The sequence below is a fragment of the Alosa pseudoharengus genome, unplaced genomic scaffold (genome assembly GCF_046254945.1).
Source record: "Alosa pseudoharengus isolate Yale_2024_CS ecotype anadromous, Long Island Sound unplaced genomic scaffold, YU_APseudo_1.1 YU_APseudo_1.1_scf_20, whole genome shotgun sequence".
NCBI classification, from domain to species: Eukaryota; Metazoa; Chordata; class Actinopteri; order Clupeiformes; family Clupeidae; genus Alosa; species Alosa pseudoharengus.
Window position 1 is genome coordinate 8,228,138 of NW_027468664.1, and position 275,000 is coordinate 8,503,137.

The window sequence follows — 275,000 nt, forward strand, 5'->3', positions numbered from 1 at the left end:
GATGGATCTGTGTGCGATACGTGGCACGTTCATGAGACCTGACATTTGGGATCTTCCAAAAAAGCCCTTTGCTCTTGATTGTGCTGAAATGTCAGGGACTTTTTTTTTTTTTCAGAGGGAGATTAGCTTTTGCTTTGTCTCCGCGGCACCCAGGTCACGGCATGGCATTGAACGCGCCGAGTTGCCCTGGGAAAGTTAGCGGGCCAGACAACGAGCAAAAGGCTTCAGTATCTTTACATGGGCACTTGTAAAACCTTACCCTAAGGCCTTAACGTACTTTGAAAAGAAAGCCATGGTAATCTAAATGTGTTATTAGTGTGATCGGGGCATTGTTATTATACTTCCACTGAAGCCGATCTGGCTCTGTGGCATATTTCAATCCAGAATGCCAAATGAAAAAAGAAAATGAATGTGCGTAGTGTGTTCTTATCTAATAGTTCTTGTCTATAGTATGTGCACAGTAGATGGTGAGCAGAGATATCTGCCCTGACGGTTGGTACCAAACTGGGCGTTGACGGTAGAGGGCAAGCGAGTGGTGTTTGTAGCCTTGTGGTCAGCGCTGGGGCCGAGGTGGACTGGGGACGGGAGACACTGGCAGCCTTGTCCCCGGAGGTCAACCCAGGGCTCGGAGAGGTCGGCTCTGGCCAGTGTTACTGTCAGCGCAGGCGTTACCCCATTTATCTTGACCATGGCTAAGAATACCCACGCGTGTACACATCAGCTTCTTGAGCGCTGTGTTGCTGTTTTCCTGTCACGGAGGGCTCCTTATCCAGAGTCAAGCGTTCAGGTCAACATTGCACTGACCGCCCAGGTGTACGGACAGTTTTTGCTGCCTGTGTCAGTGCAGCTTCAAATGGTAGATCAGCAAAATTCAAGGTGTTAGAAGCCTCCATGGAAGGTTGAGGATTGCTAATTTTGCAACCATCCAGCACTTTTCCCCTCCCTCCGTTAAAGGACTGCTGTAAGGTTTTTTTTTCCGTTTTTTTGTGTATTTCTTTTTCCCTATCACACATGCCCTTGCAAGCACAGAGGCACATCCTGCCCTGCAGCATCAGATCTGGGATGATTTAAAACAAAAAGTCAAGCCAGGTATTCGTGGCATCTGTGTGTGACTAATATTTGCCCTTTGGGCATCGGGATCTGTCTATTTAAGAAGACACACACACGCAAGCTGCCTTTCGCAGAATTCGGTGCTGTCATAAGGAGCTTCTCCTTCCATTTCGCAGTAGGAGCTCATTAGGCCCGTTACGCACAGCATATCCATAGGCGTTGTTGATTTTTCCATGGCGTACGAGCAGGGCGCGGGAGCAACAGCGGGACCATTGGAGGGCTCGCTCTCCAGGGGCTGGTGCCTCTCTGAACCCAGTGGCCCAGAGAACAGGCAGCCAGGCAGGCAGGCAGGCAGGCAGGCAGGCGGTGCCCCATGTGCCATATGTTCCACCTCCGTGGGAGCGCAGGGGCCTGAGTAAATATCGCACTTGTCTCCTCCCCCGCTGCCACCGCCGAGGGCTCCGCACCCCCGGAGCCAGAGCTCGCTATTGGGCGCCGAATAGGTGCAGCCAAAATGGCCGCAGAAATGTCTCGCCCAGGCGCCAGCTCCTCGGCCGGGTCCCTGGTTACACAAGAGGCCACCCTTTGGAAGTAGCCCCAGCTGCCCACCCCGGCCTCCAACCCAACCTGCCCTCCCTCTGGCAGGCTAGGAAGTGCACCACTGCCAGAGTATCAGCTTTTAGTGTAAGTCTGCAGAGTGAGGTGTTTGGATTAAGTTGTCATGAGTTGGTACTCAACGTCAGGCCATACATTGCCTCTGACACTGATTTTATTTTTAGAATTTCGGAACAATTTGTCAGGTTAGAAATGAGAATTTCCATAGTTGCTTATAGCTGCTTACATTTCCATAGTTGCTCATAGTTTTTGCATGTGAGTAGGACATGACTTCTTATAAAAGGCCATTTCCTTTAGGCAATTGTTTTTTAGGCAAAAAGAACCATTTGCCACCATCTGGATTTACATGGAAAATAGTTCCAGCCTGCCTATACTGTCCTTCCACTTCTCTAAGTAGGAGCTCACGAGCTGCCCTTTCAGCAGTCCACAGTTCAGGTTTAGGCATGTGTCACGCTGACTCCTGCATCGTGAGATGAAGGCGAGTGTAAACAAAGCCATGCCTGTGGGAACTGGCCTGCAGGAGGGCAGCACACACTTCCTCCCACGCCGCTCCACCAGGGGACTGCTTTACCACACCTCTCCGACCTCGCTGGTGGCTGATGCAATCCCCGCGTGCAGTTGCACTGGCTTTCAGTCAAAGTTAATCCTCGGCTCAAAGACTCCTCCCCCATGCCCCACACACACACACACACACACACAGCGGCCCCCCTGCTTGCTTGGCCTCAGAGACGCTATACTTTAGCCACAGGAGCCGCCATAGATCCTCTTCACCTGATACCCTGTAAACTTTCACCTACTTCGCCTCTCCCTCTCTCCTTCTCTCTCTCCCTCTCTCTCTCTCTCTCCATTTCTCTCTCCCCCTCCCTCTCTCCTTCTCTCTCTCCCTCTCTCCTTCTCTCTCTTTCTCTCTCTCTCCCTCCCTCTCTCTCCCTCTCTCTCTCCCTCTCTCTCCCTCTCTCTCTCTCTCTCTCTCTCTCTCTCCCCCTCCCTCTCCTTCTCTCTCCCTCCCTCTCTCCTTCCTATCTCCTTCTCTCTCTCTCTCCCTCTCTCTCTCTCTCTCTCTCTCTCTCTCTCTCTCTCTCTCTCTCTCTCTCTCTCTCTCTCTCTCCCGTGCAGCCGGAGCCGATCTAACCCTAAATCTCTAAATCCTGTGACCTGGCCTGTGTGTTATTAGGTGGTGGCGCCCCACGCCAGTGTTCAGGAGCCATTCTCCCTCGACTCATTAGCACAACCTAATCACCTCGTCAGACAGCGCTCACGCCACTAACTCTTCTTTTCTCAATCACTTGCGTGTGTGTGTGTGTGTGTGTGTGTGTGTGTGTGTGTGTGTGTGTGAGAATGAGTTTAAGTGACACTCTTACGGGAAGTGGTGTTTAAGAGCACAGCTATCTCCTAGAGGTGGATCTCTTGGCTTGTTGTTTTAGTTGTGACCTACTCCTGTCAAAAGCTTAAGGGGATAGAAGAGTGGCCTCTTCCAAATACTTTCCGGACCCTGGGAGGCAACTCTGTTTTATTAACACAATATCCCGTTAATCTTCAATATCCTGCCACCACTGAACTGTGGATAGTAGACCTTTCTGATCATAATATCCTGTGTTCTTACTAAGGCAAAGGTAAATCTCCAGATACATAAGTACGCTTACATAATTTGTCGTATTAACTTGTGCTTCAAGTTCGGCTTTATGATCCTCTCACAAACAGATGTAAATGGTAGAGGAGTCATTCTTCATTAAAGATGTGTGACTGTGTGTGAAAGGTGGCTTGTTCGTTGAGTCACTTTGTACGAGTTTGTACAATTAGGTTTTTTCTAATAATAGGTTCTTGAATTACACAACACATTAAAACATGCATCACTGGCAGTAAGATATGTTGAAATGTTGTGTCATATTATAACCAGATATTTGCTTTGTTGTGTTTTAGATCCGTTCGTCGATCATCACGTTGGTGTTTAAAGACCAGGATTTCAACTGGATCCGCCATGTGGGCATCGCCGCTGGCATCTTGTTCTTGGACAACATGCTGGTGATTTTCGTCCCCACTATCCGCGACATCTTCGGGTTCATTGGTGAGCATCACTTCCTCTTCCTTTTTCACTGGCTCTGGGTCAGTGAAACCTGTTGCTTGTAGGAAGATAAATTGAACGTACAGTATCAAATTATTGAGCTGTATCACATCATCAGACTAGAATTGTACTGTCTCTGTTCCCTATTACCTACCCCCCCCATATTTCACAATATGTTGGCAATTGTTGCTCTATGTAATTTCATTATGGCTGCCCCTCTCCCCCTGTAGGTTCCTCTGCTGCCACAATGCTCATCTTCATCCTCCCTGCGAGCTTTTACCTGAAGCTGGTCAAGAGTGTACCTCTCCGCTCCCCGCAGAAGATCTCGGTAAGTCTGCGTCTTCGTCCTGATCTCTGTTGATCCGAAAGCAGTGTCCATTACAGGAGAAAATATACTCTTATCAGCATGTGTGCCGCTGCCCACTGGGAGGGAACCCCATGACCTTGGTGGAGGTAATGTTAGACCGGTCAGTGTAGCTGAGTAAAGGCACACCCCATTGGCTTACCTCACACTGAGATTTGGTGACCGTTGTGTAACCTAATGAAATTGTAATTCACAAAATGCTAAATGAAATGGCAGTAAGATGGAAATCATATGATTTGCTTATCTTATAATTACTGAAAATTGACTTTACTATAATTTACTTACTTACTGATATGGAATTTGTAAGCTGCACACTCCCAACATTCAAGGCTAAGGATATGTGTGAAATTCCAAACAATTCCCCTGTTTAGAGTTGATCTGGTGTGTCCCAGATTGATATACAGTGGCTTGGCGATATATGGATGGATGTTTTGTATCCACTTTTAAACATTTCCAAGTCATGCAGCCAAATGGTATTTGGTTGCAAAACCTCTGATATGAAGCAACACTTGAAGCAACACTATATTCCAGTAAAGCACATGCTACTAATTTAGAAAAAAACTTAGCATGTCTTTCTTTGTTTCTTTTCAGGCGGCCATTTTCCTTGTGGTGGGCATTATCTTCATGATTGTCAGCTTGTCACTTATCGTGCTGGACTGGATCCACAACCCCCCTGGCTCGTCTGGAGACGGTCACTAAGCAACAGACATGAGAAACACTATCATCATCAAGGGCTGAACTCCATGGGCCCTGATTGCCCCAAAGATTCTACTTTTTTTCCGCAAAATGGCTGTTTTTGTCACATGCACCTTTCTTCTGTAAACTACAACAAAAGTATTACACAGGAACTCCATTTGTGAGTACACCGGACTCCTTCAGACATCATTTTAGCTATGTTGGTTTTGTTGTTTTAATTTTTTCTTTGTTTTTTGTTTTGTTTCATGTGTGTATTTGTAAGTGGTGAACAATCTTTTTTGCAGTGTAGTCACTGAGTTTAGGTTGAGTCAACAGAGTACAGAGTAATTAGGCAATCGTAGATCTAGAGAGATGGGGGGGGTGTAGGGGGGGGGGGGGGGGCAAGCGGTTGGTGCTTCCATTGCAGTATCTGTGTAGCCTGCCAGTTACTGGTTGTGCTGTGAGCAGGATAAACCATTTTTATTTTATTTTTTGCAGGGACCTCAAAGTCACAAACTGTAAAGAGAGGGAGAGATGATTTTTGTTGTTGTTGTTTTTGAGAGCTGCTGTTTCTGGTCATGTGGAAGCAGACCTGTGTCTGTGTCCAAGGTCGTCGTCCTCATGCACTTGAAGTTGGTTTTTGGGGTTTCTGTAGAGAGAAAGAGCACTTCTAGATTGTTTTAATTGCATTTTCACACAAACATGCTAGTTCATACACACATATGCACACACACACATATACACACACAAACACACACTCATTCACTCACACAAACACACCTTTTTTTTTTTTAAATGTTCACTCAAAAAATGGCAGAATGAGGGTATTTAGTTTTTTTCTTTCAAATCCCAATTGTGTTGATACAGATATCCTATACTTGACCTTGAATTGTGAGTGAAGGTCGTATGTCACCGTGTCAAAATGTATATTAAGCAATGATTCAGACCACAAGCTTTTAAACAGGAACACCTTGTTGGTGTTATTTTCTACATAGATAGTATCATACATTTGAATGTTTTTTTTTAAACTGAAATTTCAATCGTAGAATTTGTAGACAAAAAAATGTGAAAGTGCTCAACAGGCTTATTCACCAGGCTTTGGGTGACTTACTGTTCAAGCAGTTGGACTTAAACGTATGTGTCTATGTGCGAGAGCATTATAAGTGCAGTTATAGCCATTCTGTTTCACTGTGAAGTGTCTCAACACCAGTTTGTGTTTAGTGCTATTTATTTCTTTTTTCCCAGACTTCCCCACGCTCCTATGAGCATTTTTTTTCTGATATCACAGAAGCTCTCTGAATGAAGTCGATAATCTGAATTGGGTTTGTGATCCATACAGCCCTTGAGGTAACTGATGAGCAGCGATCATGTCAATCGGCAACAAAATCTAGAGATAGTAGCTTATGGAATATGGAGTGTTTTTGACTTATAGGGAGAGGCGGTATCGGCCAAATGTAATAAGTGAATGAAATCATTTAAATTAGTTACCCATGCTGAATACTCATCACTATTAATTTTATTGCTATTAATATATCCCACTTTTTAGTAAACATTTTTTAAATCCACATGCAAAAAAAGGGTGCCTCGACTACACTAAGATTCACAGATCTGGTTGGCTCCTTGGCTGACTACATTGCCTTGTACAAGTGCAGGTTCTGAATATTTGATCAGCTGGAATGCCAATCCGTTTTGAAAAGGTGTTCATTGCAAAACATAGCCGCTATGTTTTGAACAGATCCAGCCAAAGTGGACAATATTTATAGATCATTTATCGATCTCTCTATATACATACATCAAGTGGATATTTCAAATGAAATGGTATAATATGTGCATGTTTTGGATTACAAACATGGTCTTTTTTGACAGTTGTATATGCTTTGTAAATAATCGATTTTATGGTACACTTACTGAACTGTTTAGTAGGTTGGGGGGTGGGGGTTCTGGGGGTTACTCCTCTAGAGACTTGGCATTTGAATGGGTTTAGAACTTTTGTTTTAGACTATGATGTAACATGCTGTTAACTTTTTTAGCTTGCTTTCTACATATGTAGACCTAAACGTCTCTGGTTAGTAAGTGAAATGGTTAAATTGCTTCTTTTTTGTTAACGTCTCTGTGTAGTTTCTTCAGCTTATGATGGTACATGTTAGTCATGGATGCATAGATGTCCGCATGATGTTGATTGTACGTTGTTACTGACTTGATTCTTGATGTGCAGATGTGCATGTTGTAAGATTTTGCATATTCAAGACCAAGGGTGCATACCCATGATGCCTTGCTACTGCAGGGACGGCCCACCTTTCACATTTGCTTGAAATGTGCAAAAGCAAACTTCTCAGCAGAGCTGTCTGCGGACTGATAGAGATTTGTCATCCATGAGGCAGACTAGTAGCTATCTGGGCAGAGAAGTGAAGGTTAGATGTACTGAGCTTATTGAGGGCACGGAGACCCCAGGGTGAATGCAAACCCATGGTAGATCTTGCCCCTGGGCCTCAGGTTTATTGTATGGATACTTCATACAACTGGAACTAAATGTATAGGCTTAGAGATTAGCTACAGTGGACTGGCATGTGGACCTACCCTCTCTGCTTAATACGTCTCCTCTCAACATCTGACCTCAGCATATAGCTTCTGTTTGATTTCCCATAGAAGTGCTTTAGCAGAAGCTGCACACCAGCCCTCAGTGCAGGCAGGGCTCTCTGCTCTGCTCTGGGCATGTGTGTCTGTGTGATCTGTGGGGTGTGGCTGTGCTCAGTATAGTGTCTGCCTGATGGCTTTTGCAAGCCATGCTGGTGTGGTTTGTCCCTTTCATGAAGGACCAGATAGATCAGGAGTAATAAAAGGAAGTCTTCTCAGGCATGCGAAACATTGTCGACGTGAAGCGCCACAATACAACACACACACACGCGCGCACACATGCAACACACAACGCCTTCTCGGGGATGGCGTAGACATTCACACATTAGCTAGAGCTGTGCCTTAGTGTTTACTGCTCAGGTACCACCCCAGGCATGTCACACGTAACCTCTGGAGAACAGCAGGAGTGCATTCAGAGCTTATGTTTACACCGGTATCAGCATTATTTAAGAGCCTTATAACCGAAGAATGTGTCATTGCGTATGGAAATGAGTGTGATGAGTGCCACAGGTAACTGTCTCCCTGGTCTTTACGTGTGACCTCACATGTATGGAACTATCTGCCCTACTACTGCCATCATGCCTGTAAGACGCACGCACTGGCCCATCGTCATGCCATACAACATGTCTGTCTCCTGTGGATCAACTAACATTCACTTGTATATTTGCCAGATCAAAGGGGATTTTTGTATCAGTGAAGCTGTGTCATTGTTATGTAAAAATGAACAATAAAAATGTGAAATGACTTTGTGTCTGATGGATTATTTGCCCACTGCTTGGCATAATGTAAATTTTATTACATTAGCCTACATCCACAATCATTATTTTGATCCATTATATGATTAAATATATTGTGTCAAAAAATTATTTTGGGGATTAAAGTTCTTAATTTGCACTGGTGGGAGGGATACAATACTCAGTAAGGAAAAGGAATAAGATGAATATAAAAGATGGGATCAAACAGCTTTTTGTAAGTGTTACTGTGTAGACAAGTAATTCTGTAATGAGAACAGACTCATTAATTAAACTCACAATCTAAGAGTCATGGTCTGTGTATGTTATTGTCACATTGCCATAACTCACGTTGTGAAACCTGGTGACTGGCTGTCAGACCAGGGTACAAATGAATAGATCTTCCCCAGACTGTAAAGCTTTCATCATATAACAACCACCCGTGATGTTTTCCCTCTGCGAGTCACACGTTAGTGTGCCTGGATCCTTGTGTCCATTTAGTCTACACCCACCACTGATGACCTACACGTCAGGAAATGTAAGGGGATTCATACTAGAACAGACAGACAGACAGACAGAATTATTTTAAATGATGATCCCAGTGATTCTAATAAAATACAATCAGTCTGTGATTCATCCCATTTTAGGGAGTATAACATGCAGTACTGTACTGTGTAGGCTGCCTTTTCTAACGGAGCATGGCATTCATTGTTAATTGCCACCATGCACTGTTTGTGGTATGACTAGACTGATTGCACAATTGTGTATGTGCCTTTATGCACATCTGGGTCTGAAACTGTGCATACGTGCTTGCATGTGTGTGTGTGTGTGTGTGTTTGTGTGTGTGTAGCATCCATCCTCATGCTAGAGTTAGGATGCAGGTCACACTCCTCTGCACGGTTTATGTCAGAGCCGGTTACATAAGCCCAGCGTGCCTTTGCTGTTGGATGATCCTGTTCCGTTTCCTCCATCCCTTTTCCTCTCTCTCTCTCTCTCTCTCTCTCTCTCTCTTGTACCTTTCTAAGTCTTCCTTTTTTGGACATCTGGAACATCTCCTATATCCGCATCACACACAATAATAATACACAAACAAACCTGCAGATACCCCCTCAGAAAGCATCTGGAGTTCAAACTTGGCCAGTCTCAACGTATCTCCTTCCTTAATCCATCAAAGTCCACTGACAAAATAATGTTCAGCTCCTGTTTATTAAATGTGCTGCTTTTAAAAGGCAGATTATTTGGGGTTTAGTCAATCTGCTGTGATCTCAGTGAGTCAGATTTGAATTCAAGGCTTAGCGTGAGAAGTACAAGGCTATACACAGAGAGAGGAGGCAAATTATGGAAGGTAGAAAAAACCAACAGCATTGTCCAAACATTAATGAGACACATTTCATAACCATTTCGGTCTGATATCTAGAAACAGGGCAACATACTTAAAATTTGTTTCCATAGCCACTTTTGAATCTCCCCTGGGGATCAATAAAGTATCTATCTATCTATCTATCTTTAAACATAATTTCACATAAATGAGATATTACTCCTTCTATCTGCTGAGAGAGATCTGCTGTATTGCTGCATTCACAGCTTAACAATTTCCTATGTGCAAAATTTGCAAAAATTCTCAATTTTCAGTTCCTGAGAATATCCTTCTATATTATAGAAAATCATTCGTTTTCAACAATAAGAAAGCCGAGGGCAGTGGATGACAGTGGATGCAAAATAAATTGGGCTCTTGTGAGCAAAACACCACACACAAATGGAGGGAAAGTGATGATGTGAATCAGAGAGTGAATCCCCCTGTCAGTGACATCTCTCCTGAAGACTTGGCTATGGACACGCACTAATAAGCTCCCTCTCCTCCACCAGAAAACCAGCGCTCCACATTCTCCTGACGGTCACTGCCACTGGCTGACCGATCCTTCTGAGAAAGCCCAGGAGTCCAGTCAGCAGGAGCGCCCGGTTACTTGGAACAATCACAGGGGGAGTGGACGGTCATAAGACATCTGGAGTGTTACTTCATGAGTTCACAGCGGTCCCTGACACTTACACAATTAATTTGGTAACTGATTCATGGCCATGTTAGCCCAGGAGAGATCCATGGAAATGAAGTTCTAGGTATGTCAGCCCTTTTCTCATGCATGCTTTAAATGCAGGAGTCAGTGGTGATTCAACGAGGTGATTATGACCATGAGAAATACAGGTCAGCTTTCTGACCACAGCGATGAAGAGGACACTTCCGGTACCCATGTGATCTAAAACAAAACATTTGCTTTTTTTGTCCACATTTTAAGTGATGGTTCATCAAGGTTACAGTATTTCATTCTGTCCCCCCCTCTCTCTCTCTCTCTCTCTCTCTTCCTCATTTCTCTCTCTCCTGCTACCACCCTCGCTCTCACCGGTGCGGATTAACTGTGCCGTGCATGGAGAGCGATTCCAGGAAATGTGTGCCCATTTAATAATCCACTGTATAAAGTGGAGATGATCTCCGTCTCCTCTTGACTTTACTGTCTGCCTCCCCCTCTGGACGTACTGTACGTGGTACAGTGATTGGCTAATAGATGCAGCTCCAACAATACAGGGTGACACAGATAGTGCTGAAAGATATGTTTTTGTTCAGACCAGCCCAAACTGGTTTTCCTCTGCAGTTTTCTCATATTTAAGAAAGGTTACTTGACGACATTGAGTAGACATAGTATTGCACGTAGCATAGCAACATCATGGAGTATGTTAGTTTCCCGGTCAGTTAACCAGTGGTCATCAACCGTTTTACCATCCTCAGTGGCCTTGAGGAGTCTCCCTCATAAACATTCTGGAGTCAAGTCAAGTCAACTTTATTTATATAGCACATTTCATGTGACACGTACAAAACAACAAACATGCCTTTTCTTCCAGCTCTTGCTGGTCTTGTGTAGCTGGTTAGGCCACCAGGTGGACATGCTGGAGTGACCATCTGAGGAAGCTGGTCGTGCTGGTGTGACCAGCCTGTAGTGTGGGATACAGCAGGTGTAAGATGGTCATGTTGGTGACCAGCCTGCCAAGCTTGACATTTTTGGTGTAAGATGGTCATGCTGGTTTGGTAGAATGACCAACATAAGCTGGCATGGCCAGTTAAACCAGCAATGTAGACCAGCAACACCAACTTGACCAGTTTGAGGTGGTACGACAAGCGAAACTAGCTGAATTACCATCATCAGCTGGGTAAACCAGCTGAAAATATGTTTTTGCAAGAGTTTTGCTGGTCTAGCTGGTCAACCACCATAGGGTGGTCAAACAAACTGGTTAACAACCACCTTAAGCTGGTCAGGCTGATTTTTTCATCAGGGATGAAATGACCAAACAACAAAGATGAAGTAGATCAACATAACCATAATGGAGGGCAGTTAACAGGAGCCAGTAGCCCTTCCTCACACATGCTTCTCTCCTCAAGGTGTCAGTTGGCGGGGTGACTGTATGTGGTGACTGGGACATTTAGAATTGTAATGGACAACGCTGCCCACTCACCAGGTGCCACACTTGCCAGCTTAACTGTTACGCAACCTGTTTGATGTCACTGCAATTCATCACACTAATGTAAACATGAAGACACGCAAATATTCCCACTAGGATGTGATCATTCCTCTTGTGCGGGTTCTCTGGATGTGGTGTTTCATATCCACTCACAGAATATGGACAACATGTATTCATTTAGCAGACGCTTTTATAAGCAAAGCGACTTACACATTTTATTTTTATATACACATTCAAGGGCCTTTGTCCTCATAGCTACTCAGGGTTAAGTGCCTTGCTCAAGGGCACAACAGTGGAAGCTGGGAATGGAACCCACAACTTTTCTGGCTACTGCATGCTACCACCGCCCCAGATACACCATCCGCTCTGAAATTTTTCTACAGATTTGCTGTAGCATTTCTGAAGATAAAGATGTGGGTCACACGGGAGAAATAGATTTTTTAGCTGTGAATGCGGACTGCCCCAGTGGTAAAGAAGTGCCGGTCACCTCTTCAAGGACAGCTGGTCACGTGTGTGAGAGACATGCCAGTGCATATCAATTACACACCCATACACACCCAAGCACACATATACACACACATTTCAAACACGCCCACACTCTCTCTTATAAAGACACACATACACACACTCACCTGTCTGCGTCATTGAGCTTAAAGCACCTGGTGTTCTGTGTGCGTAGTAGAAGTGTGACAGACTTGAAAGGCGTGACCAGTAAAGGGAGGAGTGTAAGTAGGAAGCCAGTGAATGAATAACCAGGTAAACCTGTATGCGCTAGCCTACCGACTGAGATGTGATAGACACATAGAGGTAGTTGGAGACCAGGAGGAGAAGGAAAGAGAGAGAAGAGAGGGTGATTTTCTGAAGAGGGTGGGGAAGTAGCCCAAGTCACAGCTGAAAATGAAAGGACACTACAGTCAGGGATGGATTACTGCACGGGCCTACCAGGCCCAGGCCCAGTGGCCCAAGAGGTCAGGGGGCCCTGAAGCCCAAGCATTTGCATGGAATCATTGCCTCAATATCAACAAATCAGGATGTAGGCTATGAATCTGATAGAATTTAGTATTGGCCACCCCCAAAATGCTAGCCCGGTTAAAACCAGACCCTTCTCAGTCGTAACTGAGAGTGGGTCTGGGGAAGGTTCGTTCACAGCCCATTTCCAAAGGGCGTTTCCAAACGGACGCCGATTAAAATGCCTTGGATGCAATAGGAGAGGCCAAAAACCAATCAGAGCAACCTAAGAGACAGAGTGACGGAAACACACATTTTGCAACACTGTCTGGTTGTAGGGAGAAGCAGGAATAATGAACCACTTTTTAATTAAACGCAGGCTAATTTACAAAGACATCGTGCCACACTGAGAGCTGCTCTCTGTCTGCCCTGATCTGCCCTCAGTCAAACACAACTGCATCTTCAGCTCTGAACAAAACCGTTCACGTTCAAACGAGCATTTTGTTTCATTCGTCCTTTCTGGCTGACCGGTAGCCTAGAAATCTAGACGCGCCCCTAGCGGCAGCAAATTACATTTGCTGCCAGGGCTAGTCTAGCAACTCTCCGTTGGCTTGTGAGCTCCAGAAATCGAAACTTAATCAGGCCAATGAAATCGTGTATAGAGTCATTAGGTGGGCTTAAGATAATGATTGATGGCAGAGTTGCAACGGTTTGGCTTGAATTCCATGCTACTTGAAAACAAATAAGATGGATGTTGCTGTTGGCGAACAGTGTGACATGAGTTAAGCTTTTATTAAGTTGGCAAACGTTTGAACTAGCCAACTAGCTCCGCTGGTGGGAAACGCATGGGACTCATAGCGCTGCCGCTGTCCTATTGCATGCAGAGCGAATTTGAAAGACAAATGATTATCCCGCCCCTCGGACTGAGCACTGCAAACGGTGAGTGCCCAGACCCTACATTTTAATGTGGGTCTGGCTCGTCAGGCTAGCTGACCGGGATATTTTTTTCGGCTTCTTCAACAGGGTGCGCTATCGTCATCGTGTAAAGCCCGCCTCAAGGGTTCTGATTGGTGCCTCGATCTAGGAAAATTGGAAATGGGTTAGAATGGGTTCTTGGCCAGACGGACTTTCAGAGCGAATCTCGAATTTGCCGGAAGTACGTCTGGGTTTTTCCCAGGCTACCGAAATGCACCAGAATACAGGAAATCACATCAAACAAATTAAAAAATTTCTGGGGGAGGGCCACCAACCACCCCCTCCCACATATGCAACAATTAGTGGGAGGCCCTTAATACATCTAGGCCCAGGGGCCCGAAAGTTCCATGACTATAGTTACTCCAGTGATAAGCATGCAGGTGTGAGAGCAAAGAGAGAGTGATGAGAGGGGAAAGAGAGAAGGAGAGATAGAAAGAAATAGAAATATATCAATAAAGTATCTATCTATCTATCTATCTATCTATCTATCTATCTATCTATCTTTCTAAATAAATAAATAAATAGAAAGCACTATGGGGAGTGGTGGGGAGGGGGGTGAAGTCATCTGACTTTGATAACATTTAATGTGTTTCCAGTCAATACTCTGGTTCAGAGATTTTCCATATCACAGTAAAACTGCCATGTCTGTGGATTTATGTTTATGAGGAAACACATCTCATGTTTCATACAGATTCGACTGTGTCACTAAGAATCTGGCCAATAACATGACTGAGCCTGTTTCCAAAACAGTGTGACATCAGTAAGCAGTGAACTGTGTAAGTCAGTCTTCCAGAACATCTCCAGCCCTATTACCATGTCAACGCTAACAAAGCACCAAAACGTTGAAAAAGCATGGTGCTGCAGCCTCTGTGCATGCACACACACACACACACACACACACACACACACACACACACACACACACACACACACACACACACACACACACACACACACACAGATGCACAAACAAACAAACACACACACACACAAGCACACACACACACACACACACACACACACACACACACACACACACACATACACAAAGAGACATGGTCACGGAGACCTCTGAACTTGAGACAATGTGCCAGAAGCCACAGCTCCATGCTGCAGTGGCCCTGAAGGCCGGCAGTGAGGCTGACCCTAGATCAGGTCAGTGGCCTCTGTAAGTGGGCCTCCTCGCTACCTGCTGTTAAGGTCATGACTAGGGGAGAACCAGGGGCCACGTTTTTAGCAGTAACTACACGAGTCAGGTTTCAACAGCCCGTTTTCTCCCCCAAAAAGCTAAATGTCCTGTGGTATCATTATTCTGCTTTATGATATATCTCTGTTGCCTCAAATGAGAATGGAACATTACATTTAGCCATTTAGCTGATGCTTTTATCCAAAGCGACTTACAAAAAAGGGAAACAATCAAGGTTCAGTGCAACAATAAGTACTCCTCCTCACATAGAGTCAGGAGTCTTTAACTGAAATGCAAGTTATCACGAAAGAAGCACAAAGTTAAAACTAAAGGGCAAACAAAAATATTTGGTCTCAAAAGATGCAACAAAAGGCTAGAACCTTAAACCCTGCGAGATTTCTTGTGCATGTCCACATTTTAAAGTAATCTCATGTGACATTGAAGTCATCAGACCCATTCTCTATCAGTTGCAGGGGGAGTTCAGTTGGAGGATATTGATACATGTCATGGATACTGCAGTGGAGATGCTCTCTGCAGAGACATACAAGGAATCACTTTTTTTTATTACAAACTAGAAAAAACACTTCATGTATCACTGAGAGTACTGGTCCAAACTCGCACTGTATGGTGTCATACTGTTCTTGTTCTGTCACGCAGTGGTGACTCAGTTCAAGGTGTTCAAAGTATTAAACAGACTGCTCCCAAAGCAAACAATACAAAGGAACCACTCTTTCAGCTATCAGATTCACCAGAAATACACCAGAAACACATCTGCATACTTAAACACTAGGATAACATATAAGATGAATTACAGGCCCGGACATCAGTAAGCAGTGAACTGTGTAAGTCAGTCTTCCAGAACATCTCCAGCCCTATTACCATGTCAACGCTAACAAAGCACCAAAACTTTGAAAAAGCATGGTGCTGCAGCCTCTGTGCATGCACACACACACACACACACACACACACACACACACACACACACACACACACACACACAGAGAGAGATGCACAAACAAACAAACACACACACACACACACACACACACAGATGCACAAACAAACAAACACACACACACACACACACACACACACACACACACACACACACACACACGCACACACACACACACACACACGCACACAAACACACATGAGCAAAAAAAGCCATTTGGCTTGTTACATGTATTGACTTTGTATAGCAAAGATATATGATAAAGTCCACTGTCTCATCATGACACATTTCAGCATGAGCATGTTATGCGTTAAAGAGCTGACACTCAGCTGGTGTGCTGCAGCTTTCCCAACACTGCGTAAGGGAAGAGAGGCAGAAATCTGAGAGGAAAAATCTGCTTACCGTCGCAGCATGTCAACTCAAATAGAATGGCCCTCCAGGGAGTGCGCGTGGGGAGAAGATTGGCTCCGAGATGCTTTGGGTTAGTAGTGTCCGTTCAGCTGGCCAACTCGAGGTCATTGTTTTTCACCGCAAGAGGGACAGTGTGGTCATTTTGCCGATGTGTGTTAATGGGTTTGCCTCGGGTCAGTTAGGGTGACTGTCACTCCTCAGGTGGAGAGTATCATAAAAGTGGTATAGGCTCTTATATGCTGTGCAAAACTCAGGTGTGATCTATTCATCTTTTTATCTTTAACTGAACAAGTGGAAATCCATTTTCTGGCCTGCATTATACAAGTTCCCGGGATTGTTAAGCACAGCTCTTAAGGTGTAACCGTGGAAGCAGAAAGTCATTGGTCAATTTCTATGAAATATGGGGCAAGAAAACGTGTGAAGACTCAAGGAAAAGGGACCGAAACATAGTCTTTTCTCATCGAAACATAGTCTTTTCTCAGAACCTCTGTCAGATCAAGAGGTGAGACTATCAGGGAAAAACATGTGACCGGCTCAGAATCCAGGGAAGGATGCCACCCAGGAGGATTTGCAGACCGGTCAGTATGCCAACACGGTTGCTGTGGTGTAAGGTGTGTGTGTGTGTGTGTGCGTGTGTGTGGGGGGGAGGGGGATTGCATCAGCTGAGTTAAAAGACTTCTGACCTCTGCTTTAGGCATTCTGCTTTTAATTAAGGCAAGGCTTCAATGACTGGCTGGTTGATGAGTGGTGTTTTCTACACATGACAGGAAATCAAGTGTACATTCAGATACAATGAGCAATGGATCCATGAGTCAATGGTACCTCCCACTGTCATTAGGAAAATTAAAAGACAAAACTCCTACAACTACCTGACCCTAGTCAATATGGCTTTATTGCACAATTTATAACTGATTTATAACCCAATATCATTGTTATATTTAGTGTGTGTGTGTGTGTGTGACAATGACTATCTATCAGGTGAGGTGAATCATGATGTTGTGGTTTTAAACCAGTTCCTAATGGTTTACATAAACTAGCAAGTTTAGGTAGTTGGTTTGTCTTGACATCAGGGAATGTGATAAACTAAACTGTCACAGAGCGGAGGTGCAACTAGGGCAGTAAATTCACACATTCCTCTCCGTGTCACATTCTGTGCTGTGCCCTGGCTAATTTTCCACTGGCCACAGCTCAGAGGTCAACTCTAACTCAGAGCCAGTGAGGGCCAGGAGATGTGCCTGCCCCACTCACTCATACCTGTGGTCTTTTACCACAAATGGCTCTGTGGAGCAACAGCACTGATGGTCATCACTGTGATTAGGAGTCATTATGTGTTAGCTTTATAAAAATTCAAATTGACCTCTCTGCAAAATTTCAATGACCGAGGTTGGCTGCACATAGTGTCCATTATTAATGGAATGGCAGGAAACGGCCATCTCTCTGTTCAAGATGTTTACACCAAAGAGACTGCTCTACCTCTTATCTCCTCAAGCCTTTTTGTTGTGTCAGCATTTAAATATTTAAATAGTCCTTTTTATCCTTCATAAAAGTATGCTTTTATTTACCCATTAACAAATGAATGGACCTACGGTTATTGCTAAAGTGTTGAAATAATTGTACAAAATTCACAATGGACATCTGGACAATGACCTATAAGTTAATCTAATTTGAAGTGCAATATCTTGAAATTATATAATCATATCTCTCACTCATACAAGCTGATGACAAACCACATGTTTCTTCAAATCTTCTCATCATCTTTCCCTTGGATTCATAGACAGTTTGGCATGTGTCCAAATGCGTATGAAGTGACATGTGCATTGGCATGTGTGGTGTACACTCTTGAGGCCTCTTAAAAGACGAGTCCCCCATGCTGATAAGATGTGAGCTGTATTTGACTGCTTCCTCTGCCGACTGATTGCTCCTTCCAAAGAACACTTCAGAGTGGTACCCAGACAACATGATGTTCCATTCCTCCAGTATTTCTCAACTTTGTGGCCTGACTTGGTGAATATCATGTTGATGTTACCCACTGTACAGTAACTGAGGTATATTGATGGTTTATTGTTGGGTAACATTAGTATTGCCAATCATAAAGTCATACATTCGTTATTAATATATGAAATATATTATGGGTGAGGCTATTTGCACCGCTGGTACAATTAGCTGTGTATGCTATTCGTACCCTTATGTATATACTGTAGCAAATGTGTGCTATTTACACCCAGGTGTACATAATAATGCTAATCTAATTCTGTTTGAGAATTGCTTTCTTCATTTCTTCATCATACTTTTCTTTACAAGAAGGTGGAAATAAATTGCGCGTTCTCTGCAGAGGTGTTGCATGCGCACTTATACTGCAAATAGCTACTTTTCTCAACCGCAATCAAAATAAATCTCAAGGGATTTGAACCCCAGTCTCCCATGTACAATACTGTTGTGCTAACCACGTAACTACCTGCTTCCAAATATCTGGAAGATTGCTGGCAACTTTGGAAACAGAGTTTACCTGACCATTGTCATAGTCATGAGATTGCTGTTAACTAACAAACTGATGGTTTAACTCACTGAGCAAAGATTATGAAAATAACACACCACTTTTTCACCAGAAAATTCATCAGAACAGATATTAGTGGCGAAACTTTTCTCAATTCTTCACTTTCTTTCATAAAAAACGAATGTTTTCGTGCATGCGCAACACATTTGTTTTCACGTGTCATACAGGGTGGGAATAACCCAGCTGTGTGGCCAAGGCTAATTTTACCACCATGGGTGCGAATAGTCATTCCAGACTATTTTCACCCAGGTACAAATAATGTATATTTGCATCACTGTCAGAGGCGTCAAACTGGTGGTAAAAGTGGGACTGATTACCAGGGCTCCAAGGGGGGACAGGGCCCTTGAAAAGTCTGGAATATATTCATGGGGGGGGGGGGGGGGGGCATCAGGACTGTCTATGCATAGGGCCCAAGATCTTGTGCTACACCCCTGATCACTGTATAATTAGAAGTGGATGCTATTCGTACCCTGGTGTATATAGTAATGTGTGCTATTTACAACCTGGTGCGTGAAGCTAATTGTTACAATCAAAACTTCCGTTTGAGAACTGCTTTCTTCTTCAAATTGCGCGCCTTCTCTGCAGAGATGTTGGTACACATGGTACACTTACACTTCTACTTATCTCTGCCAAAACGCTTTGCACAGGAATCAAATCCCGGACGAAAAAACGAATGTCCTCCATGTTTTTTTGTGTGTGCATAATACATTTGTTGTCACGCATCATACAGGGTGCAAATAGCCCAGCTGTGTGGCCAAGGTTAATTGTACCAGGGGTGCAAATATACACTCTGATATATTATACAGTGTAATACAATGATATTACATTAGATTACCTCTTCACAATGAAATCAGGCCAATTACCGTATGCAATCTTTCCTCACAATATTATCTTTTTATGACAGTAATATATAACAGTTTATGACAGCCTTATCAGTGAAGGATTTCCTTTAGGAAACTGACACAACAGAAGAAAAATATGTTTTTAAATTATGAAACCACAGCCTCTTGCATCATCCAGCTAAACAGTGCTATAAAGTTGGACCCCAGATTCTCTCCTCGTGTTTCTGTGCATGAGATTATATGACTGGAATAAGATAAACAGAACATGTAGAACATTCAGCAAATAAACATGAAAATTAAGATGCCAGAAACAGTATAAATACTGTTAAGGGACATTGTGGTCATTCAACTCTGACACAGCAGGTGAATATACAAAGTGTGTTTGTGCAATGCAAGAGGACCCTCATCAAAGATGTCACAAGAGACACTTTTTTAGAGTAAGAGAGCCAATTATTTGGAATACACCACAGTATTTTCTTTTAAAACACCAAAAAGATGCTGTGTGTGTATTTATGTGTGTGTGTGTGTGTGTGTGTGTGTGTGTGTGTGTGTGTGTGTGTGTGTGTGTGGAGGGGGGGTCCTCTCATGGGTCCTGTAGTCAGCAAGTAAAATTTTGCGGTGCTGATACATTTCCAATCAGGAAACTACCAGGGAGGTGCGCATCTCAGCCTGCCAGCTATTTAGTTTACACAGCACATTGGTGGGGAGGCGAGGGTGTCTCATAAAGAGAATAACTCTGGAGGAAATGAACACACTCCACTAATGCTGCCTACCGCAGTCTTAAGTATCATCATCTCTGGGCTCCTACACTGAATAAGCAGGCAGCGCGAGGTGAGAGAGGACATATCTGCTGCCCATCTCCCTCAGTGAGAGCTGCTATGGCATAAGTAAGGCTTGCCAAATCGAAATACTATTTGGACCTAGTCTCAAGCTTATTCTAACCCCTCCAAATTTCGAAAGGCAGTCAATATTACAAATAGGAGCACTGCTCCCTCTATACATTCTTCTATCAAGTTAGGTGACTATCTAGTTTGTGATCCTGATGAAATCTGTTCAGCTTTTAACATTTTCTGTGAAAATTGGTATGAGTCTGAAACTATTTTAATAACAAAGGAGTCCGAGTCCCATAGGGCTCAGTCCTGGGCCCAGTTCTTTTTACAATTTATATTAATAATATTGTCACACTGCTTAATTGTCAGGTACACCTATATGCAGATGACACAATTTTGTATTGTAGGGCTGATTCTGTAAAATTAGCTATGGAACAGCTTCAGCTTTCTTTTAATGTTCTTCAAAATTTTTTAATTACAGTATTGTTATTCCACGGGCTTCTTCCAGGCCCTAATTTGGCTTGAACCGCTTATCGTAGAAACTTACACGTAGCTCTTGCTGCAAATTTTCGTTCTATGACTTTTCATATTTCTACGACTTTTACTTTTTGAGATATTAAATAAAAACTAAACTTTAAAATTCTCCATAGACTTAACATGGCTTTATGACATCATAATAGGCTATTAAGGAAATAGAATGCAATCAACTGCACCTGTGCTCTCTCACTGACTGCCTGCAGCAACTTGAATGGAACCTCTTCTCTGTGTCCCTCTCCATTCAACTGAATAGTTCACTTCTAATCCCAACTTTCTTTCACTTCCTTTTCTTCACTTTCCCTCATTTTCTCTATCCCTCTCTCTATTTCTCCCAATTTCAATAACTTTTAACTATTCTTACTTGTTTTTACTATTTACACATTATAAAGCATGGTAACCACTATAATGACCCTAGCAACAACCTAGCAACCACTTTTATAGCATAGCAACCACTATCATTATCCTAGCAACAGCCTAGCAACCACCTTAAATATCCTAGCAACAACCTAGCAACCACTTTTATAGCATAGCAACCACTAAAATTACCCTAGCAACAGCCTAGCAACCACCTTAAGTACCCTAGCAACAACCTAGCAACCACTTTTATAGCATAGCAACCACTATCATTATCCTAGCAACAGCCTAGCAACCACCTTAAGTACCCTAGCAACAACCTAGCAACCAATTTTATAGCATAGCAACCACTATAATTACCTTAGCAACAGCCTAGCAACCACCTTAAGTACCCTAGCAACAACCTAGCAACCACCTAGCAACCACTTTTATAGCATAGCAACCACTATAATTACCATAGCAACAGCCTAGCAACCACTTTATAGCATAGCAACCACTATAATTACCCTAGCAACCAACCCAGCAACAACTTTGCATGCACTGTATTTCCTTCAGGAAATGCTTTTCTAGTTGATATTAAACTTGTGCTAAACGCCCAAAAGACCAAGTTCATGCTGTTCTCTAGATCAAGGAACATTAGCCACAATGATTTGCACATTGTCACTTTAAAGGGGTCTACTTTTGAGAGGGTTTCAGAATACAAATACCTTGGACTTTGGCTAGATGATAAGCTCAATTTTAAATTTCATATATGTCACCTGGTAACTAAATCAAGACAAAAGATAGGATTTTTATATCCGATGTAAACCGATGTAATTTCCCAATCTTTTGTAGAATCTTTTGTAGAGGCAGTTATTCTATCTGTAGATTATGTGCTATAGAGGTATGCATCTGCCACCTCTCGTGAGGCCCTGGATGCAGTTTACCATGCTGCCCTTAGATTTATGGGCGGTGGTAGTGTAGTGGTTAAGGAGCTGGGCTAGTGTGCAGTAGCCTGAAAGTTGCCTGTTCAATTCCCAGCTTCCACCGTTGTGCCCTTGAGCAAGACACTTAACCCCAAGTTGCTCCGGGGACAATGTGATCCCTTGTAATATAGCTGACATATGTAAGTCACTTTGGTCAAGAAGTGTCTGCTAAATGTAATGTAATGTAATAACAGAGAATGCTTACATTGTACATCACTGTATGGAAAAGTAGGTTGGTGTTCTCTGTCTCCAAGACTCGACTTATTTGTTTGTATTTATTTATAAAGCTTTCATGGGGATGCTCCCTGCCTATATGTCAGCCTTATTAGACTGGCACACTAGTCCTAGTGTTAAATGTTCCTCATGTCCGTACAGTGCTAGGGAAAACTGCTTTTAGTTTTTATGCCCCGTCCGCATGCAACAATTAATGTTTATACTTCATGTTATTTGTTGCTGCTGGTTTTACTGCTCCTTTTCTACCCCCTGTTCTAATCTAAGTCCTAATGTTTTATTTCTTGTGCTTTTTACTTGACATCATTGTGAGGGCTTTGCCATCAATGGTTTTTCGAGTTTAAATAAATTAAATCAAATAAGCAAGGGGTGTGTTGTTTTTCTGAAATTCAAATTCTACATTGTACTGATCTGATTACAATATTAACTGAAATCAATTCCAGTGGCATTCAGTGTATTTGCTACCTACCCCAAAGACCTTTACATATTAGTTATGTCTTGTTTGCTTGAATCCTTCCTTCCTTTATGTGTATTTGAGCTCAAGCAAGTAAATAAATCAATGACTGAAAGCAAGACAAAGAAGCATGGTTTTCATCATAACCCCAAATAACATCTGCCCTTCCTCTCTCTATCACCACAAGCTGCATGCAGGCAATTCGGACTCCACAGATGAGTCTCCGGCCACAATGATCACTTCTTCTATCTGCTCTCTTTCTCTGGTATCTATCCACCGTGAGTTCTCCAGCTCCAGCATAGCTCTTCCTATAGGGTTGCTGTCAAATGGCCCTTTGTCCCGCGTGTGTGTTTGGTTGTACATCACCTTGACCTCAATGTGTCTGAACACAAGTAATGTTACCACGGGTTAATCAGAGTCCAAAACAAAACACAGCAAACATTACATCACAAGCATGTGAGGCTACTACAGGTCAGTTTGTCTCTCAATGGTTCCATGATGGATGTAGTATTTGGGGGCAGTGTTGCAGCAAAACCCTGAATGGATACTTTAGAGGGGCGGGGGGGGGGGTGTAGGTTCAAAGAGCAGACTAGTTAATAATCCTTCATACCTTGCCATTATTTTACACTGCTGCACTGCTCCTTAAGGTCATCATATCTGGTCAGATGTTTGCTGATAGTAGCACGTTGTAGCTATGTATCACAGAGGTTATGCAAGGGAATTCCACAATTCTGGTGTACCAGAAGCCTTTGGTTTGGGGAATTGAAATAAATGTGTCTTTCAACCATAGAGAAACATGGAATAGTGTTACCTTTCTTACCTTTCTGAGCTGCTCCACCCATACACTCCCAGCCGCTTTCTCAGGTCAGCTGACCAGCTGCTCCTGACAGAGCCCAGAGCCAGGCTAAAATCTAGAGGGGAACGAGCTTTTGCCGTTGCAGCTCCAAAACTATGGAACAATCTGCCCCTTCACATCAGACAGGCCCCTTCACTGTCTCTTTTTAAGTCCCATCTTAAAACTCACCTCTTTTCTCTGGCTTTTAACCCCAGGTAGTGTGTTGATGGTATGTAAATGTGTTATGTGGGCAGTATACTTTATTTATTTTATTTTATTTTATTTATTGGATTTGAGTTGGTTTTTAATCTCTTTTTACTTTTATTTTAGTTTTTATCTCTTTTTTTTAACTTTTATTTTAGTTTTTATGTCTTTTTACTTGTATTTATTTTTACATTTATTTTAGTTAATTTTTTATCTTTTCAAATTGTAATACTTTATCCTATTATTGTGCTTCTGTGGTGCCTTGTGTGTTTCTTATCTTGCTGTACAGCACTTTGGGAACCTTGTGTTTGTTTAAACTGTGCTATATAAATAAAGTGGATTGGATGGGATTGGATTTCCTTAAAGCAACAATGAAAAGCAAAAAACAGAGCAATTCTCTTTAACATTGTTTTTACAGACCATTTGGTGTCATTTTTCATACCTTGACTCATTTGTTTTCATTTTTTGAGTATTAATGTCATTAGCTCTTTCCCACCTCCAGCCAGGCTGAGGGAGGTGAGCTTTACCTCGTATTGTTTCCCAGCGTTCATTTCCGGATGCCTATTCACTGTGACTCCACACAGGTGCTCTACGGCCATCCGAAGTGTCCTGTTTGCTCATGATGAGGGTGCAGCAATAACAATCAGGACCCGCCTCTTTAGTCAAACAATAATGTATAGTATAGTATAGTATAGTATAGTATAGTATATATACTCTTTTGATCCCGTGAGGGAAATTTGATCTCTGCATTTAACCCAATCGGTGAATTAGTGAAACACACACACAGCGAACACACAGTGAGGTGAAGCACACACTAATCCCGGCGCAGTGAGCTGCCTGCTACAACAGCGGCGCTCGGGGAGCAGTGAGGGGTTAGGTGCCTTGCTCAAGGGCACTTCAGTCTCATGAGAAGAAAAATAAAAAATGGTATGTGGGTGTAAGAAAGTCAAACTTGATCTAGGGTATGAGAGATCACCTTACAGAAATAAAACCCACAATCAGTCAATCACACATGATGATTCTAGCAGACACTAAATCCAGTTCTCAAATATTTCTTACTTCTAACCATAGATACCCTTCTAACAATACACCATCCTTGTTGGAAGGAAACTGTGTCAGTTTCAAACATCTTACAAAAACAACAAAAACAAAACACCTCAAATTTGCTCATGACTAGAATCTCATGCACCTTTCACACTCAGTCAAAGAGTCAACAGGGTTCCAGTTGACACACAGAAAAGTGTGCAGCGACGCAGGCTACAGTGGCCTTTTCCCGGGTCTCAGCGTCGCACGCTAATGCCCATTGGCCACATTACCAAGAAAGGTGCTCTTGGCTGGAGGCGGTAGCGGTAGCAGCAGGCTTTGCCCTGGTGAGCGGTGCAGAGTCAGGCCCCCTGGGGAATGTTAATACTCTGGGGGATTAGGGGCACCTCTCCCTGCGAGGAGGTCAAGCCTCTGGCTGAAACAATGTCAGGCACACAGGGGGAGAGTGAGTCCCTGGAAGCCATGTTTGCAAACATTGGGACGGCCACTTGAAAGGCCTATGGGGGGATGTGTTGGTTTTGTACAGCGTTGTTGCGACATGACTCGTCATTTTTTTCACCATGACGATATCACAGGCAATTTGGCTGGGCTCTGTTCATTTATTTCAAGGTTCATACTCTGAATGGAAATGCAATTGCTCTGATCATTCAGTTCAAGTTGGATGCAGAGAGAGATAATGAGAGATAGGCAGACACAGACTGGCACAGCGTCATAGAAACAACCCACAGGCAATTAGAATGTAGCGGCATCCAACTGTTATGCATCACATACGAGACGCTGGCAACAGGAAGGCATTTCACAGATGGTCGGCGGGTGAGCGCGCACAGATGGGCACGATCAGGAGGGCAGTGGCTCCTGGCACCCGGGAACCATCTTCAAGAGTGCCTGTCACATACCAGGGCCGTGCCGGGGGCCTTTTAACGTAACCATGCAACCTCTTGTGCCACCAGGCCAAGAACCCAGCAGGTCAGACTCCTGGGCACCCCAACCTCCCACCCTCAACAGTCTGCCTAACGCCACTGCTGAACCATACTCACCCCCTTTGACAAGTTGGGAGATGGGTGCGAAAAGACAGCACTCTCAAGTTGCTCAAAGCAGCTAGCCGGCAGCCAAGTTGTGTAGGCCGTGAGTCTTTGGCATGAGAGTAATTGCACACTGGTGCCGAGACCTTAAGTCATCTCAGGCTAAACACAGTCATGGTATTCGCCTGGCTTCGGTCTCCCAGCCGCGGTCGTTGATAGACACCCTCCCATGGAGATTTCTTTTTGTTAAATAGCATTTAGGTGTAATTACATGAACGACTATGGCCTCAGACGGGATCATTTACAGTAAATCTCATGAGTGAGTGGTCACTGAAGCACGTTAATGAAAGGTGCAGGGAGAATTGCTGGATCAAAACAGTACATTTTTCACATGCTTTGTCTGTTGCCTCTATCTTTTCCACGTCACAGATATCTAATTTTCTTAGTCGAATGCAGCTTGCAGTTTAGTTGAGGCAGACATTTTTCAAGTTCACACATAAATGAGTCTAATGTCAGTATTTGGAGGAAAGACTTTGGGGTAGAGTTCTAAATGTGTGTAAGTACTGGGTGATTGAGCCCGCTGCTGAGAGTCAGTTGGGCTGTGTATTAAAAAGCATAAGTGTGTGTGTGTGAGAAGGTCTGAGAGGGTGTTAATGTAATCCCAGTCCCAATTGTGTCCCAGTCCCCCCATGCATATGTTTCTTTATTATTTAAGCTGAATTTAATTTCAGTGTGTGTGTGTGTGTGTGTGTGTGTAACAATGACTATCTATATTAGGTGAATCATGATGTTTAAACCAGTTCCTAATGGTTTACATAAACTAGCAAGTTTAAGTAGTTGGTTTGTCTTGGCATCAGGGAATGTGATAATGTGGGTGAACATGTGGTTGAGTGGGTTGGTGTGAGAGAGGGGGTGTATTGTGTGTGTGAGCAACCTACACGTTACTCATCTTGCACTGGATCATCTTCCTGAATCTCAATATTCTGATCACAACAAGTCTTGGCAAATTACTAAATCACCACCAGTCAGAGGCTACACTCATTGTTTTGCACTTTTATGATCACATCACCAAAAGTATTGGTTTTACCTAAAATATTTGACAGTATTTTTAAACTACAAAAATACACACCTATATTTTGATACAAAATATGCTTTTGTTTTATTCAACCAAGTAAAATACAAATTACAAAATACTTTTGTATTTTACATTTTTCCCCATCCCTCTGTGTGTGTGTGTGTCTGTGTGTGTGTGTGTGTAGCATTGTGGTGACAATGACCGCGGAATGATAGAGTAGGTTGAATCATGCATGCCACCTGTTGTTTGGGTGCTACATTTGGAACCCTGGAGGCCCTAACACTTCTGGCTTTGTTCATAAAGAGTCCATTCTAGTGGGCAAGGAAGGCCACCTTGTCAAGGTTATGGAGAGTGGGGGAGAGGGCACTCTCTGCCTCGCAAACGTCCTACTGAAGTAGCCCTTTTAAAACCAAAACAATAGAAACCATTCAGTAGAAGCTACCAGCATGGGCAAAGGGGAAACACTTGTGACTTGTAAAATCCTTTGCACTGTTGCCAGGTTTTGAGACAACTTTTAACACATAGTTGTCTATTTGGAAATTAAATAGGGATATTACTTGAAGTGTACTGTTTCTTCAACTGATTGTAAATCCAAAGCTGATAGGTCAAACTGTGTTATGACATATTGCCAAACGCATTCCAACGTCCTGTGTACAAACGTCTTACCTAGATTTTAATTTAGAGGAACTAGGTTAGCATTTAACAGTCAGCTTGACACAGAGAATCACGTTTGCCCAGTTTTGTGACTTTCCTTGTTTTACACATAAGTAAAAGTTGTCTGAAAGTAGGGGCAACGGATTGATGTTCTAAAAAGGTCAACCACTTAACTGAAAATATTTTACACATGGACCCAATGGTGAAAGACCACAGCTCACTTGAAGACTCAGACACTTCACACCTGGCCACAAAATGACAACACCAAAAGAACAGAAAGCTCACTACGAGACTTCTTAAATCATTTGCCCATGACAGACTTTGCAGCATACCAAAAAATCCTTCAACACTTGGTTTAATCAGATCAAGTCATGCAAAATAGTGTGTTTGGATTCTGGAATGATGGCTTTTACCCCACTTTTCCCATTACTTTAAACACAGGCCATTTCATCTGCACCCATCCATTCATTAGAGCTTCACACAAAGAGGTGTTTAAGAGAAATCAATCAGGAATGTGTTTTCTCTGTCAGTTTGGGTAAGTTGTTGGGCATGGAAAATGGCAAGGTAACCAAATAATGCCATGTCATTTCCTCCTTCCTTGAAATATCATAGGAATCCTGGCAGTAAACCTCGGCATTGTTAGCTTGAGTCAACAAGAATGACACAGAGAAAGAACCTCACAAAGTATTCTATCAAATCTGAAATTCAAGCTGTCACAGGACAAGTGTTACACAAACATATCAACTTGCATGCTTCTCGGACAAAATCCTCTGTACAAAAGAACAAAGTTGCTTGGTTTTAAAATGTTGCTAAAGAAACTATAATTATCTGACTATTAACCTTTTTTGTACATGGGAATGCATTTCTTTCCTTCATGCTTCTTGATGATGACAGCATGATCTGATTCTGATGCAATGGGCTGTTGGACACTGCTGTTAATACACAGCTGTGATTAATACATGGTTTTGTTTTTATTTGCACAAAACTTTGTTCGGTGGTTCACACACATACAGCTAATACACAGGAATTTACTGTGGTCAAAAAATATGTCGCCTTACAATTCAATGCTATTCATGGCCATTAACTGGTACATACAAAGTGCAGAAAATGAAATGTGCGTATGCAGTTTTGCAGAAAATGACATAACTTGAACTAATCAGCCTTTTATGGTATAAAACTAAGACACAAAATATACGCTCTAGGATAATTTGAAGTAAGGACATTCCAAAGGACAGTTGATGATGGCATTTTTATTCTTCCTGTATGAGGAAATTGTATGACGACCATGTAAGTGAGGTATCCAGAGAGGCCACATAGCTGTGACCTCTTCCGCTAGGTCCTTTCCTGAGGACAGGAAGAGTAAATGCCATTGTTATTTCCCAACAGCTCTGCTCTTAACCAAACAAAACCTCACCTCCAAGGTTCTTCTATTTGCCCGAGCTGTCAAAATGGCTGCCAAATGACTATGGGCCCTATTTTGACGATCAGAAATGGTCAGTGGAAATGCATGGATTCCAGTTGCTTCCAGTAGCAGCAACTTGAATCCATGCATTTCCACAGAAGGGGACAAGCCGAGAAAAGCTATGAGACATACGTTCACACTCGGTATCATGTTTCAACACACTTTAGGTCAATATCACACCGGAATTCTCCTTTAAGAAACATAAGAACTGCCTTTTTGCACCAGGCGCCCGATGTTTGATAACAAAACCACCCCAAATGTGGACTGGACAAACCCCTACATTTATTTAAGCTATTCGCCAGTGACCATGCGTTTTAGATCGCCAAGATAGGGTGCAAAGGGTCAGATGGTTGTACCTTCTGCAAGGTATAAGAAGTGTGCTATTCTGGTACATTCAAAAAAATGGATCCTGTTGGGGCACTAGATCCACCATCAAATGACTCTTTTACTGTCGTCCTGGCCATAAGTTTGACATTATACCTGTAACAATGTTCATTATAGCATAGCTGTATCTGTACATCACTTTCACATCTGATGAAGGGTGTGTCCTGGAAATCTCCAGACACTGTACCATGTGCGTGCAGTAGATCACAAGAGCTTTTCAAAGGTAAAGAGACATTCCTAAAACAAAGCATATGTCTGGGCAGGTAAATAACCGGACATTGCTGCATCTTCAGTTGGTCTCCAGCTGAGACCCAAGGGACAGTTTGCCCACCCCCCACACACACACAAACACAAACACATCCCAATTAACTCCAGCTTGCGCTTGCCTCCGAACGCAGTAAGAACGTCCAGGCGGGCGGTAGGGAGGTCCATGATGACCGCGTGTCTGTCTGGCGCGTCTCCCGTGCGCATCTGATCCTTCTCTAATCCAGCGCTGCCTCACGCTGGAGCCTTCTCTCTCTCCCTCCATCTCTCTCTCTCTCCATCTCTCTCCCTCCATCTCTCTCGTTGGCCGCGTTGAACCCACCCGGGCCCGAGTCAGCGGGTTCATGGAGACGCAGGCCGTCCCTCAGCGGGTACAGCAAGGCCCAGTGGGGGCGGGCGATCGGCGGAATATTAAATGGAAAGTTTTTCCTAGGCGTTGGGAGGGGGAAGGAGAAGGGGGGGTGGGGGGGTGGGAGTGGCCCTGCCCTGGGGCTCCCCCTTCGACGCCCTGATCTCCCCCATTTGTATGCCTGGCCAATGGAATGCAGCACTAAAACCACTTTCCCACCACTAAGAGGATTACCAAGGTAATGCTTCATATCAAAAAGATGCTCCGGCAGATCTGCGTTGGGGCCGGCTGAATCCAATTATTCATGTAGAAAATTCATGCCAGACTTCGCCGAATTGATGTTAAGGACCCCCTCAACCCTCCCCACACGAGACCTTTTCCTCAAGGTGTGCTGGAGGTCGAGGTCTTTCAGCTCTCTAGTGCTTTCAACCATCGTTGTGGATGCACTAGAGTGTCACGAAAGGTTATTTCCAAAATGATACACTGATATACAATGATACAATAAGCCATGAGTCACAAAAGGGCTGCTATGTGAATCAATCTATTTAAAACACTCCGTCCACTATCAAGTTTCCATTAGGTGACCTCCATCAGATGTCATCATGCATCCTCTCCCATCTTGGTCATGTATTGAATCAGGTAGTGAATTTTGCATTCCATGCCTGTGACACTAACAGCTTCTCTGTTTAGAATCTCTAATTAACAGAGACATAACCCTTCAGATAACATGATTCGCAACTAAAAGGAGTGACTTCTATTCATGCAATTCCCTCTGGCTTGAGAAAGCATTACATTTTCTATTTGAAATCTCTAATTAACAAAAAAAATGTCATAACCCCTCAGATAACCTAATTCCCAACTGAAAGGAATTACTTATATTCATGCGATTTTCTTCTGACTTGTGGAAGCATTAACTTTACCTAAATAGCATTATGTTTCAAAATGGCTTGATTAGTGGCCCGTATACTGTACAGCACTTGTGATCAGAGCTATTCTGTGTACACAGGACAACATGGTCGTGCTTGTGCTGAACTTGTGGTAGATAATGATCAGCGGTGGCCATGGCACCTCACCCTGCGCCACTTCCTCTGTGCGAGTGCCGTGTTTACCTTTCAGTCTGATGGCTGTGAAAGCAGCGTGGGCATCGGGCTTCGCGTGTATCAGGCCTCTCCTAATCCACACTCCCTGCTGTCGATTCACAAAAAGGAAACGGCAATCTCACAGGCCAGCCCGCTCAAGTACGCTCACGCTAGCTGGGCTTTTGCATTGGACTTAAGTGCAGCTGTGTGGGCATTGGGCAAGATGATACAGGTTCTTTGTAACGCCTGTGACTACAAGATATGTGTATTAAGATATGGTTACACTACTGGCAACAATGGCTATGTGGGCAAGAAAGTAGGGGTTCTTCGGAAAACCTATGACTACAAGATATACATTAAGATAATGTGCCACTACAACACCTGACAACAGTGGCTATGTGGGTAAGAAAGTATGGATTCTTCAGAGAAACCTATTACAACAAGATATATGTCCAATGATTCTGTACAGGCATTAAACTATTGTGACACTCTAAAACTCTCTTTAGTCATAGTGACTACACTCCATCAAGAGTCACTCTATTCCGCCTTACAGGAACACCCTGTAAGATATGTCTACCTTTGCCAGTTCTTTCCTTGTTTTGTAATCAGAGACGTATCCCGTGACAACTGCCTTTTATAGCACAGTGGTATTGTATTACAGCTGAGCCATCCTTGTCTTTCTCGTGATGTCGTGCGACTTTGCTACTATATCCCTCAACTGACCCTCTCACGCTAATTGAAATTCACTTATTGATCCTGAATAATTCAAATACGGCCTCAAGACATTAAGGTCATGTTTAGCTGCTCTTCTGTAGCGCTAGCCGGCTGACAAGATGACTGTGATATTTCCAATTCCTGTTTCCCTGGCCCAAAAATGACTCAACCCAGTGCTTTGTTTCCTCCGGCATTCCTTACATACCACAGCCAACTTTCCCTTGTCTACCCTTTCTATTGAAGTTTTAAACTCATTCAAAGACCCTCACAAATCTCCCTTCACATAACACAACAGATAGTTACCAGGGAATAAGCTCCCATAGTGACACGATTCCTGTCACTGTGTTGTGGGAATAGGGTCAAGACATCATAGTGAAATACTCATGCCCACCATCTTAAGGCCACCAATAAATCACTGAATGAGGTGCCTGTAATCTACTTTGTGGCTGAAACATTCATAGGGATGGTGTTATGAAACATGAAACAGAGCTATTCGAAAATAAATGCCATGCCATTGAGATTTTTCCACATAGCCTAAAAATACTGATAAATTATAAAACATAATGATAGGTAAGCGACTCGAATCATGGACAATAGATATTCTATTGTAAAATAAAGAGTTACAGCATCACATACATATACAGTAGAACATCATAAAACCTTCATCTATTCCTGGGTAACAAACCTTGGTGCAACTTGGATAAGAAACCTTGGATGAGTCCAGTTGAATATGAAACCTTGGATCCAGTCATCTTTATCTAAAGTGAGCCCTCGTCTATTGTTTCTCTAAACAATCCTCTCACAGTCAGGGTCTCAGGGCCTATGAAAAAGGAATTACTATTACTATTCATACCAGAGGAATTGTAATGAGGTTGTGTAAGAATTAGGGGAAAAGAGTGGTGGGTCAGGGGTTAAGAGGGATTTCATTTAGTGCAGACTTTGCTAATGTATGGTGGAAGTTAATACAGTGGGATGGGATGGGATGGGGGGTGGGGGGTCACCCAGTCACACCACATAGTGGAGTTTTAGAGGCTCGGCTCGGCAACGCTCTATTTGTTAAACGGTGAATGGCGCGGTGGGATAAATGTGTTATATAATGAGCCAGCGGGCGTCTGCCAAAGGGGAAGTGCGCCGGGGGCATGGGGTGGGGGGGGGGGTCGGAAGGGGCAGGGGTGCACTCCCAAAGACACCCTACCCCTAACCCAGAGGAAGAATTCAAACAGTGTCAGTGCATTGGACTCCGGTCTGATCTAGTTCTATCCAAGCACTGTCCACAAGGAGGGAGCCAAAACACTCAAGACATTCAGACATTATATAGACTAATAGCTTCATAACAGTCACAAAGAGGGAATAAATCACCTATTCAGTAAGACACTGCTTAATAAAGACCTAATAAATGTGTAATGACGCCTAATACAGATCTTATTGAGCAGTAATGCACACACATATTGATGGTATTAATGCTTAACATTGTGTTCTCTAAACTAAAGTGTTATCGTTCTTTTTTTGGGGGGTACTTCCTTTCCAGGAAGAGCACAGGAAGTGTCGCACATGCACACTATCTACATCTTAATCTACACCAGAGACACACTGGGCCAGCTTTAATCAGGTCAGGACTGTCTACAAGAGAGTAGCCTATGTGTGCCACTTGTAAAACTGGATAATGCAAAATAAAGCACATGTGCAAATATTTGACTGAGCTGAAGAGACAATTGGGATTGCCATTCATACACCTAGGTTTATAGCAGCTTTCAGTCAATTCAGTCAAATGTATGCTAGTGTCCTCTAGCTTTCATTTAGTGTGTTCTCTGTCCTCCACAATGCTGAAGGACACGGAAACAGCTCAGGAGCGTTCTGCTGTTTATAAATGTAGTTGTGTGAGCTTTAATCACTGCATGTTTTAACCACTGCAGTGTTCCGTCACGTGAAAACGGCGGGAGGCTGGTTCTGTGTTTAGCCTACATACTGTACCACCTGTCTCTGGCCCCAAAGCCCTTTGAACGACTCATATTCCTGGAGCTCATTTCATGTGCCACTCTAGTCCTGGAGGTGAGACGATTAGTGGGAATCAGGTGCTTTATCCAAGCATGTAGACAGCCCCCCTACAGAGGCTGAGCCTGCACCCACCCCACCCGTGGCCCCCCTTTGCCCTGGATAGATGGGGTTTGTTGTGTCCCCACCCTTCGGTTTCCTCCCTGCCTACCATGGGCAGAGGCCCGAACGAAATGCCCAAGCATTCAAAGCATGGGTCGCGCGCTGGTCAACATAGATTTCACACCAAAACAATGCCACCTTTGCATGCACTCATGCCCAAGGGGCAGGTCACTTCCACTGTGACGTGGGGAGTGGGATTTACTGCCCGTTGTGTTCGGAGCTGGACCTCTGTCTGGAGGTGCTCATGCGAATGATGCCTTTAAGTAAGACATGGGCCAGGGGGCAGAGCGAAGAGCACAGAGGCCGAACTTGGCCCCGGTGGACCTACTCCAGTTTCCCTCCTGATCCCGCTTAACACAGCAAGGCAGCCCCAAAGTCCCACAACAATGGGGCCCATGGATTTGGACATACACATCGGAGCATGTGAGAGAGAATGCTGTGTGTGAGTGTGTGTGTGTGTGTGTGTGTGTGCATTCGTGTGTGAGTGGATTGTATGGAGCACTATTGGGGCAGCCCATATCTGCAAGTGCTGGCGTACCGTTCTTGGGTTGTAATTAAGTTCAATAAACATAAGGTCGACCCATGCTAGGTATTAAAATTGTGCTCAAAAACATAATTTAAGAGAAGGAACCAAAGAATCATTTGTGGTAATAAGGGTCAGTAAATAGACAGAACATATGGTGTTGGTTGTGAACTTATGTGTGTAGTCTGATAATAGCCATGATTACAGTTTATCTGTAACAGGCTACCATAAACCGGTGGACATACCACATTTTAACAAGGTAAAGGGAACTAGGCTGTCAAAAACAGGCTCTTCAAGTTTGAAGTTTTTCTTGACATTTAAACAAGGAAATGTAAATGCAGAATACCAAGAAATCCATCCGTAGGTAGCTGGTGGTTGTACAGGGTTGTAGAGTATCTGAAATGAATTTTAAAAGAATAATGATCACAGTGCTCTGAAGGTGAGCTAACACACACACACACGCAAAGAGAGAAATCATGAACTCACATAATCTAGAAGAGTGAGCTCATTAGTAGAGGATTCAGATGGCACTTCTTCCACGGATGTTTGAGAGTCACAGGACTCTGGGTGCATCTCTCTCTAATCTTCTTTGCTGCAGTGTGGTCCCTTTTGAAACCAAGACCACACGCTGATCAGTTATGACACTCAGTCTTCAGATCTCCTCTCCTCAGGTTTCTGCTCACTTTCTGGCAGTGAGGCAGGACAGAATGAGGACAAGCACGAGTTATCTAATGTCAAGGGCATCAAGACAATACTGACATTTGTCAACTTTCTTTCCAGCGTGTCCTCCCCTCAAACCAAACCAAAAGGGAGGATTAATTGCAACATAATCGTTAGTGTGGTTGAACATTAAAGAGGAGTTGTAGTGTTAAACAATGACCATTCCCTGCCCGTGCACGTCACACAGACTGGAGTAAGTATGTTTATACACAAAACCATGTGACCAGTCTGTGTAAGACGGGCAGGCCACTCCCTTTTTCCCTCCTCAGGCTGATGCAACGCTAGTACATATAAGGTGCAGACCATACCCGGCATTCTAGAGAAACGCGGAATCCGAGAAGACATCATCTGGAATAAAGCATTTAGCTGAAAAAAAGCATCTAGCTTCAAAATTAATTTTTAAAGAAGATTCTGATTCAAAACATTGTAATATCTCATCGATTTCTGTTTACAAATATTGAACAAATATTTATTCCTATTTATACAGAACCAGTTCCGATCTATAAAGATTAATCTTTTTGTAAATTTTACTGACATCTGGAATAAATACAATTTATATAGAAAACTTTATAAAGAAAACCGTTTTTCCGTCTAAAAACACTGCAAAGAGGATTCTTTTTAATCACGACTGAGACGTTTGGACAGCTTTCAAGGTAAGAGCTTCATTGTGAATTTGAAAGCGATGCTGGTTTACAAGAGATAACGAGGGTTCTTCAAAATGTCATGCATTTAACCTTAATATCCTTACATATTACACGGGATATGTTTAGAGAGGATATGTTTTAGCGTCCTATCTACATTATAGCCTGGTTAGTGTATCTATATATTTCATATGACCATTTAATGGTGTCACCGAATTCAGGAAGAGAATGACATCCGTTTGTTTGAATATGATCAGCAGGGCGCAATCTACCGGTACTGTTGGATCGCGTTAATCAAGTATCCATGTCCTTCAAATGATTAGAACCGCACCTCGTGTCAGACTGAGATCTGCATAAATAAATAAATAAATAATTGAAGACACTAGCATATAGTATACAATTCATGCTACTGCAGTCATGTGCCTTATTTAAATCCTGACAATGAAAAGATGGGCGGAACCCATGTGGGAATTTGGGCAGAATGTATTTATTGTCTTTTAGTAACCTGATTTTAGCTTGTATATCATCCTCATTTACATTTGAACAGTAAACGGTAGTCTCGGTGAATGTCGGTTAATGATGCAATTACGCATGGCACAAAGCTCTGCGCAAAGCGGTTCCGTTCCCAAAGCCATAAACGTGCCTGTTGTTTCAATGTTTAAAATGACCAAAATAACGATTAGGCTACAGTCTAATCAAATTCATTCATTATATAGTAACCAGTTGTCAGTGGCCAAAGAGACACATGCTTACATTCTATCTATGGCCTGTAGGACATCTCTGCCATTTAAAAGTAATTAAATTCATCGCCTAAGTCTAAGACTTGTTTAAATGGATAGTTGTGGTGAAATATAACAAATGCCATAGATTCACAGACCGAATATTCCTTTGCGCCATTGTTAGGAATGCGACTGTCTGAAGGTTGGGAGACAGACACGGATGCCGGTTTGGTATTTTTCCACTCCTTCTGATGAGTCAAACCCCCTCCCCCTCCCCCTACCCCTGACGACTCGTGGTCACATGACCCGATTTATGTGTTGCTGGGCTGCGGCGCTCGCCATGTATTGATTATTCATCTGCCGGGCGGGGGGGTGTTCGGTTTCAATAAGTGGAGAGGACTATGGGTGACGCATTAAGAATGAATGTCTGGAAAAAATAAACAACAATGTCCGCTCTTTCTTGCTCTGCAGGATGAAAGAAATTTCAAAAACGGAGATGAGCCGGCTGAACGTCGGACAGGATGAAGACAGCGTTAGTTCAAATAGCAATGAATTCAGCAGTTACCAGGACTGTCCCACCAAGAAAGCCCCGATTGGCAGGTAAAGAAGACATAGCCTGTTGTATTATTTTAAACCTTTCAAGATTTTACTCAGTTAGGTCTGTCTAAATATAATCACGTGGTTGTAGTTCTCACAAACCATATTTCTTAGTGATTAAAAAAATATATAAATGCCTCAGAATTTGGCACCTATATTCTGTTGATTTTATCTCAATTCAATTTATATTTTATCTCAACAGTCAATTTGACGATGCTGAGAGTCAGAACTTCCTTCCAGACTACCACCTGGACAAGAAGAAATATGTTACAGATTATGTAAGTGTCCAATCCCTTCACATGTACACATATCATAACCTTAACATTAAATGAAATGCTTTGTGTTTAGGCTTTTAAACAAACTTTGACTTCCCTTTCAATCAGGATCCTGGCTCAGCCTCCTTTGGCATGTCTGTCTTCAACTTGGGCAACGCCATTATGGGGAGTGGCATCTTGGGTCTGTCCTATGCCATGGCCAACACAGGCATTGCACTTTTTGTGTAAGTTCCATGACTTGTCATCTTGGTAGTAAATATCAATAGTATTGTGTATCTGTCTTATCTTATTATCTTATTATCTTATAAGTTAGCCTAACAGCCCCCTGGGCACTGAATTTGAAATTGCACTACATTTGGTAGTTATAAAGGCAGGACAACATTAGGCGTTGATGTTTAACTGTACAACCACAGATGGTCTTGTACTTCTGTGCAGCATATAAAAGTTATGTAACAGCACCTTGCCTTATACTATATATTATATATTATTAGAGATGAGTGTGCAAGAATAATGTGTGTGGATGGGTGGGTAACCTATGTGCCTGTGACCCAAAACATGAAAGGTTACAAAAAATTTTCTTACGAACCCCACATGACTCGACCTTCAGTCTCTACTACTAGAGCCAGTCACACATCCGTCTTTGATGAGGCTAATTGAAGTGGGTCACTTTCCTTTTAGCGGCACAGTAGTAAGACACCATGTTGCTCAAGCAGCCGTAAGACCGATCTGGCCCTCACGCTGCCGTGTGTGTTTACAAACAGTGAGGGGGCCCATTCCGCCCGCGTGGCGGCACACTCCCTCGCTGGCCTCACATGCAGAGTCACTCGGCTCGGGGGCCAAGCTGCTTAGCCGCGGCTAATCCCCCCCCCCACACACACCTACCCACCCCCCTGCAACCAGGGCAGGGCTGCCCATTGGTTATATAAGCCAGGGCAGTGGCAAATGGACAGCCGCAGTTTCTGCTCAATGAAAGCCTGGGCTGCGGACTGGCTGCCTCAATCCCCGACAGGAAGGAAGGCAAGAGGGAGATTAGTGGGCAGGCCAGGCCATTTCGGCTGAATGAGTGGGGAGAGGAATGTCATTGAGGGTTTTATTTTCTGTGTCTTGTGGATAATCCAATCAGGGAATTATGGGTTTTGTTGTATTTTTTTTGTATTATTTAAGCCTATAAATGACTTTAATATTACCTCACATGACTTAGGTGTAATTTGACCTGGCGGAAGACAACAGAACAGAGAAAGGTCTTATTGCAGGGAAGCAGAGCAGAACGATGTCTTTTAGAGAACGCACCAGATGCGGTTGAGCAGGAAGTTGGACGTGTACTCCCGTTCATGCAAAGAGTTATGCAAAAGAGCGTGGGCGATCAGTGAAGCCACCTCCCCCAACCCCTATCCCACCTCCTTTCGCATGTCTGTTCACTGTTATCAGCGCAGGTGGCAGTGGGAGAGTTTGCTTGGCATCTGCAGAGATATGACAGAGGGGGGATTAGCACATGAAGCTTAGTTTGTAAGCAGGTAATCGCCTCTGAAGCATAGCATGCAGGCGTGAGAGGGAGACCGTGCTATGCCTCCGAAATGTGATCATGGCTAAGAGGGACACAGAGAATGGCCGGTGGGGGGGGGGGGGGCAATTAAGAGGGGTATTAAAAATGGGCATAGACATTTATCCTGGTGCCGCAGGACATAGACCAGTGGCGTATGCGTGGCAAGCCACTCTCTGGCTCACTAGTCTAGACATCTGATTTTCGCACCCCTGCATCAAGATAGGTGAGTGAGTGCAGTGCAGTTCAAGCAGTGCTGACAAGGCCTGCGAAAATAACCACGCCAAGCCTTGAGTCATTCCATCAGGTCAACTCCATTTCTCTCTTCCCTCTCCCCCTCTGACAGCTAGTGAAGTGCTGCGTTTATTCATTGATCTTATCAAGCCCTTCCTTGACACATCACTGTCCTGGCAGAACTCTTACTGCAGTGGGGCTTTCCGACGCCAGGCTCTTAGCTGCATGAGGCTGTTTGTTGTGTTGGACAAGTAAAAGCTCATACATCTTTTATATGTCCTCTCCACAGGATTCTGCTGGTGGCTGTGTGCATATTCTCCCTCTACTCAGTTCATCTGCTGCTTAAAACTGCCAATGAAGGAGGTAAACAAAATTGAAACATTGTTATTCTTTGTCTTGTCTGGAGTAGATGGAATTGAATCCTCTGTTAAACAGCAATTTTTTTTTTAAATAAAAAAAATAAATCTGTGTTTTAAAATTTTTTATTCACCTTCTTCCTCAGGCTCTATGGTGTATGAGCAGTTGGGCTATAAAGCGTTTGGGATGCCAGGCAAGCTGGCTGCGTCGATCTCCATCACTATGCAGAACATTGGAGGTGAGGACGGCCTGCCAACACTGAGGCAGTAAAAATGCTGATGGGATGTAGCGCTGCACCTTTAGCTAAATGTCAGAGCTGCTCAACCATGTCTCTAGAGGCTCCCACAAATGGCAACATTAATTCAGCCTCAGCGTTCCATTAAAGACCAGTCAAGAATCTGGGAGGCACCAAAAGAGAAAAGTGCCTCTGAATAGAATGTGGCCAGTCAAAGATGGCAAGATTTTTAATCCTTCTCTTTTAACTCTTTTAACAGCCATGTCAAGCTACCTCTTCATTGTGAAGTACGAGCTGCCAATTGTGATTCAGTCATTTGTTGGAGAGAACAATGAGTAAGTAGGATTTCTGCTACACTGCAGTCAACGTGTCCAAAACTTGCACCTCAAAGAAATTCTTAGAACTGTGCTGCAGGGTGTGGGGGGGGGGGGGGGGGGGGGGGGGGGAGTCTATGCAGGAGTCAGCTAAATTTGGAAAAGTTTAAAAGGGCCTGCTGGTTTATGCCACACCACAACTGAGAGAAAAAGCACCGCCCAGTGTTCCCTTCAGTCATTTTTAATGAAAGGAAAGAAAGAGAGTGCAGCAGTGCTAAGCGCTACTGATGTAAGGGAGCATGGAGTTCAACATGAGCTGAACGTGCAGTGTGAGATAGGTGAATTGGGCTCTGTGTGTTGTCGCTGGGATAGAGGGGGCAAAAGCGAGGGTGGACAGGCCTGGTCTTTTTGGCACGGCCAATCAAAGGGGCCCTTTTGGCCCGGTCGTTTTGGCATAGCCAATCAAAGGGGCCCTTTTGGCCCGGTCGTTTTGGCATAGCCAATCAAAGAGGCCCTTTTGTCCCAGCGAGCCCCTAGTGCTGCACAGAGACAGAACTTGGGATGACCTAATGCATCTGCGCTCATGCAACATTCAAACATGTTCCAGAGAACACTCTCACAAAGAGGAGACAGTCGGTGCTGAGATCCCGTGAGATGATAAGGGTTCTCGTCAGCCTTCTCACACAGGGCTTGAAGTAGTCCGTTTTGTGTTCAGTTGTAATGTATTTACTGCTTCTAAATAATGTCATTATTCTAGTGAAAATTGTAAAGTATCTATACATTTTAGTGAGTGTGAACAAATGTAACTTGCATGTCAAATAAGTATATTAAGCATGTTATTGTTTTGTTTTTGTGTAGGGAGTGGTATACCAACGGAGACTACCTGGTTATGATTGTGTCTGTGGCGATCATTCTTCCCCTGTCACTACTGAGGAACTTGGGTAAGACTTTTTTTTTGTTTGTTTTTTCTTCCATTATGAGAAAAGTGTGTCGTGTGTAGTGAATGACAGCTGCTAATGACAGATGGGGGCAAGGACTAAACATGGCACTCACTTGTTTTTCTTACCCACAGGTTATCTTGGTTACACCAGTGGCTTCTCTCTGCTCTGCATGGTCTTCTTCCTGATCGTGGTAAGTGCCTGTGACAGCGCTACTTCCTCCAAGGTCTCAGTGGAAATTTCCACCGGTGCCTTATCACAGACACGAGGGCAGCAGTATCATTTCAACGTCCCTGAGGCTGCTTTGCCTGACGTAGACAAGAATTAAACAGCAGTAAATATTTAAAGGTTGTGGTCAGCCATAGAACCAATATTGGTATAAAAATGTCACTCTTATGAGCAAAATTGAAGCCCTTGTATTTAAGAACTGCCTGACCTCTGCTCCTACTCCAGGTATTTCACTGTGTCAAAGAGAGATGGGAAGAAACACTGTTCTTTCCATCATGTAACTTAAGATACATGCCAGTGAGAATGTAGCTATCTGAGACAGCATAGTGGTTCCAGTTTAATTGCCATGATAAAGGGCAAGTGAGGTTGTTTGAACAGGAAAATGGAACAAACAAGGCTTGGAGGGAGGGCGATTTGCTACTGATGCTCATGTGATGATGAACACAGCGTAGCATCATAGCCTGAGCTGTTTCGTAAATACTGATGCTCATGTGATGATGAACACAGCGTAGCATCATAGCCTGAGCTGTTTCGTAAATACTGATGCTCATGGAGGATGTTCTAATGTGGTCTGTGTGGTTGTCTGTGTAGGTGATCTACAAGAAGTTCCAGATCCCATGCCCTCTAACCAACGATATCCTCAATGCAACTATAAACGCCACGGTGGCCCAGATCACGACTCAGAACATGACTGTGACTGACTACAGCGCTGACACATGCACGCCCAAATACTTTGTCTTCAACTCACAGGTCGGCACATATTCTTGCTTTATGTGAAAGATACGCAAATGTAATACATTTGACTTAAACACGTTGTGTAACAGCATTAACCTTTGACCTAACCTGTCTCTGTCTTTCCCCCCCATAGACTGTGTATGCTGTGCCCATCCTGACATTTGCTTTTGTGTGCCACCCAGCCATTCTGCCCATGTATGAGGAGCTGAAAGAGTAAGTGCAAGAGGAATTCCAAATTCCATTCAGTTCTCTCTCTCTCTGTTTATCATTAGGCTTTCAGAGCTCGTTTAGTTTCAGTACTCGTTGCTCTTATTTGTCACGTTTCTAACGTTCGTCTCCTCCTCTGCCATCTGCAGTCGTTCTCGCAGAAGGATGCAGGGTGTGGCCAACGTCTCCTTTCTGGGAATGTTCATCATGTACCTGCTGGCTGCTCTCTTCGGCTACCTGACCTTCAACGGTGAGTTCTTTTCCGAGCAGTACTCTGCCTAGAATAAACAAGACAGGCGTGCACAAGCATATCCTGTTTAAAGGTCCTGGAACATTTTTATTTGTTTCATGGGATCAATTCTGTTTGTAAGACACAAGCCTGTGTTTGTTAGCATTGGTCAGAGTAGGGGAGGGAGGGAGTGGGGGAACTGATGCTGGGAGCAATCCAAAACAAATGAAAGTGGGAAAAGGTCTGCTGGAAACTCTGACGTAGGAGTAGCGCTCTGGAGGAACGTGGGTCTTCCAGATTCCCACCTCACCTGGGACCAGCTCCAAGCCCCGCTTACATAAGCGCTTGGGAAGGACCGAGGCAACGCACAGCTGTCCCTGTGGGTCAATACTGCCCACTGTGTCTGCATGCCAAGGACATAACATGATGTATTATTGGATGTTCTTGTTTTCACGGAAAAGGGGGATTATGTAAGGGAAGGCTTTTCTATAGTGGGGGAATCAGCATGTGTACATGTGTTAGATGTTGTCCGGTGCCAAGGACTTTGGCCCCAGTCAAGGCCGTAGACTGAAAATGTGCATTGTATCAGGCAGTAGTAATAGTGTAAAAGTGTGCCTGGAAGTGACCTTATGTGAGCTAATGAGGACGGCGTTCTGATGGTTGGATGTCTGTTGTCACAGAGCACGTGGAGCCTGAGCTGCTGCACACCTACTCCAAGGTGTACAAGGCGGACGTGATCCTGCTGATCGTCCGACTGGCTGTCCTGACCGCTGTGACCCTGACTGTCCCCGTTGTGCTTTTCCCCGTAAGTGTGGCTACTCATGACTCCTACTCAGCTTTTACATGATCTACATATGAACACATAGTCATTCTTATCAGGCATAGTGATCTGGTGGACACAAACATTTAGCTTTCCTACATGGAGTCATATTTGTGTGCCGTTCATCTGAGTCATCACTAATGGCTTCCTTCTCTCCACAGATCCGTACCTCTGTCAACGCCCTTCTGTGCGCCTCCAAGGAGTTCAGCTGGATTCGCCACACCATCATCACCATGGTGCTGCTGATTGGCGTTAACATCCTGGTCATTTTCGTGCCCACCATCCGTGACATCTTTGGCTTCATCGGTAAGTCTGGTGCTCCGTAGGAGCCATATTGGTTGCCTTGGGGGAACAGGGGGTTAGTAATGTAACATGTCAAGTCCCACCAGAGTCTGACCGGTGTATGTTCTCTCAGGGGCCTCTGCTGCTGCTATGCTCATCTTCATCCTGCCCTCGGCTTTCTACTTAAAACTGGTCAAGAAGGAGTCCATGAAGTCCATGCAGAAGATTGGGGTAAGAAAACATTGCTGGTCTTTAAAAGAGATTTTATAGCCATTCATGAAACTCACGGAAGAGAGACCTTGGCATTGCTGTAAGATGACTAAGCTCTTACTGTTTGTCCCATCAGGCAAGTATCTTCCTGGTCAGTGGCTTCATCGTCATGATCGCCTGCATGACGCTCATCGTTCTCGACTGGATCCACGCAGCAACTTCCACCGAGCCACGCGCCGACGGGGGTCACTAGTGGGCGCTGGTCTCGGAAGGGTAGAAGCATTACAGACACACCTGCTGGGAACAAGAGGTCGGCACCTAACTGCTCAGCCCCTTCAGATGAATCAACATAAAAGATCCGACCGCTTAAAAACTGCTACGGTAACAAAGAAAGCTGAAGAGGAAGAGGAAGATGGTGATGAATAGTGTTGCTCTCGTATGACAGCACAGAGCAGAAAAAACTATACCATTCTGAAAGAATGTCCTGAACTTTGTACAGTATGCTGTTAGGCCACAAAGTTGGTATTATGACTTTTTTTTACTTTACATGCTTTATTGTCATTATTTTCATTTTTGTTTCATTGTTTTTTTTTGTGTTGTGATGTTTTTTTCTTTATTTGTTCATTTTTTAAGTAGTACTGGTACGGTTTTATCCTATGATGGTGCCTCACTCAAAGATTGTAGTCAACTTTTGTAGACATTGCAGCACGCATTCAGGTGATTATCTGAATGTGAGCCTTTTTTGTCTTTAGTGTTCTGGATTGGCTTTGAGTTGGATGACATAACCCAAGCCAGTGTGAGCCTGGTACTCCAAAGAGGCAACAGCATTGAACGCAGATCGCACACTCTCAAGGCAAAACAACAGAATTTGTCATCTTTTTTTACGGTTGCCAAAACTATTTCTTACTGGTGTTTGTATATTTAAAAGCACTTAGTATTCAGCACACATGTGAAGGTTTGTCAGCGCACACAGATTGCTAGACAAGATGAACAGTATTTGTTGCAAGGTCTTTTTGACCTTGTTGACCAACTTTACCTGTAAATTACTCCAATTATGAAATGATCAAAAACCTGCTTATTCATAGTCGCTCACTGGAAGCTGGGTGTGAAATAGCCAGTGATTTTTCTTTTCTTAAATAACTGTATCTCACTATGTAACCTTATCCATCAATCAGGCAGAAAAAAATGTTGAATACTAGTTGCTCAAAGTTTAAGACTGGACACGTTTGCTGTTAGAACTCCCACCAAGTGTGGAGCACTACTTTTTTCTTTAAGGAACAGTGACTCCTTTAAAGAAATTTACGTTTTTTATTATTTAAGCCACATGCTGTGGTTGTAATGTACCTGTACAACTTGCAACGGAAAAAAAAGAAAGACTCTGTGCTTTTTCTTAACTGTAAAACCGCACATAACCAAAAGGAGGGTACGTTACACTGACTCCCGAGCAGGGCTCTATCCCCTGCAAGTGAGGCATCACCGCAAGTTTGTCACCATTGCAGTGTTTACTGTTGGCAGCTTCTCATTTTTGGAACGCTCAAACGGAGAGGGAGGGGGAAAAAACAACGAACAGAGCTTGATGAGAACACGTCATGTCTGCTTGTCACCTTGTTGTCTGCCGCTTGTGCCCAGAAATGTCATTTTTGCAGGCACATCGGGGAGTGACCTTTTATTGTGCTTCCAGTTGCTAACCTCAAACGACAAATGTCATCCAAACTGTTACTGTCCAGCATTATTTATGAGAGAACATCAATGTAATTTAATCTATTTTACTATATTTATATAATGTACATATCTGTAAATAAGCTTTATTTTGTTTGAGCTTTTTTCATTTTAGTGGCAGTTTAAAAAACTTTTGAGTTTTGAGAGCTGTCCGAACATGTCACTGTAGTCTTGTCATGCCCAAATTAACATGCCCTCTTACTGGTACAGAACCATGCAGTGGCTGTCCACTACCGTGCGCCCACTGCTGCCACTGCTAGCTCTAACTGTGCTACTGTAACTCTAAACTGAATCCTACCTAAAAGTCAATGGACGTGGTTTACATCAGTCAGTTGATGTGCTGTTCGTCAAGCACGATGGATCGGCCCAGCACACTTTGTTCACTGTTAAAATGCTGTACTCCTCTGTAAGGGCCACCGAGAGTTTGAAAGCTATCTCATGACCGTGTAAAGGAGAAGGGCATCCCTACAAGTGCTACACTCTTGTTTCAATGAAACACTATGTATATCCTGTAAGAATTGTCAATTAAAAAGTCCAAGATAACCAAACTGATGTGTGTGTTGGCATGAAGTCTCTTTGTTTGATCAAAACACTATGGCGGAAATGGCGGTCGTAGATAAACGAGGGTTGAATTGCCCTTACCTATCTCTGTTTGCAGTGTAAACAAGATTTGAGCCATTTGAGTCATGGCTTAAATAAATATTTATAAAATAAAAAAGAAGGTGTGGCTTTATGACTAGACCTAGGGAGAGAAACTAATACCTGGAAAGTGCTTGGTATTCACTACACCATGCAGTTTCATTGTCAAAACCTGAGCGTTCTTTGTTCAGCTGAGAGACAAAGTAAAAGAACATAATGTTCCTTACAGTCCTGTCAGTCATTGAATATATCATTGTAATCAAATGGCCTTTGTTTAGTGCAGTTAAGTCAATAGAGCATTATAATCTCTCTCTCTCTATATATATATATATATATATATATATATATATATATATATATACACTACAAAGGACTACAATTTCCTATATGAGAAGTAGGCCTTCAGTTCATACTGTAGTCTTCATTGTAGCCAAGGCTAACACATTTAAATAGGTTGCCATCGCCCCCTATGGGCTAACTCTGGAATTACCACAGTTTAACTGACATGCTGTAGGCCTACCGTGTGTGCAGGTTGCAAAGCTAAAAGCGACGTTGTGAATGCTTACAGTGTGAAACTGCTATGATAAGTGTGTGCTCATCATAGCTGAAATTACATCAAGGATTATACACCAAATAGAAACTACATGTTTCCACTGTTTCCTTTATTGACCTTTATTCGACCTTCCACTCTTGCAGTTCATAGACAGGTAGGCCTACAGGAGGAAAGCCTTATCATCTTCTCAGTGTGGAAAATAGAGCCCCAACAGTGCTCTAAGTTTCAAAAGATTTGACACTTGGTCACCAGACATTTATGATACTTATCATTTATGCTACTTTCATGATTTAGAGCAATTGATTGATTGTTTTGATTTTATACATTTATTTAATCTATTTCACATTATTTTATAGTGTGTGTTGCCTTCTTTCTTAGATCGGTTTCTACGAATACCACCTGAGCTATTACAACAAACATTGAGCAATATCCTCTCTCTTCTTTTCAATCTGATACTATCTGATGTTTTGCAAGAGACACAGAGACATATGAGTCAGATAGCTGGGGACACAATGCTGGTAGACTATACCGATTCAGAGTGCTTCTAAATAGTCCAGAGTATCTCTGAGAGTTTCTGCCTTGAAAAGTTGAGTTATGTTATCTATTCTTTCTCCTCCTCTTCTTCTTCTTCGCCCTAGTCACAGGGGCACCCTCCGGTTAGAAGTCCGAAGCGCTAACCAGTAGGCCACGGCTGCCCCCCAAAGATGAACCCAGTGTCTGTCAGGAATTTATAAATCCTTCTTTTCCCTTTTTCATTCACCCCAATATCTATCAAAATAATCTTCCTTATTTGTTTACACATTGGACCAGTGCTGACAATTTCTTAATTTCTTAGGAAATGAAATTAAGAAATCTGATAAAATTACCAAAATCTATTGATGTTAAATTCAACCCAATGGTATAAACATAACACTTCTTAGGACCTATTATCTCCCTGAATTTAAACCTAACATCAGCTGCATGAAACTTAAGGTATGCAATCTTGAATGACAAAAGATTGTGGGAAGGCATTCCATATGAATGAGCACCATTTACTCCCCTGATGGGCATTCAGCAGATCTAGGGGAGGGGTGTGCAGGAGCGGACCTGCCATTAGGCATGGACAGGCAATTGCCTGGGGCCTCGGCCACCAGGGGGCCTCGTCATCGTTAAATAAATGATCACCGCATCCAAACAATATATTCTAATCCATAATAAAGATTGAAAAAATATTTTGCCTCGTGATTTATTGCCTATGGCAATAAATATTTGTTGTATTTGAGTATGCCTCAGCGTCCCATTATTACAGAAATTACAGAATTATTAGTTTTAGGGTTGTGGTGTGTGTGTGTGTGTGTGTGTGGGGGGGGGGGGCATCGGGGGGGGCTCGGAGGGGCCTCGGGATCTTTTGCCTTGGGCCTCAAAGTGTCCAGGTCCGCCCCTGGGGGTGTGAACAGGAAGGTGATGGGTAGAGGAGGAGTGTGTGTGTGTGTGTGTGTGGGGGGGGGGGGGGGGGGGATAACTAAAATAATTTGATGACATGGCTTATGTTATCTGTACAGAGTATATTATAACAAATCGAAAACACAAGGGTCACATAAACACTAAGTAAGAATGGATGACTGCATTTGTTTAGTCAGAGTAACTTATATTAACACAATTTGTTGTATTGTGCATAGTGTATCTGATCCTAAAAATCTATTCGTTGATTTATGTCCTTGATGTCAGGGTGTGATTTATGTGTTCATTCTTACTAACACGACTAACACTACTTTCACATTTGCAGGAAAGTCTAACTGGATTTTTACAATAAAACTGCAACATTTTTCAGCTATTAGGTTAATACACATGGGCAATTATTATGGTATTAATTAGGGCTGTCAAAATAACTGATTAATTTCGATTAATTAATTTGAGAAAAAATAACTGATTAAAAAAAATTGTGCAGATTAATCGATTCCATATGACCTTTGACCCCGAGCCGTTCTAGTCAGTAAAAATTAGACTGTAAAATGAAGGAGAGAGAAGAAAACGTGCTGCCTGGATCATTGATTGGAACATTTACTTTTAAAAAATGGCCTGATGGTGTTGATAAAAATAAAATGTTGAAAATAAAGTCCTTTGCAATGTCTGCAAGTGTTGACATTGAGGGGAGTGTTAATTTATTTTCATTGTGTCCCCTAGGTTATATCTGTGGCCTGAAATGCCTTGTATGTGAAAAAATTAATTCTTCCCGAAGCACTTTTGAATATATTTCCTCCGCATATTAGGTCATATCATAGATTATTATGGCCATTATTTGAACAGTGAAAATAATAATAAAAGAGTTTTTGAACTTGAATGTCACTAATGCTGATTATTCAATGATTCATTTGAATTTAAATATTTAAAATACTTTCACAGCAAAAATTATATATGCGATTAATTTAGATTAATTAATCACAGAGTATGTAATTAATTAGATTAATTTTTTTAATCGATTGACAGCCCTAGTATTAATATGATATTGTTTTTTTAACCCTCCTGTTGTGATCGTTTTATATTCACTAGTTTTGTGTTCTCGGTCAAAAATGACCGCTGCCTGCATTATGACTAGCAACTAATCTCATGCAAGTCAGAAAGGGGAAGATTCTACTAGGAAAAGGTCCCCAAGATTCTACTGGGGGGGGGGGGGGGGGGTTGTGTGAATGTAGAAGCACAGATACAGTCCATCTGATCAACAGGTATGTTCCTGGACTCAATTTTATACACTGACCGATTTTTCATTTCTAATGGGCGGCCATTTTTCTCAGTATGTTTGGGAACTCAATGGGTTTTCTAAAGTTAAATAAAACACCCAATTTGATGAAAATGCTAAAACATTGTGGTGTGTTCAGATAACAAAGTCATGGAGCCTCATGATAATCAGAATAGATTGAGAGTAAAGAATGGTCAATCGGTGGTTTAAATGAGGGGTGGGGCCAGTATTAAGTTCACAGGAGGCGGGGTATGGTGCACAATATATGCTGCTGCTGTAACATAGTTTGTTTACCACATCATGGCGGATGATCTAACAGCAGTCATAGTGCTTATTTCTACTCTGATATTGCAAGCGCAAGGTCGCATCTGTAGCATCGATGAGAAATTGAAGCACAACATTGGAAAGTTGGAGAAAATACAGAGCAGCAGCTGTCATGAAGACTTCACCGGAAGGAGAGCTGCAGCACTTTGGCTGTATGTCTAGCAGCAGCAGCATGAATGAACCATGTGGAGGCTTGAGAGACCTATCGGTGAAATATTCTGGACAGATGTTCTAGATTAGTGTTTCTTAAACTCTTTCAGACCAAGGACCACTTAACCAATGAAAAAAAACTCGGTAACACTTTACTTGACAGTATCGGCATAAAAGTGACATGACACTGTCATGAACACATGACACTGTCATGACACATGAACCCTAACCCTAATCCTAACCTCTAAACCTAACCTAACCCTAACTTGTTATGACAAACACCGAATGTCACTTAATAACAGAAGCGTTATGTCATAAATGTTTATGACTTGATGACACGTTCATGACAGTGTCATGTCACTCTTATGTCAATAGGCCTACTCACTGAACCACCTTGCACCTGTCTTTGCACCTGGCTTATTGTGTCAGAGGATTCATATAAATTGGCCTAGCTTACATCGGTAGTGTTGCAGAACTGTTTAGATTTACATACAAGTTGGTTTAATATTGCAAACAGCTCATCTATATTATATTTTACTGCTGCTCGCGGACCAGGATAGCTTGCGGACCACACTTTGAGAAACACTGTTCTAGATGACTTCGATGGCAACATGGCATCATTTAAAGAAAACGTCAACAGCGAGGGTTTTGTTGTCTTTTGTTTGTCTCAGAAATAAATCAGCTCTCATTTAGAGCTATTTCTGACCTGTTTGGCCAGAGTGTCTTGCAGTTCAAAAGACACACATATAGGAGAGAAGTGCTAGTGTTCTCTGTAGAAAAGCTTTTTGTGACAAATGTCATTTTCAACAACATCAGATGACCTACACAGAAAAGCCACATCAGTGCACTTCATGTGGAAAGAGTTTCATTAGTCTCTTAGAAGTCAACAGACATCAGATCACACACACACTAAAGAGAAGCTTTACAAATGTTCAGTATGTTCAAAACCTCACAGGTGCAGATAACAGCTAGAGGTTCATGAGAGGATCCATACAAAGTGTCACTTATCAGTTTTGTCAGTTCACCTCCTCAGCCAGCCTATCCAACCACAATACACCCTGAGTTAAAACCTTTTGTATGTTCAACACGTGGACAGACTTTGAAAGTTGTATCCTTGGAAGGAACATCAGAGAATACACAGGCCTACAGGGGAGAAACCTTATGAATGCTCAGAGACATGATAAAACCACACACAGATAGACACACAAATACACAAAGTCACACACACACACACAAACCTAATTAAGACTAAGGGCAGTTCCAGCATTATGGATGTGACAATTGGACTGATATTGGTAAACAAAATGCCTTAGAGTGGGGGCAAAATTAGTATCAGTGAATTAATTTGCATAACTTTTAATGCAACCTCTGTCCTCTGAATACTGAGAAATCCTCAAATTTCATATAATCAATTTCATCCTAAGAATACAAGGCATTTTATCAGCGTTATGGATGTGACATGAAATGGACACACTTTTGTGAGAGATTACAGGTTTTCTACAAACTCTGTGAATTTTGAAGTAAACTGCCGAAACTATGATATATGTAGCATGAAGGAGACTTGAATGAACACAAAAAGTGTGTTTTTGAAACTATGCGTCATTTTCGTAATGCATTATGTAGGAAAAACTGGCGTTATGGATGTGACGGTTTCACGTTATGGATGTGACGTGTCTGAACCAGTCGTCGACAAACTAGGCTACATAAAACACATAATTAAGTAGTGAATTTTGCTATGAAACAATTGAAATAGTAATCATGAAAAACTAGCGATGAAATTATTGCTTCCTCAGTGCCCACTAAGATCCACAGGAAGAATCAGGACAACAAGTCATTTAAAATATAAAAAATAAATTATTTTTTTTCTTTTACCGTCATCAATTTTGGTCAGTGATTCCCGGGTTACTGAAACACCAGGGAACATGAAACTTGGTGGCCACTCCCCTAAATAACTAGCCCTACCTGAACCGTTGCACCCAAGATGACAAAATATTTATGGTATGTTAGTCTCAAGAGCCCGCATGAACCTAACCCATACCCACTCATTTGTGATTTGCACACATAAAGTACATGCACGCGCACGTGCACACACGCACATGCACACACACGCACATGCGCACACACACACACACATGCACGCACGCACAGTCGCACACATACAGACAGGCAAGCACACACACACACACATAAACACATACAGACAGGCAAGCACACACACACGCACACATGCACAAACACCCACCCACATGAATGCAGATACATAAACACACACACACACAGGCACGCATACGCATGTGGGCATGCAAACACACACGCACACACACACACACACACACATAAACACACAAACACAGGCACGCATACGCACATGCACACACACAGACACACACACACTCTTATAAACAAAAGCAAACTCACATATGGACACATTTACATGCACATGAGTTGCAGGAGTAGATGGAGATAAATTGACAAGCGTGATTTATTTTTGCGAAGAGAATATGCAGGACTGAGAGGCGGTCATATTTTGTACCGCTATGTGGTACATCTAGTTTATTGCTGCCCTTACTTATGTTACTCTGTGGGTATTAGCTACAGAGGACCTGACACTTCAAATGCTGTCATATTGCGTCAAAATTAAACTGTGTTAAGCAGACGTGAACGGCAGGCTGAACAGATCTGCAACAGAAGGAGGTTGCTATGTTAACTCCAGCTGCAAAGTCAGCCATCTTCACCAGCTAACACGATAATCCAGTTACTGTACAACATTAGTATGACAGTTACAGGAAGATAATCGCTCAGATTTTGGTTATTAGGCCACTTGAAAATAGGCTATGGCTAGGCTAATCACTGGAGGTATTTTAATATTATGTTTGTTTTGCTAATGGTTAGGCAAGGCCTCCCTGTGGTTTTGATCAACCTAATAATCTTTGAAATGTCAATTGTAAACACTAAGTTGAAATGCGTTGAAACTGACATGCCACCAGAACAGACGTTTTATCGGCTTTGAGGTATAATAAAGTCCCCAGTCTTGTAAATTCACATTATGTAACATCCATAACGTCACATCCATAACGCACCATTAAAGGTTTTAAAAGTAAGAAAGGGGCACAATTTGTTCATCACACTTTACATTGATATAAATCAGCTTTGCACAGACACTATGGACATTGTCGCATCAACACTGTATGTGTAGCATAAACTTTTCCTATAAAACGTTATGGATGTGACATGGCCATGGAACTTGCTGACTTAAAAACAAAAGCCTTACAAATGTAAGGAGTTGTGCTCTTAAAGGCAAGCTGAGCATAGACATTACTCTACCATTCCCTTGTCAATCTGGAATTTGTCAAATGACACAATTTGTTTGAACATTGGGTCCATTTATCCACTTTTGAAATATGTATAATATTACCATGTGAAATATGTTGCTTCTGTATGGTTGCACACCATATTTATGATGTAAAAAGAGTGTCATTCTCCATCAAATTCAATCAGATCAGTTACAAACAATAAAAATATAGACCTAAATGAATTCTATTTGCATATGCACAACTTTTTTTTTCCATGGTAAGGATGACCTTTGCATGGAATTGCCCCTAATTAGACTTTCTCAGTAGACTTTCTCATGACCTCTTGCAAGGCCATAGGCCTGTTTGATCAAGTGTCAAGGTAGACACTGCAGTAGATCTCAGGGTCCATGCAGCAAAACATACTGGGCAGGACTAGCCTTATGAAGATTGAAGAGGAAAGTTTCTTTAGTTGGGTAACCTCAGTGGTCACTAAAGAGGAAACATGGATGCAAGTGCATCTTGAATTGGGGGAAAGAGTAGGGGAGACCGGGTTTGTAAAATGGGGTGAGTTAGGAAGAGGAATAAGATATTATACATATGATCACCTCAGCACTTGCACAATCCCACCACTATCCCCCATGGTGATTTTTAAGCCTAGAATGTCACCCCAATTTAACAGAGGAAAAACTGATTTTGACATAAGAAAGCAAAAAAATTCACCATGGCTATATTTTGTTTAGTACTTTTACCATTGAAGATAAAACCACATTCCTCATATTATATTAAACTGTAGTCTATGCAAAACATAAAACATAGCATAAACCAAAGCACTAGGCCTATATAGCAAGATACATGTGGCTAGGGGGGGTAGGGGTAAATTGTAACACTTATGAGAAAGAGAAGCTTTATCAATGTGTTTAGCGTGGAAAGGCTTTTAATCAAAAGCATCATCACAAGAAACACCAGAAAATACATACAGGAGAAACCCCGTATCAGTGCACTACATGTTGGAAAACTTTTCCTGCACTCAGATGTCACTTCAGTCCAAGCACAGAAAGAAAGGAAGGAAAACCTTACAAATACTCATTATGTGGAAAGGCTTTTAGCTTGAGTGTATCCATAATGAGGAACGAGGCTGTTATGATTTTGGGACTTTTCTGGCCTCTTGTGGCCACTATGACCTTGTTTTAATTTTTTTGCTTGTGTGATCATGTGTTCTGTGTTTTGATGTGCCATGTGCTCCAGTTTTCCCAGCCTCTCCTTATGTGTGTTCAGCCATTTTGGGTTTGCCACCTTAAGCTCATCTTTGTCCGTCATGTGATTAATTAGTGTGTGTTTTTAAACCTGGTTTTTCTGTTACTGCTGTACTTTGTCAAACCGCTTTGGTGAGTTTCTGCTGAGAACTTTGCTCTGTCATTTTTGCGTTACGTATTACCTTTTTGTGTATTTATGCTTTGGACCTTGTATTGAAGATTTTAGTTTTTATGTCTTTGGATTTCTTACTTTTCTGACTACTGGATTTTCATTTTGGATTTTGGATTACTGCCTCTTGCCTTACTGCCCTGCCTTAGTTGGATTGTACTTTGTTTTGAGCTCTTGTCTGGATCTTCTAAGCTTTTTGGAATGCTTTATTAAATCTTACGTTACCTCTGCATCTGAGTCCTATCCTTAGTGTAGTGGTTAGCTAACTGCCCTAGCAATCCAGAGACCTGGGTTCAATTCCTGATCCAGGTGTAACAGAAAAACGCAGTCATCATGGACTCAGCAGAGGCTTCGTCTACAGTAAACTTAACTGTAACAGAATATGAAAAGATAATGGCTGCTGTTTCGGATCTACTTTGGATACACATAGACAAGCCTTAACTAACCAGCAGGGGGCTCTAACCAGTCATGCACAGTTGCTACAGCAATATGGCCAATCAATTCAACAGCTGCTCATGCAAACTCCAGCCCCAGATATAGATCCTCAGCCGGCACCGGATCAACCACCTCCAACTCCTGGTCTAGAGCCGTGCCCTCCCACTCCACAGAGATATGATGGCAAGCCCAGTGAGTATTGTGGTTTCCTAACCCAATGTCAGCTCACGTTTGAACACCAGCCATCCACTTTTCTCACTGAGAGAGCCAAGATAGCATACGTGATTACCCTATTGATTGACAAAGCTAGAGCTTGAGCGACCTCCATTTGGCAGAGACAGGGTCCAGAATGCTCGGATTTTAAGATTTTTTCAGGACATGCTGAGAGTTTTTGATCAGTCTTTTTCAAGTTCTGAGTCTGCAAAAGAACTCATGTCTATCCACCAGGGCAAAGGTAGTGTGGCAGATTAAGCTATAGCGTTCCGAACCCTGGCTGCTGTGAGTGGACGGAATGAGCCTGCTCTTGTTGTGGCGTTTCATCATGGCTTATCAGACACAGTTAAGTATGGATTGGCTTCTGCAGGCTGCCCAAGTGATCTTGAGCCTCTCATCTCCCACGCCATGCGTCTTGATAATCGTCTCAGAGAGCGCGCTGTGACCAAGGCTCCATTCAGAACTATCCTGTCACTCCTGGTCAGTCCTGGAATCCTGTGCCACCACCTCTTGAGAATCCGGAACCTATGCAGATCGGACATACCCATATTACTGCAGCAGGACGGGAACACAGAAGAAGAGATAAATGCTGTATTTATTGTGGAAAGCCCGATCACTTTCAAGCTACTTACCCTGAGCTTCTGGGAAAAGACCAGGCCCGTCCAGCCGAGGGAGGGTTTTGACGGACGCCACTCTTTCTCCCGAGTTTCCTGGTCAGGGGGTCTACCTACCCATCTCCATCTCCTGGGGGGAGAACTCTCACTCCTGCCAGGCCTTGGTTGACTCTGAGGCTGCTGGGAACCTCATAGATATTGACCTAGCCGATTGACTTAATGTTCCCGTAGAAACCCTTGACTCCCCGTTGTCTGTAACAGCTCTTGATGGCCGGGCACTGGGTGATGGCAAGGTAACCCAAGCAACCAGGCGGTTACTCATCAAATCTGATGCCCATCAAGAGGAGATCACCTTGTATCTTGTTTACTCACCTGAGTTCCCTGTGATTTTAAGATACCCTTGGCTTAATCTCCATAATCCACACATCGATTGGGTATCTGGCCATGTAGTAGAGTTGGATGTCTCGAGACCGGTCTTGGTCTCGAGACCGGCCTCGAGACCACTTTTACATGGTCTCGGTCTTGTCACAGTCTTGACCGTCTTTGGTCTCGGTCTTGTCTTGGTCTCGGATCCCTCGGTCTTGTCTTGGTCTCATTGTCTTGGTCTTGCGGTCTCAGGTTGACATAGTGGTCGGGAGATTTGCAACAAATAATGTCCATGATACAAAACATAAGATTCGATAATGCAACAATAAATTATTTCACCTTTCACACCCTTCAAATGCAACCTTTCAAATGCAACCAATCAATGACATACATGTATTTTGTTGTGATTAAGAAACTGGCGCTCATCCAATCAAAAGACGCAAGTGTAGCCAGCACGAAACGTTAGGTTTACGTCGTAGCTGTCAGTCTCAGTCAGACCTAGTAATAATAATGTCAGCGAATTCCGCCATCATTAAATTTGCATTCACAGAACATAAAGAAATTTGCAGTCCAGGGGCAAGAAAGAAGCATTCTGCAAAATGCATTTACAGTGAGTGAACTCACAGTCACACACATTCATGACATGCTCTGTCTCTGCATTGTTCTGTCTGTAGTTGAAATAATACCTTCTTAAATTAAATTTGAACTGGGACTGAACCTCTTTAACCTGACTCCGCCAGATGGATTTGCTCCGCATATCCATCTGGGAACTTTTCATTGAAGAACTTTTGGGAAGGGGCGGACATACTGGTTAGCTGATTGGATAAACCTTCTGTCTATCACCACCTTTGTTGGTTATCGACGGGCCAAATCAACCAATTAGATGAACAAAGTATTCTTCTAATGCCGTTTAACATACAATTAAGTTAGGTAACGTGACAAACTTTAAGATGTTTTAACTTACCATTTATGAACCTAATCAACGACAATTCCCATAAAGTTTTCACGGTAAGCCCTACACTTCTGAAGATAGTATATTCCTCCATTATGAACTGGAATCAGCCGTGGAGGATATCTGTGTCGTTCATTCCTCCCAGCTGCATGGCTGAGACTCATAGCTTCACAGTTTACCCAGGAATACTTTCTAATTTGAATAAAACTTGCGCGATAGCTATGCTCATCTCTGTGGATGCCGTCATGTTGTTCGTTGCGTCACACCTCAACCCGCCTCAAAGCCAACGCTGATTGGACGTTCGTTTGGTGAACTGCTCCAAATTTTCTTTAACGGAAAGTATCCAGACTGATCTGCGAGTGAAACCCTGAAGCTCGCGAGATCAGGATGGTCTCGACTTTGTCTTGGTCTTGACTCAGTCTGTCTTGGCCTTGGTCTCGTCTTGGTCTCGGTCTTGATACCCTCTGGTCTTGGTAGTGTCTTGGTCTCGGTTTAGGCGGTCTTGACTACAAGTCTACCATGTAGTAGAATTAAGTCCCACCTGTCATGCCACTGGCCTCTTTTCTAGACCCTTGTCCTTACCTTCCAAGTCTCTTGATCCTGCTATGTTGTCCCATGTTCCCACAGAGTACCTGGATTTGAAAGAGGTTTTCAGTAAGAGCCAGGCCGCTGCACTCCCAAATCATCGATCTTATGACTGTGCTATTGATTTTTTGCCAGGTACCATGCCTCCTCAAGGAAGGATCTTCTCTCTCTCTCTCTCTGTCCGAACGCAAAGCCATGGACACCTACATAAAGGACGCTTAGGCCTCAGGCTTCATTCGACCTTCAAAGTCCCTGGCTGGAGCAGGATTTTTTTTTTGTCGGCAAGAAGGATGGTGGACTGCGGCCCTGTAATGACTATCATGGCCTGAATAAACTAGCTATACGCAACCGTTACCCACTCCCTTTTGTCCACTGCCTTTGACCTCCTGCAGGGTGCTACAGTTTTTACTAAGTTGGACTTGCGCAATGCCTACCACCTTGTCCGCATACAGCAGGGTGACGAATGGAAGACTGCCTTCAACACGCTTTCGGGGCATTATGAATATCAGGTGATGTTTTTTTGGTCTAACCAATGCTCCAGCAGTTTTCCAAGCCTTATCCTTAATTAATGATGTTCTTCGAGACATGATTAATATTTTTGTTTTTGTTTATCTCAATGATATTCTAAAGACCCTGCAGGACCACCATCAGCATGTGCGGCAAGTTCTCCAAAGGCTCCTGAGGAACCACCTGTATGTCAAGCCTTCTAAATGTGAGTTCCATGTTCCAGAGGTGTCCTTAGGATGCATCCTGAGAGGGGGTGAGCTGCAAATGGATCCTAAGAAGACCCAGGCGGTGCGGGAACGGGCCTCTCCCAAATCTGTTAAGGAGGTCCAATGCTTCTGAGGGTTTGCAAACTTCTATCTTCTTTTATCATTGAGGTTGACACTTCAGATGTTGGGCTTGGGGCTATTCTTTCTCAGCACTCCTCTGCAGTGGTGTAGTGGGGATTTTTAAAGTGGGGGGACGCTATTTTAATCATTGCAAAAACTGACTCACACCTCCACATACATCGGTACGTAAGGCCAAGGCCAAATTGTTACCAGCTTTCGTGAACATGAAACCGAATTCAAAAAAACAATTAAATGACACATGGATTAGCTTCAAAATGTAGCCTAATGTCTTCACCCAAACTACACTTTTCCATCAAAGTCTATGAATATGGTTTGTAGCTTTTCATTTTGTTGTATCATACAATCAACAGACCCATAATGTAGCCTATGTAATCTAGCATAGTCTAATCTCCTTGATGCATAACATGCCGCGGCATGCTTCATTTATTACCACATGTAAACCATAGCAATAACAATAGCACAAGCAGGATTCACACGCATGTTACGCTGTGTGGGCAGTGTAGCTCAATTTGAGGGGGCGTCATATGAATGTCATTGCGAATGATTAAAATGCAGAGGTGCACAGTCAAAAAAACAAAACAAAATAACAGAAAGAACATTGGGCAGGCAAGTGCCAGTCATTTGAAAAGTTTTTGTTTGGTTTAATAGTTTTTCCTGAAGTTGTTCAGGTTACCATTGGGTCATTACTTATGGTTAAATAGCCTTGTCACTTATATTGGAGCTCCCTCGATATAAATCACTCGTATTACTCACACATGCTTATCGTGTCATTTTGACCACTGGATTAGCCTACCTGCTTTCTGCAAAACACAAACGAAGGAATTGCAACAGTGGGCCATGAAGATGCTTGCTAGATTCGGATACAGGCAGTTGAATAATCTATGGTTTTCTAGCCACTGTCTAGCTACTTTTGGGTAACACGGAACGATGAGCTGCGTAGTTTTTAATGTCTTTACGCATGGTGGAGTGCTACAGCATGACAGTCATTCTTGTAGGTTACGAATTTTATGACAAAGAGGCCTAATTGGAGACGTTTGCGCGATGTGTTGTTATCACTGGTAACACTTGTTATATTAATAAATACTTTAAAATGCTCAAAACAATGCTCCAAGAAGTGGGGGGACGGCGCTCCCCCGCGTCCAACGCCCACTACACCCCTGCTCCTCTGGAAAATTGCATCGCTGTCCAACAGAGTCCAGGTATGATGTGGGGGATCGTGAGCTTCTGGCTGTGAAGATGGCTCTTGAAGAGTGGAGGCACTGGCTGGAGGGGGCTCAACATCCATTTCTGGTGTGGACTGATCACAGAAATTTGGAGTACCTGCAGCAAGCGAAACGTCTGAATCTCCTTCAGGCTCGCTGGGCCATGTTTTTCAGCCGTTTTGACTTCACCCTCCTGTACCAATCTGGCACTTAGAATGGCAAGCCTGATGCCCTGTCAAGACAGTTCACCACCAACAATCAAGAGGATGAACTGAGGCCAGTCATCCCAGTGTCCAGAATTGTGGCTCCTGTTGGGTGGGGCATCGAATCCACAGTTAAACAGGCACAACGACAGAAGCCAGACCCTGGAACTGGTCCAGCAGGACATCTGTTTGTTCCCCAACGAGTGCGGTTCCAGGTCCTCCAGTGGGGACATTCTTCCCATCTCACAGCACACCCAGGGGTCTGAAGAACGCTGGAGTTTCTGAGAAGAAAATTCTTGTGGCCTGAGATGGAGGAAGAGACTAGGCCTTTTGTGATGGCCTGCTCAGTGTGCACCCGCAGCAAGAATCCTCGTCAGCGTCCCCAAGGATTGCTGCACCCTCTTCCCACCCCTAAGCACCCCTGGTCACACCTGTCTGCTGACTACATCACCGGTCTGCCTGAGTCTGAAGGTAACACTGTTATTTTTGTTGTGGTCGACAGGTTTTCCCAGAGTAAATTACCTTCTGCCTTTGAGACTGCCAAACTAATGTTCGATCATGTGTTCCGAGTGTTTGGGCTTCCTCAGGACATTGTGACAGACAGTGGACTCCAGTTTTCCTCTCGGGTGTGGCGGGGTTTCATCAAACACCTTGGGGCTACAGCCAGCCTCTCATCTGGCTATCATCCCCAATCCAACGGGCAAACGGAGAGAGCCAATCAGGAACTCGAGGCCACCCTGAGAAGCCTGGCAATGGACAACCCATCCACATGGTGCTCCCAGCTGCCGTGGGCGGAGTACACCCATTACACCCTCCAGTCCTCTGTAACCAAGGTGTCTCCGTTCCAGTGCCAGTTTGGCTTTCAGCCGTCTCTGTTCCCTGAACAGGAGGAGGATGTGGGAATGCCTTCAGTGAGCCACTTCATGAGACGCTGCAGGAGGACTTGGAGAAAAGCTCGTCAGGCGCTTCTGCGAACATCCAAAGCAGCCCAGGCCCAGGCCAATCAACGACGACACATACTAAAGAACAACCTTACAAATGTTCTGTATACGCAATATAGGAAAGGCTTTCTCTCAAACATTGTACCTCAAGGGACACGAGAACGTATACAAGTAAGGAAAACTCAATCAGCATAATAGGATCTTGTTCTGTTTTTCTTTCTTTTCTCCATTACTGGATTTAGCATGTTGTTCTCTAATAACAATTACCACCAACATTGTTGTGTGCCAATTAAGTGTATGTATGTATATATATATATATATATATATATATTTATTTATTTATCTATCTTTATTTATCTATCTATCTGTATATTAGGAGAGATATATAAGAGCAAAAGACGACCAATCTTTTCAGTTTGGAAAGCCATTGAGAATCCATACTGGGGAGAAACCTGTGCACACACACACACATACATGTTCTCTCATACACACACATATATTTACATTGAAATGTATTGTTTATTTATATCATTAATTGACAATGTTTTTTGCATGTATGGAGACTGAACTTAATGCTGTGAACCACTGCACAAACCCTCTCTATATAAAGCATCAGGAGTGAAATTTGGATGCCTAATGGCTAAATAATTGGGAGTAAGAGGAATGGCAGTTCTATTTGACTGGCGCTGGTGGAAGATTGAGTGAAGAAGTATGAACTTGAAAAAAAACATTGATGTGTCACATTCACTCAGTGTGGGGCTACATAAAGCTGAATACATTATTTGCAAAAGCAAAATAATGTGTTTAACACAGATATTTATTCAACCCAAAGTGGCTTTTTTATTATAGCCACAAAATCAGCCTGTCTTTTTCCATATTGTTTTGTTACTGTTCACTTAGCACAATCCAGTTATGTTTGATTTAGGTCTGATCATGGACGTCCTCCCATATCTTCTTCCTTGCCAATGTGGTCGTTAGAATGTAGTGTCTTTGAGCCTTTTTCTCCCCAGTGGTAGGAGCACTACATTGCACAATTTCTAAATGTCAGCACTGTTACAGCACCCTATGATAAGTTTAGGCTATAATGATCAATACCACTGACATAATAATGCATATAAATGTATCATAAATGTGTAAATGTCTCATGGCTACTTAGGCACTCAACCTTTGCTTGTCTCTCTTCAAGCATTATGATGCATCACCTTGCAACTTGTAAAATCATACCTGGCTTATGCTTATTTAAAGATAAGCAGATATTTCATCATAAAAGGGTGTAGACCTGGATTTTTCTCTTTTTTTCCGAGAGTCTCTGTGAATTTAAGTGCATTTAAACCTGCAATATAGTCTACACCCATTGTTATTTTGTGTCACATATACATGTATGCCATAACCTCAGGGCTACAAATATTCCAAAATAGTACACTGTACAAAAGCCTTCTGGTCTTGTCTTCCTCCTCTGGGCTACATTAGCCTGTATACAATTTTACAAGCTATGAGATATATATTCTAACTTCTATCATGATTTTAAATATGCACTAATTTACAGTAGGTGCCTGGATTAGGCTCGTATTAGGCCTATCCTAAACAGAACCACTAAACTGAACTAAACTGCTTCTGCCAACTGTGCTACTACAAAAACAAACACAAAATACAACAGCTTACAACAGGCCAACTCAAGACTACGACCTTATTTTCAAAAACATCAAAGTAAATGGAACGGAATGGAATGATTGTATTTGTTTTCCGAGCTGATCACACTCTTTTTTCCGAGGTTGGAATTTTTAAAGTCGGGTGAGTGTGTCTAGGCCTATCTGTAGTGTTAATTTAGTGATAAATGACCTTGCCTATTTGTAATGAGACTGAAATTCGCCTCTTGTGTTGTTGCAAGGGAGCCCGTCGTGTTTGGAGAATATGATAGTGATTTCCTCTATCGGAAGTCAGAATTTCTGAATATCCGATGTGGCATGAAGACCCTATAAAGAAATGAAATACTCTGCCATTCTTGCCAGATAGCCTAGGCTATAGAGCAAACAGTCTGGGGTCTTATTAATTGTGTGTTTTTCATTCCAAGAGGCACCCAGTGTGACGTCTGGACTGCAGGCAAGCCACTTTAAGTAGCCTGGGTTATTTTACGATGAAGTGCCTACTATTATAATATTTGCAAAATGCAGTTAGGCCTAGGCCTTGTTTTCCGTGTCCGACAGATTAACAACAGAACATCAAATAACAACCAAAAAAGGCATGACACCTCTCAACAGAGATAATGAAAGTGCATATGTAGAGCTGGTGACAATTTGTCATCCAGCCAACCAAAGTCTTTTTTTATTTTTTAAAAATCCAGTTTATGGAAATAATATGATAATACAAACACATATTAACACAGATACCTTCACATAGTAAGTAGGTTATGAATAATCAACAGAAAAAAATACAAAACATAATTAGTTAAATTATAATAAATAAAAAAAAAGTTAAAAGATAAAGGACAATCTTCACTCCTCTTTAAAGGCCTTAAAAATCTTCTGGCAAGTCTTTATCGTTTTTTTTTTTTTTTTTTACAATTGACGCTCATCCACCGACGTGTTTCCGTCATCGTACTGTTGCCAGAGCCTTTTATTCTTACAGCGACACCGTGCGGTACAACTTATGTTGGCTACATAGGCTACAGTAGGCTCCGGGGCCGACATGTGGCCGGGATACTTTCTGATCCGTGCCGAATTTACAGTTACGTGCACCCGGATAAATCTAGTTTCCATTTTCGCAGAAGAGATGACTATGTCTCTTGAAATCAACTGAAAAATCTGATTAAAAACAACTAGCTAGCTTGAGAGCTAGCAAATCCGTTCAACGGTAAGTCTGGAAATCAATTCAGTTAGCTGGCTAGCTAACGTTATATATCTGCATTTAGTCATTAAGAACTTTTAAACTTAGCAAGATGGCTAGCTTACTTTCAAGCATTTGCACGGGCCTGCTAATGGTCTGCTAACTAGCTCGCTAACGTTAGCGGGGAACCAAGGCTGTCGCTAGTCAGTTAGCTACAGGCACTTGTTTTCATGTTTTAACCTTTGTTAAAATAGTCACATTAATCTGATCAAATTAAGCGGAACATGTGTGATCACTGCTTGTGCTCTTTGTGGACCCAATCCTGTGACCGGTGCATACATTTGAGACTTGAAGTTAAGTTTTGTAAAAAGCAACGTTACACTTAGGCTAGCCAACTAAGCTAACGTTATCCGATGCTACTTCGGCCTGTCCAACTGAGTTGAAAGGTCACGTTAGTTTACATGTGGCAGGGTGCAGTTAGCGAGCTAGCGTGGATAAATTGTGTACCCTTCATCAGTGACGAATTAAGCCTGCAATGGCTGATGCATATGATAACAGGGAACAACATGTTTAGAGTCCATTAAGGGAGTCGTGGATGTCTATGCTAGGTGTCAAATTCGCCATGTTTGTTGCAGTTGAGGGAGCCTGGCTAACGTGCTGACAGGGATGGCAAGTGCTAACTTAGCATAACAAATGTTTCTGCAACAGTTTGGTATCTAGCTTCATAACTGCTTAGCACTGTTGCACCATTGATTGAAATGCTCACCGGTTAAGTGTGTTTGCTGATTGTTCACTAACACTGGATAGATGTAACTATTGAGATAAATAAAGGTTATTGCGCCTCGTCGGTCTATCATTAGTTCCCTAGCTAACGTAAGCTAACGATAATATTACCGTGTTACGTAGAACACACATAGTAGCCTACGATAGCTGTCTAACGTATTATGTGTGTCTGATGGTATGGCTGTTGATAAATTCAAGTAAATGTGTTTTAACTGCCTAACTTTAAGTCGTTATGTTGGTAGGATTGGCTACCTTACAAACAACAACAAACGTTAATAGCTAACCACATGAACGGGACAACGTTAGTTGGTAAACATTGCTGCAGTGTGTTAACCCTCCTTTTGTGTTCGCGGTCAAATATGACCGTTTGATAATTATTTTCTTAAAAAAATATAGTTAACTTATTCTGATTACCATGAGGCATCTGAACACACAAAACAAATGTTGATAATTTTCATAACAATTTGAGTGTTTTATTTAACTTTAGAACACCCATGTGTATTCCCGGTCAAACATGACCGGCCATTAAAAATGAATGGGTGAGAAAATGGTCAGTGTATAAAATTTCAGGCACAATCCAGGCACATACCTATTGATCAGATGGACTGTATGTGTGCTTCTGTACATTAAAATACACACACACAAACACACTTTCACTCCCCCTCTATGCCAGCCCCCACTGGAACCTTTCCCCAATAGAATCTTCCCCTTTCTGATTTGCATGAGCTCAGGTCAGTGAGGCCTGCAGCCATACATAGCAAATGGAAGTTCAAAACTGGTCATATACAACAGAAGAGTTGAGACAAAGGTCTATCACAACATTAGATGATAATATATGTGTTACTATGGATGTATAACAAGTTATAATGCAGCGGTCATTTTTGACCGGGAACACAAAACTAGTAATTATGAAATGAACACAACAGGAGGGTTAAGCAAGAAGATAGTCGGTGTTCATTTGATCTATCACTGCCAATGTCTAAAATAAACGAACTGGCTAGATTCAGGATAACTTTACTCAGCTTTTTCCAACTGGCATTTGTGTCATCATGTCAACGTTATACTGATCTGTGTTGATATTACTGGCGCCTGATTGCCCCTAGTACATGTCAAACATATTTTACTAAGTGCATTTTGAAGCTCTTGTGTTGTGTTAACTTAAATGCAAAAACACACTGCCCATCACTTAGTGCCTGAAGCCAATTTCAACTGTTGATATATACCAGTGTTTCTCAAAGTGGGCTGCAAGCTATCCTAAGTGGTCCGCGACCAGACGTGGTCAAATGCAATAGAGATTAGTTGTTTGCAATATTGAACGAACTTGTATTTAAATCCAAACAGTTCAGCAACACTGCCTATGTAAACTACGCCAGTTTAAATCATATGAATCCTCTGACACAATAAGCAAGGTGCAAAAACCATAACCAAGGTGCTTCACTGAGTAGGCCTATTGTGTAATATACTGTTGAAGTAGGTCTACTGTTATTTTTCTTTTTTAGCTAGGTGGTCCATGAGTTTTGTTTTATTAATTATTATTGGTTGAGTGGTCCTTCGTCTGAAAAAGTTGATATGACTGATATATGTTAATAACCTTGAAATTGAATTAAATTAACAACACTATAGCACAATAACTTTTTTTACTGGCCCCTACAGCGTCCCACTTGATATCAAAAGGAGGGCTCATATCCAAGATGACTGGTGGTGAGTAACATAAATGAGAACCATGCTCTGGTCAAAGTCTTGGTTGCCCGAAAAAGATGCATACAATAATTCAGTATATTATGCATGGAAACTCTACGCTGAGGTGTGCTTACACTGCTTTAATCATCACTGCACCTTGACAGTCAGTGCTCTGCATTGAAATTTAAAATGTGCCGTTGGCCCACTTGGTCTACATGATGCAGTGATCAAGTTTCTTGAATTGATACTAGTTTGTTATTTGTGGCTAGGAGTGAAACACTTGAAATTCTCTATGATGTGAAAATCAATCATTTTGAAACTTCTTAAAGGTGTCCCTTCCATTTTAATTATGTCAGTAAATAGTTCATTAAAAGTATTAAGCTTATATTTGTAATGTAACCAAACAAATGTTTTTTAACATGTTTTATAACTGTGGTGTTTAGCCATGGCTACTCATCAGCATTCATTGAAACAGTCTTCTCTGAATAGTGATGAACAGGATCATCTTGCATTTTTTAAAGCTGAAATGGAGGCTTATATCCATTCAATTTGTCATTTTGCCCCATAATTCCACTTTACAGTCTCTGCCATATCTCCAAGGGTGGCTTTGTGATTGTGTGTCAGGATATCCCTGTTAAACATTAACTTGTGTGATCATGTACTGTAGGTGGGCAGAGTCCAGAGGATTCGGTAGATCCAGACCCAGAGCACAACCAGCGTTGCCCCATCTGTTTGCATACTCTTGGGCAGTCAGATCTAGGTGTCCCTGAAGGCTGCAGCCATGTATTCTGCCTTAGCTGTATTATGCGCTGGGCTGAGGTAAGACTCTTCTCCTGGCCGTGTGTTCATCTAAAGCGGTGGTGTCCCAGGTTTGGGACGGCCCTCACCTGGGCTTGGGTGGGATGCACCGACTTACGACAAGGGGGTGCAGGTTGAGGGTGACCATGAACATAAACTTTAAACAATAAACTACTTCAACTACTATTTTTATATTAGCTGGTAATCTGTTTGGTTAAAGCAAAGTCTATAATTACATTCAGCAAAGCTGTTGAAACATAGAAAAAACATAAAACAAACATCAAACAATTGAAGCCTGAACAAGCTGTACATTCAAGTTATTGTGTCCTTACTGCTAAAGGGGGTTTAGGAAAAGGTGTATTAGCTTGCGCTGTTGGTATGAATCCCACACAGTCAGTGCTGGTCCAATGGTGTCCAAAGTCAAGCAGAACAAAAATATTCTTAATTTACAAACTTGCTCAATCCCTATAATGCATATTGTTTGTTAAATGAAATAAATAATACCTTCAATAGTGTATTATTTTAGACAAGCATAATGAGCATGACCCTGGATATAATAACAAGTAAAAGGTGGCTCAACAAACAGTAAAGTAAACAAAATAGTTGTTAATTGTTAATTCAATAAAAAAGTAAGACATTAACAGAACAAAAAAAAAATGTATATCAAGACTTCATTATCTTCACTTATTTTAATAACACAAGTAGCATGTATTTTCTGTATTACATTTTTGATATTCTATCAAACAACTTGTCATATCAAGTCCTAATCACACTCTTCACTTGAAAGAAACAAAAATGTGAGCATGTATTTGCAAGACTATACTTCTATGACACTCCTTATCCCTTTCCTATTAATAGGCCTCATTCAACAACAACCAATCTTTTTTTATTATTTATGCGATATCCTGAAACTCTAGATTCATGGATGTGTTATTAACTGCACATTTAATGGCTCTGAAATGGAGGTACTGCTGCAGGAAGTTGAGCCGTCATATTTCGTAGTACCATTAGTGGATATAAAATAAAAAAGATGCATAATTGATGTAAATTGAGGTGCCAAAATATTATTAAAAATATAAATGTAATTTTGTGTGTCCCACCAGATCATATTTTGACAGAACAATGCAGGCAATGACTATGCAGTACTATCAGTAATTGTTTGCAAAGAGAGCGGGAATGCATTGTTCAGCAATATTCATTTTTTATTTCTTAGTGAAACCTAGAATCCTATTGAGACATAGCTCATCATTTTTACCTTGATAAATTATAAAAGAATCTTTATATTTTTATCTCCTCCAAACAGCCCAACCATATCAACTGGTTTAAGTAAAAGTCATGGCCATCTTATTAAAGATAGTCACCTTTTTTGTGTAGAAAGGTCAGAAGCACATAGGAAAAAGCATGATGACATCATGAAATAAAATGTGTACTTTAAAGATGTTACTCTTACATTTTAATGTCTAATGACATTTCACGTTAAAGCTGGCAGACTCAGTGACTAAGTGAACAGACTTGCCTTGCAAGCACCAATAACACCTCAGTTGGTACTGATGAAAACTAACCAGCATGCTAACTGATGTACAGTATGTTGGCAGTATATTTGTATTTTTAAGTTGTAAAAGCTGTTTTTGCATATCTGAGAAGATAATGGATGTAATTGTATTTATGTTCCATTTGTGTTCTGTGTAGGTGGTGTGCTCTTGTCCTGTTGACAGAAGAACTTTCAGTGCCATCTATAAATGGGATTCCCAACAAGGTTACATTAAGGTATGCCAACTACCTCTTATTTTTATGTATTTTTTCTACAAAATATTACCAATGCTTAAATGGTTTGTAAACAATTTCTTTAATTCCCTTCCAGATTTCTGTGGTGTCAACAGGCCTGACGAATATCAATGCTGACATGAGTAAAGTCATAAAATGGGAAGAGTAAGTAGTGTAGTTGTATGTAAATGTATATGTGTATACCCATTCCTTTAAAATGACCTTATGTATTTAAAGTACAATTATGTTGAACCTTAGGAAAGAGAAGAAAGGGAGAATTGACAACGCCAAAGCTAAATGCCTCATCAGAAAGGGTATGTTGCTCTTAATTCCATTAAAACAAAACATTTTTCCCCCATGGTTTGTGGTATTTGCTAAATCACCTCTTTGATATTTAATTGTACAGTGTTAGTATTGATCACCAATATTTTCTTCCATCTAGGTGACTCTGACAGGACTACTGCTGTGAGGAAGAAAAAGGTTTGTTTTGTATTTCGATGCATTCTATTTTTGATACAGTACCCATATTTTCAAATGCATGGCCAGTCTTTTGTAGGAATTGGTCTGCCGGATATTGCTTGATGTACTCATGTGTACAGTCCCAAATGTACATGTAACACTGACCTAATTATTCACTGAACATTTGTGAAAGCATCGAGCTGTGGGTTTGAACACAGCTGTTGCCAAAGTAGAGCCCATGAACAGTTGATTGATGTCACCAGCCTCTAGACAGCGGACAGTGCATGACCAGAGTTTGTCACAGCTGCTTATGATCTCGCATGTGGTCAGGATCAGACAGGGACCCAGGCATGGACACAGAAAGGCTCGCAGGTACATCATGAACTGGGATTAAGGAAAAACAGAGCTAAATGTAGGCAGGGCATGTTTTGATAGTGTGAAGTTGTTGTCAATCGTATTTGCCCTGTTGACTGAATTCAAATGTTTGTTTAGGCCAGACAAGGATTCTGCTGCCCACGGACAATTCCCACACATCCCTCTTCCCCTTCATCCTCCCAGACAGGAGTCCCACTTGTTGCACTAACCCCCTTAATGTGAGTATGTTGGGTAAAATTGGTCAATAACTACAAATGAAGTGTTAGTAAATTTGTTGCAATGTTTTTGAATTTTTATGTCTACATCATAGCATATATACACAAAAAATAAATGTATAAAGTAGTACCATATTACTACTTTTATTTTATTTATTTTTTTGCTGTTGTTAGTGCTGGACCTTTCATGTTGTCTGAAGAGGAACCTATTGATGAGGTTCCAGAACTGTCTCGGATGGAAATTCTAGACTCTCCATGGTTGTCTACCTCTGCGCCTGTAGCCTCCAAAGGTCTTTTGCGGTGAGTGCTTTGCAGTGCTGATTTTGGAAATGTTATGATGCATGTCTGTAGACAGACAGTGGGATGTTAATGGTTATTAAGTTTCATTGTTTCGTTATTTACAGGCATTCTCCCCATCCCCATATGTGGAGTGGCAAGTTGTTTTCTGAGCGGTCTGTCTCGCTTGTGTCTACCTCTCACGTACCGCTGGCTTCAGGGCAGTTGGGTGAGTCTAAGCAGCAATGCCTGAAATGCAGTAGTACTTCAAGAGTAAATTATCTTGTCCTGCTTGGAGTTGTAGTTCTTCAGATGAATGCTGTTTTTGCAATCTCATCGTCTATTTTTATTTATGTTTGACAAGGACATGCAGTCTAGTAGAGTGTAGTAGTTCACCCCTCTCTCTCTCTTAGTCTTTCAGGGAAGAGTTTGTGCAGTCACCTGTGCGAAAGGAGAGGATAGGAAAGGCAACAGAACAGCTGGTCCCAAAGGCTCTGGTAAGCAGCAAACCAGGAGATCATCTCGTCACAACAAAGTTGAGGAATCTGCAGCTTCCCAACCCTCACAGTCTGATTCTGAGCCTTCCTCCTCTGATGATGGGTCGGGAAAAACGGGCAAAGTCTCACAGTTGAGTGAGGTGACTCCTACGACAAGCAAGTCGAAAAAGGCACCTAAGCAAAAGCCTCGATCAAAGCGGAAAGGAGGAGGGGGAAGAGGAAGGGGAAGGGGCCGTCGGCAAGCACCAAGTAACCCAGTAGAGAGTGAAGAGGAAGAAGAGGAGGAGGAAGAGCAGCAGAAGAAAGAGGAAGATCAAGAAGCAGCTCCTTCAGAAGAGGAAGCGCCTGAATCTGAGAAAAGGCCAGATGCAAGCCCCAGTCCAACTCATGATTCTAATGACCAAGTGGTGTCCGATCATGATTCTGAGATTGAAGAGAAGGATGTCGATCATCCTTCAAGTCCTCAAGAAGGTTCTGTTGAATCGCCAGACACCAAGGGAAATCAAGAGATTGAAATGGAGTCAGTGAATGGTGCAGAGTCTCAGGATGGTCTTCGGGACCATTCTGAGCCTGCATCTCCACTTGTAGGGAACCAGAGCCCGGGCATAACCAGCCACAGCCCTGAAATGTCGGAGGAAGAATTAACTTCACGTGAGGAAACTGAAGAACCAGAAAGCTTAGCTTTACTCGGTTCTGTTGAGGATGTGGCAGAAGCAGTGGAGATGGCAGAGTCCCAGACGACAGAGGAACCACAAGACATAGATATACCTGACGAACAGCCAATTACTGATGACGCAGACGAGGTTACATCAGAAACGGACCTCCCTGAGGAGAAACCCAAAACCAGTTCTGGCAGTGACGAAGAACCTGAACAGAATCTGTGTCCCTCAGATACAGAAGTGGAAAAAGACCCAGAACTGTCAAATACAGAGCCCTCAGAGCAAGACTTCCATCAGGACAACACTGATGCTGTCCCTATGGACTGTGACTCGTCACGCTCAGATTTTGGTGACCCCGTTTCTAATACACCGAAAGAAGATAACATTGAGAGTGCTGACACAGTGACCCCATCTCTTTCTGTCAGCCATACCTCAGCAAAGGAAGAGAGTACAGAGGCAAGCCAAGATCAGAAATTGGAAACCACAGAAGAACAAAAGGGCCCAGATAAGGGGGGACAGGACAACCGTCAACGCAGATCACGGTTTCATTCACCTACTACAACCTGGTCACCCAAAAGAGAATCCAGGCGGGAATCTTCACGGAGATCACGCTCAAGGGAGCGCCACCGTGGTGCCAGCTCCCCATCGAGGAATCGTAGCCGAGAACGAGATGGTGATCGAGGCAGTTCAAGGCGGCATCGCAGCAGGGACCGGAGCCGCGACCATAGCAGAGACCGGAGTAAGGACCACAGCCAAGAACGGAGCAGGGACAGAAGCAGGGATCGGAGTCGTGATCGAGGGAGAAAGAGGCGCAGCAGAAGTCGTTCGAAAAGCCGATCAAGGTCCAGGTCCAGAACTAGACGTGGTCGTAGGAGTTCTCCTGAACGTTCTGATCATGGGGGACAGTCCCCAAAGAAAAGGGATTCAAGGGACAGTTGGAGAGGTGGCAGAGATTACCGTGAAAACAACTGGAGGGGTGGAGCAGAAAGGCAGGGCAATTTCCCCAGTAGGGATACAAATACCTCGGACAATGGCAATTTTCCAGAGCGGTCACCAGACAGGGGTCGATCGGAAAACCCAGACTGGGTAAAGGAGAGGATTAGGCCAGAGCCTGAGCCTAGAGATCGAGAACCTCGGTGGGAAGATCAAGGAGGAGATTCAGCCTCAGACAACTGGACCCAGGGCGATCGGGGTCAGAGTGGCTGGAGTTCAGAGCGAAGTGGAGGTGGTCTGGGTCGTGGAAACTTCTGGTCTTCCAGCCAGCAAGGTGAAGCAGCAGATAACCGACGACCGCCTCGGAGTTTTCCTGGACCGGCAAACAACTCAGGGAACGATGCGTACAGCCGCTTCAATGAAAACCGATTTGGTGGAAGGAGGAAGATGGAACCAGACTCTGGTGATAATCAGTTGGACCGCTCGGGTTGGTCCTCCGCTTCCAACTGGGCGGTGCGAAGGACACTTCCAGCTGACGTGCAGAACTACTACTCAAGAAAGGAGCGTGGGCCAGGCACTGGAAGTGTATGGAACAAACCGGAAGAGGAGCAACCAGCAGCAGGTATTTCTAAAACTATTCAGAAATCCTGTGAGTGTTTGTCTTTAATGATTTAAGTTTACTGAGTGGAATCAAGAACTTTAAGTAAGGAAGCTAATCCAAAGACGTTAAAGGAGAACTCTGGACTAAGAATAACCTAGGGTTTATTTTTAGTTCCTGGAGCTCTCCTTTAATTGTTATCCTTCCCTGACATTTCAGTTAATAGGAAGTATTCAGGAAATATTACTTTAATTATGATGTATCCTTTCGTTTTATCATTCCTTTATTCTCTTCCAGATCCCGCCAAAAGTGAGCCAGCCCCCCACCCACCCCCTGAGGCTCCGCCTGCCCCTGTGAACGTGATGGCTCCCCAGCTCAATGTCCTTGGTTATCCACGGTACCCAATTGCTCAAATGCCCCCTCGTGGCCCGCCAGTCAGCCTCCAGCCTCCCCCCTTTGGGATGCCTGCCCATGTTCCTGTACACATGCACCCTGCTGCACCTCTCCTCCAGGTGCCTGCAGTGGCTGCCCAGGGCCTGCCCCCGCCTCCACCACCACCACCTCCCATCCAACAGGCTAGTCTAACAGCTATGCAGGACAAGCTGCAATCACAGGTTTGTACCATGAACATGGTGACTATTAATGTAGGCAGTTTGTCCTAAAAATGTATGTTAATTTGTTTAATATATTACTGCTATAGTTAGCATGGCAATAATGGAAAATTATTTCACTGCCCATATTTACATTGTCTGGTCTCAAACGTCCTGTAGTAGTTCTGTCCTAACACTAGTTTGCCCCTATCCTATCTAGGCGATGAGTGTCATCCCAGGTCTTGGTAAGGCCCCCTTCCCACTCAATCCCATCAAAGCAGCGGGGATCCTGGGCCAGGTACCTCCCCAGGCCATGCCCAGTCTGGCCCAGCCCTCCTCCACCACCCAATCGTCCACACACAGCAAGGCCCATGCTGACAGCTCCAAAAAGGAGAAGGCGAGTACTTTTTAAATTAGTTTTGGAAATTTGTTGTAGCAATTCCATTCTTCCACCTTTTCAATGATCTCTACACCAAGAACTGAATGCCCAGTGGAGATGCTTGTAAAGCAGGCACAACAAAAGTTTTTTTTTTTTTTTTATGTGCTGGGATGCAGCAGTTGTTGATAAGCTTACTTGTACTTTCAGAAGATCCAGATTCAGGAAAGAGCCATTACTGAAGTTAAGACAGCTATCAAGCCATACTACCAAAAGAAGGATATCACCAAGGATGAGTATAAAGAGATTGTGCGCAAAGCTGTTGAAAAGGTATGCTTGATCCCTTTTTCCAAACCTTCAAGAATTTTATGTTGTATTTATTTGTTCATAGTATTCACACTATTTCAAATGATGAATAAGAAAAATTCCACCTTTTTGCATGTGCAGATCTGCCATAGCAAGAGCGGAGAGGTGAATGCTGATAAAGTGGCCAATCTTGTGAAGGCCTACGTGGACAAATACAAGCACAGCCGCCGGGGCAAAGCAGACTAGTGTTGAGAGGGGATTCCATCGCCCCTCGGCGCAAGTGCAATTTCTTTTCCCAGCAAGGCCTCCCCACATGAGCCCAGTCAACTGGATTTCCTGTTTTCGTATCTCTGAACGAATCAAGATTTTTTTCTATAGATTGAATATTTTTGTTTAAAGTGGATTTGATATAGCGCTGAAGCCCTTTATTTGAATAAGATGCAAAGGGTGTGTACTACTGTAAATCCATCAAGACTCCTTTGCAGTGGGGTGGGGGGGTGGGGTTCTGGAGAGGGGAACATGGCATTTGGAGGGAAGACCCTTTGCTTGACATGGTGGTCTTGGTAGTAGCGCAGGAGAGGAGAAGGACCTAGAAGGATTCTGAGAAACTGTAACGCCCCTCCTCCCTCCCTCCCAAGGCTGCAGTTGACTGGTACGAGTGGGCCTGACTTTACAACTGTGTGCCCAAGGACCTTTATCAAAACGCTGCGGCTCAAGTCTTTATTTTTTTTCTTTTTATATATAAATATATATTAATTATAATAATTTTGATGAAATCCTAAAGTAAATGTGCATTGCCTTTATTCTGTCACCGTAGCTGCAGAGCAGTGTGCTGGTTATGTCTTAGTGCAGCTGTGTCTGAGACGTGATTAGTTGCCATTTGGTTGGGATCAGGTTCCCATGCCAGCTGTTAGGTCTGTGGGGGGGAACGAGGCAGATCAGGTGGTTGCCTTGGCCACAGTCGACTGTGCTGTATAACCACTGTTCATGTGTTAACCCCCCCCCCCTCCTCCTCCTCCCCCCCCAAAAGCAATGAAATAAATTGGCTGCTTCCATGATACTACTTGTATGAGTTTTTTTGTTTGTTTGTTTGTTGTGGTTTTACTTCTGCTTTTTAGCTCATGATCTCGCAAAGCCTTCTCAGATAAATGTCATTCTACAGTATCTCATTTGGTCTGTAGCAAGGGAACCATAAATCAGTTTGAGGTCAAACATTTTCTTTTCTTGACAGGATTTTGATTGTAATGTTTACATTAGAAGAGTTGCGGATGCTCTATCGTTGAATTCAATGGGACGTAGTGTGAGTTGGGGGAGGTAAGATTGAATAAGAATGAGGAAGATAATTTTGTTAACATGAAAATCTTTATTTTCATTGTTACTCGAAACTTATTTTTAACTTATGTTTATATATTGTAAGTCACTTTGGACAATTGCATTTGTCAAATACCGTAAACAAGATGTCACTTCTGGAAGAGAGCAACACAGGGAGGTCTTGTTTTACCTTTTTTCAGTTTAGCTTTCTTGTTCCCCCATCTCTACTACCCTAGCACTATTCTTTCTTCCCATTGCTTACTGTTCTCTCCTGTATGTCTGCTCCTTTGTTAGAGCCACTATGTAGTATGTGGGATGCAGTTAGCCAGTCAGCAGCGTCATTCAACCAAGAATTTTTATCCCCTGCCTCTCTCTTAATTTTTTTTTTCATGCGTATTAAATGGCCAATATCAGCAAGTGTATATACTGTGTCTCAACTGAGGAGAAAGGTGCATGGATGACCCTTAAGTGCACACGAGAAGTTCACATACCTGTTAAGAGCAGTCATTGGAAGGGTTTGCACTGGAGGATAATCCTTCCTTTAACTGACCTTACAGGTGGGTCTAAAAAAATTAGGATATTGTGAAAAAGTTCATTTTTCCCCTTAATTTAGTTCAAAAAGTGGATCTTTTATATATTCTACAGTCAGTGGTTACAGCTTACAGGTCATGAAAACCAAACATGAGTATGTTTGAGGTTATAATACAGAAATGGCAGTTTCCTGAGCTAAGTCTGGTTCAGTAAACACAACCACAATCATGGGAAAGACTTGATAGTTGTCCAAAAGGCACTCATTGACATCCTCCACAAGGACGGTAAGCCACAGAAGGTGGCCAGGGTGTTCACGGAGTGCTGCATGAAAGAATATTCATGAACAGTTGACTAGAATGGAAAAGTGGTAGGAAAAGGTGTGCAAGCAACAAGGATGACCGCAGCCTTGAGAGAATTGTCAAGCAAAGTCGATTAAAAAACTTCACAAGGAGTGGACTAGCTGGAGTCTGCATCAAGAGCCACCATGCACAGATGTGTCCAGGAAATGGGCTACAAAAAAAGCATATTCCTGTCAAGCCACTCCTGAATCAGAGACCAGGTTAGAGCGTCTTACCTGGGCTAAGAAGAGACAGAACACCATTGCTCAGTGGTCCAAACTGCTTTTTTCACATAAAAACAGAATTTGCATTTCATTTGGATATCAGGGTCCAATCAATGTCCCAAGAGTCTGGAGGAAGAGTGGAGAGACAGAATCCAAGTTGCTTGAAGTCCAGTTTGATGTTTCCACAGTCAGTGATTTGGGGTGTCATGTCATTTGTTGGTGTTGGTCCAATGTGTTTTATCAAGTCCAGAGTTAATACAGCCTTCTACCAGGCGATTATAGTGCACTTCATGCTTCCATCTGTTGACAAGCTTTATGGAGATCCTGATTTCCTTTTCTAGCAGGACTCTGCACCTGCCCACAGTGCCAAAACTGCTAGTAACTGGTTTGTTTACCATGGTACTGTATTACTGTGCTTAATTGGCCAGACAACTCGTCTGACCTGAACCCCAAATCTCGTCTGATCTGAATCTATGGTTTATTGTCAAGAGAAAAATATGGGACACTAGGCCCAACAATACATACGTATGACCTTAAGGTCGCTATCAAAGCAACCTGGGCTTCCATAACACCTCAGCAGTGCCACAGGCTGATTGCCTCCATAATAGGTCACATTGATGCAGTAATTTGTGCAAAAGCAGCAAGAACAAGTATTGAGTGTATAAATGAGCTAGTTTAGATCAGTCAGATTAGTTCATTTCTTTTCAAAAGGTCGTCATTTCTGTATTATAACCTCCTTAGTCTAACATTTTGAGATACCGGTTCTCATTTTTGATCATCAAGATAACAACAAAAATGGCTTGACATATTTCACTTTATATCTAATAAATTAAGAATACATGAAATATCCACTTTTTGAACTAAATTAGGGGGTAAAATGAACTTTTCCACAATATTCTAATTTTTTGAGACTGCACCTGTACATTTTGTAACACTTGTACACAAAAGTTATCACATCATGACTGACATCAGGGGATTCTAACAAACCATGATTTGTGAGTTTTGCAAACTGCAACTGTACATTTACTCTTATACAACTCCACTGGTCATATGGGAGCTTGCACCATCATACTTCTCATCACTAAATAGGCCTATAATTCTCTTGCTGTACATTTCAGAGTTCATTAACTATTTGGCCATACCATCCAGTGTTCCAGCAGCTGGCCAGTTGTATGCAATGACTGGATGCAAATATATACTATCAATGGTTGCATGCTGCTGGATGATTTCAGGAATGGATCCTCATCTTGTGTGCATTATGTGTATTACCCTCAAAGGACTTACTATAACCAGCTATAGCTAAGCAGCATTTTATGCAATACCACGCTTGCAAACCTTAAACGATGACTTCCTGCAAATTTTGAGTTGTCTTAGTGTAAAAACGACTTATGTTGGCTGAGGTCACAAAATACCTTTTCCACAACAATCCAGAGATGCATGTTCTGCCAGGGAAATGGGATACTGAGGGAATAGGATAACAAAAAGACATCCTGTTTTTTTGGCAACTGCTCCCGGCATTACCTGCATGCATGGCTAAAATGATGGGGTTATGGGATATGTCTTTTTCAGGTTGAAAACCCCTTGACTAAGTGTTATAGTAGAGCTCTTCCTCTTAGGATGTACTATGGAGCCTTAGGTTTGGCTTTCAGTGGTCCAATATTTAAACATGAGGAGGGGTCCTCTGCCTTATAACACGCCAGCGCCTCCACCAATCTAACTTTGGTGATGTCTGAGAACACTAATGCCTCCTCATTAACTTACCAGTGTACAGTATAGAGCCCAAAACTAGATTAAGGGGAGATCTCTTATTACAGATCTTCAGTGATTTCCAGTATCACAGGGAAAGGAGTTGAAGTACAGTATGGGTTAGGACAAAAACATCAACAGTATAGGTGTTTGTGGGCACAGAACAGTGCACAGTAAAATACAAGACTCTCATGCATTCATTTTGCCCACAAGATAGTGCTCTTGCTTCATAAATGTTTTTATAGGGACTTACTTCATGCCTATGAAGACAGAACATCACAATTTCACACACTGAGATGAGGAAGCGTAGCAGGCATTAAGCAAAGTGAGCCACCGGACTCTACTCTGTCAGTCTCACTGCGTCTGCACTGATGCACCCCAAGATATTCTTTGCTGGGCTCTGCCCTTTCTCCATCGGCCGCTTCTGCTGACAAGGCATTACCATCTTGACTCAACTTTACTCTTGTCATGACAAAATTAAGTATAAAAGACATAATACAATAATATTTATTTATATTTTCTATATGCATCTAATGCTTTTGACTGCATTAATCATGGTAAACTATTTATTAAACTACAAGAGTAGTGCAAACTAGATGGGGCAAGACAACATCAGTCTCTTTTCCAGTTCCAGAGATATAGAAGGTGGAATATTGCCATCAGTTCTCTTCAATCAGTATGGATGATCGTTCTAATACATTCGAAGATATAGCCTGGATGTATGAGGATATTACTCATCTGTTCTATGCAGATGATTTCATTGTTATGTCTCCCTACAGTGCTGTCCTACACCTGGGTTTGTTCAAAATATAGGGGGCAGTATGATGTCAAATTCAATCCTAAAAAGAGTGTTATTGATTGCCTGAACAAATCGCAATGTAGGTTCCCCCTCTTTTTACTTGAAAGAGCAAGAGCAATACGGGGACCAAAGAAAGATATGGGGCACATCATCAGGGATGATTCATGTGATGGTGATGACGTACAACACCAGCTCTATAAATTGTATGCAAAATTGTAAAGCATACCTACTCCACTTTATACACCTCACCTATGGCATTAATTTAGTAAAGCAAAGATGAATAAGATTAAGGTGACATATAATGACGCACTTACAATCTTGCTGAAGTGTTCAAGATGGTCAAGTGCTAGCAGTTTGTTTGGGACCTGTAATGCACCACTCTTTCATGCTGCACAGATTCATGTCAATTGAGTCAAGGAATGCAATTATAACGGCTTCAACTGATCTTGATATTCTTCCTTCTTTTGGAAACATTGGAACAAACACCTGAAAGTTTTAAATCACTGTAGACAGTCATTTGTATTCCTGTATGTCATTATGTAATGTTTGTGTTTTTTTATCTGGACTTTGTCTGTAAATAACATTATATAAAAGTTATATATATTAGCCAAGTCAGAGTCCGTACCTAAATCTCGATCGAAATGCTGAAGCCAGGTGTCTCAACCTTACTCAGTTGACTGAGTTCTGCAAGAGACTATCGACTTCAGAGGTTCACATAGTCTTGTGAAATCCGAGTTTTTATTCAATCAAAAACTTTTGTTAAATAGTGAAAAGATGTCTTGTCTCTTTGTTGGTGTCCATTAATTGGTATGTCTGTATTACATATGTAGGCTTATATGTACACTGGATAAAATGATCTGCCCCCCCCCCCCCCCCAAAAAAAAAAATTATTATATCTTTAGGGTTCACAAACTTCCAAGCAGCACTGTATATTAGTTTTGTCAACATTTTGATTTTCTGATACACAACTGTGCCACTCTGTGCCATGGTTTTAACGTTTGCATATTGAATAAAGGGAAATAAAGAAAAATAAAAGGAAGGGTAAATTACACAGTACGTAAATGAAGAATTGCTTTGGTTGAACCTTCACCTGAGTCTGAAACAGATGTTCTGCACCACAAATATGCAGACAAGCTTTATTAATGCTATGAACATAAACAAATCAAGTTAGAAAAACAAAATCCACAAACAAAAAAATTACGCACCACTGGCACAGTGCCGCACAGGAAGAAATATGTGATGCAAACGTGTTCGCTAACAGTAGTTCCATGACAAACAAACGAGAAACAAAATTGGAAAAAAAAAAAAAACAGGCCAAAAATGTTCAGTCTTTTATTTAAAAACTATAAACAGTCACCAAAGTAAATAAAGCCAATCTATAACAGACTGTTAGGTATATGTATATTCGCACACCCTACTGACACTGCAGAAATGGTGATGGGGAGGGAGTCCCCTGCTTGGATGCTAACACAACAGGCAGTTATAAATGTTACACAACACACCGCAGAGAGGAGACAGTCTGAGAAGCTGGGAGCCGGAATGTGGCATGGTAGTAAGAATGAAAAAATAGTACAATAAAACTCCACACTATATTAAGATAGAAAAAAGTAGTGAAGAAAATATCATACCTGCACATAAAGCAAATAACACAGGAGAAAACCTGTATAAAACTCCATGTATTTAAACCAATTTACAAATACAAAAAGAATTTGGTACGGGCACATAAGCTCGTACTATGACCAAAAACGTTTACAGTGGATACATGTTAAGGGGGGCAGGAGAAAAAAAATACCTTCAATAGTTTTTTGTTTGTCTTTTTTCTTTTCTTCTACAAAAATGACATGAGATATATTATTCCATACTCTTACTCATACTCTTACTCTTTCAGCCAGCAAAATGAGTTCTACAAGGTTTTAAAATACAAAAAAAAGGAAAAAAAAGAGAAAAAAAAAAAAAAAAAAAAAAATCACAGTTCCACAAAAACTGTCCCTCCCCACCCACCCCCGAACTTTACAGCATCAGTACCTTTGCAGAAATATTTACAGGGTTTACGTACATTCATCCACTGCTGAGTATAGAATCACATTTCATACAAGTAACCAGGGATCATAAAAAAAATACAAACAAAAAACTCCCCTAAGTGAACCTACCAAAGTAATGCTATTATTCCACAGAGTGACTCCTCCAGTGGCTGCAGCGGCATGAAAGAGAATTTATCTTCTTTTTTTATACTTATTCACAAGTATTTACAAGATTTTTTACTCATTTAATCATATTGGTATTTATTTCAATAATAAATAAGTGAAAATATAATCGGCTCAAGTAAGAAAAAAACCAAGCTATCAAGTTCTAAAGAAAACAATCTAGCCAGTCGTCCGCCTGCGACCTACCCCCTTTACCCCGTTCCCCACCCATCCCGTGTCTCTCCCTCACCCCCCCCTACCACCACCCTGCATCCACGCCAGAGCCAGAACCTTAACTGGGCCGCCACTCATCCAGGATTAGAAAAAATGTGCTCGTATCTGGAGACAGGGAGTAGAAAGGTGGCTTGATTGGAGAGTGAGGAGCAGGTGGCTGGTTTCTGAGTGGCTGGTGGAAGACCCCATGGCAGTTTGTGTTTTTTTTGTGTTTTTTTTTCCTGTTTTGTTTTTGTGGGTGTGGGCAGGAGGGAGGGAAGAGATGGGTGTGATTGTAGGGGTGGTCCAAGCAAACTGAGAACTGAAATGAAAGGGGGGGGGGGAAGGACGGGGCCTTGGGAAGCTTTGCCCCACGTGGCCACCATGAGACTTGTTCGCCAGCACTATGGGAAGTGTGGTTTTCCTCTTTTTCTTTCTTTTTTTCCTTAAATTTTTTTTTTGGGAATTCAGCTTGGCTCAAGCCTGTAGGGTGTGAGTCAGTTCGTAAAGGCATTTGGCAAGCGTCGTGGAGACTTCCATGTTGCTGAGCGCCAGGACCGACAGGTGGCACTCATGTCGTTTTACCAACCTACAAAGAAACAAGTGTCAGAATGGAATCTCACATGTATACCTTCACACCTAAATGATTTAAATTTCAGTCCTTTTTCATGTTACCAATGTGCAAATGATGAAATAAAACTGTTTTTATTTTAGTATTAACTGCATTCTCTTACCTTCGCCCATCGTCTGAATACTTTGCGACGTTCTTTAATGTTAAGGCAGCAGTTAGTCGTATGTGTTTGGTCATTGGTCCCTCTTTGTCATCCTGAGTAAAGAAAGAATTATCAAATTAATCACAAACATATAAATTAATGTTATCAGAGGTCTGTGAGGGGCACCGTGGTGATACGTACAGTAAAGTCCCTGAAGACCAGGTTCCGTGACCCCCTGCGCAGTGCCATGAGGGCGGCACTGGGGTGATTGACGATAGCTTTCTGTGCTCTTGGGGTCGGACTGCTGGCAGCCACTGGTGGAGACCTGTAGAGAAACAGCAGCAATCTCTCAGTCGGCAAGTTCATTTAAGCTCCCTTGGGGGACTGCTGAAGTGTTAACCCTGGGGTGCTGAAAACCAGGAGAGCCATGAACATTAACAAGCGCACATGGTTTATTACAAGAACCAGACATTGCAAAAAGACGGGCTGACACTGATGCGGTCACACAGCACTGGTTTCTGAAAGGGATTATCCTGTCGAAAAGCAATCATTTGGAATGCTCTGCTGACAAGGGCTAATAAATGTTGAGAAATCAATTTTCTTTACACGACTCGGCTTTTTAAATCCGACTTCACTCAGATAATTTATTATTCAGACTGGACAGTAAAAATTCACCCATTTTTGTTACAGCTTTCAAATTCACCTAGACTAATCACATGCTTAATGACTTGAACACACAATGGCAATATACTTTCATTCTCATTGCACCAAGATTAAAATGGACAAAACATTTGGACAGAAAGCAGGGCAGTGGGGTACATACTTGGAAGTGTTCTGATTGCCGGCTTGCCTCTGCTCCTCCAGTTTCAGGCCAGCGATTAGAGCGTCCCTTGAGCAGTGCTTGTCCTGTGGACAGCCGTAACCAATACGTTTAGAGGGCAAATCTGAAGACTGACTGAAATCTAGGCCATCAAGCCTTTAGAAGGAATGTGAACGGGCAACAGACTGCAGGAAAATAATTGAAAGTGACAGAAGAAAACCAGTGACATGGTATGATGAGGTGAACTTGCCTGTAAGTGAGTGATGAAGGATAGTCTTTGCCGTGAGAAGGGTTCACAGCCTTCCCAGAGGCATTGCCCAGGGTACACCTCCTTCCCGCCATGTTGAGTGGCGGCATGGTAGAACACCTGAGATGGTGTCTCAAACCACCTGCGGAAGATATGGTGGAAGGTCAGGGAGAGCATGGTCATATAACAGCCCCTTAAAATAGCTTTAAGGCAGGGAAAAAAACATCAGGAGGATCCACCATCTCATCCACAGGGATTGAAGCCAAAAAGATAAAAAACAGAAAACATTTTCTACAGGCCAAAGTCAACAGGCCACAACCAGGGTTGTTTAGGGGTTGTGTGTGTTGATAGCTTACTCTAACAAGCTGACAACAATGAATTTAGGCCATCAACTATCAACATGTATTTTGTACCACATGCCCCTGAAGAAACACATATTTCTCTTGGTTTCCATAGCGGTCATGATCCAAATCGACTGATATCCGCCATAGCGACTGAAAACTTAAATCCCTGCGTCCACCCACCGTTTACAGGACTGCCAGAGACACTTGAAGTTCTGGCCAGGTTTCCGGGCCTGCTCCTGGGGTACCGATGTGGCCTGTGGGCCTTCCAGAGACGGACTGGGACTGCCACTGCTGCCCTGCAGGGGCTGGGGCACCGCGGGGGCCACGGGCATAGCTGCCGACACCGACTGCTGAAGAACCACAAAACAACACCAGACAGTTGAAGACCGACCTCAGCTGCAGGGTCACAGTCTCATTCAGCGGTTTGAAACCTCTGGGGTGTTGTAGCCCACATGTTGAATCTAGGCAATGGAATTTAAGACTTGACAAGAAATGTTTGAGAGTTAAATGAGCTATTTCAAATGGGTTTTGCAGAGTGATTCATATTGGCTTACACAATAAGGTAGTCAGACTGGTCACAAGGCAACTTCCTGAGTAGCCAGGCCAGTAACCTGGCTCTTCATTTAGAAATATGAAGTATGATATGAAGAAATATATGAATATTTCCACAATGCTACTTTCTGCCAGATATGTACTTTCTATCGTGACCTACATCGCCTTAGTTTAAACACGTTCACACTGAGGGGGCAAGTACTGAGAAGTCAACTCCCTGAGTAAAATCCACTGTGATTAATGATCAACAACAGTTCCTACAATTGGCAAAGTCAGCCCAAATCCATACAACTTCAGTTTCATTTGTTTGATTTGATAAACAAGTTTGCTAAATTTATACTTGTTTATACTTTTAGTAGCTGGCAACTGGAGCCATCTGTTAAACTGCACATAATTTATGTACATGCCAACGACCAGAAGCGGCACCCCCTTTCCTCACATCATGAAAACAAATAAGCGGAGGCATGGCATCTAGGAAAGCACCAAAACGACCACATCAGCACTCCAAGCTGTGATTTCACAGAGGGCTCAGAACAAAATGAATAGCTAATCCAACACAGAAACACACAGGCACTGGCCACAAGGGTTGTCCCTTTGAAAGTTGGGGGAATTCACATCATCTGAGGCATAGGCTACGTACAGTAGTTAAGTCACTTCATTTGTGCTGAAGAACATTTTCCTGCGTACTGATGCTTCAAAGCTTTGGTTCGGTCTTGTTCCTATAGGCTGCCTACAGAGTCTACCTTCTATTCACTACTGTTTCAAGTACCCATAAAAAGGAGGTAGGACTGAGGACAATTCCTATCCGTATCAGAAAAGCTGCTCTAGGGCAGGACACTATTGTTGTTATTTTGATCATAAAAAGAAGCCAAAATAGAAACCATGAGTTCTAATTACACAAGAACGCATTGATAATTGAGCTAGGCCATCCCTAGCTGACACTAAATAAAAAAAAATGGCGTGTGTGGTAACTGTCAGTGTTAGTGCAAGCAACAAGGCTGAGCGCAACAGTAGGAATAAGGTGTGTATGTGTTTGTGTGCATGTGTTTGTGTGCGCATGTGTGCATGTGTGCATGTGTGTGCGTGTGCATGTGTGTGTGTGTGCATGTGTGCATGTGTGCATGTGTGTGCATGTGCATATGTTTGTGTGTGTGTGTGTGTGTGTGTGTGTGTGTGTGTGTGTGTGTGTGTGTGTGTGTGCACGTGTGTGCGCATATGCACGTGTGTGAGCGTGTGTGTGTGTGTGTGAGCCATACCTGAGGGAGCGTGTCCTGCTGTGTGGAGGGCGCGCTGGGCTTCTGCTGCGCTGCGTTCTCTATTGCTACTTTCGCTACTGTGCTTGGGTCGGCGCCGGCCGGCACGGCCACCATGGTGGCGCTGTGGCCGGCGTTGTTGGGGTCGCTGATGGTGACTATCCGCACGCCCACTTTGCTGGGGATGCCGGATTGGGGCCCCCGCTCCCCGTCTTCAGCCGGCCGCTTGAGCGCCCGGCTCTCGTTAGCTCCGTTTGCTGGCTGCTGGGGCTGGGGTTGGGACTGGACCTCCGACCCCTGGGGAGGCAAGATGGGGGGCGAGTGGTGGTGGTGGTGGTGGTGGTGGTGGTGGTGGTGGGGCTGCTGGAGGCGCAGGTGGGGCGTGGGAGCGTCATAGTTCTGGCCCGAGGGCCCGTTGGAGATCTCGACGCTGCGGACGGCGCTCTTGGGCCCGTTGGCCACGCGCTCCGCCGGCTCTGCTTTGGCAGTGTCCTGCTGAGGTTGAGGAAGAGAGTCCGCACCGGGCGCCGCGCCGTGCCCTCTGGGGGCCACCTCCCCGTTCCCCACGTGTTTGGAAGCTTTGTGATTTGGAATGTTTTTGCCGAGGTGGGCGCCAGGGACCGCGGCGTCCCCCCGGTCGAAATCGCAAACCCCGTTGACCAGGAGCTTCCGGGGGTCCGGAGTCGGACCGGCGGGGCTCAGCTTCCCGGCGCTGGCGGCGTCGGCGGCCTCCGTGGCGGGCCCATTGAGAGCCTGTGCGACCTGAGCACCGGCCAGCTGGCTGTTCCCTGAGTGGTACGGAGGTAGACTCGAGTCGACGCACTTCCTCCCGTTGAGCAGCTTGGCTCCTCCAGGGCCCTGGGGCTCCGCCGCGTCCCCGTTGCTGGTTTTGGCGGCCTCGCCCAGGGAGGAGTTCTCCACCACCTCGATCTTGCGCTCGTGGACGTGAAGCCCCGTGGCGTCTTTGGCCTCCTCCTCCTTTTGGCAGATGATCTTGTCCGCCCGGAACGGCGGCGTGGCCCCGGCGGGGGGCTGAGGTGAGGTCACGGGCTGCACCTGGACCCCGAGCGCGCTGGGCGGGGCTCCGCTGACGGGCAGGCCCGTCTGCGTCGTCAGCGGCGACGGCACGCCCTGGGCGACCCCGGTGGCGGGGAAGCCCGCGTTTGGCACTACCGTGAAGGTGACCTGGTTGGCGGGCGTACCTTGGAGGATGGCCGGGCTGCTGGTGGAGATGAGCTGGTGGCCAGGCAGGAGCTGCAGGCTGGAGATGGGGACAGTCTGTACGGCACCGGGCGACGGCAGCGGGCTTTGGACCAGCTGCACGTTGAGCTGCTGGGGCTGCTGCTGCTGCTGCTGCGGCTGGGCCATGCTCTGGCCGCTGCCGCTGCTGGACACCTGGTAGACCACCTGCGGACTGGGCGCCCGCGTGCTGCTGGGGGGAGGGACCTGCGGCGCCGGGAGGATGAGTTTCCCTCCGGGAGTGGAGGGCCCGCGCTTCGGAAGCAGTAACTGTTTGATCAGGCTGGACTCCGTGGAGGTAGGCTGGCCGGGCGGCGGGGGAGGCGGGGGGTACGTCTGGAGGTGCTGCTGCTGCTGGCGCTTGACGGAGAGCATCTGACTGACCGTGGGAGGGGGGCCCTGGCCCGGGTGCGAGGGCGAGCCCACGACCTGGGGCAGGGGGCTGGAGGCCGGGGGGCAGTGCGAGGGCGGAGGGGTAGAGGTGCTGGACGGCTGCCCGGCCAGCTGGATGGTCTGGGCCGTGGGCATGCCCGAGGGGTTGGTCAGCACTATCTGGTGGATGGCCGGGGCGAACGCTGGGTTTGGCTGGGGGTTGGGGCTGACGATGACCACGTTTTGCTGCGGTGGCGTCTGCTGCTGCTGCTGCTGGGGCTGCTGCTGAGGGAGCTGCTGCTGCTGCTGCTGGTTGGGTGCAGGCTTCGGGGCGATGTTCTGGAAGGTGACCCTGGAGCCCTGTGCGTTCTGGACGCCGGCGACCGTGAACACCTGCCCGCCGGCCACTATCGAAGCCGAGCTGACGAACTGCGGCGGCGAGGCCAGGACCACCGACGACTCCTGGGAGGCGCCGGCGCCGCCGCCGGGCTGGGGCAGCCGCTGCTGCTGACCGGCGCCCGGAGGAACCACGCCCTGGACCCGTCCGGCGAAGATGTGGTGGGCCTGCGGCGGGGGCCCCTGCTGGAAGAGCGTGACGGGAGCGTGGTGCAGCAGCTGCTGCGGGGGCGCCATGGCGGCCGGGAGCCCGCCGTGGTTGGGCATGGTGGGCGGCACCGACGCCGTGGGGATGGAGCTCTGGATCATGGCCGTCTTGATGATGTCGCCGGGCCGGGGCGGCGGCATGGGCGCGACCGCGGGGCTCGGCGACTGCTGGGGCAGGCCGGGCGGGTTGGCCGGCGGCGGGAAGCGTGGAGGAACAACGGTCATGGCTGGTGGCGGGTGCGAGTGTGGAGCTGCCTGCACGGCGTAGGCCAACTGCGGTGCCGCCTGGCTGGCTGTAAGGCTGGGGACAGGTGGCCGCACAAACTGCCCACCCATGCCAGGGTGGAGGCCTGAGACGGGAGATAAAATGGACACAAAAAAAAGAACTCATGAGGGAAAACAAAAATGCTAATTTCTGACTGGAAGTCAGAGAGAACTAGTCTCTCATAGCACTTCACACTGCATCCAAATGGCCTAAAGTCTACATGCATTTAGCATAGACTGTATGAATGAGTGGACAAACCCTCCGTGGCATTACCTGAAGAGTGGGTATGAAGCTTGAAATAGAAGGGCCATGGGCGCAGCCATGTTTGTTATGCCAGCTGATGTAAGCTCACAGGCTAATAAGCAACTTATAAATCACATCAGATATTATTGTTTGTTAGTATTGTTACAATAACTGTATTATTGCATAGCACAGTGTCTACTTATTGCTAACTTCCAAAAAATCTCAGCGATAAAAAAGTCTAACATTATATTTACGCTGTTTCTTTAGGTGTTTCTCTTTTCAAACGTTCAGCTCATTCATATTAAATGCAATTTAACTTGAATATACCATTTACAACAGGTGATGTACAAAACAAGTCACCTACATCACAGCTGTCATGAACAGGGGAACTACTGGTCCAAAACCATTTGTGCACCAGGCTGTAAGTATATCCATTTCTGCTGTGAACTTGGACATGGTTGCATGGGAGTCTATGGAAATCGACTCACTATTGGAGCCTGCCCTTGATGGACATTTAAGGTACTGCAGTTTTTTTTTAACTTCCTTGTTGGATTCATTGTTTGGCATCACATTTTGCCACTTGGTATTTACACTTGGTAATTTCCTGCCTTACCTGTTGGGGACGCCTGTGGGTGTTCTGAGGGGGCTTCGTGCTTGGTCACGGCCACAGGGCTGGGCTGTTGCTGATAGTATAGCTGGATGGGGAGGGGGATGGATCGCCTCCGAATCCCAACCACGTGGATCTGCGCCTGGGTATTCATCTTGCCATCGTCCATGCGTTTGACCGCGTGATTAGGGAAGATTGTCCTGGTGTGTAAAGAGGCACAGCTTATTAGTCAGTCAGTGCTTTACCCAAAGACATGTGGAGATATTGGAAAAACAAATGCTTTCCTATAACTAACCAGTGAAACCACCTGTCTGATTAACTATGCCTCTCCACTTCCACGTTGTGACTGTTTGACATGTAGAGCATTTGGTTACAACAATGTATTTGCATACCCATGTGTGCAGAGATAACTGTTCATAGAAAGAGTAGACAAAGCCTTACGCACAAGCAGTCTCACTCTCAGTTGAGTTTGATTTAGGCAAGAAACAGGCACACCACAGTTTAATTCATGAGTCCAAATATTCACTTCATCTACAGATAATCTTGTGCCACTAAATAAATGCATACTGTGTGCAGATTGCTGTTGCAAACAGACACTGTGGTCAGGCTATTCAACTGCTAAAGGGTTAGAGGTGCAGACTCTGCCTCTGACTTTACCTCAAGCACTTGTAGAAGCCAGAGGAGGTGAGAATCCCGCTGCGGGCCATCTTGCTGCAGGTGGCCAGGTACTCAGAGTACATCTCGGACCTCGACACCGAGCCCTCCATGTTCACTTCAAAGTGAGCATTCAGCCTGTGGACCAAGCAGTGCACATTACAAAGTTATCTGGACACATGAACATTTAACATATATTTAACGTGCATGATTTAGCTGTGTGCGATATATATCGTCTAAGATGTCATAATATCATGATTGTTGTTTTAACGATGAGCAAACTGACATTGTAGAGTATTTAAATTACTTTGAAAAAAACACTTGAAAATATGCACTGAAACCCGATACATTCATTAAATCAGGAAGTGCGTTCAGCAAAAGTGGGAACAGAAGCCCTTGGCTGCAGCAGAGCAAGTCACATGATTGCTAGTGGCTCCACGTGGTCACACGCAGTTAATGTTTATTTTTTTGTGCCTTCAGTTCAAGTGGCATTGATGAGTTAATCAGTCACGTTTTTTTCCTACTCAGTATGATATGGCCAGAAAAGTATTTTGATTGCCAGTTGTTTCGTTATTGTATACAAAGAATTATTCATATGTAAACCTTTGTTAATAGACTTCGCTCTAAATATTTAATTTGATCAAATGTACCAACCGTTACCATCTCTATAGATTAGAATGTCTCATATATATTAGCCCCAAGCTAACGCATTCATTTCAATTCTTTTACACTTGTTGGCTAATGCTACATGATTGCTCTTAAAAATTGAATGTAATCGATGGTAATAACTGAGAGATATGTCTTCTTAGTTTTAGGTAAAAGTTTGAAAGGAACTTCAGCTGCAGACTCTCTTGGGAAACTTCTCTATTTGCTCATCTCAGTGGGGACAGAATTGGAAATGTGTCAGAGTGTCAAAGCATTGGTTGATTTGGTTGAAAGGTCACATGTTATTGATTATTATAGTAATAATGCTATGCATAAATAATGAGCTGTGAGTAACTCAAACTTTTAAAAACACATTTTTAAAGGATATTGACCAATTATCGTTATTGTCAAAAATCACAGAAAATATTGAGATATTATTTTTTGTCCATATTGCACACACCCCTATCATGACTGAACTGCTTTAACATCAAACAGTAAAATGTTAGCCTTCCAAATGGGAACAAAAGTATTGATGTAAAGATCTAAAATACTACTACACCTACTATTTGAATGCTACTGTATCAGTTACTGCCAGTAAACACTCTAATCATAACTGTGTCAGACAATAACATTAACAAACATTTTTTTTTCCCTCAAGCTAATGTGTTGAATGTAAACTACTCACCACTGAAGGGTGAACTTCTCCCCATCTAACTCCACAATACCAGGTGGAGTAGACTGAACAGGGACTCTTGGTGCTGTGAAGAGTGAACAAGATGAAAAATGAAAGATTAACAAATGCATGGATGGTACAAAAAGGTTATTAATTATTCAACTTTCTCTGCACATCTCCGCTTAATATGCCAACTTGCACACTCCCAAGTCCAATCACTATGATCTTGCTGAGCTAGGCAAAAATTACACCCTTGTATGTACAGAGTGCAATACTACATTGTGTCCATCAGGTGGCAGTGCTAAAGCAATGATGAAATTTGCCGACACTTTTCCCATGCATGAGACTGCCAATGATGACATAAGACCTACCATCATGAGTCAGGCCTACATGGGGGTTTACCAGCCACACTCACCTGGTCCAGGTGGGCCCTGCATGGGGGGAGGGACATGCTCGACGAGCTGTGGCCGCACCTCTGCCACTTGGCTGCTGGACGCCTGGTGCTCGATGAGCTTGACAGCAGTCAGGGCGTCGGGGCCAAACGTGTGCAGATCAATGGACACTAGCCGTACAAGCAGGTCTGTAATGGACAAAACGTATGTAAAAAAAAAAAAAAAAAAAACACTTTGTACAACTTGCAAACGCCCAAAGGACCATTAACCGCATTAACCGGTCAAATTCATTAACTTAATCAAAAGAAAATGAATCAAGTAAAGTCATCTTCAGAGGAGCTGCAGGGAACCTTCAAATGGTCCAACTAACAACTGGCCCTGCACAGGGGACTGCAAAGGAGCAGTAATTTATTATGTCTGGCCAGGCGTGCCTTAGAAACGGAGGTCGGGATAATTGATTCCCCAAAGACAGCAGGGAGAGTCAATTAAGCTTCAACTCAAGCAGCCGTAAGGTGCATTAAAACAGAATCGCTAAGAGGCAGGTCATTCACATGGTGAAAACCGTGAAAAAAAAAAAAAAAAAAAACTCAATAAAGACTAGTAAAAAAAATCCATCAGAGACTAAAATATCCAGGTGATGCCACCCTCGGCGACCACTTTGCATGAGTCACTACGCATAAGCATTTTCTCCCACATAACTAGACATGCGAGACTGCTATTTCTAGGGTGGCCATTTTAAAGTGCTTTCATCATGCTATGACCTTTAGGGAGAAGAAAAAAAAAAACAGAAAAAAAAAACAGCACATAAACACATCCCTCATGTGGCACCACAGAGGAGAGCTGGGGGTAGCCTCTGATGTCCGAGCCTGAGACGGCACCCATTGGACCAAGCTCAGCTATGGGTTACCATGACGACGTACCTATACTCCTCTCCACGGAGGAAATCTTGGAGCAGGTGACCTCGCCGAGCTCGGTGAGCTGGTAGAGCACCTCGAGGGAGGAGATGAGGAGCATGACGTCGGGCAAGGTGAGCAGGCTGATCACTTCGCGGTACGAGTCCTGGTCCACGTACTCGCAGATCAGCACGCCGTTGTCCTCCGCCTTGCTCAGGTTACCCAGGATCTCCATTGCTGAGGGAAGGGAGGGAAAAACAACCAGGAGAGTCGGGTCAGGACTATTGATGACTTGGGGTGACTTTAATGCGTTCATAGGAAATATTATCTCCGCTTTCTTACAAGCCCTTCATGAAACATTACAGAGAGCGCCACGTTATGATGGATACTGACCTCTCATTTTCAGGAAGCGGTCCCTGGACATCAAGCATTTGGTGATGGTGTGGAACATCAGGTGGGTCGTCCGAAAATCCACTGGATCAAGCTGGAGCTAAAGTGGGAAGAAATAAAACGAGGTTAGAAAAAGTCTAAAAGCCTTCGACATGCCAGGCCGGAATTAAAAAAATACACCATGACTATCAGTGGCAAACACCCTCTAACCATTCAGGTTCAGAATAAATAAAGCGTGTGGGTGGACAGGCTCTTCCCTCCAAGGTCGTACCGGCCAGTGAAGAAGTACACAGTACAAAGTTACAAGGATACTTTTATAAAAACATTTTTTTTTTAAAAGCACTCATACACACTGCAATTCAAAAACTATCAGTTTACATAGAGCCCTCAGTGCCACAGAGATGCAGCCTTCCAGCTTTGGAGCCCAAACCAAACAACCTCACGCTGACACTCAACCCTCCTCACCACCCAGGTGATCTGAAACCAGACTCAGGCACTTAGACCTTCCTCTGACTGCCAGGCCAAATCAGTTTTACTTTTTTTTTTTTTGCATACCCAGATTGCATTCAGGTTGGAAAAAATTGACTCTTGCTAATTGGATCTAAACAATATTTTGGAGGTGGTTGGAAATGTGACTCCAATCAGATTACAACAGATGATTCTCAGTCCAGACACTCCGGCCACTGAAATTGCAAAACCGTCTATTCAGTCACTTGCAACGAAACGCATAACGACGGCAAATCCTTTTCTCGTGCAACCATCTTGGGCAGCTGTGTCACCAGCGTCTCTACATAGTTATGGCTACATCACTGCCAGAGCAAGCAATGCCCTTAGGTCAGTGAGAACTGGACACACAAAGCTGACCTCATGGCTTGTACGTAACAAGTGTCACAATCTCAAGCCTCAAAAGACCGGAACTGATTTGCCTCCAGTCGGAGCACAGCCAGAAATGAGGCTACCACAATGAGGCAAGAGTGGTAGACAGCCATAAGCGCTGCTTAACTTCCCTACACTGAAACACCAAACTGGAGGTGGGCGTATGGGCCACACACACACACACACACACACAGCTCCACCACACACACATTGCATCCAACGCGTCTCCTTCCCCCCCTCTTTCTATCGAGCCCTCCTTCGCCATCTCGTACCTCTCCGGCAACGTTGCCCAGCGTGTCGAGGCCCAGCTGCCGCAGCGAGACGAAGGTGCAGTGGGCACAGAGCAGCAGGAAGCGCAGGCAGGTGCGGTTGGTGGCCAGCAGCTTGACGTTGGCCTCCTCGAAGGACAGGTTGCGCAGGATGAGCGCCACCTGCAGCACGCGCTGGCCCTCGGCATCGCCCAGTCCCGGGGAACGCGCCGGGTGGAAGAGCACCTCCTGCCGCCGCCGCCGCTCCTCCACGTGCTCCACGTCTGAGAGGAGGAGGAGGAGGAGGAGGAGGAGGAGGGAGAGTAGGAGGAGGGAGAGGAGGAGGAGGGAGAGGAGGAGGAGGGGGAGGAGGGAGAGGAGGAGGGAGGAGGAGGGAGAGGAGGAGGGAGAGGGAGAGGAGAAGGAAAGAATAAACTTTATCATGAGCCTTCAAGCTGTTACGATCTTCTTTAAAAACAATGTTAGGAAGATGTAGTGCGATTCTGCCAAAAGAGTCAAATTACACCCCTCCCTTCCAGGCATCGTGTTGATTGGCTGGAACTGTTTGTGTAATGGATGCCACTATGTTTGCTTCCTACTTACAGAGTCCACAGAACAGACAGCTTGAGGACAGGGAGGAGTAATTTGCTGACTTTGACTAATGTGGATTATTAGATTAGTGTATTGGTGCGCTAGTGTATTGGATAAGAAATACAGAATGTACCTTTAAATTCTAATGTTGGCTTCCCTATTCTTACAGTAAATTTAGCACCTCATATGAAGTTTTGAGGAAAGGAACAAAATGTTCTTTTTTGACCCAAGAATACAGACCTGGTGAGGTGGTGTTTCTGTTGTCCGAGATGAGATCTCGTACTTCTGTGTCCTCTATGACATCCTTCCAGAACTGTGGAAGACAGAACATTCAGATAGAGTCTAGCAGGAGAAAATCTACAAAAACACAATCCCCTGACAATATGGCTTTTTCACAGATGCAAAAAGCTAAGGGCTGATATAAATCATTAACAATACATGTTTTCCTGCTGTTGGCTGGTTTCTCTCACCTTGTTAAAGTCCCGAGACGTCTTCTCCTTCCAATCCATCCCAAACACGGCAGAGAAGCTCCCTAACGCTGCATGATAAAAGCACACACACATACACACTAGAGTAAAAAAAAAGGGTGTGTGCTCATCAAAACAACGCACACATTTAATTGTTAATTAAGAACATGGGCACTGTTGCATGACTCCTGACAAAGTACGAGCTAATTCATCAGTTTGGTGCTGCTGCTTTTAAAACACCTTTTCAACCCTGCTGCCAGGCAGGCAGGTATTTATTCTAATGCCTGCCTACATCTATCAAGCGAATACTGCCAGAAAACTCCAACCAACTCAGATACAGCCAAACGAGACAGCAAACTAGGACAAGGCCCTTGTTGCAGGAACAAGCAGAGCAGCTGGTAGTGCTCAGTATGCTTGTCCATCTCTTTAAATCACCTCCCTGCAAAGCACATTTCTGCTGCAAACAGACAAGCGGAGGCACACGGCCGAGTTCAGTGGCGGTTCAGGCCGATGACGGCGCTAAGAAGAACTTCCAGTGAGAAAGCGAGCCCATCGCGCACCTGCGCTACTCTTTGGGCTCTTCTGCTTCTTTTCACTCTCGCAGTTTCCACATCTGTGAGGTAGTCAGCTGGCTGTTGCGAGTGAAATCCACACAGTGGGTAATTCTGTGAATGTGGTCTACCTGTCTGCCAACAGACTCCCACTCAGGGGTCAGAGCCGAGAGAGAGAGAGAGAGAGAGAGAATGGCCCTAATCAATCAGGCCCCTAACAAGGCTCTTGTTTAAAGAAGGTAACGAGGCAAGCGGGCCCGGTCCTCCCGTTTTGGATGTTTTGGTGTTTAATTACAACACGCATGGCTGTGGAGTGCAGATGCTCACGCTGCCCTTTGGAAGGTCAACCGCGGCAGCTTCCACGTACTGTAAGTGTCCTATATTCCCCGGGATGGAAATAGCCTCGCTTAAACAGCACGAGAGCCAATGCCCACAGACATAGGCAGGCACACACACACACACACACACACACACACACACACACACACACACACACGCTGTGAGCGCAGCAGCAATGGTGTGAGGTCCCATTCAGACTCACATTAGAGATTCTCACGCCTGACTGCTTAGCCATTCAGCGCCTCAACACACGGCCCCGAAAAAGCGAAACAAATAAACACGGCAAACGTTGACAGCTGAAGGCCGACACACCGGCTCGTGTTCAGTCAGTTCAGTGAGCAGCAGTGGCAACATGAGGTTTAGCTCTGTGCTGCTGCATGGCAACAATCACCGACAGCGTGTTCAGTTTTGTAGCCAACGGGGGCTATTGAGTGACATGCAGTGGGAGAGCTGGTCTAGCAGCAAGTATTTCACCGGGTGCTAATCGATAACAAGTATGCCGTCGCCACTAGGAATGTGGGAATGTGGCTCTGTGCGAGGAGAATCCTGGGTGGAACAGTGCAGCGCGTAAGTGCGTGCGCGCGCACACACACACACACACACACACACACACACACACACGCACACACACACACACGCCTGGCAACGGGGGGAAACCTCAGGCACTGGCAGCAGCAGAGCGGGAAGTTGCTAGCCGCGCGCACAGGTGCACAGGAAACCGGCTTCTTTCTCTGACGGGCGCTCCGAGCGCCGACTCCCACCACCAGCAGCAGCGCGTGTGTCAAAGAGTCAGGAGGATCAAAACACGGCAACTGGAGCAGCGGCAGGCAGGCAGGCAGGTGGGCGCCAGCACCTGTTGGCCGTGACAGGAACACCGACACACAAAACACGAGAGTATGCACCGGGGCCACCGGCTCACACACACACACACACGGAGCTGGCCTCAGTTCGCACGGCAAATACACAGCCAGCCATTCCCATAAGGAAACCAGACTCGCAACTCTCCCATGGTGGCAACCAACTGCTGGCTTTAAAGAGCACTTCAGCACTGCAGCGGGGGAACACGGAATGCAATCGCAGTAAAAGAAAGGGCAGCCGTGATATTTTCACAGGAAGGGGGAAAATAAAAGGGGAAAAGGGCATTTGCTGTTGCACAGCAGGGGGTATTGAGCATATGTTATGGTTATTAGAACATGTGAGGCTAGATCTGTAAAACCACAACAAATACTGCTCGTGATGCGTTCATGCGGAGGTTTTAACACGTACATTTCCCATGTGCACGTACATTTCCCATAGACTTTTTGGCCCTGAAAACTGAGCGTGTGACTAGTAAACCAGAACCTGCAAAATAGCCTGACTTTTCCCCAGTCGAGCGACAGGAAGTGTAGCAACATAAGCACCTCTCTGGCAAGGCTCTCGCCGAGTGCTGTAGTGCCTCCACTTTAAGAAAACTATGAGCAGCTCTCCTGGAAAAAAAAAAACAAACAAAACAAAACAAAACAAAAAAGCTGCACTTTGCATTCACATCTCATATTTCTTCCTTGCAGTGCATGAAGTGCATTGACTGCAGAAAAGTATCCCAAGACTTAAGGCACACAATGCAGCTTGTAGCATACGAAACAAACAAAGCTTGTAGAGTGGATAATGCAATATCAGAAGACATGTAATCCACTGCACAGAACACACACCAGTCGTTTGCAGTAGGCTGTGCTCTAGGTGCATTTGGTTGGAACAAACATTACAGTTGGAGTGATTAAGTACAGCCTGCACTCTGTGCAATCAGCAGCACCTGCTCCCATTCAAACCGGGGATAACCGACTCAATCTACCTGGGAGGTAGGACCCCAGGATCTCCATGGAAACAGAGGGCTTCCAGTAACAAAACCACAACACTCAGCCAAGCAGACAGACGAGGGCATACATTGGGATTTGCATAAGCACTACACACGCCCGCGCACACACACGCATGCATGCATGTGACGTACTGGGTTAAAAAAAGAAATCGTTTATGTATGAAACTCACAGTATGTGTGTGGTGGGTCTATGCAAACTCATCCCAAAAACACCAACACGAACACATACAGGGTCAAATAAAAAGCTGCCAAAGTACATAACGGGTGTGACAGGGTCATAAACACGAGGATGCACTGGAGGGTGCTATAAGCAATAACATCCATTAAGGTGCACACACACAGCATTTCTCCAGATATTCTAGCATTCTGTCCATCTAATGTTCTTTTCATGGCATTCAGTTCATTCTCTCTTCTGTTCCATCATGACTGCCAGCAAAGATCAACAAATCAGATGCAGCACTTACTAAAAGTCCTGCATGCCATGTACAAACATATGGGTTTGTGTATGAGCACATGTTTGTGGTTTACACATTGACTATACACCACCATATCATGGCCTTGTGGTGTAAGAGTGTGTGTGTAATTCAGTGTTGAGTATGTGCCTGTATAGAAGACTTTGACCGTGAGATGCACCTATTGAGAATCCTCATCTTGAGGACTATCTGTGTGCGCTTTTATGTGTTTGTGTGTGTGCGTGCGTGCGTGTATATATGTGTGTGTGTGTGTGTGTGTGTGTGTGTGTGTGTGTGTGTGTGTGTGTGCGCGCGTGTGCGTGCATGTGAGAGTGTGTGTGTGTGTGCGCTTTTATGTGTGTGTGTGTGTGCGCTTTTATGTGTTTGTGTGTGCGTGCGTGTATATGAGTGTGTGTGTGTGTGTGTGTGTGTGTGTGTGTGTGTGTGCGTGTGTGTGTGCGTGTGTGTGTGCGTGCGTGCGAAAGTGTGTGAGAGTGTGTGTGCGTGTGTGCGTGCGAGAGTGTGTGAGAGTGTGTGTGCGGGGCATGTAGGGGGCTGTACGTACAGTCGTCGAAGACCCCCGTATGGGCCAGCAGCAGTGCGACCAGCTTGGGCTCCTTCTCCAGCTGCATGGCGTGCTTGCTCTCATTGGACAGCAGCGTGCACACGTTGATGGCAAAGTCCACCTCGTTGGGCAGGCCCGACAGCAGGGACAGCACCAGCTTGTTGTAGTCGGACGGCGCCACAAAGTCCGTGGACAAGCCATAGCTTTGGCGGAGATAATCTGCAAGGCAAAGAGAAAAGGAAAACAATAAGACCATTTGTCAAGCGCAATACAATTTCACACACCTGGGAATGCCCCGGCTACTGTGCTGTGCTGATACTGTGTGCTGTGCTGATACTGTGTGCTGTGCTGAGGTGTGAGCATCCCTGAAGCTGGGGACGGGACTGACACAGCAGGGGTGCTGAGAGCACACGGACATGAAAACAAGCTGGACTTGTTGGAGGGGGGCAGCATGTTGTGGTGTGCTCAAGTCTGACTGGGAGCCTTGAGTGCGCTGTATGATATTACTCTCCTTCACAGCGGCAGGGTTTTAGCCCGAATGTGTCAGTCAGCGCGGTGGTCGGCTCGAACGTGGCCAGCGGTGAGGGGGGGGGGGGGGGGGCGGCGCCAAGCCTTGGGGGAGAGAGTAGTAACTCGCCGTCGGTCAGGAGACAGATTGTGAAAGCTCTACGGGAGCGTGAGAGGCACTGAGAGCATGCTCCCTCCACGGTGTAGGAGACGCTTTGGTGGGAGACAGACAGACTGTGTGTGTGTGTGTGTGTGTGTGTGTGTGTGTGTGTGTGTGTGTGTGTGTGTGTGTGTGAGTTTGGGGATGGGAGCGTGTGTGCGGAGGCTACTACAACGCGTGGCCGTTTCTGGTGAATAGCCGCCACAGCTGAACCGGCAAAGCGTTTTCAAATGTCCGCATATGAAAAGAAGTAGCAACGCTGCAAGTCTGCTGCGTGCAGGGCAGGCAAGCCCGCTCTCCCTCTCTCTCCCTCTCGTTCTCTCTCTCTCCCTCTCGTTCTCTCTCCCGCTCTCTCTCGTTCTCTCTCCCGCCCTCACTCTGTCTCTCACACACACACGTGCGAGTGGAGGCCTCCCCGTCGCCCCCGCACTCCGTGGTGGTGGCACAGAGTGTAAGTGAGCTGGCCCAGCTCCAAACCCGTCCTGACCCAACACGGAGCCATGGTTACGCGCTATTACACATCTTGTGGTGAGTCACTAGCGCGCACACACACACACACACACACACCCGTTTACCTCTTCCTCACCACCAAGCTGGGGAAACACACTTTTGACTGCCAGAGGGAGAGTGACACCACAGCGCTTGCACGCACACACACACACACACACACACACACACACACACACACACACACACACACACACAAGTGAGGGCTGTCAGATGGTATTCTGCTTTTGAAATGGTAAGAGCAATTCACATTGGAAAAGCAAAAAAAAACAAAAAACAACACACTACATTCTAATGATGCAGCACTGTTATATCACCAGTTCAGTTTCCAATGCTGAAGTACCCCGACTTTAGCCAGTGTAAGTGGAAAGTGAACCGATTCTGAAAAAGAAAAAGAAAACTGTCCAGAATCTAGAATACTAGGGCTACCCCTTCCCAGTAGCCAGCAATTCCCTCAGTTCTCTCAGTCACCTCTCTTTATCTCTCTTCATCTAGTAGTTGCTCCAGCAAAACACAATCACCTAATGCCCGTTGAACAGTACTCAAACTTTGGGCAAACACTTGCTTAAAACACAAGTGTGTCTATGTTTAGACCTCATAGGTGTGCATAGTCTTGGTGGTTGTAATTGAGCTATACTAGATACTGACTAATAATCTTTTAGTTAAAATTATAAATTGAATCTTAAGACACCAAATTGCAGTTTGTGGCCTAAATTAAACTTGTTATCATAGCATATTTTATGGCATCTGTTAGCTGCCGAGGCCTGACCATATTTGAACAGACCATTGCTGGTTTTGAGTGAATTCCAGCACCACTTTCAAGGAATTTGACCGCTGGCTCTGTTTTAGTCGGCTGGACAGCGGAAATAGGTGGTCTACTAGCTGAAGCAGAGCGCTATCCTTACGAGGAACAGATCATTTGTGGACATAAGCAAAGCAAGTGGTTGCACAGTTTACACCTACGCCAATCCCTTTTCATCTTTATATCTGCATGCATCTGAGAGACAGACAGACACAGGGCCGGTCAGTTGTGAAACGGGTAAGCCATGCAGCCTGCTGCTACACGATGAGCGAAGTGCAATTCAGGTAACCCAAGTGCCTTGGCTGTGTCCCTTAGCCTTACACAGTGCGAGATTGCACTATTGTTGGGCAGAGCTCAGGCCAAGGGCATTAAGGCCTTGGCGTGCTTTTCCTGCAAATTCCTGACATTAAAGAAAACTCTGCGGGATCAAACAGGGTCAAACAGAAGCCTTTGAATGTTGTCATGCGTCTCGGTGCTCCGTACACCAACCTCAGACAAGTGCAAATGTTCCTAAGGGCTTCTAGCAGCTTCATGCACTCTTGCTTAGAAAGACGCTTGGCAGGGTTGACGGCGGAGCGAGGCCTGTTCATTTGTCCTAACGGCGTGTGGTTAGCAGACAATACCATTAGCCTTTCAGCCGAGTTTACTCTCCGCAAGAACGCCGACAGGTGTCAGACAAGTGAAAGAAACAGCCGGCACAATTCCAGTTCTGCAAGTCATTTATTTACACTGACTAGTCCGGGGAGGGAAATTCATGCATTAAGCTGTTTATACTGACATCTTGATACTGACAAAAACAAAATAAAAAAAAGAAAGAAGGAAAGAAAAGAAAAGAAAAGTCACTTTCAGTTGGGCCACAGGCGTTTCAGTTGAAGTCTGGCACCAAGGGCAATGCAAGGAGCACAAAGGAGATCACAGCTGCCCTGTAACATGACTAATTCTTCACAGGCTTCACAGGCCAATGAGGACAAACATCTCCAATCTACACTCATTTGACAGCTCATAAGAGGCCAGTGCCCTCCAATCCCACACTCTGCTGACTATTCTCTTGGAGAGAGGAAAAGAGAGCTACAGATACAAGTCTGAGAGAGAGAGAGAGAGAAAGAGAGCGAAATAGAGCGAGAGAGGTTCCGGCATGCTTAACACATCCAACAATATCAAAGATGTGACATGAGACCCATGCTGGGAGAGGGGAATAGAAAGCATCCTGTTTGTTCTCTCTCTCAGAGGTTGTTCTGTGGGTCTGATCTGAGAGACAGAAAGAGGAGACACATGCCGTGCTGGACAAGACTCCCCGGCTTCATCTGTCGCCATGTGGAGTGCTCACCATTACCTCACCATGACATCACTTGTGTATGTTCCACCAAGTGAAACAAGACCCTCAAGCTTAACATGCGGACAGCTGAGAGGGGCCTCAAGGAGAGGGGCCACTGTGAGTGGAGCAACCTGTGTGTGTGTGTGTGTGTGTGAGGGAGAGGCTGAGAGTGAACATCTGTGTGAGCAGAGAGAGGAAGAGAAGCCAGCTTACCTGATACAGAGTGTTGCTGGTAGTTGTAAGAGCAGGGTATTGCACCAATTGGAAGAGATGGTTTGGGGTTGCCCGGCTGGACCTCTTCGTCATCTTCACCGAAGTGGTGGACTTTCTCATACTTTTCTAAATAGCTGTAGGGAAGGCAAAGGAGAGAGAGAGAGGAACACTGAGTCACTGTCAACAAATAGGATCAGCTAAGGAGAGCAAGCAAGACCCATCTGTGAAAGACCCATCTGTGAACCTAACACAAACACAGACACAGACACAACACTCACAGAGATGACAAGAGAAAAGAGTCTCCAGTATTAGCGTTTTAACAGCAGCAGCTCCCATGTTGCCCCTCTGGAGTCTAGTTAGCGTTAGCATTACCATTCAGAATCACTGATCAGAGTATCGACACGTGAGGGCATGACCAGCCCGAGCAGAGCGAGGAGGGCAGCGAGGGCAGGCGAAACAAAGAGCTTAGCACACTGACCTACATAATGCTACTACAGGAGCGCAGTGCCTTGACAGACTGGAGGGACTCCTTACCAGCCTCGCACCAGCATCATTTGCAAAGAGGGAGGAAATTCAAGTCTAGCGTAACAGATAAGACTGATTTGGTCCAAACTGCTTTAGGCTCAGCATTAGATGTGAGCACATAACTTCATAACAGAAATCTTGAAATATGAGGGTTTTTTTTTTTTTAGTTTACTGTAACAACAGAGAGAAATGTTTGGTCCAAACTGTTTGAAAACCACCAGCCTGGATGAGGGCATGGGCTTTCAGTCCAACAGTAGTCTAAATGTTTGTCTGAGGAGGCTGCATCCTGATGCCCACCCTGAGAGAAACATATTAGAATTGATACTCTGGTTCACTGCTCTTGGCTAGAGAGGCCAGTTGGAACAATCTTTGGACAGTGAATGTGACCTACAGCTTGAAGTTACAGCGCAAAAAGTTAGCCCCAAGTTCCCTTCCATGACATTTTATTTATAGCAGAAACTCCAAATGACACCAATTTTCATCAGGAATAACTACAATGACACCACAGACATGCGAAATGAGCAGACACGCAAATTAACTGCTTCAATTAGCACCTTAAGATGTCACAGCGCAGTGAAGCCTTCACATTTCATATGGTGAGAGACAGACATTCAATTCTTAGAAAGGTTTGTTCATTAACAACACTGGTGAGTACAAGCAGTGTGATGGAACGTGTGATCGCACCGGTATGGCCGACCAACACACAAATCACTAAATCAGTGGGTAGACTCTGCAGCCAATATCCTCCCTTCAGTCACCTTGAAGGAAAATGACAGGCTCACTTTCATGCACAACCCACCTCTTTAATTCCCCCTTCTCCAGCCTAGAGACACACAGTGAGTTCGCTGTTATCCTACATTCACCTGATCTGGAAAGCGCTAGGCTACTAAACGCACACATCAATCCTCATCCCTGTGTTGGATGGTTTGTTGAATGCAAGACACCACAAACACAGATGCCATTCCTGCCTACATCGAGCTATTCTTAGAAAGGCCTCACTTAACAGCAATGAACTAAACGTGTGCCCCTCAGGGCGTTTGGGGTCATTCCAGACGCTCGTCCACCAGCGGTCCAGAAGTCCCGTCTCCGTTGGCGCTTGCGTGTGCAAATGACGTGTAACATCCCGCTTATTAGGGAGGGAGGAGAGCGGCTTCAATTTACATTCCACTGGTAATACCTGCAGGAGCCGCGCCAGCAAAGGTCAGACAGCGCTGTGCGGCATTTCACTATCTGCTTCTTGTGGCTTCAGCAAAGGAGGGGAAATGCGAAGGGACATTTCTTGTTTTTTTTTGCTTTATTTCTCTTTTTTTTCTGAGGGGTGGGCAGTTGGGTCACGTTGTCTGACAGCAGGCCCAAACAGTACGACATTCAAGATTTAGTGTCCGTTTACCTCAAGTAACTCCATCAATCTCGCAAATCTCAGCGACAAACCTTTGAATTTCCACACAAAGGCAATGCATACAAAGAGAAATAATAAGAACAGTCGAAGGACCACAATACTTCTGTATCTGCAACAATGTATCCACCGACCAATGGTTAACAGACCCTGGAAATATCTAAGTCACATGCCCAATGTCAGGTTCCATTCCTTACGTTTAAGTGAGACAGTCATATGACATTTGTTAACAATGAAAACACAGCCATCCCTTACAGCAATGCTTCAGTCCGGCTACAACACAACATCAAATGCATGTGAGGAACTCGGACCAGATGTCGCGGGAAAAACCCAGCCAGGACCAGAGGTAAAGAGTGATCCCTCCTTAAGAAAGAACAGGATCCTCTCCCAACTTCAGCCCAAAGAAAAAGGAAGGCAAATACCTGCCAAACCCAAGTTTCCTCATCAGCTAGCCTAATCATGCCACATCAACACAACACACCAAGTCACACAACAGTATCCCTTATCAAAACTATTAATGACCAGTGAAAACCAAGACAGACATTTCCCCCCCCCCAAACACACATGGAGACAGACATACACAAAGACAGCAGAGAGAGAGAGAGAGAGAGAGAGAGAGAGAGAGAGAAACTGGCTCACCGAACAAAACACCGAAGCCCATGTGCAGCATGAGCGCCATGAGAAGCGCCGCTACTCCGCCGCCGACGACTGCAGGCCCACTGCCGCGTTCGTCCGAGGTAATCCCTCATTCACGAGCGGCACGCTACGCTCTCTGGACTATAAATACCCTCCACACTGAGGAGCGTCATCAAACGCCGTCTGGCGATGGGGGAGGCAGCTGCCATATCTTGCGCGTGTGTGTGTGCGCGTGTGTGTGTGTGTGTGTGTGTGTGTGTGTGTGTGTGTGTGTGTGTGTGTGAGAGAGAGAGAGAGAGGGGGCATGCATAGTGTCTGTGTGTATATCTGTGTGCATGTGTTCCTGTCTGGCAAAAAGCATGCATGACTAGGAGTCTCTCTCTCGCTCTCTCTCTCCCAGTCGCCCGCTCTCTCTCGTGTTAACAGCAACAATGAGCGCTCGCTCCCAGATCAAATTTGTGCTTCCACTGAAGCCAGCTCGAGGCGAAACACATGAACCCTGTAATAGTCCAGTTCATCTCTGCCTGTCTAGGCATCAACAAGGGAGGAATGACTAAAGGCCCAGAGTTAAAAGCAGCAAGACAAATTCACATTTAAATTTGAGCAATACCCCAGAGCCATAGGGTGTTGATTGGGAGTCAGAACTGGAGATTTATCAAGGAACTGTCAATCTCACGAGAAAAAATGAAAAAGGCATCTTAATAAATAAGAAATAAATAAAGCCATAAATAAATATATTTTATTGTTTGCCTCTGTTCTTGTGTTGCTGCTATGGTTTTCCAATTGTATTAATGAATCGGTGTTGTTGTTCAAGATATAGAAGTTCAAAGGCTATTTTCAGAAAATGGTCTATTTTAGCACACGCTTTAACACATTTCTTAACAACGCAGGAGACTGAAATATAGGTTGGTTAAAGCTAAAATTAAGATGCAGGACACACAGCTTCAAATGTTCCCTGCTGCTATGCACAACTACGCTCAAATGCACAAGTGCTTCTGACAAACGCACGGATGGAATCTGTCAATCATTCTGCTTACACACAGAAAAACATCAATACAGCTACCCAGATGTCTCGAGGTGTACTTTGGCCATAAACAACAGCACAGGCTGCCCTCTACTGGGCACATACACTTGCACATGCACACACACACACACACACACACACAAACACACACACACAAATACACACAACACTTACAGTCATAACCATGCATGGACAGCACACTCATTCAGACAACAGCAAAGACGATCCTACAATCCAAGCATATCTATACAAGCTACACAGATCCACATCCAAGCCTCTAAATTTAGCCTACCCTTTAGATCGCACTCAGCCACCAGGGTCAATTAAATCACTAATGTGAAGGCATTATTAAAGTGCCAAACACTTTCATATCCAACTCTCAAGCATAGCCATCTTTGATCCAGGCTCTCCAGAAAAGTTGAAGCAGTCACACCATAGCATAGCATACTTCTGACTCACTGGAGAGGATGGCAAGTTAACTTCATAAAAGAGTATTGAATCAGATGTCTTGTTTGATTTAGCCAGTGCAGGACTTAGCCTAACTTTAGCCATCAATGATTAATTAGCAATAATTATTTGTTCATTCAACTCACTTTGAATAATTAAAAACATTCGATAACCTCTTATTCTTGACAATTAAAGCCATGACCTTGGCATTCCTTCCATCAGGCTACTAGGCTTATCATATAACAGGTAAGTAAATGAACCACTTCCTCCTTGAAAGGCCTTATGCCCTATATACATCAACTCTAATAAAACACAGCAAACTATCCAAAGGCCTGTGGACACTTGGCATCTCTTGGCAGCTGTAGTCCCCCAGTCGGGCCTCATCTTCCCTCAGTCCAGAGTTACGGCCCAGACGAATTACAGGTGTGTCACCTGGCTCCAACAACCTCTGAAACTCGCATTGGCTTAGATTAGCAAGAACAAAGATGCTGTGCCTAACAGCACTTTGCAGCTTTGACTGACAAACGGCAGATGAAAAGCCTCTGCCTCTACTGACAGTGAACCACATAGTTAGGAGTGATTACTTGAAATGGTAGTACACTCAGGATGAAACCTCCACCAAATCCCATGTTGGAATTGTGATCACACTAATGTTTTTAAACTCCTTGTTACTTAAATGTATTGTAGTTTAGTTTAATCAAATTTTCTTGACTGTAAAACACTTTGGGTCAACTCCTGTTGTTTTAAATAGGCTACACATACAGTGACTTACTTGCCTTGATGTTGGGACAGAGACACTGATGTGTCCTCGTGCTTGCTCTGGTAGCAGTGCAGCGCGTGTTTACTGAGGGAACTAACCCCAGAAAGCCCAACTGAGTCTCTCAGGTGCGATGCTCCAGACGGTGCTTGTGAATACCCCGGTGCAGAACTACAGAACCAGAACCAGGAGCAGGAGCAGGAGCAGGAGCAGAACTGGGACTACACTGGGCGAGTCCAATCTGACCACTTGACACTTTGCATTCAGCAGGCCTGGGCCCTTTGAAATAAGATGCTTCATAGCTCTGCCGACAGCCCACAATCTTGCTTAACACAACCCCACGGGCAAGACTGCCAAGTGCCTACTGAGAATACCAACACTCCTACTGAACAGACTGATCCAGCCCCACTAATGGTCAGTTAGGCCTGTCATTGCCTGTTAGGACCTAAACGCTGAATAACAGCCAGCCCCAGTGGCTGGTAGCTACATCAAGACAACCTAGCCTGTGGAACAGACTTCTGGAGTGGAGAGACATTGAGGACACTGAGCATTCAGTGACCTTTCCTGCTGTTAAGGCTGCAATACTTAGCCGATACTGTATACTGCCAGAAAACCAGAGCAGATCCAACAGGCAGTTCACACAATTGATTCAAATTTCACACCATCTAAAACATTTTTTTTAAAAAGACAGTAGAAACTTTGCCCTGTACAGAGTCACAGTGGCATGACCGGTGGCCGTCCCACTCCCATCAAAGCGGGCCCATCTCGACACACTCCACCTTCCCCCGGAGACAGTGATCAAAGCGAGTAATAACAAACAGAAGAAACCAGTGCCACTTTCCTTGCCTGCCCACAGCAGCTGTGTGGTCGTCCCCCCACAGTACAACAGACAGCACTCAGCCCTGCTCAGGAGGCTTGGAAGTCAACAAGGTCCCCTTTAGATCATTCAAAGTTTTTGCCATCGATGACTACACTAAGCACCACCTCCATGGTTTCACATTCAGTAGGTCTTTCAAACGTGTAATATCACCATCTTCATCCAAATTTCAAAGGATCCACTCTGTACACAGAAAAAGTAACAAGAGTAACTTCTGTGCAATTACGCATTGTGCACACTGGGTAAAGCCTCGGGTAAAACCTCACAGTTCCTGCTTGGTGAGGAATCCCTCTGCCCTACAACTAATGGCATCAATACCCCACAACACAATTTAATCCATGCACATCTGCCATTGCACTGCAAACAGACGGGTCCTTTCCTTAAAAAAAAAAAAAAAAAAAAAAAAAAGATAAAAAGCCCCTGGCCAGTCCAAGAAATTATGATATGACTGATGGCAAAATCTTTCAATTATGACATTGCTCCGTTTTCACACCAAATACTGGATAGTAGTAGACAGCGTACTTGAGCAAACCCACAGCTAACTGTGCCTTCAGATTCAAAAGGCTTGCACTCTCTGTGCTGCTGTGTAATTGAGCTGGTCTTTTCCTACTGTCATCATCTGTCAGGACAAGAGGCACTAGCAGGGACACACAGGTTGACGAGTGCCGCCGCCGAGGCACGTTATTTAAGGACCTCTGTCTGCAAGGCGAGCGAGTCAAGCCGCGCGTCTCCCGAGCCAGCCGGGGAATACGGGGCCCGCCAACACAGTTCCACTTCCCTGGGCATATCTTACTAACCTTCATAAACCTGCACCAGTGTTGGCAATTAAGGGCACAAGACAGCACCATCGCTGTGCCACTGGTAAATATAAATTACTCTGGCAGTCAATAATGCAGTCAGAAGCATCCGTCACTTTCTGAAGCGGGAAGGGAACGATGCTAGATCACCATGCTGCTACAATCTGGATTTTTTAAGTCACTCGCACGCGACCACGCACACCCTCATTCAGGGATAACAGACCTCCTCAGAGAGGATAGTCAAACCTCAGACTCCGACACAGCAATTATAAAGCAATAAAGCTGTGCTTCTATCGAGACTCGCTCACAAGTTTTATTTTGCATTAATCCTCCAACCTGTGCACAACAACAGGAGTCAGTGGTTGAAGCCCTCTGCTATTAACCTCCAAAAGATGTTCAGGAAAACCCACGCGAACACAAACACAAACCAAATGCATGCCTCCAGTACATACTGCCTTTGAATAATAATATCTGCTGAATAAATATATAGCCAAACCAACGAGCAATTTCTACTACATTGTGCGAAGTATCTGCTGAATGCATCCAGCAACTGTAGTGAATCATTTGAATATGTCAGGAGTACCATGAGCTAGAAATGCAAGGGATTTCAAGAAACCCTGTTATTTAACACTGAACCACTCAGCTGATACTGAGCCATTAATTCCATCACACGCTGCAACAAAAGTACATATTCTAACTACTAACCGGTAATGTCAGTGATTGATGCCAAGCTTTGACATAAGTTGGAGGGAACTCTTGTGGCACTGAGGCAGCCACCCTATCATGCCAGGTCAGACTAAATCATTCTGGAGGGAAAAATGCTGTGGGCAAGATGGAAGTTGTTGTGCAGTGTACACAGACAGGCCATTCCCATGTGTGCACTGCCTCCAAAGGCCATCAAGCCAGACATACAATTCAATAACTATGAAAGATGAGGGAGAGTGCTGCTTCAAACTCTTCAGGCCCCACAACACATACTCTTTACATTACTTTACACCACAACCAAAACTCCCATAAGCTATGAATGAGACAAGGAGACTGTAGTGAGCAAGAAACCTTTGTCCATGGTTGAGTCTGCTTAATTGGGTATTTCAGTTACATGACAATTACACGCCTAAAATATGCCTACAAATATTAACATAAGCATTAAAATTGTGACAACCAACTTAATAAATAACAAGGCAAATATACTTTTACGCCCTGTCCAAAGACTACATGCTTACCACATGCTCATTTCCTACAAGCGGCATCGGCTACTTTGTAAACATTTGCCACATGTAGCGGAGTTGTAGTACAGTGGAGTGCAAGGGAGTGAGACTTACCGAAGGTAGTACTGTTTTAAAACAAAAGCAGCATTGGAACAACTCCTTGGAAAATTGAACTCTTCGCCAAGTTCAGACCACTGGTTTTTATCAGACACCTAAAAACAGACAATATGATACATAAATCAAATGAAAATGTCTTATAGTGAATCAATGTAACTGCAGGTGTACTGAACAAGTTCACAACAAAATACATTCTAATAGTGTTTTCATGTGTGCATGCTTGCTACGCAGGCTATACTGTTTGAATTGGGGAGCTAGCTAACTAATGCTAGCACTTATGCTAACATTACTTTAGGTCTAAACTAACAAGTGAGCTGATCTGAAACCGAAGCCCCATAATACGAATAAGCGCTCCAAAACACGAGGCAATCAATATGTTAGGTACCGACTTGCCTCGTTGGGGTCGTTTGGAGTGTTTGCTGTATTCAATAAATAGGCCTGTGTGAGGCCTACATTTACTCTTCAGCCATGAAGCCAAAGATGGCTATGGCGAATTACTAACGTTAGCTTTCCAGAGAGTTATCGCCTAATCTACGAAAAAGCCACCATCCGCGGTGAGGAGTGTTTCCTAGCCCATGCTCTGTGCCGATAATCGATGTTAAACGTGCCCGCTAATTTTGAGTTGCTCAAACTGCACTCAGACTCCGAGTAGTGCTCAGTCGCTAACGTCCGGACTTTCAATTCAAACCGCACTCAACACCAGCTACCACATTGCACTGAGATGGCAAGCGAACACAAGGCCATCCTCATTCCTACAACATACGGTGAAGAATCAGAAACAGCCACGGGATATCAAAACCAACAGTTTTCTTGAAGTGCAGACGAGGCAACACCGAGTCCTAGAGTGCGAAAATCCACTTTTGGTTCCACTCACCTTAGCAAATCCACCTAACGAAACGACTCTGATATAGAGAGCATTAAGATCCAGCTCTTTGCCACCCACGATTGGGATCTTCTTGAACGGCGATCTAAAAAGTAAAACAGATATATACATATAGGAATCCCTTCTTGAGAGTCTAAAATCACTCACATGTTAATGTGACCATGGTTTAAAGTTACATTTTAAGATATAAATCCACCCCTCTCTTACCCTCTGCTTTGGTGAAATTGCCGCAGCTCGTCCAGGAAAGCCAGTCCTTTCCTTCGCTGATCAGGTAGATTTTTTCCCGTCGAATTTGCCATCGTTTAGATCCTTAAAAACGGTTAAAACCCCACTCATTCGCTTCCTAAGACACCAAGGATCCCATACTCCGCCGGCGCTCAGTCATTCGCGAGGCTGAGTGTTTAAAAAAGTTAAAGAAATAGCTAATAGAAAGAAGAGCGCCAGCTCGCTAATAAAGACTGATACAGCTACACAGAAAACAAGCCGATTCACCCTCTACTAAGTTCAAATAAACAATTACAATATCGATCGATTATACCGACTAACAAAAATTGTCATGGTACTAGATGGTAAATAAATTGTATTGGCTGCAATTGTGTTCGTTTGGAGTGGTTTGACAGTGTGATACAGACGCGGCTCCAAGCAATCGCACACACTGTAAAGCGGCAGCGGGATCCAGTTCTCAGACAAAAAGATCCGAGGCCGTGAGCCCTCTATGCTACGCAGCGCCCTCTACTAGAAACAACGGTATTGCACTGTCCAAAGCGGTTTATTGGAACAATAGACAGTGTTTTCTTTTTTAGGGCTCATCTGAAACTTCCGAGACCCATTGAACAAAGTAATGAAGGCCGATGGGGGAGGGGAACCCCCAAGACATGAGTTCACAAAAACCGTTGAACGAATTTCTGCTAGTACAGATGTAAGATGGGTGTTGGAGCTCAGTTCAGTTCAGTTCTCAGCTAATGTGATTATTCAACCATGTGCAAGTAATTTAAACATGCAAGATATAACAATGATATTATGTTAGCGTATGCCTGAAAACAACAAATTGGAAATAAAATGAGTGCATGAAGAGTTTAAAATTATAATCTAATGAAAAGAAACTAATGAATGAAGTATACATACATTTTGACAATAATGTCTATATAGGCTTTACTCTGATTCCAAATGGAGTAATAATGGTAGTGTTTCTTACAAAAACTGAAATTTTAATCAGATAACATGTTTTTTAATCTAGCACTTGTAGAACGTTGTACTATAACTGGGTGTAAAGGAAAACACCCGTGGCTATCAGTGACATGCACATCCATAACGTATTAGTGTCGAACTACTGAGGGCAGTAAAAGTAATAATGTCAAAAATGTAATATTGTCTTTTAGTGTTTTGTATTAAACTATACATGGGTGTGCTCATCATTTGAACTCTTGCACTACTGAGAAGTAAAGTGTGTTTACGAGGATTAATTGAAATTGCCCATGATCCCTTTTTATAACTGCCAGGCGGATATCTAGCTACTTGACGGGGTTACTACATTCAACCATTACACGTACCCCCTTTGAGCGCCGCACAGACTGTCACAAAATGGCGGTGCGTAACGCTTTAAGACCCCATTTTGTGGAATTGACACCGCAGATCTGATTTTACTTGAGGTTTTCCGAGTTATGAATAGAACTGTCACGATTAGGTTTCAGAATATTTGACGCTTAATGTCAAGGAATATGATGTTGATTTTTGCAAACGCTGTTGCATTCGCCGCCATCCTCCTCGTGAGACTGGTCATCCGTCAGCTAGCTAACTTTGGTTAGCGACGTAGGACACACTCATCCAGCCTATCTTTTGATTAACATTGCGTGAACGTGTTTGTGCGGTAATTCTTCCCGAAGTGCGCTGAAGAGAGTCACCTAACGTTAACCCTCTGTAAGCATAGGACGCTGTATTTACTCGCGTCTATCAGACCAACAGAAGAATAAATGTTACGCATTGAATAACGTTAGCGTTACCCGTCATAAGCCAGCTAACGTTAGCTTCTGAAATGTGTAACGTCAGTGCCAGCTTGCTAGCTAGTTAGCAAACCTCTAGTAAGCTCAGTCGCTTTAGACAGATATGTATCCTGCATGGAATTATAATGTTAAAAGTGAGGTAACTAAGCAGCTAATTAATGGTTACTGATCAGCAATGTCAGGTAACGTTAACGTCCTATTGGGTAAAACACTAACCTAGACCGTTTTAAAAGTTTTATCGTTAGATAGTGTTGACGTTAGCGGAACATTGACGTTATTTAGGCATCCAGCTGATTCGTTAACTTTTATCATGGTTGGATTAACCCGACTTCATGTATAAACACTTAACGTTTCTTAAATAAACAAATTAATCTAGCTGACTCATTTTACCTTCACTCACTCTAGCTATATGAAGCCTTTCACATCCATGCAACTTATTAAGCAATAGGTGAGTTATCCACAGATTCCACACAGGTGCAGAGAGCTTTTCCCTCCCTAGTCACCAGGAATGGAATTGGACAGCTTGATGTATCAAACCATTCTCGAATAGTGACGTTAGGTAAGGCGATTGGTATGATTTTGGGTAATGGACCACCAGAGCCGAGAATGAGATAAAGAGTTACGCATCCGTGTTGATATCTATGTGAGTTACTTTGAAATCGCCCTTCGAAGTCATGTTGCGATGCGTAGCCCCCTCTTGCGGTCTTCTGTTACACCATCGTAGGCCATCAGTTTATTGTGATTATCAGATTCAAATAGCTGACCGATAGCCTTATTCACTGGTTCTGACCGTGCATGTCTTATTTTTTTTAGTGAAATTCACTAATGCTGACAATGCACCAGGTAATCAGTTCTATGCAGGGTTGCCTACAAACGTTTGATGATTATTTTGTTGATTTGGCTTGGTGGTGTTCAGTTTGGCCATGGCCCAGCCTATACGAAAGTTGCTGAGGAATACCCTCAGTTTAGATAGATAGATAGATACTTTATTGATTGTTTATGGCTTGAGGAGTAATATAGACCGGATAACTTCAGCCTTAGCCTACTGTAAGACAGCTACTGCAGCGGCCTAATTGGGGAGGTTTTGTCAGCACCCCCAGTTTACAGGTCTCTCCCCCCCCTTATAAGAGATTTTCAGGGATTGATATCCGTTGCATCTGTAGGCTACACATGGAACTTGGCGTGCCCCCCCTGGAAGTTGTGTAGGCCTAAATACATTTTGCGGAATAAGCCAATAAACACTGATGAAGTACATGACATTTTAATGGTAAATTGGCCTATAGGACCCAGGGTAATTAGGTTTCATTTGTGGTGTTAGCACCACCTAGTGAGTGACACCAATAAAATAAATCTAGTACTGCAGGGGCCAATATCTTGTGACAAGAAAGTAAAAATTTTACAGGATAAGATCACTACAATATTCCTACATGGATATTCCTACTCAATTCAGTAAAATTCCATTCATATGTGCTGCAAACGATACATGGCAATATTGCATAAAGTGCTTCAGCTAACATACATTTACTCATCTCCCAGTTTAATTTGGGTCATACACCAAAATGGCTACAAACAGCTAATACAAATTTTGCAGCCAATATGCCTATCCAAATGTCTGATGTATAGGGTCAAAGTTAATAAAATTTTACATATTGATTTTCAGAACAGGTGCGATTTTCTTTTTTTGCAGCAGCAGCAGTATAGCATCAGTGAATAATGTTTCCTACTATGGAAAAAAATCTAACAACATTCTTGCATACAACTAATCTATTTTGGATTACAGAAAATATATACCATAACCTACCTACGTATTTCTCCTTAAAGGAAAATTCTGGGGGACATAAGATCCAATACACAGGAAGACATAGGCTAGCATCTCTCACAGACTTACATACAGACATACACACACATGGATTCGCTTGGGTATCACCAACTTTCTCTGCTGTTGGGCCATTGCATGGGCTACTAGTTTAGACACATGTTGGTGCTGTATGTGTGTATAACCTGTGCGAACCCAGACAAATCTGTGAGTGCATTTGGATTTGTTCAGCAGATCTGTCTGGCAATGTTCCCATTCGAGCAAATTTCTGAATCACCTAAAACCCAGGAAGTAAATAACAATTGCATATAGGCAACACCATCACCATCACACGGTTATGACATGTACGGCAATGCAGTGCATCTAATATGAAGCACTATTTGTGATTTGTTGCACACCTATTAGAAGACAGATTATGGCCTTCTGTGGTCTGTACTGCCCTCTACAGGTCAACTTTTATAACAAATAAGGAAGTCAATGAGTAGAGTGCACCTGGAACAACTACTGTATTTGAGCAACTGCCACAGGGTATCGAAAGCTTGTTCAAGCTATTAATTGTATATTCTGTTTCTTTTTAGGACAACCAAAGGACCAAAGAAATTGGGAACACTATTATTGAAACCGAGAAGATTAAGGGAGATAAGATGGTATGAGATTCCTGATCAATTCTGAATAACGAGGGAAGTGTCTACTCACAACATAACACATTGGCCCTTAATAAAACTCACAGGGGTGCTCACTTCACTTTGCAGAGATATTTCCCCTTACCTAAAGGTATATTTATTGTGACCGGAATAAATACCTCTCTTTGCTAGAGGATGACATATGTCTTTTGAAACTGTTCTCTTCACCTGAGCACAATGTGGCCAGCCTGTCTAATTGTGTGTACAAAACAATGCAACTCAAATGTGGTCTTTACAATGCAAGCATAGACTTTAAAGGAAGGGGTTTGACAACCATTGGTTGGAGGATTTGCCATTCTTGGACTTTTCATTCACTGTCACTCGGGAACTCTCCAAAGGGATATGTTAGAATTTGGGGTATATCATAATGGCAGCCGTGGCCCACTGGTTAGCACTCTGGACTTGTAACCGGAGGGTTGCCGGTTATTTATTCCGGTCACAATAAATATACCTTTAGGTAAGCCCTGACCAGTGGGCTGCGGCTGAAGTGCCCTTGAGCAAGGCACCTAACCCCTCACTGCTCCCCGAGCGCCGCCGTTGAAGCAGGCAGCTCACTGCGCCGGGATTAGTGTGTGCTTCACCTCACTGTGTGTTCGCTGTGTGTGTGTTTCACTAATTCACCGATTGGGTTAAATGCAGAGACCAAATTTCCCTCACGGGATCAAAAAAGTATATATAAAAAAAAAAATAATAATGACAGTGGCAACATTAGTTCAAGTTCAAGTTTATTATCATGTACTCATAAATAAGCATTTATCAGCATTGAAATTCCTTGCATTGAAAGTGTCCATTCGAGTGCAATAAAAAAAATACTATAAAAAATAGGATGGAGAGAGAAGGAGGAAGAGGGTAAAACAAAATCCAAAAAAGTAAGTGCCATTATGTGGGGGTTTCCAAGGACGGTGCTGGTACGGGTCCTTATGCTCTTGTATCGTCTGCCAGAAGGCAGGAGGGTGAAAAGACAGTGGCTGGGATGACTGGGGTCAGAAACTATGCCTTTCTTCTGCAGCGCTGGCTGCAGAGGTCCTGGATGGATGGTAACTCAGTCCGTGTAATGCGCTGTGCTGATCTGACAACTCTTTATAGCGATTTTCAATCCTGGGCAGTGCTGTTACATGTTGTTATGCCACCAGTCAGAAAGCTCTCTATTATACAGCGGTAAAAAGTCAATATTTTGTAGTCCATGCCAAATTTCCGCAGACGGCGCAGAAAGAAAAGCTGCTGTCTTTGTGACCACACCAATATGGTGTGTCCAGCTCAGATCCTCACTGATGTTTATACCCAGGAATCAGAAGCTTTTGACTCTCTCCACAGCTGCACTCCCGATGTGGTGGGTGCGTGTTCTTCTCCCTGCAGCCGTCTGTAATCCACTATCAGCTCCTTGGTTTTTGTTATATTGAGCAGCAGACTGTTATCCTGACACCTCTGCTTTGTAGGCAGACTCATCACCATTCTTGGAGCCGATTATGGTGGTGTCATCAGCAAACTTAATGATGGTGCTGGAGCAGTCAGTGGCTGCACAGTCGTACAGCGGGGAAAATAAGTATTGAACACGTCAACATTTTTTTCAGTAAGTATACTTCCAATGAGGCTACTTGCATGAAATTTTCACCAGACAATTTGTATTAACTCAGATAATCCACCCATATAAAAAAATCCAAACATTAAAGTCCATAGGTAGAGTTATGTGTAATAAAGTGGAATGACACAGGAAAAAAGTATTGAACACGCCTGCTGAAATTTCTTGTGGAAAAGCCTTTATTCGTAATGACAGCTTCAAGGCATTTCCCGTATGACGAAACTAACCAGTCACAGTATTCTGGTGTGATTTTGGCCCATTCTTTTCAACAGATAGTCCTTTAATATTGAAGATTCCAGGGGTCCCTCTTGTGAATTCTGATCTTTAGTTAACTTCCAAAACTGTTCAATTGGATTGAAGTCAGGGCCTTGATTTCCTTTCTCTGAAACCAATTGAGAGTTTCCTTTGCTGAATGGTTTGGATCATTGTCCTGCTGGAAGGTCTAGCCATGTCTCATCCTCATCATCCTGGTGGATGGTCAAGATTCTCCCAGACCAAAATGACTCAATTCATCATTCCTTCAACTGTATGAAGTCTGCTAGTATCATGAGATGAAAAACAACCCCACACCATGATGCCACCACCTCCAAACCTCACTGTTGGTAGGGTATTTTTAGGGTGATGCACAGTGCCATTTCTCCTCCAAATATAGTGTGTAGTATGACATCCAAAAAGTTCAATTTTGCTCTCGCCTGACCAGAATACATTCTCTCAGTATTTCATAGGATTGTCCAAATGTTGTGTAGCAAACTTTTAACGAGCTTTGACATGTTTTTCTTCAGCAATAGAGTCATGCGGGATGAGCGTGCATAGAGGCCATGGCGGTGGAGTGCATTACCTATGATTTTCTCTGTAACAACTGTACCAAGTCTTTCTGGAGCTTTCTCCGAGTGGTCCTTGGCTCTTGGGCTACTCTTCTGACTATCCTTCTGACTTTCTGGTCAGAAATCTTGCAAGGAGATCCTGTGCATGGCCAGTTGATGATGTAGTGATGCTCCAATACTGCTTTCTGGATGATTCTGAAGTTTTGAAGTGCATCTGTAACCAGTTCCATTGATATGTTTTGCAACAGGTTGCAAAGGTCTTGGGAGAGCTCTTTGCTTTTACCCATTATGAAATGTTTCTTGTTTGACACCTTGGTAACAAAAAACCTTTTTATAGCCCACCAGTATGTACTAACCCAGCTTATATCAATTTGCACAGATAGGAGGGATAATTTCTCTAACTACTTATAGATTCCAGTTTGTTCCTTGCCATTTCTTGCCTTTGAGTACTGCTTTTTCTTAGCGTGTTCAATACTTTTTCCCTGTGCCATTCCACTTTTTTACTCATAACTCTACTTTTAGACATTAATGTTTGGGTTTTTATATATGTGTGGATTACCTAAGTTAATACTAATGTCCAGTGAAAATTTCATGCGAATAGCCTCACTGGAAGTATACTTACTGAAAAAAATATTGACGTGTTCAATACTTATTTTCCCCGCTGTATGTGAACAGTGAGTTAGGGACTAGGTTCAGTGGAGATAGGAGTTCTTGTTGAAGTCCAACAGTTTTTCCACCCTGTTTTTAAATACTGAACATCCATTTTGTTGTCGGCCAAATCGCTTCCAAAAGCTCACTGATTTACAAATCCGTGTTCAATCAGTTCTCTATGATTAGACTATTTTCCAAGATTTAAAAAAAATAAGATTTTATGATTACAAAAAAAAGATAATATTATGTCTGTCTAATCATCAGATACATGATCAGAAATCTCTGTCCTGAGATGGACAATATCCATGAAATATCAACATGACCATACAGCCAGAAGAGGGAGCTGTGTACAAACAGCTATCTGTACATGGTTAACAAGGCCTGCATTCTCCTTTAAGTGGTAAACCCAGACCTGGCATACACCTAACAGCCAGCTGGCACTTGGACCCTCTATGAGAAGAGTTTACCAAGGAGGTCTGCCAAAGAGTACCTCTGTTCCCTATATGAACTCTTCCCTGTAGACTATTCAACTTCCCTCTCCTATCTTGGCCCAATGTCTTGTTGCATATGAGACACTCAGGTCAATGATGTGTTGTCATCAGGAGAAAAAAAAGACACAGAGAAATTGTTTAGTAGGCCTAAAGGAGATCTGACTTCATAGGATAACGGTCGTCTGCTCCTTTCACATTTGTGGTTAATGGATGTTTTTTCACATACCAGAGTGCATAGTCTGCTGAGATGGGGGAGGAGGGAGTAAGGGGAGATAATACAATAAGAGCATGTTGACTGCAGGGTCGCCAGTCTCGTATTATTGAGGGTGACTGGTAACACATGCCTATTGAATGAACTCATTGTCCTACACGCTCTGCCAAAGCAGGTGACTGTGCTTAAGTTTGAATGCACAATTGGCAATCATTATTATGTGGGCTATGTTTAAATTCACTGTAGCCAAATATTTGTATAGCCTGTTCTTACATGTTCAAGTTATCTATAACCCCGACTGATTAGGTCCATTTTAAAGAAAAACAAAAACTAGCAGAAGTTAATGTTAGTTGGAATAGGCCTACCCGGAATAGGTTATTATTTTTGAGAGACTGGCCTACCTACCTGCACGATATGGCCACGCCCCTTATCGACAGGTGACTTATGCTGAAGAAGAGGAACGCCCACTGCCTGTTTCCAACAGAGCCACGCGCTAGACGTGCACTTGTGATTTCTGCATTGCCGCTCTTGACTGAATAAGGAAATACCTTGGAGACCAGCAAGCGCACTCATTACCGACCTACGTAGCCTGACTGCATAGTTGACGTCCCATCAAAACAGAAAACATCTGTAGAGCTAATGACCGGCGTCTGCAGCAACCAAGTTGACCTGGACGGAAACTTATAAAATAGGCTACACTCGGTCCAACGATCGAGGATTTTCTTATCGTTTTCAACATGGGGAAAAGAGGAGCGGAGTCGAGAGACGAGTTCAGCTTTGTCAGCCCAGTTGTGAAATACGTCCTTTTCTTTTTCAACATGATATTCTGGGTAAGGAGGATGGTTCTTGTCTTTGTCACTCTGTTAGATAACCTAGGCTTACCCTTAAAATTGTCTTTAGAATTGTGGCGTAACCTATGCCATAGGATAGGCCCATAGCCTACCTGATTTGAATTATGTTGGCAAGGGCCTAGTTTATGCATTTTAAAACTTTCCAAAATAAATTTCTATTGGTTAAGTTAGGCTAATTGTTAATCGAATTTAAGGTTTTATAAATTCTAATTTAGCAGAGGAAGGATTTCATGTTCAGGAAAAATCTAGCACAAAGCCTATAGCCTACCTATAGTTCTTTTTTGTTATCTGGGGGACCATTTGAACTAGTAAGATGTTGTATTGTCACATCTGACGTAGGCTATCATAATGAAACTGTTGATCTGATGTGTATGAATCAACTTCCTCTCATTTGTTGGTTTTAGTTGTCACTGAGCTCTTGCTGAACTCTTGTCACCCCCCTCAGAGAAGCCTATGTGAAACTGAGCAAGTTGTCAAGGTCCTGTGTAGGCCTGTAAAATTATTCTAATTTAAAATGCTAGGCCTAATGAGTTTACACCTGCTGGCTTAATCAACAAAACTCCAATGTGTTTTTTGCACAATTAAGCTGGACTGTTGCTAAGTAGCAAGTTTCATTTATTCACATGCTGACAGTGTAACAGGGTTTTGTGCAAAGTGGACCCCATGCACACTCTTCCAGTCTCTAACATGGAACAAAGAACATGAGCAATTTCAAATGCTGAGAATGTTTTCGAAGTTATCAAAATGAAATGGAAACTGTTTGTCTCAGCATATGTGGGATGACAGGAAGTGATTTAATCTACCAGTAGTTGCAGTTCTCTACTCATTGTTGGGAGGATGCAGTTTTTTATTTATTTTTTGTCATTGCCCACTTGTCTCAGATTGCCCTTATCACGTGCTGACTAAACAATTTACCTTCTTAGGGCATGGGCTACATATTAATGATCTTTTGTCACACTCGTAGCTTACATTTTACAATTCCATAACTCAGTGAGCTAAACTGAAAGTCTGTTCATTTATGGTATCACTGTCTATTCAAGGTCAACATTTGCTTGTTGTTGAATATGCATATTATGTCTAACAAGCCCATTCAAGTTAAACATTCCACACTTTCATCTGTAACCCCTGTGAATTTGTGATCATGCTCAGGGTTGATTTTGAAGTCATTTATGCTCTGGTAATTTTCTAAACTGAATGGTGCTGTGGCGTTACACCATGATGTCAGGTGCACCCAGAACCCCATGGCCATCTATAAGGAGATTTGGAACTAAGACCCAACAGAACAACAGGCCTGTTATTGCAGATTTCTTCAACAGATTATTGCTAGGATCTATTAAGAGGAATTCAAAAGTTACTCCAGACATGCAGTTTATGTGACTGTTGTGATGTCTGGATAGGATGTGTAGAGCCAGGAAGTGTCTTCTTTGTGGTCTGACCAAAAACAAAATGGCAAGCTAGAAGCGACTAGGATTGTTTTGTTCATTTGCAGAACACTGGTGGCTTTGTTTATCTTGTTTGCTAGTTAATTGTTAACTCTCCCAAGTATGGTCATTGACCGCTTGCTTGCATTATTACTGCTTCATGACAAATGAGTAGTAAATCAGTATAGTCAATACTGTGACCTATTCTTGATTACATCCTGAGGATTTTGGTCATTCACCATATCAAGCTGCGGTGTAATGGTGTTCATGACAACCATTAATTACAGGACGGTTTTTAGCATCATATATTGTCCAGAGCAATCCACCAAATATTTTTGCACATTGTTTTGTTAAGAAAAAGCATGTAGCTGCTTGCTGTATTTCTGACAAAACCCTGTGGAATGTGTACTTGACATGAGACTTCAAAGTCCTGTGCAAAAGCAAAGCTGAGATCATACTAGGCTGGAAGGATAGGGACATGCAATTTTTCTTCAACAACCAGACTTCTAGCAAGATAAAAGTGGGAAAGAAATATAAAAAAAATTGATGTAGCGTCTGTTCTTTTTTGTAATTTTCAACCCACAGTGTAACCAAGCAAGGCTTGGATTAATGGCTGAAAGTTTCCAGTGTCAAACACACTGCTGGTGTTAACTGGAATTCATGAGTCTTGCTCTTTATCAGTTCTCTGTGCTTGCATTTGTTGAGATGTATTTGTCCATTTCAAATAGAGTCACATCGATAAAATAAATCTGGCTTGTCCTGTTTGTCCAGAAACTCACTTTCTCAAGTCCTTTGTTTAGTAGGCCACAGATACTGCTTTGCCTCCCATGGGACCTGGTGTTTCATGGTAACCTGAGAGTCATTTGAGGGAAGGATTTGCTAGTTTCCTCATATTGTGTTGGGAAAGCTGAGTGTGCCCTCAGTGGACAGGGATGTGAAAGCGTCTTTCAGTCACTGACCAGACTTTACCCTATAGCTTTTTTTTGCCAAGTGCCAATCTGCTTCCTTATTTGAAATTCTTAAACAACCATACACACAGTATAACTTTAAAAAACATTATTTTTGTGATTTTGCTGTTTTCTTTCACATTGAACTGTTTATGTTTATGTTCACAAACTCTCAAAGAAACGAAAACATGTATGTAGCAGCTTTGTTCAGGGTTAAATTGAGGCCATACGTCTGAATTTTAGACCTTTAAAACAAATATATATTAGGGTGCATCATCCGCCTTGACATATGCAAATTAATCTGTCCCTATGCTTATGTTCAAATGAGCAAAGAAACATTCCTGGTAAATTTTGAAGTAAATTGGATAATATTTAGGTGGCCCACCATTAACCTTTATGAATGGTCGAAATTGTTGCCAAATTCAGCCTGGCAATATGGGGGACTATGGGGTATAGTTCACATTATTTCACTATTATCAATTTGTTAGCCAGTAGTTATTTGAATAATAACTGTATTAAGGACATAAAGCACACAGCTCACTGGATAAACATTGGGTTTCTTTATGTTGTCATACATATTTTGGTGATTTTTCTCAGAAAAACATTTGTTTTATATATTTTGAATAATATGTCATTTGATGAAAAACACCTTAATGTGTATTGTAACACTTGTCATTAATCTTTTATTTTAACTGCTATGGTGTTATAAAAATCTCATAATTCCAAATCAGATATAGGCTACATGCATGGGAATGTTTTGTTTAGTGTAGAGTAGTAGTTGTATCACACAGGATTACATGAAATATTTTGCAACTTTTAGTGGAGAATGTATTAGTAGCCTAATGCCATTCCACAGTCATCAAAATGTACTCTGTCTACAAGACAATCGTCTTGGATATTTGGTTTGGGTAGTGGCCTTGTTCAGGATGACTCGATTATCACTGGATCCCGTCTTCCAAACTGTCGTCAAGTTCTCAGGTGCTTCATGTGGTATCTTTCGGATGGTTCATCAGAAAACAGAACAAAGTGGGAATCAGCAAATATCGTGTGAATGTTAAGTGATAATGACTGATCGGATTATAGTATAAAGGGCAACTTTCAAATATGATACGTATTTTACATCAACTTGGTGGGCCACATACTGTATATATTGTTTTCCAGCCTTCAAATTTGGTACTGGGAAAACCCATGACAGCAAGCTTTTATTGATAGTTTACTTTCATGCTGTTTATTAAAAAAACCTGGCAAAGGCAAATTTTATTGCATCTTCCAGCAACAACAACACGTTACATTTATATAGACCTTTACTCTCTTTCACTTTCAGTTTCCAGATTACAAATACTTTGCTGTTAGCAAATGAAACAAATGGCATTGATTATTGATATACACTGTATCCACACTTGAACACCTGAACAATAGGGTGTGAAAGTAATATGGAAATCCATGTTCAAGTTTCTCTAAAGGTAGAGTTAGTGTTTCAGTTTGGCAAAAGGTTTGAGCTCTATGAAATCACACCTCTCTCTTTCGTGCTCCTGAATCAACCAGTTGGGCAGCCGTGGCCTACTGGTTAGCGCTTCAGACTTGTAACCGGAGGGTTGCCGGTTCGAACCCGACCAGTAGGAATGGCTGAAGTGCCCTTGAGCAAGGCACCTAACCCCTCACTGCTCCCCGAACGCCGCTGTTGTAGCAGGCAGCTCACCAGGACTAGTGTGTAGTCTAGTGTATAGTATTAACAATATATTGTTTAGGTATAAATAAGGAATAGAATTATATCATCACAGCGGTGTAATTATTTTGGAATGCAAATACAGTTAGGCCAATGCCTGCCAATAACATAAAAAAGAGTTACTTAAAAAAAAAACTGACTGAAATATGTCCTTTTTAGTACAGTTGAAAGTGCAGTAATAGTTGTCATATAGTTACCATAAAGTGTTTCTCCCCTTAGGAAGCATGAATGCTTAGCCAATAAGCCTTGAGAGTCTGTAGGTTAGACTCATTATAGAACAGCTAAGGGGTGTTGCATGAGGCACAGCTGAGCTCGACAGCACCTATTTCCTGTTTCTTTCATCTGTTGTATACAAATGTTGACTTTGTTTCACACTGAACCCCACTCTCGTCTTTCACAGGTGATTTCACTGGTACTGATATCAATTGGTGTTTATGCACGTATGACGAAACATGCAGGTAGGTGATATTAATCAGCCACATGAATTCTACACAAAAGCTCCATGCGTCTCACACAAACAGCCTGCAAGACTGATAGAAAAGTCATGTTATCATAATTCACAAGAAGAAATTCCTTCCAGGAACAGTGGCTCTTTTTGCATATCTGGAGGACTGGAAATGAAGGCGTATACGTCTGTTTGAACATGCTTTAGGAGGTGTGGTTGTAATTTTGACAGGTTACAATAGCTAGTAGCTAAATGGAGCTCTGAGCACTGCCTGTTTTAGTGTAGCCTTGGGGCATGACTTATTATCAAGAGTTTTAAACATGTACAATCAGTCAGCCAGGTCATAATCTCTCTCTCTCTCTCTCTCTCTCTCTCTCTCTCTCTCTCTCTCTCTCTCTCTTTCTTTCTCTCTCTCTCTCTCTTTTTCTCTTTCTCTCTCTCTCTCTCTCTGCATGCATGACTTCTGTCCACTCATTCTCTCATTACTTTCTTTCCCCGTCTCACTCTCTGTCCCCCCTCAGAGGCAGCCATGGCGCACCTGACAGTGGACCCTGCCATCCTGCTGATAGTCGTGGGCTCACTCATGTTCCTCATCACCTTCTGTGGGTGTATCGGCTCCCTCAGGGAAAACATCTGCCTTCTACAAACAGTAAGATGCCACTCCTTTTTCCACAGCACCCAGAGAGCTTGAGGCAGCTGTATCCATGGTGACAGTGTATTATATCTAAGTCATATTCTACAACCCCAAATCAGAAAAAGTTGGGACATTGTGTAAAATGCAAATAAAAACTCCTAGGGCTCAAATGTTCGACTGAATGATTAAAAATCCTAAGGATATTCATACCATGGACAAGTCATTGCCTGGGAGTGGAATTCATTGTTAAGGGCTGCTTACAGTGCGCCTTCAAAATAGCTGTGCTTGTATGTGCTTTTCGCTTTAGACTGCTTGGTCAGTGGCGTAATGATTTTTTGATCATGCGCCTGACCACACCTATTTTTGTAATTGACACGCCCATGGCCGCAATGTTCAATTGAGCTAGAGTGCATAGTAAAAAAACGTCATCAGTGCCTTGGGTATAAGATAGGAATAAAGGCCTTGGGTATAAGATAGGAATAAAGGCCTTGGGTATAAGATAAGAATAAAGGCCTTGGGTATAACGTTGGGTATAAGACTGGCAGTGTGCTTGGCAACACATAATGCTGGGTGCAAGATAGGTCCTGCAGCTGCAAAAAGGACATATATAACATACTGAAAGTAATTGTGGTGAATAATTACTTAATATTAATCTTAGACTGGCGAACTTCAGGAAAACTCAGGAATCAGGTTTATTCTGTTACAAGCTGAGAGGGTACAAAAAAGGTCTATGGTCTATGTAGGCCTATCCCAGGCCTGAAAGGCCTAGGTTGGCCTGTAGCCAACTCCTCCTCTCTTCCACTCTACATCCTTAGTCTGACAATCCAAAATCTGACAAACATTTCAGTTTAGTTACTTTTAAATGCTTTAAACAAAGAACAAAATGGCGCCAAGAACAAGCCCACATGATTGGTTCTCCAGTTGGCATCAGACACACCTACTCACACCCACTTCACACCTATCTGAATAGCATGAGGAGAGATATCTTATATATCAGAAATATCACTTATAGAATGTTCCAAACATTCTCACAATCAAATCATTACAATCCTTGTACTGAGACTATCAGAATGATACCAAACATGAATACATTTACATTTCATGACACATGGATACATTATATCAAGGTAACATCCTTTGTCTTGTGTACCTGATAGTCCTTAACCAGCACATTAGCATTCCATTGGGGGAGGGGAGGGTGTCTTTGTTTAAACCAAGAAGGGTTACATGGCTAACTAAAAGCAGTCTTGAAGTTAAATTATTATCCATTTTAACCATAAATTTATTGCTATCAATACCAAATGTTGAAAATGACAAATTTGACTATTTCATGAAAAATATATATTCATTTTTAATTTGATGTCAGCAACACGTATCAAAAATGTTGGGACAGGGGCATGTTTACCACTGTGCTGCTTCACCTCTTCATCTAACAACATTCTGTAAATGTTTAGGAGGAGACCGGTTTTTGAGAATGAAATGTTGTCCCATTCTTGCCCGATATAGGATTTCAGTTGCTCAACAGTCTGGGGTCTTCTTGATCATGTTTTTCATTCCATGATGCACCCAATTTGACAGGTCTGTACTGCAGACAGGTCATTTCAGCACCTGGATGACTCTTCTAGCCATACTGTTTAAATATGTGCAGAATTCATTTAGGCATTGTTTTCCTGAAAAAATCAAGGTCTTCCCTGAAAAAGAGGTCATCTGGATGGCAAAATATGTTGCTCAAAACTGGGATGCATTCAGAATTGATTGTGCTTGCTAGATGTGCAAGATATCCATGCCATAGGCACTAATGCACCTCCATGCCATCATAGATGCTGGATTTTGAACTGAGCACTAGCCTGTAACAAGTTGGTTAGTCAATCTCCTCTTTAGCCCAGAGGATATATAGTCCATGATTTCTTAAATGAGCTTGGGCCCAGATAAGATGGTGGCATTTCTGTATTATGTCTAAATACAATTTCTTCTTTGCATGGTAGAGTCTACACTAGCATTTGTGAATGGAGCATCAAACTGTTCCCATAGACAATGGTTATCTGAAGTTTTCCTGAGCCCTTACAATGATTTTCTTTGCAGAAACAGGTCTGGTTTTACAGTAATTTCCTGTGTATTAGCCACATTGTGTATAAGCCGCAGGACAGTGTTTTATGCAAGTTAAAAAACAAAACCGTATTAATACCATATTAACTGCACCTGTGTATTAACCTTATAGCTGAAGACATTTTGCAAAATCAATGTATAAGCTTCGGCTAATAATTGGGAAATTACAGTAATGCAGTACTGTCTGAGGACCAAAAGACCACGGCCATCCAATATTGTTTTTCAGCCCTGTCCCTTGTTTGCAGGGATTTCTCTGGATTCGCTGAATATTTTAAAGGCCCCCTATGTAACATTTTCAACCTAACAGTTTAGATGGTTAAATGACCTGTTGTGGCGAGAATCATGGCTTTCCTTGCTCCCTCTACCGCCTCCTAGCGGAAATCTGCACTAGCGTCTCGGCAGTGTCTGCAGGAAGTCCCGTGAGAAGCGAGAAGGAGCGAGAAACACGAAATGCTTAAAATTCTCTGGACATATACACGCCCCCTTCAAGCATGTCGGCTAGCTATTAGATGGCTTCATTTTTTAGATGTTCATCATGGCAGAGCTAACAAAAAGAACAAAAAGACGGAAAATGAATTTGTCATTTTCAACACTTGATATGTTGTCTGTCCGTTTTCTGCTAAATATAGGTTTACAAGATTTGCAGATTGTTATTGCAGATTTTATTCGCAACTTCCTGATTTGGGGTTGTAGATTGCATTAAGAGTGGAAATGTGTGTCATGCTTTCTGCACACAAGAAGAGGATGTTCTATTTGTGTGTGTAAAATGAAGTTGTGGTGCAGCTGGCTGCAGTGCTCATACCACATGCGGGTCTGGGTGGTCACAGGGTCCCAGGTCATTTCTTTCTTTTATATATATATATATATATATATATATATATATATATAGGCTATATAAGGGGCTTTTATGCCTTTAATTGACAGGACAGTGGAGAGAGTGACAGGAAGCAAGTGGGAGAGAGAGATAGGGTGGGATTGGAAAATGACCCGGGCCAGACTGGAACCCCGGTCCCCGTGGACACCCCACCCCCTGCCGTGGCCTACTGGTTAGCGCTTCGGACTTGTAACCGGAGGGTTGCCGGTTCGAACCCCGACCAGTAGGCACGGCTGAAGTGCCCTTGAGCAAGGCACCTAACCCCTCACTGCTCCCCGAGCGCCGCTTTTGTTGCAGGCAGCTCACTGCGCCTGGATTAGTATGTGCTTCACCTCACTGTGTGTTCACTGTGTGCTGAGTATGTTTCACTAATTCACGGATTGGGATAAATGCAGAGACCAAATTTCCCTCACGGGATCAAAAGAGTATATATACTTATACTTACTTACTTATCTCTCTCTCCCACCAGGGCTCCAGAGGGCGACCTAATTTTTCAAAAGTGCGACTAAAAAAAATCTGAGGTCGCACCGGTGCGACCAGCTATTCGAGAGAGGAAAAAGTGTCCGCATTGAAACTCTACCTTTGGTTCAATAACAGACACATATTTGGTCAATATCGTGGTTTAAACAAATCACAGATAGTGAAGGGCGGGACCTCCCCTTTGATTGGCTGTGGCCCAGTGCCTGTGTGTAAATTTGAAAATGCGTGTGCTGCAGAGAGAGAGAGAGAGAGAGAGGTCAGAGACCCGTCAGATAAACAGAGTGGATGTAGTTGCAATACAGTGTGGTCGCATAGGCCGAGATAAATGTACCCTCTCCCCACTGCCTTTCGGCGGCTGGCAGCAGCAAACCGATCAGACGAGCCCGAGATGATGATCAAGTTTATCGTTGCCTACGATAGGCCTAGTGAAACTTCCCTTCACCAAGTTCAGTCCGAAATAATTATTCACCAGAAAAATAGTTTGAACGCAAACCCGACGTACAGGAATGCCACTTGCGCTAAATTTATAGGAGTCATTGCAGATGAAAAGACGTCTTAAAATTGCGAACAATGCATACAAGGCCTTCGAGAACGACAGAGATACAGATATCGCCGAAAAGGAGTGCTTCATTGATCGCAGTTACATGCAGGGAGTAACCCGGTTTTCAACAGCAATATTCGTTTTGCGCCCGAGTTGTGTAAACTCATTCTGATGGCATCAATCAATTTAATCCGGTATTTGGCGCAAACCGAATATCGCGAATATTTAAAGCCCGCATATTCCCTGCATGTATAACTGTGGTCATTGTGTATGATGAATTGAATGGACACATTTAGATCGAGCATGGCAAGTAATTGCAATAGCCTATAATAATAGGCCTAGCATTTCGTTACTGCATTAACCATAGTGATGTTCTTATTGAAAATTTAAAAATACTAAAATTAAAAAGTAAATTGCATTGTGGGACTGTCAAATGATTATTGCAATCATCATTGCAAAATCACAAAAAAATCCCCCAGGCTACTTGGAACATCTCTTTAAATTGTGCTCAAATACATTTCTATGGAAGATGCTAGCATGGCGAGCTGGTTTAGCCAAGGCCTAAAGATCATGAAGGATAGTAAGACATTGAGCCATGAGATGTGCAGTTTGAAGCCCTTAAAAGACGTGCACTGTTAATTTACTCACTGTTTTTTTTATTTAATTCATCTTGAGATGTTTTAAGTTTAAATTTCAGCTCAGTGAAGCACTTAAAGCACCAACACTTCATTAAGTTACTTTTCTTGTAGAATTGTAAATCATAAGTCATAGGACAACCTATATAGGACAGTAATTAAGGAAAAAAAGTGAACCTGCTGCGGTGTTAAATGCGATGTGGTTGAAAATTTTGGTGCACCTAACTTTTGTGCTGGTGCACCTAAGAAAAAAAGTTAGGCGCACCAGTGCAAAAAGTTAGTCTGGAGCTCTGGCCACTCTCACTTCCTGTCTGCCTCTACACTGTTCTGTCATAATAAAGGCAAAAAATATACTATAGGAACACACAGTATAGGAATTTAAAGTAAACAAGCCAGTTAAGTCCCACTCACATATACAGCGATAAGCAACAGGAAGCCATCATTCTGTAAAGTATTGAACTGTGAAACAGCCAATTACATTAGAGAGGATGTTCTCTTGATCACCTTCTGATTTCCCCTTTACCTCTTTTAGTTTTCCATTTGTCTTACGGTGATCTTCCTGCTGCAGCTGGCTGCTGGCATTCTGGGGTTTGTGTTCTCTGATAAGGTACATTATATGATACACATTATCAGTTTGCAACCTTCTGAACTTGCCGTAGCATCTCCTGCCTTTTATGAAGCACTGCAACACAGGTTTGTTAACTTTTCCTGTCAGGTCTGGCCCAATGCAGTGTCCCATCAGTGGTTAAACAAGAAAGAGGAAATAGCACAATAAACCCTTGCCAGTAATAGGCTAGACTGTTTCTTGCTGATGGTGGCAAGGAGGACATATGCCCTCTGCTGACAATTGCTTGTAATTACAGGACTCAGAAATTACAAGCAACTACAGAAATGACAAAACTCAGAAACAATAAAAGATTTCCATAAAATACATTTTGTGTGCTGTAGTCTTATAAGATATCTTAGGTGCTAGCTTTGTGACCAGAGATATTTAATGGTCTTTATAGATTTAAGGAGAATGTTTGGTGCCTTTGATTTGATAATCCAACTGAGGGAATAAAATTTAGAATAGGGATGATGTTTTTTGTTTCCTGTTTCTTCTCATAGGCCCGAGGCAAAGTGACTGAGGTCATAAACAGAGCCATTGTCCATTACAGGGATGATTTGGATTTACAAAATCTCATTGACTTTGGTCAGAAAGAGGTGAGAACTACAATTATTAATGCAGAACATTTTACTCTATACAACTTGCACTGATATTGGATAAATATTTATTTGACCTATCTACCCATCTTGATGTCATATCAGGTCTTTGTTCACCAGGCAACTATAATATGTTGCAAAAAATCTTCAAACAGAGTTTTATATCCGTATATCTACATTTACTGTAGATAAATCTTGCTACCCCTTGGCAGTAAGTGCATTGCTTGGATTGTAAACTACTCTGGACTACAATGGAACTGATGTCTCATAGCATATTTAACTCTACTATTATGGAGGTTAGAGGTGTAGTCAGTGGTTTTAGTGGTGATCATATTGCAATGGATGCCACCAGGCCTATAGGACTGGAAGAATGACCACAGTCAGTAGGGGTCAGTAGTGTCTGTCTCCTGCAGTCTGATGTAAACTATGTCAATGATCAATGTCTCAGTTTAGCTGCTGTGGAGGTATTTCCTATAAAGACTGGTCCCTGAACATGTACTTCAACTGCACCGACAGCCGCAGCCCTGAGAGCTGTGGTGTGCCCTTCTCTTGCTGCTTGCTCTCTAAAGACAAGGTTAGTAAACATTTGATTTGGTAACTTTTGCTTTGAGTGTGTGTGTTTGTGTGTTTGTGTGTATGTAAATGACATAATGCAGTTAAAGGAATATTTTTGACCAATCGTCAAAATTTCGGTGTCCACCACTCTAGTTCATCCAAAACAAACCAGAAAAGGGCCTTAAAGTGCTAAAACCCGGAATTTTCCTTCAAGGCACAAACAAATGATCTGTAAGGTGTGAAGAGGTTGTGTCTGGAGTCGTTTTCATCCTATGCCTTTACTCTTTCCATTCCAGTCCGTAATAAACACCATGTGTGGGTATGAGATGCAGGCGCTTAAAGATGATAAAGCAGGAGAGGTCATCCATACAAGCGGCTGCATAGACAAGCTGGTGAACTGGATCCACAGCAACCTGTTCCTTCTAGGAGGCATAGCCCTGGGTTTGGCAGTCCCTCAGGTAAGAGCTTGTTTGTAACAACATTTCACACATTCAGATGTGAGGCCTATCAAGCTTTCTAAGGTCACTATAAACACTCCGTGTTTAGTTCTCTAATTATTTCCTTCTTGTGTTCAACAGCTTGTTGGGATTTTCTTGTCACAAAATCTCATCAATCAGATCAAGGACCAGATCCAGCTTCAGCAGTACAGCGTGGCACACAGATCAGACCCATGGCGTTGACCTCGCTGCTTCTGTGGGATGGATTCATGTTCCATGGACCATGTTCACCACGCTTCAGAACTGGACTGAGGACCAAGGCCTATTGACTCAATGTTCTACCCTTATTGCTGATAAAGTATTTCTGATGCCAGTTGGTCAAAATGTGCACTGTAAGCTGCCAATGGATGAAAGGATGACCGATACATATTCTGATGGAGCTTCTGGTCTTTTCCTGTCAGGCTCCACGTCTTTTATATGTTTTTATTCAAGTAAACTCTGTACAGGAGGAACATGGCTATCTTTAAACATCAGTTGATGGATAACGTTATGGAGTTGCCGTTTCAAGCACTGGGCTGAGTTGAACTCCATGGAGTCAAAAGATCATCACCAGATGACAACCTCCTTATGCTCAGTAGTGCCATTTAAAACTCACAATTTGTGAGGCTTTCAAAAATTCTAAGGTCTATGGACAAAAAAGCAAATAGTGTTCTACATCTGCACATCCATGTGGAATGTGATATTCTTTTGTTTGATGTTTGTTTGAATCTGTCCAGTAAAGAGATTTTTACATGTACTTAATACAGGTTAGTGTAAAGGCTACATTGTTTTGTACTATCCTGTTAGTTCCCAGTGAGCTATTTTTATCCATCCATGCTGTTTTTATCCATTCATGATGTTTCAATCATTTATTCATTTAGAGGTTTTTTGATGTTCAATAAACATATTTACCATTTTTTTTAAAAATCCTGGTAATATAAAAATATATAAAATATCTTCCCAAACAAAATGTCTTCTGACAATGATGGGGAGAGCTATCCGTGCACTCATGCCAATGAATGTGAAGATTATTTTGATGTAGTGTTCTCATGTGTTTTTTTCTTTTCTGTTGTATCCATGGGCCACATTTCAACTTGAGGCTTCCGCAGTGTCTTAAATATCTAAAATCTCTGAAATCTAAACAATTTTAGACCTTAAAAAGTCTTAAATACGTCCAGATATAGGTCTCGAATAACATTTCGTTAAGTCTTAAAAATACATTTTATACAGCTTCCATCACATCTTTTTTTGAGAGAGAAATGTGAGAAATGTGGCATTCATAGTGAGTGCCGTGTGTTGTAGGTCCAAGATATTCGTACCCTGCAATAAAACTAACTTTTTCACATTTCATATAGGTCTGAAATGTAATTCATAATGGTCTTAATAAGGTCTTTAAAAAGTCTGAAATTTAGCTTGTTGAAACGTGCAGAAATCCTACAGCTATATGAACTAATGAGGGAAGTCTCACAAGAGAGTTCGGCATCTCACTGTGTCTGTAGTGCACTCTTCCTGTTATTACTAAAGGACTGTAATCTGTAACAATCTGGTCTTCAGATACCACAAAAATGTCATGTTTATTCTGTGCCAGCCAACAGGATGGTATTGCATGAAAAAGTTGACTTATGGTATAGACCATTTCGTGTGTTAACCAGCCCTGTACCATTTTCATGTAAACTGAGCAATATTTCAGTAGTCTGATTGCCAATTGGATTATTTGATATCAAGCACTGAGAATAGATATGTTTGGTAGCTGGCCGTGGTCCTGGGATGCCAATTAGGGGAGACGTGTGCAAGTGATGTGGGCTGACACCGCCTGTGGATAAGGGGTAATATTACTAAGAGGGGAAGAGATGGGAGGCTTTGCAACGCTGGAGCATATGATGTAGTGGGCAGGTAAAGAGGTTTCAAAATGGAAGTGATGGCTGTCAATCAACCCTAATGGACTCCTCCCAAACTTTGTTTTTAAAAAACACCATTATGCTCTGTTCAGGCAAGGCACATTTATTTATATAGTGCATTTCATACACAGGTATTTCAATGTGCTTTACATAAACAAGAGCAAAGAATAATAGTAGATAAAAGCAAAAAGGCAAAAAGTTGAAATAGTAAATTCCAGAAAATAGAATAAGTGGAATACATAAAAGACACAAAGTAATTAAAAGAGTGCATTTGAAGTGCATTTAATCAGTTAGCAAAAAGCTGAGAACAGTTTGGTCTAGATTTGAAACAGTTGGGGCATTTCTGATGCCATCCAGGAGTTGGTTCCAGAGCAGAATCATGTTTAGTTCTGTGGGTTTTACCAACAAGCATTTCTCCTGTGACCTTTGAGGTCTGGAAGGTGTGTACTGATGCATGTCTGATAACTAATTAGGTCCAGTTCCATTTATAAACAAGCAGTCCTTTAAAGTAAATTCTGTGACTACTGGAAGCCAGTGAAGGGACTTAAAGGAACCGTATGTAAGAAATGTATTTCAATTAATCATAAAATGGCCCTGATATGTCACTAGACATTAAGAAATCATGTTAATTTCAAATGCTTATATCACTGACAACAGTAGTCCGACCAGGATATTGTCATATCCTGTTGCAGCCCTCAACTGATGATGATGTTGTGTTTTGTCATGTCATGTTGTGCTTTGGCCTGATGCGCCACTCTCCACCTATCTAATAACCACGAAGTCAGTACTGTTTCGGCATCTGGGTTGGCAACCTCGAGTAAGGGGGGAGGGGGAGGGGATACACCACTCTACAGTAATTTGAAAGTGATTGCAGTACCGGTTTTGGCCACAATCTTACATATGGTTCCTTTAAGTATTGGAGTAACATGATAGATAGATAGATAGATACTTTATTGATCCTCAAGGGGAAATTCAAGGTCTCAGTAGCACAGACATCATGGGTCAAGTATTAAATAAAAAGTATTAAGTACGGTCACAATCCAGGCTGTGGAAGGGAGGGAGGGGATATGCATATGTGCTAATAAACAGTGTAGCAGTAAAACAGTAGGTTAGTGGACAGTATGTACACAAACAGACAGACTATGCAGAGAAGTCTATCTCTCCTCTACCCTTAAGTGAAGCATTGAACAGTTCAATGGCCCTGGGGACAAATTACTTCCTCAGTCTGTCAGTTGTGCATGACAGTGAGTGAAGTCTCCAGCTTATCAAGCTCTTCTGCTTTATAATAGTGCTGTGGAGTGGATGACATTCATTGTCCAAGATGTTGATCAGTTTGTTCAGGGTCCTTTTGTCTGAAATTAAAGTGATGCACTCCAGTTCGGCTCCCACGACAGAGCCAGATTTCCTTACCAGCCTGTCTAGTCGCCCAGCATCCTTCTTCTTTGTGATTGTCAGGTCTATAGATTTCATGAGAACGTTGTATCACCTCAAAATGTTTGATGGTCTTTTAGGAAAGCCCATTGCAGTAATCAACCCCAAGGCGTTCCTACGTTTCTTAATCAGTCATGGGTGTGTTTTGGGCGTAACATCATTTAAACCAATGAGAATGACTGTCATTCCCTTTAACAGCAAGCAGCGCAGCTTCAAACAGCGCACCGGTATTTCCATAGTCAGCAGCGCATAGGCATTTTGATAGTCATCGGCGCATTTGAAGGAATCTGCTTGCACGGGAGACCGTATGGAACAGTTATTCCACTAAACCAGTGTTTCTCAAACTTTTTTAGACGAAGGACCACTTAACCAATAAAAAAGAAACACACGGATCACCAAGCTACAAAATAAAAAAAAAGATTAGACCTACTGTACGTCAACAGTATATTAGCCTACACAATAGGCCTGCTCACTGAACCACCTTGCTTGTCTTTGCACTTTGCTTTTTGTGTCAGAGGATTCATATGATTTAAACTGGCATATCATACATAGACAGTGTTGCAGAACTGTTTGGATTTACATACAAGTTGGTTCAATATTGCAAACAACTCATCTATATTATATTTTACCACGTCTGCTCGCGGACAACTTGGGATAGCTTGAGGACCACCAGTGGTCCCTGGACCACACTTTGAGAAACACTGCACTAAACCATGCTTTACTAAAACCTAGCAGAGTATAGATGGATTGCCTACATGCATTTGCACTCATCTATTATTTGAGCTCATTGGCAAAGTGAAACTAACTTCACCGTGGTGTCAGTCAACAATAAAACAGTTATACTCAGTTAATTACTTTCACTATTGACTGAAAATGGGTTACCATTGAAAACATAGCCTGGAAAACGTAACACTTACCCCAATTATGTTCGAATGACTGAATAAAAAACATTTGTCCTGCAGCAGAGTTGCTGCTTACATCCTCACAGTGCGTCTTCAGCTGTGCTTCATATTTGTCTCTCGCCTCTCGCCTAATCACTTTTATCCGTCATTACCAATTTGCAAATGATGGTGAATAACTACTCATTGTGAGATGCATTTCATAATATCTTTATTTTAATTATGTTTCCCATTGTAATCATGTAATTTGTAATGTTTTGCATGGTTGTGCGCTGGTGCACGTTCCTGTGGATGAGAGAAGCAGGGTGTGTTGTGAACCCGCCCATATCACTGTTGATAATGCACTCTTAAAATAACATAAACAACTCGCCATGGATTTCTTACCAGGTTTCTCTTGGTCAGTGGCGTAATGCGTTTTAGTGTACGAGATAGACAATGGGCCAGACCCCTCCTTAGATCGATCATTAATTGCCACAACCCTTGGCGAGTTGCTCAATAAAAGAGATGTGTAAGAATAAACTTTGTGCTGGGATAATAATCCGCTTTCCGCCAGGTTTTGCGTCGCGAAAATAGGGCCCAAGACCTTTAAGTTTGTCAATGTCATTGACGTAGTAAATGTATTAGTTTCATGTGGCTGTTGAAATTTAGATGGAATTTTTTTACAGTATCCTTTGCTTTAAGTCTGTTTGTGTCAAGAACAGTGGCAACCTTAAGTCTTTAACCTCTGCTTTTACTAAATAAAATTACTTCAGTTTATTGTTTGTTCAGATGAATAAAATGTTGAGAAGTAATATGTTGTGATCAGTGTCAAAGGCTGCACTGCACTTTATAAGAACTGTTCCAGTGCTATGATTGAAAGAAATCAAAATAGCAATTTGATGTTAAGAAGGTGGTTAGAGACACATTTTTCCTATATGTGACTGATCCACGGACCTGGCAGCGCTGAATTCTTCTATGTGCAACCTCCTCCATCCCCAATACTTGTCTTTTCATATCAGCTCTGTTAATATAATCCCTTGTACAATTTCCTTTGTCTATTTGGTGTCTGTTCTCTTAATTGAGGTTTGTTTTCTACTATATGATCCTCAAAAACTGAATAGATGGCACATAATAAAGTAGCCTATGAGAGCAACACTTTCTTACTATCTATGTAACCATTTCAATGTGAAAACAACTTTTGCTTTCTTCAATGTGATAGAGAAAATGGATTATAACAGCCCCAATAGTCTATTTTGTCATAATGTCAACAGTGTCTTGCTATTTATGTAACCATTTCGATGTGAAAAGAAGTTTTGCTTTCTTCAACATGATAGAGAAAATGTCATCATGATGGATTCATAATGGCAATGCCACCACGTACCTAATCCCTAACTCCTTTTATTTGAGTTGTGATACCTTTCAAACAAATGAAAGTCATCCTAATCAAAACCGAGGACATATATTATGGCAAATGAAGGGCTTACTGTAATCAGTATGTTTACTTGATTACTGTACTTAAGTAGGATTTTTGAGTATCTGTACCTTACTTGAGTATTAATATTTTTGGAAACTTGTGACTTTTACTCCACTACATTTGAAAGACAAATGCTTTACTTTTGACTTCACCGCATTTGAAATATGAGCATCAAGTACATTTTACTTTTAACCACATTTGAAGTGATTATTAGGACCGCCGCTAGCAAGGCTAGCGAAGCGGTCATATAGGGATTGTTTTTTTTTTTTTTTTTTTTTTTTTTTTCGTCATCTACTTCCTGAAATTTTGGTCAACGATACCCGGGGCACCGACACACCGGGGCACATGAAATGTGGTGGGTATGTAGCCCCACTAGACTTTTGCAGTTTTTCCTAAATAACTACCTGAACCGTGGCACCGAGAATGAAGAATTTTTTATGCTATGTTGGTCTCAAGGGCCCACATCAACCTAGCCCATAATCACTCATTTGTGATTTGCACCCCCCCGGTAAAAAATGAAAATGCAATATCATTCTGCTTTAATCGCCCCTCTCTTCAGTAAAGACGTTCAGAACTGCACCAAATTTTATGTGTATGATTAACCTGACATTCTCTGGGAGTATGCCAAGTTTCGTAGAATTTCATCCATGGGGCGGTCTAAAAAATTAAGTTATGTGTACATTTACACATGTACACTCATTGGCCTGTAGATGGTGGTGCACACATATACACACGCACACACACACACAGGCACGTATACCATCAGTATCGGCAATTAGAATGGCGGATACATAATTACAAATTCAGTAGGATTAAAGGAAAACCAAATATTCGTCATAATAATAATTTGGCTGCATTTCCAGTATTGGCGTCACGTAGTCGTTTGTCCACTAGATGGCGCATCGTTGCAGTGAGACGTAATTTTGTTGGAAGTTAATCTAAAGTGGGTTGGAAAGACACTACGCTTCCTATAAGGACAAGACTGTACAGTAGTTTACTGCAGAGAACGTCTAAGGGTAGGATGATTTCTGCATGACATGTAATTCCCATTTCCTCTTGAAGCCGAAATAAATCTGAGAATGTTTATCGGACATGCTTGTTTTTTACTGCAGGTAGGCTACGTTAATCCTATCAATACAGAACGTAGGTAAAAGAATTACCGTTAGCATGGTTGAGTGATGGAGGCCAATTTGATTATTGATGTATTTGTAGAAAACCATAAATGCGTTTACCAAGCAAATTGATAACAGCACTAATTGTATCTTTCGACTGCATCTCATTTGCTTATGACCATAACCTAGGCTACTAACAGGGAGCTAAGTGAGTTAGCCACAACATGTTACGTGATTGTTTTTTTAATGGAAAATATATAGGCTACCTGAAAGATAACCTGTCTATGATGCATCCTAAACACCGGGCTGGGAAATTTAATTCCCAAACACCCATATAGGCTACTTCAATCCTCTAGTTTCAAAGGTGATTCAAGTAAGGAAGAGCATGGCTCAAAGTAAAGTAACTGAAACTACATAAATTCGTCAAAGTGAATATTTTGTGTCAACTCGCCGCAATGTAGAGTTATTAACGCACCTGTGATGATCTACATCTCCATTTAAACCAGATGTTTTAGAGCGCACGTTGAGATGTATTCAGGGCAGGGCCCACTTCCCCGATAACGACGGAGACACGCTCTTAAGAGGGTTTTCTACGATTCATCTTACGATCGTTCGTTTAGTTTTTCCGACTGTTTCCCGAACATGCTCGTAGCGTGAACGCGCGTGCACTGCTCTTAAGATGCTCTTAAGGGGAGCTGTCCACGTTAATAGTTCTGAAATATCCTCTGATTTGACGGTGATGTCAGGTGACTGCACGTCACAGCTATAGGCCTACCATTTAAACTTCGGATCTACACATTAATTCACATCAATACGAAAATAGAAACACTTTGACATCTGCATGTAAGCATCCCAAGTAGGTTATATACCACACAGAGACATAAATAATTGTAATTATTTTAAGATTAGATTGTTGCACCATGCAATAATTTTTCGCGGTGCCACTTAAGAACACGTTTGAAGATAAGAAAGAAGTCGAGTAAGAAAGAGAGGAAATGTGTAGGCTTAGATTTTGATGCAGTAGGCTACAGACTAAACCACATGTTGCTTTCTCTGCTTTTTACCTCATAGGCCTAATAAAATATTCACTTAGCAAAGATAATGTCAAACTATTCTGGCAACGTCTCGTTTCATAACTTGATTGCATTTTTGTCCGCTTTTCATCACATTATTATGACCATTAAATGTAGGCTATTTTGCACGCTAAAATCTGATTCATCACAGGTAAACACAATAAAGAATGGGAACGTAAGTTGGATTATGTATTCTAAGTTGTAATTCCTCTGTATGTCCTGTTGGTGACCTCAGTGAGAAGTACTGTTAAGACGCTCTTAGCCGGTAACGAGTACTCTGGAGCACTCGTAGATCTACGAGTGTTTTCACGATGCTCTTAAGCTACGATGGTTTCGGGAAACAGTCGGCAAATCTTAAGACGTTCGTAAGAGGGACTTTACGACGCTCTTAGGCTTAAGATGCTTTCGGGGAAGTGGGCCCAGGCCCAGGCCCACTTCCCCGAAAGCATCTTAAGCCTAAGAGCGTCGTAAAGTCCCTCTTACGAACGTCTTAAGATTTGCCGACTGTTTCCCGAAACCATCGTAGCTTAAGAGCGTCGTGAAAACACTCGTAGATCGATCTACGAGTGCTCCAGAGTACTCGTTACCGGCTAAGAGCGTCTTAACAGTACTTCTCACTGAGGTCACCAACAGGACATACAGAGGAATTACAACTTAGAATACATAATCCAACTTACGTTCCCATTCTTTGTTGTGTTTACCTGTGATGAATCAGATTTTAGCGTGCAAAATAGCCTACATTTAATGGTCATAATAATGTGATGAAAAGCGGACAAAAATGCAATCAAGTTATGAAACGAGACGTTGCCAGAATAGTTTGACATTATCTTTGCTAAGTGAATATTTTATTAGGCCTATGAGGTAAAAAGCAGAGAAAGCAACATGTGGTTTAGTCTGTAGCCTACTGCATCAAAATCTAAGCCTACACATTTCCTCTCTTTCTTACTCGACTTCTTTCTTATCTTCAAACGTGTTCTTAAGTGACACCGCGAAAAATTATTGCATGGTGCAACAATCTAATCTTAAAATAATTAAAATTATTTATGTCTCTGTGTGGTATATAACCTACTTGGGATGCTTACATGCAGATGTCAAAGTGTTTCTATTTTCGTATTGATGTGAATTAATGTGTAGATCCGAAGTTTAAATGGTAGGCCTATAGCTGTGACGTGCAGTCACCTGACATCACCGTCAAATCAGGGGATATTTCAGAACTATTAACGTGGACAGCTCCCCTTAAGAGCATCTTAAGAGCAGCGCACGCGCGTTCACGCTACGAGCATGTTCGGGAAATAGTCGGAAAAACCAAACGAACGATCGTAAGATGAATCGTAGAAAACCCTCTTAAGAGCGTGTCTCCGTCGTTATCGGGGAAGTGGGCCCAGGGCTGTACCTACACATATTTGTTGCACGTGCTACAAAAATCATTCTTTGCGATGGATGATTTAGTATCAACGTTACACCGGTCAGATACAGTTTTGCCTATGGCTATTCCGTGAGACTGAGGCGCTTTTTGTTTGTTCGAAGTGCGTGTTTAGGGTGTGAGAGGGGAGTCGATGTGCTTTGATTCCAGCTTGGTAGTTGTAGTCTATGCGATTAAAAAACACATGTGTGTGAAGTATCCAAACAATGATAACGCTTTCATTATGGCTGCTTTAGCCACAGACCTTGAGCTACTGTAGGCTACAGTGGGTTGGGTTCCATTTAGAAGTGTCCACTTCATTCGCCCTTTCCTAACTCCTAAAATTAACTTTTCGCCAAGAGGTGGCAGCTTGATACTGTAAGGTGTAAGCCATTGGTTCCAAAGGAGATTTTATTTGGGTCGCCAGCATAGCCTAGTGACAAGTGTTGTAATAGGCCTAGCATAGGGCCTACCTTATATAGCTTATAGTTTGTTAACAGTCACGGTTTTGTCATTACTCCCTCTATGCATTTTTGCATTTAGAATAGCTCTGAAACTGGGGGGCGAACACGTCGCAGGGGGGGCGCCAGTGCGTGGATATCTCAATCGCAAAATTAAACAATATTTCTATCGGGCGCCTACCATGGACTAGGCTGGGTGAAAATCAAGATTGCGCTTAACCATGGACCTCATAGTTGCAAAATGCAAGGGAACATGAATCAGCATATTATTTGCACAAACAATAACGGACAGTAGCCTATCTCTTCAACTTTGCCCGTTAAAATGTGTATGAACAGTCTCGCAACCTATTTCATAAAGGCCCTTTTGGACATGTCAGTTATTTGCACCACTGGGTAAAACGGCATTTTGTTTTAGACTACTGGTATTTAATTTGTGCATTGACAATAAAGCTGAATATCATTTGAACTAGATGACTAAACTTATGCATATGTAGAAGAAGAAACATTCACAAAAATCCATGACATGACCTCTCTTCTTGATAGCTGTTGAAAACTGCATGGAACTGACAGGGATTATTTTGTTTAATAATAAATAAATAAATACATTATGCTGCTACCTTCTGCTTTTCCCAAATACAATGTAGCCTACAGGTGTACCTTTCATCAGTCCAGTTGCAATGGATGGACTGTGATGAACTGCCCTACTTGTGATTGTTTAGAGATTTTAAAGGTTTTATAACAATGCTACAAATTTTTTGGCCCAGAAACAAATCTATTCACCTTTGCAGCGCCAGTAGGCTACTTTGTGTGCGGAATGTGTGCAAACACACATTCCAAACAAGCATACACAAACGTTTCAAGAGTGGGGGATGGAGTAGAAGATGGAGACACATTCATTAATATGATTTATTTTCGCGGAATGGATGTACAGGACTGAGCGGCGGTCATATTTTGTACCGCTATGCAGTACATCTAGTTTAAATACAATAATGCGATAGACCATCTTAAAGTTCATTCAATAGTGAAATTTGAACTTGGCTGTGGTTCAAAACCTGATGGTAGCAGGTTCTTCTTCAGAACAGGCGAACCCAGGTAAACCTGTTAGCAATTGAGATTTGAGAAATGGTCTGGTGTTAACCAGGCTATCCTCCATCATCATTGTGAAGTTGGAATGAAATTAAACAATCACCTGACATTCACCACAGTTAGATCTTTAGCCTACATCATAAACGATAAATAATCTCATAATTGAGTTATCTGGTTTAGTGTGACAATGTTTTAGATTTGTGAACAGAGAATGAATAATGATTTCAATTATTATTGCATCCATTTGAACAGTTGCAAAGTTATGAAAATATAGGTATAATGTTTTTGTTGGATGTAAGGAACTAAAGGTCTGTTCAAGTCCTATGACCGATCAAAGGATGTATAGCCTACAAATGACCAAATAAACATTACATTACAAAACATTAAAAAGAAAAAATACTTAATTGAAAATACTTAATTTTCAATACTTAAGTATTTTTGAAAGCAAGTACTTCTGTACTTCTACTTGAGTAAAAATCTGACTGCAATTTCCACTTGTTTTGGAGTAATATTTGACAATGCGCATCTATAGTTTCACTTAAGTAAAGGAATTGTACTTCAATTGTACTTGTACTTCGTCCACCTCTGCCTGTAATACATTTTGGAACAGTTCATTTTAGTTTTGGTACAGGCTTTGGCAGGTCTGTCACAAAGAGGACTTTCCCAACAACGGAGGCCAGATAATAAACATGATTTTCCACAAGGCACTTACAGAAGCGCAACAGGTTTAGTTTGGCACCTCTAAGATTGAGATTTATCAATTTTATCTCTCTCTCTCTCTCTCTCTCTCTCGTCTCTTTCTCTCAAACACACACACACACACACACACACACACACACACACACACACACACACACACACACACACACACACACACACACACACACACACACACACCATATACACTGTTACTTCTGCTGATTGACCCAATATTGTATCTAAGGTATTGCATAAACATTGGTTAAATTATATTAACTAGGAATAGTTTATTCAGCCATACTTATATTGTTACAGGCTTCAAAAATTACATTCTACAAATATGTTTGTATTTCCTTTGTGTTTAGTCTGTTTGGTATTTTGTTTGCTTATGTGTTGTCTCAAAATTGTATGTGCAATTGTAGGGAGAAGGTGGAGAAAATGACAGAGGGAGGGAATGAAAGAGAAAGAGAGAGAGAGAGAGAGAGAGAGAGAGAGAGAGAGAGAGAGAGAGAGAGAGAGAGAAAGAGAGAGACTGTTTTGGCCAGTTGCTCCTGCTTGGGGCCTGCATGCAGTGTGTGTGGTCCCTGGTCCGCCTCACTGAGTCATTCCCAGGCAGACATGTTGCCCTGGATTTTAAGGAGGCCCTATGTTGTGCCGAGCAACATTAAAAACAATGGTGAACTCCACCAGCCACTGTAGTATATTACAGTTCAGGCAACTGAAAACTAAGCAAGAGTACTATATTACTTTTCAAAGTTCAGCCAACTGATTAATTTTTAGAAGAGTTTGAAATTATTAACTTATTCAATTGCGGCAGCAAATATCTGTGTCTATTACGCAAAAATTTGTGTCTGATATGAAAACAAACATATATATTTTTTTTATATAAGCCTACAAATGAATGCATAACCAAGAAAGTATAAAAACAAGCAACATACCACTAGATACAGTTGAATTAATCAAGCAATAAACCACCTTAACTTTGAGGGAGGAAGTACATTTCCATTATGAGGGTCCCCTGTTGTTCCAGTATAAAATAAACAGTTTTTTCACACTAATTTGAATAGACGTTCATTTCGTGTGTGGTATTCAGTGAACTGGTAGACAAGTATAGACAAGGACAAGTATAAACTAGGCCTAAATTGAAATAAAAGTGGATAGTTCTGATTAATCATCAAATAAACTAGATACTATTAATAACTTGAGGGAAAGGATGCTTGTGTAATGATGTAAGACCACCCCACCCCCCTGTAATCACTAAATTAGGCTATATATATTCTTTGACTGAGTCAATCGTGTAAAATCTTTCTATAAGCGCCCTGATTTACTATTATTTATTGTGATGAGTTTATTGCGGGTTGATAACCTTGAATTTCGAGCATGAAGATGTAGCCAAAGCAACTGCATTCTCAGGTAGATTGTTTTGGTATTCGTATAAGGCAGATTTTTTTCCCTCTAAAGGGGGGATGGGAGCCCAGTTTTTGTTATTTTGGCTCTCCCCCTCCATGTGCATACCAGAGGCACTGAAAAAAGTAGCGGACTTCAGGGCAAGGTTGAAAACATCTCGTTGGATAGCTGACCGAAGTGTTGGATCTATACGATTTTTCTCTCTTAGTGAGCGTTAACTAACACGTAAATTGCCTTTTGCAGCAAAGTGGGAGAAAGAAGAGGGGGAGCATTTAAGGGGGGATGTAACTCATAGGTTGCGGATCGTATTACAGAGTTTCAGACTTTTCATGGCAAGAGTTTTTCGCTGCCTCTTCTGTGTGGGGGGATGGTGAATCTTTTGCTTTTTCTCCATTTGATTTGTCTGATTCATTCTGGCAAACGTAGAAGGACTTAGTTGAAGTCTACTGGAGAACAACACGCTCGAGCCATTTGTGTGAAACTTTGTGTGGAAGTTTTATACAATGAGAGATACAACGCTGGAACAACGAGATCTTCAACATGAAAAAGTTTCGGAGTGCGTTATAAACGTTTATAGCCTGGAAAATGAATTTTCGGAGGTTCTTTGATCAACTGCTTTTCTTTAGTTCGACATATTTTTAACTTTCTTGGACGAATTTTGTTTAAATCCGCGTGGATATAATATTACTCAGTTGGATCGTTCAAGATGTCTTCCCGAGGTTTTTACTCCATTGTTGGGAGATTTGGGATGCTTTGCGTTTGGGCTGCCTCCTTGATGGTCACTCATGCAGCCACAGGGTTTCTAAACCAGTCCATTCTGAACGATAATTGCAAGAAAACGACAACTTGCGAAGTCCTGAAATACAATTCCTGTCTTGGCACACCTTTGCCATACACCCACACATCTCTAATCCTGGCTGAAGACTCAAATACTCAAGAAGAAGCGTTGGAAAAGTTGGCCATGTGGTCTGGTAAGATTTTGTTTATACATTTCTGTCAATAGGCTACATAAAGGAAAAGCAATGTAATTAAACATTTTGTCCAGGTTAGCTCTTTAAACCGTAATAAAATTGATAATTTTATACATAGATAAAACGCACAGTGACAGTAATTCACGCATTAGCCTACTAATTTGTGAGCTACTGGAGTTACTTGTTGCAGGCCTAAATGAAAAACAAAGAGTTGCCATAGACAATAGACGATTTACATGAATCTGACAACTTCTCATTACAATAAACTTCACAACGTACAGCCCTCCCATCTTACACATTCACACCTAAATCCTAAAACCCTCCATGACACCTCTTATAGGGGGAGGCAGTCACATTTCCCAACCCCTCAAAAAAAGTGTAGGCCTACTTGTAGAGAACCCATAGAAGCCATTTGAATAACATTGCTGTTCTAGTTGTATTGTCACATTACTGTTTTTCCCTGGTTATATGTGCAAACCAGTGACTTTTAATAAAGATACACTGCGTGATAGTATTGGGGGTTTTGCACGGCCAGACCTGAGAGCGACCCTGAAGCTTGCCAAGATGGTCTAGTCCTGTGATTGTCTCTGTACCTTTACCAGGTTTGCGCAACGCCCCTCGGTGTTGGGCTGTCATTCAGCCCCTGCTTTGCGCAGTGTACATGCCCAAATGTGACAATGGAAAGGTGGAGTTGCCCAGCCAGATGTTGTGCCAGTCAACTCGCAAGCCCTGCAGCATTGTGGAGAAGGAGAGGGGCTGGCCTAGCTTCTTAAAGTGTGACAGGACAGAGAACTACCCCAAGGGATGCGAGGTATGATTGTTGCCGCCTACTGTTTTTCATTTTACTCTCCCATGTTTGTGTAAATGTATTAAATAATTGGAACAGTGCATGTTTGATAAATGCCAAGCTAAAATATGGATATCATTTACAACTGGTCCATGTAGAATGTAGTTATTAAATGTAATGCCAAAATGTAGTCAATTGTCTGGGTTATTCTGTGCTGACGGCTATTTCCATTGGTTCTGTGTTGTAGAGCTCCTTACAGAAGCTCAAGTTCAACACATCAGGGCAGTGTGAGGCTCCCCTGGTGAAAACAGACAATCCTGCCAGCTGGTACAAAGACGTGGAGGGCTGCGGCATCCAGTGCAACAACCCTCTCTTCACAGAGGGAGAGCACTCGGACATGCACACCTACATCGGCCTGTTCGGCTCCATCACCCTTCTCTGCACCTTCTTTACGCTGGTGAGCATCTAGTGCGCCTGTCTTCCCTGGATTATAGGCAGATATATGCTTTATTTAATCCAAGGGACATTTTACCATCCAGTAGCTTATATGACATACAGAACAAGAAAAGCAAAGCACTCACAGCACTATAAGGTTGAAAATATTTCAATATATGAAAATATGAATATGTATCTCCAGTGGTGTATTGTACATTCAGGGTATATTGTATGTTGTAAAACCACACAGAGCAGTGAGATACATTTATAGAGAAAGACCAAAGATAACACCGACTGTAAGTGCTTTTTCTGTGTTTTGATTGTAAAAGTTAATAATTATGAGAAATTCTTAAGCACTAATTCTCAGTGGGGTCTTTTTTTTGTTCTATTCTGTCGTTTAACTCACAGGCCACATTCCTCGCTGACTGGAAGAATTCCAACCGCTACCCTGCTGTCATTCTGTTCTACATCAATGCCTGCTTCTTCGTTGGCAGCATTGGCTGGCTCGCTCAGTTCATGGACGGAGCACGTGATGAGATTGTGTGCAAAAGTGACAATACCATGCGACTCGGAGAACCTTCGTAAGTAGTCAAGCCAAGTAGCCGTCGTATTTGATGATTTTGTACAAATGGCACAAAACGAGATTCCTGTCACACAACCGTGTCTCTTGTCTGCAGGTCCACAGAAACACTTTCCTGTGTCATCATCTTTGTCATCGTCTACTACTCCCTCATGTCTGGGGTCATCTGGTTCGTCATGCTCACTTACGCCTGGCACACCTCGTTTAAAGCCCTGGGCACTACCCACCAGCCTCTGTCGGGAAAGACATCCTACTTCCACTTGGTGACTTGGTCCATCCCATTCATACTCACCGTGGCTATACTAGCGATAGCAGAGGTAGGTCACCACAGATGCAAGGGCCCTTGTTAGAAAATAGAATTAGGGATGTCAGGATCTCTATTTTGGTTGTAAGGGTGGACATCTATTGATGTGCTAAATCAAATTACCTTGATGCAATGATGCATCACTATGTTTGATGCATCAATGTTTGTCCTTTGCAGGTGGATGGAGATTCAGTCAGTGGCATCTGTTTTGTTGGATACAAGAACTACCGATACCGTGCAGGGTTTGTGCTTGCACCTATCGGCTTGGTCCTCACTGTAGGTGGCTATTTCCTTATTCGAGGTAAGTCTGGATGTAAAACAAACAAATCAATACACTCCGTAAATACAGTATACCTCTGCCTTGTGGCCCTAAGATACACTAAGCCTCTGATACCCTGTGCTTAAGAGAGAGGAACCGCACCATAGTTTGTTCTTTTACTGGAAAGTGGCCAAGTACTGCAGGATGATATTTTTAGTCATTTGTATGAAGTGGTATAGTGTATGGAAATGAAAGCTGCAGAAGTCACTGCACTCTTCAGAGTTCTTTAAATGGCTCATTTCTGTTTATCCAGGGGTCATGACATTGTTTTCCATCAAGAGCAACCATCCTGGACTCCTCAGTGAAAAGGCTGCGAGTAAAATCAATGAAACTATGCTGAGACTGGGTGAGTCTTCTTCGCACTGGAGAGCAAAAGTGCACCACTGGGGAAATGCAACGAGCTTATGATACTTTGCACTCCTTATATGTCATTGTCTTTACAGTGATATTACATTCTTCTCTGTTCTCTCTCATTCCAGGTATTTTTGGATTCCTGGCTTTTGGGTTTGTTTTCATTACATTTGGCTGCCATTTTTATGACTTTTTCAATCAAGCCGAATGGGAAAGGAGTTTCAAAGAATTTGTCTTGTAAGTGTAACAGTCTTTCTGTCTGTTCTGTAATCTGCCTTTTCAACGGTGGAATTGATGATAGAATGCAATAGTGATGTAACTTACCAAAGATGATGACCTTAATATGTTGTTGATTCTCTGTACAACAAATTGTCATTTAGAACATACTGTAGGTAAAAATAACAATACAACATCGCTGTAAATCTGAGCAATGTAACATGTGCACTTGAATACTATGTTAACTGAACAATCTCTGTTTTACCATTTTGGTGCATGTCAATTTTATCTGTGTTGTCTGGTCTCTAGATGTGAAGCCAATGTGACAATAGCTCATGAAACCAACAAGCAAATCCCAGAGTGCATCATCAAGAACAGACCTAGCCTGCTGGTGGAGAAGATCAACCTCTTCTCCATGTTTGGCACGGGCATCGCCATGAGCACCTGGGTGTGGACTAAGGCCACAATTCTCATTTGGAAACGCACATGGTTCAAGTAAGGAGCTATGTCCAAACGCCTACTGACAAATTACTACTACTTGTGAAGTTCAAACCTTGTAAATGATTTGTTTGTGTGTTTGTTTGTTCCAGGATCACTGGACGGAGTGATGATGAGCCAAAGCGGCTGAAGAAAAGCAAAATGATAGCCAAGGCCTTTTCCAAACGGAAAGAGCTTAATAAAGAACCGGAAAAGGAGCTGTCTTTTAGCATGCACACTGTATCGCATGAGGGGCCAGTAGGTAAGCACAGTGCCATCTGGTGGTAGCATCATAAACAATCAGGCTGATTTCCAGCCACTATCTGAGAATGTCATACTGGTGGTGGTACTAGAGTGATTTAAATGGTGGGCTAATAAGTTATCACCAGATGTGGAAATTAAATAGAGGATTAGCTTAGAAGGTTCAGAGTTGTTCATTCATGGCAAAGGAACCTGCTTGCCACCCCTAATGCATCAGGTTGACATTTGCCTATAGATGAAGTAGGAATTGCTTGATTCTAGTGGAAGTATGCATTAGAAATGTGGATAGGAATGAAATATTGTGATCATCTTTAGACCGCTGATCATTTTGTATCAACTGTATCGTTGCAGCTGGTATTAATTTTGACCTGAATGAAGCATCTATGGAAATGTCATCTGCCTGGGCACATCAAGTGAACAAGATGGTGACCCGGAGAGGTGCTATCCTACCACAGGACGTCACAGTCACGCCCACTGGTACACCTGGTGAGTGTTTTCTGTGATTCACTGCCCTTTTTAATCAGCACATAAAGGAGCTCTGTGTAGAATTCTGTAGATTGAAGTAGTTTTGAATGCATTATTACATTTGCCTTGGCTCTCTTCCATTGACCCGCATTGTATTTAATGCAAAATGGTTTTAGAAGAGAGACTGGCTGGTTTGCATGCTAACTTCTGGGTGTTTTTGACATCACATCAAAATGGCTGTTCCTTCACATTCTGTTGCTACTTCCTTCATGTCACTCATGAAAAATGTCCATGTCCCCCGACGCAGTTCCCCCTCCAGAGGAAAGGAACAAGCTGTGGATGGTGGAGGCTCAGATCTCACCTGAGATGATGAAGAGGAAGAAGAAAAAGAAGAAGAGAAAGAAGGAGGTGCGACCTGCCAGGCAAGAGGAGGACGTGGCTCCCCCGACGGAGTACAGGCGTCGGGAGTTCGGCCCCAGCGCTGTGCCTCGTCTGCCGAAGCTACCCGGGCACCGGTTCCTCGTAGCCAGCTTGTGGGAGCAACAGAGGCAGCAGCGGGAGGAGGAGAACGTGCTCCCAGGCTCCTTCCCTGAGCCTAGGCCCTCCTGTCCCCTACCGTACCAGGACCGGTACAGCGGTGGTCTCGGATACGCGCCCCCTAGCCAGCGCTACAGCCAAGGCGGCTTCAAGGTGATCTCCAACCCGCTTCCCCTCCAGGACAGACAGCGTGAGGAGCTGAGCCTCTTCCGTTCACCTCCATCGTGGCCTCAGAACGGAGTGTTCCGCCACGCGGGGGAGGTGGAGCCCATAGCGGTGGGCTCGGGGAGGACAACCCAGGAGCCAAGGGCCCAGGGGAGAAGGACCGCGGTGGCTCCCATTCATTCCAGAACCAACCTTATGGACGCAGAGCTCCTGGATGCTGATTCAGATTTCTGAGACATCTCAGCTAACCCCCCTCCACCCCACAGACTGTTTGCAAAAGTGCTGGATGCTTTTATGCTTACAGAACCCTCTTTTCAATAGTAATTGGAAGAGGATAAGCACGAACCTCAAACAGTGGCAGCCTCACATTGAAACTAAAAAGGGAAGGTGAGACAGATGGAGCTCTTTGCCAGTGAGCTAACAGGAGTCCAAGAACAGTGTCCTCAGTCAGGAGTCTTGGAGGCATCAGAACTACCCCCCCAGGGTGATATTTTAGTTTGAGTGACTAAAAACACAAAACTGTGCTGTTTTGAACTCATAAAGCTGTAATGTTTTGGTACAGAGGACCTTGGAGCTATTTGTGAGAAAATCAATTCTATCAAAGGGACCTATCTGTAATACAGTTGGTGGTACAATTGCTGGAGTGAGCACCAGCAATATTTTGGTACTGCAATACTGTCAGTGACGGATGATATCTATTGACACCAGACATTTGGAACTGACTAATTATTACTTTATGTTGCCTGGTGCACACACACAAACTCTTTGCCTTGTTATATGTGAGGTGGTAGAATCTACCAGTTTTGTTATCTGTTACAACATCAAAAAAGACATTTTAAAGATACTGAAATGGCAATGGCATTATGTTTTAACAATGATTTTACGCCATTGGATGGAAAGTTATTTGTACAGTTTGTAAAGGGCATATTTTTGTATTGCAGTGTAGGTTTTACATATTTTTTTTGTACTATCAACTTGCATACTTGGACATGAATCATGATCATGATCAGCTTGCATGTTCTGTCTGTTGCTGAAACATTTGCTGCGTTTTTTTTTTTTAAAGAGTGTAGTTTCATATTGATGTAGTCTTTTTTTCCTGTTGGCTGCAATTGTTATGATTATTACATGTCTGCATTCTCATCTGTTTTAATTATATAGTTATGTTTTGAATAACTTCACAACATCCAATCAAAGGCATCAAAATAAAAATATTCAGGATAATGTGGTAAGACAGTTCTGTAAAATTTGCAAGGGCTGCAAAATACTAACAAAAAGCTCACATTCACAATCAGTATATCAGAACACTGCATAATACTGAATTATATTTTAGATGTAAAATATTTTTTAAGAACGGATTTTTTTATTTACCCTTTAAACGAAAAGTACCATTTCTTGCCAGAAAAAAGCAATACGTATTGTGAATATAGGCATATTACACTGTACAATCTCTGTTAAGACTATTGGTCTGATGAACCACCCAAGCATCCAGTGTTATGCTAAGGACAGTGTTAGGTGCAGACTCTCAGACACCTCTTCAGTCCAGTCCGAGGTGGTCTGCTGGAGTTATAGATCCCACACCACCATAAAGTTATGAGTTTATAACAGTAAATTCAATGTGATTTCATGAACCGTGCTAACTGCACTTGATGCCGTGCCGTGATGATTGCACTTGATTAATGGGTTTCTAAAATGAGATTTGATGGCAACCACGCAGCTGTTTTTTTTGTAAACTATGTGTCAATAAAGTTAGAGTCAACACGCTTTTTGTCAGTGTGCAGGCCCACTTTATTGCATAATGAAAATCTATTACTGTGGTTTGATGACCACAGGCTGTCAACAGTTTTACGCAACTGTGCGCTAAACATTGCAGTGCAAGTTGGTAAAGACGGCAGATGTGCCGTGAGTTTAGCGAAATTACCTGAATGAAGTCCATTAGGGAAAAACTTCTGGGTATTTTTAAATGCTTATGTCAGAATTACTTCAAGTCCCAGAATGCAAGACGAGGAGAAGAGAAGTAGACCTACCCAGGTCAGAGGGGTGATGCTCAATCAGTCAGTCTTTAGATGGGGCAGTGGAGTGTGAGGATGGGTCGTTAGACTACTCAGCACAGCCTGCTACCTACCACAGTCTAGAAATTGACAAATCAGACAGGATGTCTCACTGCAAAGGCAGCGCGTCTACAGATGGGCAGAGACGAAGGCGTACCATAACGGAGAGTTCAGGTGGGTCAAGCCATCTGCATAAAACTTTTCTGTAATTTGTATGAATTAATATCTTAATTTCTCAATCTGACACCCACGACCAATTTGCTATTGTGAGTAGGTGTGTTGGTGGTAGGCTACTCATGTCGATGCCCCTTTAAGCTATCCATGGTTAACGATGCTCAACCATTACATGGTTTTGTTTGTGTGCATCTCTTTCTTTTTTCTGGGTCCAAGAGAAAAACGTATAAGGATAAATGCTGCTCTTGTGATGAACGAGACAGACAGTCATTTGTTTTAAGTCAATTAGAAGACACCTGTAACTACTAATTATTGTTGCTAATACCACCTGCTATTGAATGGTCGCATTAAGGAAGAATGGAGTGCTCCTACCGAGGTGATGTAAGTAGGGCTAGTTGGTTAAAATGTTTTATAACATGGTTAGGCTACATTGATTTCCTTTGACCGGGAGAAAAGCTGTTGACGTTCAGAGTTCAGCCTGTGCGGTATTTCAGTGGAACCAAAGTCAGACATGGAAAAATAAAAAATCTTAAGTGTTGAATTCCTACTGAGCTTTTTGAATTGTTATAAGTATACTGACGAACTGTTGGCCTATGTAAAACCTTGTGCCATATGTGTTACCGTGACACAGTGACCTTATCTTGTAATGCATGTGATCTGTCAGGAGTGATTTGTTAGTTACACATAATCAGAACTGGAACTCTGGGCCTACCAGCAGCAAGGGGTTGTCCCAAAGATCATGGGAAAATCCAAAATGTAGCGATGCCTGTTTGCGCCCCTCAACTTTGTGATGACCCCTCCTCCCCCACTCCTCCCCCACTCTTCACCCCCCTCTCCCTCACCCACCTCACCCCACGCCAGATCACCAATGGGACCCTGAGTGGAAAGCTCCCCGCCGTAGCTCCTTGTGTGACCGACTGTGCGTGCCAGCCCTTCAGTCAGATATGACTGAGACTCCCTCTCCATGTGCCTCGCATCAGCTTGGGCAATACACGCCAAAGTGCCTGTCCGTACACCGAGGTAAGGGTCATCTGGATCTGAACTATTAACTACAATCCATGTTAGTGATCAGTCCTGGTGCCAGGTCCTCCACTCCAAGTCCATGATCTAAGCCAGTATTTGTGTATACAAATTGATCTTCTGGCCGCCCTCTCATGCCAGAGAACTTTGTCCTAAACGACTGTTTATAATTATAATGCCCATTCACAGTCTGCTTAAACCCCACATACAGTATCTGTGGTGTTTGGTTTTCCTTAGAAATATTTACACTTTTTCTTTTTCATTTGATCATTCTTTTAACCTACACGCGCTTCTGCTCTTCCCCCTCTTCCCTCCTCCCACTCCACTTCCCTCTCTTTTCTTCTCCTTCTCCTCTTCTACCACTTCTTAGGGGCAGCCGTGGCCTACTGGTTAGCACTTCGGACTTGTAACCGGAGGGTTGCCGGTTCGAACCCCGACCAGTAGGCACGGCTGAAGTGCCCTTGAGCAAGGCACCTAACCCCTCACTGCTCCCCGAGCGCCGCTGTTGATGCAGGCAGCTCACTGCGCCGGGATTAGTGTGTGCTTCACCTCACTGTGTGCTGAGTGTGTTTCACTAATTCACGGATTGAGATAAATGCAGAGACCAAATTTCCCTCACCGGATCAAAAGAGTATATATACTTATACTCCTCCTCCATACGTTGCCTAGTACTTAATATGTAGGCACTCCTCTAGTACTAGTATTGACAGATACAGTGGTAAACCCTTAGCTATATTCTCCTCTGCACTGTAGTTAAACATTATTCGAACTCTGTAGCTGTAGCCCTGTAGTTTAAAAGTTTAAATGTTAAAATGCTTAAATGTTATTATATTGATGTTAAAATAAAATATTAATAGCCTAAATGTTATTCCATTGCTGTAAGTCGCTTTGGACAAATGCGTCCACCAAATGAATAATGTAAATGTAAATGTCTTCTAAGTCTGCATTATGGATTCCAAATAACTGCTCTACCCAGGATGCACGTCGCGGTGCATCGATGACTGCTTTCAGGAGGGCAGTGGCAGGACCACCATTCGAGCCGAGAACGAAGTGGAGGCGCATAAGGAGGTTAACAACTACAGAGTAAGCGGTCATCAGGAGACAGAGTCTCTCTCCGTTCTTTCAAGCACACTCTCAAGTCTCACACTCACACTCTCTCACTCAGCACTCAACTGAATGTATACATACATGCCACTATATAGTGGACTGTGTATTGCCTTTTGAGTTGTGTACCTTTGTTTCCAGTTTGGCTTTCGGAAGTGGAAGAGTCATGTGACTGAGCGACCCATTGAGCACCGGTCAGAGGATGTCAAGGAACTCTATTCTGACCTGAACTTCATCAAGCCAGTCAGAGGTTGATGTCTAAAGCTGCCCCATGTCCAATGTTGCACTACAGTGCTGCTTGCAAATGTTCACTTTGAATATCCATTTAATCACTTAAATCAGATAGACCTTTATAATATAAGGATGTTCTCTTTTTCACAGGTTCTCCCATCAGTGTGGGAAATATAATATACTTGTTTTTGTTTGGCTGGTGGATCTGTTTAGTATACTTACTTGTTTGTATTCTAATGTTCATCAGCATCATTGGAATCCCCTATGGTATGTACTCAACCTCTTGAATTTAGAAAATTTGCTCTAAAATCTTTTTAAGAAAAGGTTTGATCTTAGAATGCTTACTAGATTTCAGAATTTGCTGCCAACTTGTGTATCTCTTAACAATGTGATTTTAGGGAAGCTGTGTTTCAAATTGGCGTGCTATTTTCTGTGGCCATTTGGAAAAGCGATTCAAAAGGTAATGTGATATCATGATGCTATGGCATGTTTTGCAAAACATCTCCAAAGTGTATGACCTAAATGTATTTTTGTTGTGTTAAAGCACTGTAATTCAAAATGCAGACGAAGACAGAAGAATGATACTTTATGTCTCCAGAAAAAGCCTTCGGTATATCTGCATTTTTGGGTCTGGGTTGCAGTTTTGTCACAGCAACCTCAATTGTGCAATCAGTCTGTTGCACAATTTGTTCTCATGACAGAACTTTAGTACAAAACTCAGAAACTAGTGTATCATGTAAATTGTAGAGCTTTTGGTAGTCTGAGGCCGATTAGATTGATGCAGACAGGTTCCTTTGCTCTAAGACAATTTTTTTCTTTCTTTATGCAGAAAGAACAGACTGACTCTCTCTTCCCCTCCCCCTCCCCTTAGACGAGTAGTGTGGTTAAGGAGTGTTTGAAGTTCCCTGACTATGAAGCCATCCCAGAGGAGGACTCAACCGAGGCAACCCCTCTGATGAAATCCTCTTCCTCTGTGGCTGTTGAGCCCACCCCTGTCCCCGTCCCTCCACCACAGAGGCCCACATACTGGGTGAGTCTCTGTTCCATAGTGGCTGAATGAGCTTAACCTCTACACACTACCCCATCTGTCAAAGTTGGCCATCACTGGCTGGATTATAATGTTCCAACAGCAAAGGGCAATCAGTAGCTTGCTTCAGTGGATCTGATTGCCATTGGTTCACATTGTGTGCGAGAGCTCTGTTGACAAAAAATATAAACAAAAATATGTTCAAACGTTCCTGCCACACATTGAAATGCTCATTGGATAGGCGAAATGCTCATTGGATAGGTGAAATGCTCATTGGACAGGTGAAGGTCTCATTGGATAGGTGAAATGACTGGGTGGGGCCCAACTGTGTGGCGTGTGTTTCCCCTTGTGTGGCAGTGCCGGGTCAGCACCTATGTGTGGCTGCTGCTGGGCTTTCCTCTCCTGGCCCTGGTCCACTGCCTGGCCTGCTTCCTCGCCTGGCTCCTGGTCTTTTCCATCCCTGTAGCCAAGATGAACGGCAGGACCCTAAAAGCCATCCTGCTCATGCCTCCGGAAAAAGTCCATGTCCAAAAACTAGAGAAGGTTTCATTTCATCACCCCTCTACTTTGGCACGACACATCCATCTTCTTAAATAGCCACTGAGGTTTCTTCCCCAGAGGGAGCTGATCATTGTCTGTCTCTTTTTTCACAGAAAAGCAATGAGACTACAGTGCTACTGTGCTGCTATCATGCTTTCAGCTGGAAGTACTATAAGTACAAAGTGGATGGCATCAATGTTTTCGCTGTCAGTATCCTTTGAAAAAAGGTCTGTTGTGATGTCAATCTACTCCACTCTTGCCGTGTGTCTGTGTGTGTATATTTCAATAATATTTGCTGATTACTTCAGCCCATTGTTGAAATCTGAATGTCCTGTTTCACACACCGCTCCCTGCTCCTCTGACTGTCCTCCTGCTCCATTGACTGTCGTCCTGCAACCTCTGTCTCTCTCTCTATCCCCCTCTCTCTATCTACTCCCACAGGCAGGCTACACCAGGCACGTAACTGAAGCCTTTTGTTCACGAAGCATAAAAATAGTTTTAGACGACTGGTCTAATCTTTTTCAAGTGTACGCACCGCCATCACGTCTGGTGTAGCCAGTTCCATTGATTCTAGTGGAAGCTAATTGTTGCAGCATACACTCTGCAAATGGAACATTTCAGTCGTGCCTGGTGTAGCCTGTAGTGATATTGTTACCTTCTTGCCCTGATGCATACTTGTCCTAATCAAGGCCTTAATGACTGACTCAATTGTGTATGCATGTTTTTATGACTGAATTGCCAGGTGAAACAGTGCAGTAGCCTACAGGTTACCCATGATATGCATGCCATCACACATGCTTATGCACACACTGAATGATTGCTTGTATTTATGGCTCTCCATTAGTTCCATGTTAGTTTGTGTTTGTTGCCAACCTTAATGCCATTCAGACCTGCTCCCTCTGGTGATAGTCACCATTGTGATTGGCTACGCGGACAGAGAAAGCTACTATGTCAGCTCCGAGGCTAAGTTTGTCACAGCTGTCAGCTCCATCATCCCTTTATCCTACTACATTGGCATGGGCATTGCCAGGTGAGCATGTGCTTCTACACCATGCATCTGAGTGTCTCTTGTATTCGTCATTGTCAACTTGATAAGAGATATCTGACTGTTCTTTCGAGTGAGTCACTGAATATTTGGTAGATGCAGCATGGTGAGGGAGAAAACAAGATGTATATTCTGCTGACAAATATTCTCTTTCATACTCGTATTGTTTTTGGGGACAAAATATCTATTCAATGACTAAACTGGAATGGAATTCATCTTTAGTGGAATAGTTTAGTAGATTCAAATGTACGTTTCTCTTTGTCTTGCAGCATCTCGGCTCAGAGTAACTTTGCCTTGGGTGCAGTGGTGAATGCCACATTCGGCTCCATCACGGAGATGACCTTCTACATCACGGCGATGCTGATGGGCCATAGCGCGGGGAACAAGTGTTATGAGGAGATCGTCAAGGCGGCCCTCACTGGCACTCTGCTGGGCTGCATCCTCTTCATCCCTGTGAGTCTATCACACTGAGAACATGATGCCAATCTTTATCAATTATCAACTGAGTAGTATAATTATTTCCCTAATAGAGAGACCATATGCTTTTCAGCACCACTATAGTGATGGTACCTAAAAGTAGGAAATGAGTAACTTTGCAAAAGTAAAAATTCTGAAAATGAGATTTGCAGAAAATAAGAGTAGAAATATTAGACAAATATATGTTTTTTGTTTGTTTTTTTTTTTAGTATTTTTTTTTGGCCTTTTTGTGCCTTTAATGATCGTGGCAGTGGAGAGTGACAGGAAGCGAGTGGGAGAGAGAGCAGGGGTGGGATCCGGAAAGGACCACGGGGTGGGAATCGAACCCGGGTTGCCGGCGTACGGTGGAGATGCCCCAGCCAGTCGCACCACAGCTGGGGCCAAATATATGTTGGTTTTTTAGAGAATATAAAGTTTTTACAGTAACTAGAATGCTTGTGTGGTTATACAAATGTGTCATTTATACAAATGTGTTTATACAAATCAAATTGATGTCGGTATTGCAGCTGCAATTCTGAACAAAGAAAAGCAACTTAGCTAACTTAGTTAGCAAGTATGGTTTTTTGAAATGCACCCTAGGATTGGCCACATCCATTCTGGGTTAGTTGGAGTTCCCTATATAGTGTGTGTGAAGGGGATGCTGTGCTGTGTGTGTCTGCAGGGCATCTGCATGATCATCGGGGGCCTGAAGCACAGGGAGCAACGCTTCAACAGCCGCTCTGCTGGCGTCAGCTCCGCTCTGCTTTTCATATCTGTGGGAGGTGAGCACGCGCACACACACACACACTTTAGCCATCTTTTCAATATGTACCGGCGCTAACCACGCGTCAATGTGCCGGCAGGTGTGTTTGCCCCCACCCTCTTCTCCAAGGCCTATGGCAGGCTGGTGTGTGAGGGCTGCTCCATCACCCAAGGGAATCTCACCGGTCCCTTCTCCTGCAAGAACTGCCACTATGATCTGGTACAGAGCACTGGTGTTTCATGTTCACAGTGCAGATATCTGGTACAGAGCACTGGTGTTTCATGTTCACAGTGCAGATATCTGGTACAGAGCACTGGTGTTTCATGTTCACATTGCAGATATCTGGTACAGAGCACTGGTGTTTCATGTTCACAGTGCAGATATCTGCTGCTCTCTGTTGGAATTTCTCAGATGGGGGAACTTGTGTGAATTTGAACCTCAATTCTACTTTTTTTTTTATTCTCCACAGACTGAAAACAATTGGTCTTTGTTTCACTGCCATATTGAGTAAGTTTCCCAAGTTCAGTCAAAAACGTCTTAGTCTGATTTGATGCAAGAATGGCTGTGCCCATAGTCTATGTTAAATGCTGATAAATGGCTCCTGCCTCTGCATGTCTAGGCCTCTGGTTTACACAATTTCGGTGCTGCTGCCGGCTGCATACCTCATCGGCCTCATCTTCACCCTGAAGACCCACTCTCATATTTATGATATCCACATCAATGATGGAAATGGACACGGCCAAGGCCATGGTCAGTCTCCACTGTGGACACCACAGGGCCTTGCCTTTCTTACGTTTGACCTCACATGAGATTTGTTTAAGTGTGTGTCTCTGTGTGTGTGTCCCTTGAGTTCATCATGTGTGTTTTTGTGCGCCTGTCTCCAGTGGTCCAGGCTGGTATTTGTGTCTGTGTAAATGACCTGTACTTGTTGCAGTGGTCCACTGGTCCAGGCTGCGAGCGCTGGTGGTGTTGATCATAGCCACTCTGCTGATGGCCGCCTGTGCCGACCTGACCACAGAGAACATCCAGTCCATCATCTCTCACTCCAGTATCTCACAGGTTAGACCTGATGGATTTATATGGACTTCCTTCTCTCTGTTCCTCCTTGGTTTGCAGTGAGATGAGGGGCATACAAATTGTGTGTAGGTGCAGCTTCCCAATTATAGCAATTGTCTGTTGATGATTGGGGCCCCGGAAACATGAAACTTGGTGGGCATGTAGCGCCACTAGACTGAGAAGGAATAGAGGCTTTTGGTTCAAGGGGGCTACTTTCCCAAGCCCCTGAGAATTTGGCAAGCCAAAACAATTTTGTGTCTATATCTTGTGATGCTAAGGTTCACTACTACATTCTTCAGATGCATGCTAAATTCCATGAAATTCCATCCATAGGGGGTGCTGCATCTAACATTTTTGTGCATGTGCCCATATCTCGTGATGTAAAGGTTAAAAGTTTACAAAATGTGACGTGCTGAATCACCGGGACAATCTTTGCATGCACACTGAATTTCACCCAATTCTGTCCATTGGAGGCTCTGCAACTGATTCATTTCAATAGCTGCTTTGACCACTACGATCACTTTATCAGTGACTGGTGCTATACAAGAAATTTTAAGCTCCATGACAGAATTTTCACTCAGACCCCTCCACTCACCCATTCCCAATGTTCACTTATGTTAAGACATTAGTCATTATTATCACCTTTCATGCCCTTATGGTTTCCAGGGTGAAGTCCAATTTAGTCAAATTTCTCAAAACTGTCATTGAATTCTGCTATCTATGTCAGAAATGTTAATTTGATTTGAGTGTAAACAGCCAAGTCAGAATTCTTGTAAGCCTAGTCTGGGGCTTGGTGAATGTAGACTCTAAGTTTCTGATTTCAATTGCAAGGGTTTTTAAGTGATTGTAGCAGCAATTGGAGGATCTTTACACCTGAAATACCCATTTTCCATATCAATTCTGAATTGTGAGTGACATAGTGTAACTCATTTAGGTATGTTTGTGCATTAACAAGGATTGTGCAAAATGGCTAGCCTTTCATCTGTCTCATAGGATGTGGCTCATCCTCCTGTGCTAGTATGTATATAAAACTGCATTGTTTTGATTGTTCATTGCCGGTTAGACGACCCGTTATATAAGTGTTGTTTCCAGTATAGAACCTTTCAAATAGAGGGGCAGAATAATTATTTTCTGCTTAGAATGGCTGGAATGTGCCAGGTCCTACAAGTAAGCACACAGGGTATTTGGAGTCACTTGCTGCTGTTTGCGTCGGGGTGGGGGGCCAGCCAAGAAGACAATCCATCCATCCACAATCTATCCATATGCTCTTTGCGTAGCAGGTGGCAGCACCATGTGGCTGTCAAACCATACAGCCTTGCGGTATATCTAGTATCTAGTATATCTAGTAAATATTCATCTAGTGTTCAGCAGAATGAAGGACGATCTTTGTACACATCAACTCTGAGAGTATCTTATTGGGTGAGGTATGAGAGATTCAGTTGGTCTCTTTTCCTCCACCACAGTATTTCATTGGAGTGACTGTGCTGGCGATGGTTCCAGAACTCCCAGAGATCGTCAATGGAATCCAATTTGCTCTTCAAAACAACATCAGTCTCAGGTAAAGGGAGCATGCCTTTTTGAGCTACAATGAGGCATTTTAAATATCAGCTCTGCTCATCTAAACAGTTTATTTTGCCTTTGCAATCTAGTCTGGAGGTAGGAAGCTGTATTGCAGTGCAAGTCTGTATGATCCAGATCCCCTTGCTAATCTTATTCAACGCTTTTTATGTAAGTGCTTTATTTGATGCCCTCCAACTCATCTAAATCAGTTTTACTTTTTGTAGATGTGTTAATGAATTTCTGTAGTGAATTGAATTCAATACAAATGTTTGGTACAGGTTTACCTCCTAAACATTTTTATTGTCTCAACTTGGCTCCAGGACGTTGGCTTTGTTCTCATATTCAGCGACTTGCACATGTGGGCCAGCATTTTTAGTGTTATTTTGGTGAACTACATCTTCATGGACGGAAAGTGTGATTACTTTCAGGGTGAGTAGTGTATGTGTGTGTGTGTGTGTGTGTGTGTGTGTGTGTGTGTGGTGTAGGGCAGACTGCACTATTCTCCCAGCCTAGGAACATAAAATTGAAATCAGAAGTCTTCTGATCAGGAGCCCCACAATTCCTCCAGTAGGCAGTGTAGTTGTTCAGATTTAGATGAGAAAGTGTATTTTAATGAGCTGTGTGTGTGTGTGTGTGTGTGATCCATGACTGAATCCAGACATCGTCTGCTTTGTGTTTGTATGTGGACAGGCACAGCCCTGGTAGTGGTCTACCTCATCTTACTGGCGGTATACTTCTATGCCCCTTCTCCAATGGGCTGCTGAATGCAGTCATACTCATTGATGTGATGGGTCCGATCACATCGCACAGACTCTCATATTTGTTTTGTGTTTAAATCTTTAAAAAAAAATGCGCTGTGACCTGTTTTCCAAAATATATTAAAATGCCTTTATTGGCAAATACCATATAGAATTCATATAACGAACTCAAGTCAGCCTGGCATTATTTTCATGGTTTTCTTCCTTATATACATGATGTATACATATTTAGATTACTAACACAGTATTTATGGAAATGAAATAGACAGACAGACATACTAATAGATGTATAAGCATGAGGCGCTTGCAGTGACTGGGCAGGGACTAACCCTGTGATTCAGTATGCACTGGTAAGGTGCTCTATGGTGGTAGTGCAATAAGTCCAACAGTGCAGGGATAAAGTCTAGACACCAGCATTAAATATGGACAATATAAGAGAAAAATGTAGACATAGTAATATAAGAACTATGATATAACAGTGCAAGGAAAGGTTTGAAGTAATAGGGTAACAGCCATTGGTCAAGTATTAAGTTAGGCCACAGTCCAGACTGGGGGATGGTGGGAGGGGAGTGATGTGCATAATGGCTAATATAACCAGTAGACAGTGTAAGCAGTATAACAGTGGGCCAGTGGACAGTCAGTACACAAACATTGTTATAGGAGGTACTAGGTAGTGGAAGTGGAGGAGAGGGTGGAAAGGCAGACAGACTATGCAGAGAAGTATCTCTCTCCTCTTCCCTTTAGTGAAGCATTGAAGAGTTGTATGGCCCTGGGGACAAATTACTTCCTCAGTCTGTCAGTTGTGTATGGCAGTGAGCGTAGTATCCAGCTGGTCAAGCTCTTCTGATTTGTGATATTGCTGTGGAGTGGATGACAGTCATCGTCCAAAATGTTGATCAGTTTGTTCAGGGTCCTTTTGTCTGATATTGAAGTGATGCACTCCAGTTCAGCTCCCACTACAGAGCCAGCTTTCCTTACCAGCCTGTCCAGTCGCCCAGCATCCCTTTTCTTAGTGCTTCCTCCCCAGCATACCACAGCCGTGGCAACAACAGACTGGTAAAACATCCAGAAGAGCTCGCTGCAGACATTGAAGGACCGCAGGCTCCTCAGGAAGTACAGCCTGCTCAGCCCTTTCTTGTAGAGTGCTTCAGTGTTGGCTGACCAGTCCAAGTGTATCCCCTATTCACGTATTCCAAGTACGTGGTTTAGTGACAAACCTGGGTAAATTTACTCAGAGTAAGGGGTAAACCTCCTACAACAAGAGCCCTATGGCATTTTTTTGTTAAGAGAATGAAGCCATACAGCTCTTCTATTAGGAGGTTTACCCCTTACTCTGAGCTAACTTACCCAGGTTTGTCACTAAACCACGTACTTGGAATACCCCCCAGATACTTTTAAGTGTTTACTAATAAGTAATACTTGTGAGTGTTTATTAATATGAATGACAGGTCCCATAGAAAGCTAAATCATCCCTTGAATCCTACATTCCCTAATCACTGGGACAATGAAAATATATTATAACAGCAAAATAAATATAATTATCAGTAGATGTCCTCCTGATTTTCAGGCAATTGAGTCAAGCGTAGTTTTTCTTAACAGCATTTCTTATAGACTATATAAGAATTGGGGTTCTCCATTTTGACTTGTAATAAATCATATTTTAGCTTAACACCATGAGAACATCTGTAATAACCTAAAACTACTGTATTAATTCATGAAGGAACCATATCAACCAGCTAGATGTATTGAAGGACTTTATTGATTCTTCCAACAATGAAAACACAAAACAGGTACACATTTACAGAGAATCGGTGACAGCCTTCAACCCATTTTCACTGCACAACAGGGATCCAAGTCTGAAGAGAGGGGTGTCTATCTTCCACTCTGCCAAAGAGAAAAAAAGTCCCAACATCATGCACACAATGCTCTCATCATGCAGCCAGAGAAAAACTAGACTCTAGGAGACTACACACTGGGCAACTGGGTGGACAGAAAGGAGTGAAAAGGTTGGGTGGGCAGATTTAGGCATGTATGCACCCCGGCAAATGCCAAATCACTGACAGCCAGGTCTGGTTTCAATTGAAGATTTTTTTTTTTTTTTAAGTATATATATTTTTTTGGGGGGGCTTTTATGCCTTTAATGTGACAGGATAGTGGAGAGTGACAGGAAGGGAGTGGGAGAGAGAGTCGGGGTGGGATCCGGAAAGGACCACGGGGCGGGAATCGAACCCGGGTCGCCGGCTTACGGTGCAGGTGCCCCAGCCAGTTGCGCCACAACTGGGGCTGAAGAAGATTTCTGTTCATGTTGTCCCTCGACAATCAACAACAGCCTTCTTAAGAATGTTGAGATGAGTTCCAGGGACAAGGGCCAGTCCCAATTTTTGTCCAGGGCTGATAGGAATCAGAGGCCTCGCATCAGGGTGGAGTGCAAAAGAATTCCTAGATGCCAGACGCCATGTCCCCAGCCTTTCCACTTCACATTTCACATTTCACACTGAGCTGGTGTTCCAACCGACAGCTGTCAGTTCCACAGTATCAGAAAATAAAACGTAAAAACGCTACAAGGCCAATCATATTGAACTCAAGGTGCTGTGATATTTGGCATTGTGTACAGTACTGCTTCACTACAGCGGTAGGTCTTTCTCCATAGTGACTTCAGCATTTATTTATATCTTTTTTTCAAAGGGCAGCAGGTGAACTACTTCACTGGAACAGCAGCACAATGACATTACTTCCAGCTACAATATTGTTGCTTTATCATCACCAATGGACACACAGCATTCCATCTGCCAAACCTGATAGGTTTTTAAAAAGTGCAAATGTTCCATACAGAAAAGAACTCACTGAAGACAAAAAGTAGATAGAAATCCATGACTTTAACAGGATGCTCTGTTAGAGTGGCATAAGCCACACCTCTCTCAGTCTTGTCTAGTGAAGTAAGTTATTTTATTCCCCCTGATAACACACTATGCTGAATCTGAATCTGTGAATCTGAATGACGGACACAAGCAATAAAGTGCTACTGATCAGGCTCAGTGTCGACACCTTCCAGACATATAAATTAAACCTCTTATTTAGCAAAACATTAAAACTTTACTTGGGGGAGGAAAAGGCACGGCATCAGTTTAAAGTATGTCAGTCGTGTTGTTTCAGGGGGGTCTAAATGATTATTAAAAATGGCACAAGGGGGTTGGGATGGGTTCAATTTGCAATATGGCAGGGAGCACGTTTATTTGAATTCAATAATTTAAGAGAAAAAAAAAATCTCAGAAGCACCATATTCACAGTGATGTAACGTTTGGTTTACATGACAACTGTACAGGGCTGTTTGTAAGGGGGGGGAACTGAACAGAAAAATGGGATAATGAACAGTGTTTGATACTGTTAAAAGCAACACAGCCATTTATATGTGTGTGTGTATGTAGGGTTGAATTCTGAACGAAAGAAAAAAAAAACTGATGCAAAATATAGTCAGGGTTGGTGTCTGTAACAGCAGACTATAAAAGAGAGCAACTGGTAGGCTAGGTCTTCCATCACTGAGCTCCATCCACTTAAACATGCACCAGAATCATCAAGCAGAATTAAGGCCTTCCATTTGGGTGTTAGAAAAAACAGCTCTTCTGTGGTTATGTTATTCCCCCGCACACAACGTGAACCAGCTGGTTGAACGGAAATCATGAAACCCTTTCAAACATTCTTTCAAACAGCATTAGTCTTAAAAGAAAACAATAATAATCTCACTCTAGCCCAACTTGGCCAGATGAGCAACGACACCCAAACAAAACGTGAGAGTTCCGATGGTGCATGCAGCTTCAGCTGGCATGAGCATCCTTATATCCACAAAAACAAAAGTTGAAAAGAGAGAAAGAAAAAAAAAAGTTAAAAATGAGTAATAAAAGTGTGAACTAAAGTATTGCCGTCCAGGCCTGTATCAGGAGTAGGGCACGCTGGTCAGAAGCAAAGGGGTAAAAAAAAAATCCATGGGCAAGAAGAAAATTCTGAGCACTTGAAAAATTCCTCTTCAGCTAGTTTGAGTTAAAAAAAAAAAAAGAAAAAAAAAAAGGATTCTGCAAATGGCAGAAAAAGGGAAGAATGGGCGATGAAAAAAAAGGCATCCCATAGTTCATTTGGATTTAAGGCGGCTACGTTTGCAGTGCGCCTCCTCACCAGAGGGTTTTAAGGCGGCTACGTTTGCAGTGCGCCTCCTCACCAGAGGGTTTTAAGGCGGCTACATTTGCAGTGCGCCTCCTCACCAGAGGGTTCAGGGCTGGGGCAGAATCGGGGAGAGAGTGAAGTCTCTTAAAAAAAAAAAAAAAAAAAAACAACCTAAATCCTGTGCTCACTGTCCAGTTCATCGTCCTCCCTCTGTACCAATTCTCTCTCGTCGGTCTCGTCCCCTGGCCGCTCCGACGGCCCTCGAGTCTGGCTGCGCTGTGCGTCATTTCAGCCGCTCGATCAGTTCTTGCGTGAGGCCCAGGTTGAGCAGCTGCATGGTGGACAGGTGTGGCAGGTGGGGGAAGGCCTTGAGCAGCCGCTCCCAGCACAGCTCCAGCAGGCTGGGCACCACCAGCCAGATCTTGAAGAGCGAGCCGGTTCGCCTGTTCTCGTAGATGTTGACCACACCACCGTGGATGTACATACAACCCGCCTGAAGGGAGAAAGGGGGGGGGGGGGTGAGCCTATTGGATAGCAGGGTCTATTACAACCAATCAACCAACAAATCAATCTCAAATCACCAGTCTTGATGAATCCATTCTGTTAATGCAGCTACACCAAGACTAAGAACCACTATAAGACTAACTTTATTTGCTCTGGACAATCGTGCGGGTCTACGGGCAGGGTTGTGCACAATTCGAATTTCAATTCTGCTTCCTGTTTGCTACCTCAATTGAAATGCAAGTGAAATTCAAGAATTGAATTGGCATTTAAGAGCCAGTTTCAATTCAATTCTGGAATTTTGCACAAGCCTGTCTACGGGGTCCAGTAAGCTAGAATGATATGCAAAGAATGGTACCTCCTTTCAACCATGTTTCCCTGTGGCTTGTATACGTAACCTTTGCAAATTTTAAGCCTAGTGTTCCTATGCATGCAGTTCTGGTCACTTAACCTGTTGAGGAGTACGGTCACAAATATGTGATTAGAATGTTCGCAATCCGAGAGTTCCATATTATGATGCAACAATTACCCTCAGAGATTTTCCCCTTTCTCCTGTATAAGGAACACTGAAACTATAGATTGTTTGCGTAGAATTCTAGAAGGAACCAGGAAAATAATTCACTCCTCAACAGGTTAAAAGCTGTGAGGTGAAACGCAGGGAGCTGACCGGCGTGACTGCAGCACAGTGGAAGTACACTGGCTCTGGCATCATGGCGGGGAGCTTGGTCCACTGGAATGTCTGCAGGCTGATCTTCCACAGGTCGTCCTGGATTGTCTCGCCATTGTAACCCCCACATATGAACACATCTGTGTGTGTGAAGACAATTTAAAAGAGAGATGATGTTGGGAATTAATACTGTTCACCAAAACCACATGATGGGGTATGAAGTTTCCTGCATTTGTGATTAATATTAATATTTAAAAGCTTTAAAAGACTCCAGACTTACCACTCTTAATCTGTACACAGCTGTGACACCGCCTTGGAGCAGGGTACCCTGTTATATAACACATCATGAGCAGGTGTATTTTTCAGTGGGTGATTAATACAGTTTACTAGGAAAGTTGTTTTTCCAAGTCCAGTAACACTCTGACGTACCTATTCTTTCGTGAGGTTTCGTAACTATTTCTTCCCAGGAGTTGGTCTCCAAGTTATATGCATGTATCTAGGAGAGATTGCGATGAAAGAAAAGATAATAAGTACACAAGAAGAGAAATAGATACAATTTACTGATACAATTTGTAACGCCCTAGAAATATAGTTTAGCTTAGCATTTGTATACACCCAGGTTTACTTGAATGCAAATTCACAGGTGCAGAGAGAGAACAGAACTTGCTCACCACAACAGGTGATGTTTTGTTTCATATTAGTGTAGCAAGACTGATGCAATTGGGCATGCTTGGGACACATATTTTGGCATTGGTTGAGGAGTCATTATTTTAAAGCAACACCAAAGAACTTTTCCTCTGTTGCACGCACGCTATTTGTTTATCCAGCAACGGCTTTACAAATAACAATGTGATAGACAAGGTAAAATATGTTGCATGATTTTATGAAAGTACGATGTATTGCGACATCATGCAAGTCAAATTTGTAGTTTCTTATGTCTCATTCCATCGAACTACAGATCCGCTACCCGATCTGGCAAACTTACATAGTGTGGTTATAGCCGATAGAGGGCCACGAAGCGAATGCAGAAGTGCCGTTCACCCTGTTACGAGTTGATGAACCACTGAAACAATTTTGTAAACATTATTTTAAGGTACAAAAAAACTCTTTGGTGTTGCTTTAAGATAAATAAATGACCAATCATAGTTGGGCAGAATTTGTGGTTTAAAGTCGGAATGTCTCAATAGCCACGTTTACATAAAGTTTTTTTGTCATTCCGATTGAAAAATGTGTGCTGTCTGTTTATACAGGGTACGTTCTATTAAGATCAGGTGCTCTTAAGTGCTTTAGAATCTTTGATCGGAATGGCCGTTGTTGCCTACTTTTCCTTGAGAAGATACGAATGACCGTTTACATGGCTGTTCATTTGGAATAGGAGCGGACTACACCACCTCTTTCATTTTTATTCCGATTGAGCCATTATTCCGCTTCTAATCGGAAAAGAAGTGCCCATGTAAACGTGCCTAGTGTTGTAGGTTGTACTAAAGTAAAGAGTACGAAACATAACTGGGTTAGCCCTACTTTGTCTAAAGGGTAAGAAGTCCAGGAGGTTCCACCTCCCAGGATGTATATCCTTTGTCCGTCATGTGCTATTTCATGCCTGTATCTGAGAGATGAAGAGAACAAATGTCACAGAGAGACAGAATAATGCACGGTAGGTAAGTGTGCTTTGAAGAAAATAAGCCAAATTCATCCCATTATCACTGCGTGGGGAAGAGTGAGTATCTGACCGCGCGCCCAGCATACCTCTCCTCAGGGAGATCGTCAGGGGGGTTGTTGGGCTTGAGGTGGATCCACTCGCGGGTCGTCAGGTCCAGCCGGTGGAGGTCTGTGCTGTAGATGTAGCCCGTTGTTCCCCCAAACACGTACAGGAAGCCGTTTATGATGACCATCGCCTACAAGAGCAGAACACATTCATAGCTCAAGACCCGGGGTTGTCAATCCTAGTCCTGGGGTCCTCCGTCACTAACAGTCTCCCAGCTAGCCCTGCTCAGAGCACACTTGATTTGACAACATTGTAATGAAAATGCTCTTGGTAAACTACAGTGTGTTTAGATAATCCAGACTACCACTGGTGCAGTCAAGAATCTGTCATGCATCCAGAGCAGAGAAACATGGAGTACATCACAGCAGGACTGACAACCTCTAGCATAGACGATACATTCACAAATGGCTACACTGTATCAAATGTGTAAATAAAGCACTCTTTGGATGAGCGTGTTTTTACCTGTCCATAGATTCGGTTTGGTTTCTTCCCCCTACAGTTTAGCAGCGACCATTGTTTGTACTTCACGTTGCAGACGTGAACGTCGTTTCCATTGTTTTCACCAAATGGAATGCCTGTGCCGCCGAACACCAGCAGGTTGTTTCCGTGCAAAACGGCTGGAAATACAAGAGCCAGGCTGGCGGTTAGCCTAATGGCATTCTTACTGCGAAAGCCTGCACCAAAATCTGCTATTTGTCTTGCAGTGCCAAGAAAACAACAGCCAAGGGTGCAGATTTGTGGGATTTGTAGAGAGCCAGGACAAAATCACTCAGTTCACCGTTTTTTTGTCTCAGAAAAGTCAAGGACGAGATCAGAGAGTTGTGTAACGTCTCAATTTAAAAAATACATTTTCTGGTAACACAGATACTGGACACTGAACATGAAACTAAACCCAGAATCCCACTTTTCGCCTTAATTTGCAGCATGGCTTCACCAACATCATTCTTCTCCTGCTCATCTCCTCCCCTCTTTCTCACTCCTCTTCTCCTCCCCTCTCTCCCTCCTCTTCCCTTCTCTTCTCCTCTCTCCCTCCTCCTCTTCTCTTCCCCTCTCCTCATCTCCCTTGCTCACCAGACATGGAGGCCAGCTCAGTGGGCATGTAGCCCTCGGTGTGGATCTGCTGCCAGGTGCCCGTGGCGAAGTGGTACCTCCACAGCTCGCGGAAAAGCGGGTAGTCATCGTTCTCCGAACCGCCCGACTCGTCGTAGTCCGGGTTGTAGCCACCGAAGACGTACAGGTTGCTCTGGTCTGCCACGCAGCGGTGGCCACTTCGGGCGGGAGGGGCACGGTGGCCTGTGGAGATAGCGGCACCTGACCGTGTTAACGCCACAACGCACCTGACAGCTGTACACACACACACACACACACACACACAGTCTCCTGGAGAGCAGCGGTCCACCTGCAAGCCATTATGTGCTGCAAAGCGGACCTGGTTCTTGCTGCAACACTAGAAAGAAAGTTTTGCTTTTTGTTTATTTGGAAACCTCAAACTGGAGTATCCAGAGAACCTGGAAAATAAATGGTGCTTTCATAACAGTCCCAGTCTGAACATAACGATTTTAAAAGGAGTGGACCAAGGCTCACCCATGTTCACCCTGTGCATAATGTCTGTCAGCTGATAAGACACTATTAACCATAAAAACAAATGGATTGTGGCTACTGTACAAATAAACATACACACCACATTTTTGTAGAGGTGAGGAGATGCAGAATTGTTATGAAAACCATTCAATTAAGAGACAACAGAAACGGAAAGTCCATTCCATCTTCATTCAAAAAACAAAACACACACCACCAGGTATCTTGCGGCTTTTGCTTGCGACGCTCCCTTGGAGATAAGCGTGTTATCATTGACGAGATGGAACATGCCCTAAGAGCCAGACTAAATTACACAAGCTCCATCCCTTTGACATGATCAGGCACATTCTATCAGCACTGTAGTCATATGTGACTAGTCCCCAAAACATGTCCAGACACCTCAGATGAAATGCCTTGCTACACCTGGGCATTTAAATCAATGTGCATGTTAAAATAAGTAAAATAAGAAACACCATTCAATGTTTCATTTGGAGTGATATTTTATCCTCCACCCTCACAATATGGAGCCTTGTCCAAGAATCCCAGTGTGCTACAAGGTGCTGTTCCATCACTGTGGTGGACTGACAAGCAAGGAAAACAAATAGAAGGGTGAGAGAATTGACATAAAACCACACACACACACACACACACACACACACACACACACACACACACACACACACACACACACACACACACACACACACACACACACACACACACACACACACACACACACACACACACACACACACACACACACACACACACACACACACACACACACACAGTGCATGAAGACGATGCACTCACTCAACACATACACTCATACAGAGTGGCTATTGGCAGCAAGTGGCACCAGCTCATAGCGAGTCTGCAAGCCCCCACAGATTGGCTGAGAGGTGAAGGAGAGAAAGGGAAAAGTGGGGTAGGCCTTGCACTAAGGGGAACCAAAGTGAACAGGACACGTCAGAGAAAGGGGGGGTAAGAATGACGGGGACATGAAGGGGGGGGGGGGGGGTGTGCTTCTAAACTCAGCTCCCACAACTTAAAGCTGGGGAAGGGGTGAGGGGTACAGAAGGGTACAGAGGTCCTGCCTTTATATGGACTGGCTGGTTGGAGTTTTTTTTTTATTATTTTATTTGGTTTTGGCCCCAAGCTGGCATGTTACCCACCTTCTCTCAAAAACCTGTTAGGGATCCGCAGGCTGGGGCAAGGTTGGGTGAGGATGCGTCGAGCCTGAAGCCAGCGGACTCTCTTCTTAGAGCCTGTTACCACAGTCACCGCAGTGGGGTCAGTCAGACGGACAAACGCAGGACAATGGGGAACACAGTAAACACACAGAGGCAGACCACAATACACTCACACACACACACACACACACACACGCTTTCTCAAGCATCACACCATCTCAGAGAGCCCTTTGTCATTACTGACTCAAGGCAGGTTCATGGTCTATGCATTCCAGTGTCTACCCAACTGAGGTTTACTAGCGTGTTGTTGACCCTATTTTGCACACGTGCATGACTACAGAACAGGCATAACTAGTGAGGGGGAAACATAGGGGATAAGTTTCATTCATTCAAACAAACAAAACAAAAAGGGACAGTCAGTCTGATGCTCATAAAAACTACAGCAAATCCCATGAAGACAAAGTGGATTTGTGTAGGATTACAAATGAAACTAAACAAAAACAGTCGTTTGTCAGTGTCTGGAACCAGCGGCATCTGTTGGGATTCTTCAGGCAAGTGTTTACATAAGGATACATCAAACTCAAGGGTCTATCTAACTCTAACTATCCAGTTCACTGGGTTTTGGCTGTCAACTCATCTTGTGTTGAGCAAACATGGCACATTTGCCCATCAGAGCCCATGTGCAAACAACTGATAGCAGCAGGCAGGAGCAGGTAAAAGACAGAGATAGGCTAGGGCTGCAATGTCCAGCGAACCATGTTCAGTGAGTTTCTGCAGATAAGGCCCAGGGTCAAACTCCGGCAAGAATCCCACACTGTACAACCTCCAACACAACTCCAACACGAGCCGAGTCTCAGGCCAGTAAATAGGCCTAACTGCATCCATCACTACACATAGCATGAATACAATGGAAGCGTTTGGCTATGTTAAGCCTCTTAGTAACAAACCAGACATTTTGCACCTCCATCTGACGGTCAACCAGCCTACACATTTCTGTAATGCAAAGGCTATGTGTAACCAAAGTGTAAAGTATATGATGTATGTAAGGAACATGATTTACATTATGATTTTCCACACTGGGCTTTCAGATTAGATCCCTCCCTTATACATAACTAGGGCTCCAGTTATTCTACATTGACATTTGTCTACATTTGCCCAATGGGGAGCCTGGGTAAGACCACTTCCAGCACAAGGCAAAGTTCACAGGAACTTGCTACAATTTTCACCGACATTTATCTTTTATTTTTGTAAGAAAAAGAGTGAATCCTTACAACGAGTAAATTACACAGCTCCAAAGAACTGAGAAGCAGGAAAGACCCAAACTTGCTCAGCAATTTCACCCTATGCCAGGTCTATCCATAATGTATTACACTCAACAGGTTAATATTTACATTTCGAAGACACCTCACCAAAATGAGGAACGGGGTGATTTCAATGTTATGTAGGCCTGCGTCTTGCACAATCATTTAAACTCTTCATTGAGAGAGGTAGAACTTAATATAACAGACTGCAGAACTAAACCAACACCACAATGGCAAAGATGGATAGGCCTAATCAAGACTGACGAACAAACAAACAAGGCCATGTCTGTTTGTCATTAGCCCAGTTGTTCGGTTGGCTAGCGAGTGCGGCGAATTCTGGGGTGGTATCACAACCTTTCAAATATCCATCAGAGGAAACACTTCAACGTAACACACAGACACAAAAATCCTCACACAGAAAAAAAAACATGTGCTAAGACTGGAGCATATTATCTACCCTGGTATTATATGCAAATATAACTGGCTGATTAATGTTTCATCCTTGCATATCTAGAATACATGTACAACAGCTGTCTGTTTTCTAGAGGTAGACTAACGTTAGCTAGGTAGAGTGCATCTATGGTGTTACCGCCAGCATTTAAAGGCTTTAAACAGCTTTTACAAAAACGAAGCAACGTTGCAAATCGATCTGTTCGTGGATATCCGTGTAAAAGACGTTATGAATTTTGCAGCACACGTTGTCACTACGGCCGACAATGTCAGCTAATGTTATAGCCAGAGCCATTTTTGTTGCTAATGTAGCTAGAAGCTAACCTAAGTTACATATCCAGTATGCTAGCCTCTAGCTAGCTGGTGTAAACATGACGCTATCTAAAGAAACACTGCCTTTGCTACTATTATTGAGTGGTCTAGAAATACCACAGCAATCATTGATCGATGACACATACAGGACAAACTACTTGATCGTCACTTATCTACGAGGAATATCTATCAGCTAATGTTAAACAAACTAAAAAGCTAGCTAGCTAGCTACTAGTCACCCAGCCAGGAAGCCTGTTCGTGTTGTTTTTGACTGACCTGCCACTCTGAGAGAAGGCCTCCCTGACAGTTTCACGAATTTATTCAGCTGGTCCGGACTGTGAGCACCTTCCTCGGCCGACATTTTTTGACAGAGTCAATACAATCATTAAACGACACAGGCGTATTAAAAAAATCCGGTTCGGGTTGCAAGGAAAACAGTCCAGGCAGCCACACTTCCCATTCTTCCAAGAGGAAAACCATTCACAAATTTGCGCAAAGGTTGGCCAATCAGAAAGTCCGATGCGTTCTGCAGAGGCGATTGCTACCGTACATGCATGCACCTGCGCAAATTGAGAGATCCTTAACTTCTGTTATTATGCAGAAAATACTGTATCCTAACGCACATCATCTGTTTTAAATCAGTGTTGGTATCCTTCTCCATTGTTTCTGCTCAGTCGTATTTAGAATTCAAGCATTCAAACAATAACACGTTTTAGTTGAATTGAAACTTTGCACAGGACACGAGTTTAATTATTTATGACCAGCAACAGAACTTTTATTAAACATCAGGTTATGTTTTCAAGGACTCGTACGTAGGTAGTGATATGTTAATTGTAAAATACCAAAAATGAGCGGTTATGACATTCGCAAATTGAGCGTTTAATACTTTGCTTAACTTCGCTTATCTTTCGTAAATTCAACTTCGGTGATACAAGTAGATATGATCCTTAGAGGAAAAAAAGTGACCAAGTGTCTCTGATTACTTGGAAGGCGGAACCCAACAAGAAATAGCTGATAGTGGACGATTTTGCAGGGAAGGGTTTATGTTTCGGACCGAACATGGCTACGTTCGGCGGCCGTGCTGTTCGCGCTGATACTTCTGATAGACAAACGAAGTCTAATTTTATATCTCCACAAAAAATTAGAGAACTTCTCAACGAGGGCGTGGTTTCCGAGCACAGCGGATCAAACAGGTGAGTTGATAATAATTTGTCAGACGTTCTGCATAATCATTTGCGGTTTCAAGCTAGTTTAATTAGCTGTGCAAGCTAGCTCGCTATGGCTAACCTAGCTGTAGAGGTAACTTGCAGAGCCATGCAGTGCAGCTAGCAGAACAAGTCTTAAATATTTCCTTAATATTGTCAATACATGAAGCTAGCCTTTGGTACTAAGGTTCAATTCTTTGCAAATATATAACGAAGTGACATTGTTACAATTAAAAATGTTCTGTCGGCATACTAGACAAGACATACTTAAGACTTGTATAATGTGTAATGGCAGATGATGATTCAACGCAATGACTGACAACTAACGTTACATTTATGGGGGTTTCGAGCGTTTTAATGGACAATTCATGCAAGTTTACCAAATGTGCATACATATGCATTCATCAGTATTGTGCATCATCCTTTGTTGAACATTTGGGAAGCTCTAGGCTACTTTTTGCACTCACATGTTGTAACTGTTACATAACCTTGCTTAGACTGTACTAAGCTACCTCGTCAGTTACAGATATGTTTGACTCGTGTTGCTGATGTTGACTGATGTTTTGTTTTATGTTTTTTAGTGTGCAGGGGGATTCAAATTTAGCTTCATCAAATGGCGTTGGTAAATCACCATGCGAAGCAACCAATAAAGATGCGTTTTTCTCAAGAGTAGGATCATACACAATATCCTTTTTGCCCAAAATGAGATTTTGTTTGAATCTTGCTTTTTGAATTGCACTGCATAACAACAATTTGGTTTTATATCATGGGGCGTAGGCTATAGGCTGCACTATAAATACATACCCTGTGTATTTTTGTCAGAGCCACATAACAACTGACTTCCAGTCATGCCTCTTTCCCCCTCCCCTTGCCCTCTCACCCCTTCCTCTACAACCATCAAAAGGAACTTCCAACAGAGTGCACAGAATTTGCTAACAATATAGCAATGTAACAACATACAACGCTACATTGCTAACAATATAGCAATGTAACAACATGCAACGCTACATTGCTAACAATATAGCAATGTAACAACATACAACGTGTACTGAAATATGAAACTTATCTCCACTGAGTGTGCAAAAACTATCAAATATTAAAAATCAAATATTAAAATGGATGAAAAGAGATAAGAATTTAACTACTGGGTGATAATAATCCTTAACAAGAGTACTGTCTGAAATGGGCTGGCAAACCCCGTACCCTCTCCCCTCTCCGATGCGCCAAGTATGGCTGGATTAATGTGGACTGTGACATGCTCAAGTGCTCTACCTGCCAGGCCTTCCTCTGTGCCTCCATCCAGTTAGCTTTGGACTACCAAAAATGTAAGCATCCACGTACAATAAATGGACATTGTTTACAAGTGCTTAATTCTTCTTTCCTTGGTTCATTTAGTATCTTCTTTTTTGGCAGATGAAGAACGCATATCTGAGATTACCAGACAGTTGCAGACGCGACATGAGAAGTATTGTTCTTGGCCTGACTGTCCATGCCCAAGTAAGGACAATTATTAATGTCTTTTAGGCTTTATTGTCTAGCAAAGTTAAATCCTTGTGGAATACGGACATTCTTAAACCAACATGGTGTTACGTTTACAGACAGGTTCTGGATGATTCCGGTGAGCGAGCCAGTGGAGTTGCTTAATACCTTCCTGGAGCGTTTTCAGAGTGCTCTGGTCTTGGAGCAGCAGCTCCCTGCTATGAAGCCACAGCAGCTACAGGCCATGGTGAGGACCTATTTGACCTCAAACCCACCGTTTCATATTTTGATTTTGTCATACGAGTCAAGGTGCAATTGTGTCTCAGTGATGTATGTTTGAAACTGGGAGTAAATACTTTTTCTTTAAATTGCCGTTTTGGTAGATTTTGATAGAATAAGGTGTATGTGTACACTTTATCTGGTTTAAAGGAGGATTAGTGCTTACAGGTGACTTTCTGCCGCAGAAATTAGCAAGCCGTTGTACATATTGTACATACATATAGCAATATTCAACTGTTGGCTTGGCCTTAGGGTAATCGTAACATCTAGAAATTCTGTGGTATAAGCTTGGTGTTTCGGGAGAAATATATATTTTTTGTGGTGCTTGAAACCGATGCAATTGAAGAACGTTGCTACTGGGCTATGTTGCCTTGTTGGTCCAGTAGTTCCTGCACCGCATTGGAAAAACAAGACTTACAGGCTGTTCCTGTAAGTGTTTGACCCACAAAGTACAACTCCTCAAACTCCTGTATCCCCCGAATGTTGCCTTTCATCTCTAGTCTCTGACGGAAGACGCCATCAGTGCGCTGCTGCAGCTGATCGAGGACGAGCAGAAAAAGAAGCGGGGCGGGTCCCCGGCCATCAACTCACCTCTGCTGATGACCTCAGAGCCGTTGTCAGTACAGGTAGCAGCCTGCATCGTGGCCCTCTGTGGATGGGCAGCGAGGTATGTGGGAACACTCAGTTTCCCCAAGGTTCTTGGAAGTGCTTTGGCTGTTGTAAATGTGGAGTGATATTGTGCTTTCTTTGTGTGCTTACTGTACTAAATGAACCTACTAAATGAACCTACACTGCTTGGAACATTGTTTGGCTGACAGTGCTGAGTGTGTTCTTCTTGAACATGTCTCTCTCTCCTACTTCTGTGTCCATCTGTAGTCCAGCACAGCTGGCCCTGAACCTCCCCATCCTCACCTGCTCCTACTGCATGCGCAAGGTCGGCCTGTGGAACTTCCACCAGATGGAGAACGCAGCCGGGAGTGAGGGGGACGCTTCTAGCGTGGCCGCGTCCCCACCCACGACCCCCAGGCCTGGGCAGGAGGCCACCGGGGACGGCTTCGCTCACACCCCTTCCCCCTCCCCCACTCTCTCCCGAATGAAACTCCGCAGTCAAGACTCCTCACGCTCTGAATCGGTGAGTCGGACCTCTTCTTAGAAGTAAATAACACCTCAAGTAATTGGTGGCTTGCTGGAACTTGTTAAGGGGTTGGTTTTCAGGGAAAGAGATCAAAGCCTGGTGCTGGGCTGAACTTGGTGAGTGGACATTTTCACCTGTGAAGCTGTCTCACACCAGGACCAGGCTTGATTGATGTCCTGAGGAACCAAGACTGAAATGACAAAAAAAAAGGCCCAGGACTGAGAAACATAAATAAGTTATCAGGACCTGAGCTTTGAGGATTTCCCCATAGGTGGAGGGCATCGTGGCCCCTCTGGCCGTGCGCACCCGCAGCAGGGACTCCCCGAGCCCCAGCGAGGAGCTGCCCGGCCACCTGGGCCGGGCCAAGAGGCCCATGACCCGCAGCCGAGGAGGCCAGTGTGAGGTGCCCTCAAGCCCCCAGCAGAAGAACAAGCGCCCACGACTTTCCTCTGCCAGCAGCCCGGTAAACTCCCCTCATATAAACTCTCCTCATATACGAATGTAATCAAAAGAGACTTGTCAAGCGTCATTGTTGTATTTAAGTACAGCACAGTTCAATATGTAGTATGCAGTTTTCATCCTGAGGCCATATTCAAGTCAGAAGAAGCTTGCTTCTATCCAAAATTACATTGACTGCTTCAAGTCAATTTAATTCAAAGTCAAAACACTATTTATCCTCAAGGGACAATTTACAGTTACACACACAGTGCTTGTAAGGATTTTATATCCGATTCATTTGGAGGACTTTCTTTTAATGGTGCCTAGACCTAAATGTGATTTTGTTGACCACAGTGTATGGCTACAACTGTTCCACACAGGTAGCAGATGAAACCAGTGAGCTGGGGCCTCCTTGTTAACTGTAGGGATTTGTAGTTAGAATGCAGCTTATCAAAAATGACAAATGACAATATAATTCATATGGGGCACAATAAAGATGCTGTGAAGATCCAGATGAAGTGGTAAACATCCGGTAACTGAGCTCACATAATGCGGCATTATCAGTAATGGGCATATCATCTTGCAGTTTATAGACAACATTACATCCTTGATAAAGTAAATGTATTAACACAAATTATTGATTTTCAGATTGACATTGTCTCTCTGGTGGGCTTATAAAACACAATTGTGAGCTAGAACCCATCCCCATGAAGGGATCCATTTTAAACCTGTAATGTACTTTATAAATGATGTATTCATGGCGATTTGATTCCTGTAAGGTGGTCAAACAATTATGTTTGTCTTCCAGGAGGGCCCCATGAACAGGAACACGTTTGATCCCATCGCTCAACACAGGGACTGGTGCCCATGGGTGAGCACCAGCGAGGAGGAGGCGCTACCCCCCAAGAAGGACTCCCTGCCCGAGGGGTCCGAGGCGGAGAGGCCTCAGCCCGGCTGGAAGGCGGCTCTCACCCTGTTTCTCTCCATGAAGCACAGCCTGACCCCGGTGGGAGCCAGCCCCTCACAGGTTAGCCAGCAGAAACACACCACTTAACTAAAAGGAAAGCCAGATGTACTTCATTATGAAGTAGTGTTAAAAACATTATGCTTATGTTCCGCCTGAATACCCTGTTCACTTTGTTATAAAACACGCTGAGCTTACAGTGTGGTGGAGACCAATGGCTGATATGCAGCTTGTATTGCATTTATCAGCCATTCTTGATCTTATACAAAACATCACTATATATTCTGCTGGTGCTAAACAAGAGTAGCAACATCAGTAGCTATGTAGCTACCACTAGTGCGTAAATCCCCAAATAAATGTGTTCTGTCACTCAGTAACCAGTACTCATGGACTTGATTGTTTTCCTTCTTACTCCTTAGGGTGCCCAAGACAAGTCAAAACGGGTGTTTACAATATTCCGGCAGTGGCAGGCCTATTCCACATAAGAGCCCTGGGCAGATGTGGATGGATCATAGATTTGGATTGATTTTATACGGTGTGCCGTTCCTTGAAGACTGACATTGTTTCTACATGCGTGTGGCCCCCTGATGTACTAAGTCTTGTTTACAGTGATGGAAGGCAGAGAGATGCCATGCATTAGAGGAGCGTTGGAAATTTGGGTGGGGAATTTTCCACGATTGAATATTCATGGATGTCTTCTCGAGGTTCCTCTGATTGTTGTCATTGTTGGAGGGCTAGGAATCCTGACATGAGCAACACAACTGTGGGGGATATCTGCTGCCATCCAGCGTGTGTGTGTGTGTGTGTGTGTGTGTGTGTGTGTGTGTGTGTGTGTGTGTGTGTGTGTGTGTGTGTGTGTGTGTGTGTGTGTGTGTGTGTGTGTGTGTGTGTGTGTGTGTGTGTGTGTGTGTGTGTGTGTGTGTGTGTGTGTGTGTGTGTGTGTGTGTGTGTGTGTGTGTGTGTGTGTGTGTGTGTGTGTGTGTGTGTGTGTGTGTGTGTGTGTGTGTGTGTGTGTGTGTGTGTGTGTGTGTGTGTGTGTGTGTGTGTGTGTGTGTGTGTGTGTGTGTGTGTGTGTATGAGAGAGTGTGCAAGTGTGATGACGATACACTCAAAACCACAGCATATCTATCATTGACAGTACATATGAGCCAGAGCCCTCAGACTTCACCTTGGTTTCCTCTCTCTTGTACTGTGTCTACACAGAAACACACACGCGCACACACACATAAGGGATCGTGACTTCATTAACTATAACTACAATAATAAGATGGTGAAAAGTCAATAGGCTACACTGGAAGTAATGAACAAACAAAGGTCCTGTTTCTGGAAGTGCCGAAAGTATTTCAAGCCTAAGAGGGGACGCTAACAATGACTTGTGTTCAACCCTAAGCTGTGAGGAAGCTTTTTAAAAAAAAAATATGTACTTTTTTTTTTTCTTGACGTGTGAATTAACTGGAGTAGGCATGGATTTGGCTCTTCACTCATGGATTAGACTTAAGTGGTTGGGTTGGGTTAGGCAAAACTGTCTTCTTGAAAACGTATGTAAATGTCTGCCCTGTCTGTGTCTAGAACGCTAATGATTCGGGGTGTTTTTTTCTTAAGTAGACCTGTGTGAGGAAGACTATACCGTGCCATAGAAACTCAGAATGTTGTATGAGGGAGAATACTTGCTTATTTTGTTCTTTCTGTCAGTGCTCTTTTTCTAGCTGATTCTGACCCGCTATCTTGCATGCACTTTTAGTCTTAATGATCTTTCAAGGGCATTTAATAAATGCGACCGTCTGCCTTTTTTCTAAATCTGTATTTTTCCGGTGTGTGTGTCCATGTGTTCATTTGGTATGTGGTCTTGCAAAATATACTAATGATTTTGTGCATCAATTGTTTATGTGTGGCTATTTCACTAATGGCTATTTAAGTCAATGCGCTCTTTTCAACAGAGCCCAGCTTTAGTGAAAAAGGGTTCTGTTCTTTCATGAAAGGATTTGCTTTTTTGAAAGTCAAGTCCTCAGGGTGTCTTCTCAGGACCTAGCTTAAACTAGTACAATGCATGCAGTTTCAGCCATCACTTATTGTGCATATAAATATCAATCTATGCCATCTTTGGATAGCCGGAGTGACTGACAATCTGACCACAACAGCCGTGAATGCATTTTGTGTGTGTGTGTGTGTGTGTGTGTGCGCGCGCGTGTGTGTGTGTGTGTGCATGCGTGCGTGCGTGTGCGGAGTGCAGTGTTTCACACTCCTAAGAGCTCACCAACACCTCATTCTCAGTCTCTCCTGCCAGCCTGCAAAAATCTGGAGAATGTCAGTGATGAATGAGTGTTCTGTGCTCTCATGCATGTCCTGCTCTGCAGATCTTCCGTCAGAGGCAACTTCTGAGCTCACAGGAAAGGTTTGTCATGACTGTGTATGTGTCTATGTGAGCTGAGTGTGCATGTCTGACCACCAACGGGGAGAGTGGCATGAGCATTGATATTGGCCTGCTGTTCGATGGTTCATAATTCTGTACAGCCTTCCCCAGAGTGTAAGGAGAGACCAGGTAATGAGGTATGTCTCACTCTTGCTATGTCACAGTCAAGTGTTACTGCCTTCGCAAATGCACAACGTGTCGCCAAAGCAACAACGATCTCAATATTACCACAGTAGCAGTGTATTCGAGTGTCACAACAGATTGCTCCCTTTCCCTGTGGTAAGCACTGGCATATTTTGCTCCCTGTAGTTTTCAGTGTCTGTCTCTCTTTTCCAAGATTGTATTCTCATTTTCTCTCTAATAAAGGTAAAAAAATAAATCACCTGAGCAAACAAGAATTCTGTTACAATACAGCCCATAACTCCCATCAGGCACCAATCTCCTTTGTGTCACTAATGTGGTCCTCAGCTAAATATATGCACATTCCTACTATACGAACACTAGACATTTCTCCTTTATTGCTAGAACAAAATTAGGTCTTATCTCAGTCTGCTGAAAGAAATGTAGGCCTAAGGCATCTAAGTACATGTTATTTATTAAAGATTTAGCATTTTATTTTACCCTTTGTGGCTTACAAATGTGATTGTGCTGCACCAGTGGAAAGAATGGTCATGTATATTACAGTCTGCAAACACATTTTTATTTAACTTCAGTAGTCTCACCAACCTTGAAGACGCAATGACAGATACTTATTGTAAACAAAGTGTCATTTTGCTTGATCAATGTTTTTTCTCCTTTTTTCAAACAGCACTTTCCTCGTTGTCTTTACCTTATTCTCCACAGGGAGCGTCCAGAGGGAAGCGATCCTGTGTGTTGTGGCTTCTCTGTGGTGGCAGACTAAAGAGCTCCTTTGCTGATATCCTGCATGTCACCATAGCCTGGAGGCTCTGTCCACCTCAGCACTTCAGCTGTCAGAGGAACCCTTTGGGAGTGGTTCCATAACTGTCCTTTTGCTCCGCTGCTCTTCCACCCACTCGCTGAAAGAAAACTTCTCCATTAGTAGTCCCCTGTGACGCAAAGACTCACTTTTTACCTCAAAGTTTGATTGGTTTAGAAATGCTGTAGACCTTTGCAGCTGAAATGTGTGGTGGGTGTGTGGTAAATTTTAATATACACTACCACTCAAAAGTTTGGAGACACTTAGAAATTTCCTTTCAGCTTCATTATAGACAGAATACCAGCTGAGATCATTTGATTTGTGTTTTTTGGGGCAGCAGTTTTCAGATTACAATTACATTATGTGCTTACATACTTGTAATTGTGAAAGGGTTCTCCAATGTTTTCTCAGTTAGCTTTTTAAAATGATATCAGATTAGTAAACAGAATGTGCCTTTGCAACACAGGATGAATGGTTGCTGATAATGGGCAATGTAGACATTGCATTAAAGATCAGCCATTTCTTTCTACAACAGTCGAGAACCTTTTTGCAATTGTGTAAGCACATAATCTGAAAACTGCTGCCCTGATAACAAAAAAAAAACAATATGCAAATGATCTCAGCTGGTATTCTGTCTATAATGGGAGTGGAATGGAAATGTCTAGGTGTCCAAACTTTTGACTGGTAGAGTAGGCCTATCTATTTTTCCATGGTTGCTTTACCCTACTGCTGTCATAACTTGGCAATATTTCAGCTTTTGAGGCATAGATGTTTAAAAATCACAGTTATCATCATTATATATTACAATAACAATGCATTTGTATATTAGGCCTCATCTTTAGCTATTTTGGTTTTATAGGTAGTAATCTAATTATCATTTACAAGGACTTACCTGGATATAATTGAATCAACAATAATTAAATAATGCGTGTAGCCTATATTTCTATATTATCTCTTTTTCAGCTTCTGATATGATTGACAAAATGCACTGCCGGTTGGGAAGACTACAATTTTGTGTTTGCCATTAATGTTGACGTTTGTCTTTTGACAAACTAGACCCTTTTCGTCTCTCGAAAATGACGACATCCGCGAAGGGATAGAAGCCACAGGAGGACAGTGAGCGAGAGACGGAGAGGGAGCGCTACTGGAACACTGCTTTGAAGCTGGAGAGAGACTGCTGCGGACAGAAAGTGGGGGGACGTCAAAATAATTCGCTGACGGCCGTTTGCTGATGCAAATGTTTAACAAACAATTGCTCTAAAAATCAAACGATCAAGAAGTCAGCAACAAGATCTGTGCATTGGCATTTTCCAGAGGAATACAAAAATGTCGTCTCCAAGTCCGGGTAAAAGGCGAATGGATACCGACGTGGTGAAACTGTATCCTTTGAGAATATAAACAACAGAAAGAAGAAAAGACATGCCAGGGTTGTAGCGACCTAGCTAGACGAAATAATATTGACAGTTGAAATTCACTGCTGATTTGCCATGAATTAAGATATGGGCATAAATGGGCAAATTATGTTGTGTATAGAGTGGGTAAATAACAATGTCATGGGTTGATGCTCTGTTTTGACATCAAATCTGCAATAGCTTCTGTTTTAATGATGCAGCTATTAGCTAGCTATATAGCTAACTGCTGTGTCGATGCACTGGGTGTAGCAGGTATATCTGGGTTCATTCGATGATTTAGTATTTGGTTAACAAGCAAGTTATTTTAGCTGAGCTGTCCTTGTCATTTTATGTTTTGAATGTCAAAACTGATCACTGGTAAGGTATGTGCGCTCTTTGTGTACACCATAGAGGGCTAGACAAGCAGTGTTTGTCTTCAGACAGTTGCCTAGTTATGGCTCTTTCGAGCTGTCGCACAAGCTAGTTTAGGAAGTCTATCAGAACCGTACAAATAAGGTCATTTCATTTAATTGTGTATGCTACCGTATAATACAGTCTAACATCAGCTAGCACCAGTTAGCCTTTAATCAACAATAGTTCCCACCTTCCTAAGCCAAAACGGGGAGCGTTAGCAGTAACATCATCTTACTGAAGCAGCCTTGACAGTGAGCGATGCAAAACTTGATTTCGAAATATGTATATATGAGCTAATTTAAGTTGACGTTAGCTGACTAGGTCGTAGTACTGATGGCTATTCCTGTCCAACTTTAATTTTACCTAAACATGGCTAACTCCGACTTTGGGCAGTGTCATGTTTTGCTCGTTTAACATTCACGAAGCGTGTTCTTTTTATTTGACGTTTACCTTCACATCTGGCTTGCTTTTTCAATAATGAAGCATGTCGGTTTTTTGACTGTCCTCCATTCATAATTTCTGTTGTGCTGCCCATGAATAGCCATCTCAGGTGTTTTGTTGTCGTTCGTGTGATTACATGAAGCAATCACTTCCTATGACAGATTATAAATGCACTAACTTTAAATGAAATGTGAACTAGTCTGTGGTCTGTTAAATGGCTGTTTACTTTGATATGGGATGTCTGGAAACTTACAGGGAAGTGTTAGCTTAGCTCCACCAAAGTTGTGCTTTGCGTAAGTTCATGGGTGGGGATGTTTAGCCATTTTCTTCAACTTATAGGCACGCTAGACATCAGGCGATGATATGCCTTTATTGCCTTTAACTTTAAAGATGATATTTAACTTTATTGTACCAGCAGGGTTTAAGGCACTTATTTGATAACGCGATTTGTAGCCTAATGTTGTCCCTGGTGTAAGCTACCAATGCTGCTTTTTTCCGCAGGCTCAACTACATCTATTTTTAACGCTGAAACATGACTGATCATACTGATCCAAAGTTTGAAGTTTTCCGTCCGTTTTTAATTGGTCTTGCAACATAGCTACTGTCTAATAAGCATTCACGCACTTTAGGACTTGCACTGGAGTCCCCGCATGGTTCGCGAGTTCTCCAAAGTTGTTTTGTTTTTGTACTCTGGCAGTGAGAACAGGCTTAATGATTGGACGGCTTGTTACTACCCGGAAACTGCGAGAGGGTGGCTCAATGATAATAGGCCGTTTTTGGTTCAACACAGGGTTCGAGAGCAAAGATGGAACGTCGGTCGATTACACCGGAGAAGAGTCGACTTTGTGAAACCATGTCATGCCTGCGCAACAAAGAGTTGTGTAACATCATCCTGAAGAACTTGTGAAATTATGACGAAATCTAAGTATTCTTATACAGGAATTATACAGGAGTGAATTCCTCATCCAGTTACAATTAGGAAAGATTCTCTGTCTAAAAATTAACTATAGGCCTACTGTTATTGGAATGAAAGCCATGACATGCGTCAATTAAAAAACAAAACGAGGAAATCCACGGGCCTCTTCCCGCAGCAGCGGTTTGGGGTTCTCTTTCTCTAGACGTGGCCCTGCATGGCTAAAGCTAGGCAAGCAGGCTTTGGATTGGTGCTGAGCCCTGTAGTAAATCTCTGTCATCACCATGAGCTGCAGGGGAAGGGTAGGTCAGGCAGCTGGAATCCTATAGTCCCTCCCCCACTGCACAGACACTAAGGCACATAGACCAGAAATCCTACGCCTTCAGCCCAAGCAATCAGTGGCATGAAGGCCAGCAGCAGGTTTGCAACAGAGAACCTCTCCTCTTGAAGCACAGCACAGTCCAGTATAGCATGTGTGCTGTTTCACCTGACAGTTGCTGCAACTTGAGGAGTTTACCATGTGTAGCCTATATGTGTTTCAGTGTGATCGTCTTGGAGAAGCACACTGCTTTCCCAGTGCTCCAGATATCCCATTTTTCACAGCCTGTAACCAGCAGCGGGAAGCCATGATGGTATCAGAGGGGCTGAGAGCTGATGAGGTGACGCTGAGGAGCAGTACTTGTAATTGGCTGTGACTCTCTGGAGAGCTGGAGATCTGGAGCTGGGCTCTGCTGGGAGTTTCAGCAGATATGAATGTCAGTCTGACCTCGGTTTTTCAGCCGTGCACTAGAGGCTAACACTCTACTGAAGCCCCATGAGAAAAAGGGCACATGGCAACCCCTGACCTCCGCACAACGGTGCCTAGTTAACATGCCTGTGCAGGAAGCACTGAGATCTGTGGCACTGAGGCTCAGGGATTGCGTGACATGTCATTGTCTTTCTTGCTCTAATGCTTCTATTTGCTGTCTGTCTCTCTTAAGTGACACTGGCATTATCAGCCCTTATCAAGTTTTGATCAAGAGAGGCTTGAGAAATTGAGGTTAGCCAGTGTGCTCCACCAAGTCATCACTTTAAAGGCCTACTTTCTTGGATGAATATTGCATTTGAATTACAAGTGTTGGGGAATATCCTATGCTTAATAGAGTAGGCAGAGCTAGATTTTGCTGTGCCTCATAAATTCAGCCAAGATCAGGAACAGAGCCGTATGTTTCAAGCTTCACGAGAGCCGGTGGTTGTCGGTCTTTCATATAAAATGGCTCTATTCATTGAAGCTTCAGTCAGTGTGACACATGTGAGCAAGAGAATGGCAACTGATAAAAAAAAAAAGACATCTGGCATTTACTGTCAGCAGTGCTCCTTGTGGCATTTATTTGGACAGAGTCAGGGTTTTTGCGTCATGTGTTCATGTAAGCCTGGCCTGAGGGAATATCACAGCTTCCAGTCATTCCCAGTATTTTGTAGTAGCAGCACACATGATCTGGAAAGGCCCACAAAAACTCCTCTTCATCTGTATGATTTTCATTTTGTATCAATTGTTTGTTTATGCATCTATTCTACAGTATTTACGTGACTGTTTGTTTGTTTCTGTCTCTCAATGGAGTTCCATGGGAGTTGAAGGCCCAAAATTGGCTATTGTACGTAGAGGCCTGGGTCAGTGCCACACAATTGAGAATGCGCTCAAGTGTTCCATACAGTTTTGACCATTTTACTGTTTGCTTTCTGTTTGTGGAGCTTAGTTTTTTTTTATTTCCAAATGGCCGTTCCCTATTGTGTTCCCCACTAGCACACTCTAAGGCTGGGTATAGAACACACTCTGGCCCTTTATGACTGAGATATTTAGGTAGGTTTAGCACTTTAAGCAGGGGGAAATGGTCAGGGATTACCAAGCAAAACAACAGACCTCACCTCCGCATTCAGTTTCCCCTCCCTCAGGCAGGCTCTGTCCGGACCTTGACCTCCTGAAGATTTGCGCCAGCACAAGTGCCAGCACCAAGCCCATTTCATTCCCTCCTCAACAAAACATAAAAAAAAAGCCAAAACCAGCATCCATCATGCTCTATTTTCTGAGTTCGCCAGCCACCCAAGACGGCTCCCTAATATGAAGTGATCTCCAGAAACAGGATCTGCTGCATGTAATCACTGGCGGCTGCCAGCTCGAGCCTGCTGCCGTCTCCGGCCTTATTCATTTCCTGCCTCAACAGTCTATGAGTGATTAGCTGGCAGAGTCACCGTGCGTGACTCGTGCTAAATCACCACGCCCTTCCAGGGAGGCATGGGAGAATGGCCGGCTTCTCCAAAGACTCTCCACCAGCCAGCACCCCCTACCTTGTGATGTAAGATCCAATTTTGCCCCTGTGGTGGATAGCATCATGTTGGCTCAGCCTGAGGGCATATTACTCATATGGAAACTGCAGTGGTACGACTGCACCGCCAATGCAGGAGAGGCGCATAATGCATTTGTGATTAGATGGTGGGCCAGGTTATGTAGGACACAGCCATTCCTAACAAAAGGCCTAAGGCAAGCATGGTTTGCTGTGTGCCCATGGTTGTAGTGATAATTAATGGAAGGTCCTTGACTCCTCAGGACCTCCTAATTTAGGCACTTGGGTGTCCTTCCAGTTGTCCTTCCAAGTCTGGTCTGTTTCAGCAGTCCAGCAGGCCCATTGTCAGAGGTCCTTAAGATCATTAAGATAGAAATACAGGCAAATGAGGATCTAGCTTTGGTTTCTAAGTGTTAAGTACTTATTGTAGTGGTCACTCACACCATGTGAAGGAAATATGTGGAGAGAATATTAATTGGCTCTTGTTAAATTGTATCCAGTCTTGAAAGCCTCATTTCGGCGCCAGCAATGGCGGCAAGTGCAACAGGGTTACAGTGTGCTTGTGATGGTAGGGTGGGTGGGGTGGGGGTGGTTGAGGGTTGAATGACAGTCGGAGTGTCCAGCGGGCGCTTGGATGCACTGCCCCCTGACAGTGGGAGACTGGAGGCCCGGGGTAATCCCACAATAACAGGCCTCTATCTCCGCCACGCATGGCCGAGCACACTCTGGAAAACAGATGGACTCCCAAGTTCTTCTCTTTGTTTTTAAGATGATGTTGGGGCTGCTGTTCTGTCTGTCTCTCTCTCTCTCTCTCTCTCTCACTCTCGTTCTCTCGCTCTCTCTCTCTCTCTCACTCACTCTCGTTCTCTCACTCTCTACCCCCCCCCCTCTCTGCCAGCCAAGGGGGTTATAACGGTTGTCTGACATTCCACATGTTTTCATCGCACATTGGAGCGTCTGAAAAGTGAACTCCGACTCCCAACGGTTCAGTGCGTGCACAGGGAGGGGGATGGGGGTTGGTGGACTGGATTGATGGCACTGAATGAGTCTGTATCTCCTCCAAATTGAGAATTCTTAACCCGTAACAGCCCATCAGCTGTTAAATGCATTTCCAATGGAGTTCAGTTGAGAAATGCCCAGTCAGCTTCAGGCTGTGGTGTGTGGTGAAAGATGATGTAATCAGGACCATCCAGGTTTTAGTGCTTCCTCACTTTCAGAAGAATTAGGAGGCCATCACATTCCTTTTGGAGCTGTGGATCTAATTATTTTCCATTTAAGACACTTTGAAAACAATCCACTGTATGAATGGGAAAGAATGTTAACGTCTTAAGCACACTTTTGTGGTTGATTCTAAAAAAGTGTATATGACTCATAGAAAGCAAGAGGGAAATTTCAATCTAAACATTATTTTTCAACTCAGTCTCTGTCTAGAATAGGACTTCATCAAAAAAGCGCCTTCACAGATCGACCCGTTTATTATGTTAATGAGCTCCGTGTCTTTTCTTGGGTATATTTAGGCTATTCTACTCTTTGGTAATGTGCATCGCACTGAAACAGTCATTGGTAACGTATCTGGGCTGTAATCTTGTGTTTACACAGTGTGCACTCTTCAGGCAGGGGCTGTTACTCGTGAGGGTGGACGATGGCTGACTTTCCTCACAGAAGTGCTAGATCTGAAGGTTGTCGACATGCTGTTTTCCTCCAGTCGTGTAGCGTGGAACACAGGCCGTGTTTGCTTGAGTAGATGCGCTTAATGCCTCTGCCCCATTGTGTTCCTAACAGAATGTCAGTGAGTAGCCGCCGTGAAGTGCTCGCAGCGCATGCCCAGAGCATGTTGTGCTTTTTTCTAAAGCACTGAGTGACCGTACCTCTGAGTACCTCTCTCTCTTTCTATATATATATATATATATATATATATATATATATATATATATATATATATATAGAAACGCACACAGCGGCTGGATCACCCTACCTGGCAGTGCCCAGGCAAGCACACATTGGTAAACACAGAAGGCATTTCCATTTGAAGCTTAGCTGCAGGAGATACCAGCAGGTCAGGCAGCCATTGATATGTAAAGTGTAGAGGAGTCTCTCTCTCTCTCTCTCTCTCTCTCTCTCTTTCTCTCTCTCTCTCCCTCACTCTCATTCTTTCTGTGTCTCTCTCAATCTCCTCCACTCTTGATCAGTGGAATGCTCTCTTTCTCTCTTTACATCACTATGTTTTTCTCTCTCACTCATTCATTCTCTCTCTGTTTATTTCCCATCAGTATTCAGAGAGCACTCTCAGAACGGCTTGGCTAAAAGGGCTCTTGGTCTTTTTTCACCCTCTCAACAATGACTCCCAGTCTACACCCCCCCCCCCCACACCCTCTCTCTCTCTCTCGCGGCGTGTTTTTAACAACATTCCTTCAGGAATACTGTGAGCGTTGTGATGTGGAGGGCCAAGCGCAGAGAGTGAGCCTACCCACACAAGTATGTTATACAGCAGCACAGTACAAAGCAGGAGGGGGTGGCTTCTATTCCTCTTAACCCACCAAACTGTTCTGACTACTACTCCTCTGGGTACAGATTGGCCGGCCATTCAGCTGGTAAATTGGTGTCTGGCATTCCTGAGCAATTGTGTTTATTTTCTGCCATCATGCTGAAATGGAGGCAAAGAATAGCTTGTCATTTGATTGGCTAAATTAGATTGAGAATGTTGGCCTTCTTTGTTTGACTTGCTCCGTTCCTTTGGTGTGTGTGCGTGTGCGTGTGTGCGTGCACGCTCTCTCCTGACAGGGCTAAGGTTTCTCTTACATTTGTTCAGGGTTTTAGTTGGGGTTCAGGGCCTCACTGTCAATGCCCTGTAGTCTCTGCTCTGCGCAGTGCTTGGCTCTCATCTGGTCTGTGGCGGAAGCCTCCGCCAATTAAAATCCCCAACCAGTGCCACCGCTTTCATCCTTCCCGAGTGCGACGAGTGAGCATCAAATTAATCTGAGCCATAATGAAGCCAGACCCCCCCATCCACTCACCACCACCATCATCATCGCCACCACAGACCAGGGAAGTCTGGTCACGTTGGCCCTTAAATTGGCTTTGTACTCGGGGAATGTCTGGTGGAGAGACATGTCTCGTATCTGAGAAGCGTTTTTAATTAGACTGTGCGTTCCAGATTAAATGGCACAGTGTGCTGGCAGTTCCCAGCTTCCATTCTGTATCTCGGTGTTCAGCAGGGGGGGATTCGCATTTGATATGCTCCCCCTCAAAACAGATGAATGTGCCTAACAGGCTATTGAATCTGTGGTCTCGTTAGTTTATATACTGTGGGCAGTGGGTGCTGTTTGCTGTTGGAGCCTGTATGTTGATGTTGGAGCCTGTATGTTGATGTGACCTTTTGAGTTCATCATTTATACAAAGTGTGTTATCAGTGGTGAATGCATCTGAGTCTGACATGTGTTTGGTCTGTGCGTGATCTACTGAGGCAGATAGTGTATCATTCAGGCTACATTGTTTCAAGAGCTTCAACATAGTTGTTAAAGGGCAGAGTATTGCTTTGATGTCAATCTCATGTAACCTCAAGTGTGTGTGTGTGTGTGTGTGTGTGTTGTATGTGCATGTGTTATGTGTGCCACGTATTTGCATGAAACCATATGCAGACCTTACAAAAACTATAGGTACTTCCTGTTGTAGCGTTTACGCCTAGAGTCGTTAGTAGCTGATCCAACTACAGTTTGTATACAAGCTACAGCAGTCCTAGCTGTGACCAGCACCAACTGCATTGGCCTTCTAGATCCAGAGGTGGGCCAGATTCTAGTTTATCTCAGTAGCTGTGAGGGTAACCCAGGGTCAATTTGACGGACTTTGTGGTGCCAAAACGATGGAAAAAGTGGCGTCTGTGTGGAGTAATGGCAGTCTGAGTAAAGTACTTAGTTTAGCCTGTGCCATTGATCCCATCCCATGTGGCTGTGGAGGCCTGGGAGTGGACAGAAGAGGAGTCCAGTGGAGTGGACTGGTGGGGAGGGGGGAGCGATGGGAGAGCCCTGGTGCCCGCTCTGGTAATCCCCCAGGTAAACAGTGGCTTAATACCCTTAAGGACAAAGAGACGACGAGTGGAGCCTAGTCCCTCCCACAGCCCCCACTCCCTGACACAGACCCATATACGCATGTACAGATACACACACACACACACACACACACACACACACACACACACACACACACTCACTCATACTCCCACTCAGTCAGTCACTCCTGCCCTGAGGGTTAATAGGGACAAGGGGCAGCGGTCAATGAGGCTGTGCCTTCACACGTGAGCACATAATGATAAAGGGGGGGGGGGGTGTTTGCAAGCTTGCAGAGTGGGAGGAAAACACAGAGAACGGAGAGGCTTTTTCTTTCTCTCGCTGTGATGTGGAGGGAGAGAGAAATCCCCACAGCTCTAAATGGAGTTTCCATTTGTCAACGGCTGGCCATGCCATAGACATGGAGTCAAAGGCCCCATCATCGCTTGCTCAATATTTATTTTAGTTCTTTTGGGAGCTCCTTTGGACCCTGTGTGTTTGTGTGCATGTGTGTGTCTGTGTGGGTGTGTGTTTGTAAGTATGTAAGCATGTCTATGTGTTTGTTGACAAATGTGCAGTTGTGTGTTGATGCCCTGCACTTCATTGCTGTTCCCTGGCCGCTGATTAAATAAGCGTCTGAATGAGGAGGCCATTTGAAGGAGCGGCTCATGGCAGACCTGATGCTGGCAAGGCCTGCTCAGTGTGTGTGTTTGTTCCAGAAGGATCCGATTGAATCATGGTGAATGATAGTGTGTGTGTGTGTGTGTGTGTGTCCGTCCTAATTGCCGCGTTCCAGCTGTTGCCATGTTACTCAGATCCCAGTTGTCTTTGCTCGCCAGCCTTTAGTGTGTTGAGGTCGCGGTGACCTCAGATTGTGGAATGCTGAACCTTGTCCACCCAAATATACAGAGCAGCAGGCCTTTGGTCCAGTCCACACACACATCATGTCAACAGTGAGTCTGGTCAGAGGCTGGCCAACTGAGGGGCTAGTCTGGACTAGCCTGGACTAGCCTGGAGTGTGTGGGGCCCAGTCAGGGTATCATGATTGGTGTGTGTGCTGTGGGTGCAGTGGAATTAGTGTGGTGTATTGAGAACACTGTAAGGAGTAAGCTGAGACTGTAAGTTGCCCTCTTTAGCTGTGATACAGTTACATTGCCAGTGCACCCGGCCTGCTCTGTGATGCTTCTCTCTGTCTTTTCCTCTACATCTGCCTCTCTTTCTCGCTTCTCTTTTTCGCTTGACTCTTGTCTTCATCTCTCTCTCTCTATCTCTCTCTCTCTCCTTCCGCATCTCTCCTCCACCGGTTCTGCAGCTGCATTGGGCTTCTGTTTCCTCTGACCTCTCGCGTCACTTCCTGCTGCAGAGGCTTGGTTTGCACACTGGAGTGTGGCGACGGGGCATCCGCGAGCAGGCGAGCAGGCGTCCGTCTACCCATAGGCCCTTAGCCCCACCCTCTCAGCAGCATCACCACAGGTCCAGTCCCTTACACACAGTAGATCAGCCTGCCATAGGGCTTATGCACCCCTAACTGGCCTTCACAGGTTGTAGTGTATTATTTTTTATTAATGGCAGTTCTATGTCAGTATTGTTCTTTTTATCCACACTACTGTAATCAATTTGTTGTTTTTGAAAAGCACAAATGTGCCGACATGACCTTTGTCAGAGGTACTACCCAACATCACTGGACCATCTGTTAGATGGTCGCCATGGGAATCGCAGCCTTTCTCTTCCTGTCCCTCAGTGGCACTGACCCATGCCCACCTGTCTGCTGGTGCCCGCCGGTGCTGTGGCCATGACGGCACCGGGCGAGCGCGGGTGTGTTACCTGTGGTAATCACCGGCTGCTAATCTGAATGTAATGAGATGACCAGGCTCATGGCGATGTCCTGTGTGTGCTGCGGACGGTAAATATTTCCCTACCGCCACACAAGGTCAGCGATTAAGCAGCGGGAGGATAGGAGAGGATTGTGTTTTTGTTTGATGTGTATGTGAGGTTCTGTGTGTGTGTGTGCTTGTTGGCTTAATCAGCCATTATGTCCAGTTATGTCACTGCGGATGTTTTAAGTCCCATCTGTGTGTGTGTTTGTGTTTGTGTGTGTGTGTGTGTGTGAGAGAGAGAGAGAGAGATTGCTAGTGATTTGTTTATCATTTTTACCTTTGGTTGGTTTTGGAGGTTATGTTTTTAGTTTGTTTTTTTGTCTGTCGGTGGGTTTGTCTATCTGTCAACAGGATTATACAAAAACAGACAGGCCGATTTTCTTGAAACTTGATGGAAGAGTCCATGACATTCCGGATTAAGGACCGGATCCAGAAAATATTTTCCACTTTCTTCAACATGGCAAGATAGGGCATATTGGACTTGGCGGAGGTCTCTGCTCTCTGAATGCCCTCCTAGTTGATTCTATTTTCATAGTGTGTGTGTGTGTGTGTGTGTGTGTGTGTGTGTGTGTGTGTGTGTGTGTGTGTGTGTGTGTGTGTGTGTGTGTGTGTGTGTGTGTGTGTGTGTGTGTCCTTGCACGTGCCACTCCATTCATTCTTGAGTCGGTTATCAAATTTCCACTGTTTGTGTGTATACAAGTGTGTCTTTTCTCACTCCTGAGACTGTTATCATATCTGGTGTGCGTTTGTGGCTGTGTAGCCGCGTGTGCGTTTCTGTTTGTCCCTGTTCACCACCAATCTGCCATTTGATGCAGAAGGCCAATGTTATCCACCCTCCTCCCAAGCCTTGCGTGCCATACAGTTGAGAAGAACCGGCAGCCACAACAGCGGTCAGTCAGATGGCCTCTCCTCTCTCTACTCCTCTCTCTTCCCCTGTCTTTTCTTCCCCTCTCTTCACCTCTCCGTCTTTCATGTTTACTCTATCACTCACTCTGTTGTGTCAGACAGCCGTCTCTGAGCTCTCCAGGGCTTCTCAGCCTACATGCCTTTCAAACGTCCTGGATTCATAGCTGCCTTTGAGGCACTCTCACTCACCGCACACACACATTTTCTCTTTCTTTCTTTCTTTCTTTCTCTCTCTCTCTCTCTCTCTCTCTCTCTCTCTCTCTCTCTCTCTCTCTCTCTCTCTCTCTCTCTCTCTCTCTCTCTCTCTGTATGTGCTTATCTCCTCCCCTCTGGCTCTCATAACTTTTGAGGGTATTAGTGACATTTGGAGACGTGCACCACTAAAGGAATGCCAGTAAACATCCTGCCCAACATGTTTGCAAGTGATTTTGGCCTCCTCTCTGGGTTACACACGTCGTTTGCAGATTGCAGGTTGAAACATTGGCAGGCGCACACACACACACACACATGCAGTCCCACACACGTACACACATTCTCTCATTCCCTCACTCCCTCACTCACCCTCTCTCTTTCATAAGCACAACACGCCATTATTATTCTCCATCTGTTGGGAGAACACTTCTGCCATGCAAATGCATGCACGTGTGTGGTAGTGTTTTGAACTCTGCTGGTCTTGGTGCACACTGGGCCAGCCTCTCTCCCATCAGGAGCCACAGAGCCATGTGTTGGGTCAGATCGGGTCAGGTCGGTACTGGACTGGACTGGGCTGGACTCGCACGGATGTGCTGCTAAAAGTAGGAAACGGTTGAGTTGTTTGGACTGGGAAGAACCAGATTGTGTTCCATTTAATGGGAATATAAACAGTTTGTTTCGCCTCTTGTTGTGATGCATTGCCGTGAATTGGAGAGACAGCTGTACTTGAACTGAACACACAGTGGTTGCTGTATTGTATGTAGAAAATTCTGTCTCTTCTCTGCTTCTTTAGTGTCTAGTCTTCCTGTGACAAGATGGATTGCCGTGGGTTAATCTGAATGTTATGATGCTGTCCGAATGTTTCCAGGCTACCACAACTATGAGCTAGGCTGACGATGTTCTCCTCTCTTCCCATCCCTCCCCCTTCTCCAGTCGAGAAGGCGCTCTGACTACAGCACTGAGGCTCGCGTGCTGTAGTCAGACTCTGTGCCCTGTGAAGTGCCCTCGCTGGCTGGGATGCAGGTGATTGATAAGGCCTCGAAGGACCTCCGATTAGATTATGTGTGAGCACAGAGGGAGAGAGAGTGACCCTAATGGTCCCTTGTAGATTATGTCTTAATCCCTGCAATCCATAGAGACGAGGAGAGGAGAGGAGAGGAGAGCGGGGGGATGGGAGGAGAGGAGAGCGGGAGGAGAGGAGAGGAGGGGGATTGGAGGAGAGGAGAGGAGAGCGGGGGGATGGGAGGAGAGGAGAGCGGGAGGAGAGGAGAGGAGGGGGATTGGAGGAGAGGAGAGGAGAGCGGGGGGATGGGAGGAGAGGAGAGCGGGAGGAGAGGAGAGGAGGGGGATTGGAGGAGAGGAGAGCGGGGGGATGGGAGGAGAGGAGAGGAGGAGAGGAGAGCGGGGGGATTGGAGAGGAGGGGGATTGGAGGAGAGGAGAGCGGGGGGATGGGAGGAGAGGAGAGCGGGAGGAGAGGAGAGGAGGGGGATTGGAGGAGAGGAGAGCGGGGGGATGGGAGGAGAGGAGAGCGGGAGGAGAGGAGAGGAGGGGGATTGGAGGAGAGGAGAGCGGGGGGATGGGAGGAGGACACAGGACTGCAGAGGAGGGAGGGATGAGGAGACGAGGAAAGGAATGAGGAAGTGATACAATGACTGTGTGTGTGTGTGTGTGTGTGTGTGTGTGTGTGTGTGTGTGTGTGTGTGTGTGTGTGTGTGTGTGTGAGAGAATGACAAGCCCATTCCCCCAAAACCTCAGCCTCCTGTTTTGCTCCACCAGTGCAGGCATGTTGAGTGGAGCTCAGCTCATCACAGCAGGCTGTGTGGAAACCCCTCCGCAGTGTGGTGGGAGCCGGGGCAGAGTTGCCATCCCACTGAGCACGCTCAGGACAGGGTCACATATTCATTCCTCTCCAGGCTGTCGGCTTTCGCCCGGAACATTCTTGCTATTTTGTGCAGAGCTGAGTTTCTGAGGGAAAACAAATGGCCCCATTGGTGGAAGTCAGACCAGGGGAAACCCAATCCTGACGGGCTCATCTGATAACCGCTAAATTAGTTAGGCTTTCGGAAGTCTGCAAACGGATCAGCGCCAGGCCTAAGTATGAAAAACTTCTATCAGTTTATCCGTTCAGGTTTTTTAAATTTATGTCAAGGGAAGTAAAGTTAAGTGACTGGTGTTTAGCAGACGCTTTCATCCAAAGGCCACGGATTTGCAAAGGCAGATTCAGGATTTGAACCTGGCAGGGTTCCAACGCGTTTAGGTTCTGTGTGCGTTGAGCGGAGGCGGTTGAGGGACTCCTCTGTCAGGGTGCCCTGCCACCACAGCCACTTCCTACATGTCTCAGATGGAAGCTGTCTGTTTTTGTTTTGCCGTCTGAGCCGCTCTCTGTTCTCTCTCTCTTCAGTTTTTCCACTGAACAGCTGGAATTTTTAGAGGCACGTCGAAAAAGCCTTTTCTTCCCCGTTCTGGCTCTAACTCGTTCCTTCTTTACTATGCGCTCTTTCTCCAGCTCTGGTTCTCTCTTTTTTTTCTTTCTTTCTCTCTCTCTCTCTCTCTGTCAGCTTTCTGAGGGCTGCTTTCATTTAAGCCCAGATGACAAAGGGGGGAAGCAGAAGCAGGTATGAGAGGTGTGACGTGTCTTTATTTATCCCGTGGAAGTCCATGACGCGTCCCGCAGGTGCCATCTCAGTAGGACTTAGTCAGGACCTGCGGGTCACCACATAAAGCTGTCATGTCAGCACAGGTAATGGTCACACCCCGGTGACAGCAGTCCAACTGTGTCTGGACGTTCCGCTGTGTGCGCCGTGAGTAATGGACGTGTGTCTGTGTCTGTGTCTGTGTCTGTCTGTGTGTGTGTGTGTGTGTGTCTCATCTATCTCATAGGGCAGAGGAGGCACCAGCCCAGCTTGGCTCTGCTGGGTGTTTTTGTGTGGGAGCCCCAGGGATGAGAGGCTGAGAGTGAGAGACGTGTCTGTCCCATGTCTGGCCTCGGTCTCAAACCCTTACCCTAACCCCCGCCCGCTGGAGCTCAATCAGTTACCCGGTCATTACCCAGAAGCCCCCTCTTCACCTCTGCACTCCAAGCTCACCTCCACTCTGTGGCCACATGTGCTGTTTATTATTACAGCCTCATCCCAAAGCAGCACAAAATTGTGTAAACAGACGCACATGCTCTCCTACTGTAATCCAAATGCACTTACATGTGTACATAAATGGTGTTATTTGCTTAGATTGGGCTGCTCTTTTGCATATGGAGGATGTGTAAACATCATTTGCAGCAGGATGGCTCAGCTAGCTCTCTCCCTCTCCCAGAGGGAGTTTTGTTCCCACCGCTTGTCTGCCTCAGAGGACACTCTGGGGGCTTCTTTGGTTTCCTGTGTGTGTGTGTGTGTGTGTGTGTGTGTGTGTGTGTGTGTGTGTGTGTGTGTGTGTGTGTGTGTGTGTGTGTGTGTGTGTGTGTGTGTGTGTGTGTGTGTGTGTGTGTGTGTGTGTGTGTGTGTGTGTGTGTGTGTGTGTGTGTGTGTGTGTGTGTGTGTGTGTGTGTGTGTGTGTGTGTGTGTGTGTGTGTGTGTGTGTGTGTCTCAGCAGTTGTGGGCACCTTGAGCTGTAGCGTCATTTAAAGAAAATCTAGAAAACAGCTGTGGTGGTGATGCATGTGAAGAGAGAGATGTGCTCAATCTCCTCAGGAGGTAGAGGAGAGGGCAAAGAGAGGGATAGAAAGAGAGAGGACACTGACTGGCTGCACTGCTGCAGCAGATTTCTCTTGAGCTTAAAATATCTTTTCCCGTATCGGTTAACCCTTCCAAGGCCTCACGTGTGGACGTATCGCGGTGTGCTCGGGGGGTGGTGGTACTCGCCAGCTGCTTCTGTTGATCAGCAAACATGATGGCTCGACTCTCACTCCCCCGTCCGCCTGTCCGTCTGTCTCGCTCTGTCTGCCTGTCTGTCTCTCTGCCTGTCTGTCTGTGTGCCTGTCTGTCTGTGTGCCTGTCTGTCTGTGTGCCTGTCTGTCTTACTCCCATTGTTGCTTTCTCTTCCCCTTGCCGTATATCTGTCATTTTGCATAGTGGTTTCCTTCCCCTCATCTGATGAGTTGTTTCTCGTTGCCTTGGTTTTCAGTTGTCCATTGTCTCACTTTTGTATTTCTCAGTCATGCATATTGTCCACACACACACACACACACACACAGGACACAGATGTGTGTGAACAGACACAAATGTGTCTCCATTTCCCAGTTTAAGTAAACACACCGAGCTCTGGGTCTCCACTGACTCTCCCACTCTGAGCTCACTTTTTTATGAGGGAGAATGTGCCGAATAATGACTGTAATTAAACTGCTGTAACTCGATTCTCTGGCATTAAATTGCCAGGAGGAAAGAGCGAGGAAGATGCAGGGGGGCGAAGAAGGGAGGGAGAGAAGAGAAACAAGGAAAGAGAGAGAGAGAGAGACAGAAGTCAGCGGGGGAAAAGTGAGCGAGATCCAACAAAGACGGCAGATTACACGCCTCCCAAGGGAAGGGAGTAATCTCACATGCCAGATGTTTGAGACGAGTACATGAAAGCACAGGTTTCCTCTCTCTTCACTCTGCATGTTGTCAGGCAGATGGTGTAACCTCCTGAAGTGAACAGCAAAGCTCTCAATCTTTCTCTCTGTCTCCACCCCCCCCCCCCATTTCTCTCCCTCTCTTTCCCTCTCTCTCTCCCATTTATCTTCCTCTCTTTCTCTCTCCCCCCCCCCCTCTGTCTCTCTGTTCATCTCTCTTCTCTTTCTCCTCTCTTTCTCCTCTTTCCCTCTCTATCACACGCACTGCTTGTTTACTCACTCCACTTGTCGTTTTGATTATGTCCGCGTGAAGGGGTATCTCGTGGGCGCCGCGGCTTCTGTGTAGAGTAGCGAAGCATCTAATGCACTGTGTGCAGTTAGCAGCAGCCTGCTATCCTCCCTGCAGCCACACAGCCTTCAGGACCTCCAGAGCCCGGCCTCCATCTTAGAACTGGGTTACCGAGAGCAGTGGGTGGCAAGCAAGGGCACTTGGCAGCGGGCAGGGCCTCTGGCCCGGGACTCCAGGTTGGGCATGGGCAGGAGGAGGAGGAGGGGGAGGCTGGGGTGGTTGCTGGGTGCCCCCGTGCCCCTGGCTGGCGGTGTAACAGAGGGGAGCGACAGAGTGCCGGCGTCCCCCGGGGGCCCAGTCGCGCGGCCCGGCTCGGCTCAGCGTGGATCCACTTTCACTGGCTGCCGATCGGCTCTGGTGGCAATGTGAGAAGTGACAACCCAGACAGCCATGACTAATGACGGGCACACAGGGCTTTCTCTCTCTGTTGGGGTGGTGTGTGTGTGTGTGTGTGTGTGTGTGTGTGTGTGTGTGTACGTGTGTGTGTGTACGTGTGTGTGTGTGTGTGGTAGTACTTTAAAAAAAAGAGGGATAGAGAGATATAAAAGAGTGAAAGCAGTGTGGAGTGAAAAGAGGGGAATGAAACCCCCACACACACACATAACACACCACACACATAACACACACACATACATAACACACACACATACAGAGACGGAGCGCTCCTGGAATTTGATCTGCTGATGGCCTGGCTCCCTGCCCTGGCAAAGAGGCATGTGAGGGGTGGAGGGCTGGCCAGGAGGGCCGAGGCTCACAGTCTGGCTGCTCGGGTCCTGGCTGGACACACTGGGCCCAGAGTTGGGCTGGTCAGCTGGTCGGCCAGCATGGAAGACCCAAGCGTTTGAAGATGGAAGGGAGAGAGAGAGAAAGATGAGTGACAGAGAGAGGGATCAAGGTTAGAGAGTCCTCTATCATGGACATGGATGTTAACCCCGGAGTTGTCCTACTACATGGACATTTGGCAAACGTGCAGTAAACATTTGAATCTTTCTGTTGGTTATTGGTGTCTCAGTAGTTATATTTTTCACTAGGCTTTTCTTTCAGTGCTACTGTACTATGCTGTACCAATGTTGGTGCCATCACCAGATGTAGTTATGAATGTGTGTGTGTGAGTGGGTATAGTGTGTGGGTAGTCATATAAACACACGTGCCCTCTTCTGTTTCTCACAATCAATCACACTCACACTCTCACTCTCACTCTCTCTCTCACTCTCACTCTCTCTCACACTCACTCTCACTCACACTCTCACTCTCACTCTCTCTCACACTCTCACTCTCACTCTCACTCTCTCTCACACTCTCACTCACTCTCTCTCTCTCTCTCTCTCACTCACTCACACTCTCTCACTCTCTCACTCTCTCTCTCACTCACTCTCTCTCACACTCTCACTCACACTCACACTCACACTCACACTCACACTCTCACTTTCACTAATTTCTCCCATCTCATTTCTTTTCACCTGTAGATTGGGTACCATTCTTCATTCTGTTTGAAGGCAGCCTCTGCTGTCTTGCATTACTGCAGGCTAATTGCCTTCCAATTGAGGGCAGACCCTCTTCACCAGCTTAATGTACTGCCCCCTCCAGAGCACTGCCGCAACGCTCGGGCGCCTGTGTTTGTTTTGTTTTAGCATGTAAACAAGGAGCGAGTGTGCACATGTAAACAATCCCGTCGTTCCGGTCTTCCTTAACCCTTCCGCTCAGCATCGAGAGTAAACACGAGGTGACCATCCTGAGTGGGCTCAACGAGTTTGTTGTGAAGTTCTACGGACCACAAGGAAGTAAGTACATGACCATATCAGTCTCGTTTAACAGCATCTATATTAACAAGGCAGTTTTATGGGGTCACTTTCCTTTGTTTGCTGAAACTGCACTGCTGAAGCAGAAGAAGCCAATAAATATAACTGAATTGTAAAGGGGACCTAGTATTCATCATTCAGTGCACAGACGTGGTAACAAGCTAAATCCTAAGTATATGTTTCCAGTGTTAAACTTGTTTTTGTGTTTTAAAAGGGCCATTATGGCAATTTTAAAGGGCATTGATTGCATCCAGTCTGACACACACACACACACACACACACACACACACAGTCAGACGGCAAGCAGGAACATGGGAAATGTCCTAATCAATCTTGGCTAATGCCTCTTTTAAAGTGTCCTTGTTTAAGGGTCTTTGGCGAAATATTCTTGTGAAACCAACAGAACTCCTAAACTGCGAGGTTTGAGGCGAAGGCGCATTATTGTTAACGCTAAGGTCTCCTATTGCAGTGTAGCATTAATGTTGTTCCTTACTTGTAAGTGGTTTTAGGTAAAAGTGTCCGCTAAATGGATAGATGTAAGTGCTGGGCTGTAGGGGAATTATCCAGGGGGCGACAGGTGGACATGCTGGATAAAAAGAGCTGTCGTGGGGGCAAAGGGGACAGGGCAACACCGACCCCCAAGGGTTAGACGGGTTGGATCCCGGTGATGGTTGACACTGGAAACGACCGGCCTTGACCAGAACAGCTGTCGCTCAAACACCAAGGCCTAGTTTTTTTTTTTTTTTACTGGCCAGTAAAAAGCTGAGAGTGTGTGTGTTTAGGGAGAGATGGTCAAACAGTTAGTGTTCAAACATCACAAGGATAATCAGGAGGAAGTGTTCATTTGCAAAACGCCCGCGCCTTGAGTAGTGAGCAAACAATGCAGTCTAAAGGTTAACGGCCAACGCAAGCCGATGTCCGTTTCAAAGCCAAACATGAACTCGCTAAGAATCCCGGTACGTACAGTATGCCACCGCAGCCCAGCGTTCCCTAAGCAATGTATGAAATATGGAGAATGCTTATTGCATCCAGCTGTGCTCAGATTAAGCCTTCAGAAGTATATATACGTCAGATTGAACAAGCAAATGAAAAGCATATGTGTTCATATGTTTGGACTGAGCAGCGCATAGGAATGTGTGCAGAGGCAGGGCAAGCACAGGGCCACAGTGCAGCCTCCAGTAGCCTATAGCTCATGTCAAATCCCCCCCTTTGTGAGAAAGCAGTTTATTAGCTACCAGAACAACATCCAGCCTAACCTTTTGACATTCGCTCCGTAAACCTCAACACCTCATTCTTGCCCTACGGGGCATGTCGTAGGCTACGTGCTCTGATTCGATAGAACCCTGGCTTTGGGCAGTTATTTTTTCGGTGGATGTAATCTCGATAGAAAATTGGCTTAAGTCGGAGTGACCCGCGTCAGAAGGAGCGCTGCCCCCCGGGTTGGGTGTTTGTGCTGGTGGGAACAGGCTGTTACAGACAGGGGGGCTTTAATGGCTAAGCCCCTACCTTTCTCCTCTCCTCACCGCAGAGACCCAGCTGGCCACATAAGGGTTGGATTGCAAAGGGAGCTATTCTGGGAGACGCTGCTCCCTACTCCACTGTCCCCGTGCCTCGATGGCTACATGCTGTACATGTTCTCTCGGTCTCTCTCTCTCTCTCTCTCTCTCTCTCTCTCTCTCTCTTCCTTCCTCTATCTCTGTCTCTCTCTCTTTCTATCTCCCACATGCTGTACATGTTCGTCTCTCTCTCTCTTCCTTCCTCTATCTCTGTCTCTCTCTCTCTCTCTCTCTCTCTCTCTCTCTCTCTCTCTCTCTCTCTCTCTCTCTCTCTCTCTCTCTCTCTCTCTCTTCCTTCCTCTATCTCTGTCTCTCTCTCTTTCTCTCTCCCTGCCCCGCAAGCTCTGTTAAGTCACAAACTCAAGTATGCACACATAATCCAGGCCATGTTGCAAAACACCAAACATTACTTTTTTCCCCAAGCCTTTTCAATTCAATAGCCCTTGAATAGCCTTCTGCTAATGTAGCTTAATTAGTTTCACATGTGAGTGGAGGACCCCAGGGGTAGTGTCTGATTTGTTTATGTTGACACTGCTCTGTCCCTCAACCTCGTCCTGTTTCTACAGCACCATACGAAGGTGGCGTATGGAAGGTGCGGGTAGACCTACCAGACAAATACCCCTTCAAATCTCCATCTATAGGTACGGATGTGTGGGATTGGGCGGGATGATGATGTGCTGTCGCCAGCGACTAGTGTGATTGGTTCACTTGTGCTACTCCATTTCCATGACGACTTGCCCTGCCTCACTCTGTTTCTGTCTCTTTCTATTTCCTTTCCAGGCTTCATGAATAAAATATTTCATCCCAACATTGATGAAGCGTAAGTTCAATTTTTTATCCTATTACCTCACCATCACTCAAAGGGATTATATTCCACACCACTGCATCACCAAATCTCATGAGAAAAGTATTTTTCATATGACAATCACCAAACAATCTAGAGCTTCCATAGGAATCCTTGAAGGTTGTATATTGAACCCTGTGAACCTGTGAAAAACATCTTTCATCATCAGTTCCATCTAGACGACACATTATAAATATTATAATTTTTGCAATACGTGTTGTGATTATGAAAAATATGGTGATGACTTGACTTGAACAGCTTGAATAGTTTATTTAAACACTCCCTGGTTGACTCACCGTGACACGATGTCTCACGTTTTGCTTTGTTCTCCTTTTGCATTGAGCATTTGTGTTAATATGCTTCACATTGCACATCCTGAAATGGGACTATTATGCATGCACACATTGTGATATTGCTGCTGCTGAAACTACATGTATTGTGCAGCCCTAGATCCAGCTGTGTCTAACCACTGAGAAGTAGAAGACCTTGTGTGCCACCCAGACTTCTTTTTGTGGAAAAGGCCTCTGTTTGGCTTCCATTAGGAATCTGTTAAACATTTATTTTTCTTTAAAGAGCCCTTTTTCGTTTTGTTTGTTTTTGAAATAACTTACTTGCGGCCATTAGCGGTGACTTTGGGAGAGCCGGCCCGCCCAGAGAGGATCAGAGGTTGGTGCCTCTGACTGGGTCCCAGTCCAGCTGGTGGGAGAACAATGTTTTGCTCTCCTCTCCTCTCCTCTCCCTGCCTCACTCTCGCTCTCACTCTCTCTCCTTTCCCATGGCCACAAATAGGCGATTTGATGCTGTTGTTTATTCTCTCAGTTTTCAAGTGGAGCTGGGCTTTATTCATGATTAAAGGCCTGTGGCGGGTGTGTGTGTGTGTGTGTGTGTGTGTGTGTGTGTGTGTGTGTGTGTGTGTGTGTGTGTGGGAGTGAGTGTGTCGTGCTGGATTGCTAGTCTCTCCATCATTCTCCCTGGTGCTTTGGAGGGCTGCAGAATTACCTCTGAATTACCATCAGTGCATAATGGGCCATCACACAGATTCCACCTGGGGATTCATTCCTACTGGACCAATACTCCTTAGCACTGCCCAAACCCCACTCTAATGGCCAGGACACATCGCCTCAGTCACGTTCACGGAGCAGCTGTGTTGTGCTACGTTGCTTTTATGTTTGTGTGTTGCTACTGCTACTATCTGTCCACAGAGTTTGTGTTTGATGATAAATCCACAATGAGCAACATTAATGAGCTGAGATGTTGTGTTTGATGATTTCCATAAATCCACAATGAGCAACATTAATGAGCTGAGATGTTGTGTTTGATGATTTCCATAAATCCACAATGAGCAACATTAATGAGCTGAGATGTTGTGTTTGATGATTGCCATAAATCCACAATGAGCAACATTTAATGAGCTGAGATGTTGTTTCCAGTTTGTTGTTTCTAGTTGTTACCAAAAGGCAGTCACATAATTTTGTTTCTGCTACCTTATAGTGTTATAGTACTTTTGTGTTATTTTGTGTCATGCAAAAGGCATTCTCTTAACCATTGTTATCCTTTCAAAAAAAGCTCTATACAATATAACAGTATTAATCCATATAATGCAACTCTAATATATTGAAGTAAGCATTGGGGCCAAGGGATCCCAGCTGTAGATGGTTCACAGTAAGACATGACTCACAACCTCCCAGCTCTGTGATGAGGAGGCTTAGGATGAGATGGGGAAATCCCTGTGGAAGTTTAACCTGCATTCTCTCTCTCTGCCCGTTCCAGGTCAGGGACTGTGTGTTTAGATGTCATCAACCAGACATGGACAGCCCTTTACGGTGAGTACTGAAGCTAGCGTTGTTGTCAATGTGTAGTTGTGATTGCGGTGGGTCCTGATGAAGCCGGGGCCTGTGTCTCTTGAGGAGAAAGGAGTGTTTGTGAAGGAATGGGACAGGTTGTGCACGTTTGGCCGCCCTCTTGGTGCGTCCTAATCCTCTTACTCTCACTGGATGCTAACGAGGTAATGCCCTGAGCCACCAAGGTCAGAAAATGGGCCTCTGCATCACCTTACCGCAGTCATTAACCGCTCCCCACTCGCCAGACCAGTGGCTTGGTGTAGCCGGACCAGTCCTCACCTCATGAAAACGGCCTGACCTTGTTCATGTCATGATTGTGTCCCATTGTTGCATCCATATGGACATGACTTCAGCCTTTAACCTGCTATTGACCACGATGAGATGTATATTCTTCCTAGTATGCCAGGGTGCATGCTGATATATTAGACTTTTTTTTCTTCTTAAGTTAGCAGACTTATCTTGTTCTGGCACCTTTGATGTTTGCTCGCGTTGTTACTACTGTTTGCACCTCTATATCTCTACCTCTATAGCTTTCACATAGCCGGCTATGTTGGAATTACATTTCCAACAAACATTTAATTTCAATGTTATCACGCTAAGATACCTTCAGTGATCACTGATAGGACATTCTGAGGAGCCCACCTTTCATTTCATCTGGCTAACATCAGTCCCACACCTCTGAGAACAATCACTCCTTCTGTCTCTCTCTCTCTCTCATCAGCATTTCTTTCTCATCTCTCTCTGTCATCTGCCTCTCCTGCCTTCATTCTCATTTCTTATCTCACCCCATTTCCCTTCTCTCCCATCCACTCCTCCTGATTCCCTCTCCCTCTCCCTTCCTCATCTCATCATGCTATTCCTTTATTTCTCTCTCTCTCTCTCTTGCTCTCTCACTCTGTCTCTCTCTCTTTCTCTCTCTCTCTTTCTCTCTCTCTCTCTCTCTCTCTCTCTCTCTCTCTCTCTCTCTCTCTCTCTCTCTCTCTCTCTCTCTCTCTCTCTCTCTCTCTCTCTCTCTCTCTCTCTCTCTCTCTCTCTCTCTCTCTCTCTCTCTCTGTGTCTCTCTCTCTCTCTCTCTCCACCTTCTCTTCGCTCCATGTCCACTGTGCTTCAGATGAAACACCACAGGGTCCTGGCAAGGTTAAAGTATCACCTTGTGGCTGGTGTAAATGGCTGTGCGGATTATTTCCCTAACAGATGTGTGGTTATGGAGTGGAACACGTTTATTTTTAGTGGGATTTTCAGATTAGGAATAGGGAATAAACACAGCATAATTTGCACACAGATGAGGCCGCTGTGGTCGACTCTGTAGAGGCCTTATTTGCTGACGGCTGTGAGGTCATTACTTGAGTGTAGCACCTTTGTTTGCCATCATGAATAGGTGTCTAATGGAATACGAATTAGTCATAGGAATTAGACTGCCTTTTGACTCATTCTTAAACCATGTTAGAAGCACATTGAAGCATATTGGAATAAGGCTGCATCATTTTGTACACAGAATTCTGTTGATAAACTGTTTATTTTATTTTTTTAACGTTGTAAGCAAGCCTCAGTTGTTTGTTTACATCTGATTCATTTGTGTCTTTCTCTTTGAGTGCTCAGTAGTGACACCTAGTAGATCGCTGAGGAAGTGCAATATGCGCCTGGGGATAAGGAGATGGAGGAAGACACAGAAAGGGAGGCCCACACAAGCATAGCAGAAAAAAGGATTAGGCTGCAAAGAAAGGGAGGCCCACACAAGCATAGCAGAAAAAAGGATTAGGCTGCAATCATCTCTCTCTCTCTCTCTCTCTCTCTCTCTTTCTCTTTCTCTTTCTCTTTCTCTTTCTCTTTCTCTCTCTCTCTCTCTCTCTCTCTCTCTCTCTCTCTCTCTCTCTCTCTCTCTCTCTCTCTCTCTCTCTCTCTCTCTCTCTCTCTCTCTCTCTCTCTCTCTCTCTCTCTCTTCCCCCCCCTCTTTTGGAGCCTCTAATGTGTTCTGGAGTTGGCAGTATTTGAGTCAGCGTGGGATTGTTTTTGTATGCGCCTGTGTGTGGGTTTGTTTTTGTTTGTTGATGTATGTGTGTTTGTGTGCTCACTTGTTGCGTCTGCAGATCTCACCAACATCTTTGAGTCGTTCCTGCCCCAGCTGCTGGCCTACCCCAACCCCATCGACCCCCTCAACGGAGACGCCGCCGCCATGTACCTCCACCGGCCGGAGGAATACAAACAGAAAATCAAAGGTGTGTGTGTGTGTGCACTGCTGCTGCTGCTGCTAAAATGTGCAAATGAGTGTAGGGCAGATTTGCCCTTATGTAAAATGTTACATGCAAAACAGTCAGTCAGGCAGTATGCTTTTCATTACTGGGCTCCAGTGTTTTTGTTTTCAGTACCTCATAGGAGTGTTGCTCTCCCGTTCTCTTTGAGATACTCCAGAGGTGTTCTATTGGATTCAAGTCAAGCGACATACTTGGCCAAGTGACAGTTTTCACTCTTTTGCAATACAACCCCTCCAGAGAAGAGCGCCAGTTTTTCTAGAATAGAATTCCTGGAATTTGTATAACATCAGTGTCCTCTATGCTGGGGAGGATTGAGTCTGTCAAAGGCATATGAATTATTGAAAAACTAAAAGTTTTGAATCTCAGTAATGAAAGGTATACTGGGTTTTGTTGTCTTGAGTTCCTATTGTGGGTCCTGAATTGTTAATATAGTGAGTCTAAATGGTTACACTTTAACCGTGTGTGTGTGTGTGTGTCCATGCATCATGGCCCTTATAATGCCGTGCATGTGTTCATGTTTGTCAGAATAACAGGTCTTGGGTCCTTTGTGTGTGTGTGTGTGTGTGTGGTCAGAGGTGTTATAGCAGTGAGAGGCTACAGCAGTGCAAACTGTGTGTGTATGTGTGTGAGTGTGTGGTTTAATCCCTCATAGGCCACAGGCTTTATTTCTGTCGTATTTCATCACGTCATTGCCCTCAATAAGCCAAAAGCCTGTATGTGTGTGAGTATGTGTCTCTCCCTTTCTCCCTTCCTCTGTGTGTATGTGTGTGTGTGAGAGAGAGAGAGAGAGAAAATGTGTAGCTGATGTGCCATGTATTGTGTGAAACTGCTCAGTTCAATGAGGTAATGTCCAACCCTGTTGCCCTTTCTCTCACCCGCCCAACCAACACACCCACCCCCCTTTCTCTTTTTCTCTCCTCTTTTTTTCTCCTTCTTTCCCCCTCTCCTGTGTCCTCCTTTCTCTCATTTTTCCCCCAATCTCAACATCTGTCCATCTCTGCTGTCCATCCCACAGAGTACATCCAGAAATATGCAACAGAGGAGGCTCTGAAGGAGCAGGAGGAGGGAGCGGGAGACTCCTCGTCGGAGAGCTCCATGTCGGACTTCTCGGAGGACGAGGCCCAGGACATGGAGTTGTAGTGAACCCCTCGCTCCTCCCTTCCCCCCCTCCTAACCACAGAGACTATATGATTTCCTAACCATGAGAGAGAGAGCAGACTATAATATTCATATTTAAACAAGGTGATTTTTTTTTTTTTTTTCTTTTTTTAATTGTTGTTATTATATTACTTAACAAGGATTTTTATGGATATCTAGCGTTGATCGTGTACATCACATCTTCCTCCAGGTGTTCTGGCTTTTTTCTTTCTTTTACAGTTTTTAATCCCCACCACAGTTTCGACCTCTCGAGTTTGAGGTTTTCTTTTTTGTTTTTGCTTGTTTGTTTTTTCCCTCACAATCCCCCTCATTTGTATCAAACGTGTGGCATTATCCACATTCCTCCTCCGTGGCCATGTAGCTGCGGGCCATGTAATTGCTGCCCTGGTCAAGGCTTCCATGCCAACACACGCTCTCTCTCACTCTCTCTCGCTCGATCGCTCGCTCGCTCACTCGCTCACTTGCTCGCTCGCTGCAGGCCTAGGAAGTTCAGTGGTCAGTCGGCCATGTGACCAGTGTACCAAAGAAGATTCCGGATATGTCCATGTCCGTGGTATGGCAGTCACACAATCAAAAAAAGGTCCTGGCTTGTTGCTCGACGCAAGAGAAGAGACGAGGGGAGCGGGAGCGGGGAAGAGACACATCGCTTGGAAACCTGTTTGTCGCCCGGCGATGTCGAAAATTCAGGCGGTCGGCATGCGTGTGGCGCGTCGCTGCTTTGGTGACGTACTGTGCTCCTGCCGATAAAACGGGGTCAAGGTTGGATCTCCAGAGAAAGAAAAAAAAAGACTAAACTGACTATGCTGTTTCCTTCTTCCCTCTGTGAATATGTGTGTGTGTGTGTGGGTGTGTGTGTGTGTGTGTGTGTGTGTGGGTGGGTGTGTGTGTGTTTTACACCTACCTTGTTTAGGAAAAGGAAAAAAGAAACTTTAATTTCTCATTTGAGCCTTATGAACCTTGCGTGGTAATGGTGAGTACTAAGGACACCAGGGGGGCCCCCTTCTCTTTTTCTCTGCTGGACCATGTCCACTGACCATGGTGGCCAGTACGATGGCATATCCGCCTGTAGTGTAGGGAGGGCTGTCCACACCGAAGACTCCAACCCCCACAGCCTCGTAGACATTAACCTCGATCTAGTGGACCCCAAACACTCTGCTTGCTTTTTTCCCTTTGTGTTGGAGAGTCGGCTCACATTTCCTAAGGTTGTGAGGTTGGCCAGAGTCCTGCCACTGAATGGAGTCTGCTCTCTGAATAATGGAGGACACTTTAGTTTTTTTCTCTGGGGAGAGTGCTAAGATGACACAGATGACCTGTCCCCCAGAAGAATGTCCCATACATAGGCACAGTCCCCGCCACTACTTCTGTTCAACCCCCCCAAAGATAGACAGACAAAGCTGTATGTACTGAGGTCATCTAAAATGGCTCCCACCCAAATTTGTGAAGCACAGTTTTTGTTGTGGAAGTGAATTGCATTGGATGAATGAGCTCCTCCATATTTTTTTTTCATGTTATCATTTTGACCTCATTTTTCATGTAAGGAGTGAATACGCTTTTAAGTTTTAACCTGTCCGGATGAAGAAGCCCTCCCGCCCCCCCACCCCCCCCAAAGAGAAAACAACAAACAAGCATCCTTTTGTACATTGTGGCATGTTAACTGAAGTGAAGTCGTGTTGAAACTAGCGTAGTGTAGAAGAGATTCTCAGCTTTTTTAGCTTCTGTCAGGAGTCCTTCTATGTTCAGTGTTGTGGTCCTCTGGGTTAGCCATCGCAGGGGGGTGGGAGTGTGATTGGGAGGGAGGGGAAGGGGAGTTGGGGCTCTTCCACAGGTCTTTTCGACATCTTCTGGACCTACCGCTAAACGCTCAACTCAGTTTGCCATTTGAGTCGATGTAGGGATAGTTAGTTTCGCTAGGGGTTGAAGCTGCACTAAATTTACTGTTTTCAGATTTCTTTTAAAAATAAAAAAAAACATACACATAAATATATATTTATATTTGTATGGATGTAAATCCCATGGATATTTTTCTCCTGCTTGTACCTTTATTGGAACCCTATCAGGTTGGTGTAGGTCCAACCCACTTCAGTCAATGACCGATGCACATGGAGAACTCTCCACCAGACTTCAGATTAGGATAAGGGTCCACTAGAAGGGCAGGGTGAACAGAGAATTTGTGTTTTAAAGAAAACAATGCCTGTTCAGAGCATTTAATGGAAGGATCAGACATCAGTTTTTTTTTCTAATGTTCCACCAGGTCAATGACAAAACTATAGGAGCTGAAGACTTTCCACCTGGAAATGGAAGGCCGTTGTGTCCATTGGAGTTAGATTTGTTTATTTCATTCGGTCACTAACTCGTTGCTCAATGACAGACTGGGCTGCCGTGTGTTCTAACTCGATGTCATTTCATTTGATTTTCTAACCCCTCCCTCCCCCCCTTTTTTTCTGTTGTCTTTTTTCTTTTTAAAGAGCAGACGTGTCTGTTAAATGGGAGTCTGACTGCCTGGCCAAGTCAGACCACACTTGTTCAAATGCAGATGATAATGTGAAACTTGAAATTTGTTCTCACAGATTGTCTTCTTCTTTTCTATCCTTTCCTGGAGAAAGGGAAGACACAAATGCAGTATCGAGTTCTCGAATGTCACATCCAGATGATGGAACGCAGTTCTTTCTATACAGCTTACAAAGATGCCAGGATGGGAATAGTATTTTAAGTTGCTATTTTTTCTCCTTTTAAAAGACGATTCAGCTTGGTTAACCCCAGCTTTGGGGTTTTCTATTTCCAGTGTCCTCTTTCCCACAAACATACTCAACTTAGTAGCCAGGATGCAACTGTGGTTTGTTGCCATGGCAGACGAGCTAAAACTGGGCAATGCATAAGCCAGGGCAACGGAATAGGGCATTGATTTAAAGGGCAAAAAAATTTATGCATTTTAAGTTGATCCTAATCAGATTTTTGTTCACCCAACTAAGAAAACCAGAGGACTGTTTATTTTTGCTGGTTGTAGTCCTCTTCTTGTGTTGAATTATTGAGTCAAGCTGAAACAAAACTGCTTTGAAAGATTTAGGAATTATTAAATAAAGGAGTGAATAAGCATGGTTTTGTTTGAAATTATATTCCTTATTTCATTCTTTTCTTTTAAATGTGATAAATATAAAAAAATGTCCCCTCTATTAATAAAGTATTTAAAGCCACACAAGTAAATGAGAGCCTATAGAATGAGTTGTGATGTCCAATTTTAGTGGTAGTGCTATCTGCCTAAACTGTTGTCCAGTGTTTTGTTCTAATATGAGCTGTGTAAAGAAGTCATCAAATTTGGGATTGGTTGTGGGAGGGGCTTGGGGTGCTGAAGTTGTCATTTTCTTGAATTGTTCCTGTCTCCTTTAACCCCTTCCTTTTCATACAGACAGAAACACATGCACACAGAAACGCATACAAACACATAACCCTCCTCCACAATCTAGCCTTAGAGCATGGGCGTGCAGTGATGCACTGAATCCCAGCAAAAAGGGGGGAGAGGAAACCCGTCTTCCAAGCTGCACCCCGGAGTTCAGAGTTCCCCACCTTGTGTTCCACGTCATAGACACCCTCCATTCACCCCCTCCACTCCACCCCCCAAAACACCCACTCGTCTCACCTGCTCCTGGGGCTTGGCTGGCTGGCGTGTCTCTCCTAGATGCATCTGCATGCATGTGGTGAGGAGTCGTGCCTGCCCCCAGCCCACCTGGCCTCCTCTCCTCCACCTCCACGTCAGTGTGTTTGTTCCCACAGGGTGGATGGCCCATGTCCACCCTCATGTAACCCTACTCCCTCCTCTCCCTCCGCACACAAGGCATCTCTGTCTCTCTCCAGGGCTGGTGGGTGCTCAGCATGGGGGGGGGGGGGGGATTGGCTGTTGTTTTTATTTTGACTGTTTTGATAGTATTGTCTATATTTGGTACCTAGTGTGTGATACTTTGGAAAAAAAAATCTGAAGGGTTTTTTATTTTTCAGTTTCATTATTCTTCACGCCTTCCCCAGGTGTTCTCGTTTTAATTACTCTACCTTCCATTTCTCCTCACGCTCCCCTTCCTTTGATTTTTATTTGAAGCTTTTAGGTTTCATCCCCGGTTACTTTAACTGCATTGTAAAGTGGGCATGCTTGTCACAGAGGACAAATGCTCTCTATCTATAGGATTATAACCTCTCAGAATAGTTGTGTATAATGAGCTGTAATAACTTCTTTTTTTTAATAAAAACATTAAACATATCTGGCATTGGTTTGGTGTGCATTTTTTGGGGTGTGGGATTGTGTTATGTGGTGACTTTTGGGAATAATGTTCAGCAGCTCACAGATAGTCACCTTGTTTCATTTGCAGTGGCACCTCAGGTCCACTTGGTGGCAGCCAAGTCTAGTAAAAGCTGTTAGTGGATCTGTCATGACTCTTACCACAAGGGGCACTCTTTCTCCAAGTTGACCACTTAAATCACTCAAGCAGTCCTTTAATAGTTGTTACATTGTGGACCTTCATCTGAAGTGACAAATCATGCATTCATCTAAAATATACAATCATGTGATTTATTCTTTACATTCTATCAACAGATGCCTAAATTACACCCACAAATGGCATGGGAATGAAGATATACAATATGTGGCTCAAAAAACTCTAGGTGACTTCATAGACCACCTAATGGCACCTTACACCAAACACAATTTGGGAAAGATTCTTGAAAGGTCTTTTAACTACCCCCCCCCCCCTTTCAAACTTTACTCAAAAGACTCCAAACTTTCAAAAATCTTTCCCAAATCTTGTCAAAGTTATTGTAGAGATGTGTTGAGATGTCTACCATCATTCTCTTCCCTTCCCTACCATGAGAGAGCGCTGTGTGGCCCATGTAAGGGCTTTGCTGTCAATGCCACTAGTCGTGGGGGGAAGGGAAATTCTGTGACATAAGGCAATTTAATCTCTTCCACCAAACTGTTTTGTCACGCAGCAATCTGTCCTCTTTCCCAGTCGTGTTTTTTATTGGTGCAGAGATATGCCGAGATGTGGAATTAAGCTCATTTCTCTCTTCCGCATTTTTGGGGGTAGTTTTTTTTTTTTTAATCAAAGCATATTTGCCGTGACTACTCTGAACACATAGTTGACTTACAAGTGACCTTATGAGCATCACCTCCCTTCGCTCCCTCAGGTTTTGGCCTCACTCTAACTCCATCCCTGTTCTCCGTCTCCTTGGTTTCATTTACTCGTCTTCATAGAGACCCGCAGCAAGAATAGTTCTCATTTTCCCAACATGCATTCCATGATCTCCATCACGCCTCGCCCTTGTGGCCTTGCTGTAATCATTAGCTCTAGCTTACAGCATCTCTAGTTATCTCTCCATCATAATCTAATTGCATTTGCTGTGTGCTCCAGGTACCCAAACCTCTCTCCATGCCTTTCACATTGACTGTTAATAACATTCATGGTTTATTATCCACTTTCACCACTTAAACATAAAGCACAAGCAACATTAAAAGAATATGTCTTTGCCTGTGTTCCTTTGTTGTGCGCTTTTGTCCACCTCATAAAAAGATACTGTGTAAGGCCCTCTCTCTCTCTCTCTCTCTCTCTCTCTCTCTCTCTGCCTCTGTTCCTTTCCTGGAGGAGGGAGGGCAGGAGGGATGGAGGGAGAGAGAGAGAGAGAGAGAGAGAGAGACTTTCCACACGCCTGACCTCCAGCAGTCCGGTAACATGAGCCGCTCAATGAAATATTTAGAGTGCTCTGCATCTGCAATGCGATGGTCAAGAGGTCTGCAGGTCTTTCTATGATGTAATGCACATCCTCTTCCTGCTTCGGATTGGACCAGCCAGTGCCCAACAGTCCTCTCCACATCTTGTACACTAAACATGCATGGGGATATTTACTCTGTTTACAATGAATGTATAGGTAGACTTCAATGACTCCCATGTCTATGAGAGTCAGTACTCCACAGGTGTGCTATAATCCAGCACCTGGTGAGAGGGATTTGGGTGAGCAAGGTTCGATGTACACGAATGGTGTGGATTCCAAATCCTCATATCACACCATGGCCCCAGAGGGATTGTGTAGTGTTCTGTCAGCACCCTCCTGGCCTCTTAAGCAGGCCTCTGCAGACACACACAGATCTCACTCCCCACCATGCTTATCTACCTGTATTCTAATGCCTCCCAAACTAGGAAACAGTATAAAGACATTGCTGAAATGTTAGGCCTGCTATGGTGATTATATCCCCTTGAAATCAAACAACTTTATTCAATGAGTATGATCGTTTAACAGCCTACTTTAATTTTCTCATTATTCCAATGTCAATTTCAGACCTAAATGATAGGCTACACAAATTAGCCTAGGCTAGGATACTTCATTTATTTTTATACATAGAATTTTAGAAATGGTTTTGCTTCATAATGCCATGGGAACATGTAGTCAAGGGCCCCTGGCATCTTCCCTCGACGGGCGCTCTATGCTAAGCTAGCTGGCATCCGTTATTTGCCCGTTGCAGTGTATAGGCAGGCCTACTAGACAAAACGAAACCGGACAATCGGTCGGTAGACATCCATGATAATCTCAGGAGATTGGGAGGATCGACTGCCCACCTCCCCCCGGTGAAATACCATCCGTCGTGCTGACATATGAGAAGGCGGATATGGCGCGGTGCGTGTGCGTTTCAGACTGGGGCTGGGATGGCGGCAGGGCTCATGTTCCTCAGGTCCGTTACCGGAGGGATACAACGCTGCCAACCAGGGACTTCATTAATGGATGACCTGCTGATTAAGAAAGGTCTCACCGTCGACCAGTGATGTGTGCGTTTATCCCTCTTGTGTATGGAAGATTTGAACACGCCTTTAATAATAATCATAATTTAGCCTATAGTCTGATATGAATTTCGAGATACTTCAATACTAAAATATAGACAGCTCTCGGTCTGATGCCTATTATGATTAGTTAGGATAATTTAATTTGATCCCTCATTTTATTGCCATCACTCACAACAATTATATCTCCCTAAAACTCACTTTTCTCCAAAAAACACAGTTTTCTGTGGATGCAAAACTTTATGTCAGAACAGCATTTTTCATCATCATAATCACTTCAGACGATAAAAACGTAGCCATTTAAGGCACCCAATGCCTCCTCATCCTAAGCATGCCATGTTTGGGGAATCTAACTTACTGAAATACAAAGGATCAAATAGCCTAATCATCAAATAGGCTATAATCATGTTTTGCATTTCGTATTTGGTCATCATTTGTATTTGCACTGTATTGCACGGTTTGCCTTAATGATGGCAGCTAGGCTACCCTAAATAATGTGTCGCAAATTTGAAGAAAGCCGGCCTGTCATCATGCCATATCATAGGTAACCACATATATGCTAAGATCTTCACCCCGTGAAATTATGCAATTCACCCCGTTACATTGGAATAGGCCTATACAATTCAATATTATTTTCACACATTTTAAAATGTTGTTCTGTACCGTTTAATGCAGTTAAATTAAATGAAAATGCACGTATAAGCATGCGCCTAAATTTACGAAGAAAGATTTCCAAGAAGACATGTGATCTGGCGTTTCATGGTATAAGTAAACGCTGAGTTCAGTGTGGTGTCCTTTACTTCCCATAAGGATTAATTCCTTCCTATTTAATCCGTGGATTAGTGGCACGGGACTACTACGCATGGGATGCGTGGTGTGCGAAATCTATTAGGCTAAAGGACTTTTTATTCTGATAGATTTGGAATCTAATCCTACTGGTGCCCTGCATTTGTCTAAATCCAGACGTGGTATCATATTTTCATTATGCACATTTTATATGAGCATTGTCGTTACATGATCTCATTTGTCTTTAAAAACGAATAATTGATTTAGGCTAGTAATAACACAGAATTCAAGGCGCGTGAGATGAAGTCAGTTTTGGAAAATACAACGAAACTTCTTTCAAAATTGCGTATGTGTAAAATACTTCAACGCAAGATACATAAATATTTGAAAACAAAACATTATTTAGCGTAAAATTTAAATGGCCTCTGTTTTAGGGAATAATATTAACAGGCTGTTTCACTGATTGCATGGTAGGATTTTGTTTTACTTAAATAAATAGTGATTATAATAGATAATTAGACTAGCTTTAAATAGGCTATTCCATTTCGTTTCTAGAGAAATAATAGGACATAGCCTACTTTAGGCTACTTTACTTTTCTTTCAAGATAGCCTATAGCCTATGTCTCAAAGGCCTGTAGTGTTTTCACTTAGAGAAAGAAAAATAGGCATGGAGTAATGATTTCGATTATTTTCAGATGGACGCAATCTCTCTCACACACGGTGCGTGCGTTGTCTTTTTACGCCACACACTGAGGTAATTTCAAAGAGCGGTTCTAATGTATCCAATCTGTTCGTGCGCACCTTCAGCCGCATTGTAACGGTAGACTCTGTGTGAAAAACGATGCCAGTCTAGATATAACGGTACCCAACCCTCTCAGGTCTACGGTATCGTCCAGTTTTGTGACTATGGACTAACAATGAACAGAAGGACTGTAACCACGATTATATTATTTTATATACAGTGACAAAATCGACATAAATGCATTATTTATTGCTTGTGAAGTAACGTCTCTAAACCCGCTGCATTTCGCCATGCGTAAAAGGCTTCCAAATGGCCATGTTCTTTGTCAAGAACCCCTATCATGTAGCGTTCGAACAAGAGACGTCTTGCCACATGAGTTGGTCTTTGCACCTGATACCTGTCTTGGCAGATGGTAAAGGATGAACTCTGGAAGTCATAGGCCTATGGACCTGGGCACGCTGGGCAGAAGCAAATTAATATTTTAAATATTCATGAGCTTTACTCAACTTCTACCCTTGGTCTCTTTCAGAGATGACTCGAAGCTTGGGTTTCAACTTTTCCAGAAGTTAATCAGCTGGAAACCCTCTGTGGTATAAGGACTTGACCAGGTTCGGCTGCAACGCTGACTGTTTGACAACGAGTAACCAAGGATGGATTTCACTATTACTTCACTTTGAATAGATGTAACCAGAGCTGACCGACTGACACCATTTGGAACGTTTAAAAAATCGGGTCGTTTTTTTTTCGCTGGTGTCCGTCTGATTACCAACAGCAGGTAAATATACATGAATTATCTAACAGAGTGAACTCTGGGTAAAATCTACTAGCATATATATCAAATTCCTGAGTCAGAGGAGTTATACCCTTGCTGTTCACCTACTGTGGACGGCGACTCGTGCGATTCTTCACTGCGCAAAAGCTTAAATGCAGATGCTGAAGCCGGGGAGGACTGTTAGGCTATAGGAAAACCGGTGACGTGTTAAGGAGGTTTGTTGAATGCCACTAGTTTGATCATCTAAATGTCATGCTGATTGTTTCTGGTAATGAGCGTACATTTCTGGTTTGGTTTATTCCGCTTTATTTGTTTTTATTAAATCATACTTTAGAGGATATAAGATACGATGCCATAACCAAATGGAGGCCGCAGAAGTATTTTCAAGTAGCCTATGCTGTGAAGTTACATATCGTGCTGGTAAAGTTACCGTGCCGTGGTGTGATGCGCTGATAGCTGGTAGAACTGGTCCGAGTGGCTTAGCAGATGAAATGTTGTAGCCTATTTCAGTCAATGCTCATTATTTGCCATCTGGATGTCGTCATCTGATCCCACTGCAGTCTTTGTATCAACCAAGGGACTGCAGGCTTGACTATGCGTCAGACTTGCGAAAATGTATAATCCTGACTGGGCAGTTGGGTAGATGTAACGACGGTTTAACGACATCGTAATTTCGGGAAAATGTGCAAATAATTGTGTTGTTGAAAAGGTTGTTAACTATAAAGTGGATTGGTTTTAAATAGATTGGTTTTATTTCTTTTTGAAACATATTTTGCATTTCTGAATTACCATTTTGCGTTTTCTGCGCACTGATGGTTCTATTTAAATGGGACAATTCTAGGGCACTCACGTGAAGGCCTACCAAACCCATGCCATTACCACTGAAACTATGGGTTAATTTCAGTCAACAAGCCGGTTGCTAACGTCGTGGCAGTATTTCATCCCCTTAGAGACAGACAGAGGCTCTTTGTCTTGACCACAGGTAAACACCTGTGTAGAGATCCATAGACACAACAGGTTGTAGGCTATAAGCGGTCTTTAATGTAGCTAACTTTGTTAATCAACATAGTGTATCACATTCACATTCGGAAAACGTCAGTGTTTAGCCTACCTGACTTTATTCGCCTCAAAAGGCATGTTTCCGTTTTGTCATGCATTAATTCAAACGCAGTACGCAGACATACTACTTCGCCATTTTATGATGCGCCTAAATCATTCAAATCATGCTTTCGATCAAATTCGGTGTTGTATTTGTAAAGTAAATTACCGTTTGTAAAGAAAAAAAATATTTCTATCACATTGCTAATCAAGGGGCACACAGAGGATACAGCATCTAAATGGAGCAATGTAGGTATGGACTGAATAATTCGGCATGAAATCAATTAATCCGGAGATCAGCCAATCCTCTGACAGCTGCCTGTTTACACTGCAATAATTCAGGGGGCCTGAGGCAGGGACCGTTTAAGGTTGCCTTGCCTCCCGCCAGCTCCACCTTCTCAAAAGAAAAAAAATGCACCTGGCTTGTGACATCGCAAAATACAACAGACAGAAGAGGGTTGGATTATTCCTTCACCACTAGGGTAAGATGCTTACAAACTAATTATCTTTCCATTGGCAAATCCTCGCTCTCACAGCCAAAATTAAGCAGAGCCGCTTGGCCACAAAAAAGTCGAGCCATCAGCTGCAGTAGAAAGAGGAAAACCGAGCAAACGGCGGGAAAACGCACCTGGACTCATCCACAGTCTTGCAGGTACAGCGACTCGCCAGGTGAAAAAGAGTGGCGTACTGAGAGAGGTGGAGAGAGGGAGTATGTACAAGGAGAGAGCAGAGCTGAAATTGACATTTGATACTCAGGAAGTCAGCGTTGCCGCCTCGTCTTCTTTGTTTCATTGAAATTCTACAGTTTGTTACGAGCGGGCAGCTATGATAACGTTGTTATGTTTCTATGTATCGAAAAGAGCAAGAGAAATGGTCGTAGGCTACTTTCAGACTGGCAAGTTTACTCTATTTATGTCTCTCCGTGTCGTTTCAACTGTGCGTAATTCGATCATTTGTAAAAGACTACGGAATAGAAAAGATTGACGTAAATGCAACACTTTATTTATTCCTTATATCGACCAAAATGTTTGTTATTTTGACACAAACGCATCTCGAATCCTGACTGGAACCAATGTCCTCTTCAACATTACGCCGTGCGGCCAGGTAAGCTCTTCTGTTGGGTAAAAGAACACAGATTTAGCAGTCGACTTGGTGTTTAGTACCAAAGTTTAATTTCAAGACAGTACATCTAAAACATTACGCAAAATATTTTCTTGAGGGAGGAATTAGGCTATTTCAGGTAAAAATAGCTTACTCCTTTCGGCGTAGTGGGTGCCCCTATGGCAGCTCCTTAGGCAGTTGTTGAAAGCATAAATATTTACAAAAACTCGTATTTAAAGTAACGTAGGTCACTTCACTGAATAGGCTACTGTAAACGAATATGATAGCTAAATCACCATTTTTTCATAGAATATTATTCTCAGAGCTACCTGGTCAGAATGTGCATTTTAAAAAAGATATATTTAATGTCGTCATAACGCACACATAAATGCAACGTTATATTTACAGCGGTCGTGTCTGAGGCTAAGTTGTTAATTAGGATAAATCATTTAAATAGATGCTGCGCATATTTTATGTTTTTTCCCTTCCGTTCAAACACAGTTATATTTTCTATCCTAATGCCGCAGTGAATCCTATAATTCCAGGTGGTTGAAAATGTTATTATGGCAAAGTAAGCTAAAGTATGTTTTTTAGGGGGGAAATAACAATAGCCTATATGCTTTTAGGTAGAGCATGGACTGTTCATGCCAAATCTCTCCTAAAATAACCGAAGCTGGAAGACCTGTAGACTTTGTAATCAGACAAATGCGATTAGCTGAAGAAGAGCTTTGCAACTGTCATTGGGGTTCACAAAGGTTGACCAAAGCGCACCGGTGCGATGGTCACGCAAAGGCGTCTTCAGCATATATCTTGGCAGTAGGTGATGGGACATGGCGCATGGCTTTGTGGTTCATTCAACTGGCATCACTAATATTTTTACTAATATTTTTTGATGATGTCAGTATCATAATATGGGGAGCAGCATTAGCCTACCCGTTATTTTTCAGTAATGTCAATATATAGGCCTATATCGAAATTTTGTGATGTAGAAGCCATTATGTTTTGCCTTCATCTACTGGAATGGTCTGGAATAATCCAACAAATCCTAATTCATTTGTATTTTTTCTTTAACAGAATAATTAGTTAAATCCAACCTCCTGAAGTTTTATTGTAAATGCCAGCATGTCCTTGGTACATGTATGTTGGAATTAGCTTAGTGTTTTTCATCACTTTGCATGTATAGCCTAGTTTGTAGTATTGCAATATTTTATTAGACCCATACTCCATATTGTCATCACAGAAGTTACCCCCCCCCTTTTTTTGTCTACATTTGTTCATCATAAACAGGGTAAAGCAAAGTTAATCTAGAGAACCAGATGGGAGGCCGGCACCAGTCTGACTTGACGTAGGTCTCTTCTCCACTCTGGCTTTTTAGCCGTATTGATTTCCCCAGGAAATGGCAAGACGACTCCTGCTCAGGGAGCCATTTGGGGGGCGTCTGAAAAAATCACTTAGGCCATCATTTCAGAGGTGGGAATCAATCTGGCCTCCATGCACTGCGGAGGTTTGGTGGGTGCAGGGGCTAATGCTGGTGCCCTGGGCCCACTGGGGTGGGGCTGCCCGCGGCGCAGTGCAGCATGGGTCAGCTTAGCTCAGGGGAGGAGGGCGCTGTGAGCTCACAGCAGATGGCACACAAGCCAGCCAGCCCCCCCGAGCTGCAAAATGCTGCAGGACGAATCCAGAGAAGGGGGAGAGAAATGGCCAGGAAAACGTCCTCGGGTGTGTATGAAGGCACCGCTGTTCTAGAGGGCAGAGCAGCCATTGCAGTACTTCTACGGGTGGGTTTGTTTGAGGGAGAGGGTGGCATAGTAGTACTTCAGCGTCAGGAGGTTGGTGAGTGTTCCTCTGCAGACAAAATGGCCGACCCTGGATCTGTCCTGCAGTATCCATGAGGCTGAATGTTTCAAACAGTGATGTCGGCCTGACCATTATGCAGTGGTGTTACGGTTCAACTTTGTGATTCTTGACCAGTACTTCTAGTGTGTTCTCCAGGAGTTGTAATGATGAGATGCCTTAAAGTTTATGCATGCTTTTCAGATGAGGGTAGAGAGGTCCTTTGAGAATTTGACAGGTCATTATTGAAGGTACTGAATGTGATTCTTGGAAATTCTTTTGACAATTTTTGGAATGATGATAATCTCGATAATGTGGACATCATCTTTGTCATGGACTCCAAAGTCAAACATTAAGTCATTCATAGCTGAAGTTAATTAGGATGGCAAGATGACAACCCTCTGATGGATTTGAGAGGAGCCAGTTCCTCAGGAGTATATGTAGTGGATTGTTCACCTCTCACCTTCGCTTCTTGTACAAAGAACATTATGTGCTCGGAGTGTTGGGAGTGCTGAGAATGATAATCTTCTCAACAGGCAATTAAAATATGCATTCCAGGATGCCATATTGGAGAGTGTCAGCATTTTTGTAATTTATACAAATGTGAGAGACTGATCCTATGAGCTCATCAGGGACTAAATATTAACCCCAGTGTCCACAGAAGATGTCCTTTGAGAATGAAGTGGCATGGGCTAATTTCCAGAGAATATTCATAGACAACCAATTGATTCTAAATTAGCAGCATTCAACCCGTTTGAAGAACAGACAGAAGCAAATACAATGACTTGGGGACTTTTTTGAAGATGTTGGTAGTGGTGTGATTTGATGTATTGCTTCTTATAATGTCCTCGTGTTATGATGATGACAAATGGACAAAACTAAACCCCCTGTACCTCACCCATGTAGCAAGATTATTGGCTGAAGACTTTTGGCTGAGCCACTTGAAAGACTCCCAGCATTAATATGTAGTCCTGTGATGACCTGAGGGAGTTACTTGTCTGTAGCGGAAGATCAATCGCTAATATAGCACTGTGGTTTTCCAAGAACTCCAGAGACCGTATGAGTCAGACGATTAAAGTGCTGAGGTCGTAGGTAGACAGAGCTGTCCATAGGAAAGAAGTAGCTCTACCATCTCTCTTTTCCTCTCTGCCGCTGTCTTATCTGTAAGCTCTCTGGCATTGATTTATTTATTTTCTTGACAACACTCATATGGCTTTCATCAATTTCATGAAGTGGGTAGGAAAGTGTCAGGGCTTGATGTCCTTTCTTCTCCCCTTTTAGGACGTTGTGTGTGATTTCTCTCTTTTTTTCCCTCTTTGTCTCATCCTCTCTCTCCCACCCTCTATTCCCTGCCCTTCGCACTCACTCTCTCTCTCTCTCTCTCTCTCTCTCTCTCTCTCCATCTCCTTATAGGCAACACTTCTGTTAAATCCTCTCAGTCCTCCCCATGCTATCCCCTCCAGTGGTGTTTGGCTTGGAAGGCTGGGGTGGGATGGGGGGATGGGGGGGTAGTCTGTCTGTCTGGGCTCGCTGTGCTGGGGGTTAACGCTGACTCCTGTTCTGTGTATGGCACTGGTAGAATTCACTGTGAAAACACACTATCAGTGAATTACCATAGGGCCATAAACAGAGCAGAGAAAGAACCACAGGATGATACCCGTCCACTTCCGCACTCGCTCTCGCCCTTGCTTTCCTCTCTCTCTCTCTCTCTCTCTCTCTCTCTCTCTCTCTCTCTCTCTCGTTATCTCACCTCTCTGTGTGTTGTAGGTAATTGCTACTTTTTCAAACCGTAATATAGTCAGCTGATACTCATACTCACACTGGTCCTTTGATCCAGATGACTTCGCCATGTCTCCAGAAGTCAACAACTGCGATGCTTCCTCACCACGCTCTCTGCTTTGCCCATTTTGGCACTAGCACATTTTTGCTTCTGTATATATCCGTTGAGCAATTATGTGTAGTGCCAATATAGGAGAAGACAGGAAAACGGCGCTAGTTGACCCCTAAACATCACGCTCTGAGCGAGCACTCGCTATGCCACTCTGGGTGCACCCTGTGAAGACGCATGCAGACACTGAGCCGTCGACCTGATTGATTAACTTCCTGCCACACCCCCCCCCCCTCCCTTTTTTTTTCGGTGTAGGTCATTTTCTATTTTCGGTAATTTTACAGGGTGTAACTTGAGACTCGACCTCTGCTGGGGGCAAGAGGAAAATTCGATAGATGCAGACCACTTTGTGGAGATGTTCTTCCAGCGCGCACTGCTCTTGAGGCCACTCAGGCGGCTTCCCATCAGTGGATTATTGGAAACATCGACAGTCTCGGCCAAAGAGATGGACACGTCTCAGACACCCGAAAAAGCACTCATCGTTTCGGCAGTACGTCAGGCTTATGTCTCTTAGCCCAAATGAGTGTGTATGTATTGATTCGTTTCATCAGGGGTGCTTTCAGAAGGAGCATTTTCCATGAACAATTTGCCGTCCTATTTTGAAAGACTATCCTTGCTGACTAAGACAATCTGCCAAGCGTTTTCTGTGAGCTTATTGGATATCATTAGCCATTTGTACCCCAGCAATGTGCTTTGGTTACATGAGTCATACTGACTGGAACAGCTTTTTATTGTTTTCCCAAGACTGTCAGCTGAATGTCTGCATATACTGCTTCAAAGAAATGGCCTCTAATTTCACTGTGGAAAATCATATAGATTATAGAACATAAAAAAGTACACTATTACACCAGTTTAACAGATGTTTCACTCATGCACCATATGTTTCACATACATGCATTAAATCAAGGTTCGGTTAGGTCAGTATGTTGTCCGTTTTTCTGTCATTTGTTTGATCAGTCCAAACATGTATTGAGTCAGATGATCAAGATGCAGCACTAGCATGGATTTCACCCAGCTCCTCTAAATGACCTGGATGCTTGGCAGCTCTTTGGCGGTGTTTGGCAATGGTAGAACTCACACTGGTGAAGTAGAAGGATCCGGTGGTTCTAGACTTGCCAACTACTGCTCCAGAGCTTTACCCATCACCTGACTGAAGTCCCCTCCACAATATTTGTCTACAGTGGAATACCAAGCAGAGAGGCTCTGAAAATCACTCTACATTTTTTCTGAAGGAAAATGTTGTGTGGTGAGCTCTGTGGTGCCCATGCAGACGCCACAGAGCGAGTCAGTGACTAAAGGTGGAACAGGGAAGGGTGAGAATGCATATCCCCCCTGTACACCCAAGTCTCATAGCTCGACAGATCCACCATGTCTGTGTCGGTGTGTTTGCATAGTATGTGTTTTATGTATTTTTAGAGGCTGATCATGAGCATATGTAGAGTTTGTGTAAAAGGAGGCTTGTATGTAACCTGGGAACAAGACTTTAAGTTAACCATGCTGAAATTGTGTGGTGTGCAGTGCACCTCTATGCTAAATGACTGTCTACTCCAAGCCCTCTGTCCCAACAGCGTGCCAACAGGGGGTGCTTATCCCTGCATCCACCCTGCACTTGGCTGAGTGCTCGGTGTCATCTTACACTCCTCTTTCAATGAGGCCTTTTCTCCCCCTTCAAACCTGCTTGGGAAAAGGGAGGAGAAGGAGAATGCGAGAGAGAGAGAGCGAGCGAGAGAGAGAGACTCGGTGGTCCGTCTCTGCTGAAAATGGCTGCGCTTTTGCACACAGTGGTCATCGTTGGGATGAGGAGGCTGCTGTCGGTGTAACTGGGTCAGGGGCTGGTAATGTAGGTGAGAGGAGGATCTAGGGATTAAGCCCACTTGATCTGCTTTTTGCATAAATCCGTGCCATACACTTTGGTGATGAGTAATATGATTTTGTATTGTTACCCGCCTCTGCCTGGGGGCTACACTTGATTAGTGTGTGAGTGTGTGTGTGTGTGCGCAGCTGGTGCATTTGTATTGAGGTTCTCTTGGCCCTTTTGTGAGGGGGCCATTATGCAGAATGGAGAGAGAGAGAGAGGGAGAGGGAGGGAGGGAGAACGGAAGTAGACAGACGGCCCTTACATAATGCCCAAGAACAAGAGAACCTGTTCTTTCCTCAGACACAAGCAGGTGATTCAGCTCCCTCTGTATTGACTCAGACATATTTTATTAGCCTTTCATTTGGTTCATCTTTCACTCAGTCCAAATATGATCTTGTACCTGTTTTAATAAAAGCACCAAAAATACCCATTAACCTTCCTTACAGAAAAGGCACCAGTCTCCACAGTTCCAAGCCTTCGTCCAGTATTTACCTTCGGTATACAAGCACAATTATTTGTGTCATTGTGTGCATGACACGTCCTTGTCGATTCCTATATCTGAAAACTCAACGTTATCTGTGCTGAAATGCTTTGTGGGAAATCTTTGTCTGAGTGGGCCCTCTCCAGATGGGCCACGCAGCTCGAGTTACACTGCATTTTTCCTCTCCTTTTCCCTCTCTCTCTCTCTTCTTTCTTTCTCTCTCTCTCTCCCTCTCTCCCTCATTCTTTCACTACTCCTGGGCACCAGTCTCCTGTGAATAGGGCTGAGGCGTAGAGGAGGGGAGGAGAGAGCAGGAACGCCCCGTACTGGAGTATGTCTGTGTGCTAATGTGGAGACTAGCACATTAGAGAAATACGCTGCTATTCCTCTTACACTGTGACTGGAGTCTCCACACACAACTGTACTGTATGTGGGTGTGTGTCAATGGGGGTTTATGTATGCATATGACCCAGGTGAGGATAGCTGTAAGGATGAGAAATGACAACCAATGAAAGAGCATTAAGGTAACAGGCACCTGAATAAACAAACGTATCTACATGGGTAATTCTATGCAAATGTTAACTTGATGATGTATCTATTACACTGATATATGGCATCTGAGATTGTAAATGTCATATTTTATTTATAGCTAGAGCACTTGTTGGGGAAAATTAAGACTAGTTTAGCTGTAGATAAACAACTTCTGATAAGTGTTGTGGATATTACAAAGGTGGACATTTGCATGGAATGGTCTACATGAAAAATGAAAATTGTATTAGCAACAAGACACACATCTTTAAATGCCAAGGAAGAATGTTTGTTCATTGGCCTACAGTGCTTTAAGGTGTAATGTTACTACTAACACAAGTCCTCATCAAGCATGTTCCTCATGACTGGAAAAAACATAGCTGATGACTAAAAATTATTAATAAGCTTTATTTTTAGTAAGCATCTTTACACTCCATGTGTTTCCATATTCATGGAAAAACATATTTGTGATATTAGTGGAAAGCGCACACACACACACAGGCAGCTAGTTATTACCTGAGCTTGTTGGTGTGTACCATCTAATCAGTACTAGCAGTTCTCCTAACAAGCTCTGTCATTGACACCACCTCTTAATTGGGTGTTGAGGCATGATGCTATGACTGCTTTTTCCAACACATCTTAAATTGAGCCATCACTAATCACTCTGCTTTTTAGACCTGGTGCAAATAATGGAGTGGTAAAATAAAATCCAGGCAGTAATGATTAAGTGCTTCAGTGATCCTCACCCCAACCTTTGGAGAAAAGTACCCACAGCTCTGTTATTATGGTGGAACCTCTGGGCTTGGGTTCAGGCTTTCAAAGCACATGCCAATTTGATGCTAATACAAATATCAGATAAATGTCTCTTTTGAATGAATGAGTCAGGCATGTGAGTGGATCGACTCCTTGGGGCTGGGGGGGCCTGTGAATTTTGCCATCGGACAGCAGTGGTCTGGAGAATGGGGATTGTACCAATCCACCCACTCTATCATAGTGAGGAAAGAAGGTTACCTGGTTTTACCCCTAGCCACTCTAGTCCAGGTTTCTACACAGCACAGCCTCAAATACTCTCTCAGAAGAATTTACTGTATTGGCGTCTACACTGCAGTGGGCTCTCAGAAACCACTGCGGTGTAGACGCCAATACAGTAGCCTAAATTATATTTTCTCACTTTAGGTAGTAATAGCCGTCAGACATCAGTTACTGTAAGGAAAGCGGAATGAGAACTCTATACACCACACCGATAGCAAATGACTATTTCCACTTTTAGCCACTGATAATCACAACTGACCATGAATTTAACTCAGGACCCCTCTGCTAAAAACAAGAAAATGTACAAGGCACAGTGAAGCGCAGACACAGACCCAAGCTTGCAGGCCCTGCTGGTGCATCGGCGCTAGGGTGAGAAATTGGAGATTATCCCTCGTGCCAGAGCGAGCGAGTGGGGGCGGACAGCGGGCTGCAGCACATGCAGTGGGCAGGGGGGGTGAGGGGTGGGGTGGCGGAGAGAGAGGAGAGGGGAGGGAGGGAGGGAGGACGGGAGAGGGATGTGTGTATTAAGAAACGATTAGTGGAGATTAAAGCCCTGCCCCACAGCCTGCAGGACTCCAGGCTACAAGAACACAGCCCCCCTACGGAGAGGAGGCCTGGGCCCTGTCATAGACATGTCCATGAACTCGTCCCCCTCCAAAACACACACACACACACGTGGCACACACACACACACGTGGCATCTCGTCCCCCCTCAGGGAATCAATACTGCTTCACTGAAGAGTGTGGGCGGGAGGGCATGAAAGAGTAAGGTGTCTACATATTCACTGTTAATCAGCCCTTATGGTCAAACTTTACAATTAAATTAATCGACAAAGTGGTAACAAGGGGTAATTCTAGAATTGATGTACCATAATTAATGGCTTTCTGATGGATTGTTGGAAGTACCATTGTTGATTAGTCATTTATATCCTCAAAAAGGATTCACTCATTAATATAAGTAAAGGTCAGCTATACAGTTCACTTGTACATGGCAATCATTTAGGAGCTGAATAATGGGCGAGGAAGAATTTGCCATCTCATGTAATGTAATTCATGTGATGTAATTATACTCATGTCATGTAATTCATGTGATGTAATTATACTCATGTCATGTAATTCATGTGATGTAATTACACTCATGTCATGTAATTCATGTTTCCCAAAGTAATAAAGGTTTCTAGTTTCTCAGCCATCTACTTGCCAGTCCCCTGTAATCAATATATAGACCCTTTCAAGAGTTCCATTATCAGCATCATAGTTGGCCCCACAAGGCTTCCGTTTTAACATTCCATATGTTATCTTAATGCAGAGGAAGTAGATTGGGAACCAAATAAAACCACTGATCTATAAAGCGTCCTTTATAGATCAGTGAATAGAACGTTCAAGCATTGTTTTTGTTTTTATTGTTGAAAGGGTCTATAGAGCAGTGATCTTCTGTGGGGGATATCCTCTGGGGATAATCAGTTGTGTTTATGTGCGACCACACAGGTGTCCATCCACCTACGCTTGGCAGGTCCTTCCGTGCGACGGGTGTGGAAGTGCATAGGACTTGGTCCTTTCCCAGAAAGCATAGACTAATAAGGCTGTGTTAATCTGGCACTGCCAAGGGAGTGACGCACGCACATGGCCTCCTCCAGCCCATCACCTCCCCTCCCCCAGCCAGCTGCTGGGACAACCCGGTCACCAGCACACCGGTCACGCCAAAACCCATATTCCTCACACCAGGATCTGTGTGCAATCACCAACTTTTCTCCCACAACCCAAGTTGAATGTCCCTCTAAACTAAGAACTAAGGATCCACTTTGGGCAAGGGGACATTATTCTGCTGAAATATTCCAGTGATTGCACCCACTACTTCCAAGCAAACTGTGTAAGTAATAATCTAGAGGCAGAGTGGGATGTGTGGTGACGCCTGTCGGATTACACCAGGATCCCCCCCCCCCCCCCCCCCATACAGCAGAAGGGCACTGGCCGTAAATCCAAGCTTTAACTGAGGGGGAGGGATCAGAGCTTATGATGCAACTAGGCCCCCGCTTGTCCACCAGGACAGCCTTGTGGAAGAGGAGTGGGTGCAGTGCCGATGTATAAGGTGGTGGGTGGGGCATAGCGAGGAAGGTCGCTGAGTTTTCATGACACAACTGAGCAGTAACCAGTGAGTGACCTGGCAAAAACACCAAACTGAGAGGGAGGAGGAAATCAGCAGTGAAGTGACGCAAGATGGACATTTGGGAGAATGCTAAGGCAAAAGATGGAAGTAAAAGAAAACTGACCCAAGTTATGACATAACACCGTGTTTTTTTTTAGTGAATTTTATTTGGAGCTCACGTAGACCACATGCCTTGAATTCCTCATTATCCATCTGTCACTCCCATCCAACATTATACAGTTTTTGTCTTATCTTTTGAAATTCCAATACCAATGTCATTTTCTTTTAAATAAAGTTCCATTCATATGGATACAGCTGTTTACTCTTATTTTTCATCAAAATGTATAAAATGTTGCACAGGAGAAACACTCCTAAGGGAGATGCACACACACACACACAAAGCATTTTTTCATAGTAGATATGCATTTAAAACACCCAGGAAAGCCACCAGACAAGAGTGTGACAGACAAAAAGAGGCAGTGTACTTTGATTTCCAAATGGCTTCCTTGGCAGTTCAGACATACATACATACATACATAAACACACACACACACACACACACACTTACATACCAGGCCACCCATTTTTAGCTGCATTCACTGTCAATCTCTTTGTTCGATATACAAAAGTGAACAACTGAAATTCCATACGCGTATTAAACGAACCCTTGTGCAGTGTGCCGGAAACAAAGTGACCACGACCATGACAGAGAAGAGTCACATTTAATGCAGTCTGTGATGAAGGCAAAACATACTGAGGGTGGTCTGGGTGTTTCATACGGAGACAAGAGTGAATTAAAGATGGAACACATCTTGGGGGACCCGCCAGTGGCTGCAACCTACAGGTAAAAATGCCTCATTTCAAGAGCTCAAAGAAAACAAAAACAAAGGAAAAACAATGCACACTTAAGGATGAAATGGATTGTGTGGTGGTATGAGAGTGTGGGGGGCAGGCCACAGGCTCATCCCCATCCCACCCTTGCTTTTTGGTTTGCCTCCTTTCGCTTTGCTGAATGCTTTAAAAAATAAATACTAAATACTCTAGACCCTTAACATCAGAAAGCTAAAAAAGAAAATGAAAATCCATAACAAAAAACAAACACAAAACCCCCAAAAAAGAAACATCCTCTTTTTTTTTTTTACACAGTAAACGATGCATTGATAATGATCCTAGAACCTGTAAATCCCCTGCAGGTGTAAAAAGTCAAAAATATATAGCAATATTTTTTTGTCTTTATACAACGCATATATTACAGTGTGTGAAAACAGGTGTGCCATCTCCCCAGCTCCCAGAACCACCCCTCCCCCCAGGGGGGCTCTACTGGGGGTCGACGCTGCCCGTCCCAAACACCTGCAGGGGGGGAGTGTGTCACTGCTCTAGGGTCACGACCTCCACGGCCTGCCCGTCGAGCGTCACCGTGTTCTCGATGCGTGTGGCCACCGGTGCCATGGCAACCTGCATGGGCCGGTTGCCCTGGGCGAGGCTGGTGACCACCGTCTGGTACATGCTGACGGGAATCTGCACCAGGCCTGCAGCAGGGGAGAGAGCAGGAGAGGAAACACATATTGAATACATATCAACACACGTCTGTTTAGGACTACACAGATAGTAAGAGCGTTGTAAACAAAATGAATCCATAACACACATGATGAAAACAGATTTCAGGACCACTGGTAGTCATCAATATAACAATCACACTGATGAAAACGTTGACAGTGAGAATATGACATAAGGCATTGGTAATGACAGTAGATATACCACTCCCCCTGGTTGAAATAGCAGAGAACCAAGAAGATGACTTATATACTAGTGAGCCTAGAGACATAAACTGAGGCAAAATCTCATGCGGCAGTCGCATGGCAAACACAGAGCCTGGTGCCAACATAGGCAGGTGCAGTGGGGGCTCTGCCTGTCGGACAATGAGAGAGGGCCGCCATGTTAGAGCCGGTCTGAGAGTGGCTGGGCGCTGGCTAGGTGGAGTGAAGACGTGGAAGGGACAGGGGACAGGAGTGGGCCAGCTCCCCCTGCCGCAGTGCAGGAACAATGGGCCGATTGAGCCCCAGCGCAGCCTCGTCCCTGCCCCTGGAGCGCCGGCCCCAGATTACTGCGCTCGGGCAGTCACGTGACGCGGGGCTGTGGGGGGGGTGGGGGCGGACGGCTGGATGAGAGAGGGCGTGGCAGCCGGAGAGGTCTGCGCATGTGTACAACACAACCACTAGCCCTGCCTTGCCATCACACACAGTCACAAAATGACCATGGGCAGAAGGCGAGGTCAGAGGCAAAGCTCCCATACGTAAAGCGATACACACAGACACACACACCAGACTGCAAATTACCTTAGCAGCACAAACACAGATGCACACCCTGTCAATCTGCATCAGGGCACACTTGTGTTCTACACTACTGGACATCGTCTACTCATTATCTCCCAGCGGCGTGTAGGCTACGCAAATTCTGCATTTTGTTTTTCCACACACGCACGCCGTAACAAATTTAAACTGCACTATTTCACACTGCACTGTGCAGACAGACTCTTTTCCCATTAGTAAGATCACACTCAAACAAGTGCATATGGAGTAACTCATTTTAATTAAAGAGTTATTTTAACTAATAGTTAATAGTAAAAATAACTAATAGTTATTTTAGAATGTTGATTTCATTCTTATTTGTGTGGGTTGAGAAAGCCATGGGTCTCTGGTCACCCTGCCATGACGCGGGCACGGACACACTTTGGTTAATTGTGCCTGCGGAATGATTGCAGAGCTTTTCTGTGAAGCCTGTGTTTACACAGAGAAGTGGCCCTCTTGTCACTTCATCACTGAGACACTGGGGACCAGCGGGGGGGGGGGGGGGGAAAGAAAAAAGAAAGGAGACAGAGAGAGAGAGAGAGAGAGAGAGAGGGAGAGAAAGAGATGAATGGATGGAGAGAGGGAAGAGGGAGGGGGGAAGCGAAGGCGGAAGGCGCAGCAAAATCAAGAGCGATGCCAGTCGACACACTTCAAAGGCAGCCCAGTGCTGCCATTAGGCTGATTGGACGAGGTCAATAAGCTCCTTCAGCGGTGGCGCAAAGGCCTGTTGACATGGCCACTTGTCCCCTCGGCCAGCAGCCGCACACACAACATGACTCCGCTGGGCAGGGGGGCAGGACTGGACTTAAATCCACGCCATTTGTTTGGCAGTTTTTCTGTTCTTGCAGCTTTGCAGATCTAGTTTTGATCTACACTTTATACGCCTGTTCACAGAGAGAGAGACTTGTGGCCAACACTTGTGGTGCCACTTGTGTATATATATATATATATATAGTGAAGATGCAGTGCTGCAGCTGTGGGCTAAAGGTTCTAGAAACTGGCTTGTGACTGAAACGTCGCCGGTTTAATCCACTGGACTGACACGGAAAATCTAGGCAATGAGGGAGTGAATGAACAGCTTTTCCCCTCTATCAACGTCCACGGCTAAAGTGCCCTTCAGTAAGGCACTTGACCCCCAACTGGTCCCCATGCAAGTGTGTACTAACCTCTCATAGTTAGTCTACGATCAGCTCAAATGCAGCGGTTGATTTTCACTGCCGGCTGTTCCTAGGCTGTGATACAAAAAAACAACTAAAAGAAAAATAGAAATATTTAATATAGGAAAGGAAAATGCCATCTAAAATCAGTCTGCAACAGGCTATCCCAGAATCCCCTGAATGAGTGGACCGCCCTGCAGGACAGTTACATAAAGCAGCATTCCTTAATCACACCATCTCCCTGCTCATTCACAAATGATAACGCCACAGATGGTCCATCCCATGCAGAGAAACCAGAAAAGGCCGTCTTGCATCCCACCACCACATATAAGTGTAATAAATAGATAAATAAATAAATAAATAAATAAATAAATAAAGGCTGAGCTCATTCATATCGGCGCCCTGAATGGAGCCTGAGGTTCTGACTGGGGCTTAAGGGTTAGGGTGGGGCACTCCATTAACAAGAAGAGGTGGGGGCTGGGGTGGTCCTCATGTCCATTTCTTTACATGTAGTTTTTAATGCTCACTAATCAGCTTTCATATGGAAATGCAGTCCCAAGTAGCCCCTGCCCACTCTCCTAAGCAGCTCTGGAGCAAGTTAAGGGGGTAGTGTATAAGTATATGTGTGTATACATATATTTGTAGGCATGCATATAATCGTGCCAGAGATATATGTTAGCAGCATTATGTGTATAGTGTTGTGCTGTGTGTTGTGTATGTGCTTCATAAAGCCTCTGCAAGTACTCAGTTGTTCTGTGCTACTTAATGCATGTGCTTAGGGGAGTGTGCCAAATGTAACTCAAGATAAATAACTAGAACAGTGTTTCTGAATCATAGCAAGCCTGTATCTGTATGCACATGTGGCATGTTTATTAGGCCTAGCATTGTGTTGCATTTGTGAAAGCATGTCACAGTTAGGTGTATGTGTGTGTGTGTGTGTGTGTGTGTGTGTGTGTCGGCGTGTGAGCGACCGTGGGGCAGACAGGGCTTCCTGGCGTGTCTCTGGCCTTGCGGAGCGCTGACAGCTGGCTCCTGTGATTAGGCTGCGCACCGATAATGGAGAGCATCAAAGCTCTTTAGACAGGTTCCTCAGGGGCCTGCCAAGTGCCTGGGGCAGCGCAGGGGGATTGGGAGTGGGGAGGGTGCGTGTGTAGGGCTGGGGGGGGGGGTGACGGGACACCAGGAGCGGCCAGAGGTACAGAGGAGGCTGAGTCTGACTGAAGGGCCTGAGCTGGGCTGAGCTCTTGGTTTACAACCCTAATTACCACTCATAGGTCAGCGCAACTGGGTGCCCCGTCCTGTCAATCACCAATCGGCCACTAGGCACGCCATGCAGAGTAGACTAGGGGCTTTGTCACTTGTACCAGTGCAAAGAATGTGAATAAAGCACACTTAGGAATAAACACATCTCTATGGGCGTGTGGAGTCTTGTGCGCTGTGGGTTTGTGTCAGTGGGTGTTCTCTCTGCTTTCGAGGCGCCGCATTTTATAGTATCTCTGGGCTTGTTTAACAAGGGGAGTGTGAGAACTAAATCCTGCTGCTTTAGCATTGTGTGGATTACTTTGTACAGAGGGTAGACTGGGCAACACAGGTCAGCATCTCAAACACACACACACACACCATCTGTCCAAGTCCAGCAGAACCTGGTGGATTACTCTAGGGTCACTCCTTGTGTGCACTTGCTCCGAAGCTTGTACACTCTTCTCCAGAGACACATCTCATCTCTCTCTTTACCCCTCTCTCTCTCTGTCTCTCTCTCCATCACACACACAGGCTATGTTGGTGGTGAAAGAACTTCAAAGCTAAGTGATATTTTTGCAGTTGAGCATCATTTGCATAGATTCCCTGCACTCCCCTCATTTGAATGATTTAAATGTGAAAGGCGGGGCTTCTATGCTCAAGCAAATGACCAATTCTACTTATAGACAGATTTGATTGACAGGCAAATCAGATAATAGAGAGTGTGCCTAGTCAGTTTGGTAGCTGGCCATCTTCCTGGAGGAATAGCTCTGGACACGACATGACCGGAGGAGAGGTGACAAGACACTTGGGTCTCAGCTACAGGTGTCAAGACATACGCACGGAGTGTGTGGATCACTTGCTGGCTGACAAAGGCATCACTGGGCGCCAGACAAGGACAGGTGTGCCAATGAGGGGAATGACTTATCAGGTGGGCGTGGTGGGATCATGAGAGATCATGAGCAGGGCAAACATGCCATTGTTGGAGCAGGTGTGTGTCTGTGCTTGAAATATCGTTATACACAGTTGTTGTGTGAAATCAGACTCCTCGTGTAAATACCCTTAGGTGATTGTGTGTCTCCCTGAGAGGAGTGTTATAAGCAGCATGACTAGGCATGTGTGTGTGTGTGTGTGTTAAATATGTGTGTGTGTGTGTGTGTGTAAATATGTGTGTGTGTGTGTGTGTGTGTGTGTGTGTGTGTGTGTGTGTGTGTGTAAATATGTGTGTGTGTGTGTGTGTGTGTGTGTGTGTGTGTAAATATGTGTGTGTGTGTGTCCGTACCACTGCCATCCTGAACTCCAGTCAGCGCTCCCACGGCGGCCGCCGTCTCTCCCGCCAGCACGATCTGGCCGCCCTGCAGCGTAGCCTCAGCCAGAGTGGCCACTGCATGGGCCGCCGCCTCACTGCAACACACAGAAACACACACCATTACAATGCACATCACGCCAAAAACTCTTTATACACACCCGCAGTCCTTCACATATCTACACACACACATATACACTCACAGCTCTTTGACCCCAATGGAGGCACACTGCTCGTAGTGGCAGAGAGTATGATGACCTCACCCCCTACCGTGATGATCAAAAGATTCCTGCTGGTCATATGGACTTCTCCCCTATGGCCAACAGCACTAACATCTGTCCACCACACTCCCCATAGCCTTAAGGCCTACACTCATAGCTCCCATGGGCATGAATGGCAGCAGAGACGGCCATTACAGCTATTGTCTGAAGGTATACGTATGAGTGTGTGTGTGTGTGAGAGTGTGTGTGTATGTGTGTGTGTGTGTGAGTGAGTGAGAGAGAGAGAAAGACACCAGTAAGCTTCTTTCCTCCCTTTGCTTTTGGGATCTACCATATCCTTCAATCTAGAGGGGCGAGGCACATTTCCAGATAGGGGCCCATTGAATCCTGGTGAAGGTGATCATCTGGTCTTTAATTAGTGTGACTGTGCTGAGAGGAAGGTCCTCTCCGAGTGTGTTTCCTGGGCCTAATTGGACTGGGAGGTGGTGGTGGAGGTGGTGGGGGTTGGGGATCATGGTGTTCCAACTGGGGTGAGGCCCAGGTAAACAGAGCAAGTAAACAGAGGACAGAACAGGTGGGGGCGGGTGGGTGACAGGTGAGACCAGGTAACAAGCCCCTCAGGGACCAAGAGCCACAGCAGCTCACGTGCAGCTAGAGAGAGGGAGTATGTGTGTGTGTGTGTGTGTGTGCGTGTGTGTGTGTGTGGAACAGCTGTTTCCCCTTCTGCCTTTCAGAAGATACCATCTTTTGTGTTCCTCGATAGCCACAGACCCCTCAACTTAACCTCTCTCTCTCTCTCTTACACACACACACACACACACATACTCGCTCCAATATTTCTCTCCCTCTCGGCCTCTAAATGTTCTTGTCCTCAGTTACTGACTCGCTGTACTTCTCCCTCGACTCCATCCCTCCACCCCCCCCCCTCTCTCACCTCTCCACCATCTACTCCCACCGTCCCTTCGCTTATGTACCTGTTGAGCGCCATGGTAACCGTCCCCCCCTGCTGCATCTCCTGAGAGGCGGCGACGGCGGCCTCGGCTAGCGACGCCACGGCCTGCGTGGCCTCGGACGCCTGCGTGGTCTGGATGGTCATCTCGCCGCCCTGCAACGTTGCCCAGTTCTGATCCACCTGCCCCAAAATACACACACAAGAGGAGAGAGAGGGAAGGACAGACATGGGGGAACAGAGTGTCAGAAACCTTTATGCTTGAAGTTTGTGAATATTAGTATTATTATAAAAGTTATTATATTATTATAAAGTATTATTGATATGCCCTTATATAGTACCTAATTTATTTGACAATTTCAAAGGGCATATGTTGAATATAAGAATATAAATATATAAAGAGTTGTTCTCACTGAAAGGTGCACCTCGCCATCAGTCACGGTCGAGTAGTTGACCTGTGCCACAGTAACTGTGCCAGGCAACTCGGAGGCGTCTGCCAGGGTGGCCACAGTTTGTCCCGTGCCAACCTGAACATCCAATAACATTACAAGGATGTCACTGGGACCAATACACACTCAAGGGCATAACACACATTCCAAAAACATTGAACAGAAATGCATTTTTAAAAAAAACATGTTAAATCCCCACATCACACACTAAAACTGATGGAACATTGCTTGCCCCAACAACCCCCCCCGCCCCCTCCACACACACACACACACTTCATAATATACAATTAATAGGGATCCCAGTCCAGTGCTCAGCACCCTCAATCCATATTATGGGAAATACTCCATATTAAAACTTCATCAGGAATAATCAACACTGAAAACACATTCACCAATACGAACTGACCAAGTACTGACCAGCAGAAGCCTCTCACCTGTATAAGTGATACGGTGCCGTCTGGATTGCTGATAGTCTGCACCACTGTCTGTGAGGGGACCAGGTGTGCGATGCTGTGCGTGGCTGTCGTGGCAACCTGCTGGTGGGTCACCTGCTGGTCATCGAAGGCGTAGAGCAGGTCCTCACGTCCATGCTGCTTGTAACAGTTCTTCACGATGGTGCGCAGGGCCTGTGTCCATGACACCTACCAAGAGCTCAATAATATCAGTTTTATGTACCAAGTAGATAGCTAAATGCACATTGTGGTGACCGCTCAACAGCGGGTCACTGCAAGTCAAAGTTTGTGTGCATGGATAGGTTTTAATTGTCCGTCCCTCCTTTTAAAGTCAGAAAATGTATGGGCTCTTAACTTCAACCTTTTTCTTCTCCCACAAGGACTTGTGAACACTTTGTAAACACAGTCAGCGGAGTAGTTGCTAGAGTAAGCATTCTTCCACTCCCGTCCATTTCGCTTCCTGTCCCCTCCACTCACCCTCTGCTTCTGCTCCTCGGTGCGGACATCGCTGCGGACGTTGGCCCAGGGGATGTCTTCCGGCCACCAGATGGGCTTGCAGCTCTCTTTGCCCCAGCCGGGCTTCCCACGGCCCGTGGAGTACTTCAGCATCTCTGGGATGAAGGCACGGAGCTGGGCCTACACACGCATGAGGAGAGAGGGAGAGAGAGAGAGGGAGAGAGAAAGAGGGAGAGATAGAAAGAGAGAGAGGGAGATAGAGAGACAGAGAGGGAGAGGGAGAGAGAGAGAGAGAGAGAGGGAGGGAGGGAGAGAGAGAGAATTAAATAAATGAAGAGTCAGACGGAGGTATAGGACAGGAACAGGAAAGAAAAACAGGAAATGACAGGACCAATAAAAGGTAAATAAGGGAAGTGAAATCAAAACAGAGGCAGAGAGAGTGATGAAGAGAGCAGAAGGGAGAGGAGAGAGAAAGTCAACAAAGACGTGTGTGTGTGTGTGTGTGTGTGGGATTCAATAACAGAGACGACGGCAGCGGCAGGTTCACTTATGCGTGGCACCAGCTGCCCTTGAGGGAGGCTGGCACGTGCCAGCTCTCAGTTCTGCCCACACGCTGCACCCGACCCCTTCAGCCGTCAGAGGGCTGCGATGGACACACGCGGGCCGGAAATAGCCGTCCTGAGCAGGAGGAGACGGATCATTTCAGCTGCTATTCTGGGCTCAATCTATAGCTGTGGCTCCAGCTCGTGTGTGTGTGTGTGAGGAGGAGATGCACAAAATGGCTGAGCAAGGTATTTTCCTCTCTGTGCTAATGGGAGGAACAGTGTCACATCACTGGGGTTAACACATTGATCAGACACACTAACTACAGACGCCATGACTGAATCTATCCATCGAACCTGACATGAGGACTGATGATGAAGACATAGTGTGACTGCTCGTACAGAGCAGTAGAGTAGAAAGTATAGTTGCGGGGGGGGGGGGGCATTATATTTAGTAAAGGAAGCAGACTGTGGATTGAATCTGTTCTGGGATCAGTGTGAACAGAAGCTAAGTCTCACTGAGCTGGATCACAGCTCTACGGGGGATAAAACCCCCCCAACAACTATCATGCAGGGCGCCATCGTCTCCTCCATGACCACTTCCTGTACTCCGTTTCCTGTGTCTGTTTCGGTGGCAGTGAAGGGGATCAGCTCTAATCAGGTAGAACATCTCTCTCTCTCTCTCTCTCTCTTTCTCTATCCCTCTTTCTCCCTCTCCGTGCCCCCCTTGCCCTCTGGTTTCCACATGCAGCCAGCAGGGGAGGGGAGGTGGAGTGGAGTGAGGGATGGCAGGATGGCGGTGGCCATGAGGTGGGGACGGGCTCTGTGTGTCCTCAGTGTCCCTGCTAATGCGTGGACATGCCGGGGAGATTATATTGCACAATGAAGGGCTGCAGTGTCTGCCTGCCTTGACATCAGCAGCTAAATTTGGCTCAGGGGGAAATAAATCGCAACAATAACCCCCCCCCCCCCCCCCCCCTGCACCTTGAGCACACGGAATGCCGCAGCCACACTTAGCAAAGGCGACTTCATACAGACTTCACACTGGCTGTATATATGATAACTACTCATTATATGCTAAACCATGGAGCCACAAACATGGGTGTAGACTTTACAAGAGACAAGATTTAGACAAGTCTCGCAGGACCTCTAGACCCTAGAATGCACTCAATGGGGAAAGGGTCCTGGGAGGCTGCGAGGTTTTCTATAGGTTACACTAGGCTGGGTTACCAAATGCCTTGTATTGTTCTGATCGCATTAGAAGTTATGTACTTGTTGCACAAGTTCCTGAAGGCAAAAAGAATGCTTAACCACATGCCAAAAAAGAACAAATTTTCCATATGATTCCCTCCATGCACTTATGTGTATGAGAGTGTTTGTGTGTGCGCGTCTGTCTCAATTGGGAGATATTTACATGTCTGCTTCAACACGTAACATTGCCTAAGGGCATGAGCACATGACGGTGTTTGAGGTACAGATTGAGAGATTCTCTACTCTTGTGTGAAAGACTGTGTAAAGATGTGAGCATATTACTCAGTGCGTGTGTGTGTGTGTGTGTGTGTGCGTGTGTGTGTGTGTGTGTGTGTGTGTGTCTGGTCTATGGGCAGATGGTCTAATTACAGTGGGGTGGTGGAGTTAAGAGCCACACTGCTGCTGAGGTGAATTTCAGATACTCAGCTCCTTCAGCCCCCCTGCTAATCCACTGGGGAGCCAATCAGCTGCCAGGAAGAGAGGCTTGAGTAAAGTGTGTGTGTATGTGTGTGTGTGTGTGTGTTTGTGTGTGTGTGTGTGTGTAGCAGGAGCAAACTCAGTAATTACAGGTCCACACACGCCTGGGCCTCACCTGTCCCACTGCACCAGGGCCTGTATCACACGGCAACCAGCCCCTCCGAGGTAAGCATCCCCTGGGGTTCTCTCCCTACCCCAACCCCAAGCCATCTCTAATGCCGTACCCAATCCCCACGCATGGATGTGGAGGACATAAACTGACAAGCGCTTTCTCTCCAGTGCTGGGAAATAAATAAATAACACTAATGAACGTGCACTGCTGCCTCGGCTGCCTTGAGGATTGGCAATGTACTGGCCGCAAGCGTGCGTTCTGATTGGCTGGCTGCCTGCCTGGCACGCTGGCACCGGATGCCCTAAGAGGGTTTTCGTGCATGCGGGGGAGGGAGTGCGTCAGCGGCCCAGTGCCGAGTAAACAAGCAGGTGCCCCATGGGCCCAGTGACCCAGGAGTGCCAACCCGACAACTGGCACAAACACGCCTCACCCACTGCACTCATCAAGGGGACATGATGCAAGATGATATCTTAGGATACTTCTAGGCTGCTTCCTGATCACTCGTCCTGTTTATAGTATAGTATATTAGTATCAGGAAGCAGCCTATACATGATGCAAGATGATATCTTAGGATACTTCTAGGCTGCTTCCTGATCACTCGTCCTGTTTATAGTATAGTATATTAGTATTAGGAAGCAGCCTATACATGATGCAAGATGATATCTTAGGATACTTCTAGGCTGCTTCCTGATCACTCGTCCTGTTTATAGTATAGTATATTAGTATCAGGAAGCAGCCTATACATGATGCAAGATATCTTAGGATACTTCTAGGCTGCTTCCTGATCACTTGTCCTGTTTATAGTATAGTATATTAGTATCAGGAAGCAGCCTATACATGATGCAAGATGATATCTTAGGATACTTCTAGGCTGCTTCCTGATCACTCGTCCTGTTTATTCCTCTTAGGACTAATCCTACATGTTATCATATGCAGCAATTTATTTATAGTTTATCTAATAGAGCGCCTGAGGACTTGCAGCAAATCCAGTGGTCATCTGCAGTCCTGTGTCCATCTGCTACGTGCTGTCTCCACCTGCTGGCTCACTCGGGGACAAAACATTCGCTGGACCATGTACACATGTTTGCCCTCTGGCGCCACCTGCTGGTTAGAGGGCTCACCTGCGTCATCTTGTCCACAGACACGGGGATGCCGTCGATAGTTAGAGGGGGCAGCTCGGAGCTCAGCTCCCCTCCGGCGGGTGCATGCTCAGCTAGTGCATTCTCCAGGTCCTCCAGAATCATGCTTTTATACTTCCTCACCTGAAGGACACACACACACACACACACACATACACATGCGCACACACGCACACATACACACACACCAACAGCAGCTAAGTGGAGGGAACAGCACAAATGAAAGGTCCAAAGTTCTGATCATGGGAAGTACCGATTAAGAGTGTGGAACAGTAAAAAGTGACTAGATACTAAATAGATTCTAATATGCAATATCCTCTTGATATAAAAGAACAGCGTAGTGCTAAAGTCATAAGGGCTGAGGGGTCATTGAGTTAAATAGAATAAGGACAAAAATATCCACCCTCATTACAACATAAGCCCATAGATGTGTGTCCTATGATATGGAAAAGTACATACAACATTCTCCAGTGGGGCGGCCCCGAACACCTTGAAGACGGCGTTGGGCTTGGAGGGGGAGATGCACAGCACAATAGCCTGCTGGCCCACACGCGTGGTGTACTCGTCCAGAGTGGCCCGCAGTTTCCTGAGAAAGACACCAACACCCAGAGTTCCTCACACATCAGGGTACAGCACACTTCATAATTCTGTGTGGATGACTGCCTGTGCTGAAAGTGAAACTGCAAACTTTCAACAGTACACCGGGAGAGACCATAAGCAGTGGTGAGAGGGGTGAAAAGGACATCACTCTGATGATGATGTGAGATAACAGGGTAGAGTGCTCACCTGAGTAATCTTGTCTGCTGTCTTTTTCGGATCGAGGGGTTAGACTCAAAGATGTGTGGCCTTTTACGTTTCTTTCCTGTTGCCACGGCAGCAGCAGCTGCCATTCCAACTGGCCCTGTTTGCAGAGAGGATGACTTGGTTTAGCAAAAGACATCAGTGTTTCCCATACATTGACTTACTTGTGGCGGCCCACGACAATATCTACATTGACCACCACACAATGATTTTCTAGGTTGTACTAAATTGTGCTTAAAGCTGGTTAGCATCATAACCACGCTGTGCTTAGGTGTTAAAAACTGTTGCATTCAAGTTAATTCTGCAAACCTACCACCACAAATAGAATTCAATTCTGTGGGAAACACTGGACATTCCAGAGACTCTGGTCACTCTGGCCCGAAAGACCTCCAGTATAAACAATGCATCTCATTCTAATCAGAAACTCCAGCTACTAAGCCAGACTTCTTACATGAATTAAATCAGTCCTCGATTCTACTATTCTGCTCCTGCTTCAAATAAAACATGGATGGTGTGCTTCTGACCCAACTATGACAATAAGCATCACGCAAGTCACATTGTGAATGCGGTTTATGCTGAATGTCAGAAGGCTAAACCTGAAAACAGGTCTAATCACATCCCATTGTCGAGCGATAACATTGATTCTGACAGCGATTTGGCAAATCAGTAATACTGTTAAACCTGCTTTTGACATTTTGTTTTATCGTCTGTATGTTATTGTTTTGTAAGAAAGCATATGAACATAATTTTTACAACCATAAACACTGATTTGAGTATCCTTAACTCAACTTAATCAGTGGTCCAAACAGATACCACTGTTTTTTTTTTTTAAGTATGTTCACCTAATGTTACATGCTTATCATTATTTACTGTCTATGCATCAGATGTGATGGGGATCACCCACACTCCGTTCGGATGTGATTAGACCAGTTTACGGGTTCAGCTTTCTGACGTTCAGTATAAACCACATTAAAGACTCATTGCAGTGAAAGACATACTGTTATCGGCATGGCATTTTCTAAGTATTTGGCAGCTTCAATTGATTGTGGGCTGTGTAGTGACCAAACAAGCAACAATAAATACTGCCAGATTGTTGCATGATAAGTGTATGCCTTTCGGCAGTAGTCAGGCAGGTGTGTGTGTGTGTGTGTGTGAGGAGCAGACCCCAGCCCTCTCTGACCTGCAGCGGCCAGGTGGGCAGTGACCTCATCAGTGCCGGTGGAGTTGAGGATGTCCGAGTCATCATAGGTGTCGTCGTCCGGTGAGGAGGGCGAATCGTCGTCGGCGCTCATCATGCTGTGCTCCGTGTAGGTGGCCACGTGCACCTGCTGCACCTGCTGCGAGACGGCATGCGCCTCGATGGTGCTCATGTGCTCCGCCGCCTGGTGTACCGCGTGCTCTTCCATGGCCAGGGGACACCGGGGGGACTCTCACTAGTCTGGAACACACACACACACACACACACACACACCGTGTTCCAAATTATTATGCAAATTGGATTTAAGTGTCATAAACTATTATTTTTTTTGTTTTTCAATTAAACTCATGGATGGCATTGTGTCTCAGGGCTCTTTGGATCATTAAAATCAATCTCAGACACCTGTTAGCCTGGGTTTCCCCATGCTGCCTTGCGCGCGATTTTATTCATGCTGCTAGGCAGCCTGGAGTGCCGTGCAACCCTAGATGGTCCAGATGGATGGAGTAATGGATGGTTGGTGAATGGCCACCATGTCCCAACAAGGATGACACATCAGCAAGGAGGTGGCTGAGTCATGTTTTGGGCCGGAATCATGGGGAGAGAGCTGGTAGGCCCCTATAGGGGCCGGTTGAAAATTACCTCGGCAAAGTATGTAGTTTCTGACTGACCACTTTCTTCCGTGGTACAAAAAGAAGGACCATGCCTTCCGTAGCAAAATCATCTTCATGCATGACAATGCACCATCTCATGCTGCAAAGAATACCTCTGGGTTATTGGCTGCTATGGGCATAAAAGGAGAGAAACTCATGGTGTGGCCCCCATCTTCCCCTGACCTCAACCCTATTGAGAACCTTTGGAGCATCATCAAGCAAAAGATCTATGAAGGTGGGAGGCAGTTCACATCCAAGCAGCAGCTCTGGGGGGCTATTCTGACATCTTGATATCAATGAAGGGGTCTTATGTTAACATGTAACTTGGCCTGTTAATATGTTTTTGATTGAAATAACTTTTGATTTAATTTATACCTCCTTATGCCTCCTAATTCAACAAATGATCATTTTTAGTTTTTTTTTTTTTTAATAATTTGGAATAGTGCATTTTGAGTTTTTATTTTTGAAAAAAATACTGTTATCATTAGGAGGTTTGTTCAATAAAATTCGAATTATACTCTAACAGTTGATGACTGGAAAATTATACTGACTGTCATTTGCATCAACTATTTAGGAAAATCTGAGAACAATGTACAATGTGTACATGCACTCTCACATACGTAATGCACACGTGCAGCCCTTGTGACTAATATAGACATATTGACGTAAATTAATACATATATTTTTAGTTCTGGATCTGGACATAAATAGTCTTCCTTCCATAATAATAATAATAATAATAATAATACATTTTATTTAAAGGCGCCTTTCTTGGCACTCAAGGATAAGCAAGAAAAGACAAAAACAGAAACAAAACAAACAAACAAAAATAACATCATATGGAATAAGCAGTTTTAAAAAGATGTGTTTTGAGTTGTGATTTGAAATGGGAGAATGAATCAATGTTTCTAAGTTGGGGTGGTAGTGAATTCCAGAGACGGGGAGCAGAGCGACTGAATGCTCTCCTCCCCATGGTGGTAAGACGGGCGGTGGGAACAGACAGGTGTATGGAGGAAGAGGATCTTAGAGAGCGGGAGGGAGTGGGAACATGGAGGAGATCAGACAAATATGGAGGGGCGAGGTTGTGAATGGCCTTGAAAGTAAACAGGAGGACTTTAAATTGGATGTGGAACTGAACCGGAAGCCAGTGGAGCTGATGGAGGACGGGAGTGATGTGGTGAATGGAGGGGGTTCGAGTTATGATGCGGGCAGCTGAATTCTGGACTAGTTGAAGTTTATGGAGGGATTTGTGAGGGAGGCCGAAAAGGAGAGAGTTGCAGTAATCAAGACGGGAAGTGACGAGACTGTGGACAAGAATGGCAGCAGTGTGGGGGGTTAGGGAGGGGCGGAGGCGATTGATGTTACGTAGGTGGAAGTAAGCAGACCGAGTGATATTATTGATGTGGGATTGAAAGGATAGTGTGCTGTCAAGGATGGTGAGGGGAGGGTGAAACAGAAGAGTTATCAATAGAAAGAGAAAAGCTGTCTGTTTTGGATAGAGTGGACCTAGTACCAATGAGGAGGACCTCGGTTTTGTTACTGTTTAGTTTAAGGGTGTACCAAGTTTTAGGTGAACCAGGTTTTTATTTCAGAGATGCAATCAGTAAGGGAGGTGGGTGGGAGAGTGGACGAAGGTTTGCTGGAGAGGTAGAGCTGGGTGTCATCTGCATAACAGTGGACATTAATGTTGAATTTGCGAAAGATATTGCTGAGGGGAAGGAGGTAGGAGACAGAGCCCTGGGGCACACCTGAAGTGTCGGAGGAGGGGATGGATTTAAGGGACTTAAGTTGAATGAACTGAGTGCGGCCAGAGAGGTAGGATGTGAACCAGTTGAACGGAGTGTGGGTGATGCCAATGGAAGACAGCCTGTTAAGAACCTGTGTGACCTGTATGTGGCAATTAGTCAACATCAAAAACTACCAGTTGTTAGGAAAGTGTTCTGACTTATGATAAGGGTAACCATCCACAAAGCAACCACACTGGTGCATTTACTGGGCTGGGAATTTCAGCCAGAAGGTACCAGGAGGATGATTCTTATTGTGGTGATAAACCCAGCCAGTGCCAGGGCAGACTCTGCTTCAGACATCCCTGGTGGTAGAAGATATTTGTATCCAAGTAGACGGAGTTGGGGGGATTCTGGTAATGGTGAGGCTTACCACTCTTCAATAGTTTTAATCATTTGTTTCCAAAAGGGCAATCCCACATAAGATAGAGGTAGTAGTCTGCTGCATTCTTACGTTTCCAACACAGATTATCCTTAATTAGAAATTCTCTAATTATTTGGTTACAATGTTTAAAGACAGAGTGTGAAACAGTTAATAGCACCATTACATCAGAGGTATATAATTTACCTATGGAGCGACTACCATTTTAATGGTGTTTATCTTTCCCCATAAGCTGAAGTTGATACATTTCCACTGCCCCAGCAGATACACCTTTATAAATAGAAGCAATGAAAACAAATCAGTCTGTCGTTAATAACTGCAGTAAGACAGACACCAATATATTGCATCCTCGACTCTATCCATTTGAATTGAAGGGCATTATTTATTATTGGGAGATAGGATCTAGAAAGTACCGGAATTGATAAAATGAGTGTCACTAGTTAGTTTGCATAAAGGGTGAGGTATATGAATAAATGCAAATCCAAAGAGATAGGCCTACATAACCAGAGACACAGGCTTGCAGGGTATATGTCTGCTCTGACTTTGACTGTGTTCCATTATACAACATGGTGGGAAAAATTTAGGAGTTTACACAGTGCATTCATAAAACCAATCATTCCTCATTTACATGACATCAATGCCTCTCCCACATGAAAGATTTTGCTGGATATCCACTCAAACCAGTAATTAATTTGACATAACATGACTGGAAAAATAAGTTCAGAAATGGTTCTCATGTGTGAACCGGCAATTGGTGGTATTTTGTGTAAACATGATATGTGCAAGTGCAATTATGTCCTTCGCCACAAGTGGGCTAGGTCAACGTTATTGTCGCTCCTACCGCTAGGGGGCATCCATGCATTATGAAATTATAGTGTAACAAGATCCTGGCCCCCAGAATGAACTGTTGTCTTGTTCAGATTGCCAAATGCAACTAAAAGGTAAAGTATATCTGATCAGTAGAAGTTAGACTGTAAAAATCAGCCATTAAAAGTCATCATACATACATACATGATACTGTATTTTCATTAATTTGGCAAAATATTGAGTGGGCAGATATAGGCCTAAGGATTTTGCTTATAACGGCTACACTTATTAGTATATGTTTTCCCAGGATGTCAGTGAAACAAACATAGGGGGCGGGCGTCACTAATGATGAGAAAGAGCCGGGAACATAATGAATATTTTAAATAAGTTTTAATGCACTGCACTGACGAAGAGGTGACACAATCATGCACCTAAGAAAATATCAAAGGCTTAAAAATGTTTACGCTTTGGTAGGAACAATTCTGGTGGATAGAGTAAGCCTGATATATTACTTTCAATATGATAAATGAGCTCCAAGACAGACGTTGATTAATAACTGATGGCACTCATGAGTAACGTTAACGTTAACTGCCGGTAGTGGCTAGTTCATTAGTTGAGTGTAACGACGCACCTAACGATAAATCGTCGCTCAGACCTCGGTACACTTTGGCATTGGGCTTTTACACGATATGCACTGCGAAGCCATCTGTTCCAAAGACTCCGACAGCGATGTGCAGGGTGAAATGGCGGTAGCTGGATGGCCAAGATAGCTGAACCAGATATCCATCCTCCACAGGCGACTAAGGTTAGCCTCCTAGCCACCTCGCGATAACGATAGGGTTATATGCTAGCGTTAATGGCAGCTAGCATTAATAGAAAACCTGGCTGATAATGTTTCGCTAGAATCGCAAACGTATTACCCCGTAACTCAGGCATACAACATTATAACAAGAATCCTCTTAAATTGTTGCAGATCCGTCAATTAAATATTTAACCTGCTGCCTGATAGCCACATACAAAATGAATGTGCTAACACTAGCATCCGCTAGCCTTTCCCTATAGTCCAGTCTGCATTGCATGTTGGCTTCAACAGAGCACATTCTCTGGCTTCAACTAACGTTAGCTGGTTAGCTAGCGGTCTTGGCTAGCTTTCCACCAGACTGCGCAGACTGCGGCTCTGGGGCGAGGATTCTTGCTATTTACACGATTTACGTTTTAAAATCCAAATGCAACACGGGACCGAACCATTTGTTCGTTCTAATGTATAAGGAGCGAGAACAATATAATAATCAAAATGCATAATGTAGTGTATACGAACTAAAAATAACGCGGCTTGTACAGAACCCGCCATTTAGAACCGTCGCTAGCCACCACAACACAAAATTAGCGAGGCCTAAGCGGCCTACATAACAGTAGCTACTGCCATATCTGAGTCATCTGATTTTATTCTTAGCGTTAACGAAGTTAATCCTGAGAATAGGGTCGATGAAAACGCGAAACCATTTCTTATTTCGCATCAACACAGACTGCATCTGTCTTTCACCCCAACGCTGCCGGGTTTGTTGGTGCGGCTGCGCCAGGGCTGAAATAGCTGGAGATTGCGCGGTAGGGCACTAACCTCAGAGCGGCTGCGCTACTTCGGGCCTGCGCCGTACAGTCAAGCTGGGAATCCGAGCTGTAATGGAGGACAAAGAACAGCCAGCCCGAAAACACTTCGGAAGCTCTAGCTTGGCGGTACCACAGATCTACACAGCGTCAAGCAAACCACGCCCACACACTCGATTCGAAGAGCAGCACGGAAAGTGACCGGGTGAAGTGTGCCCTCAGGACTATCCTGTAGGATGCTGACTAGATGAAATTGGAAGTGTTCATATTGGTAACCTGGCACTGATCTGTATTGGTAATAGTCAAAATAGGGTTGCACACACTCTTCAAGGGCTATGGCAGCCCAGATCGGCACAGAATATCAGTGTTTGATTACAGGTTTTGGAAAAGTTCTAGCACCTGAGACAACAATTTTGCCATCACCATTGCTTAGGCTAAGAAAACAAGTGTCTGGAAGTTATATATACCGTGCAAAAACACATTGGAATAGCTTTGTTATGCCTTAATTCTAAAAAAAGATAATGACTTTGCTACTTTGCAATTATGCAATGGGTTAGTTTCACTTTCATAGCAGGTAAGCTTTTTTAGGCCTGTCTAGCCTACTGAAAATATAGTAGGCTAACTTTAATGTCTTAAATATGCAAATGTAGAACTAGCATTTAATGCAGCTATAATGTTAAGTGTAGGCTTAGATAGATATTGGGTTGTAGCTCCACAAAATAATAAAAAAATATAAAATGTCCCTCTGTCAAAGTTTTTCCATAAGCACTGCACAATGTCTGAAAGACGTTCATTATGGCCATTTGCAGACATTGTGCCAACCTTTCTAGGGCTACCTCAGTTTCATACTATAGCATAATCATTTAATGTTTGACTATACAGGTACAAAATTAGAATATCATTGAATCATTGATAAGTCCATTGCCCTGATTGAGAGATTTAAGGTTCAGGAAACCATTGCTGGTGTTTTTACTTAATAAGATAGAGCTCATCTCAGGTTGACATTTTTGTATCATAAATTCTTTATTCTAATATTCTGAGATTTGATTTTTGCTTTCCATGAGCTGTACACCGTAATCATCAAGATTAAGACAATCAAGATTAAAACAGCAAAACAATTTTCCACTTTATGTGTAATGAATCTAAATTATATGAAAGTTTCACTTTTTGAAATAAATTACGGGGAAAAAAAAAGAACTTTTACATGGTATTCTAATTTTTTGAGATGCACCTGTAATAGATTTCACCGGGAAGTGTTTCACATTCAAAAGATATATCACCAATATTTAGATTCACCTCTCTGTCTATGCTGTTGGTGTATGTAGCGCTTTGGGTTGCATAAAAATGCACTATAAATTAAGTTACCTTACCTAATACCTGAATACCAACATCCAGATAACAAGAAACCGTTTCAGCATGCAAACTTGGACAGATGAACTGCCAACCTTCAAGATAAACTTTGTGTCCAGGACTCATTCTTTGTGCGCTTAACCAATTCAATCAGGTTTTGATAATCAAAAGCTTTGGCTGATTTGTTTATTCAAATGAAAGTTTCTATGACTAATAGGCCTGGTTGTATTTAGTTTGTTTGTGTAGAATATTCTAAAGTCATTGCATGCTTTTATGTTTGGAAAATGCCAATATTTCAAAACTCAACTCTAAGGAAACACACGTTTTTTAAAGGTGAGTGGTGATGGCCAGAGAGACCCATTAACCATCTTCTTTCAGCTTTAGGGAAATAAAAATATTAAAGGTGGTCTAACCACTAAAGCCAATGAGAAAGAAATTCTGGTGATTACAAAAGTGTATACCTAAACCAACTCATTAATAAAGAATTACATTCGGCGTTGTTTAGTTGGGCCTACATTGATGGCACACTACCAGTCATTTGGTTCCATATGGTCTAGGATGGTCAATATTTGAATAGTCTAATAGGGGATCTCCAATGACCTTCTCAATGACAAAAGCATCAGTCTTTTTTTTTTTTTTTTGTGTGTAGCTGCCGCCAATAATACCACAAAATAATGAAAGCAATAGTGAAAGTATAAGCATGTAGCCACTTGGTGTGCCTGTTCAAAATGTAATGGGTTTGTTCAAAATGTAATGGGTTTTCTTCAAAATGTAATGGGTTTGTTCCAGTTAAAAAAGGCCAGTGCTTTTAACAAACCAGATAACAAACAAACCAACGGACCAACTAACCAACAGACAGGTTCAAACATAACCTCGTAGAAAGAGGTAATTAAACATAAAAAAATGCCTAAAATTGAGATAAAAATAAATAAATAAGATATCCAGAAATTCAGCATTGCTAAGGCATTGCTTTTTGAAGATTAACTTTTGAGCCTTAGATTCATTACATCTTTAAATAATGTAATAAAATCAGGAGGTGTACATTAAACAGTTTCATGTCTTAATCTGACAGTCTTGGAACAGTTAGCTTATGTTATTTTTACCTGACACAGCATATAAACAAGCCTCATCTCCTGAATGGATGTGTTCCCAGGAATCCTGGGTCTTATGGACTGCCTGTTTGTTCAGTCATGTGTATTCTTGACCCATGGCAGCTACAGATACAGTATGTGTCTAATAAAGGGATTCACTCATTCAATATTTAAGTTATCTGTGATGCCATTTTGTAATGACTTAATGTGTTTCAGCGGTCTTCAAAGATATTCTGCCTTTAGATTGGTGGCTGTTCGTAGCCATTAGGCACCTGGCTTGTCACATCATATATTATGCCACCTACAGTACATATGGGCAAATTCAAAATCCACAGGCCATGTTCTCTCAATCACTGTTCAAGCCCTTTTGCAACATCACATGTATGTTGCCAATCAAAATGATTCCAACAGGTGCTTGGGATGAGATACTTGGAAATGCTTAATGCCTGGACAGGTCAGGTCATGTATTAGAATGCAGCGTTCAGAGAGTATACTGTCCTCTTTGTAGCATATTGTGTTTTTTTAATCCATGCACTGTGGGTGGCACAATACAACCTCTAGGGGACATATTAACTGTAGCAACACAGAAGGAGACATGCAACGGCACCAGGAGAGGCCAATTACACTGATGGGGGACATCAGATGGGTCTATTTATTGGACCAATTATTTCCTTTCACATTGATACAGAAAATGTCTTAATCTGCCTCTTGCATGGAGAAAGTGAAGGGGGAGGTACTGTGAGTAAGAGAGAGCCCTTATGGATGGAGAGAGGGCTGCACACATCCATGCACGACAGTGGAGCTGCTCCGAGACAATGCTGAGGTTCATTCTAGAATGGTCCTAATGGAGGTGTGAGGTTCATTCTAGAATGGTCCTAATGGAGGTGTGAGGTGGACATTAGCATATCTATTCATCTCGACCGTGGGACAGCATATACTGTACCTCTGAGCGGTATAGGAAACCCAGCCTGCTCGATCCAGCTGGGATGAGATCTCAAAATACCTCACTCTGAGCTGGATTTGCTGACGGATAATAGCCTGTATTATCTGCCTATCTCTCTATGCATGACCCCTTGACCCCCTCATGTTGGCTAATGCAGTTACATTTGTTCAACAGTGTTTTTCTTTCAGTGTAAAGATAACATTTAGACATTTGTTTCCAATATATTACCTGAACACTGTTTGCCCAGTGTTTCTGTAATTACCCAGTGCAGGTATCCCCACACCGCCTTTGTGTATCTGCAGCTGGGTTAACAAGCAAGAGCAAATTTAACTTAACTGTTTTATCAGAGGCTGGACGGTTGGCTATTGTTGGTTTAGTTTAGAGAAAGTTTCAATAATGGGTCTTCAGCTATAATCTCGATGTCAGTGTGGATGAGCGTGGATATGAGCAAAGCCTGCGAACTCAGACGAACCTGTTAGCATATTTGAATTTGCTCTGCAGGTTAGTCTGGAAAGGAGCGCATTGGCGACATTTTCCAAATGACCAAAAACCCATGTTTGTGTGCATTCAGCATAACCAGCAGATGCGCTGATGGTGACAGGTTTTAACAGATATTGTGTATTTTCTTTGGAATTGAGTAAATAACTGCATTTAAAATCTTTGCTAAGATGTGTTTGCTGCACTTCTGAAATTATTTGGTAAGACCTTAATGCACCAATTTAAGTTTAATTTCACTGCTACGCCCTACCTGGAAATCCTAAAATGGGACATTGGGAAATTGGCATCAATGCGATCCTTTCTAGATTGATCTGCAGAACAAATTAAAATTTGCTAACAGGTTTGTCTTGGTTCACCCAGGTTAGACTGAGCACTAATAAGAACAGTATAAGAGACTGTTAGAGATGAGTCAGAAGCTGTTGGCCTTTTCTTGCCTAACAGGTTCTGGAATGTCATCTCGTAATGCCTGTCAACTAAAAACCTGTGGACTGAATGGTAAGAGTTCAAAATTAACATATATTTTCCATGAAATAGTCAAATTTGTCAAATTTGTCATCAAATTTGTCATTGTATTTGAATCTTTGGAACCGTGTATAGTATTTTGAGCTATTTTTCACTACATAGGAAGTTTAGACATGCTGTTTTCATCCAGATGCCTGCACCATTTTGTGTGAGAGAGGGAAGAGAAAAGCAAAGTGTTGGCTTTTCCACCAGAGAAGAGAGAGGGTGAGTTAGCTGACAGTGCTAAGGAGAACGACACTGATGTGGGCAGCAGACAGCAGTCAGCCAACCTGGCTCGTTGACTGTAGCTTACCTCAGAGAGCTGGGTTCAAAAGCCAGTGCTCTCTCCCTTCGTTGCAAAATGTTGCAAAAAGCATGAGCTGTCAGAGGCAAGCCCAGTCTACTATGAACCAAATTACCCATATGAAACTGACCCCTGTGAGTGACCCCAGACATATGAAACACTGTGGCACCCTGGGATGGTAGAAAGAGGGATGCCTGTGTCCCTATGAAACACACGGGTTACCCAAAAGGGCTGTGTGATTGTGTGGTGTATAGTCTGACTAGAATTAATATTATCATGTCATAATTTCCTTATAGACCATAATTCATTTAATTTGTATTATCATTATTTCAGAGTATAATTAAGACAGACTATTTTAAAAACATAAAATGTTTTTCTAAGAAACAAATTAGATTTTACACCTCTACTATTTTAAGTAATAAAAATGCATATTTATTTATGTAGTCATGCTGTAGAGGGCTAGGCCTAAAGACTGTCCTGCTCAAGATTTCTTTGGATTGCTGCTGTTTAAGCAATGGACAGTCAAAACAATTGACATTAGCTCGATGGTGTTTTAAGCTCCCACCGTCGACTTCAAGGCAGTGCTGTGACCGTCGACTTCAAGGCTAACCAGTTGTGGCCTACTGGTTAGGCCTTCGGGCTTGGAACCGAAGCGTTGCCCGTTCGATCCCCGACCAGTGGGAACGGCTAAAGTGCCCTTGAGCAAGGCACCCAACCCCTCACTGCTCCCCGAGCGCCGCTGTAGCAAGGCAGCTCACTGCTCTGGGTAAGTGTGTGCTTCACCTCACTGTTTGTTCACTGTGTGCTCTAATTCACGGATGGGATAAATGCAGAGACCAAATTCCATATACGCAAGTATACTTGGCCTAGAAACCTGATTTACATTCACATTTTTACATTTTAACCCTAACCCTAGTGCCTTCCATGCAGCGCTGCCTGGAAGATGACTTTGGGGTCTTAAAACACCAGGTAACTTGACATTAAGAGGTTTTTATATTTCATGAAATGCATATCCTGGAGATTGATTTTTTTCAATTTTTTCAATTTAATTGTACTTATAGAGCGCCAAAACATTACACATGTCTCATGGCGCTTTACAGAGTGTTAGACAATCAGAGAAAAGAAAAGAAGGAAAAACGAGGAAAATCTCGGACGAGGAAAAACTCCCTATAGAACATATAGATACATATAGGAAGAAACCTCGAGCAGATCCACGACTCAAGGGCCTGACCCATCTGCCTAGGGTCAGATACAGGACAGTAAGGTCTGTATACATGACAAATGCATATGTTAGTCAGGTGTAGAGAATAGGACATGGTGTTTAAAACCACCTGAGGTGAAAGTTACAAGAGGTGGGATGATTACATATCCGGTATGATAATGCATTTATCCTAATTTAGTGTCAGAAAGTTCAAATAGCGTAGGAAATGGAATTGTGGGCATGTGGTAGGTCGTAGGGGTGTAACGGTACACAGAAGTCACGGTTCGGTTCATACCTCGGTTCGGACATCACGGTTCGGTACGAGTTCGGTACAATGGAGGGAAAAGCAAAACAAAAATGCAGAAAGCATTTTTTTTATTGTGCATGTCTCAGGCTGTACCACCTGTCATACAGTCTCTTCCCTGAGCTATCTGCAACAGCCTGAAGTGTGTATGATGTAGGCTAAACAGTACAATAAGTACCCAGACTCCATCTGTAACTTGTAAACAAAATAAGACAATCAGCTATAAAACTGAAAATAGGCCTACAGCATCTCTTATTTCTGAAAGTGCAAATTACATAGAAAAATTATTTTTAAAAATCCACTTAAGCAAGACCTTCAACATCTGTGTTTAGTTGTATATGGAAGGGTCTACAATTTGCCTCAATATTTTTCATTGTGTGTAAAGTAATAATCTAGCCTACTAACTGTGAAAATATCACACTATTTTGCCTTTTTTTAAAAAACGAAATTGCTCCTTTCATTTCATAAACAGACTACAACTAGAAGTCACGTGACTTTGCCCTTTGACGTTAACTCACCGTACTAGCATGGTTTGTTTATTAGCCTGGTTAGCGTTGTCACTTTATTTTACTGTCTATGCACTTAACACTACCAGCTCCTCATGTGAGAAGTTACAAGTTACCCCAACATAAAGGTAATTACCACGCGATTTACATAGCTTTCTGTCATTACGAAATCATTTAATTTAAGCCATAGGTTTTGGCCCTATTTGTATGTGTATCCAAAGGCTGCTGAAGCGCAGGGGAAGTTTTTTTCCCCTCGTTTCAGTGATTGGTAGCCTACATCATCTGGGTGATGGCTTCGAATATGTGTAGCATTTATTCCACTCACATACCCAATAACTGCTGAACAACGCTGACACACAGTTTCATCTTATCCACCACTCTTTCGCCTGTACTAACGTTACTGTAACTGAAGTTCTCAAACTTGCGATCTTAAATAGACCAGCGGCCCCTTTAACTCTTGTGGGTCTAACCTTAGTGCTGCTAATGACTGACGGACTCGACTGACGACCTGACAAAAAAAAACATAGGCGCCAATCAGAGCCTGAGAGCTAAGGCGAGGCTACAGATTAGCGTTAGGTGTCGCTAAAGAACTCCCGTAACTCTCGCTACTTAACAGTAATTGCGCATGACATTAATTAATCCGCACACGAGTTTTATGTATTTTTATACCGTGTATTCTCCATGTAAATTCATGCACCGAACCGTGACGCCCGTACCGTTTCGGTTCAATACGAATACATGAACCGTTACACCAGGCATGGCGCCAGGATTCCAGTTTTGGATGGGCCAGACCAATTGTGGGTGGGCCTTACATTTTTTTTTATCAAATCACTGTTTAACCTAATAAAAATGACTGACTAATATACTGTTATATTATTTGTGCTTACATAATAGAGATTTGAATAGCTTGATGCTCTTTAAATAGTTTGTTGCATTGTAAAAAGGACGGACGTACCTATCCTAGATCACTGTCCTTGGTTCTGACCAAATAAGAGCGCTTTGGAATCTCCATTACGCACCATACCTGCTGGCTGTGCTTTAGCGCATCTCTCGAATAGACCTAAGGCCTAGGCTGTAAAAGTGGGAATCTAATATTTCCCCCAAACATAGTTTAGTTCTGCTTGTATAACATGAAGTCGAATATTTCATTTGTTTTAGGTTTTCAACAATACAGATCAATCACACTGCCCGACAGTTTCAATCAATATGCAGGGCAGTTGAAAACATTCGGGGCTTAGCCCATAGAGTCTAAACGGTTTTCATAATTCCCATTTTGCCTGACTTGCTGCTCACTTTTCATAAATGAATCCACTGACTCAAGCCTCTTTGCACCACATTTATTAAATATTATGGACAATAAAATTTTGACAATTAGAGGATGTAATGACATTTAGCTATCTTGACATTTTCTGTTTGCTAGAAACGAACTATATAGCCACCTAGCAGAGTGGCTTTTAAATAGCAATATGCATTATATGGTTTGTTATGCTTAGCTTAGGGAGAAGGGAACATTGAAGACTCACTAATTCGATTTTACAACTAGGCAAAGCAGGCCACCACTGTTTGGCCAGCTCCAGACTGTAGGCTAGAGGCTGATAACAAACCTGAACTTGTAGGCTAGTCTAAATTAGGCCTGTTAAACTCGATTCCTTTTAAGGATCCGGGTTATTCTGAGTCACTCACTAAACTGATCCGGGTTGAACGTCACTTGAGTCACTTGAGTCAGTATTGCTAAATCGCAAAGAAATTCAGTCCTACGTTCAAGCAGTGCAGTGGGGTGCTTCATTTCGTTAAGTGCCTTCTCATGTTGGATGTGGATCCTCCATGATTTGAAACCAGGTTTTTGCAGTACTTGCATTTAGCCTAAGAGTTTTGGTCTCCTGGTCAAAGTGCATCCACACATTGTTCATCTTTTTGGTGCTCATGTTCAGAAACTTTGATCTTATTGACAGGGAGGGTAGCCTATATTATAATAATTAATTATTTGTTGTTGTTTTGTTAACAATAGAAAATTTGCCTAGGTCTAATGCTACTCTGCTACAATGTTTATTACCACTACTATATACTAATAGTAGGCTACTAGGAATTCTAATAGGTATTATAGGCAGCTAATACTAGGCAACTAATATTATTAGCCTATTAATCATAGCTATACATATATCATGTTAGGTAGACTAATATAATATCATATATAATATAATATAATATAATATAACATAATATAATATAATATAAAATAGCCTAATATAATAGCATCAAAACCTCCACCCACTCACGGGAAAGAAAGCAGTTTGAGCCAGACTGTTTATTTATTGTCTTAGCCTAAGCAATTGACTTTCAATGTAGACATAGAAACAGGAACATAGAAATGCCCTGCAGTGACTAAATTATTATTATTATTATTATTATTATTATTATTATTATTATTATTATTATTACTACTACTACTACTACTACTATTCTCATTAGGCCTATTATTATTATCACCTTGACACGAGTAGAAACTAGGCTACTTGCTCGTCTACAGATCCACTCATGACAACTAGCCGGTTGATTCCGCTGACTCGCACTCATAACAACAACGTAACCGGCCCGCTTGGCTGATCCACTGCCTAGCCTACTCTCCATACAGAGCTTGCAATGTTTCAGACTGTCTTCGCGACCTAATTGCATTTTAAAGTAGGCTATGCGTGCAGAATATATGTTATTTCAGAAGTGAACGCATGGCTTTTGTTGTGGATTTTCTTTTAACCTTGACGAGGAGTTACTCGCTCCTCTAAAGATCCACTCATGACAACGTAGCCGGCTGATTCGGCTGACTCGCACTCATAACAACGTAACCGGCCCGCCCTGCAGATCCAACTGACCCGGCTAGCCTGAGCAGCTCCATACAGAGCTTGCAATGTTTCGGACTGTCTTCGCGACCTAATTGCATTTAAAAGTAGGCTATGCCTACGTGTAGAACACTGTATGCTATTTCAGAAGTGAAAGAATGGCTTTTGTTGTGGATTTGCTTTTCACCTTGACGAGGAGTTACTCGCTTGTCTACAGATCCACTCATGACAACGTAGCCGGCTGATTCGGCTGACTCGCACTCATAACAATGTAACCGGCCCGCCCTGCAGATCCAACTGACCCGGCTAGCCTGAGCAGCTCCATACAGAGCTTGCAATGTTTCGTACTGTCTTCGCGACCTAATTGCATTTAAAAGTAGGCTATGCCTACGTGTAGAACATTGTATGTTATTTCAGAAGTGAAAGAATGGCTTTTGTTGTGGATTTGCTTTTCACCTTGACGAGGAGTTACTCGCTCGTCTACTGATCCACTCATGACAACGTAGCCGGCTGATTCGGCTGACTCGCACTCATAACGTAACCGCCCGGCCCAGCGATCCGACTAACCCGGGTATACAAAGCAGCTCCATTAAGAGCGTGCAATGTTTCGGACTGTCTGCGCGACCTAATTGCATTCTAATTTGCTACACATCTATACACCAAATCTAAAGTATGCCTAGGCTACATGAAGAACATTGAATGTTATTTAAGAGGTGAAGAATGGCTTTTGTTGTGGAATTGCTTTTCACTTTGAGGAGGAGCTACTCGCTCGTCTACAGCCACTCATGACACAACGTAGCCGTAGCCGACTCGTACTCATGTAGCCTAACCGGCCGGCTGATCCGACTAACCCGGCTCTGCGGGAAGTTAACCAGTTATCTCAGACTGCCTGCTCACTCAGTCGCTTGAGTTGATTTGTGGAGTTGTGGTTATCCTACTTACGAAATGGTTAAATTTTTGGCTAGCTAATGTTGCAAGAGGTTTGTGTGTGGTGCTGTTTATCGTTTTAGATTGAATTGTAGTAGGACTCAACTGATCCGAGTTAATGATACTAGAGACTCGCGACTCGTGGGTTAATTTAAAGATACGGGTGAAAGATCCGAGTGAATCACGACTGAAACAGGCGTAGTCTAAATGACGAGAACAGGATAACTCCACCACCACCTTGTTTGATGACTTCATGATTTCCTTGTAACGTAGGCCTATACCAAATATCAAATGCAAACAATGACATGCCCAACCTCGCGCGCGCACGTAGCCTACGTTCCAAATTATGTTTTATGGAAGGTAACGTTCATGTTAAATCTGCTGCATGAAGAAGAGTGAGTTCAGTTCACCCGTGTCCGTTTGTATGTTAAATACGTCCATCTCATCTCAAAGTTTCAATGCGCGATCGGAATAATGGTTTCATATTTGTCAACTGTACAAAATACATTCGGGGCTGAAGCCCTGGCAAAATCAGCTGGCTACTAGGCCTACCCCTCGGGCACAGAACTTGTTCATTGACAACGTCATCTGTCATGTAAAACATGCTCCAAGAGAGCTCATAAAGATCAATCACACCCATTAGGCCCTTTAATGCAAATCGGATCAACGATCACAATATCTATCAACAAGCTGCATTGCAAAAAAAAAAAAAACATTTCAGAAGCCATTATTAAGCCATAGAGATGTGCTAGGTGTTATGGATCTCAGCTATCCTTCATCTCCTGGTTGCAGCGATACAACGAGACCGTTTGTGCACGTTTAAGGTACCTAAACAACGACTGTTGCCGCACTGTCCTTTACTGGAAATTATTTTCACACTTTCAGATAACTTGGAGCTAGCCTAGCATACCGACAAGCTAGATCCGACCCAGAACCTAATGTATCTGGCACTGCTGAACTTGCACAGAAACATCACCAGCTTTTTAAAATAGTTTTGAAAACTAAACATTTAGAATATTTTAGCACAGATTATGAGATTATTTGCCGCTTTTTAATAATTCTTGACAAAATTAAAATATATTAAAAGTTTTTTTTTTTTTTTTAAGAAAAGTTTTGGGTGGGCCTGTTGAAAAGTGAGTGGGCCTAGGCCCATCCAGGCCCACCCGTAGCGCCGTGCCTGCGTTACACCCCTAGTAGGTCGGCAGTACGGGCCAGGAATCCGGGCAGAGTTGTCATAGGCAGGTGGTGGGTTGCTAGGCTGTACGGGCCAGGAATTCAGGTAGGGGACAGTAATAGGTGATAATAGGGCAGTCATAGGGATGGGACTTCAGGTGAGATGAGTGAGATGAGGGCCAAGCACACCGATGGCTGATGACTGGTGATGATATACCTCACAAGTGAGATAAGGGGGAAGAAAGAGAGATGTAGAGTGGGTTAGTATTACTGAAAATCAAAATGGTTAATGTCAATAAGTAATCAGTGGTACTATATATTGTTACAGTATACCATAGTGAGAATAGGCAAGAGAGAGAGAGCTGAGAGAGAGAGAGAAGGGGAGAGAGGAGAGGGGGGGGGGGGGTTGTACGGCGTGGCACATGAAAAGTCCATGACAGCACTATGCTATAGCAGCATAACTAAGGCATGGGGAGGGGTACTCGACACCGGCGCAGGTATGGTCAGTGACCACCATCGCACGCATGACTGGGGTGCCAGTCACACGAGGACTCAGCAGGGTGGTCCATTCCAAAAAAGATTGGAGAACCCCTTCTACTCTACTTCATGCTGGAAAGGTTGCTGCAAATTACAACCGTATGTAACACATCATTTCCACAAGGGGGCAGTATTAGCTTAGCAAAGCCAGTCTCTGAGCAAAGCCATGGGCCGCATATACGGCTGAGCAAAGTCTTGCTCTGCAGCCTCTTATAGGGCCACAGGGTGGCAGTAGAGACCCATGAAATAACCTGTCTGGATACTGCAGCAGCCTTTGGGAGCCTGTCAAGATGATCGATGTCTTCCCATCAGTATGTGATGACAGCAGCGTGTGTTTGAGTCTCGCTTTAATGTCAGAGTGCATCATATTCAAGGCTGAAAATGACACTTATGGCATTGTCTATAGCGTCACAATTATCTCGCAATGTGACCTCCACTTCAATAGGTCAACTCCTAGCCCTGCTTTCACCATGTTGTTACAGTGCCAATCAACAACCTGTCACCATTCAGTATGAATCGCAACATAAGACTGTTCCTAGTTTTGATGGTATATTTGGTGGAATACTTTTACAGCAGAACCAGAAGTTTGATCAACGGTGACTCTGGACCTGCTGAAATAAATAGTTAATCATCTCATTTGATCTTGCGCAGCACAGAGGGGGTATGCAAGTTAAGTGTTAATGAGTTAGCCTGACAAGCTTGTTCCTCAATCTGAGCTGGATCAGCTTGGGAGCTGAAGTAATTGTGGGACACAGATAAGCCTCCTGGCCAGGAAGTGGAGATCAATAAGGGTCCAGATTGATTAGCTGGAAGTGAGGATAATTTAAGGTAATCGTCTGGGTAGTCACAAACAGGATGAGGTCATTGGGAAATAATGGATGTCCTCTCTGGTATCAGAACATGAACGCTGACAGAATATGCAGTGGGAAGAGGCTTCAGTAGAAATGTTTCTCATTTAAACTTTTCCTCTCTGTGTTCTTCTGGGTCTCACTTCCATATTATTTCATTCAATATCTACTGATGTTCATTGTATTCAGACATCCACTGGACTCCATTGACAGGGTTCCATTTCAGCCCCCCCATGAATAAGTGCGAGTGCAGTTCTTATGATTAACCACTTGGTTGTGCTAAAGTACAACATTTAGGTTCACTGAAAGATTCTGTGGTGATGATATAAATTTCAGTGGAGATAGCAAAAAATGACTTTGCAGTTCGTAAATTTGGACAGTGCCATTATAATATGACATTCATTCAGGATATCAGGTGCTCTTTCCCTGCGAGTTCACACAGCAGCCACCACAATGCTTGTCAGTGTAAGCTATTCTCCAAAAGTACCCTTTAAAAAAATTGTCTAATTAATTTCCTCTGCAAAGCCTGATGAGTCGCTCATTAAGCACAATAGCATTACCGCGCACCACTGCTAGACAGACCTATGCCTTTCAACTGAATAATCAGGCCAGCGCATTAGAGAGTTCACCCTCAGCTCTTCTCCAAGCATGGTGATTCCCACTGTGATGTTTTCATTTCCCCGAGAGACACAGATCCATTACACAGACTGCCCACCACGGTTAATACACACATGACACAGACAGAGAAATAGAAAAAGGGAGGGAGATTGGTGGTGGGGTGGAATCATGGGGTGGGCTGGTGTGGGGTGGTGTGGGGTGGGGGGGGGATGAGTCTCAGTTCATGGGAGCAGGCAGCATTTTCTTTTGAGAAGATGACTGGTGATCTGTTCATCTTTTTGTCATTTGGGAGGCAGGGAGGTGGTTGGCGTTGACAGGCCATGGAACATTTGATGTATAGATGGTTGAATAAAGTGATTGTTAAACCATTCATCATCATCTTCCCCCCTTTTCAACAGGGACTGCATTTGCTCCTCGCAACTAAGGGCTTCAAAGAGGTCCAATCCACCAATGACTTCTCTTACATCAGGTAACAATGTCCTGCACTAACCACACTGATAGCGGTCATTTCTCGTGAATTAAGTAATTATATGATATCTGATGTCCTAAAAGCTGTATTATCTTACTGTAATTACGTTACACTGTAACTCAAATGGGCTTATAGCTGTGTTTCATTAGCATTTGTGATTCGTAGCATATCGGATAATTAATTGCCTTAACAGTCCACTTTAATAGCTTGAGGACAAGCAAGATTGTTTTGTGTTCATGGAAGGCTTTGTTGCTCAGTGGAGAGCCTGTGGGTATTGTTCTTTATGCTGTCATGATGCCACTAGCTTGACTGTGCATCAGTCGCTAGCCTGGCTTGTCAAAGTGTTTTAATCTTTTTTTTTTTTTATAAGTGCATGCATTCATTTGTTCCCCACTCAATGAACAGATAAACCTATCTGATGGGGAGGAGGTGTAGGATGTTGGGATATTTTATTCTTGCCTTAAGCTGAACAACTGCCCTGTATTATTTATCAGTGAGATCAGGCTGTGCTTGAAGAGCCTCCCAATCCTCATAGCTCGTTGGCTGTCCGCTCATCCCCCTCCTCCGTCTCCGAGCCTCCGCTGTCCATCTCTCCGGCTCTTTTCCGAGGGGTTCTTCACATGGACCAGTGGCGGCGATCATTCCCGTGCTCACGGCGGGAAATAAGCACTTTTGTGTTGTGTGTGTCTTTGTCACGCTTCACAGATTCAAGGCTCCGGCTCTATCTAGCACACATTTTGCAGTTGTCCCTGGTAACGGGAGGAGCAGAGAGAGGTGAATATAGAGAAAGAGAAAGATGGGTATAGGGTGAGAGAGGGGGGGGAGAGAGAGAGAGACAGAGAGAGAGAGAGAGAGAGAAGGAGAGGGGGAGAGAGGCAGGGAGAGAGAGAGGAAGAGAGAAGGAGAGGGAGAGAGAGGGAGGGAGAGAGAGAGAGAGAGAGAGAAGGAGAGGGGGAAAGAAGGAGAGTTCAAACACCATTTATTGGATCATTTCTCAACCCATGAAATCAAGACGCGCCTCATACAAAGCCCAACACCATACAAACATACATAAATACATACACACATAAAAATCCCAATACATCATATTAAAAATCACCTGATCACTTGGGTCCCCAATCAAAAGGCGATTGGAAAAAGCTACCCCTAACTTCCCCAACCACCCATTCAAGAGCTCAACCCCCCCCCCCCCCCCCACAGCCTTTCAAAGTACAAAAACAGGTGGTCAACTGTCTCATCAGCCTCGCTAAACAACCCCCCCCTCCCCCAAATGCTGGATTAAGGTGTGCCACCGTATCTGTTTGTAGCTATGGCCCCGAGTGAGAGGGAAAGAGGGAGGGAGTGAGAAAGAGAGAGAAAGAGAGAGAGAGGGAGAGAGAGAGAGAGAGAGAGACAGAGAGAGAGAGAGAGAGGGATTTCATTGCAACCCTTCTTGAAACCATTCTTATGGTTTGAGGAGTTTGTATAAGACCTGGCTTGGACATGGTTCCAGCTATCCTTTATTGTAAACAAAGGTGATAAAGCTAGCAACAAAAGGAGCAGTATTGAGTGAACATATATTATATAAAACACTTGGTGAGGTATAGTGAGAGAGAGAGAGACAGAGACAGAGAGAGGGAGAGAGAGAGACAGAGAAAGAGAGAGACAGAGAGAGAGAGAGAGAGAGAGAGAGAGAGAGAGAGTAATAAATGGGAGAACAGAAATAAAGGAGATCAGGTAGTAGGGTCCAGCGGACTCTGTGTGTTTGCGGCGGTGGGTCTGACCTGTCTCGTTGGCACACACCTCTTAGACAGAACTAAAAGGGTCACGCTCCGTCTCTCCTCCCTCTGAATGGCCAATTGAACGCACCAGAGGGGACAGCGGCACTTTGCCATTGTCGCAAGATGAGTGTGACATTTTCACATTTCCACAGTGCGGGAGGTAATGACTATGTGTGACGGGAGGTGAGAGAGTGGAAGAGGGCAGTGAGTTGGAGAGAGAGAAAGAGAGAGAGAGAGAGAGAGAGAGAGAGAGAGAGGAACGCGGGAAGATAACTGATAGAAAGGTACACAAGTACTTAGAGAAGATCTGCACCTATCACCTGAGGGGAACAACTGAGTTAGAGAGAGAGAAAGAGAGAGAGAGAGAGAGAGAGAGAGAGAGAGAGAGAGAGAGACACAGATGTGACTACTGCTTTGGCAACATTGTAACACTTACAGTCATGCCAATAAAGCTCATTGAATTAAATTAAATTGAATTGAATTGAAATTGAAATTGAGAGAGAGAAAGAGAGATAGGGAGATGAGAGAAAATAAAAGATAGAAGTACAAGTACTTAGAGAAGATCTGCATCTACCTGAGGGCAACAACTGAGTTAGGGAAAGAGAGAGAAAGAGAGAGAGACAGACAGACAGACAGACAGACAGACAGACAGACAGAAAGACAGACAAACAGACGGACAGACAGACAGACAGACAGAGAGATGAGAGAAAATAAAAGATCAAAGATCATGTTACACAAGTACTTTAGGGAAGATCTGCAGCCATCACCTCAGCTTCTTTCTCTAAGCACTCTGTCTTTGGCCTCCAGGTGCCCCAGCACCCTCCACCTCCCCTGCAGTGGCTGAGACAGGTGAGCTGGCAGGCTTAGGGGGTCTTGGCGGAGTCACGATGGGCACCTCTCTGGTGAGACCCCCCTCATCCCTTTCCCTCATAAAGAGATTGCTGTCCAATCCACACTATGCCGACCGGCCAAACAATGCCCATAGACCTCCTAAATCCCCTCCTCCACACACTGACCTTTTAACCAAGGTTCTTGAGATTCCTCAGAATTGGTGTAGGCACTGCTAAGACTTGTTTTATTCCCCACACTATGATTGCTCTCTATTGCAACATAGTTATTATCACATTGTGGCATGTTCAAGGTCATCAGTTTGAACTTTTGATCGTTTCAGGATTACTTCAGAATTTTCGCCACTAATTTTCAGTGCCTGCATATGCAGTAGAATGCTGTTTCGCCACCCACCAACGTCTTGTCATAATTAATGGAGAGCTGTTTTGTATTTGATTTAATGAGCTTCATTTAGAGATGACTCACCAGTCTTTGAGGTTAGAGCTGGGTCTCTCTCTCTCTGTGTGTGTGTATGTGTGTGTGTGTGTGTGTGTGTGTGTGTGTGTGTGTGTGTGTGTGTGTGTGTGTGTGTGTGTGTGTGTCTGTGTATATGTGTGTACTTGTTTTCAAGCATTAATATATGTAGACTCTTATAATTGTGACAGCGTTTGACCGGACCCACTAAGTATAAAGGCTTTAGAGGTACTGCATCATCATGGCAGGTGTTCAAATCAATCTCAAGCCAGCTCTAGAATTCCAATTACCTGGCCTGCTACACTCAACTTAGCCCCCACATCCTCCACACATAAACAAACACAAACACACACACACACACACACACACACACACACACACACACACACACACACACACACACACACACACACAGACACACACACACACACACACACGCGCACGCACAGACACACACACAGAACAGGCACACTCACAACTAACCAAATATATGCAGATATTTCCACCCACACACCTAACACACAAACCAATGAAAGCACAGACACATGCAACATTAACATTAAAATAAGCAGCTAAAACATACACACACAACCACACACAACTGCCTTAACAAAATAAACAAGTAATACACATGTGCATACAAGTAATACACATGTGCATACAAGTAATACACACACACACACACACACACACCCACACACACACACACTCACACAAACACAAACACATAATCTCTGTGAAAGGATTTTGTTGGAAACTCTCCTGCTGCGTGCATCCATGTCCTGTTTTCTCTGCAGCGGAGGGGGGCTTGTGGCAGGCCGGCAGGGCTTTGGGGGCTTCTATCTGGTGCAGGCCGGCTGGACACAAAGCTGACAATTGGAGGATATGGGGATTGTGAGCTGATGTTTTAATGGCCCAGCTGGGACATGAGGTGCTAGTCTTGAGTCTGCTGCTGTCCCTCATACTGACTCAATGGAGCCACACGTTCTGGTTACAGATGTAACAAAAACAACCCATTGCTTGGAGTACAACCAACGTAAAAAACACATTTTTAGCTCTTACGCAGGTCTAAGTGACGTGCGAGTGCACCAAGGCCTCGTAACGTGGCAATATCTTCGCTTACATCTCTGCAGAGTCAGAGGATTGCATGGCTGTTGTTGCACAGTGTATGACGATGAGAAGAAATGTGTGTGGGATGCTATCACTGTCCCAAACCATCAAGACACACTGGCTCTGAGGAGGGTGAAGGTGAAGGGCCGGTCAGGCTGAAAGATTTTTCTTTCAACGAAAACTCGTGTGTGAAACTCTCTGTGCTCTCTTATAGTAAATCAATGAAGGCCTGTAGATGCATTTCAATGTGAGAATTTAGCTGTCTTTTTATTGGAATGACCTGGACATGGTGTTTTGACACTATGTTCCTGATACACTCTGCTCAGCTTCTGATTCTTGGTCTCGAGGTCATCCTGCGTATAACACAACTCAATAAACACTGTTTGTTTAGGTTCCTCTGGATTTGCAGAATATGAGTCTAACTAAGCAGTCACAAAGGGTAAAAACCATGATGGAGGTCTGGAATTAAGAGTTCTGTGGTGATATTTGGACAGAAAACAAACCCTTGTGATACATTCGATACCCCTTTACATCTTTACTGTCTTCCTTCATCCCTCAATTCTTCATTAGGAGAAATCTCCACCAGTCAGCATAGTCCAAACTGAGTTAAAGGTCATTCTGATTACAAATAAGTACCGTAGTTGCATAATCTACTATAAGTAGTTTATTAACTTTTATTTAACTTTCATTATAGTTAACACCACCTACCTTAATATTTTTGGTAGTTGCTCGATAACTAACAGCTCATGTTCTCCAGGACATGTACTGACCTTTTGCCTTACTCTTGTGGCAGGGCCCCTAACTATGAATAATCAGTTTCAGAAAGGAGGCACCAACGTGTCTCTGTCTTAGCAACATGGCTGTGATATCTACTCAGGAGCGAGAGTGTGATGTCTTGATTTATAGTGTCCTTTAATGTCTAGGTAATGGGCTTAGGATTGTAATGCGGCCTGAACAGAGTTGTGTCTCATTTTTACTTACATCTGTTGTGGCTCCGGCGCCAACTAGATGCATTACTGCGAAACCGAGCAGGATGCCAGCAGACAACGCGCCAATGCAAGGTGCCAGTGCAACACAGGAACTTCTCTTTGGAACCATAACGCTGCAGATTAAAGGATCCTCTGGAGGATAACTTTTTCCACAGACTATAAAACTGTGTCGTGGAATGACTCTTTTGGGATGCGGTGTTTGTTTGGCTTTCCCCCCTTTTTGAACATGTTTTGCCTATAATGTGAGAAAATGGCTCAATGATATTTTCATCCTTCAGCAATCAAGGACAAGTTTAAATTCGGAGGAGCCTTCTATCATCTGTAGTGGTTATACTCTAGGTTATGCATCACTAAACATGTGATTTGTGTGTGTGTGTGTGTGTGTGTGTGTGTGTGTATGCGTGTGTGTGTGTGTGTGTGTGTGTGTGTGTGTGTGTGTGTGTGTGTGTGTGTGTGTATGCGTGTGTGTGTGTGTGTGTGTGTGTGTGTGTGTGTGTGTGTGTGTGGGCGGGCGAGTGTGCGTACTTTCAAGATGTTCACGCAGCTTTATTTGTGTTGAGGACTCATGCGACCGTGTGGGTGTATTGATGTGTGGGTGGGGTGGGGGACCTCTTGGCATTAATTCCGCATCTTCCTCTCATCTCAGCAATGATGAATGACACGGTGAGCGTGCACTCACTCGCGCCAGCGTAAAAAAAATCCCCTCCATTAGTATTCACACTTATACGCACCGCGCTAAAGCATTTGCATTCAGAAAGACACAACACACTGTGTGGGGAATGGATGCGCCCTCTGACAAGTGAGTTATTCTCTCCATCATCGAAAGAATGCCCACATCCGTCGTCAATAAATCTGACTGTAGGCACAAAGAAAATCAGTTTTTTTTTATTAAAAATGAGTCAATGGAAATGTGATAATGAAATATTAAGATTCATCATGGCATCGATCCCACCTCTGTATTGCATTTTGTTGGACAGAATCTGAACTCAGTAAGTCATTAAATTTTAAATGTCTCCTTATTTCGAGTTTAATTATTTAACAGGCAGTGGGTTAGCCCATTCGGAAAACATTTGATTGTCAGTGAGTGGAATAGCCTGGGTGATATTGAGCCAGGGAAAAGAGTATTGGTTGGACATCAAAATAGCAGTTGTGGATGTATCAAGGTTTGTTTGAATTGAGAGATGAAAGTCTTTGAGTGGGCATTTGGGTGGAGGCTGTCACAATAACACCACGAGTTTCAGTGCACAGAATGGAAGCATTCACATCCAGCGTCACGGTTATTATTTTACAGACAGCTTGTAGGCTTGTTGTGGATGCTGTGGGAGTTTTTTATGCATTTTATTACGCTGTTGTGCTGTACAGCTGTAAGTGTAAAACTGTCTTGGAAGAAAATAAAAAACAAAAAAACAAATCCCCTGTCAGACACCACTTTCACAGAGTAAGATAAGTCAGATCTCTTATTTCGGTGCACATCCAGACGACTCTTCCTGGGTGCAGCAAGGCCATCTGGAAGTAGGACCGCACTTCACAACACTGTCATTTTCTCCCTATTCAAACCATTCCCCTCCCTCTCGCTTTGTGATTCTGCTGCATTAGAGCATTATGTAAATATGTGCATTGCGATTCTTCGGGGAGTGCGGGGAGGGGGCATTAGAGAGGGCAATTTGAGCATTTGCAACGAATGCTAGATAACATATGTCGGCTTGTCACACACACAAATGGGCATTAATACGCACATGGGTCGGACCCATCTGCGTAAGGGGCGTACTGGGCATCTCCAGGTCTAATTTACACGCTGCTCCGCGGCCTGACAACACGACGCAGTGAATGGGCATTATTAATGGAGATGGCAGTGGAGGTGCGCGGGGCTGCTTAGCGGCTAACCCTCAGCGAATGTGAATAACAATTGAGCGCGGGATCATTAGCCTAGCCTGGAGGGAATGTTTAATCGGGTTTTTGTGTAATGAAGGCAGCTGCTGCCAATCGCGGGCGCGCACACATGAACGCGCACACACACACACACACACACACAGAGTCAGAATGATGTTGCCCAAATGTTGAATCAAAGTTGTCACCATCCCACCAGAGGAGGATTATAATTGGGTTTGGAGAGAAATGTGATCACTCTTCCTGAAGATGGGCTACAGCGCCATGGTGTTTTGTCAATGTTATGACAGGGTCCTGGAGAACGCTGTCAAGAGATATGAATTAAATATTTATAATTTATCTAAGTTTTTTTCTACTTTTTTTCTGCTCTCATAGGATATGGAAGGAAAAGCTGCCTGTGTGCTGTAGTCTGTCTATAAATACTTTATTAATGCTTTATTACAAACACTTGACGTACTGCTCATGGCTGCATTTCAAATTTGTATATTGTGATGGTATTATCCAGAATATTTTTGCTTATGTTTTGTTTACCCAGTGCTTTTATTTCTGATTATGTATTTATTTATGTAATAACACACACCTGGCAATATGTCAGTTCAGATTCCCGCTCTCTCACTCTCTCTCTCTCACTCTCTCTCTCTCTCTCTCTCTCTCTCTCTCTCTCTCTCACTCTCTCTCTCTCCACACACACCTGTCTCCACATGTGGTTTTCTGTACTAATGACAAAACCTCCTCTAATAAAGCTCCAATTAGAACCCTGATGTTGCTGCTAAGATGTGAAGCAAATTGCGTTTTGTGTGTTCTGAGAGCTACACAGTCCAACTCTGTGATTGGGGCGCCGAGATTTCTGCCAAGGGCCACTGATTACCCAGCTGCTGGAAGTAATGAAGTGAAGCAGCGAACAGCATGTCACTCCTGTGTCTTTTTTGATGTCCATCCACCCTCTCCCCTCACACCTAACCTCCTCCACACACACACACACACTCTCACACACACACACACACACACACACACTCACCCCACATGGGTATACCCCCCCCCCCAATCCACCAAAGAGCAACAGTGGGCCTTCGATCAGGGCCAAGTTGGGTGTAATCTAAATTAAAACTCGCTAATCTTGTTATCAAGCTAACCCCTTGGTGACTCGCGATCACACACATCCAAAAAGCTGTGGACCGCCGATGTGCACCCCTGAATATATTCATGGTGGGCCAAGAGAAAAGGCGGGTTGTGGGGTTGGGGGGAGGGGGGGGTGGTAGAAGAGGAACATTGGAGCAGGCACTGAGGCAAATTAAACCATTTTGACACCAGTGTTAATCACTTAAATTTGTCCAGGCACTATTAGTTTGATCCCCTTCCTCTTTTGTGGTGATGATGAGGCTGGCGGCGGTGGGCAGTGGTAGTGGCTGCCCAGGCGAGACATCTGAAGCTCACTGGAGGAGCTCATCACTCATTGTGAACGGGGGCCCTGGGCTTTTGTTTTACTCCACAGAGCAATGAACTGCGGGGGGCTGTGGCGGGGGGGGGGGGGGGGGGGGGGGGGCCTCCTCAAATCCCCTTCTGTCCCATCTTGGGCTGTTTTTATTGCGGGGTGGGGCTCACCACACACACACACAGACACACACACACACACACACACACACACACACAGACACACACACACGAACTGAGCAACCCTGTGCAGGAAGCCACATTTCCATATGCATAGTTTGAGCTGTTGTCATTTTAATGAAGGGGAAAGTCTCCCTCGAGCCAAAAAAAAAATGAAGAAAAAAAGACAAAAAGAGTGAATTGATGCTAGACATGCCTTCATGATAATTTTTAATAGTAGTCTGTCTCACTGAAGAGATGCAGCCGCCTGAAACACATTAAGAGGCATTCGTCAGGAGTGCCTGGCGGACGACTGGCATCCTCCAGCTCTCTCTCTCTCCACCACCGACAGATAAAAAGCACATCCTATTTATGATGTGTTTTAGGTCTATTTGCTCTTTCTGTTTTTTCTCTCTCTCGTGTCTTCCCTTCCTCCTTTCTTCTTTCTTCCTTTTTTCCCTCTTTCCTGTTACGATCTGATCGTAAGTGCGTTTGGAGGGATATAAATGTTCCCCCTTTCTTCCTAGCTTATCCTCTCCCTTGGCTGTTGTTCGCCTTTTAAAAGACTCAGCCCTCGGGGGGATTCGCCGACGAAAACGCCGAGCGAGCCGAGCCGTTTCTGTCTCTGTCGCTTTAATTGAACGGCGCAGTAAAGGCGTATTGAGTGGCTCTCTTGGGTCAGTGGCAGCACGTGGAGAGAATTCAACAGGAGGAGAAAAAAAAACCATTTGGCCCGTTTAAAAGTGTCCAAGTCATGTGTGCACATGCCAATCACACCACTCTAAAACCCTCCTGTCATAACATTATACGCATTGCTATTAACATCGATAATGTCAGTAGATCTGGGCTTGTTACTGTTGTCCTTAGAGGATGAAGAGTCATCTCCAGGCCTGTTGTGGCGAATGCTTCCAAAATGAGAACTCTGTGATGGGGACACAGGTGATCTGGAGGACTCAAAACATGGCCGCCGCACCCTTTTGTGTTTGTCACATTTTTAATGATCTGCCTCTCGATTATACAGGGACAGGAGTAATAGGAATCATAAATAATGGAGTGAGAGGGCTCCGTCTGGCTGTGGAGACGAGAGGAGAGAGGGAGGAGAGGAGAGAGGGGGGAGAGGAGAGAGGGGGGAGGGGAGGGGGAGGTGCAGCTCCCAGTGGCTGGAATGGATGTATTATTCAGATAAGGAAAGGGGCAGGTGGAGGGGAGCTCTAGCGAGGTTTTTTTTTCTTCGTTTTTTTTTCTTTTTGTGCGCTGCTTGCACGGAGATGACACAGCCTGTCATGTTTCCTAATGGAATCTGGCTGCACCGTGTGTGTGTGTGAGTGTGTGAGTGTGTGTGTGTGAAAGAGGGGGAGACGGGGCCTGGATAAATCTGGGTTATTCCTGCGCCAGAATTGCTCAATACCTCCTTTTTCCGAGGCCTTTTCCGCATGTGACTTTTGAGAGGCTCTCAATGAGCCAACAAGGACTTTGGAGCCCGGTGACAGACAGCAGTGTGTAAGAGGCGGTTGGGGGTGGTGGTGGTGGCGCTTCTCATCCATGCCTGCTTCACGGGGAGCCGTGAGTGTGATGTGTGTAAATGATCATGTTAGCGCGGGAGAAGTCCTGCACGTGCCCAGTCTGGGGGAGCTCTCTGGTGCTCCTCATCGGGCTCATCCTAACCATTTGTGATATGTGTGCGCTTTCAAGTGCCGTCAAACCGCTGGAATTGGATTTCTGTTTATCTCCGTACTTTATGGCTCACATGGGCATGTGAAGGGATACAGTTTCTCTCTCTCTCTCTCTCTCTCTCTCTCTCTCTCTCTCTCTCTCTTTTATTCCCTCACTTTTTTAACACAGCTTTACAATAATATAACATGGCAGTTATTGATGTCATTGCAAAAAGGCAAACCAGGGAAAGTGCATCAGGATTTTATACGGGCTCGGT

The 275,000-nt window shown here is 43.8% G+C and overlaps 11 protein-coding genes across 22 annotated transcripts in view; 8 read left to right on the forward strand and 3 right to left on the reverse strand.

Annotated features, from left to right (window-relative positions):
- The window catches only part of slc38a4 (solute carrier family 38 member 4), a 26,108-nt gene extending 20,966 nt beyond the window's left edge, over positions 1–5,142 (forward strand). For all 4 annotated transcript variants that reach the window (XM_076296449.1, XM_076296453.1, XM_076296450.1 and 1 more), the window contains exons 14-16: positions 3,586–3,730; positions 3,958–4,055; positions 4,683–5,142. In XM_076296449.1, the coding sequence (XP_076152564.1) occupies positions 3,586–3,730; positions 3,958–4,055; positions 4,683–4,790 (351 nt within the window). In that variant the 3' untranslated portion in view covers positions 4,791–5,142. The remainder of the gene's footprint in view (positions 1–3,585; positions 3,731–3,957; positions 4,056–4,682) is intronic.
- Positions 5,143–35,710: 30,568 nt separating this feature from the next.
- On the forward strand, positions 35,711–46,195 carry slc38a2 (solute carrier family 38 member 2). The gene is made up of 16 exons (XM_076296454.1): positions 35,711–36,016; positions 37,195–37,323; positions 37,523–37,598; positions 37,704–37,819; positions 39,659–39,732; positions 39,872–39,964; positions 40,221–40,296; positions 41,134–41,216; positions 41,348–41,406; positions 42,033–42,191; positions 42,310–42,389; positions 42,533–42,633; positions 43,293–43,417; positions 43,594–43,738; positions 43,848–43,945; positions 44,061–46,195. Exons 2-16 carry the CDS (start codon positions 37,196–37,198, stop codon positions 44,175–44,177), a joined length of 1,530 nt encoding a protein of 509 aa, XP_076152569.1. The 5' UTR covers positions 35,711–36,016; position 37,195; the 3' UTR covers positions 44,178–46,195.
- Positions 46,196–63,763: 17,568 nt separating this feature from the next.
- On the forward strand, positions 63,764–75,297 carry scaf11 (SR-related CTD-associated factor 11). Of its 2 annotated transcripts, XM_076296455.1 has the most exons (15): positions 63,764–63,955; positions 66,365–66,412; positions 67,059–67,210; positions 68,879–68,956; positions 69,051–69,118; positions 69,212–69,267; positions 69,396–69,433; positions 69,905–70,005; positions 70,177–70,302; positions 70,407–70,507; positions 70,692–72,989; positions 73,263–73,579; positions 73,776–73,952; positions 74,142–74,261; positions 74,379–75,297. In XM_076296455.1, the coding sequence occupies exons 2-15, from the start codon at positions 66,403–66,405 to the stop codon at positions 74,481–74,483; spliced, it is 3,747 nt and encodes a 1,248-aa protein (XP_076152570.1). In that variant the 5' UTR covers positions 63,764–63,955; positions 66,365–66,402; the 3' UTR covers positions 74,484–75,297. The 2 variants fall into 2 exon arrangements, with proteins under 2 accessions (XP_076152570.1, XP_076152571.1); XM_076296456.1 differs by lacking the exons at positions 63,764–63,955; positions 66,365–66,412; positions 67,059–67,210; ... (2 more) ...; positions 69,212–69,267; positions 69,396–69,433 and adding an exon at positions 69,454–69,784.
- A 4,980-nt stretch (positions 75,298–80,277) lies between these two features.
- On the reverse strand, positions 80,278–111,279 carry arid2 (AT-rich interactive domain 2). Of its 2 annotated transcripts, none has more exons than XM_076296458.1 (21): positions 110,807–111,279; positions 110,591–110,684; positions 109,714–109,811; positions 101,933–102,066; positions 98,429–98,647; positions 94,673–94,740; positions 94,443–94,515; positions 93,636–93,895; positions 92,491–92,587; positions 92,125–92,334; positions 91,228–91,392; positions 90,825–90,897; positions 89,498–89,632; positions 88,847–89,040; positions 85,515–88,075; positions 83,887–84,053; positions 83,366–83,504; positions 83,119–83,201; positions 82,497–82,620; positions 82,317–82,408; positions 80,278–82,171 (listed from the first exon to the last, which is right to left on the reverse strand). In XM_076296458.1, exons 1-21 carry the CDS (start codon positions 110,896–110,898, stop codon positions 82,060–82,062), a joined length of 5,190 nt encoding a protein of 1,729 aa, XP_076152573.1. In that variant the 5' UTR covers positions 110,899–111,279; the 3' UTR covers positions 80,278–82,059. The 2 variants fall into 2 exon arrangements, with proteins under 2 accessions (XP_076152573.1, XP_076152572.1); XM_076296457.1 differs by having other exon boundaries at positions 83,887–84,056.
- An 8,049-nt stretch (positions 111,280–119,328) lies between these two features.
- Positions 119,329–133,098, forward strand: tspan33a (tetraspanin 33a). 2 transcript variants are annotated; one of them, XM_076296459.1, is made up of 8 exons: positions 119,330–119,684; positions 124,200–124,257; positions 124,766–124,893; positions 130,047–130,121; positions 130,622–130,717; positions 131,166–131,291; positions 131,569–131,730; positions 131,851–133,098. In XM_076296459.1, the coding sequence occupies exons 1-8, from the start codon at positions 119,592–119,594 to the stop codon at positions 131,950–131,952; spliced, it is 840 nt and encodes a 279-aa protein (XP_076152574.1). In that variant the 5' UTR covers positions 119,330–119,591; the 3' UTR covers positions 131,953–133,098. The 2 variants fall into 2 exon arrangements, with proteins under 2 accessions (XP_076152575.1, XP_076152574.1); XM_076296460.1 differs by lacking the exon at positions 130,047–130,121 and having other exon boundaries at positions 119,329–119,684.
- An 11,667-nt stretch (positions 133,099–144,765) lies between these two features.
- On the forward strand, positions 144,766–152,292 carry smo (smoothened, frizzled class receptor). Its single transcript, XM_076296462.1, has 12 exons — positions 144,766–145,640; positions 146,243–146,451; positions 146,675–146,884; positions 147,271–147,443; positions 147,540–147,759; positions 147,924–148,047; positions 148,319–148,411; positions 148,545–148,653; positions 148,942–149,127; positions 149,223–149,371; positions 149,722–149,856; positions 150,143–152,292. Exons 1-12 carry the CDS (start codon positions 145,376–145,378, stop codon positions 150,769–150,771), a joined length of 2,502 nt encoding a protein of 833 aa, XP_076152577.1. The 5' UTR covers positions 144,766–145,375; the 3' UTR covers positions 150,772–152,292.
- Positions 152,293–152,689: 397 nt separating this feature from the next.
- On the forward strand, positions 152,690–162,325 carry cax1 (cation/H+ exchanger protein 1). The gene is made up of 20 exons (XM_076297507.1): positions 152,690–152,759; positions 153,621–153,779; positions 154,756–154,862; positions 155,025–155,133; positions 155,265–155,381; positions 155,513–155,574; positions 155,986–156,144; positions 156,499–156,684; positions 156,795–156,891; positions 157,570–157,711; positions 157,996–158,179; positions 158,865–158,964; positions 159,046–159,164; positions 159,415–159,452; positions 159,565–159,699; positions 159,875–160,004; positions 161,465–161,559; positions 161,651–161,729; positions 161,882–161,990; positions 162,252–162,325. Exons 1-20 carry the CDS (start codon positions 152,690–152,692, stop codon positions 162,323–162,325), a joined length of 2,271 nt encoding a protein of 756 aa, XP_076153622.1.
- Positions 162,326–164,060: 1,735 nt separating this feature from the next.
- On the reverse strand, positions 164,061–174,738 carry klhdc10 (kelch domain containing 10). Of its 3 annotated transcripts, none has more exons than XM_076296465.1 (10): positions 174,518–174,738; positions 172,161–172,253; positions 170,479–170,700; positions 169,870–170,024; positions 169,389–169,537; positions 169,164–169,248; positions 168,072–168,138; positions 167,923–167,970; positions 167,643–167,782; positions 164,061–166,967 (listed from the first exon to the last, which is right to left on the reverse strand). In XM_076296465.1, exons 1-10 carry the CDS (start codon positions 174,600–174,602, stop codon positions 166,758–166,760), a joined length of 1,254 nt encoding a protein of 417 aa, XP_076152580.1. In that variant the 5' UTR covers positions 174,603–174,738; the 3' UTR covers positions 164,061–166,757. The 3 variants fall into 3 exon arrangements, with proteins under 3 accessions (XP_076152580.1, XP_076152579.1, XP_076152581.1); XM_076296464.1 differs by having other exon boundaries at positions 170,479–170,718; XM_076296466.1 differs by lacking the exon at positions 172,161–172,253.
- A 112-nt stretch (positions 174,739–174,850) lies between these two features.
- Positions 174,851–180,613, forward strand: zc3hc1 (zinc finger, C3HC-type containing 1). Its single transcript, XM_076296463.1, has 10 exons — positions 174,851–175,434; positions 176,028–176,130; positions 176,621–176,771; positions 176,860–176,943; positions 177,045–177,172; positions 177,705–177,871; positions 178,081–178,336; positions 178,611–178,802; positions 179,586–179,804; positions 180,161–180,613. Exons 1-10 carry the CDS (start codon positions 175,301–175,303, stop codon positions 180,224–180,226), a joined length of 1,500 nt encoding a protein of 499 aa, XP_076152578.1. The 5' UTR covers positions 174,851–175,300; the 3' UTR covers positions 180,227–180,613.
- A 3,486-nt stretch (positions 180,614–184,099) lies between these two features.
- Positions 184,100–214,172, forward strand: ube2h (ubiquitin-conjugating enzyme E2H (UBC8 homolog, yeast)). The gene is made up of 7 exons (XM_076296467.1): positions 184,100–184,467; positions 202,181–202,257; positions 204,398–204,472; positions 204,612–204,651; positions 206,446–206,498; positions 208,604–208,732; positions 209,784–214,172. The coding sequence occupies exons 1-7, from the start codon at positions 184,415–184,417 to the stop codon at positions 209,906–209,908; spliced, it is 552 nt and encodes a 183-aa protein (XP_076152582.1). The 5' UTR covers positions 184,100–184,414; the 3' UTR covers positions 209,909–214,172.
- Positions 214,173–231,706: 17,534 nt separating this feature from the next.
- Positions 231,707–250,469, reverse strand: nrf1 (nuclear respiratory factor 1). Of its 4 annotated transcripts, XM_076296471.1 has the most exons (12): positions 250,342–250,469; positions 245,083–245,340; positions 243,888–244,002; positions 243,561–243,687; positions 243,084–243,224; positions 239,602–239,760; positions 239,107–239,313; positions 238,637–238,750; positions 238,249–238,406; positions 237,030–237,151; positions 234,518–234,602; positions 232,440–232,532 (listed from the first exon to the last, which is right to left on the reverse strand). In XM_076296471.1, exons 2-11 carry the CDS (start codon positions 245,306–245,308, stop codon positions 234,538–234,540), a joined length of 1,434 nt encoding a protein of 477 aa, XP_076152586.1. In that variant the 5' UTR covers positions 245,309–245,340; positions 250,342–250,469; the 3' UTR covers positions 232,440–232,532; positions 234,518–234,537. The 4 variants fall into 4 exon arrangements, with proteins under 4 accessions (XP_076152583.1, XP_076152585.1, XP_076152584.1 ...); XM_076296468.1 differs by lacking the exon at positions 234,518–234,602 and having other exon boundaries at positions 231,707–232,532; XM_076296470.1 differs by lacking the exon at positions 234,518–234,602 and having other exon boundaries at positions 231,707–232,532; positions 238,249–238,397; positions 250,342–250,467.
- Positions 250,470–275,000: the final 24,531 nt, after the last annotated feature.

Bases quoted from the DNA above. Each gene is read 5' to 3' on its own strand.
- ube2h (XM_076296467.1), top strand. From the start codon at position 184,415: ATGTCGTCTCCAAGTCCGGGTAAAAGGCGAATGGATACCGACGTGGTG. The intron at 204,473-204,611 runs GTACGGATGTGT...TTTCCTTTCCAG, and splicing joins CTTCAAATCTCCATCTATAG to GCTTCATGAATAAAATATTT. The intron at 208,733-209,783 runs GTGTGTGTGTGT...TCCATCCCACAG, and splicing joins ATACAAACAGAAAATCAAAG to AGTACATCCAGAAATATGCA.
- tspan33a (XM_076296459.1), top strand. From the start codon at position 119,592: ATGGGGAAAAGAGGAGCGGAGTCGAGAGACGAGTTCAGCTTTGTCAGC. The intron at 119,685-124,199 runs GTAAGGAGGATG...CGTCTTTCACAG, and splicing joins TTTTCAACATGATATTCTGG to GTGATTTCACTGGTACTGAT. The intron at 131,731-131,850 runs GTAAGAGCTTGT...TGTGTTCAACAG, and splicing joins TGGGTTTGGCAGTCCCTCAG to CTTGTTGGGATTTTCTTGTC.
- nrf1 (XM_076296468.1), bottom strand. From the start codon at position 245,308: ATGGAAGAGCACGCGGTACACCAGGCGGCGGAGCACATGAGCACCATC. The intron at 239,314-239,601 runs GTGAGTGGAGGG...AGCTCTTGGTAG, and splicing joins CCGAGGAGCAGAAGCAGAGG to GTGTCATGGACACAGGCCCT. The intron at 238,751-239,106 runs GTGAGAGGCTTC...TTGGATGTTCAG, and splicing joins GCACCGTATCACTTATACAG to GTTGGCACGGGACAAACTGT.
- smo (XM_076296462.1), top strand. From the start codon at position 145,376: ATGTCTTCCCGAGGTTTTTACTCCATTGTTGGGAGATTTGGGATGCTT. The intron at 146,452-146,674 runs GTATGATTGTTG...TCTGTGTTGTAG, and splicing joins ACTACCCCAAGGGATGCGAG to AGCTCCTTACAGAAGCTCAA. The intron at 148,654-148,941 runs GTAAGTGTAACA...TCTGGTCTCTAG, and splicing joins AGTTTCAAAGAATTTGTCTT to ATGTGAAGCCAATGTGACAA.
- slc38a2 (XM_076296454.1), top strand. From the start codon at position 37,196: ATGAAAGAAATTTCAAAAACGGAGATGAGCCGGCTGAACGTCGGACAG. The intron at 37,820-39,658 runs GTAAGTTCCATG...TCCTCTCCACAG, and splicing joins ACAGGCATTGCACTTTTTGT to GATTCTGCTGGTGGCTGTGT. The intron at 41,407-42,032 runs GTAAGTGCCTGT...TTGTCTGTGTAG, and splicing joins TGGTCTTCTTCCTGATCGTG to GTGATCTACAAGAAGTTCCA.
- cax1 (XM_076297507.1), top strand. From the start codon at position 152,690: ATGTCTCACTGCAAAGGCAGCGCGTCTACAGATGGGCAGAGACGAAGG. The intron at 157,712-157,995 runs GTGAGCATGTGC...TTTGTCTTGCAG, and splicing joins ATTGGCATGGGCATTGCCAG to CATCTCGGCTCAGAGTAACT. The intron at 161,991-162,251 runs GTGAGTAGTGTA...GTATGTGGACAG, and splicing joins AAAGTGTGATTACTTTCAGG to GCACAGCCCTGGTAGTGGTC.
- scaf11 (XM_076296455.1), top strand. The intron at 68,957-69,050 runs GTATGCCAACTA...ATTCCCTTCCAG, and splicing joins CCCAACAAGGTTACATTAAG to ATTTCTGTGGTGTCAACAGG. The intron at 70,508-70,691 runs GTGAGTCTAAGC...TCTCTCTCTTAG, and splicing joins GCTGGCTTCAGGGCAGTTGG to TCTTTCAGGGAAGAGTTTGT.
- arid2 (XM_076296457.1), bottom strand. From the start codon at position 110,898: ATGGCAAATTCGACGGGAAAAAATCTACCTGATCAGCGAAGGAAAGGA. The intron at 98,648-101,932 runs GTAAGCTGGCTT...TTTGCCTTGCAG, and splicing joins CCAGCAACACTCTGTATCAG to ATTATCTCCGCCAAAGCTAT. The intron at 89,041-89,497 runs GTAAAGTCAGAG...TTTACACACCAG, and splicing joins GGCTTCTACAAGTGCTTGAG to GACAATCTTCCCTAATCACG.
- klhdc10 (XM_076296464.1), bottom strand. From the start codon at position 174,602: ATGTCGGCCGAGGAAGGTGCTCACAGTCCGGACCAGCTGAATAAATTC. The intron at 172,254-174,517 runs GTCAGTCAAAAA...CTGTGGTAACAG, and splicing joins GCCTTCTCTCAGAGTGGCAG to GCTCTAAGAAGAGAGTCCGC. The intron at 168,139-169,163 runs GTAGGGCTAACC...AATCTCTCCTAG, and splicing joins CTTCTTACCCTTTAGACAAA to ATACATGCATATAACTTGGA.
- zc3hc1 (XM_076296463.1), top strand. From the start codon at position 175,301: ATGGCTACGTTCGGCGGCCGTGCTGTTCGCGCTGATACTTCTGATAGA. The intron at 177,872-178,080 runs GTATGTGGGAAC...GTCCATCTGTAG, and splicing joins CTCTGTGGATGGGCAGCGAG to TCCAGCACAGCTGGCCCTGA. The intron at 179,805-180,160 runs GTTAGCCAGCAG...CTTACTCCTTAG, and splicing joins TGGGAGCCAGCCCCTCACAG to GGTGCCCAAGACAAGTCAAA.